The 259,758-nt window shown below is 40.8% G+C and overlaps 5 protein-coding genes across 6 annotated transcripts; 3 read left to right on the top strand and 2 right to left on the bottom strand.

Annotated features, from left to right (window-relative positions):
• The first annotated feature begins 42,244 nt into the window (after window positions 1–42,244).
• Window positions 42,245–104,204, top strand: ctnnbl1 (catenin, beta like 1). Of its 2 annotated transcripts, none has more exons than XM_085781190.1 (16): window positions 42,245–42,398; window positions 43,347–43,586; window positions 45,425–45,531; window positions 45,825–45,964; window positions 46,761–46,858; window positions 49,965–50,058; window positions 53,151–53,242; window positions 60,406–60,478; window positions 61,939–61,997; window positions 62,817–62,965; window positions 67,956–68,137; window positions 79,507–79,604; window positions 81,461–81,541; window positions 94,126–94,263; window positions 95,506–95,578; window positions 103,463–104,204. In XM_085781190.1, the coding sequence occupies exons 1-16, from the start codon at window positions 42,369–42,371 to the stop codon at window positions 103,549–103,551; spliced, it is 1,743 nt and encodes a 580-aa protein (XP_085637316.1). In that variant the 5' UTR covers window positions 42,245–42,368; the 3' UTR covers window positions 103,552–104,204. The 2 variants fall into 2 exon arrangements, with proteins under 2 accessions (XP_085637316.1, XP_085637317.1); XM_085781191.1 differs by having other exon boundaries at window positions 45,825–45,961; window positions 46,758–46,858.
• Window positions 104,205–110,536: 6,332 nt separating this feature from the next.
• On the top strand, window positions 110,537–159,315 carry vstm2la (V-set and transmembrane domain containing 2 like a). Its single transcript, XM_085781192.1, has 4 exons — window positions 110,537–110,898; window positions 154,982–155,151; window positions 155,974–156,018; window positions 158,521–159,315. Exons 1-4 carry the CDS (start codon window positions 110,781–110,783, stop codon window positions 159,001–159,003), a joined length of 816 nt encoding a protein of 271 aa, XP_085637318.1. The 5' UTR covers window positions 110,537–110,780; the 3' UTR covers window positions 159,004–159,315.
• A 6,218-nt stretch (window positions 159,316–165,533) lies between these two features.
• Window positions 165,534–189,868, bottom strand: tti1 (TELO2 interacting protein 1). The gene is made up of 14 exons (XM_085781193.1): window positions 189,689–189,868; window positions 188,589–189,328; window positions 187,867–188,204; window positions 187,477–187,762; window positions 186,461–186,638; window positions 184,477–184,769; window positions 182,269–182,676; window positions 181,566–181,725; window positions 180,399–180,566; window positions 180,105–180,256; window positions 179,620–179,760; window positions 178,382–178,586; window positions 168,381–168,468; window positions 165,534–166,123 (listed from the first exon to the last, which is right to left on the bottom strand). The coding sequence occupies exons 2-14, from the start codon at window positions 189,312–189,314 to the stop codon at window positions 165,913–165,915; spliced, it is 3,354 nt and encodes a 1,117-aa protein (XP_085637319.1). The 5' UTR covers window positions 189,315–189,328; window positions 189,689–189,868; the 3' UTR covers window positions 165,534–165,912.
• Window positions 189,869–190,312: 444 nt separating this feature from the next.
• Window positions 190,313–193,761, top strand: zgpat (zinc finger, CCCH-type with G patch domain). Its single transcript, XM_085781194.1, has 7 exons — window positions 190,313–190,472; window positions 190,836–191,490; window positions 191,826–191,959; window positions 192,171–192,329; window positions 192,480–192,602; window positions 192,712–193,126; window positions 193,520–193,761. The coding sequence occupies exons 2-7, from the start codon at window positions 190,892–190,894 to the stop codon at window positions 193,656–193,658; spliced, it is 1,569 nt and encodes a 522-aa protein (XP_085637320.1). The 5' UTR covers window positions 190,313–190,472; window positions 190,836–190,891; the 3' UTR covers window positions 193,659–193,761.
• A 7,245-nt stretch (window positions 193,762–201,006) lies between these two features.
• chrna4b (cholinergic receptor, nicotinic, alpha 4b) lies at window positions 201,007–209,974 on the bottom strand. Its single transcript, XM_085781195.1, has 6 exons — window positions 209,613–209,974; window positions 206,864–207,015; window positions 205,885–205,929; window positions 205,689–205,798; window positions 202,359–203,787; window positions 201,007–201,194 (listed from the first exon to the last, which is right to left on the bottom strand). Exons 1-6 carry the CDS (start codon window positions 209,662–209,664, stop codon window positions 201,069–201,071), a joined length of 1,914 nt encoding a protein of 637 aa, XP_085637321.1. The 5' UTR covers window positions 209,665–209,974; the 3' UTR covers window positions 201,007–201,068.
• Between the last annotated feature and the right edge of the window lie 49,784 nt (window positions 209,975–259,758).

Consider the following 259,758-nt stretch of genomic DNA (forward strand, 5'->3'; position numbering starts at 1 on the left):
TATGGAGTTCATATTCTATTAGACATGTTTTGGTACCTGTTGTGTGAAAATAGCCACAGGGACATTGACTAGCTTCAATTCTGTGTAATGTCTTTCCATTTTCTTCCTGGATTCAGTTTATTTCTTGGTTACTAACAAAAAGCCTAAAAAAGTGAATAAACTACAACACTTTAATCTTTTTTCAAACTCATCTTGGACTATGGGACAAATGAATCATACATATTCAACAAATTTTGTTATTGGCTCTAGGCTCCGTCTGTTGGAGGTAGTAGCTATAGCTATGCCACTGACAGCTTTGCAATATTGTCTATTATGTACAGCATATGGACATTTATGTTGCAAATATTCATATTCACCATAGCCATTCATATTCAAGAAGAGTTAAGAGTGGCAACAAATTGCTAATTAGCCTCTGTGCTAACATAATTTGCTGTTTGCTTGTAGTGTGTTGTGTGACTGATCAGGACATAATTATGTTCCATCTCAGAAAAAACACAGAGCCATGTAAAAATCAGTGATCTCCTCCTTCTCATTCTCCACACACAATGTAGAGTTAAGTTGGGTAGCAAAGGCAACTTACTACTTTGTTTGCAATAGACTATCAAAATAAATCTGATGGAAAGAGTGAGTTTAAATACATATCCCGTTCACTGCTTGTATTTGGAAATTGTCTAGGATGATCAAAACAAACCTGGACTGTTTTGGTCTGATTATCCTGAAGTGGGACATCATAATGACAACAGATCTGCAATAACACTTTTTTTCATCATGTCAAAAGGACATGTCATGTGGTTGAATTTCATTCAGCTGCTTCAGATCAGGGTCCTGCCACACATGGTGTTGATACTGACTCACTGTCATGACTGACTGGGACTGGTAAACAAAACACCACTATTGTTAATAATGTTATAGTGCACCAGTGTTTTTTTGTTTTGTTTTGTTTTTACCACGAGGAGTCAAAATGTCAGAATCATTCTATCTTTCTTTCTGTGTCCAGACAAATGAAGACATTGCGGTTCACCAACACTGGTGTTTTCACTTGTTTTACCTGATAAGACCTCACTGTGTGGGCGTGTAGCTACTGTGTTTTGATTGACATCTCCCTCACTTTACTGCTGCACCTGTTGACAGGTTCAATCACAGCAGAGGATTAGATCTTAAAAGGCTTTTATTAATCAGAGGCATTTCAGCAAAGACTTTATGGAACTTCGTCAAATTTGGAACAAAAGTTTATCAGGACTCAGGTAGGAACATATTAACATTTGGCAATCAAAGGTAAAAGGTCAAGGTTGCAGTGAACTCACAAAATATGGTTTTCTCTAATGTGATATCTCAAAACCACCATAGGGAAATTGATTTAGATTTGGCGCAAACATTCACTTGGACTCATTAGATAAGATTTTGGTGGTCGAAGGTCAAAGGTCAGGCTCTTGTGAGTGTTGTATATCAGGAACAAGATGTTATAATTAATAAATAATAATACATGTATAAGGATACAATTAAGTGATTACATTTTATATGCAAATTAAGTCAAGGGTAGAGTTCACTGTGATATCACAATGGTCTGCAAAAATAAAAACAAAACACTTCAGTGGTGTAACTCAAGAAGGGGGGGTTGTCACCATATTTCCTGCATATTGGTTGGGTGGTGGTGTTGGTGAGAGCCATGTTAGCGCTGGAAGAAGACTGGATATCTAGTTCCTCGGAGAGAGCAGAACAACTTAATTTACCTCAGTTTTGCAACATTTCTTACAGATAAAGGAAGGTTCCTACAGGATGCCTTCTATTTTACTTCTGTGAGGAAACACTCTGGTACCCTTTATGCTTTCCTTTTTCCTCTAATTTAACTGCTGAGTAAATTTCATTATACTAGGACGCATGAATGCCATGAATGTAAGGCTTAACATGGCACAAATGAAATACTTTTCCCCTGCCTAAAAAAAAAAAAAAACTAGTTAAAGAAAAACAAGTATCCTCAAAGACAGGAACTTCGCACAAGAACAAAAATATGAATAAAGTGTCAGAGAAAACAGCACCGCAGCTATTCTAGCAGAGGAGAGAGTCATGTATGCCGAACAATAATAAGCAGTGGATAATTTCACCATGCAGGGAAATAAGTGTAAAAAGTGTTTTCATCACAGAGCCTTGGACCAACTCCAACCTCATCAGAGGGGCAAATTTATTTCAGAGTCAGAAATGCATTGGCTTTAATTTCACGCTGCACGCATTTCGATACTAGCAAGAGGGCGGAAAACGAGAGGGACAGGGAGCGAGAGACAAAGAGGCAGAGAGAGAAAATATGAAGTTTAATTTTCTGCCAAAACTCACCATACCAAAGAGAATTAAGGTTGATACACTTACAAACAAAGGAGGAAGAGAGGGAAATAAGATAAGGGGACAGGGGGGACGGTTTCTATCGAGGTTATGTAAATTCAAGGGAGGTAATTGGAATTTAGTTTTAGAAATAATTCAATTCATTCACTGTTTGATTGTCTTTAGCTTTGTGCAACTGATCATTAAGAATGCGGCAGCGCTTATGAAATTGCTTCATTTCATTGCTGGGAGCGGAGTCGGAGAAAAGTTACGATCCTGGGGAAATGGCCGTGTTGATGTCGTTGAGAAGGCCGTGTAATGAGACAATGGCAGAAACACTTGAGAATATACTTATAGTTGGAAATTAAATGTTTATCACCATGTTTTTTTCTGTATAAATTCACACATATCTGAGCAGCCCGGTACACTATGTTTGTATGGCTGATGCTGAAATGATGGAGATCCTCAGCTCCAGCCGCCAGACTTCTTCAGTCTCTCTCTGTATACTCTGTAACAGTGTTGTATTTGTTAAAAAAAAAACAAACAGTACAATTGAACTGATTTGACTGTGGTGGCCAAAGGTCAAGGTCACAGTGATCTCACAACACATATCCATAACTGATTAATTGTTTCACTAATTATGATACAATTAATAATATGCAGGAAAAATTCAGTGATAACATTTCATACACATGCTTTAACATGATTTCCTGTGACTTGATGGAGGCGAACGAAGACCCTAGCTGTGTGATTGTGAGGCTCCAGTTGGAAAAGCAGAATGAAACAGAAGCAAGGTCTGTAATTAAAAGTATGATATGTTAACTGTTGAGGAAATTGCAATGCTTCTCAAATTAATACACAAAGCAAATAAAGATGTAATTTTCTGAGCTCTGATATGGCGTATGTCCCACCAGCTCCTGAAGCACCTGACTCCTCACGTTCACATTACAGCAGTGAATGGAAACACATTAATTATCTTTTTTCTCAGACTTTCTGGAAACTCTGCTAAAACTTGCTCTCTCCACTTGAGTGAAAGCCTGACTTGTGTGTGTTTGTGTTGAGCGTTGTTGTCACCGACTGATCTCAGAACTCAGCAGGAACCCCACGCGTCTCTGTTGTAGGAAAACGCGTTGTCATGTACAGTGTGAAGTGACTTGTGTTGATGGAGCTGCCTGTCTGTTGTACTTCAGTGCTGAAAGTTGACCAGTTTTGAATGTGCATTTCTGTTCTGACAGCAGCAGCTTTGTGTTGCTGCATCAGATCGTTCATCATGTGGGCTGATACATAATGTCATCATTTACCAGCTCGCCTCACACACACAGATGTGCAGGGCTTGTCTGAGAAGTATTAGGATGGATGAGGGAGAGGGTGGCTTCGACTTTGTGTGTGTGTTTGTGTGTGTGTGAAAATGTTTCCAGGACTCCACAGTAGAATAAATGGAAAAGGCTGTGGGTTGCACGCGTTATGTTATATGGTTATTTTCAGTGTCAACAGAATAAGCAGCCTCACCATTAACAGCTGATTAAATGAATCAAACAGCTGCCCCTCTACACAATCTCTGCAAAAATAGCCACTAATTCTGCCATTGTCAAGCTGTAATGAAGAGAAAACCACAGCAGAAACAGTCATTTGCCAATTATTTAAACTACTAAATACATCCTCAGTGACATCTATTCTACTTGTTTCTCTCACAAACTTCCTAAAATCTATAGAGAGCAACTGGTATGCCCAAAGTCGTGGTGAGGACGAACGACTGTGGGCTTACCAGTAGCTCTCTATGGAAACAGGAGCCAGGTTGAATGCAGGGTTAGGGGCATTCAACCTGGCTCCTTTAAAAACTAAAATCCCCCCCAAAATAGCAGAAGCCGAGGCCACCGCTCTCAGGATTCTGCTGGTTCCTGCCTGCTTCACTGTACCTGCCAAGAGCTGCTTCTATTTATGGAGCCGAAACTGCTAGTGATCCAACATGCACAACAGTACGACTCAGACCATAGTACAACAGAGCTGTCTGTTATGTCTCTATGTGATGAGACAGAAGTGTGATTAGGGACAAATAGAAAAAAAAAATTGATCAAAAGTTTCTGAGAAAAAGAGTAACAATACAGTAGGCTACATCTGTGAAAAATCTTATGACAAAATGCTAATGTAATCCTCAGTAACCCTGTGTCTTTATAATCTGAGAGGAGACTGAAGCAATAAGCGTTTAAATATGGCGACTCTACAGGAAGCCTGCTCCATTACTGAGTCACTCTGCTGCTCCGTGTGGGAGATACATCGGAAAGCCAGATGTGAGCTGGTCATGGCTCTACACTCACACAAATACACAGTAAGCAGGCTGGTCCATTTATGTCCTACAGAGTTGAGCCACTATGGATGTTTGACCATGTGAAGATTTTCAAAATAAAACTGCCAGCCAGCAGCCTGGCTCAAGAGGTAGTGGTGATGTGGGTTTGTTCACCAGTACAGTCCAGATTTAAATAGTATAGCAAATTATGGTTTTTGGTAAAGACATTTACCAAGAGGTGACACTTACTGTATGTCATTTTCCATTTACCAAACTTTCAGAAAATATGGTCACAATCTGTCCCTCTGACTAGTATTTTTGTGGATCATAATGTCAAAAGGTAATTTTTGCAATTTGTGTTAAATTATATCATGATTAGTGAACAGATGTGTGCAGTGACTTTGACCTTTAACCTTTGGCCACCACAATCAAGTTCATTCTTGAGACCAAGTGGACTTCTGTGCCAAATTTGAAGAAATTCCCTTACCTTGCAACAACACTGTGCGGAGACATAACATAATGCAAAGATGCATTATGTTATTAAGTTCTGCTTTAGATAAAAGCATAATGTAATACTTGGAAATCAATTTTGTTTTGCTGTTTAATGAGATAGAATTAGATTTTTTTTATATTTAAACACCAAATGGATTTGCAAACCAGTCAGAATGCAACTTCCACAAGTGTTGAGCCTCCAGCACAGAAACTCTGAAAACTGACTTTAGTGAAGGACGAGGCAGCAGGTGTCCAGCACTTCAGCTTAAGCTTAAGTGAACTTAATCCGCATATTCATAGATTCTGTATTCTTCAATATGAGGGAAGGATTTAATAAAGTCACTGAAGCTATACTGTGGTTTTACATGCCTCAGAAAAAGTTTAGAGAAACTTGATCAAATGCCTTTTCAAAGCCAAACATACAGCACCAACTTCTGAGCAGAGATTTGATCTGATGGAAAAGCTTTGATGATATTTTAATCATTTATTATTAATAGATATTTTCATAAGCACTTTCCATTGAGCTCACCGTTACCTCATCAGACATGATGTGCTGGTATAAAGGGAATAGGGCTGCCACAAACGATTATTTTGATAGTCGACTAGTCACCGACTATTTTTTTCGATTAGTCGACCAATCGGATCATACGTAAATTGAATGTAAAACATACAGCTTATCGCACCAGCATGCAGCTGCTCTTATATACCATCATTAGCTTTCAGCTTGAAGTGTTTAAGGTATATGCTAACTAAAAATAAAGACAATTAAGATGATAGTTCATTAAACTTTTAATGAAATATGCAGCTTTAACTGTAGCATAAAGTGCAAACAGCTGAGTAAAATAAGGATAAGGCACTGGCCTAAACAACACCAAAATAAATACTTAAAGGTTTTTTGTCTTTCCTTCATTTGTTTCTGGCATTAAACATAGCTACATTTAAATAAAATGAGGTGGACACCTGAAACTAAGGAATTGTTCACAATAATAAAGTTTTGGTAGGCCTATCAATCAAATATAACTTGTGCTCATTGTAAATAATAGGAGTCGTTCTGTTAAAAAAAAAAAAAAAGTTTATAAGACAATCGTCTTGTTTGAAAAAATGTAAATGTTCCCTTTTTACTGTCACAGAAGGAGAAACATAGAAAGACTCAACAGAAAGTTCTGTGTGAAACTGTCAAATGAAAACAAGTGAAACTGAGGTGCAGCTCAAACTCTGCAAGGTGTGGACTGTGATGAGAAGCTACCGGAAAATATTGACGTAGATTTACACCGGTAGAGAAGACTTGCTCGTTAAGATGAGCGCTCATTACGTGACCAGGACGCTCTGACCAGACGCGGTAACGTTCCAATATTCTCCACCACCGACTCTCAAAGTCCGCGATTTTATTTTTAAATGAGGAACGGCTGTTTTTCAGTCCGTGATTTAAAACGGTGGAGCGGCGGTACCGCTCCTTTAGCGCTTCTCATTTAAAACGACGAGAGAGAGAGAGAGAGAGAGAGGAGAGAGAGAGAGGAGCGGCGGCGGCGGCGGCGGGGGGGCGGGGGGTTACACCGGTGCCGCTTGATGAGGGACAAGACAGGTAGAGAGAGAAAAGAGACAGACCACCTGTAAACTCACCTTGAGTGAGTGAGTGCACGTGTGTACTGTATGTGTGGTGGGCGGCTGCAGTGGCGGGTGCGTGTGTGGAAGGTGCCCCAGCAGTTTTGAGAGAAAAACAAAGTTTAAAAAAAAGAAAAGAAACGACGCATCGACTATTAAATTAGTTGTCGACGATTTTAATAGTCGACGTAGTCGTGACTAGTCGACTAATCGTGGCAGCCCTAAAAGGGAAGGATCAAAGCAGTGAAGATGATTCTGCTTCCACATTTTACTGTATAGACTTCATCTGAACCTCCAGCATTGACCACAGTCAGCCCATCATCATCATCATCATCATCGTCATCACAATGTGAATGTACACACACACACTTAAAATTGTGTGATCACACCTCAATGTGCATCTATCTTCACCATATGCTTGTTTTAATATGTAATATGTGCTACAAATTGTGTGATGGTGCGCAGACAGTGATGGATGATTTTATAAACCAAGTCCAGCATGAAGAAACATGTTCTACATGCGCAAGTGAGAAAGCAATTACAGCAGAGATAATTCTCACAGTCACACTCGCCACCCGGCCCAGTTTAAAATGTCTGAGCTGCTCCAGAGGCATGGTAGTTGTGTGTAAATCAACAAATTGATAACCATTAAAGTTATGTTTTCAACTGTGTCTGTTGTTTGTTAGCAAAACATCCTGGAATTATTTGCACCAAACTTGGTGAAGGGAAGACACCGGTCCAATGAAGAACCATTTGTTTGTACAGATTCAGTTAAAGGGGCAGATCCAGGAACTCTTCATCTTTAACTTCAACACTGTAAGATATGCAGTGCTGTGCCATTCCACTTATGTGGAGCATCTGGACCATGAAAATGTCCAATGATTCTTTTGGCTGGAGGAGGTTGCTCCACTGGCTGGTCTCAGTGTTTTATTTTCCAACTAAATCAATTCAGTTTGGTTCAGTTTTATTTACTTAGCACTGAATCGTAGCAGACGTTGATGTGCTTTCCTGTGTTCATATATTACATTATATTCATAATATATATATCAGTTCTTTCTCCATGCACTCACATTCATGATACCCCACCAGATTAGCCTGGTGCCTGTTCTGGGCTGTTGCTAGAGCTGGTTCATAGTTGGCTCAACTTGCAAACCCTCTAAGGACTGGTTCTGGTGCCACAACAGACCTACATCATGACATGACATGATTTGGTCAGTGCTGCAGCCGTATCCCACTGCTGTCCCCTCAAACACCAGTTTGGGTCTTGGAGCTCCATTGGATGACAACAAAACTGTAAGGAGGCTGTTTGTCTCTTCTACAGACCACTGATGCTTCATCTATGTTGTTTTTTTTAAATGGTGATTTTGGTTGGTCTTGTAGAACAGCAACAGTGATGATACATTGAGGAATGTTGGACCTCCTTCACTTTCTGAGTTTGGTGGGAAGAGAAAGAGAAAAAATGTTGTCTCCATCCTCTCCAGCTCCTCCCTGGCTCCCGTCCACCTGACTTCCATCAAGTCATCAACCCTGCAGTATTTCAGCTGTGTGTTCACAGTCCCTCTGTTTCCGATTCTTCTATCTACCTGAGAAACGTCGAGGCCTCTTTGTAATGCCTGTTCACTGCTTCGTAGTTATTTCGAACCTCAGTCTAACTTCTTATTCATTTTGTGGGTTCTTGCCCCATTTCCAGTTCCATTTTGTCCTCCAGTCACTCCCCACCTACCTTTCTGTCTGCCAGACCCTCACAACCTTTGTCCGGTCCAAACCAAGGCGCCGGCAGCTCTTCACAATAAATTCAATCTACTTGCACCACTGAGTTATGGAGCCACTAATGCCCCTGTTACTTCAGTGTACTTTTCAGATCTAGACTGTGAATGGATAATATTATTTACAGAGATAATACAATAATAATAAAGTAAAGATAATCCTTTTTTTTCCCCTGTTGGGCAATTTGATGTAGCTACAGCCAGCAGCAAAGACAGCCATAAAAAACAATAAATGAACACACATTTAAATAGAGCAGGTAATACAATACAATCATGAGCGACGTTCATTTAACCGATGGCACCAGGAACAAATTAATTATATATTTTTAAAAACCTATTAGTCCTGCATTTTGGCAGCATGTACCTACGGCCCAACAGAGGCAGCAGAAGTCTCTGAGTCTGACAATGGTCTGTTATCACTTTTTGCAACACAACTTATCTATACCTGGTAGTCTATTTATGTTCTTGTAGTCAAGTTAGCTACAGCAGCAATCAGGTAAAAGTCAGTACAGATCCGATTAAACAGAGCTAAAGTAATTCTTACGAATGAAAGTGAGAAAAAAAAGCGACTAGAGACACCTACAGGGGGATAATGGAGGAGAGACAAAAAAAAACTACAGGAGGGAGAAGAGAACCAAGTTCAACAAGACTGAAAGTTGACCACAGTGTTACCGCCAGCTCACTGATATTTCATCGCAGTACACGCCATTAAATAAAAAGGGGCTTTCAATGGTGCTGTTGCCACATCCTGTCTGAAAGCCCATTGTTTTACTGTGAAAGAGCCATGGCCAGTGGGGATCTCAGTCACATGACATTCAGCCGAGCAATGGTGGACTTATGATCACTCAACTCTATCACTCAGTCAGTCAGTGACTATAGGGCTGGTTCTAATGCAATATTCAGTCACATCGCAATAGAGCCTCGCTACAAACATTGCCCTTACAAAAATGACAGTCTGGTTTTGTGCGTAGAAGATACTGATTTAAAATTACTGCAGCATGTAAAGTGAGTTTGTTCCTAATGCAAGTTCTGTAGCACTCAGATGTATAGGAGCCATAGTGCCATTAGACTAACCCGAAAACAAAACATCAATCTAGCCTATTTATTGGCACTAAACACCCCCCATCCTGTTGTCTGTTTTGTTAATCTTCCACCCTGCGGCAGGTAATAAGTGGGTGGGCCATCATTTAGGTAAACAGCAGCACCTGAGCCTGTTGTTCCTACAGGAGGACTAACTGCAATTAATCTGGGTTAAAGTCTCCATCTGCAGCATCTGTTTGTTTGCTACTAGTTTTGCTCCACTCAACACCACTGCACCAAACCTGTCATGCATCCACCCACATACACACTGCGCCCCCCCTGTCTATCTTTGATTTGATTTTTCAAATATTTTCACTAATTGTTGTTGTTATTGAATCTCTTTAAGTCTGTCAGATTGTGGGGCGTTCTGGTAGTCAGAGGCACCCCTGAGGAGTTTTTGAAATGTCCATGGAGAAATTAATGGAAATTGTGATTCTGCAACCAGGAAACATACCTCTGTTTCCTCTCCTGCACCTCCCTTTTCACCACTTTTGTTGCTTTTCCTCCCTTTTTCTTTCAGCAGCAACAGTAATGTGATCCTGCTTTCACACACTTCGATGTCGTGCCAAAACACACACACACACATCTCACATGCATTCCATTTTTAACATAACCTCCATTATGTTGTGAGATACTCATGGGGTCAAAAAGGTTTAAACTAAACACACACACACAAGATTCTCAAACAGTGCTGTATGAACCCATGTTGGCCCACATAGGATATGCAGACTCACGCTACTCCAGAGATAAGATGCACATGCATACACTCTGCAGAGGACTAGGTTGCTATAGTAACGTCAGTAGAGAGAAACATGGAGCATCTTGTTTGGTCACTGCCCTTTTGAAGTGATCGTCCCCTGAGGCACTTTTCTGAAAGGATGAGAGTGCACACTAAAGATATGGACTATGAGGCTACTTCTGCATCTGGAGGAAAGGTTCACTGATACTTCTGCTGCGTTTCTCATGGTGAGTGAGCTCACACAAGTGCTGCACTCTGAGAAAAAGTACTCACTTTACATGTAAATTGCCAAACTTTAATATATATTTTTTCTAAAAAGATGCAAATTTGTTAGAGCCACTAGTCTGAAAGTAAATCACTTGAATCCAACAGTCAACAAATCTCCCAATCATAAAGGTTTTCATGAATGTTCATTTTTTAGATATGCTGATAACACTATCCCTTGGCTGCAATGTTTGATGCTGTGAAACTGTGTTACAATATACAGAAGTGTTTCTGTTATTTAAAACTTATTTAACCTTAACATAGAGTGAATTTATTGTTACAACGTTGTATCGGACTGGAATTTAGCTGGGCGTACCAAATCAACAGACCAAACTGAGGATATTCAATGATGGTTAAAGCTATAGTGTGCAACTTCTGTTGACCCCTAGAGGAATTCTACAGTCTGTCTATCTGTCTTATAGCAGACACAGGCAGGCAAAGAATGATCTGTTGCAGCTGACTATGGCTGCAGTGACACAGACGCAAATGGGGGGGGGGGTAATCGCCTGTCGTTGGTGAGTTGCTACAGGCTGCGATCACATACATGAATAACAGCAGTGAATATTCCCACAAATCCGCATCTTGGCTTTGCATGAAGACAGCCGAAGGGTTGGTACTTCACAGGCATTAGCTCTATGTGTGGGGAGCAGTGAGTGGAAACTACCACTGCGTCCCGGCTCCGTAATTGCAGTGTTCACAGCCAGACCACCTTGCCTTAGTTTACCAGCTAGCAGAGTCTGTCAGCTCGATGAAGCATTAGTTCCTCCAGCTGGACCACATAGCTCGTGAGAGCGTAAACACCTCAGTTCCTCGTTCTACGTTGAGAAAGTCTCCACAGTCTGTTGTTGATGAGGGAGTGAATGTTTGCTACCATGTAGGCACTGCAAACTTGTGTGAATAAGCATGTAGCTCGGCATATAAACCTACTGGCTTTCCCCACTTAGGTGACCTGTTGCAGCACCTAACGCCTCAACGGCGGTGTTGAAAAGGCTGTCTATTACCAGGAGCTGAAAAGAGAGTGGCTCATTACTGGCCACTAGAGGGCGCACTATTGCTGTTCTGCCTAGCAACAGGAACCAGTTTGGATTGGTTTGCTTAACCAGTAGCAGAAAAGGGGAGAGGACTAAAAGGTGTTGCTGGCAGTTTTTCAGTCTTTTTTTCCTGTGTTCCAGATCTAGTTTTTTCTGTTTAAGAGGGATGTGTGCGTCCATTTGTCCTGTAAGTAGATTCCAGTTGATATTAATAATTATTATCTTGTGGATTGCAATTGTTTTGAGTTAAGTAATAAGCAGTGTGTTAATGTGGTTACTATTGACTATTAACCTTTTGCTGTATGAAGATGTTGTGTGATTTTCACTCTGTTTGTTCTGTGTACATCCTAGAAACCACACACACAAGTCCCTGTAAGAGCCAACAACTTTATTAGAAATTAAAGAACTCACCAGAGACCCACCAGAGCCCTGACCGGACTCTCCACAGCGATTCGTGCTCTCCAACCACCCTACACCCTAACATCTATTTTTCAGGCGGTGCTCCAGGTGCAAGCAACGGCCTTTCCTGGTCCTTCCTCCTGGTCCATGTTACAAAGTTTTCTTCTTTGTTGTGTTTTGCTGATTTGCCTTGAGCTGTTGGCCACACTCCACACTGCCCCCACCATGGTTTCTGATGGCACTTCAGCGCTTTAGTACAGACACCACTTGCCCTCTGCCAAATAGGCCTATTTGGCAGAGGGCAAGTGGTTAAGTTTGAAAAACACTGCCCTAAAACTAAGGGATGGAAGAAGATGGAAATTTCCTTTCCCTCCCGGCTGGAGGGATTCAAATGAAGACAAATGCAGAGGAGCTTTTGAAACCCTGGAAACATGAATTGTGAATAAGGGTCTGTAGCTCAGTGAAGGAGAAGAAGTTGATGCTGTGACTGTGCATTCAGTGTGTAGCGAGCAGGTCTTTATGAATGCAGGCTGAGTGGGTGGTGATGCACTGTGGTCGATAGGATTCACACTGGGCCCTCAATATCACACCATCACACAGTCTCTTCAGCTCAAAGCTCCATCTTAACAGAGGTAATCATTTATCCTCTGTGGATCCACTGAAACGATGTCTGCCACACGCACACACACACACACACACACACACACACACACATATTAGTCAATTCTTGCTCCCTCTGCTGACACCATCACAGATAGAGTGATGAAATGATTTTCTCCTCCAGTGCTTTTCAATTCACATTAAGGGGAATATTGTGCTCCCCTTTTAAAACGACCGCAGGTAAATCAAACTATATTGGGTCCAGTGAAAGCCAACCCTTGTCTCTTTATCAGTGTGATCTAGAGGGGCCATATATGTGATTGCATGTCTAGCTTGTTTAAAGTGGAGAGTAATTTTTATTATATAGTATAAGTGCAATAGGATTTTTATGTGAAGCCTAAATTATAATCATTTTCCAAGCTGTCCCACTCTGTCTATTGATTCGAGAGCATGAATTGTTTTAGAAAATTCCTCTGAGGGTGTCAAACTACATTTGCCCCATATAAACCACAGACACAGCTGCAATATGACATCTCAGTGGAAACTGCAGAAATTGTGTCTATAGCCATTTATACAGATTTAAAAAAAAAAAATTAAAAAAAAAAATCTTTCTTCAAAGTTTGCTCAGATCTGGAACTGGTACAATTTTGTTAGCATTTGTAAGTTTACATAAATCCCACACCCACACACACACAACACACTGATGCACAAAGTCAAAGAAAGCAAATTTCTGTTAAATCTGACTGCAGAGAAAGTGATGAACAAAAAGCTCTCAGAACCAGAACAAAGCACCGCAAAGCAAATCAACACACTGGAGTAATGACATCGGGGAATTAAATCACTTTGGAGAGCTGCAGTAAGGTATTACCATCCTGCAACTCAAAAAACCAAAAAACCAAAACAGCACCACCAAACTCTGGGATTCAATCAAACACCACTCGGTCCCAACCTTTTTTCTCTCTCTCTTCCCACCTGGCACTGGACTGATCTCCTGGCATCTGCTTTTAGGTCCAATCTCCGTCAGCAGTTTTTGCTTTATTGACTCGTTCTCAACGGGCCTAAAAATCCAAACCTGACCCAACCAAGAAGCCTGATCCCAACTTGCCTGAGATCATCACATACCAAATTGAGCCCAAGCCTGAGCCTGAGCCCAACAGGCTCACACCCAGCACCACAAGGGGGCTATAGTTTTGCATCTTATAGAAAATCAGCAAAAATAACAAAAGTACTGGTCAAGATGAAGTGTCATAGAGAGGAGAGCCGCAGTGTCTCTGGTAAAAACACTGTGACACTATGGTTCTGACATGGAGCGGCTGCGGCACTGAGGGATAGACAGAACACATCACTTTGGTTCAGCCTTGCTTACTTTAAGTGGTTTTATTTTGAGTCCTATTTTCTCTAATGTATCAATTTACAGCAAGAATCGGCAGGCCAGGAAGTGAAGTTTCAGTCAAGTGAGAGCAACACGGGCAGAAAAGCAGAAACATTTAGTGCTTGATAAAATGACCAAATATATTTTAGTAGAGAAAGTCTTGGACAGCACTGAGTGCCCAACCCGAGTTGTTGGGTTCAGGCTCGGGGTGAAATTGAGGACTCAGTTTTAGCCTTGTGATGATCTCAAAAATGTATAATGCACTTTAGTCTTTGTTCTTCTGAAGACATGCCCTGATGAATAACAATGCACAAGGCTTTTATTACCATTGCATTTCTTTTTTACTAGAGGCTTAAAGCAGAAGTAAGTGGTCCGGTCGTTTTCGCTAATGCTGCGTTCCAGGCAGGCTTTTGAAATCGTAAATTACAGCTTCAAGTCACAACTTACGACTTTGTAGCGTTCCAGGAAACCCACTCGTGTTTTTCCGACCTGTTTTACCGGTGAAAGTCACTATAACGGCCACTCGTAACTTCCGACCCGTGAACTCGTACCAGATCGAACTGGTACGACTTCATGGTCGGAAAAATACGAGTTTCCTTGAACGCACCATAACAGTCCTCGTCCCTACGTCGCCACATTCACGGCGTCCCTTGGCTGCACACACAGCCCTGCATGCCGTTCTCTCTCCTCATTGGATAAAAACTGTAGGATACGATAAATGTTTTCTCCTCGGCTCAGAGCAGAGCAGAGTGACTGACAGACCCGTGTTTCAGTCCAAACACTCTATGTAAGTGATTTCTGTCGGAAGATACAACTATTTAAGACTTATATTAACACAAATATATCACTTACTTCTGCTTTAAATACAACCTCCTACAATAAGCTGAAAACTTTCACTAATAAAGTCTTATTTTTATGCTGCCTCCATTCATAATTCTCTATTTGTAACCCGCTGACTTCAGCCAACCAATCAGATCTCACCACAGTCACAACCAGCCAATCAAGTTTCCCTTGTCATACGTTAAAATCTGTTCTCCTGTCTGCAGTCAGCTGTCATGACCGTGCATTTGCTGCGACCTCCACCTCTTCATCCGAGCTCATCATCTCACTCATCACATCCAGATTGCTTCCTGTTTTCTACTGTGCCTACCTTTTGTTCTTGTCAAATTCCTGTAATAACTAATTGGCAATAAAGATTATTCTGATTCTGATTCTGATATCCAAAAAAATGTGGTTGTTGCTTTGCACATTTGACGTGAATTGAATGTTTTACTGTTGTGTGTGTCCCCTGTGAAATACTGAGATAATTATTCGGATTGATCTGTCTGTAATGATATAACACAGACACACAGACACACACAAACACATACACACACGGAGTGACAGGAATGATGGGAATTGTGGGGCCCAGTGTAATTACCCACAGTTCTTTGGGACATGTGTTTGTCTGATAAGCAAAAGGTTCATCTATCTCTTTTAAAAGAATCAAGTTGTAGTGAACCCCTGGCGTTGGAGTGGGGTGGGCGGGAAGTGAGATTTGTATGTGTGTGTCTATGTGTGAGTGTGTGTGTGAGAGAGAGAGAGAGCTTTTTCTCTCCACATGCCAGAGAAAGTGAACTCTCATTTACACTCTGCAGTCTGACAGCCTTTCAGTGTACCATCTAGCTGTTAGGTAAGGCCATGTGAAAGGTCGATAGGAATTAAACACCACAATCCAAAGTTATGGATCCTCTTGCAAAAAGCTTAATCAAATCCTAATATGTAGGTAATTGTATGTAAAATTCCCTCCAGTTTGTTAAACATGAAAACGCTCTGATGGGAACCGAGACTGTAGAGAAATTTACTGGAGGCAAGGTTGAGTTAAAAAGAGGTAAAGTCTTTAGTGACAATCTGAAAGGTCATTGAGTGGCGGGCTGGTCCCATGAAAGGCAAATGAATCAGTTTTTAAGAATCTGTAAAACCAGAGGAACAAGCTAAGTGAAAAACCACAGAAGCAAACATGGGGAACGATGTTAGAAAGCAGCGAATACACAAGGGAACAGGGACAATCTGGCAACAAGGCAGAAGAGGCAGGGAGGTATATACTGTATAAACACAGATAATTATGAGAATAATCAGGGGCAAGAGAGAAATTGGCAACAGGTGCAGCTGATGAGGAGCAAAGAAGTAGAAAAGTATTACAGTAAGTATAAAACAGGATACACATAACAGATTGTAGCGAAAGTCCTAGAAGCAGGGCAAAACTGTGAAACCGCTTTGCTTATGTCACTGTCGTAGTTTGTTTGAATATGCTAACATTAGCACACTAAGGGCCTAATCTACTAAGATCCCAGATAAGGGGTGCTACATTGCGTGATCCTGGTAAAATTTTGTGTGCGTGTGCGCGCGTGCTCTTTAACTGCATGTGTATTGGTGTAGAAAGTGTTTTATTCACCTGGAAAACAAAAACTTCACACAGAGATAATGTTGTGTTCACAGCTTGTTTTGTTGTTCCCGAGTGGTCACTCTGCTCTGCTCTGAGTCGAGGAGAAAACATTTATCGTATCCTACAGTTTTTATCCAATGAGGAGAGAGAACGGCATGCAGGGCTGTGTGTGCAGCCAAGGGACGCCGTGAATGTGGCGACGTAGGGACGAGGACTGTTATGGTGCGTTCAAGGAAACTCGTATTTTTCCGACCGTGAAGTGGTACCAGTTCCACTTCGATCTGGTACGAGTTCACGGGTTGGAAGTTACGAGTGGCCGTTATAGTGACTTTCACCGGTAAAACAGGTCGGAAAAACACGAGTGGGTTGCCTGGAACACTACAAAGTTGTAAGTTGTGACTTGAAGCTGTAATTCACGATTTCAAAAGCCTACCTGGAACGCAGCATTAGCGAAAACGACCGGACCACTTACTTCTGCTTTAAAATAAGTTAATATTTTGAAACTTGATGACTGGAGGTTGATGAGCACTTTGAAATAGACAGAATCAACAGTAATTAGGATATATTCTTCTCCTTTATAAAATCTGTACTGCTGCTGCTTCATGTGCGAACTGAGAGTTGGGTTAAAGCTGCTGCAGCAGCACTTCTGAGTGAAGCTCTGTTTCTGTTTGTTTAGAGTCCAGGCACCCAGACGCTCCTCATCACAGGGCTCGTGTCAGTCTCCAGCACTGTGGTCGCCTGTCTGAGAACCTGCTGTGTGACGAGATCCACGTGCTTTGGAGTCTTAATTTTCATCGGTGTTTATGCAAACATCTTGAGTCTGTGTGAACGCACAGACAACAATGAGCTGTCAGCCATCAGAAGCAGAGCAGCAATCATATTATTGCTGCTGATCTCAGAATAGCATTTATTTAAAAAACTGAATTTGCTTATTTGCTTATTGTGGGGAAATTACTTGTAAAGCATCTTTCCTCTGTTGTAAAATACATATAAGATTATGAATTCAAAGCAGCATGAAAAAGGAGTAATGTAATATGCTGCAGCATTATGAGCACCAGCTCTTATTGCAGTGGTTAAAACAAACAAATACCAATACATCTGTTTTACATCTAGAGCCGAAAGGCTGTGAGGTGCAGTACGAAGCCAGAGGATTAAAAAAACAGCGTACAGAAAAGACAGGCAAGTTAAGAGAAAGAGAGATTGCCACCTTCAATTCTCTGCCCAGGGATAAAGAGATCGCTACCCTCCATTTCACAAGTCTGTCCCTGATGAGCTGGTTTAGTCGGTTCTGCTTAGAGGTGGGCCAACCACAATTACTGGCAATCCACTTAACTCATGACAGCTTCCCTAAACGTGATAAATTACACTGGCGGGGCAGAAATAACATTCTAAACTTTTGTTTGATGAATTTGGTCTCTGTTTTGTTCCAAAACTTTGGAAGGTAATGAGCGAAGTCCCACAACTCCTGAGGTTTTAATTGGTCGGTTCCGTCATGATTGGTTTTTCAAAGCGGTGTGAGAGTGGAGAGTTCTATCTATCTATCTATCTATCTATCTATCTATCTATCTATCTATCTATCTATCTATCTATCTATCTATCTATCTATCTATCTATCTATCTATCTATCTATCTATCTATCTATCTATCTATCTATCTATCTATCTATCTATCTATCTATCTCACAGATATTAGTAAAATGAAAAGCCAATATGGCTGCTTTGCTTTGTGCAGAAATTGACCATATAATTGGGCAGTGCACAGTCAAATGTGACAAAACAAGTGACCAAACAATATCAATTATAACAGATAGCAGAACATTTATTGTAACTGCAATATCATTTCTCATCATGACAATTGTGATAAATATGAGAAGATCAAGACGCTAAATGATCGAATTCAACCCTTGACAAATTGAGTGATGTGAGATTAGCAAAACCATTCCTACTTCCAAATACAATTTGTTTTGTTTTGGCAATGTTTTGTACTAATCTATTCTTCTATCTGGAATAAGGATCATGTTTGTGTTATCGTGCTGAGCCCAAAACACACAGGAACTCTTGTAGACTAAGGATAAAGCATAAAGTGACTGTGACACAGAGCTGGGTTGTTTGTTTGCTAAACTTTCGTCTGCAAACATTGAATGATTTTTTGATGGTTTCATTGTGGCAATGCTGTCTCATACAAATGTGAATGAAAACACACAAAAGTAAATCCGTAGACATTCAAAGTCTTCCTCAGTCAGCCAGCAGAGGTCGATGAAAGGTCACATGCACCTCTGTCGGCTTCAAATGCTTGCTCCACCTTGTCACTGCAAAATACGAACAAACTTATATCATACAAATATATCTTACTGTACATGTTTGTAGTGCATTGTTGTTCTTTAGTTTGTGGCGCAGCACAGAAGTTACAGTCAGAAACAGCAAGGAGCCGAGTCACACTGGGATCTTGGCTGCAAAGGTCTGGCAGAGAGAAAAGCCTTGATGCCTCATTGTTCACGCAGCAGTGGATTTCTGTCTGTCTGAATACCAAATACTTCATTAATACAAGTGTACACTCATTATCAGCATCACATTCATATAGTAAATATACAGTAGCAAGTGATTGTCTCTTTTTGTGTGTCTCTCTTGTTCTCTGGGACAATAGATTCCCCACTTCCCCATTCATCATTTCATACATCCATCCATCTGGCACACATGCTCCCCAACACTGTGGATCAGATTGTCAACACACTGAGGGGGTGATGCATATCACCACAGTATTTTCAGAACTGGGGGATGAATTCAGTTATTCAATATTTTCGGGAAATGTGCAATTGTTTGCTTTCCAAAAGGTCAGACAATAAGATTGATGACAATCTCATGTCCCTGTGAGACCTGAGCTGTGCCAGAGCTGAGTCCAGACATGTTAGATAGGCTATACTTTAAGGTTCCTGCAAGATTTTGGATATATACTATTACCTCCCACAATGCTGCATCCAGATTTATATCTGGAGTCATAGTTTAAAATGTTTGGACAACTGAATCCCTGGATTCTATGCTGTGTGACAAGAAAATGAAGATAAAGAAGATAAAAACAAAAATTTAAATTAAATATAAACACATTCAAATATACAAAAATAATAGTACATGGAATGTATAGGCCTACTGTATATAAAAAGGTTCTGTCCAAACTAACAACTGGGACAAAGCTCATTTGTAGGAGCAGGTTATCAATCAAAACCTAAATAATAACTACAGAACTGTTTTATGGACATCTTTGGCTTTAAAATCAAGAATTACATACTGTGTATTTTGTGGGGTTAGCAGAAAAACATTGTTTGTTGATAATAATAAAATCTTTTCTGGTTATCTCCCTGGGGCTAGCTGATTAGCATGCTAACTTCAGTAAAAGAAAGAAGTAACAGAAATAGACGTAAAACACCTCTAGAGAAAGCTCTTGGTGAATAAATGAAGAAAGTTTGATGCTGAACTTGCAACCTTTAGACTGGTAAGTTACGTAATAGTAAAACTTACAAATAGTTCATTGAAGGCACCATGGTACCAAATCTAACTCCACCACCAAACTCCAGCTGCTGCATCTCATGAAAGACTTCAGGTGTAATTCCCTCACTCCCTTTGAATCGTGAATGACATTGACTTTTTTTTCTACCATAAATACCAACCACACACTGATGGAAACACTGGGGACAATTTTGGGTTGAGTATCTTGCCTGTGTACATGTGGACTGGAGGACAGAGCCACATGAGCTGCTTCAATAACTCTCTCTCTCTCTCTCACACACACACACACACACACACCGTTATTCTTTCTCTTTCTTGCGCCCTCCACTGTGTCTCATGTGCATATCTCCCTCCTCACACACACACACACAGCACCACTGACATTTTAACCCTTTTTTTCTACCCCCCCCCCCCCCCCCCTCTCTTTCTCTTCCTTCCCACCTTCACCCAGCCTCTCTCTACCCTCTTCTCCCCCATCTCATTCTGATGCATGGCTGTATATTTGGCCTTTGTTGAGACAGCCTCGCTCCTGGAGGATTCTCCTGGAATCAATTTACCCTGCCTGTGCCAAGCCACTGATCAACAATTTACAGGCCATCACCTGCTAGGGCTGCTGGGAGCCCGTTTAACTGGTATATTAAGTGTTTGACATGACTGAGCATTTACAGCACATATAGTCCCTGCTTTAAACACAAAGGAGTGCAAGATATCAGAGATGCCTGTGATAGTGGGTTGCACTGTGATTGCACAATGTATCCACACCAGTATTATTTCACCTGTGGTCAGTCAATCATTTTGAGAGTGGACTGGATTTACTGTAATTTGATAAAGTAACAAAAATATTCTGATGTTTTGAGATGTAGATTTTCAGACAAGGTTTTTTGTCGCATGTCTGAAGTAGGCTATGTTTCACGACCTTGAATTGTATTTGGTAAGACAACATCATGAAGAGGCAGAGGCCCAACACATTTCAGTGTGATCTTAGAGATACAGTTGAAGTCTTAGTAATGGATACTTGAATTAGACCGGCATGTTAGACTGACTCAGTCATATACTGTAGAGCCATCATATCTCTCATAAAATAGCAGTATGTAGTTTTACAACACAGCTCTGTAGTGCTGTATCCATGGAGATTAATTAGATTCATTGGGGTTCTATGTCATCTCTCTCTCTCTCTCTGCACCCGCTATGTTTGAAGAAAGAAAAAGAGGAGGGAGAGCAGGAGAAAAAACAGACAGAGAGGAAGTGTGAGACACAGTCAGGCAGTTCAGACGACAGACAGGCAGATAGGAATGTGTTGGTTGCCATGCGACGGCCGCATAAAGTGGTGATGGCCGGGGTAATGTTACCTGGCGTTCTGTTCAGTGATTTAATCAGCTCACCCAGCCAGCCATAAATCATCATCAGGCTGAGTTACAAAGGCTTAAAGGAGAAACACCGGCAAACAGCAAAACTCACATCACTGATGCTGGGAGGAAAAGCTTGTTGCCCCCAGACTTCTGTGTTTAAGTTTAAATCTTTCTTTTTTCTTTTTCAGGAGAGAACAATTACATGGTCCAGTGTGTGGTGACTGTGAGTCCTCAAGATCTGAAAGCACAAGTTCTTGGTCCAGTGTTCAGAGACTGAGGGAAACATATTTAAAGTCAATTAAAATTGAAGGAAGTTGTTGCTGAAAATAGTTTGGGGTATCACTCCAATAGTAACACAGGACGTTGGGTAGCACACAACACTGCTGCTTAGTCCCATCTGTTTAGACCACTCTACAGTATGTTGCTCCATGTTACATTGTGTGTGTGTGTGTCACTGACATAACAGAGTAGTGTATGGAGTGCTGAGAGTACACAACAATAATTTAGCAAGAGTGTTTGAAATAACCTGACGTGCCCGCTAACGTCAACAAACTAGCTCTTTAGCTTCCACTTCCTGTGTGGATTCCAGCATGTGGTTCCTCCCAAATGCAGTGGTTAATAATAAATACCAATCAATAATAATACATAAGAAAAAAATAAAGGTTCCCAAAATGTGGGAATGTGAGCTCCTCCTCAGAGAACCTATGGGCAGACGCACTGTAGAAAGAAATGAACGTAGAATAGTGTGCATCCACTTATGCAGTTTTCTGCTTGCTCTGGATTCTGTCTCCTCTCTCACTGCATGCAGCCTACAGAAAAAATCAATCCATTTTGTCACATGCACAACGCAGCTTAGTTAATCAGATTTCTATTCTTTCCAATTTTTTTTTTTTTGACACTGCATCTCACCTAAAGTTGTCTTGTGGTTGGCCTGTGTTGTTCTACATTCAACGCTGATCCCTACATCACATGACTGCAAATATTGTTTTTCATTTACAGTCAATTCAAACGTTACCATTTCTGACAAGCTACCAAAGAAATAGTGTGATTACTATATTGAAGCCTTCATTTTAACCAGAGCCTGATCTGTAAAACTTGATTTTAAATGCTGTGTCGAAGGCGTCTCTGCACTTCTCGTTAGCAGGTACACTCTAAAGATCACACTTCCCAATCTAGGCAGTCTGTTCAGCCTGGAGGTTCATGCCTGCAACACCCTGCAGAGAGACTTGAAAGCCCTTGACAACGCACTCAACAGGCAAACAGCATGGCAGCCCCCCTACCCCACCTCCTGCCTGTGGCACTCATCCACCAAAGCCCTCATATTTGGCACTTTAGCTCTTGTTGGCCTCTTCAGTCTTCATGGGGAAGAAGCTGCTACTGTGCTTTGATGTTTAAATCACTATACCACAGAAATCTTGTGCCAGCAATAAACGCACAGTCCAATAAAGACAAATCAGTTTGGAAAGAGATAAATTGGTTTTCTCGGGTCAATAATTAATCTGGCCTCTATGTCCTAACTTATCTAGCCTAACTTCTAACTTCCTGTGCTGTTTGACTAAGGTACTAATGTTGGTGGATTCAGCTTTAAGAGCATAGAAATCCTAATGTCTGTCTCTCAAGTGGCGCCCTCCAACTCCCCTTTAAGTGCAGGACAGATGGCTGCTGTGTCAAGTAAGCTGTTTCAGGGTAAGAAAGCAACACGCACAAACACACACGTGCACACAAACACACCTGCACTCAGACTTGAACTGTAGGTCTTATCAGGCTGCCCCAGCTGTGTTGCCAGACGTTGGCCTCCACTCTCCGTCTGTCTCCCGGAGTTAAACTGGGGGTGTTTAAAATTAGATTTAACATCGATCATTTCCCCGGCCTGAATGGGGCCCAATGTCAGAGGCTGGCAGGGGCAATCCCTCACCCACCGTCCGTCTGCCTCGCCTCAACACACCATCACTCAGGCCTGGGAGAGACGGAGGGAGGAATGGGGAGAGAGAAGGAGAACAAGGAAGGGGGGAGATTGAGGTAGGTGAAGGAAGGGAGAGAAGGAATGAAGGAAAGATGGGGAAGAGAGATAGAGAGGGAGGGCAGGAAGAGGTGATGGAGTTTAGGAGATGGGGAGGAGTGATGACGAGACATGGAAGACTAGAGAAGTGCTGGGAGGAGGGATGAGGAAAATTAAGACTTGTTTTTACAAGTAACATCTTCATGTTGTCACTTTATCTACCAGGTGAATCAATCTGTTTCATAAAAAAACACTGTAGCATAAGAGGTGTGCCTGGAAGATATGTGTTTGGAAAGGCATAGAAAATAAGATGGATCTGAATTATTTTCATATCCAAATACTCTCATCATCCGGAACATAAAGGACATCCTAATTTCATGTTTTATGCTTCTTCAATCTAATATTCCTCAGCCTTGTTTCTTCTTAGATAGACACAGATAAATGTGTGGCACTTGTAGGTTGCTTTGCTTTCACTCTACTGCCCAGTTCATCCCAAACCAGCTCAATGGGATTTAAATCTGGAGACTGTGCTGGGCCACTCAAAGTTTTCAAGTTTACCGTCTTGTTCTTCTTTCCAAAGTTCTGACACAGCTTGGACTTGTGTTTTTGGTCATTATCCTATTGTAGGATGAACCTCTAGGCTCATATCAGAGGGTACTGCATGGCGCTGCAGAATGCTGTGGTAGCCGTTTTGGTTCAGTGTTCTTTTGACTCTGTACAAGTCACCAACTCTGCGGATCCAGCTAAAACAGCCCCTGTCCATCGGGACCATCCTTTCGTCTACTTGACAGCATACAAAAATCTTATGTGATGAATCGAAGATTACAAATTTTGATTTATCAGTCCATAACACCTTCTTAGTCTTCAGAAGTCCATTGGCAGTGTTTCTTGAGCCGGGCATTCATTGGACTTGAACTGCTTGAATTCAATAAAAACTGTGGTGTTGAGTTGAGTGGTAGTGTACTTATGTTTGATCTCATCTACTGTAGAAACAATAACTAATGGAAAAATAACAGCAACAACAAAAACGATCTCGGTGCACCCCTTCTTTACATGTACGTGCAGGTTCAGAGTTTAAAACTGTTACTTTATGTGTTATATCATTGACAGTGATTAGACAGCAGTGATGGAGACTGCAGGTTCTCAGCAGTGGTGTCATTTACATGACTTATTTGCATGGTAATTGTGTTTTCATGCTACATTTCCCTTTATGCAGAGTCACAGCTGAGCAAAAGAGGGAAGGCGAGATTTGCATATTAACATGTTACATGATGGTTAATGATGGTGCTTAATAGACAATGTACGCATATATTCTAGCTGCTCCTGGATTATTGCCCCCGTGGTGTAGCTGTGAAGGAGAAAGTAACAGAGTGGAGCAGGAGAAGGAAATGTGGTTAAAGACAGAAGATAATGTTACCTTGAACATTTCAGCTCTTGCAGGTGCTGATACTTTATTTCTCTGTCTGACAATAATGTAATCTGAGACTTGTTCAGCTCCCAAAGCAGCAGCAAGTCCAGAGCACATTCCCTGCGGGGCATGGTGAAGCATAATTTTTTATCTGTTTTATTATGCTGCGCTGCTCCTTGAACCAAACAAAGATGACAAGATGACAAGATGAGAAGTGACACACCTGGAGAAATTAGATAAAACTCTACTTAACCTAAACAAAAGGGATTTTCCTTCACCAGCAGACTGGGAGAGCTTTTCCTGATGAGGTACAGTACATGTCTTAAAAACAAGTTGAAGCACTGCTGTTAAACAGCTTGGTGCATTTCTTCCTGCAATTTTACTACAAATTAAAACCTTATATCTGTTACTGAAATGAAATCACCAACACATTTAGTCTCAAATGCAGAAAATGGTGAAAGTCACAAATTGTGACTGTGGGATCACAAGATACAGTATGAGTTCCACTCAAATTAGCAGGTGTATGCAGGTTCTTTAAACACTAACAAATAAGAGCTGATTGAAGATTGAAGCAGGTGATTGAAGTAGTCATTAGACTTGGTGCTAAATTTAAATCCTTTTAATTTGGTCTTAGTTGTTTTTGACCAATGGGAAAGAGGCTAAATGCTAACTTCACAATAAAACTCAAAGTCAGTGGTGTTTATTTTTCTTGCCTAATCTAAAACTGTATCATGTTGGTTCACTTCCAGATCACAGTGGGAATTTGACTTTGCCTTTGCATTTCTACTACTTACACTGCACATACAAAGAAGAACAAAGGAGGGTTTTTTTTGTTTTGTTTTGTTTTTATGAGTAATTTATTTTTCTGTTTCTCTGAGTATTTTTTACCCCCTGGCTGGTTGGCTTGACCACAGCAGTTAAATGTTACTTGCCTGGTAGAAACTTCTCATTGGATTTTTGAAGTATCTCATTAAGTCAGAAAAAAGAAACAGAAAACGCATTACTCTGAAACACTGAAAATAAAAAAATATTATGAAAAACAGAGCTTTTTTTCTTCTTCAAGTCAATGCAATACATTACTGTAATAAATAGAGTTATAACAAGGACAACAAAAACAGAACAGATAAAGATTAAAAAAAAATGTTAAAAATAAATAAGAGTGGTGGGTGGGTCAAACATAGTGCAGCAGAACAAAGGTAACAAGCAACAAAGAAAAGCAGACTGACAGTGTTCAGGCAGCTGATGCAGCCTGTGTCAGTGCTACAGCTGCAGGCATCGATCCTGGCAGTGATTGTAATTCTGCAAAGTAGTGGCCTACAGTTAATACAGGTGGAACTCTGCAGTGCTGCTTCTCACTCTCCTTATTTAAAGGACCTGATTTATGCCATGGAAAAAAAAAATTAACTGCAGTTTGATTACCCCAATATTTCAGCAAAGCTCCCTGGTGTCAGAAAGGTCTAAGTCAGTTTAGAAAAATCTCAGTATTAGGTATCCACACTGCCTGTGTGTGTGTGTACAGTATGTGTAATACACACAGTATTGGAAAGGTGTGAGACTTGATCTGAGCAATAGAAAAAAATGTAGATGCATGCATCACACTGCTTTATCTATTGATCTATTTCTATTATCGTTAAAAAAAGAATCTGCAATTGAGTTGCTTAATTTGTGTCCCTACAGTTTTTATATGCACACTACCAAGCAGCAGCAGCAGCAGATTTCATTTGTCAGCTGATTAGGTCAAGAGTCTCATATTAACAATGATTTATCTAAAGAGAAAACAGGTACAGAGGTGGTTCTGATACTGGCCTTTGCAGGTGCAGTGGAAATGAGCAGGGCGTCTGGACAGAAGATAAAAAATGTTTTCTCACTGTGTAAATTTTGTTGAACAGCTTTAAAGCAGAAGTAACCGAGGAGAGAGGACCGCCCCTTTATGCCGTTCTCTCTCCTCATTGGATAAAGGTTGTAGGATACAAGGAAAGTTTTCTCCTCGGCTTACAGCAGAGCAGAGTGACTGACAGACCCGTGTTTCGGACCAACACTCTATGTAAGTGATTGCTGTCGGAAGATATAACTATTTAAGACTTATATTAACACAAACATTCCGCTTACTTCTGCTTTAATATAATAAAAAAATTGAGAAGCTTGGCACCAGGGTCCATAATTGCCATTGGGTATCTGCTTCCAGTGTTGCCATCAGCCTCATTTCAAGCAGCAGCAGCAGTTACAGCCCATGAAAGACAATTTATAATTAGTCATCACAAAGCAAAAGTAGAGGGATGAAAAAGTTTCTTTGTCTCCACTTCTTGTTGATGGGGATATTTATTTCAACCTTGTGTGTGAGCCCCTGATTTGTCTATGGAATCAGTTGTTCTGTGTTTATAGCCTTTAAACTGGTGTCATGACTTTGTACATCACTTTGTGTGGGGTCACTCATCTCTGCTGCATCAACCTGTCGGACACTTTGTCAGTCCAGCTGCGTATCCTTTCGTGAAACTCACAATAAACTCTTTCCAAGCATGACGAACTCTGTTAAAGCTGTCCATCCACCACAACCCATTTATGGCCTTGCAGCTATAATGCCCACTCATTGGACTGTTGCTACTACCATCAGCATCCTTGTTATGTTTGTGAGCCATGGCCTTGCCAAATGCAAGGAACATTGAGTTTTATATCCCTGCTGCCAGCAAGGTTTGTAGCATCTTCAGTGCTGCTATCAGAACTCACGTCTTTACTGGGACAATGTTTTTGAGTGAATACAGTCATTGAGTGATTAAGAATTTTCTGATAAATATTTGATCAGGAATGTTTCTTCTTTATATAATTCCTTAAGTGGATTTCTCACTGCAGCTTTAACGGTAGTTCAGTTAGTTTCTACCACTTTGAACTGAGAGTGAATTATCCCAACAGTGGTTTTATGAACTGTGGACCGCTGTTCTTGGGGTTCAGATGGGTTTTCCTCAGGGTTGAGCAATAATGATTATAGAGAATATAATAGAGAGACAAGAGACAGTTTCATCATTACATAGACTGAGTGTTGAGGTATACATGCAGAGACAGAACCAGCTCTTTTTGCTCGTTTGCAACATTTCCCACTCAGAATAGCAGGGAAAAGCTCCTTCAAGAAGCAGAGACCTGGAACAGAAGTGGAGTCGAGTTAGTGAGCAGCCATCCTTTAACTACCACCTGCTAATGAACTGTCTGCTACATATTTATACTGCGTACTGCCTACTAAATGAAGAAAAATTTGTTTACCATTACCAAGTTGCACAGCTAGTATCCCCGAATGCATTTCACACAAACCAGCAGCAAGAGCAACAGGATGGAAAACTAGTGGGGATTTTAAAGTAAACTGTTATACAATACATATAAAATATTTGAAAAAACACTGTTTAGTGATCTTTTTTTTTTTTTAAGTTTTAACTTTTTAATGACCAACACTTTATATTGTCTAGTTATTCTGAAGTCTTACCCTTGTTTTTATTAGGACATGATTTTGTTTTCTGATTGTTTGGTTTTTTCCCTTGCTTTTTGTAATCACAGCAGTATGAAAACTGAGGGTCACCCTCTCAGTGTATTGCTGAGAAATAATTAAAGGCTGTTGATGATGATTAATATTAATTATAATAAATTTAACAGCAGGTGTTAAACAGGATCAGTGGGTGGTAGGTGGTTTGTTTTACAGCACTATAGAGGCCACAGTTTAGTTTTAGTGGGGTATAATTTGTATGTACAGTATGAATGGCTCCTCACAGTAAGTGTGTGTTTGTCTTGCCTCTGCTTTTTCCTCCTTTCCTTGTGTAATGTATGTGTGTGTGTGTGAGAGAGAGATCCAGTTTTCTCCTCCTGCCAATTTGTCTGCACACCTGCTGCTTGTCAACTCATCAGCTCCACCTGAAGCCTGCTGTATTTAAACCCCGGCCTGTGTGTTGGTGTTAGTTAACACTCTGCCAACTCCCCCACAGCTTCAAGTGTTTCCAATTGCACTGTGTTTTGACCCTTGGCTAATCCTCTGTCCACCTGCCCTTCAACTCCATCGCTCCCTGACTTTTTTTTTCTTTTTTTTTTTAACCTGTTATGCTCGGTTCATCGTTTGTCCCCTGACTCTGCTGGAGATTACCTGTTCCACTCCAGCTACCTGTTCCCCTGTCTGCCCTGCTCCACCCTCAAGGATCAACTCCACAAACAGCTTCACAATAAAGCACCTGTGTTAGAACATTTACCACTTCTCTGTGTCTGAGCACTAACTCTGGGTCCAATCTAACATTTAATGAGATAGATCATGAGCACTCTCACTGTTGTTGCATGTGATAAATATAATGATGCAATTATGATTGTGGTTTTATATATAGAGAGAAAATACGGTAAATAATGTCAGCAGGAGTCTGAAGCCAGAAATCCAATGTTCTCTGCTCATATGCCTATATCCTCAACTTTTTTTTTTTTTTTTTATCTCTGCACTTTATTTTGATTTATTTGTGATTATTTTTCTTGGCCAATTCTGTTGTTTGGTGTATTTTTGTTCTCACTCATATCTGTCAGATAAGGAGAGTGAATGCAGGAGAATATTTGTTAACTTTATTTGATGGGCTTTAAAATGCCAAATCAAAGAGCAAAGGCTTCTTTCTAGAGTTTCCACTTTACTCTGACTTTCAAGAGGTGCACTATAGTAGAGGAGGCACACACACATCAATTTTACCGTGGCCTCAATGGCATGAAAGCAACACAACCATAATTTTCGTCTTTGTGGATCTGCCACCATGCCTTGTTCCACCTCAACACTGCATTTCTTTCTTTTTGTTCCTTTAAAAAATGGTTTGCCTTTTACCTAACAGGAGACAGCAGCAGCAGTAAAAGACACAATTCCATTGTCCCCCCACTATACTAAGGTTTCCATTTTTCCTGTTTAAGTATTGGCATCAAGAAACAACTTGCAAACTTGGAGCCCAAAAACTGATTGCAATTCCCCTACTGAACACTAGGGTGTGGCTCCAGCAGTGAGACCCCATAATGCCCAACTTCACAACATAGATTAAAATGTTTATAGCCTGGTACTTTTAAGGGGATATATAAAAAGAATGTTCTCTATGTAAAATTATGTGATGAAAAACATGTGATATGATTGTATATTTAATTTGTTCTGTATTACATCAACATAGGCCTACTGACATATATAATCATATATACAATATCTGGTTCAATTTGTACAAGGTTACCTGCAGATTTAAATGTATGGAAAAGTTACGATTTCTAATATAGTTCTGATATTTCTAATTTGGTTTTCTAATCTAATATTTCCATACATCATTTTGCACAGACAAGTTATGTAAGTAAGTTTTATTAAAAAAACAAAAACAAACCTGTATATTTTAGAGCTGTCAAAGTTAATGCGTTAATTTTTTAAACTGTTAATGCTTTGAAAAAAACGTACTTCCAGTGGCGGCTGACCCATAGCTGCTGTAGCGCTGTTAATGTCACTTCATTAAAGCAGAAGTAAGCGACCCGGTCGTTTTGGCTAACTTCCTGTCAGCCGATGGAGTTAGCAGTCCCCGCCCTCGTCCCTACGTCACCACATTCACGTGCATCCCTTGGCTGCACACACACAGAGGACCGCCCCTTTATGCCGTTCTCTCTCCTCATTTGATAAAGGTTGTAGGATACAAGGAAAGTTTTCTCCTCGGCTTACAGCAGAGCAGAGTGACTGACAGACCCGTGTTTTGGACCAAACACTCTATATAAGTGATTGCTGTCGGAAGATAGAACTATTTAAGACTTATATTAACACAAACATTCCGCTTACTTCTGCTTTAAGTTTGTTTTTTTCATGCACATCCGCGGTGCACAGCTCCGTAAAGAGTTCCGTTCAATTTCAGAAAATTGTGCGATTAATTAGTTAATTTTTTTTAAATCAATTGACAGCCCTAGTATATTTCATGTGTAACTTCAACATCAGCGTGTTAGCGTTATCACTGTGATCATGTTAGCATGCTGGTGTTAACATTTAGCTTGTAGCACTTCTGTGGCTAATTACAGAAGCTTTAAGATAAAAGTTATACATAAAAAAACTTCAAAGATAAGTCAAATGACAAGAATAATAGTGCATCGTGCACAGTACTGGATCCCAGCGTGCTCTCCAGTCTTATCATTAATAAGGAGTGTGAGCTGTCTCTCACCATATCTGTCCTTTACATCCATCCAAACTAAGTTAATTTTCATTTTTTCCTCCCGTCTTCTTCCCTCTCGACCTCTCCGCGATATCCATCAATCCTTAACTGTTCAGAGACACACTCATTTCACGGGTCAATTAATTTTAATCAGAGTGTGTCAATTTAATCTGAGTTCAAACCGCTAGACGGACACTTTGTGAAAATCTCATTAACCTTCCCATTTCCAATCTGCTCACTTCATCAGCGGGGCAGAGCAATGACTCAGTCATTTTAAAAACCCATGCTTTTTCTGTTGGTAAACAAACTCCTGCGTTTTTGGATAATGTCACAGGAATAGGCACCCAGGAGAAGAAACGCACAACATCCTCTTACACAGAAAATGACACTGACAATGATTTAGTGTCTTCAGGTAGGTGGTTTAATAGCAATAACCCAGCAGGAAAATCAATGTGATCTCAAGATAAGGTTGAGGTTAAATGATTGCCATAAGGATAAGGGATGACTGCAACAGAAAGACACACTAAGAAGCACAACAAAGACTACATGCAGTGTAAGGTAATAGAAAAGATGGCGCCGGGACAAGACATTAACGACTTCATCAGCGCAACTCTGACCGAAAGTTCAGCACTACATCTCTTAAATGCTCTTACATTTTTTGACTTCAGTTATCAAGTGTCACTCTGGTGTTGCTTTCAAAGGACACCTCTGAATGTTTGAATGGGCTTGAGACCAATTAAAGTCACAGCTGATTGTAGAGTTACTCACAGAATTATAGGTGGTTGTTTGCAAACACTATGTAGCCTTTCATGTGTCTTTCTCTGAGGAGAGGCTTTCACGAGCAAGGATCACACGAGAGGCTTTCATAGGGCCACCCTGCCATACTTCCCAGATTGGTGGCGGGCTGCAGTGATGGTTGACCTTCTGAAACTTTCTGCTGGAGCTGTGAGTAATAGTTTTGTTAGCAGAGTTAGCATTTTACAGATGACACTTTTGGCACTGCCCCCAAGTAGCAAAGAAAATAGCTGCAGATGCTGCTTTAAAGCTAATCGCTGACAGACTCAAGACTCAAATCAAGTTTTCAGCTATGATGCAATTGATTACATGTCCTCACATATTATGTTTCCTTTTCTTTTTATGCTAATATCTCTGTTGTTTATCGGATATGGTTCACTTTAGTTAATTTGTTCCTAAAGTGGTGTGACTTTGGGGCTAGAACGAACCTTAATCCTGTGGCCACCACTGTTAAACTGGTTTAAAATCTTGGTTTTAGAATTATGATTCATAGGTTTCATCACTTTCAGTTCTGTATTTTTTTTAAACAACGTTTGCCCCAGAAATAACAACAAAAGTTTTGCAAATCTGATTCCCTGCGTCTCCAGACACAACAGCAGAAACACGCTGTCTGTTTATAGTAGACTGGATCCTCTTGTGACAACCACAGCTCAACTTCCTGTAATAGAATGCAAAGAAAAAAAGAAGTTAATGTAAATGAGCTGTTGATTATTCAGTGCACCAGCGGCTCACTAAAATATAAATAAACATAATTTAAAGTGTTGTGCTGACAACTGTACTTTTAAAACCTGAGTATTTTGTTACCTATATTTTAGAGCCATAAATATGAACATATAGCAATTACAGCAGAGCAGATGTGTGCATAATTAGCTTCTCATCACTATCAGATTTACAGATGGATCAGCACAGGCATACAGTTTATACAGTGGATCCAATCCTGTGCTGTTTGTCATTCACATGATCTGCAGCTCTGCTGCTCATCTTCTCAGTTGAGGTTGCACACACTTCATTAAGCCTCACTGTCATGGCGTCTAAGGCTTAGCGCTTTTATATTTCCACAGATTTCAAGGCGCTTGACAGACCAAATCAAGCGCACAACGGCCAAGTATTCATTATTTGGACTTGGGTGTCTTGGAGAGCTGATAAGATGTGAACTCATTTGCATGAGAGGCCAAGACACCCTTCAGAAAGCACAGAGCCATTGCAGGCCAGCCGCTTTAGTCAACACTGGCCTTTCATCTCCATCTTCTTTACTCTCCTATTCTCTTTCTTCACTCAAGCACACACTCACAGCACCGGGCACAGAAGAATAATAGGCACACGCTGCAAAAAATGACAAGGTGGCCAGATATTTTGTTCGATATCACAGTTTATCAACCACATTTTCAGGTGGCTGCACTCAGCTCAGGCTGGTACACACTATGATTCTAGGCCCCGAATGATCTGGGACCATAGCCTCATTCAATGCTTGATGATCATTCATTCAAATGATCCACAACTGTTTCGTGTCAATACAATTAATTTACTCCTTCCCCTATCTCGAATCGTAACATATGTCCCACTTTTATTTCCTCCCTGATGACTATTTTGGGATGTATGAGCACTCTAGAGTTGTATGTGAAATGTGTGTGCAAATTTTTGTTGTTGGCTTGTTGGGTTGTATGTGTATTTTACACTTTTCACCCGAATAAAACTTAAGTTATTTTAGATTGAAGTAGTAGTAGAAATTGTGTTTTTGCAGCTCACAAACATGGTAGCTGTGCCTACCTCAGCCAGGATTTCAACATTATTCTTTTTTTTTTTTTACTGCATAAGAACGCGCACCAAAACAGCCAGATGATGGCACTGATTGTCTTCCATATTTGTTTTTCCTCTAGAGTCATGTTTGATCATGTGTTGCTGTGAGATCTGATTAAAATGGGTTATGATTTAAAAAATCATCTAGTATGTAGCAGGTTTGGAGCTAAAACTCCTGGTGTGTGTGATGTGAATTTTAACACAAAGTATTTTGTGTGGATTTCAAGAAAATAAGCAGTGATGTAGTTTCACAGAAATACCCTCAAGTGAAGGTGATCATTCTTGCTACAAAACACAGGCGGTTGCCAAGCTTGTAAATTTTTTACAGTGTGGGAATATGAGGACAGAATCACATATCACAATACACACACACACACACACACACACACACACACACACACACACACATGCACGTTCTGTTCTCTCTTTAGCCCTCTCTCTCTTTCTCATAAAGCCACTCTCTGGCCTCTTTAGTATTCTGATGTGGTTTGTGATTCTCTGTCAACATTTGACTTCACAGGCGGTGGGGATCAGACTCATACAGAGAGAGGCCAACTGCCTGTGGCTCACCGCTGCAGAGGCGTAGGTAGGGATTACACAGACAGACAGACACACAGACAGACTGTCAGGCTGACGTACAGACAGACATCCTCTCTCTTTACACCTGGAGTTAAAGGGCATTATGACATTATAACATTTGACCTTAAATTATGTCTGTCATCATTTGGACACAGTTTCAGCAGTTTCTCCCACTGCCTTGAGCAACAATGGTCTGTAAAAAAAGAAAAGGAAAAAACAATAAGGTCAAATTGTCAGATTTCCACAAAAGCCACAAATAAGCTTGTTAATTACAACTGAGGCCTTTATCAAAGCCCTGCAGATACAGTACAGCGACTGTGCTGCTGGGTGCAGTAATAGTTTTACTTATAGCCCCTTTAACATTCATCTCACATCCACTTTGCTTCTGGATATGATTCAGCTGGAGTACATTTACGCCTGACATTAAAATGCGACTGCAGTATACACAGTGAAATTGGATTTCTCTTCCCCTCGCCTACATGCAGATTGTGTCCTTAACGTCCTTCAAACCTTACAGTAAACATCTTTTCCTTGCTTGTTGTTCACCCACAGGTATCTATTTTTGACATGTGTTTCACAACACAAGGTCGCCTGTTGGCAGTTTGATTTGTTTTATTTGTCTGTCGTTGCTTTGTGAGGATGTAGAGTTGTTTTACATTACCCACTGTATTTAGGCCGCTTGAGTGTTTCTGTGGAAGAAGGTGACATCCTGCTCACGCTGCTCGGAGGAAATACATTTCCACATGCTGGTGCAGTGATAGTAGTAAAGCTGATAAGTTGTAGAGCATGTGACCAAATGCTGATGCTGCATACTGACTGATGGTTTTGAGTTCCAGTAGAGGCAGAGGTGGACTGATAGGAGTGTGCTGTGCTTCCTCCACATCCACTGCTGGAGTGTCCTGGGGCCACAAACTTCAGTCTGTCTGGTCCAAGTTCTTATCCCTGTTGTGCTTATACCTTCTACTAGGTGGATTAGAAAAACTTAAACATTGTGTTTTTCCTCTGGGTGGCTTCAGCTCATTTCTTAGCATCAACCTCCCAGCTGTTTCATGCAATGCACATGCTGACCTCTCACATCTGCTCCAGAGATTAGGTCTCAATAGGCTATATGCCCAGCTGGCTGAAATCCAGGAAGTAGTGGTACTTCCTGGTTCGTACTGCCTGAATTTCAGCCAGCTCCTTTATTTCCTGTTGTACATGATTGGCCAAACTGATTAATCCCGGTGTGTCTGACCCATAGACTGTAAAAAGAATGGACGTAGCATCCGTGACGTCACCCATTGGTTTTGGGGAGTCGTTTTTGTGACTCAAATATGGCGGCCTGAACAGCGCCATGTTGGATTGGCCGGCCGAGAACCCGCCCACTGGCCTCGAAGCAGCTGTCCACGGAGCTGCTCGGACCTGTCACTCAACGTTTCCGCGCCCTGATTGGCCAGAATTTTAACCTAATAACAGTAAAACTGTAGAGTTAAAAAAAAATTCACCCCCCTCAGAGTGTGTGCGGGGGTAGAAACTATCGATTGAGACGAAAAAACGTTCTGACATCAGGCTTTTAACATGTTTACTGAGGATGTAAAGTCGGCGATTTTAACACGGGGGTCTATGGGGAATGCTGCTTTCTGACACCAGCCCCCAGAGGAATCCGAGGGGATTGCAGTTTTTTGAACGCGGAAGTGAGCTTCACTTCTCAGACCGACAACTGCCCCCTTGGTCTGACCTCAAAACAATAATCAGACACACCTGGCTGGCTGAAATTCAGAAAGTACCAACCAGGAAGTACCACTACTTCCTGGATTTCAGCCAGCTGGGCATATAGCCTATTCTCATTTTCTACAGAGTTCACAATTAAAATGGGATAACACTTTGTTAGAGTTAGGATATGTACAGTAGTGTTTACTTAGGCCAGGGTTAGGTTTTATTTGTTTAGAAAGGCCCAAGAGCCAGGCATCAAACCCAGAACCTTGTTTTTAAGGGACAATTCCAGGCAAATGCAACCTGGGGCTTTAGTTTCCTAATGTTTTAGGTCTAAAAGAATGAATCTGAAGATTTTCTTTTTAATTGCTCAGTAGTTCTGTCTGTCCCCGTATCGCCACAGCAGCGTATAATGGGAGTGGACGTATCTTCGGCTGTTTAGGCTATACATCCCACAAAAACATCAGATGGCTATTCAAACATACACCGAGGGGTTTGTTTACTTCAAGAAAGCGGACATGTCTGTAAATGGAGCTGTAATACAAAGTCTTGCGCGAGAGTCAAGTTGACGCGCTCAGATCTTTCTTGGTTCCTTTCTCCCTGTTGATGCGCATTTGTTTCAGGGATTTCTGTTCAGCCAACTGCTCTTTGGTCTGCTTATGTTCTTTTTCACAGTTTGTTACCCAACAGGAGATTCAGGGTAAAGATTTAATTTTGGAGATCCCTTGACACTATCATCTATCTATTTTTATTTATGTATTGCATCCTGGAGTCTATGGGATGTTGAAATGTCTTTCATGACTTGAAATGGTTCACTAACAACCCCAGTTGTGATCTCTTAAAAAATATGGTTACTAACCAGTTTCTTAATGAGACTGGATCAACTTACCAGTCCACCTTTACAGGCTTTGATTTCCTGATTGGCAGAATTACAAAAATCCACTCTGTTACTCTATGTGATTCACAAATAAACACAATGGCTGCCCCACTACCAACATTCAAAACAGGTTTCAATAGGCTACTGTTATTGATCCCAAACTGACTGACAGACCAAACACAGCAGTTTTTCTTTTTCTTCTTAAGTTTTTTTCCCCCCTCAGTGTTCTCAGTGAATTTATAATCTTTTTCAGGATTAAAAAGCACAGATTCACCAAATAGAATACAAACTGTGTGTGTGTGTGTGTGTGTGTGCGCACAAATGTCATTCAAGACGAGCAAAGCTTTAGGGACTTGATCCTGCATGTGAGCACTAAGATGGCGAAATGGAGGGATTAATCCAAAGGGATTTCTTCAGTCTTGTGAATAATTCATTCAAAAATGTGCAATAATGACACATTTTGATTTTAAAGCATCACTTAAATTTCGTCTTGAATTTACTGTTAAGAGTAGAGTTATACGTAATGCATGGATCTGGAAAAGATGTTTGTGTGCGACAAATAGTGAAAGTAATAATGTGTCTCTTTTTATGCAACTGAGCTCCGACACAGAACCTGGCTGCAAGCGTATTCGTCTGATTGGGAGCAGACTCAGTTGAACAGTCGGCTCTGCACAGTCACATCAGACCCAGCACACTATAAAAGCTCAACAAGTTGTTTTTATGGTGCCATATTTCAAATCATGACAAATTCAGCATTGTAAAATGCATTACAGCCTCTCCACCGTGTTCCCCTGCAACATTTCACTGAGCTACAACTCTAGTGTATTCATGCAGAGTACATATTGATCTCATAACTACCAATGTCACACAGAGATAGAGAAAGAGATAGAAAGAGAGTATCATGCCAACCATTACACCAACACAACTGGATCTCTGTGTTATTCTCATGACATATTTCTGTTTAAGTCAGTGTATTAAGTCATCGTATTTTTTATTGAAAATGACAGTGTGGATGGGGACCAATAACACAAATAATTAAGACTTTACATAAGGTTCCAATGAATGTGTAGTATGATGACTGTTTACATCTTAAAACATTATGGCACTAAAATATTCAGCAATTTATTTATACGTTATCAGTTTCTGAAGTCTTCAAGTACATTGAAATTGTAGAGATTGTTTTGAAACAGTGGCTCCTTGTATTTGGTGTCTCTGTGACTTTAAATTGAGTTTCCTCTTGCTATTCACAGGGGGTGAGCAGATTAATTAATTCAATTAATTTCCATGCCTTCAAGGAGCTGCTAATCCACCTAAAACACTTGCATCGGTATCAGTTTCTTTGGAGAATTTTTGTATCACATCTTGTTCTGAACTCTGTTGCGGGGGCTTTTTCATCCCAGAACAGTGTGTGGGTGTGTGTGCATGTGTGGTGTGAACAGGCTGCTGCGATTAGCTACACCCCTGGTCCACTAGACCACCACCACAGCACACCACCACAGCCATCATATTCATAATGGAGATAAAATTAATTTTCTCTCCCCTCCTCTATCTGTGAATGCCACTCTCTACCTCTATCTCCCACCCCCTCTCCTCTCTCTCCTCCCACACTGTTCCTACATACATTTATCTCTAAGGTCTGGTGTGTGTCCTGTCACTTGCCATCTCCCCTCTCTCTCCGTTTCTTTTGTTTTTCATTGTCTCTCTACCACGGTGCAGCAGACCAGGCAGCAGCCTCCAGCTTCTGTCTGTGTCATGTTTGTGTGCCAGGCAGTGGAGAAGAAAGCTATTACACATGTGCTGGCTTTCTTGAAAACATTTTTATATCAAATGAGCTTTAGCTTTTTACAGCTGCATTTTCTAACACAATGCAAAGATGTAATTTTTGATACAGTGTACACAGTATGCAAATGTGCATGCTCATAAGTGGTTGTTACTATTTAAATTTAACTTAAAACAACCAAGAATAGATACTACATTAAAAAGCATGTGTATCTCTGTGGCAGGAGTAAAACTGTGGAATAGCTTGACAGAGGATCTCAAACAATGCAAAAAACATAACACATTTAGAAATAGACTAAAACATAGTATGATAGAAAGCTATCAGGATTGATTAATTGGGTGTTGATTGCAACTGTTTAAAGCAGAAGTAAGTGATATATTTGTGTTAATATAAGTCTTAAATAGTTATATCTTCCGACAGCAATCACTTGCATAGAGTGTTTGGACTGAAACACGGGTCTGTCAGTCACTCTGCTCTGCTCTGAGCCGAAGAGAAAACATTTATCGTATCCTACAGTTTTTATCCAATGAGGAGAGAGAACGGCATGCAGGGCTGTGTGTGCAGCCAAGGGACGCTGTGAATGTGGCGACGTAGGGACGAGGACTGTTATGGTGCGTTCAAGGAAACTCGTATTTTTCCGACCGTGAAGTGGTACCAGTTCGATCTGGTACGAGTTCACTGGTCAGAAGTTACGAGTGGCCGTTATAGTGACTTTCACCGGCAAAACAGGTCGGAAAAACACGAGTGGGTTGCCTGAAACGCTACAAAGTCGTAAATTGTGACTTGAAGCTGTAATTTACGATTTCAAAAGCCTACCTGGAACGCAGCATTAGCGAAAACGACCGGACCACTTACTTCTGCTTTAAGTATTTTATTTTTTGGCTTCATTTGTTAATTATTGAATACTTTTTTTATGACTCTGAAACCATGAAGAGCTCTAATGGATTTACTGAAATATTGAATTAAAAGGTAGGCATTTATAAGCTAGATAGCTTCAGCCTACACCTTTTCGATCTATTTATGACTAGTTGAACTAATGATGTTATGGAAGGTTGACCGATTGTGACTGATGCTCAGTGTAAAAGATTGAATAAACTACTACTACTACTAAATTGCAGGAAAAGCAGGAATAAGAATGTGAAAAAAATTACATTATGTGTCTGAGTTTTGCCCCAGCAGATGGATTGCCAAATAATTCTTTGGGTCCTTCAGTAAGCCTTAGTAAAACCTCCCTTTTCTGCTTTGGAGGGTCAGTGAAAAACTAGGACCTGTCTAAGCTGCAGCAATGATCATGTTGAAAACATGATGCTGCATAATCTACTGCTTTTACCACTCAAACATGCCATATTTGTGTTTTAAATGTATTCATATCTGATTAGTTGGTCTGGCCATATACAAACTGGACACTATGGCAGTCACACTAAACATGCAAAATGTTTTAATAAGCTCAGTTAGTTTTGTGCTATGTCACTGTAAATCACCAATATTTTTCATGCTCCACTGTTTTGAAATATTCTTTAAACCTTGACGAATCTCCATCAGGGCCTTCAACGGTCTCTCCTGGCTTCTTGCTCCCTGACATATAAATTAACTTCTGTCATGAGAAACAAAACTGTGATGTGTAAACTCACTGATGAATAGTTGAATATAAGAGTGTAAAGGTTAAAGAAAATAATAATTTCCCATGGCCCTGTATTAAGGCTAAAACAACAGAATGAAAAACATAGGCAGTATTTTACAGTAACCATATTATAACTGTATAACAACTTTTCAGTGCAACTCATATCCACCTTGGACTAGTTCATAAAGAGTACCATTTTACATCAGGGATAATTTTTACTGACTCTTCAATGTTAAGAAATGCAGAAACTTTATTGATTAGTGTGTAGGTGGGTGCCTTGAAGGATTGAAGGCTGATGTCATGCAGAATTCAAATCTTATCTAAGAGCAGAGAAAACCATTTGATTACACCACTTGACTTAGGGAAGGGGGGAAATGACAAGGACAATCAGTCCTCATCATCTCTCCCCCTCTCTCTCTTATAAGCATTGCCATTCTGAATTTTGAGCACACTTATGTGAGCCTCCGCAGCATGATACAATCACACTGACCTCGTGTGATTTAATGCAATCAGCCCTCACAGCTTGTGTGAAATTGTATTGTTCTGTTTCAAAGGAAATGGGGTATGATTCTGTGGAAATGATCCGACAGCGTCGCCCCAGAATAATTCTGCAGGGAAATGATGAGGGGATGTCATTAAGCAGACAGTTGTGTATGAAAAGCTTTTCGCTCCTTCAGGGATTGTGGAATGCCTTAATCATTGTGTAGAACCAAAAGGATTTGTAATAATAATGAAGGCTTCACAGCAGCTGCAGCGGAGGAGGAGATTCAGGGCTGTTTGAAGATGCTAATTAACTGTATTTGACATGTTTATATAAAATATACCACAAATTTTAACTGCCCAGCTGTTTGTCACATTGTATCTTGTGGATCTGGTCGAGTTTTTAATTGGCTCCAGTTGAGTATTAGGCCTATAGCATTGTGTTTCTGTGGGTTTGACTTAAAACATCAAAACACTGTTTTCTAATATTTTCAGTATTACAGTTCTGCATTGTGCATAGCTGCTCTTGTAGTTTACACTACATGTGAAATTTGTAAAATTGAGGGTCTGTTTATTCTCAACTCAAATTCAGTTGTGTTATCTCTAATTTGCCCAATCAAGGCTTTGTATTCATCTACAACTGTCATGCTGTCTCCATCCTTGGGATTTCCATATAAATTTCTCTTTTCACCCATCTTCCTCCCTTTTATTCCCTGTCACCCTGTTTCTCTCTCTTTCCTTTGATCAAGTGTGCTCTCTCTCGTGTTTGCTGGGATGTCAAGCTTGGCTGCTTGGCAGTGGCCTTCCTTTTAAATGTTTTTTCTATTGCTCTACTGTCACAGATCACTGGACAGAAACTGGAGTGGCAATGGAGGCTTGTACACCATGCACCAGTCATACATTTTCCCGTGACGCTCATTGAAAAGGTGATTTTCTGCCTGTCTGGAACAATAAGCCTGTTTGGCATATCGAGCTCTGCTGCTATGAATACTAAAAAAAAATTGAGCCCCTAAGACCAGGATTTCATGTGCAAGGTCTGATGAGGAAACAGTCATGTCTAATTTTACTTGTATCACTGAGGTGGTTTATTACAGGATTGGTGGGTGAGCCTGAGGATTTTATTTAAGGAGGAACACATTTTTTGTCAAGAGGTATTGCCAGTAAAGTAGGCCATTAGTAATACAGTAGTATGAATAAAATACCCCAAATACAGTAATAAATACAATAACCAAATTTTACCTAACTTAGGCTAGGCCTACTAAAATTCTCATTTTGCAGAATTACTAAACTTCAGCATGTTGGCATACATTTTATCACTATTTTTCTATTAACATGTAGCCTAGGCTATGTTTAGGTTGTTGCTGGATGTGGTTTAGCTCATTTAAACTATCAATTTATACTGTCAGGTACTTTCTCAATAATTGCCATATCATATTTTACACATGAATCACTCTGTATGTGTAAAATATCAATCTGCAAAGTCTTATTGATTATGAATAACATCTACTGAGGCTGTTTGACAATATAGCTAGTAGGCTAATTGTGTTGTAGAGTTAATACGGAACAGACAAAATAACATGAAAGATGGTGACCCACAAACATGGAATTAGGTAGCCGATCAAACCAGTCTGTCACAAGTCAGTAGCTTGTGTGTGTCATAAAGACTGGGAATACTTAAATGTGTGCAGAGCTCTCTGTGCTACCTCTTTGCTATAAATTATTATTGTATTATTAATCAAATGTATCTATGCATATACATCCATGGCTGTTGTTCATGGATAACCAGGGTAACAACGTTTACGACAGTATGATGCTACCACCACCGACACATTTTACGGCAGGCATGTATGAGACGCTTGTTGTTAGCCGACTAGCTAACCGGTAGCTCGTGTTTCATATACCCTCACTGTAAACCTAAACCCGGACAAAACGACGACACCGTTGAAGCCTCTAAACCGGACAAATGGATGTTGGAGAGCTCCTGAACTATCAGGTAGATATTTGATTCTGTTCGTCAGTGTTTGGTAAACTTAGTTCAGCTAACCTCAACTCGTCTCATTCATTGTATTGAATGCAGTAGCATTGCTAGCGGCTACTTCTGAGCGATAGCAGAGATGCTTTAGCTTAGTCCTGTTATTTATTTTGTCGTGTCTATATACGTTCACTGATTTACCCCGAGTGTATAATGTAACACCTGCACGGGGGGACAGCAACTTAACTCTGACCCTTGTTTACAGTAACGTTAGCATATAGCATGCTAGCTGAACGTGCAGTGAATTAAGAGGCAGTATGCGACATCAACTTTTACACAACAATGCTACTATAACTGTCTAAACTATGTTCATAAGCTTACGTAAACTACAAACACGTGTGCACATTGCATTTGTACACTGACTTCATTCAGGACAGTCCGATTACGTGTCATGTCCTCTACACCAGCGTCCACTAAATCATCCTAATTGATCCAGTTTCTGTTTTCAAGATGCTTTGTATCGAAACAGTGAATACATTTTATCAATCTTTTGTATTCATTTGCAAATTCGGCACATGGACACTCCTCAAAATAACAGTCGATTTCAGTAAAATCCGACATTTTCTTAATTATTTCTAACTGCTTGTGGCAACTTGTATTAAAAGTTGTCATTTCCCCAGAGGAGCTGTTTGTATTGGTACAACTGGTGCTATGAGGGAAATAATCGATGAGAGGTGCAGTGCTTTCCATGTCTTCCATAATCTGTCTAGTACTACATGCAGATACTCTGCCATTTTCACAATGCATTTCACCCTTTATCTCTCTATCAGTCGTCTCTCATGCATAACACTGTAGGCATATATTTTTACCTTTTCACACACTGTTACTCCAGCTCCACCCATGTAATTTCTGGACATACCATATTCCTGTGTAAAAAGCTACATTTCATCACATCCTTTCCTCTTTCAGCCTGATAGGGGAGCAAAGCGTCTCAGGCAGGATGATGGAGGAGCAGCGGGAGGAGAGGAGGACTCCCGAGGGGGGAAACAGCAGAAAGGCCTGGGTGCCAGGGAAATGGCCAGATACCGGGAAGCTGCAGCAGCAGGAGGAAACGAAGGTGGGGCCGAGATGAGGGAGGCTGAGGAGCTGACTGGAGATAAGAAGAAGATCCTGGACAAACTGATGGACCAGGATGAAGAGGAACCTGAGGTGAGGGGAATTATTTAAGAGTTATAATAGGATCGTGACATCATTTCTGTAAAGTGTAATATTAATTCAGTGAGTCTGAAAAGCGAGGAGCTGTGCATTTTTGTACAGGATTTGCTTTCCACTATAACCTCAAATAGTTGTCACTCATATAGATAACAATCATCCAACAATAAGTAACTAAAGTGTTATGGCATTATTAAGTTTTGTTACGTCGGTGCAAATGTTATCACTGTTGTTTCATAGCTGATTTTTGCGATTGCTCACCCAAAGAACAAGAAATTTAGATGTCATTCATGAGCAAATGTCACAATTTCAGAATGCTCTAGATATTTTTTATGTTGAATATTAACAGCACAACACTGCCTTTTGCAAGCATAAACGTGACTTCCATACTCATGATAGTGAGAAAAGATTCATTTTATTGGTAGGGTAGTGAAGTGAGCAGGGACTATACGTTAAAGAAATTGACTTGATGTGTTGCAGCATTGCACTTTCATTTCTTTGATGTTTCTGTTGTGAGCTTCACTTAGAGGTGCAGTGGAAATATCATTTATAGACATGTATAAAGAGAATCTGTGGTCAACTTGGACTGTGTTTTCTTCAACAAAGTTCTCAAAGTTCAGAGAGACAAAATAAATCTGAGCTTCCCTTTTCACTAACACACACATCCAATGAAGCTGATAAACTTTATGCCCACTAACCCCATAGCTCCATCACAGAAAACATGGCTCAATCAGGACTGAACAGTTTCATGTCCAGTAATTATAAACGAGACAAACCTTTCCACTGTTGCTTTAGTCAAAAAGTGACCGAAAGTCTAATGGAATTAGTGGGAAATAAAAATGAAGCACAACATGGCTCTATAATGTTCCTGCTTTGCAGCGGTGATATCAACAGAAGTGTAAATCAGGACCTCAGACTCATGTAAACCCCTTATGTTCAGCAGAAATCCAGCTTAAGCCTCTGCTAGCGTGGTTGAAATCAAAAGCTTACTCACTTTTACATATACAGAGAAGTCTTTACACACATCTCATAGCGTCTGACATTTCTTCACAGTGTGGGCTTTTAGACAAGTAGTCTTGTGTGTCTGTGTGCAGCATTTCTTGAGCACTTTTGCCTGTGTGCCCATTGTGGGAAAGTGTTCCAGACATTTCTGTGTGATTGTTCCTGATTGCCATTACCAGCGATGCCATATTGTGTAGTGCATTAGAAAACTTCATATCTATAACCCAGTTCCTATTATCCCACACAGCAGCCTTTTGAAATATTCGCTGTCAAGAGCTACTCAGAGGAAAGTGCAGCTCTGTTCCATAATGTCAGACAATAGTAATTTCCTAACCTGTCATTATCTTTCCAACACTTAGTGGGCTTTTAAGCCATCAGAAGGTCAAACACATTCCTTTTCCTGTGAAAAGCTCTCTGATTCCCTTTGGTTGTGGAAAAAGCTCCTGGCTGCACCGCTCAGCTCACACAATGAGTTTGACCTATTCAAAATGGGCTCAAAAAGATTTTAAGCTGGCTAAGTGATGTTCACAAAAAAAATCCAGTTTGTATTTGTAAAAAACAAACAAACCAAGAAATATGGATAAAATCTTGTTGTATGCAGCATATTATATGCATTTTTAAGGTAGCTTTTTTTTTAACATTAGATAAAATTGTTTTATGTTAGTGGCTAAATTTTGAAGTGGCTAAATTTTGAAGTATCCTGAAAGATAAATGTATGAACCCACTGTCGAAATGCCCTTTTCTGTTTTTGCAGCCTATATAAATGGTTTATAATATTTTCTTTTTTCTCCCTGTTCCTCACTTTTCTCTCTCTCTCTCTGCTAATCAAACAGGCAGAGCCAGTGGATGAGAGTTCAGTGAAGAAAATGATCCTGACCTTTGAGAAAAGATCATACAAAAATCAGGAACTGAGGATTAAGTTTCCAGACAATCCAGAGAAGTAAGTCCGTTAATAACTGTCCGCATTGCATCACTCTCTTGGTTAAATTTGAGTAAAAACTGAACCATATCCAAAATGATTTGTGACCTTATTAATTAAAAATGTTATTCATTTGTTAAACTAGGACTGTAACAATTTAAGCAAAATTAAATAGATGGAAACATCATTGTGTTGCACCTCTGCTCTTGATACAGTATCTCAATATCCTGCTCTTAGAGGACAATGACGGTACAAAATGTTTAAGTGCCAAGCCAGCCATTGATTTCTTTTTCTTTTCCCGTTTTTTAAACCAGGTTTATGGAGTCAGAGCTGGATCTGAACGACATCATCCAGGAAATGCATGTGATTGCCACGATGCCAGACCTCTACCACCTGCTGGTGGAGCTCAATGCTGTCCACTCACTGCTCGGCCTCCTCAGTCATGAAAACACTGATATCCTTTTGACTCAGACTGTTAATCAATTTTGATGCAATCATCCTGTCAGTGGAATCTAATGTTGGTCTCAACCAGATACGTCATTATATACATATACATAAACATAAACATATACATACATGTTTGTTTTTTATCAACAGCAAATCTCATAAAAAGCAGAAAACTAGCAAAGGGTTGAGCCCTGCAACAAGCACTGGTATTGTGTCTGTAGCCTTTTATTGCTTATTTCTCTGTGCCATAGAGCTCCATTAGAAACACATCAGGGAGCCACACCGTTGCACAAGGGGCACATGTTCCTTTATTACCTTACCTGAACTTGCACAAAGCAGTTTATTATTTTTGGTCAATCTCCTGCAGAGGTACACCCGAAGTGCAGCTGAAAATAGTCTCCACTTATTTTTTGGAAGTCACTGAGCCTTCAAATGAAACTGTACTTTTGCCCTATTTGGAAATGGTTATGTTGTTAGTTGAAATGACTGTGCTGGAGACTGGGAGCTGTAGGCGGTCAGAAAGTATTGAGAGATGCACAAAAAAAAACAGTTTTATTTTTCATGGGATTTGTTGACAATAGGAGAAGAAGAAAAACTTATGCACAACTCAAACGATAGACAGGTGCAATTGAAGAGGACCAAATGTCTGTCTAAACTGAACAAAAAAAAAAACTTATGCAGATGAAGTATTAGAAAATATATTGAATCAAAATAATGACATAAAAATGCTTGAAATGTGACAACACTGAGACCAACTTGATATTTTTGCAACAACTCAGCTTATCTTCCTTAGCCTGAACCACATGTCGCCATAGCAGTGGTGGACCTGCTGCAGGAGCTGACAGATATCGACACACTCCACGAGAGCGAGGAGGGTGCTGAGGTGCTCATAGACGCTCTGGTAAGTTCAGGATTTTGAGTTAGTCTTTGACGATATTGACGAAGCAGCACTTTGTGGAGTCAATAGAAGTCTCTGGTTCTGTGGCATCCAAATCAGGCTGATGATTTCTCTCTCTTAAGGGATCACAACAGAGCCTCAGTTGGCATTGGTTGACTGAAGTACATGTAGACATCTTGAGTTGTCAGTCAGACTATATTCTGTTTCCATGATGCTGCGTCAAACCTGTGTCTGGTTTTAACCCTGTGTATTAACTGATATTGATGCAATGTAATCATTTTTTTGTTGATAGAACAGATAAAATGATTAAGAAAACCTGCCATTATTTCTTTTTACTGGTGTTATAATAAAAACAAATAGTGTATTAACTTTGAAAACATACCGCAATTTAAATGAGGCACAAATGTTCACACCGCTTTATGATTTCTGCCTCTGTTTATTCAATAATTATGACCATTTATTTATTCTTTTTGGCAGTGCTCCAGTGTAAGTTGGTCTTGCAAATAAATGACTTTTTAGATTGAAATTTAGAAACTGTCAAGAACTTCGTCGAGGAGAAAATCACTACATTTTAATGCGTAATGTCATCGCCATAATTATAGCAGCTTCTCTCCCAGTCTTTACTTTGGATTTATCTAAAGCTTTTCTTTGTCACTGCGTGGCTGTGTGTGTTTAACACCGTCTCCCTCTTTGTTTCATCCTCTCTCTTCAGAGTTAGCCGACTCTGTCTTTCTTTCGCTTCCTTTTTTTGTTGTTGTCACTGAGCTTGTCCATGAGCCAGTGATGATTTTTGATGCCCCATTATGTTTGCTGACATTTGGAGCAACGCACACAAAGGTCAAACTGCAATAAAGTGCTGATATACCTATAGTGGAGGAAAGAAGCAGCTTCATGGCAGCTTCTCTGTGACACTTCATCAAACCATCTGTTTGCTTGAAGTTGCCCATTTTAGTGCCAGCCAGGCTACATCTCGGTGGCATTCATCAGGGATATTGGTAGCTCCTGAATATTAAATCCTAAAAGAGAACTATAAGTTATTGTTGATTTTGCATTTTGTTTTCACTGAAAAAATGGATTTTGTGATTTTTGGTAAGTGGTGACACATTTTTTATATATATATATATACGGTATATATATATTGTGTGTGTCTGTGTGTGTGTGTGTATACTGTATAGGGTATATATAAAGCTCTTATAATCCGGATATTGCACTTTGCTATAATGCGATTTTGATTATATTCAAGATTCACCCTTAGTAATAGAAGAAAAATTAGTCGAACATTAAAGTGCAGAAATACGTTTAAAAAAGATAAACTAACAAATTTTGATATTGCAAGGTTTTAAATTATGTGTATAGTGAAGGGTGTGTCCACTTTGAGTGACAGGTGGATGAGCGTATGCCACAAGCTTGCATGACACCTCTTCTTCTCCTCTTCGCCTATTTTCGGATTAGCCGAGAGTTAGGGCCAGTGGACGCCGGATAGATGGCTCTTCAGAAACCTCTGGGTGACGTCACAGAGGCTACGTCCATCTGTGTGTTCAGTCTGAGGTTGTACTGTAACATCTCTCAGGCATGTTTAGGAGCATCGTGATGTGAAGTGTTTCTGTTCATTGGCTGGTTAGCTGTTGACAGGAAAGCTGTGGTGTGTGTGTGTGTGTGTGTGTGTGTGTGTGTGTGAACTGGCTTGTGATGTGACAGTGGATGAGACAATAGCTCAGGTGGATTTGCATCACTCTCGGTATAACGGCATTATATAAACGTAGTTCATTTACCATGCAGTTGAGCATCCATAAACCACAGTCTGTCTTTACAGCAACATCCAAGTGAAACAGTTTCAGGGCAGTGAGGGTTGGTCGAATCCATTTGTCTCTCCTCTTTGCTGTACTGCCTGCAGCTCCTCTGTCCTTGTTGCCAGAAGGCCAGGTGGTATCCTTGATAAGATGAATCAAAATGATTCACAACGGTCTCTGGTGACTCATAAATCTGTGTTGACTGTCCATCTCCTTTCATCAGTAATTGTACTTTTATCTGGCCAGTCAGCACCCAGCGAGCTGTTTGTTTATGAGTCTCCAATCGCGACTTGACTGATAACACTTGGACATGTACAGAGGAGCTCAGACAGGAAGCGTGTTTCTTCTGCCAAGGCCAAGGCTTAAAAGTGAACCCTCACTCTGTCATGTCCACGTTCCTCTGCATCTTTTTCCCTGCTCTTTGCAAAGTGAGTTTGTCAGTTTTCGCTTAAACATCACATCATGTTCATGATGATTCATTTGAAAGATTTCCAGATTTCCTCATTTTAAAAAGCCTCCGCAGCAATTACATCTCATATTGGACAGGCATCATGTTTTTGGGTGATGAGATGTATATTTCATCTTAATATAAGAAGAATATTGAATATTTAAAATGTGACTTCATAGATGGAGGGATAGTTTGGTAGCTACGAAGTTGACTTTATTGAAAAACTCTAACACTAACAAACTCTAACTCTTAAATTCTTATATTACTAGAGTGAGTTACTGGACAGAGAATTGGGCCCTGTCCAACAAATAAAAGATAATGCACTATACAAGGGATGTAAGAAAATATCGATACACTGTAGTATCACAATATTTCGTTTCCCAATACTGTATTGATATTCAAAAGCACTGTATCGATTTTTTGATTAACAATTTATATGCAAACACTCATGCCGGCATTACTTTTGTTTTGCATTTGAAACAGTCATTCAGCCTCTGCTACAACAGAACAATGAAATCTCACGAGAGCACAGGTCTGTTGCTCATCGAATGCTCAAGCGTTGACTAACTTAGCGCAGTCAAATAAAGAAAAAAAAATTGTCTGGCTTATAGTATTGCAATGTATCAATTCAAAATATATCGTATTGTTGTATCATGATGCATATCGTATCGCCAGATCCTTGCCAATACACACCCCTAACAACGTGTAAAGATTAAAGGACATAACAGCGTATACAGTGCATTGTGGTTTGTCAAGGTAGATTAAAGGTGCAAGACGTGGCAGTGCTCAAAACTAAGATTTATAAATAAATGCTGAAGACACATGGTTTCGGGGACCAGGATCGTTAATTCTTTCGTCTCTGTGTCTACAGTTGGAGGGTCAGGTGGTGGCGTTGCTGGTGCAGAATATGGAGCGGCTGGACGAGCAGGTGAAAGAGGAGGCTGACGGCATCTACAACACACTGGGTGAGGACACGTGATGTACAGCAAGGTTTGATAGCGATGCCCCACTTAATGTTCACGCTGAGACAAAATGCCATCGACATTAACAAAGTTGTATTTATTAATAATTTACTCCCCAAGAGACCTCATTTCCATTCACTGTATGTGTAGCTCCATAATTTATTCTTGGACTGAAAGGCAGTAAAGCTATAATAAACTTGACACAGTTTATTTTCAGCTGTTTGTCAAGGATTAATATTTGTTTTATTTGTCCATTTGTGCCTTACACAACCAATCAGAGCCTTTGACCAGACTGAAGGTGGTCAGTATCAGCTGGAATGCATAGAGAAATATTTAAGAGTCGAAAGAGAGAGACAAGAGATTGAAATGGTACAGAAACAGAGCCACAGTAATTTCTCTTGGTGTGTTTCCTCTAATCTGCTTAATGCACAATCTGAAATTTAATATGCTTGCTTGAAGTGGTTTCTCCGACAGTTTGACAAAGCAGTATCTTGCAAAAATTAAATCCATGTTGTGCCGCCCTCAGTATCAGGCCTCAGGGAGCCAGGTTCAACCCAGAGGCAGACTCCTGTACATCTGTCGTCATGATTAACTGGAATGACGTCACAAGAGGAGAAAACCCAGATTTATTCACATCTCACACTAAATACCTTTCAAAAGGACTGTGTAGTTTTGACCAGGGTCTCAGACCACTGTTGAAACTGCCCAATGAAGCAGGTGCCAGGAAGGAACGAAATCTGAAATTGTTTCTCTGACAAAAGCTGCAGCTGTCCTGTTGTTCAGTGTCCTAGATATTCTTCTTAACTTTGTCGCTCACTCTATCATTGCATTTGAATGTAGAACACATTTAGTTTTTTGTGGATGATGTTTGGTCTAGAAAAAAAGCTGTCTCTTAGCTTTTGCTACAACTGCCTGTCATAAACGTCAATCCAAGTCAAGTGTCTCATGCTTTGATCAGTCCACACAGCCAGCTATACGTTTCTCTAATCTGAGAGTTATGTGGCCATGGTGACTGCACCACATCCACCACAGACACAAGATCAAAATATGATCATTGGTGCAAGAAAAACAGCTCTACTTGCCCACTGTACGTTGCTGCGGCAGCTTATTGTTTCTGTTGTAAGAAAAGATAACATTATAATGTCTGTATCTCAGGGAACATTTTGAAAAGCAACTCTGTCAACAATGATATTGTGTTGTTATACCAATAGAAAAACACCATACCAACACATTGTGACCCATCACCATGAGTTGAAAGTTGATAACGAGACTAAACAGAGAGAGACACAGAGTAACACCACCTCCTAATTACTGAAACAGTGAGACAGACATATGAGTTTAACGCCCATACATGTGTCTCGGCAGCAAAAACAAAACCTGAACTGTGAGGGAGTCAAAGTGGCAGCACAGCTTTGTGCATTCATTCATATTCAAAACATGTGGGACAAATATCTGTGAGAAATCTGGGACAAATTTCACTGGAGAGACATCTCTGTGGCTCTACACTGAATAGGATTTAAAAAAAAAAAAAAAAGAGAGAGAGAGAGAAAAGAAATCAGGCTTGGATAAAAATATCATTTGAATATTCAGAGCAAGCATAACTGATCAACCTTGTCTTGTTTGGTTCTGAAACATGACAGGCTCTTCCAGAGGGAGGTGTTGCCTTTAAGGTGTGTATGAGCCCGAGTCAGAGCGTTGGGCAGTGTGGTGACAGGAAGTCCTGGTGGACCCTGGCTTTGACATTACAGAGGGCGAAGACAAACTTTATTTGTATTCTTTAAGCTTTATCAGTATGTCCCTCTGCTGCCAAGTGTCCTAAAGTTTTTCCATGTCAGCAAATAGAGGCTGTCAATGTCACATTTAAATGTTTTGGCAAAGAAGAAACACTTATAATGGGAGTTGTTTTTTTTTTAATCTGAAGGGGTGAAGTCCTCAAAGCGAATCATGCAGGTTACAGAGAGCTGCGTAGATTTGACAGCATTAGACTCAAGGTCACGGGCCAGCAGATAGTTTTTTTAAGCCTCACATGAATCCAACTTTTCTGCCTCTCAGCTCTTTTTGTGTTGAATGAGTCTACTGAGATGATTTTTTCCCCTTTGTTGCCAGATTGAGGCCGAGTGTCAGGAGGGCTGTTTAGGTGTGTGTGTGTGTTTGGCTTTGTGCATGAGTGTGGGTTATATTGAGGGAGAGGTGCTTGTGCATCCTTTATTCAAGCTTGTGTGTGTGTGTGTTATCAAGGGAGCTTTCCAAGCTTGAATACGCCTTTTGTCTGCCTTGGCTGCTCTCTGCTCTGAGCCTGCTGTCCTCCAGGATGCTGTCTGTCTGCTCTGTTTGAATCACTGATAAAGGCCCTTGCTCTCTCTCTCTCTCACTCCCTCCCTCCCTTTCTCCATCCCTCCCTCAGCAGCCGTCCTCTCCATCATTTCCTCTGTTTCTTTTTCTTAACGTTTCTCTATCATCTGCGGCCCCCCTCTACAGATGTTTCCCTTTTGTTTTTTTATCTTATTTTTTCATTCCGTCCCAACTCCCTATACAATTTTTTATCCTCCTGTAATGTTTCTTGAGTTCCCCCACTCCTCAGGACCTTCGCTCCTTCAGCTTTGCATCCCTCGTCCTCCCACCTCTTTTTCCTCCCCTCTGCTTCTCCCTCCCTTCCCTTCTCTGTTAGTTCCCCCATTCCTCTCTCCTTTTATCGCCACTCCACAGTCTCTCCCTCTCTCTCTCTGTCACCTTCTGCTGCAGTCTGCTCTGATAGAGATATCATGTGGCAGAGACAGCTTTCTAATGATAATATTAGAAGACGCCAGGACACAACCAAGATGAGCCCGCTAAAAGATGAATGTCATATTTCACTGTTCTTTTCGATCAAAGTGTGTGCGCAGAGCATCTTTACAGTGTATGTTTACAGGTGACTGACTGAGGAGTTTGATGTTGACCCAGAGTGGTAGTGGATGGAAGCTCTGACATTTATAATGACATTGAGAAAGAGAGTAGATTCTCTACCAAAAATCTGATTCACGGCCGTTGATGTTGCTGAATGAATTTGAGTAAATTCAGACTAAATTCTGACTGTGGGTATTTTGTGTCGTCTTCAGCAATCATTGAAAACATGGCAGAGTTTAGACCAGGCCTGTGTGCCGAGGCCGCCCAGCAAGGACTCATGCAGTGGCTGCTCAAGAGAATTAAGGTAAGAATTTGGTATTTGTATCTATTAAAGCCATTTTAGAACTGCAGTGACTGGTCAGTTAACGGTTTGTTGATTGTACATTTAAAGAAATGTTATCAGCTTTAGTACAAACCCAGATTCCACAAGTTAAGTTAAGTTAAGTTTATTTGTTTAATAAGGGACAATGTGCAATTACATTAATCATTTAAAAGAAAAAATGAAAAGATGGTTGCACCAGATTTAGCTCCCAGCTAATTTCCATCTGTAGTCCCTACACATAACATAAAAGTAATAAAATACGGTTTCCGGTTTAGCGGCGGCTAAGATGGCAGCTTAAGAGAGAGGCTCCCCGACTACTAAGATTTAAGTGCCCATTAACTCGACGAACTCGATTTAAAACTGACGGAAAAGCATGGTTAAGGGCAAGACTCCATTGCGAGACAGGCAAAGGAAAACCAGATTTGGGAAACTTGCACAGAACACCGAAACACACGGAAAACAGAGTCCGGAGTCGTCTCAAGCTAGCTCGGCTAACGATAGCGGAGAGGAAGACGAAGCTAACATGGAGGCTAACATGAAAACCATTCTCGCTGAGATAAAAGATTTCCGACAAGACAATAAGCAACAACTCCAGGAAATCAAAGAGGAGATCGGCAAAACCAAAAAGAGGCTTGACGAAGTAGAAGACCGTGTTTCAAACACGGAGGAGAGAATGCAGTCACTAGAAGAAGTGACGGAGGAGCTAATAAAGCTACAAGCACACCTGGAAGAAAGACAGGACGACCAGGAGGGAAGATCCAGACGAAATAATATCAGAGTCTATTCCGTCCCGGAGGAGTCAGAGAACGAGTCCTCGTCAATGATAGAGTTTGTCGGAAAACTGCTAAAACATGGCTTGTCTCTGACTGAAGACGTGGATCTTCATATTGAACGTGCACACCGGGCACTTGGACCCGTGCCAAGAGAAGGAGCACCTCCGAGATCCATAATTATTAAGTTTCTGAGTTACAAGACAAAAGAGAAAATCCTACGAACAGCGTGGCAGAAAAGGGGCTTTATGTGGAGAAATAAACAAATTAATCTGGACAATGACTATGCACCGAGTGTGTTGAAGAAAAGGCAACAGTACATGGAAGCTAAGAGGGTGCTGAAGGAAAAAGGGATCCGCTTTCAGACGCCCTTCCCGGCCAGACTTCGAGTTTTCTACGCGGAAGGGACGCGCACCTACAACACGGCCGAGGAAGCAACGAAGGAGATGGCGGAGAAGGGGCTGCCGGTCACAGTGCTGAAACCACCCGAGACGCTGCTGGAGCGGATCCGGAGGCTGTCATGGTCGGTGAGCGGCAGACGGGAACGTACACAGACACACACACGCCGAGGACAGACGGTCAAAGACAAGCTCCAGAGATTCAACTGGGACCCGGAGCAGAGAGGTCAAGATACGGCCGAGTAGAAAATGATCACGCAAGTATTGTTTAAAAGGAGTTTGATTAGACTTGGACGTTTTTGATTTAAGCTCGGACATTGTTCGGCTATCTCTGAGAAGCAGAAACTCACTCCTCACTTCTGTGTTGTCTAATGAACGAGTGTAAAAGACTCTGAATGATGATGCTAAGAAAACACCCCCACTGCCAGAAAGAATGTTTAAAAGCAGTAACTTAAAGAGATAGAATTTCTTTTTCTTTTCTTTTTTTCATGTAACCATGTAACACACGTAACCTAATTATTACATCAAAGTGAAATATATAGGTGGGAGAGCGTAAAGGTTATTAATAATATTATTTTTATTTTTTGTTTATTTTTCTGGGGCATATTCTCTGTGCAAAGCTTCCCTTTTTTTTGACTTAATTCAGTTTCCAAAGAGCCTAATCTAGGGTGATTGATATGTCGGGGGCACACCTGTGGATAAGATCTTGGCTGAATCCATTACAAATGAGGGCCCTCTTGCAGAAGAGAGGCTTTCCCTCTCCAGGGCCGCACTTAAACACCTCACACAGGGTTTTTCTTTTAACCCCACCTTTGGAAACCCTAACGAATGTTCTCAGTTTATAAGAGTTCAAAACCTCATTGGTTGTTGTTCTGTTCATGTGTTTGCTGCAGTTCAAAGCAGAAATAGAGATGTCACACAAACTCCATCTAAAAACTGGAAAACAAATCTTAATATTGGTACCGGCAAGTAATATGTTGAAAGTGGTCTCCTTCAATGTAAATGGATTACTTAATCCTATTAAGAGAGGCAAGATACTGTCAAAACTGAGAAGGGAGGGTGCTCAGGTAGCATTCCTTCAGGAAACGCATTTATCTGAAACTGAACATGCAAAACTGAGACGAGGAGGCTTCAAACATGTATTTTATTCATCCTATAAATCAGGACATAGAAGAGGGTCTGCCATTCTTATTTCAAATCAAGTCCAATATGAACACATTTCAGAGAATAAAGACAAGGAAGGCCGATATGTAATGATAACGGGAAGGATCGAAGGGCTGATGGTAACTTTGTTTAGCATATATGCTCCTCCTGGGAGTGATTGGACCTTTTATAAAAAATATTTGACATGATGTCTGCGGAAGCTCAGGGTGTGCTTATATGTGGAGGAGATATGAATATTAGATTATCCAAAATGGAATCTTCCACCTCCAATTTAGGATATAACAAATCCATGATTAATAAAATAAACTCAGTAATGAAAGAAATTGGCATAGTAGACGTTTGGAGAGAGTTTAATCCAACAGCCCGTGACTACACTTACTTCTCTGCACCTCAATCTACTTATTCAAGGATCGACTATTTCTTTGCATTTAAGAGAGAACGATTGAGAATTCAGTCATGTGATATTGGAACAATTGATGTGTCTGATCATGCACCAATATTAATGACAGTTGATATTGGTAATAACCTAAAATCTACACTATGGAAATTGAACTCAAGTATATTGAATAACCCCCAGGTAAAAGAAGAGTTAGAAAAGGCAATAGATACCTATTTTAAAGAAAACAACAATGGAGAAGTGTCTCCTCCTATGGTGTGGGATGCATTTAAGGCAGTCCTGAGGGGGAAAGTAATTTCTATTTCCTCATCACTAAAAAAACGTAGACAGGAGAGGCTTAATTCTCTATACACCAAACTCAAAGAATTACAAAAAGAACATCAAGCTAAACTAGGGACCAAAGAAGTATCAATTAAAATTAAACAACTGCAAAACGAGATAGATGACATAACCACAGAAGAGATTAAAAAGAAACTGGTATTTCTTAAACAGGGGTACTATGAGGCAGGTAGCAAGGCAATGAAATTGTTATCATATAAACTGAGGAAACAACAAGCAGACGCCACTATTAATAAGATAAGATGCCCCCAGACTAAGAAAATACAGCATAGATCAGAACAAATTCAACAAAGTTTTGAAAATTATTATAGGGAGTTATATTCACAACCAAAATTAGATAATGAAGACGAGATGAAGAATTTTCTCGAATCCCTAAATCTTCCCACAATTACACAAGAACAAAATAAGGTCTTGATTGCGGATATCACTGAAATAGAAGTCAAGGCAGCAATATCAAGACTCAAACCACATAAGAGCCCAGGTTCGGACGGCTTCACAGCCGAATGGTATAAGTCTTTCAAGGAACAGTTGATTCCAAAACTGTGCCAGATATGTAACGGAGCACTCAAAAAGGGAGAGATCCCCCCCTCATGGAAACAAGCTATAATCTCGGTAATACCAAAGGAAGGCAAAGATTCATTAGATTGTAAACAATATCGACCCATCTCAGTGTTAAATCTAGATTATAAAATTTATATGTCAATATTAGCTAGAAGAATTGAAAAACTTTTGCCATCTCTCATTCATTTTGACCAGACTGGATTTATCCATGAGAGACAGACCCAAGACAGTTTGAGGAGGACGCTACATATTATGTGGCATATCCAGCAAAACAAGACACAAGCTATGTTAATAGGATTGGATGCAGAGAAGGCGTTTGATTCAGTAAGATGGACTTTTCTGTATAAGGTGTTAGATAAATTTGGTTTTCACTCTACTCTGATAGAAGCCTTCAAAGCTGTATATAATAATCCAACAGCAAGAACAAAAATAAATGGCAGTCTCTCAAATTCTTTTGTTTTGGAGCGTTCCTGTAGACAGGGTTGCCCCTGTTCGCCACTTCTTTTTGCCCTTTTTATAGAACCTCTCAGTCAATATATTAGGCAAAACGAGCAAATTAAAGGTATAAATATAGCAGGACAGGAACATAAAATATCCTTATTTGCGGATGACGTGTTAATATTTTTATCCCAACCATCAACATCCCTAACAACTTTAATGTCATCTCTGGATGTGTTTGGTAAATTATCAGGCTATAAGATAAATATTAAGAAAACTCAAGTTATGACTCTTAATTTTAATCTGCCAGATGATTTGGTAACTAAATACAGCCTGAGTTGTAATAAAAAATCAATGAAGTATCTGGGAATTAATCTTACCCAAGATATTACAAAATTATTTGAAGCCAATTATATTCCTCTTAACCTTAAAATTAAGTCAGATATCTCCAGATGGAATCACTTACCTTTTCTCAGTCTAACTTCAAGGATTGAATCAGTCAAAATGGTGATTTTACCCCGCCTGTTATATCTCTTTCTATCACTACCAATTGAAATAAGTGATCGACAGTTCATTGAATGGCAGAAATTAATTTCTCGATATATCTGGATGGGTAAAAAACCAAGGGTAAAATTTAAAGTAATGCAATTATCAAAAGACAAGGGAGGAATGGCGCTGCCAAATTTAAAAGATTACTACTGTGCGGCTCAGATAAGAAACCTGGGGTATCTCTGTGACTCGCAGTTTAGAGCCAGGTGGAAGGAAATAGAAGAGGGAGGCTCTGTGGATCCACCCTTACAGGCAGCAATGGCAGACAAAAAATGTGTAGACAGTCTTGCAAATAAGGATAACCCCTGGATAAAAGTAACACTACGAACCTGGCACAAGGTTGTTAGGAAATACAATTTAAAGGGTGCAGAAAACATATTACGTTGGTGTGCTTATGACACGGATTTTATTCCAAATAGGACAGACAATAGATTTAAAATGTGGTCAGAAAGGGGCCTTACGGCTTATTGCTGCTTTATACACAATGGGTCTGTGAAAAGTTTTGACGATCTCAAAAGGGAATATGATTTAGAGAGGCAGGATTTTTACAGATACCTCCAAGTAAGGAATCGATTAAATACAATTTTGACAGAGGACCAGAGAAGTGACATCCTGAAGGTTTTTGTTTCAATTTATAAGTCTGGGTGTGGAAAGAAATTAATATCTAGATTATACAAAGGTTTCCAAGACGCCTCAAATTCCAACAGCCTGCATATTAAATGTAGATGGGAAAGGGAGGGAAATTTGGTCATATCTGGGGATGAATGGGAAAACATTTGTACATTACAATGGAAAACCACATCTTCACATAACTGGCGAGAGTTTGGATGGAAAAACATAGTGAGATTTTTTATAACACCTGCTCAGAAGAGACACCAGGGTAGTGGAACAAATTGTTGGAGGAGGTGTGGTTCAGATGTGGCCGACCATTATCATTTATTTTGGGATTGTCCGAAACTTTCATCTTTTTGGCATGACATTCTTGATTGTCTGGAGTATATGTTTCAAATGACTATACAATTTGATGTCAGCTCAATGTACTTTGGTACCACGGCATTACATATCCAATCAATAGCGGACAAATATTTAATGAAGATATTATTGATTGGAGCAAAGAAAGCTATAACAAGGAAATGGCTACAACCCAACGCACCGACACTGGAAGAGTGGCAAGGGACTGTTCACCAAATCTACACCATGGAGAGACTGACATTTGCTCTAAAATTGCATTCAGAGAAATTTAAGAGTTGGTGGTCCAAGTGGATCAGATATATAAGACCACGGAGACCTGAACTGCTTTAAGTAGCCTATCTCTATTACATGGCTTGAAGTACCAGTCTATTAATCTTGATGGAAAATGAGTAAATGTGACTTCTTTTGTTCAAATGTTCTTATTTAAAACATTGTAAAATGAAAGGGGGAATAATAGCTTGGTTAATATGTTAACACTATTGTCCAAATACATGTTTTTGTTTTGCTCTGTATGAGTGTAATGGCGCTGAAATGACTTTGTATGTTTCTCCCTGATAAAAATAAAATTAAAAAAAAAAAAAAAAAAAAAAGTAATAAAATACACAGAATACAAGCTATTATAATTATACAAAGATGAGGCATAAACAGATACAGAATGACAATGGACAACATTTAGACAACAACATGTATGAGGTAGGCAAAGTGCAAAGTGCTTATAGCAGCAAGATGTTGATTGTCATATACTGTATGTGTGGTGGACACATACAGTATCAGTACAGTAACTGTATGTGTAGTGGACAAAGTGCAAAGTGCTCATAGCAGCATGATTATTCACAGTATTGATAGTAATAACTAAAGTAATAATAGGTAAAACATGAAAGTGGCAACAGTGGCAGATGTAATAGTAGAGTTAAGAAATATTTTTTTAGAGCACAATTAGTTTAACCCACCCCCACTTGACCATGATGTTATGTTGCAGAGATATTTCATTTATTTTTTCATTCACATTACGATTACAATATCACAGTGGTAAGCCAACTGCTTAACTGTTAACTTCATAAATCAACAAAGTGACAGAAAAAATAAATTAATTCTACACGATTTTAGAAACAACTCTGAAAACAAAATTATATCACTTAGATCTGTTCAAAACAGGTTACAAGCATAAGACTATCATAACTACAACTACTCATTTATTTCTGTATCACCACATTTTTACTCAGTTGGCTTGTTGTGAATAATGAAATGTTATTGTGAATGTGTTAAGAAATTAAGAGGTTTTTTTTTTTTACCTAAACACTTGTACACAGTGCAGTGAAATGGATTTTCAGTAAATCTTTTCACCAGTAGAGCAGTAGATCCAGAGGTTAAACGATGTGAGGCTTATTGCTTTTGCATGTTTACCACCATGGTATACAATATATTCGGTGCAAGTTCTGCTCATGGTTAAATAAACGCAGATGTTGTCATGAGACACATGGTGTTTAAAGACCCTGGAGAGCAAAGTTTCTCAAGATTAGTGATAATTGGAGTTTGCGCTTTCCCTCTCCCTTGTAGGCAAAGATGCCGTTTGATGCTAACAAGCTGTACTGCAGTGAAATCCTGGCTATTCTGCTGCAAAACAATGACAGTAAGTGTGTCAGTAAATGGTTTGTGGGTTCCTCGAACAGACCGCCATGACTTCAACCAGCTGTCCTTATTTCCTCTCCGTCCTTTCTCTCACCACATTTTCTTTCTTATCTCTCTCTCTTTCCTTTTTTCCACCCATGCTGGCCTTTTCTTCTCCTTCTCCTCCTTTCATGGCTTCATTTCTGTGTCCCTTCATCTTTCTGTGTCTGTGACCTCTGCCCTTTCGCTCCCTTCCTCTGCCCTTTCCTCCCTCTAGTTTCTCTCCCTCCCTGTTTAATATTTTCTCTCGTTGGTCTCCATCACTTTTTGATGTCATGTTACCTTTCATGTTTCCTTGTTTTCTTCCCCCTACTCGTCTTCCAATCCCCCAAACCCACTTATCCACTTCCTCCCTTCTTGTGTAGTTGCTGTCTTCTCCGCCCTTTCCCTCCCTCACCAGAGCCCTGTGAAGCCTCAGGTAGCTGCAGGACTATCAGGTCCTTCGACAGGTTCTCATTAATGGTACAAGCCATATTGATATTCAGTGGGAGTCGTGTCTCATTCTCCTCATCTTCAGCGGCGCTGCCTCCATTCATCCTCTCCCTGCTGCCCTTCACATACAAAATAAAATCTAATAAAAACGTATTTTTCCACAACACAAAGGAAACGTGTTGCCATAAATATTGTTCCATATAATACTGTCACCATCTTGAAGGCAAATCACAAGACTACTGTTAGGAAAGGAGCAATTAGGGAATTATTTTGATGTGCTAATTTGAATGTAACTATCGCTTCCTACTGTCAAGTTTGACTTGAAACACCACTATGAATGGTTTATATGTAAAACACTCGCTGCTCCAAACGAGAGGAGCATCTCATCCCTACTAATTAAGACCCTGTAGATTCACCACACTGTTAAAATCAAAGTCTGCTCTCAGTTAGGAACACTTTGCTCTCTACAGAAAGTAGGAAATGCAAAGCTCAAAATACTGCGGTGAACATGAGCATACTGTGTGTATGTGAGTTAATTATCAGGATTTCTGGCTGTTGAGATGAAGACATTTGACATTTGGAGTCCCTGAGAAGCAGAATTGTGTTGTGCAACACAGAATTGTGTTGAATTGTGTTGTGCAACACAATTCTTAAAAACATTTTAATACACAAGTCTAGATGGAATAAGTTGTGAGGATATACATTTTTCAGTGCCCTCATTTTTCTTCATTTTCTCTCTGGAGGTCCCTCGTGGCCAGAGCATTCGTCAGTGTTTATGCTCATTTTATGCCTCTGTAGCACTTCGCTGTGTTTTCCTCCCTGCCTTTTGTCTTTCTCTTTTTTGTTTTTCTTCATCCATCCACTTAGACCTGTTTTTTCTCCTCCAACTGTTTTCTGTCTCCCTTTTTTGAAACGGTCTCAATTTAATCTCCCTGTTGTCCTGTTCTTCCATTTTTATCTCTATCGCCTTTCTGCGTCTCTCTTCCACAGATACCAGAGAACTATTGGGTGAGATGGATGGCATTGATGTGTTACTACAGCAACTATCTGTAAGATTTTGCTTTTACTCTCTATTTTTAGTTAGCACAACAGCTACACATATTATTATCCATTTGAGCTTCCCAGGGCTAACTCTCCAAACCCGTTTTAACCCTAAGTCAGTATCCAACCCAATTTTAAGCCTTTCAGTTAACCCATTAATTCCCCTCAAGTTCCCATGTTGTTCTGAGCATCTTGTGACGTTTAGTGGACACAGCCAAAATAGGACATTAAAACTTTACTTTGCAACCCACCAAAAGAGCTACTAAGGCTTTCATCGCTTAGAGTTTTGGTGTATACTGCCGGCATTTTCCCTACCCTGTCTCTTTCTGTTCTCTTAATTATTGTACAAACCTGTCTAATTGTGTCACACTAGGCCCATTCCTGCTCATTATTTAAAAATTGGCCCCTTTTGCCCAACTTAAATTATTCCAATTAACAGGTTCAGAGACTGTTGCTGCATTGAAGAGCTGTCTTTTCAAGTGCAGCATGTAGTGAAATGTGCCCTAAAACAGCTAGCATACTATGCAGTACAGTTTCCAAATAAATTGCATTAAATTTAATTACAGAGATATTTGAATAGGCTAAGTCTAAGGTATAATAACATATAAAGAAACATATGTTCTAAATAAAACTTGCAAGCATAAGCAAGATCTGAACAGTGTGCAGTATTAAATTGGAATATCTGTGTACTATCTACTGTAAAGTGCAATGTGCTGGTTTGCTGGTCAGTGTAACAACATGATGGCAGGTGAGATGATGCAGAGGAACATGCTCGCCTAGATGCTCCCCTCTTCACTGCTCTATCTCTTCCCGCTTCCCTCTTCCAGGTGTTTAAACGTCACAACCCGTCCACGGCCGAGGAGCAGGAGATGATGGAGAACCTCTTTGATGCCCTGTGTTCCTGCCTCATGCTGCCCAGTAATCGAGACCGCTTCCTGAGGGGAGAGGGGCTTCAGCTAATGAACCTCATGCTCAGGTGAGGCTGTGCAATATAAAGACATGAAACTGAGGAACTGCTCAAACTGACCATTCATATAATCTGTGATCATCATGGAAGAGCGCTGAAAGTTGTAGTCGGCCATATTGATAGCATGCTCATGCTCCTCAGGTGAACTGACAGCTGTATTTGTTAAAGCACTACCTTTGGTGGGTAAGTTATTGCAGCCCAGTTACGGTATCATTGCTCAGTAGGCATCTGGCTGAGTAAACACTAATAAGCGTCTAAAATGTGAAAAGACGACTGAAGACTTTTTTTGCTAATATTTGGAAGGTTGTAATTTTATTCTTGTCAAAACAAAATACAAGTAATTCTTAGCTCGGAAGACAAATCCTCTTTATCTGAAGGGGAAGTGTGGGAGACGAGAACTTAGTAGTTGTTGTTTTTTTTCACATGTTTTGAAAAATGTGAATGTGAGCTTGAGGGAAACTCTGACTTCAGAGATTTTAGAAGTCAGACGGGAACCTCTGTGTTGCAGGCAGCTTTCAAATTGAAACACAAGTGCAGAACTGCTCTATCTTCACAGTGCACAGGCAGTGATTGCTGCTTGAGCATCATCAATTAAAATCACCACTTGTACTGTACTGTACTGTACTGTTCACTGGGAATTTGTCACAATCTTCAGAAGCACAAATGGATTATGCAAGTGTGTACCTTGTTATATTCACCCCTCATAATGTACTGGAGTGCTAGAGAGCTGGAGAGCTGGACATCATGTAACAAATGGGCAATAAGTACTTTAGTGCTATAAATAAATTCTAAAAGGGAAATATACAGTCTCGAGGCGTGTGCAGAATATCTCTTGATATACAGTCCAGCTCTCTCAGCTCAGTTCAGACTTTTTTTTTTTCCCCGGTGAAAATTTAAACACTTATAACATAACAGGGTGTAGCACTGTTCAGAACAGCACGTCCGTCTGCTCTGCTGCCTGGCGAAGCTGCCGCTCCAATCAATCAACAGTTGGTGGAGCGCAGCAAGGCAGAGATGTGACCTTAAAGACTCATAAAGAAACATTAGACGCATTTATGAAACCTCCACAGCTTCTGCACCTCTGCACTGATAATCACATCACTGGACACGTAGATTTAAGGCTTGGATCAATATCTCATTATTGAAATGCAAAAACCCTTTTGTGTTAAATCATCCACCAGAGAAATGGAGAGAGAATGAGATGGAGTGGGAGGAGGGGAAAGAGCTGACCAGATATGACTTTGGGAAAGTTGTTAAAGTCTGTGCAGAGAAGCTAATCATGAATTTGATTGTCAACACAGCGCGTGATTGGAACTTAGATGAATATTGATAAGAAAAGGTGGATTTAGACACGTGTGTTGAACAGCAAGTCAGTCGTTCGTGTTGCATTTTGAACGTTGACGTCACCAATGCTACAGTTGATCAACATGTCCTATATTTTCAGTCTATTAGCATGCATTAATCATCCATCATTGTATGTTAGTCATATGCATTATTGATAAGATTATTCTTTCATTTCATTCTGCCTTCGTATCAATTACTGAATATGATCCTGTTGCTGTGCAGTGCTTTGTCATCTTTTAGCATTGACCTTTCTTCAGTGTGAGGATCATGTCTAGGGATCAGGAATCTTGTCCATAACACTAATCAGATAATCAGAAATGTATTACTTATTAATTACTTATTTACTCTTTGGAGATAATATGAGCAGCATAGACTGACTAATTCCACCTTATTTTATGGTCTCCAACCCTTACCTGTCCAGCTGCTATGTTACATGTGGACTACTCTATAACAGTTTAACCCATGATTATAATATAAACCCAGTGACTGCAAATTATGGAAAATATTGTAAAGCATCAAGTTTAACTACCAAGACTCATGAAATTAGAAATTACACACCTTAGTTTTTTGCATCAGTCCCTGATAACTTCAGATCACATGTTGGGTTGGTTTGATTGATTCGAACCTTTCCAGGTTAGATTTGGTCACCAGAGCAGGTTTGTGGCCAACACAGCAGTTGAACACTTCAGAATTCAAAAGGAAAGAGCACAACAAATGAAATGAAATAGAAAATTTACAAAAATATAGAATACAAAATTGAATGTTGAATATTTTTATATCAATAAACAAATAAAACCTGTAACGTAAACCTCTACAAAAGGCAGAGGTAATGTGACAGCAGCAGCACAATGTCGCAAACTTGTCAAAAATAATATTCAAAACATCAAACGTGTGAGTCATTGAACAGTTTCATTATAATTTTGAGGAGAGATTGGCTCTTGCTTTCTAACCAAGACACAATGCAGGTGAAAATAACAAACACAGAGCAACAGAATACAAAAGAGAAAAAAAAAACATCTTCTTTCACAGAGACATATTTATTGGTTTTCCATCAAAAACCCCATTTCAATTCGTGCCAGGCCTCCTCGTCTGTATGTAGCTCTGTGCCACATACAGATTTCACATCTGCTTTGTTGATTCAATGCACAGTTAAATGATCGTCAGACGCTGAAATGTGCAACGTTACAGACACATGTCTACGAATCTTAGACACTGGACCTGCTCAGATCTGGTCTTTAGCTGTGTCTTTGGTGATCGATCACAAGTGGTCTCTTCACGTCTGGCTTTAAAACATGTTCTTGATTGACTGCTTGTGATTGGATCTCACCTCCCTGCTTCACTGGCCAGAATAACACAACCAGATGTGCCAGGCTCGGGTAGAAAACACATACAAATAACCACGGGACCACAGACCAGGGGCTTCCTTTTTCTTTAGGCGCATTCTCTGGTCAAGAATTAATGCTCATGAGTCCGGCCGTGTCGGGTCCTGGCTTCAACACCAGTGGGTCGGACCGGGTCACTTTTTAAATTTTCAGGCCCGTTGAGAACTCTAGTACAAATTAAGCAGCTTAGAAACTTCTCAAACAAGGTGGGCTTTAGGAGGTTTTGTACATTCACAAAAACTAGCAGAAAATAGAAAAAGGACCCAGCTTCTAATTGAGACCAGCTTTTATTTTCTCAAACCTGCAGCCAGACCTGGCCAGTATAGGGTGCCGGTGTCTATTTAAGACTTGGCTTTTATTTGAGAATACACGGTATTTAAGGTATTTTGGGCATTTCTAAATGTACATCTTTACCTTTAAGGACATGTTGCCCTTTTGCTCTTGGGGGTGGCCACTGATAGGACCCGCTTTTGAGTGACTCAGCCTCCTCTGGAATCTGAGTCTCATCAAAAACCAGCTGCTGTCATTGTAGCATCCACTAACATTGAAAATAGAGAAATAGAGTCCGCACACTAGATTCAGCTCCCGAATGTTTTAATGTGTCACCACATGTTACGTTTCCTGGGCCCGAAACGTAGCGACACACTAGTGACACTCACATTAAAACATTCGGGAGCTGAATCTAATGTTTCTCTATTTTTGATTCATTCTTCTTTGTGGTCCAGCACCTAGTTTTAATTTTTGAAGATAAGCATGTTTTGCGATTCTCTCCACTAACATCGACCTGCAATCCATTTTGGGGTGACAAAAGCGTGGTGAACAACACCAGGATGTTGAGTTAGGTCAGCTGTCTACCAATTGAACTGCCTAGTTTCCCTTCAGAAAGTACACCATGTACAGCCCACCCCCCCTCCCACTCCGGCCTCTCTTGCCGTCCATCATATATAATGTGTCTGTCTGGAGGACCAGACTCAACTGCCTGAAATATGTGTCCCTCCTCAGAGATAAACACTGTCATCTGTCATTGGTGGGAGCGGAGGAAGTGACACTGTGACAGACGGCTACATTTCTTAAGAGGAGGTGTGAAGTTCGCGGGGGTGGGGGGGGTGGAGGAGGCTGTGCTGTGGAAATAAAAAGCTGAACAGTTGGTCTCGTCATGGAGGTGCTTTGGTGAGAAACAGATGACGCTATTAATTTGCAAAGTCAATTATCGGACCAATTTCTTTGCTTGTTGAATCTTATTCATATTTTTTAGTCTTGATTTTAATATCATGTGGCTCATGATGAATATATTGTTCATTTCAGTTAATTTTAAGCTGTGCTCTCAACAGTGAACATTTGGGGACTTTTCTATGCCTCCGGCAGCTTTAGAAAAATTTGCGATGTATTTTAAATATTGATTGGATTCATTCAGGGTTGTCTGATGATCTGACAGCATCAACTCAGACTGATATTAGGTAATGCAAATTTTATGAGTGCAGATGTGTGTCATCTGCAGTGTTTGTTACATTGTCCTACAGCTACTTGTTGTGCTTCATATGTGACAATATTTCAGAAAATGTTACATTTTCACACAAACCAACAAGCAAAAATAACAACTGCAGCGGTGTCAGAGGCTTTAGGGATCCTGAAACAACAGGGAAACACAATAATGATAATGTACTGAGAAAAAGAAAGAGTGACAGGTTTCACTTAAAGCCAGGTGCTAAAAAGAAATCTTGGTTCAGCAAAGCAGTTCATGACGGGGGATGTGACGGCCATGCAAACACTAGATGAGTGAATATTAGACGACCTACACAAACAGGCAGAGGTGGAAGTGAGAGACATTTTTCTGACAACTGTTAGTAGAGTGCTGGCTATAGTGTTCATAGCTGCATAACTGTTGAATACCATCTTTGTTTCACCCATTATTTTGAGGACAAAGTTAAAATTGTAAGCGGCGGTGCGTGGCGCAGTGGTTAAAGCGGCCACCCCATGTAGAGGCTACAATCCTCAACGCAGGCGTCCCCGGTTCGAGTCCCGTGTCGGGCAGACCTTTCCTATCATTCCCCCTCTCTCTGCCTTCCCCTTTCCTGTCTATATCACTGTCTATCAAATAAAGGCAAAAAAGCCAAAAATATACTTTTAAAAAAGTTAAAATTGTAAAACTTATTCCTATTACAATGTGTAAAAATATAGACATGAAAATAACACAGTGTGAAAGGTCAAAATTGTTGCCTCCACTTCTTCATTTGACATGTGCTTCTTTATATCTGTTCCTCTCTTTTCTGCAGAGAAAAGAAAATGTCTCGAACCAGTGCAATGAAGGTCTTGGACCATGGGATGATTGGACCAGAGGGGGCAGATAACTGCCATAAATTTGTGGACATCTTGGGCTTGCGAACCATCTTCCCACTTTTCATGAAAACCCCCAAGAAGATGAGGAAAACTGGTGCTTCTGAGAAGGAGCATGAAGGTCAGTCACTAATACATTTCTTGCATGCAAGTGTGCTGGTTTGACTTGTTACAGTAGCTAGAGTCTCTGGGGTTGAGCAGTAAAGGCTGTGGTTAGATTTGTTCTTTTTTTTTGATCATGAAATGCTGCAGGAAATGGATTAAAGGAACAAACCAATGGAAACCAAACCACTGTGGTCACAGGACAACAGTTGTTGTGTGTGATAATGACAAATTTGAGATCATTGTAATTATTGATCTGTTTATATCTGTCGATAATGTCTAGCAACAAGAGGGACATTTATTTTCATGTTTTTAACTTCTTTTGCAAATTTGGCAAAACTGATTAGATATTGGTGGCTAAAGTTCAAGGTTACTGCGACCCTTACAAAACAGGATTTTGCCTTCATGAATGCAGTGGACTCAAGGATAAACTCGTTAGATTCATGGGTTCAACAGTCAAGAGTGTAGTGATCGCATAATCATAGTTTTTGGCCTTGTGGAAGTAATGCCTTGAAGGAATTTTCAATACATTTCATTCACTCAGAATCCAGAACAAACTGATTAGGCTTTGGTCGTCAAAAGTCCAGGTCACAGTGACCCCATATGATTCTGCATAAACAGATGATGTACTAGTCTGAGTTGTGGTGACAGACGAATGAGAAAGTCTTATTCTTATTCTTCTTATTCTATGAAATATAATCCAACAGGCCACGTTCAGGACCGAAAAATGGTTCAGATGAAGTAAATAGAGTATTTCAAATACGCAGCGTTTGAGTTCACTGTAAATCTATAAACACCCTGTTGTGAGCATTGGCCTTCTAACACACCAACACAGCCGCTTGCACATGAAGCTGAACAATATGCACAGAGTAAAGCACTGACAAGTATCAGTGGAGGGTGACAAGAACCACAATAATTAAATTGATCAGTCTGTTAACTCGTTATCTTGTGTCCATTTAAAGCTTCAGGGAGTTCAGTTGCCTTTTCATTTGCTATTGTCTTACTACAATGCACATTTTAATTTGTGTTATCTTAGGTTGCTTATATTGATCTCCCATATCATATCCAGTTGCCTGCATTTTCTGCTTGGATCCTACACACACTTTCTTTTCTGAGAGTCATAATCGTTGAGATTTTCATGCATTTAAAGATTTAATGTGGAGTTAATAATAAGACTTTGATCCAGCCAGAGGTGTTGATGGTGAACATGATCGATGGTGCTTAAGATACTTTTTGTAGCCACATTTGTTATGAGTGTTTGGTATTCGTCAGGTGAGAAAATGTCTACGTCACTAACTGCACTAATTGCAGTTATACTGATCATGGCAGAGACGTTAATTCTTCTCCTGCTTCTAGTTTTTCACAGCATGCACTAGTGCAGTCACACCCGTTTCCTGCAGACACTCTCAATCCTAATCTACTCATGTATCACGGTTTGCTGCCTCTTCGTCCTGTCAGTTTACTCTATCAATCTAGTCTTGATTGATTTTCCTGCCTGTGCTCTCAAACCTCTCTTGTTTCTGAGTGAGAGATAGGAAAGGCAAACAAGAGAGAGAGAGAGAGTGAGAGAGAGAGAGAGAGAGAGATAGGAAGATAGGGTGAGAGAGGACAAATCAGGGAAGAGACTGAGGGAAAAAGAGGTAGAAACCCTGTCCATCTCTGCTCTTTGTTTGATTACCTATGTCCAAAATGTGAAGCCCCTCCTCTCTCTTTGTCCATATTAATTAAGTTTGATACATCTGGTGAGGCCTCCCAACCCTGCAGAGGAGAATAAATTGTCTTCCTTGCTTCCTGTGTCACCGTCAGACTGGATGAATTAACCTTTGCACTTATTGAGCAGCAGGAGGAAGAGGAGGAAAGATAACCCATTGTAAAAGTTTAACCTTTCCCCCCCCCGTGTATGTTGGAGCCCTCGGCATGGCAGACACATACGTAAAAGTCACGCTAAAAAAAACAAAAAAACATGTGGAAATCCACCCTGAAGGTACCGTCTCCCTGTGAAGTGTGATCTAGATTTCTGTTTGTTCCTCAGCCTAAGCTGTATCCAGAAACCCAGGGTCTGATGATGTAGACTGTCATCATAAATGATAATGTTGATAACAGCTGGTAATTCAGGTCTCTAAAAACAAAAACAGAATGCATGCACACGTCTAATAAACCCAAATAAGAATATTCCTGCACTAACAGTGTTTATACTGTTTTCTTGTTATCTGGATTGGCTGTCTGTTTGACTGACTGAGTGATGAAGCCACTGAAGGGGCTTTCCATTTGAACTGCTTATAGGAAGAGTGACTGAGTTTGTATGAACATGTAATGCAGTGACACAGCAAGTGACAACTGAAAATGAGACTATGCACTAAAAATATTCAGCTATGACTAATTCTCCATACGTAACAGAGGGTATCAGAAATAAAAATCTGCCTCTAATAAAAGTCTGTTACGTTCTGGAGTTGAAGTGAGGTAAGTAAAGGATAATATACTGCTGATCCCACATGGAGGCTGTGAGCTGTGTGAGAGACAAAAAAGATAAATATTCTGTCATTTCTAACTTCCCCTAGAGTAAACAAAAATAAAAGCACAGCCTTTGTCTTTAATTTATATGTTTGTTGATTCTGTCAGATGACATTGAGGTTATAAAATCAGGATTTGACCATAGGTTGTGCAAACATAACCTGTGTTTGTTTTTTATGATTCTTTATATTAAGCACATTGAATAACTTGTATGATAATGTGCTATACAAATAAAATTGCCTTGCCTTGCCTACATTCAACCATATAAGTTAAAGGTTTTACCAACATACCATGCACACACATCTGTTCAGTCTGTGTCGGTCCAGCATTGCTCCACTGATTTGCAGCTATAGGCGTAATGGGATGCCTGTCATAATATAAGGTGTATTGAGTGAACCCTCCTTCTCACTAAGACTACTAATTGAAAATGTAGTGAATCAAGTGGTTCTCCAGAATAACACAATAACACAGTAGATTAATTAACTATCAGCTGCTTCAAACAAAGTAATTAGAAGGTAGGGGCCTCTCTGTCCTCCTATCCTTCGTGCTCTCTCTCTCTCTCACACACATTCATTCTCTAGCTCGCTTTATCATAAACCTTGGTGCAAAGATTGATCCCCGTAAAATCCTTTCTGCAATTGAAACAGTCCAAATGACCAGGGATTGCCAGGCCGTATTAGCATACAGAACCACATAATTAATAGAGACATTGTGAGTGGGTAGAAAAAAAATCTGAAAAAAAAAAAAAATCCAAGCAACAAATTACAATTCTCTTCTCATGAATATTCTTGTCACGACGCTGCCATTCACCTTGTTTTTAGGGTCTCAGTTTATTGGTGTATGTACTCTGTCATTACCAGTGAAATGAGATTGTATGATGGAAATTGGTGGCAGCCGGTTGTTATATTTAGATGGCTAATGATGCGAGTGAGTGTGAGAGGGAACAGAAGTAAACAGCTCATTTACATGGCAAGGCACAATAGTCATAGCTCCGTCTCCAGCTCACAAAAGTGTTTTCTTTGTGTGCTTGTGTGCACACGGGTGTTTGGTAGAGAGAAAGAGAGAGCACGGGGGGGAGACTGAGGGAGGGTACAGAAGTCTTTGTACACAAATTTTATTTTATTCACATTCCCCAATATCACAGATCACCTTCACATCAGCATGACAATGTTACAGTTTAATGACAAACACCACTTGGGATAACACAGAGCTACTTCTGGGTGCCACCAACTTGACCCACTTAACCCTTATCTAAACCATGAAGTGGTGGGAAGACAGCAGGCAAAACCAAGCACATCATTCACACACCTAGGAGAGGGACAGCTTGGACTTCTGAGACATCACAACTGTGAAATGTAATAAAGACAAAAGAGGAAGGATTTTATCTGCACTGGTGCATGGAGGAGTTGTGGGTACTTTTATTGGTTGGCAATTTATTCAAAATTGATGGTGCAAGTCACATGACCTGGCCTTGGCAATCACCCGACCTTAACCCAAGTACTGTAAGCCAATAGAGATGGTTAATGCTGAGTCAGACTGCAGAGTAAAAGAAAAGCAGCTAACAAGTGCTCAGTGTTGGAAAACCACTCCCAGTGACGACCTCCTGAAACTGGTTGAGAGAATGTGCAGAGCTGTCATCAAGGCAAAAAGTGGCTTCTGTGAAGAATCTGAAATCTAAAACATTTAGCATTTTTCATAGATTTGATCTCTTCTGCATCATTCTACAATCTAGAAAACAAGAAAAAATAAAGAATACACATTGAAGTACAGGGTATGCCCAAACCTTTGATGGGTAGTGTATCCGGAACATCTGGAATGGCCGCAGAGAGCCAGGAGAATGAACTATAATGTACATACTAGGTTTGAATTCAGTGAGGGAAGAATGGTACTTGAAATAATCAAGGAATAAGCCACTTGTTTGGAACCTTGTTTCACCAGAGAGCTCAAAGAGCATGGGGTATGAGGTTTAAAGAGATCAGGTATAATGAAGGCTGCCCATTTCTGATTTCTAAGTCTTACTGGACATGGCAAGAAAGTTAATGAATGGCTTCAGACTTCGGACTTTTTTACTGGTTGTGCTGGTGTTACCAAGTTGGTCAGTTGGTTTCTCTGTCTTGCCACAAAGCAAAATTATTTTTCTGAGTCTTATTATGCCATTCACACTGTTGGAGGTTGTGCATGCTACTCATGTTATTTGGTTTATGAGCAGTTTAAAAAAAAGAGATCTAAAATGGATGCTTTTATAAAAGTATTTTGCCAGCAAAGTTATGGCAGTTTCATGACAAAGATAAAACATGGACTTTTATCAGCCCATTACTTTATCACCAGTATTTCTCCTCTGATATTAACAAATGGAGATTTAGAAAGCATGACAACGCAGCCAAATATATGAGACTAGATAAGTGCCTGTAATAGAGGAACTTGGTTATCTGGGTTTAATGATGAAACTTTCATCACATATTTCAGTCAAAAGGAGAGAATCAAATACAAGTCTCATTTAATCATCTTGCGTGCCGGCAGCAGCGCCTTTGGCACAGATTGAGATTAGTGACATTTTACATGACACAAGTTTGATTATAATCTGTTTTGTCAGAGTCGTGCTGTGTAATCCTATTATTAGTGTATTTCTGAGGGAGAGATTTGCTGTTAGATCCTTGTGTAAAGACGCATCTAATTACCATCTTCTCGACGTTTGGTCTTTCCTCTGGTGGGATCATTGATCATGTTCCATCTCCCAAAAGTCATACTTTGATCAAATATGCTGCGGTATATTTAGATGTATATAAAAGATTTCGAAATGCTTAATATTCTGTCGAGGAAAGGACATACTCTGCATTGAGATATAATGCACCACACTCAGTATCAGGAGAAAAGTTAAAGATGAAACAGTTATGACCTTTTGAGTTTTTACTTTTCTTACAGTGTGTTATGAGGCTTTTATTTAAATAGTCACAAGGTACAAACTTTTTTGGCAAAACCGAGTTTTTTCATTTCTATGAAATGGCTTGTTGGGCTTCCTGACCTTACTTCTTAGACTTATTGACATCAAAAGCTCCTGCTACCCACCAGGAAGTTTGTTGCCCAGGTAAATTCTACTTTCAACTCTGCATTTGTCACGAGTTCGTAGTATTTTTTCTAACTAATCACCTACAGACTAGACAGTCTGCTTCCTGTTTACACTGGCTCACTGTGCACGTTGAGTGTATGTGTTTGCTGAAGTGAGTATGCATTTTAGGCCTGTTAGTATGGACACTCAGCCAAAGCTCTTGTCTGGACACAGAAAACATTGTTGTGTGGATGTAGCCTCAGATGCTGTTTGTTCACAGGGGTTATTTCTGTAGTTCAAGCTTTATGTAGCCAAACCAGGGGGTTTGGCTCACAGCCTGTCCATCTGCACTGCTATTGTGGATCTATGATATTTAACTGCATTGCTGGCAACCTGATCATAAATGCTTAAACGTTTGCCAGTTGATTGTGAAGTCTGGCTTTCTTTATGTTCCTCAGTTGTTTGTATTCCTATAATCCATAAGATAAAAGAAGAACAAGAATATTGCCGTACAAAGTCTTTGCAGACTGTCCAGTCACTTGATTTCAACATCGTTCTTCACATTCCTGCCTCCTCCCTCCTTCCTGTTGCCTGACAGAGGGTATGCTTGTTTTCCTGCTTCAGTCCAGCTTGTGAAGTTGGATCGGGTCATCTTCTAGATCGGACTCTAGCTCAGACCGATGGGGCAGATCTTAGGCTGTAACAGTCACAATTGTTCATTTACAGCAGGACACGGGTGGAAGTTAGTTCCAATTGTTGTTGCCAACAAGCTGACCAATCGGAACACACTGGGCTCTATTGGACAGATTATGTATAGTTGAAGCAAAGTTAAGTCAAGTAAATGTGTTTTAGTTGACGTAACGCTAAGAATGAAGCAAAGAACTTCTGTTTAATAACTTGAACCTTTTCACATCAGCCACCTGCAAGGTTTGGCAGTTTCTTAAAGTGGGACATATCTCAAAGTGAAACAAATTTGCAATATGCTATATGTTTCAAGAGACATATTAATAAAAACTGTAACTTCTTTTCTTGTATGAAGACCTAAAGGAATGTGTGGAAATTGGTCCCTCTGTGGTGATAGAGTCTCAGAAGGGATAAAATCTGTGACACTAGCCAATATAGACTTTTAGTGCATTTTGTACAGAATATGTGTTGCTTTATGTAGTGAACTGAACTTTACACTTAAAATCAAAATATTATGGTCAATGTTCTGCCCAACAGGAAGAACAGCATATTACTTTATATAGCGTGTGAATATGGAGAAATTATTTTTCTCCATAGGAACTTTAACAAAAACTTCTAAACTCGAACTCAATAACTTTTCTGGTTATTCACAGAGCTATTTTTGCTTAGATCAAGATCAAGCAAATTAGACAGATGAAAAAAGTGACAGTAGAATTAAAAATACAAAAGCACATAAGTCTTGACTCTTGTTCATAGTTAGTCTGCAGGAAACATCAATAATTGTCCATTCTTTATCAATATATTATAATAATATATAATATTCATCACATGAGAGGTTGTTGTGCACATTCTGTACAATTAAGTTTTTGTGTATATGAATTCAAGAAGAACGGTGCCTTTCCTTATTGTATCTGGCTGATGAATATAAAAAAGTACCCCCCAAAAATGGTTTTGTAATTGATACTTTTTCAGTGAAGTTCCATTGGGCATAACTGATAAGTAAACTTGTGTGTCATCTGCACAGCAGAGTTTTTTCCTATGCTATGGATCTATGCATGCTGGGCTCTGTGCCGTTTAAAGAGGAACTATGTGGAGGTTTGCACAACTGCTGGCACAGTAAACTGGGAGGTTGTGGATGTTTAAATCAATGACTAGTATGTTGGCTCCAATGGAAGCCTGTGTTAATGTGATATTCATGTCAGTGGCACAAGCGACAGGAGGTTTTTGTCATCATGTTATACAGTTGAGGACGAAATGATTTGCCCCCTATGAAAATTTCACTTTTTTGCAAATATTTATGTAAGTGCTGTTGAACAGAGCAAATCATTTTTTAACACAGTGTTCTCAAACATCATAGTTGTATTTTGGATACTTGCATTCATTTAAAGCAGAAGTAAGTGATATATTTGTGTTAATATAAGTCTTAAATAGTTATATCTTCCGACAGCAATCACTTACATGGAGTGTTTGGACCGAAACACGGGTCTGTCAGTCACTCTGCTCTGCTCTGAGCCCAGGAGAAAACTTTTCTCGTATCCTACAGTTTTTATCCAATGAGGAGAGAGAACGGCATGAAGGGCTGTGTGTGCAGCCAAGGGACGCCGTGAATGTGGTGACGTAGGGACAGGGACTGTTATGGTGCGTTCAAGGCAACTCGTAACTCGTGTTTTTCCGACCTGTGAAGTCGTACCAGTTCGATCTGGTACGAGTTCACGGGTCGGAAGTTTCGAGTGGCCGTTATAGTGACTTTCACAGGTAAAACAGGTCGGAAAAACACGAGTGGGTTGCCTGAAACGCTACAAAGTCGTAAGTTGTGACTTGAAGCTGTAATTTACGGTTTCAAAAGCCTGCCTGGAACGCAGCATTAGCCAAAACGACCGGATCGCTTACTTCTGCTTTAATTTGCTCACAGAAACAGAATTATTTCACAAAAACCAAAAACTACCAGGGTCAAAATTATTAGCCCCCCTGATGCTTATAGTCAGTTGTGTATCCTTTTTTGCTGGATAACAGTGTAGAGTTGTATGTTTTAGTTTTCAACAAGTCTCTGACGTGTCTCCTGTCCAATCCCAGTCCAATCGTCTTTGGGAAATCTCTCAAGCTCCTCCAGATTTGATGGTCTTCTGACGTGGACCTTGGTCTTCAGTCCACCGACAGATTTTCTATAGGATTCAAGTCAGGGCTATGTGTAGGCTAGTCAATAACATTCACTTTGGTCCTCTGGAGGTAGTTCTTCACTAGGAGTGAATGTTATTGACTGTCCTGAACAAAGCCACTTGAATCCCATTGAAAATATGTTTGGTGGACTCTGAAGACCAAGGTCCATGTCAGAAGGCCATCAAATCTGGAGGAGCTTGAGAGATTTCCCAAAGACGAATGGACTGGGATTCGACAGGAGATGTGTCAGAGACTTGTTGAAAACTAAAACATACAACTTTACGCTGTTATCCAGCAAAAAGGATACACAACTGATTATTTGGGGGTTAATAATTTTAACCCCGGTAGTTTTTGGTTTTTGTGAAATAATTACGTTTCTGTGTGCAAAATAAATGAATGCAAGTATCCAAAATACAACTATGATGTTTGAGAACACTGTGTTAAAAATTATTTGCTCTGTTTAACAGCACTTGGGCAAATATTTACAAAAAAGTGAAATTTTCGTAGATGGGCTAATAATTTCGTCCTCAATTCAATGCTCAATGATGGTGGTATCTTACCACAGACTACGGGGTTTGATTTACATTCGTAAGAGCACTTGTCTTTCTTGTGCACATCTTTATTCTTTATTATGCATTTGATTATCGCTGTTTTTAGTGACCCTTTCCCTGTTTTTTATTTGTTCCTTGTTTTTACTCTTGAGATTCAAGTGCAAAGGTGCACATGTAAATGAATTATTGATTTGTTACCTGTACTAAGGACAAATGAGGAAACAGTTTTTACTCAGCCTTGCCCTCTATCTTGTAGTTGCAATGTAATCCCGCTTCCACCCCTTCACAAACCTCCACGCAGCGGCCTGTGTTTGGTTTTTAAACTCTTTGGAGAGAAAGTTCCACAGCCAGCGATCAATAGCCTCCTCAGCAGGGCGTGGAGGTGGCGACATCAATTACCACTCGGATCAGGTTGATAAAGTAGTGTCCTTTCGGAAATAGCAGTTAGCCACATTGTCATTGTGTAAAGGAAATTTTGTTGTCTACATGAAAATAAAGGAACCTTGGACAAAACCTGAGCACACAGCATCAAACGCATGTAACGTCTGTCATACCAAAGTAAAGTCCATCTAGAGTGTTGTTCCATCTGCTGTCATAGGAAGTTTACCGTGACACACTATGTTTTTTTTTTGAACGCATCACAAACCATTATATGACTGAGTGATTTTAGCCCTAATTTGTGAAAATGTCTTTAGCTTTGTGACTATCTGGTCATAAACCAAAGTAAATAATGAAAACTGAGATATAACAAAGGTTATTATGTTTCAAATTTAGCAAGCCATGAGTGTCTGTGCCAAGTTTTGTGTAGATCCGTCCAGGTTTTATTCAAGACTTAGCATCCAAAGTGCCTTTAAGTTGTGCCAAATAACAGGAAAACAATCTACAAAATAGTATCCTTAATTTGAAAATTCCCTTTTGATGTGTAAATTAAGTAATAGCCTTTGTGTTATTTGGTCATTATTTAAGGTGTCTTTGGACTTAGACTTAGATACTTTATTGTCATTGTCATAATAACACAGTTTGCTAATAATAATAAGTAACCTTCTCAAAATGTATATTGTAATCATCAATATTTAATGTTATAGAAAAATTGAAACCACATTTCCAAGGACTTGAATTACATCTCTAATAATAATTGAAGGATTAAGTCTAATAGAAGGGTAAAATGAATGTTTCAAATAGGCATCTCTCTCTCTCTTTATCCAGGGCTTCATGCTCACTGAAAGAACAGTAATTATCAGAAATCACCAACGCTGGTGGGACACATTTCCTGTTGGACCCTCTTTTTAACAGAACCTACCCCCATTCAGTTTTGTCTGGTATTTCAGTGCATTTTCCTGTCCTTTTATGTGCCAGCAACCGTATTGGTATTATAGATGGATAATCTGTATATTCTGAGAGGTCTGACATAAGAGCAGGCTTTTAGTTTTGTCAGCGTCTTGTGGGCAAGGATGCTGTGGGTCGTAAGGGAGCGCACAAAGGGAGCTGACAGCAAACACGACCCCTTTTAAAAAGCAGAAATGGGATTGATTCCTGTACTCTTGTTGCTTAGCAACTGCAAAGCCTCGTTGAGAGAGAATATTGACCTCTTGTTGATAAAGTCCAATTACATTTTTTTCTCCACTCTGTATATCCACAGATTCTACAGTGTCATATTCCACTCCCCCCCAGTGTGTTTACAGTGTATTCTTCATTCAATATCATAGAGAGATATTATACTGTGTCTACTTGTCACCTACGGCTACAGCCTGTGAGTAAGAAAGTCTTCGAATAGGATATCACATCTGTCAAAGCATGAATTAGTCGACAAGGGCACTCAATGGGACTAACTCATTTTTGTAGCTAATTTAGTCAATTAACATGTTTTTAGACCTTCCCCTCATTAAATGGCCCTAGAGCTGCCACGGACAAATTTCTATCACCTCGAGAAATGTTATTCAGCCACAGCCAAAACCATTACACATGTTCCAGCACGCCTGAAAATGAAAATTGATTCCTTAATTTCATTAACATTTTCTCCTCCTCTTGTTCTGTGCACTCTCCGTAAGAGTATCCATGCTTAGCTGACTGCGTGCTATAATTGCAAATTATCAAGTGCTAATCGATTTGTTCTTTCACAAGGCTCTGGATGTGAGTGTGAATGAGCTCTGCGGTAATCAGTTTAAGACTATTTTCACCAAGGAACTCTAACAGCACATAGGTTAAAGCACATCACACCTGTTGGATTGTAGTTTACTGTAAAACACAATAAAATCTCCATTGAAGTGCTACCATGTAAGAGGCTCGTATACTGTCTTTGTCAGTATAGGATTTATTCTGTAAAGGTATTATACGTATAAACATCCCATGTGATAAAGTTAGACCATGAGGGAATCAAGTTGCTGTCTTGTTGATCTAAATGGGTGTTTTAGCTTCACTTATCACCTTTTCTCTCCCTAGAACACGTTTCCTCCATCATCGCCTCCATGCTGAGAAATCTCAAGTCCCAACAGAGAAGCAGACTTCTCAACAAGTTCACAGAAAATGACTGCGAGAAGGTCAGCTTCCTACATCCTCTTTTCCTCCTCTTTCTTCGTACTCCTCTTCTCTTCTTTGTTGCTACTCCTCTTGATTACCATCGGGCTTCTTCATCAGTAGACAATGATATTACAATATTATCTCTTACTGAAAAAACCCTTTTAATCTGTAAATCAAGGAAGAGGTTTCATGTTATTTGGTAAAATTTAAGCTCTCTTGTTGCTTAAAAAGCCCATAAAAGCCTAACAAAACCTTAACAAAAAATGTGCAAAAATCCAATAAGATAACACACATGTTATGTGTGATACAGATGTTGTGGCATTTGTTCATGCGACATAGATTTTAATTATGAATAGCCAGCAAATAATTATGTAGCAATTTAACATTCAACTAGTGTCAAAAATATATGAACTGCTCTCTGCACTTATTCCCTTGTGAGTTTTCCATGCAGCAAACACTATGTAGTGGGTGAGTGAACAAGTGGACAATAAAAACACAGCCATGTTGTTTAGCTGACATTCAGATTGTTACTTATTAAACCATGAAAATGTGACATTAATGATAATAATGCCATAGAATCAAATTCAGCAGTTGAAGCAACATTTTCTGACCCCCTACACCCAATTTTCTATCCAATGAGTGTTTTTTAAGCCAGTTTGTATACTATTTGCTCGTTCCAACTTCTAAAATATGAAGTTTGTTTCCTGTGTTTTATAACGTATGAGAGTAAATGTGCTGCTTTTTAACACTTATAGATAAACATAACTTTAAAGATGTTGCTTTGGGCTCTGGAAAGATATAATGGGCATATACCACTAGTTTTTTTTCATCAACTCTTAGCAGTGGATGCATTAATGGAGTCAAGTAAATGGCAGATGAATCGATAATATAAACTAAGTGAATGTTGTTGTTTTATCTTTCACAAATTAAGAAACCTCATTAACTATTTAAGATGGAATTAAGGCCTTGTGCAGCTTTCACATCTCAGTGTCTAATTCCATGTAGCTGAAACATGGGTAGAGATTGTTAATTGCTTTAAATTCTAATAATTTCATTTGATCGGGGCGTAATCCTTTGCATGATATTGTCTTCGTAATTGAACTGGACTGATATAAGAGATAGAACAAGAATGTTGCAGGAAAACGATGCTGTGACGTTACGTGTTAATTAGCTGTTGTGACGGTGCTCATTCTCCTTGTGCACGATTCCATCAAGGCCAAGTGCCTTGTGCACGCAGGCACATCAGAAGACACTGAGCCGACTCCATCTGACTATTTTTGTCAATCTTATTTTTACCCAAAGCTAGAGGCAGGAGTTTACAAGGTAGATTAAATTATCTCAGGTTCACATGCGGGTCACTCAATCAAGCGTCAGTGATTTCACTGCTCTGTACCTGTGTATACAGATTCCCACATGTTACCGACCTTGAGAGAGTGATTAAAACATCATGCTCCATTTTTTTCCCCAAATAACTCCCACTTCTCCTCTCACATACACACAAATGTCTCATATTCATTTGGTTGCTCAAGGCCATTTTAATAGGACACTTGACTTTTGATGTAGAAACTGCCTGTCATTGGCTTCATCCTGTCTCCTCTAGTTTTATCTCCATCATCCAGATCCTTTGTGGATTTGATAGTGTTTCATGATTGTTTATTTCTATAAATAAGCATATTGAAAAAAATTATTTATTAATGCATGATTAATAAAAACATAATTTGAACAAGGGTGAAATATTGATCCTCAAACATAATGACAAATAGGGAATACACAACCCATACTGCATTATTAAATCTGTGTTATCAGATTAGGTGCCGTGTGTCTGTTGCATCTCTCATTTGTCTCTTCGTCTGCCACCATTTCGCTCTGTCTTCAGGTTGATCGTCTGATGGAGCTGCATTTTAAGTACCTGGAGGCTGTTCAACAGGCTGACAAGAGGATCGAAGGAGAGAAACATGTAAGCAATCTTTCCCCTCCCTCCCTCCCTCTGTCCCCTGCGTCCTCCTCCCTGAGCTGTGCTTATATGCACGGGCTTCATATTAACCAGCTTGATGGATGGATGGACGTTTTTCACTTTGATTTATTGACCACAAATGACACGCCATCAAGGAATTATATCCAGCCAGAACATCATTAGAGAGGTAGTGATGCTCTGTAGTATATTCTTGGTATATTAGTATAAATGTATGAGTATCTGATCTGACCCTGACCTCCACAGGCCAGACCATAAAATCAGTTCTGCTTTATTAATAACAACATGCTGTGTTAAACTAATGATAGCAATTCATCATCAGTATCGATTTAGTTCCTTCCAAAAAGTCATTCAACACGAAATTTAAATTGTACTTGTGTGAATTCATCCATAAATTGGTGCCATACAACGTTGCAACAGCTTTTAATCTTAATAAACCTTTCGTTTTAATGTACTGTTTGGACGTGGTTACAGTTCAGTTGTAGTTGTTGTTGCTGTGTGGGAACATGCTCCATTTAACAATGGAGCAAAAAGTCTCCAGTGAGCACCAATACAAAAATAGGAACAATAAATATTAGAATGAAAAACAATGCTAATTTTACATTCTGCTGAGATTAGTACATAATGAATAAATTACTGTGCATGAGTCAGAGTGGCTGCTACAGAGACCATAGACAATATTTACTCAGGATTTATTTATGGCTTTTTCTTAGGAGCCAAAAAAAAACTTAATTATTGTGTTGTTTTTAAAGAAACTCTGCCACATGACTTATGTTACTAAAATGGCCAAAAAGGGTGTTGTGTTGTCAAAATGTATAGCAATGTCCCAATGCAGCGGATTTATCTCTGCTGCAGAGATTATGTCTCCAATCAAACATCCAGCAAAAGTTAAATCTAAAGCACTGTTTCTGTTGGACAAATGCAGCGAGTGACTTGAGACAATAGCTGGATGGACAGAGGACCAACTCAGCACAGCAGCACCAGAGCAACAATGGAGCAACTTCTTATTTTTCATACAATTCAATGTCACTATTTCCCACAGGTCACCACTACCGTTGCTGTGATATAAATCGAGTGGCCAGTAATGGTTTCTAAATACAGAAGTTCATACTTTCTATTTACAGGAATGATAGCGTCATAATCTTCCACTGATTTTTCATAACTTCATCACTAATCTTCCTGGTGAGCTGGCAACATCTGGCTTTTTAACAGGTGTTTCCTCACACACCATCGTCCTCCTGAGCACTTACTGTAATTTTCTCCTAAAGCGATATTCCAACTCCATTGGCAGAAAACCATTTTATTTTTGTGAACAGTTAGGTCCCAGCACAACACACACATCAGATCGTACTCTAAAACGTATGAATTTTTTATATATCAGTCTGACGCATCTGTTGCAGTAACACAAATACGTAGTCCTCATTTTCATTTGCAACAGGCTCAGTAAATAAATAATAATAATAAAAAGAGTTATCATCAGTCATGTTACAAAATTCACATTTGATTTGCTGGATGATGTCACATCTGGAGCTGCAACGATTTAATTGATCCGGTGATGAACAGAACATTTACTCTGATGATTGGTTCTTGTCTTGAACATTTGATTCTTTTCTTTTATGTACATAATGGTAAAGTGAACATTTTTAGGCTTTGGTAAAATAGTACTGATATCTTTTATTTAATTGAGAAAATAATGAGCGGAGCTTTTTTTTTCCTTTTCTTTTCTTATTTGACATCATTATGCTGATCTGATATCACTCTGAACACAGCTACAAACCAAGGTTAGTTTGATTTCCAGTGCAGCTCTCATTATTATTGTGCTGGTTAGCACTCAACAAAACACGGTCCGGAGAAAAGGTCCGTCCCCTTTAGTCACATTTAGAGTAGTAGTGGGTCTTGTGAACAGCTGTTCAATGAGACAAATTAAGCAGCTGAGCAAAGAGGTGACAATATAATCAGTTTGTTGTGGCCACTGCTCTGATGACAAAGAGAAACTAGCTCTAGAAATAAGTTAATATTTTTGGAAAATGAGTTCTTGGGGCTTGACTTGGGTCAATTTTTTTTCTATAAACCTTAAATTGACCTGCAGATGAACGGATACAACAGAAACAATAACCTTCCAGTACTATTGTCTGCAAATGGGAAAAACACAGACTCCAATTCCACTGCACATTTGTGGATTTCATTATCACTTGCTAGATAAAAGAAATTCAAATTGCATTACAGATGCTCAGATATCAACAAGGATCCCTGTTATAAAGGGTTGGGGGAGGGGGTGTCGTCCCCTTTTTGGGAGATAAGATGTGCAGTTCCACACAGTGTCACATCCAAAGCCCAAAAGAAAAAGACAAAAACCTCACCGTCCAGCTGATAACAATATGACAGTTTACAGAGGAATGGAAAAGTTGATAGCAGTGTGTGAGGGCCATATTGAGCTGTGTGTGTGTGTGTGTGCCAGAGTGTTGAGCTGTGGGCTAGACAGACCGATGGAAGGACCCAGATAGACGATACGTGGCCAGGCAGGGGGATAATGGCTTCAACAGAGAGAGAAAGAGCATCTAAGAAAAAAAAAAAGGCAGAGAGAGATACCGTAAATATCAGGACAGGAACTGCAGTCATGAGAGGAGGAGTGGATTTTTAAAAAGGGAAAAGCAAGAAAAAGGAAGAGAGAGGGATTTCAAGTGAAAGAGGGAATTATGGGGTGGAGGGAGGTATGGATGGAGACGGATAAGTGTGAGATTTCTATCTGGAGATGACAGAAGATTAATTTCTCCGACAGACTTCATGGTGGGATCTTCAAGAAAAGGCCAGACTGTTTGACTTTTTTTTCTCCCTCCCCTCCCCCTCTTTTTTCTCCCACCGTCTCCCTCCTTCCGCTGCTCTCTCGCCTCTTCCTCCAGGATGAGGCAGAGTATGACTTTGTGATAACCTGGCGATAAGAAACCTCATCTGCGTGTGCCACTATCTTTTGAAGCCACACAGTTTAGCTTTCCCCAGGTCACAGCTGCTCTGTGAGCCGCCACACACATGTGAACTGATAAAAAAAACCTGTTTGTGGCAAAGCAACACTGTTCTATTCATTATAGACTAAAAAAAACACTTAATAATTTGACCACCCACTGTTCCTAGCTCTGGACTTGAAAAGAACTTCCAGACCTCTGGCATTATGAAAAGTGTTATAGATAAAAAATAATCCTGCAACACTCTACAGAACCTTCTGACGTATGAATAATGTAATACATACTTTAATTCCTAGCATCGAAATTTGCTGCACTGATTTATCGAGTATAATGTTTTAATTTCACTTAAAAGTAACTATGTTGTGCTGCCGTGACTGAGGAGTTAGAGCAGATTGTCCACTAATCGGATTTCGTAGTGTCCTTGGGCAAGATACTGAAGTCCATCTGCCCTCTGTGTATTATTGGTGTGTGGTAAAGAAAAAATAAAGTCTTTATGTAATAATGTGGAAATATGAGTGTGAATGGGTGAATGTGCCCTCTACAGTGAAGCACTTTGAGTGGTTCATGCAAGCGCCGTCGTTTTACCTTTCCATACAGATTATGTAGCCTACACTTGACGCAAGATGTCACCAGGATTTCAATACTTTTATTTTGCCACATAGCAAAATAATCATTAAAGCAGAAATAAGCGGAATGTTTGTGTTAATATAAGTCTTAAATAGTTCTATCTTCCGACAGCAATCACTTATATAGAGTGTTTGGTCTGAAACACGGGTCTGTCAGTCACTCTGCTCTGCTGTAAGCCGAGGAGAAAACTTTCCTTGTATCCTACAACCTTTATCCAATGAGGAGAGAGAACGGCATAAAGGGGCGGTCCTCTGTGTGTGTGCAGCCAAGGGATGCGCGTGAATGTGGTGACGTAGGGACGAGGGCGGGGACTGCTAACTCCATCTGCTGACAGGAAGTTAGACAAAATGACCGGATTGCTTACTTCTGCTTTAACTGAGAAAGAGAATAAGTTAGATTCCTTTAAAGACCAAGTGATTAATTTTATTTTCTGTGCAACACTAGCTGCAATACTAATAAAAGTAAACACATAGTTTTCTACAACGCATCATGTCGGCTGTTTGGCTCATCATTTGGTCGATTCTGGAAACGGCAAACGTTCAAGATCAACTGAACTAAATTTGGCTTTGCATTTGAAACTGCATGATGGCAGGTGAGTATTATTAAAATTTGAATGGCACTACTACTTAGTGCGGCTTATCAGTCTTGCAGCAATGCTCACCACTACTTTTCATAGCTTTCTAAAAGAGAAAATAAGATAAGCTGAGAACAGAAATAATGCTTTATGCCCTCAAACATCCAGGAAAAACAAACCTTGTTTACACACTTATTTTTGTAAAAACAGAAACATGAAACAAATTTAATAACCAATGATTTACTGCTGAACTTAAATTTGATATGAATATTAGGCAGTGTTTACTGTGCGGTAGTCTACCAGCAGCTTAAACACTAAAAGATCAGAGTCTGAACAACACAAGTTGTGCACTGTACGCTGTGCAGAATGTAGCATTCATCCTGGTCCCTGGTCAGGTCAGGAATAATTTGTGTAGCTGAGAGATGGTTGCATGTACAGTATCTAGTAAAGTGAAAGTATTAAATCTGATCTGGATTAAAGGGAATTGAAATGACAGGTGTGTATGGCGGTGATGGTAACCTTCAGCGTCCGAATGTGTTAGCATCCTGACTAATGTTGACGCTGAGTTCAGCTTTCTACCGTCTGCTTACATGAGTGATTTTAAAGACAAATACTCTAATCTGAGCAGTGGTTTCTCATCCAGGCTGTGAAATAAGTGTACTGTGTGTGTCCTGTTCAGCTCAGCAGATAAAGCAGAATCTGTGGCTTTCTTCCTGCTACAACCCTAAAACTGAAACAACCGGATGGTATTTTGGGACTGTGCAAATCAAAGCTTCCACCAAATGTCACATGTTACGTTAAATAACGCGATAACAACGCCAACCCAGTTCTGTCCAGCGCCTCAGCTGAGGCGGCGGCGGCCGTCAGCAGCAGCAGCAGCAGCAGCAGCAGCGGTGGCGTTTTATCTCTCTCTCTCTCCCTCTCTCGTGCCTTTTGGTTTCCCCCAGTTAAGCCTGTTTTTAAGGGGCGGTAAGCAAAATGTTTTTCCTCTGCAACATATTATCCACAGATTTCTCTGTAGGATAGTGGGGAAAAAAAGCTGCTGCTGCTTTTTCTCTGCGTCTCGAGCCCAGTCCCTTTAATAAGCTGCTTATTTTCCTCCCACCTAGGTGTTTCTCTTCTCTCCACTCTTTCTATCCTTCTCACTCCCTTTCTCCTCCTTAAAGCGCCTCCTTAAAGCTGCTTTTTCCAGCCACCTATATTCCTCATTTATGACTTCCCTCCCTCGCCTCCTCTCTTTCTCTCATCTCTCTTTTCCCAACTTCCTCCTCCTCTTAATTTTCATATCCTTTCTGTCCTCTTTGTTGCATCTTCCCTATTTCCTTTTGTCGCCTTTGATCCATTCACTTGCTCCATTTCGTCTTTCTGCATCTTGTCATGCACCTTTCATCCTTCATCATCTGCTCCCTCCTCCTTCCTCCCTCCCTCCCTCCCTCCCTGTCCTTCCTTCGTCTTTCTCCTGTTTCTTCTCTCCTTCTTCCCGTCTAATGTTGCTGCTTTCACCTCACTAGACCTCGTCTCAGCTCTCAGCTTGTTGGTAACAGCTCTTGGAGATTGATGAAGCTCAGCAAAACATGGCTGAGGCCAACCTCAATACTGCAAAATGCACAGCAGAGTGCACTTCACTAGCACCTTAAAAACCCAGGTGCTCACTCTGTGTGTGTGTGTGTGTGTGTGTGTGTGTGTGTGTGTGTGTGTGTGTGTGTGTGCGCAGCAGAAATTGCCTGGTTTAGCATTGCTGACAGCATACCTTTTCAAATAAAGTCTACATAAAGTTTGGATTGGTTTTACACCTTGATGCGACATTATCCAGTTTTCCTAGGTCTTCCAAGAATGGATAAAATGTCTCTCTTTATTCTCTCTATTCTCTCTCTCTCTTTGTTATTTATCTTCCTCTCATCGTTGCTCTTTCTTGTCTGAGTTTCTCTCATCCATCATTTCTCCCGTCCAAACTCACCTTCACTCATTAGTTGAGGATGACTGTGTGTGTGATACACAGTGGTGCTAAGTGGTGCCGCTGTGAAATGTTGATCTAAAAACTCCAGCCAGGTTTATCAGTTTATGTCAATTAAAGAGCTTTTTCCTGGAGGCCGGGTTATTTATTCTTGAATCGCACTGAGATGCCTGAAAATTACTCAGTCCTCCTGTTTTTTTTTTCTAAACTTGAACTTAATCTAACTTATTTCCTACAAATTACATTCACATGCATCTAATTTGTAGTGGCTAAGAAGTTTAAGAAGAAACCAAAATGTTATTTGTAACAGACAATTACATTATGAGGCATTAGTTGCGTTGCAGGGCAGGAAGCAGCATCGGGATGTTGTGGATTTAGGCTGTTTATTTTATTTGTTTGTTTACTTGTTGGGTAACAATTTATAACAACCTCACACTATTAATCAGTAGTTAAGCATTGTGAAATATTAACTTCATCTCTTATAAATCATTCTGCCCACATTGATACTTATTAGTATGTGATTTATAAACAATTATACATGCTTAAGCTCATCTATAATGTGTTTAATGTTTGTATTGTTGAACCTAATGACTGATGGATTCAGCATTTATTACTGAAGTATTATAGCAGTTACAAACCAGTTATTTAGAGAGTTGTCTGTGGTTCAGTACTAGTTAATTTGTTATGAATTGCAGTGTTTATAATAAGTGTTGGTTTGATTTAATCAATAGAATTGATTTATCACCTAGCTCAAGTACCAAGTACCTCCTTCCTCCTCTGCGCCCCACTTTGTGAAGCAAACGCTAATTGTTGATGCACCCTAAGGACAGGACTGTTGTTGTTCTTTTTTTTGGAGATTATCATAACTTGAAATCAGCACGTTGTCTCCCAGTCTCACTAAGTTCTTTTTTTCCTCAAACTTTACCTCATTATCAACCTCTGTGTCTCTGTTTTTAATGAGGATATCTAACCTCTCTCTTCTTGGTGTTTGCTTAAGCTTCATAAAGAGCATTACATCCTACACACACACACACGCACACACATAGAGTCACAGTGGGTTTCTGCAAAGTGCTGACAAAGAAATAACTTTAATTCTGCATCTAAGCATCCCAGCGGAAAAGAAAGCACATGAATAACAACCATCCACAAACACACACAGAGGAAAGACATAACGCATTTTCAAAACCGGATGCTTCATTAAGGAACACATACCAAGATAAAGGTTCTTGTTCAAAGGCGCACACTTTTTGAACACATGTCACACACACGTATGGTTTCCAGAACACATCATCAGCACTCGCAATACACACATGGCCTTACATAAATCATACACACCCCATCACACAAACACTTTTGCACAATGCAGCTGAGTTACAGTAGAGGGACCGAGAGTGAAAATCACTGCTTATTACTTTGTCTGTACTGTAGCCAGGCTGCCGGGCTCCCCTGAGGTTGCAGTAATTGACTTGTCCAATCCCTCCTTTAAACACGTTATTCTTTCTCTGCTTCTTCTACCCGCTGTTTGCCAGAGGGACTGAGCTGCCACACAAAAAGATATTGGCCGCAATGTCAAAACTCACAAATGGACAAAACTCTGCGGCTGTAATGAATACTGTCACGCAGCCCACATCCCATCGGGTTTTAATATCCCAAATATCTATTTCCACTCGTCACGATAATGAATATTTAATGCACTTATCATTGTTCAGAACCCTCCACTCTCTTTACACATTGAAAGGTCTGGCTTTTGATTTGTCATGCATGTTAAACATGTTTTTAACAATGAAGCTTCCTGGATGGTGCAGAACGTGATAAGACCTTATTCGAAAATGTTTGTCTTCTTTTTTCCCTTGATAAGTAGTGGAGGATGTAGTGCACATGTCAGGGGTTATAGAAGTAAATGTCTGGCGTTGACTAAGATTTACAATTGCAGCGACTAGGTATTCCCGATGTGTTACAGCTCGATAGGTCATCTTAATCCTCTCTGTGAGCCTCTGCAACCTATGGAGACCTATAACAGCCTTATCTCTCCAGGTTTGTGGATGCATTTACTGTACGTGTACAGCTGCAGAAGCATAAGCCCGGCTTCCACAGGTGATTTCTGTATGTAGAGCGATCTGATGCACTCAAGTGACAGAAAACACATTGTTTCCTAGAAAGTAAGGAGGATGGATTAAAAATGAATGTTTACAACATAAATTGTTAAGTTATGCAAGAGACAGTTTGGCATGAATGATCTTTCTTGACCTTGGAGACAGTTAAATGAAAGGGAACTGAACTGACCACTTAGTTGCTCTTTCCACGGCATCCCATTTTGTTTTGTTGTCATGACGGTTCAGTTTTGTCGTCATGCGACCATGAACTAGAGACGTTATTTTGGGAGTCCTGTTGGCCACAGGATTTCTATGGGATTCAATTTCACTATGAATCACGTGAGTAAAAAGTCAGTGGAAGCGTATGTAAAATAGCACTTTCTCTATTATGAATCAATGTAATCTTGTTAATTTTAAACATAGTGCCAGTCTTTCTGTTGTCCTGTCTGCTCTAATCGATGAAGAATGTGTATTGTGGATTGAGGACAGGCTTGTGATGATGGATGATGGTCTCGGATCATCAAATCACCTATAGCCCACGCCTTTGCAAATGTCAAGAGATATTTGGCTTCTTCTCACATTTTTGTCGTGGGAAAGGAACAGGACTCGAATGTTTGAGTGGGAATGGGATGGGACAGGAGTGTAAAAATCCACCCCCGTGTCACCGTCTACCACGAACAACAGCTGGGAGTAGGTCACAGTCATTGACCATGAATCAATGAAGAGTTGAAAAAGAGGCCAGAGACCATCGTTGAGCTAAGACATAGCTCAGAGAGGTCACAGTGGCTGATAGAAGTGTCATCAAATTGGCAGTAATTTGGTCATAGACCAAGGAATTGGATTAATAGAAGTTCTGACCTGATGATGGGACGAATGGAAAGTTGAGAGGTCACAGATGTCTTTACAGTTCATCCAGAGGAAAACATGAACGCACCACGTTAAGTGGGGATCCAGCAGTGTCCGCCAATCATTTGTGTGCAAGACATTTACGGAACCTCAGTAAATTGTAGGATTCATTTGAATGTGTTTTGGACACCACTGTGTATGATGGATGTTGACATTACTGCGTCGCCTTGACGTCTGAATGAATGTATTCACCTCTGATTGCGAACACACCTTGCTGTGGAGCATACTGTACTTCCTCTTATCTCTCTGCTACACACATCATAGACCAAGGCGCTGTCGCATTGTTTTCTGTGCTTGTGATAAAGTCCCACGTCCTCTGCAGCTGATAGGCTGACGGCTGTAATGGAAACCTGTGGATACGCAGTAATTGAGTTGTCCGAGAGCCTCCCAGAAAAAGCCTGCAGCTCTTTCTTTGCAGCGCCGACCAATGAGCAGTAATGAGGATGACAGGAAATAGCCAGTCGGCTTCTGGTGTGTGAAACAACGACAGGAGAAATGCAAACACAGCAAACACGGTGTGTGTGTGTGTGTGTGTGTGTGTTTTCACTCTCCCTCAGGGGTCACGTCATCATGTATGTATTGTATCCTGTCACATCCTGTGTTTTGTATCTTTGCTGAAGTTGGATTGTGAGATTTGTGTATCTTTGCCTCCAGCTACTGTATTGGCTCTGAATAATGAGCCGAGTTGTCCTGGAAACAGAGATAATCTTTTCTCCTACAGGAAGTAGGGGGAACACAGTTTACATTCAAATAGGTTTGTTTCAAGTCGGCTTTTTTTTTTTTTACATATTTAATGGCTGCTGGTTGACAACAAGGCCAACCGTTGGGACTATTTTACAATGCGATACGACTCAGCTTTGTAATAAAACAGAATTCTGGGCCAGTGTTTTACCCAGAGGACACAGAAGAGACAAATGCCCTACATTCAGCTGCTACTAAAGGTTCTTGTTTTAATTATCTGCATTGTTTTGCATCTTTAATAACCTACAGTTGACATTGTACAGTAGGCCTTTGTTCTGAAGTTGTATCCGCTTGTCTTTTCTTCTCTTGGGAAGAAGTCATTAATATGAGATGAAATCCTCCTGTCAGAATCCAATGTCACAGAAATGGATTTGTTGTTTTCCTTCTTTATCCCAACTCTGCAACCTGCAGCTCAAATGCTTTATCCCAGAATAGTCTCGTAGTGTTAGTAGTCCTCAGGAGCTGCCCTTTGATTGAGGCATGTTAATGAGCTGAACTTAACGGCTATAATTGGGTTTTACAGTGTAATTGATCTTTAAGGACAAGGCCTTTTGAAAGTTTTAATTTTCCCTGAGATTAAATCATTGGGATGTAAATGTCATGTGTAGTACCCTTTAGTTTCACGCTGAAAGCTATTTGTTTTCATTAGGATTGGTTTGAAAAGTTGCCCTTTTTCTTGATTTACTGTCACATACTGGAGCACGTTTGCTTTTTTCCCTTCTAGTACTGGGCCGTGCTGTTCTAGACTGAAACACATGCAGGATTCAGATATAGCTGATACAGGCATTTTTAGGTGGATTCTCAGCCTGTGGGTTAGATTTTCCCCCAAAAGACCAGGAGAACTTTATTGGGAACTATTAATACTTTGGTTAATGTGGATAATTGTGTATAAAATCTGACAGCGGCAAATGCATAATCCTTTCAATTGATTATACACTCAACAGCTACTTTATTAGGTACAACATGCTCATACTGGGTTGGACACTTTTGCCTTCAGAACCGCCATAAATCTTCACGGCTTAGATTCAACCAGGGGCTGGAAATATCCCTCAGATTTCAGTCCATATTAACATAAGAGCATCACACAGTTTCTGGAGATTTGTCGGCTGCACGTCCACCTCAACCCAAAGCTGCTCTGTTGGACTGAGATCTGGTGACTGAGCCCACTGAACTTTGTCATGTTAAAGAAACCAGTTTGAGATTATCCAAGCTTTGTGACACCATGTTCTATGATAGTAGTGTGCTAATAAAGGGATAGACATGATCAGCAACAATACTCAGGTAGGCTGTGGTGTTTACATGATCCTCAGTTGGTTACTAAGTTACAAAAAAAACAAAGTGTGTCAAGAAAATATCCCCCACGGGCAGGATCAGTGTTGATACAAGGTAGAATGGATCCATCCTTTCATGTTGTTTACGCCTAATTCTGATCCGACCATCTGAATGTCACAGCAGATGTTGAGACTTATCGGACCAGGCAACGTGTTCCCTTCTTATATTGTCCAGTTTTGGTGCCCGTGTGAATTGCAACCCCAGTTTCCTGTTGTTAGCTGACAGTGTCGCCAGTTGTGGTCCGCTGCTGCTGTAGCCCTCCTGCTTCAAGGTTCAACGTGTCGTGCATTCAGAGATGCTCGGCAGTCCTTGGTGGAAAACAAGTGGGGTTTTTTTTTTTGAGTTACCGTTGCCTTTCCATCAGCTCGGACCACTTTAGCAATTCTCCTCTGACCTCTGGCATCAACAGGGCATTTTCACCAAGTTAACTGTCACTTACTGGACCTATTCTCTGAATACTGCCACATTTAAAGTCAATTAATCAACTTCTCTTTTCAATTCTGATGCTCGTTGTGAACTTCAGCAGATTGTCTTGACCATGTCTCCAGGCTTGAATTCATTGAGTTGCTGTCATTTGTTGTCATTAGCGTGTTAGATATTTGTGTTTATGAGCAGTTGTACAGGTGTACGAAATAAAGTGGCTGGTGACTGCAAGAGAAGTTACCAGGGAAAGAAAATCACATTTTCCATCAAAAGCCACTCATGCTGGAACGTTAACAATACAATTTTACTGCTGTTCAGCAGATGGCTGCACAACCATGTGTCTGTGTCTTTAAATAAATAAATGAACATGTGGTCTGCAAACAGTAGAATATGGTTCAGATCCATATTAAAATGTAAACCTGCCTCGTCAGCTCTGCTTGTACAGCCTGAACAGAACTTATGTGTATGTTTTCGTATTGTCAATGCACCGAGGTAAAACTGTGCAACAGCCGAACACTTTACAAGCTGTCTGTTTCTGTCCCAGTCCAGTGGCTCACACTCCAGGCTCCCCTCTCCCCCCACAGGTCTGTTTCTTAATCTCTAATGATGATTAATGTGGTCTGTGTGCGTATTGGCAGCACTGTGTTATTGGCATACTGACAGGGTTGTTAAGATGGATAACTATGCAAGTGTGTGTATGTGAGTGTGCCGCCCCCACCCCTCCCTTCTTTTTTGCAGCTTGGCTGTGGAATCAATTGATTTGTGTGTCTGGTCAATGGAGAAAATGGATTTGTGGAAAATGCTGAAAAACAACACCTAAATTAAACCCAGTCTTTGATTTTGTTTGTTGAATCTGAGCAAGAGAAACTCTCTAAAAAACATTTACTTGTGCTTTCTTCACCTCGTCATGCATAGCTCCATGTTCTCTTTTTATTAATGGGCTGTGTGTGTGTGTGCAGGAGATGGTTCGTCGTGGGGAAATCCTGGACGACACCATGGAGGATGAGTTCTACCTTCGCCGCCTGGACGCCGGACTGTTTGTCCTTCAGTTGATCTGCTACATTATGGTGGAGATCAGCAACTCTGGGATCTCACAGGTACACAAACACATGCGTGCACGCACACTGACTTTGGTTTTGCCAAATGAGTCCCCTCTCAGATTAATTATTGTTAGGACATCTGATCAGATGAGCTATAAAACCAGACAGGAGTCAGATGGTTTTTATGGACACGGCAGCCAAGTGGCTCATTAGCTTCACCACTAATCTGGAATTCACTGGACTCTTGCGGTGCCACATATACGGACACTAAACTGTGTGCACCTGTCGTCAAAGAGCTGCAGTCTAGTCCTGGTCACCTCGTGCTTTTAAGGGAACCGTAACAAATTAGTTGCCCATTTAATTTCCAGCTCAGATATTTGTCTGATGTTGATGCCAGTCAGAATTTTTCAACTGTTGAGTAAGGAAAGATCAACTATACTGTATTTCTGAATTATTTTCCATGTCCAAAACACATTTTGGACATGTTTGTGAAAACAGCCTTTAAGCTTGAGGCCTCTGAGTGGGTGTTTGTCGTGGCAGCAGCTGACTGACATCTCACAGCTGGTGTTGCCTAGAGACATGTTTTCATTTTCTGTGGCGCGCTGCTGTTGGGAACACATAATAACCTACGGACATCGATACAAGACCCTTTTTTTAAATACTTCTAACAAGCTCTCATGGTGTTAGCCGTCCACTGTTAGCGGATTCAGACAGCTGTCAGGACGACCCACTCTGCTGTTTAGCTTGTATTTCCTTCTGGAAGCAGAGGCTTGTAAGCTAAGCTAATTAGCTTTAAGTGGAAGAAAGTGGAAGCTAGGTGCTACATGTCTGGATCTAGTTGAAGTGATGTTAATTGGCAAGGTTAAAACTAACCAAATAATTTAACAAATAATTACACACTTTAAAAGGATAGGTATGCTGGGGCGGTGTTTAGCTCAGTTGGTAGAGCACCCGCCCCATGTGTTGAGGCTATAGTCCTCACTGCAGGCGACCCCGGTTCGAATCCTGCGCCGAGCGGCCCTATCCTGCGTGTCCCCCCTCTCTGCCTCCCATTTCCCGTCTCTCTCTGAACTATATATATAAAAAAGGATAGGTATGCTGATTTATAATGTCCTGAGAGTTCATAAATGCTGCTAATTCAGAAAATGTTGTTATAAACACATACCGTGCAAAATAATATAAAATCACAACACTTGCAAATAAACTAACAGATAAACTTACAATGAAAAAATGAACTCAAATTTCAGTTTGTCCTCAGATCTGTTGTGTGTTGCTGATGCTCTGTTTCTCTGCATTCAGCTGCAGCAGAGAGTCCATCAAATCCTCAACCTCAGAGGAGGCTCCGTCAAAGTGGTGCGCCACATCATGAGAGGTGAGTCACTTTATTTTCTTTTCATTTCTCAAATAAAACACAGCCCTCAAGAAGGGATGCACTGACCCACATTTTTTCACTTCCGATCACATTATTAACTCATCTCAACATCACAGACTCGCTGCTCCTGTGTTTTTTCTTGTTACAAAAACTCTCTCACTCACTGGCTAATGAATTCCACTCAGTTCTACTTTGCTGTGATTTCTCCGCAGTGATCTGCTGTTACTGAAAGTCGCTGCTCACAGGTGTTGCGCAGCATTGTTAATGTGAAACATGTGGAGGAACTGTCAGAAAATTATTCACTTTCAAGTTCTCGCTAAAATAAGACAAAATATACTGGCATAAAGATGAAGTCTAGAAAATGAATGTTTTTTTTTCCTTTGAAGGAATGTCATAAGCTGAGTTTAAGGTTAAACAAAGCATTCACCCTTCATCCATTTACCAACAAAAATATATTAAACAGCTTTTTAGGATAAAACAGTGAATTAGCACCTAGTGACAAATGTCACTGACTGAGTGATCATATTTCCACCAACGGTCAGCCGAATATCAGATAGAGATGGATGTCCTCTTTCAAAATTAGATTGGCAGAAACACTTTTTATGGGGGTGTGGGGTGTTTACAGCCTGCAGCTTTGCCAACTTGGTGTATTGCACATTGGTTTCTAGATACAGAGCAAACACATGTTGTTTGCCTGCCAGAGTTGGTGAAGCCGGATTATGATAAAATGCTATGATTTATCTTATCCTCTAGCACAAAGGAACAAACGTGGGCCAACTTTGAAAGTTGGCTGACAGGACGTAGCGCAATGTTTTTCAGGACTGATTTTTTTTTTTTTTTTTTTTTTTTTTAATTACTCCTTTGCCAGTGACAGCCAGCTTTGCAGCCACGCTGTTTTCAGGTTGTCTGTCTGCACATGCACTAGAGTCTGGGTGAACGTCCTTGGGACACTAGGACTGTTGGTATGTGGTTGTAAAAGTTCAAGGTCACAGTGATCTCACAAACTTGTGAATGCTATGTCACTGTGACACCATGAGGACATTTCTTCAAATCCAATACCAGCATTCACTGACTGGACTTGATCAAAGGTCATAGTTACCTTACAAAAACACTTTTTAGGCACTACTAAAGACTTAGCACAGCAATGATAACAATGAATTTCACATGAATGGCTTATATTTCATATGGGGCTGCACATTTAATCGCAATGTAATTGAAATCGCAAGGCAACCAAGTGCAATATGCAAAGCGGAGGAGCTGTATTTATTTATTTATTTATTTTTGATCTCCCTAAAATGTGTCACATTGTTTTTGTGCATTGTACAGCTTCAAGTTTTGTGTTACTATAAAACACCTTGGCCAACAAATCATATTCAAGATGTGAAGGGACATGCCTGTTTGGGACCATGACAATTCACACTGATATCCTAATCACTACCTACCTATATAATCTCAATATGATGTTTTTATATATTGTGCAGCCCTAATATTTCATATGAGTCTGGATAAACAAGGATGTAAGCTGAAACGGACAGAGGCAGAAACTGTGAGGTGGTAATTCAAGTTTTATATATTGTGTTTTGCACTTCTTCACTGTTCAATACATCCCTCCTTTGTAATGGGAACACTGTCCCCTACTTAGTTATGGAGCTCCACTGAGGCAAAGCAGCAGAGGAGGATTTAGGTGATGATGATCCTCCTGAAAATCATTACATATAAAATTCAGTTGGAAAGTAAGTGTAAAGACACTGCAGCGGTAAACAAACACGGTCAAATCCAGCGTCTGTAATACAGGTGTTTATGTGCTTCTTATTCACATTACCTGTGTGCAGATGGTAAAACAATACACAGAAATACATCCTGGCACGCAAATGCAGACTATAATTTGATCGCATTGTCACTGTGAGAAGAGCAGAGACCGTCATTCATCTTTTTTTCCCCCCTCGTTCCCAAAGATTTCCTGTCCTGCGGTATTTGTTTTCTGTTTGGTTTTCAAAGACCTAGCAGGTGTGTTATTTTCTTCCCGGTGTGACATCCATCCTTCCTGTATCATTGTCGGATAAGGCTCGAGGATGAGGCTCCATTCACACACCCCCCTGGCTCTCGGTGGCATGTAGCACTGTAGATAGAGCCATCCGTCACGCATGGCAGTGCCAGCAAGCATGGCAATTCTCCAGTCCTCGCTGTGTGTTTTTGTGTGTGTGGTGTGCATGGTGTGTGTGTGTGGGAATGTTTTCCTAAATGTGTCAATGTCTTGCTTTTGTTTTCATCTGCGTATTTGCATACATGTTGCTTGTCAGTGTAGTTTCTATAGTATGTTTTTTCTTTGTTACAGTTTGGATGTAGCTATTTGCCTTTAGCATGTCTGCATGTTTATATGCAAGTTGTTTTTGTATATTAACATCCCTTTGAGAGAGCATGCAGATACATGTTTAGTGTGTTTCCTTTGTGATACAGTTTGCAGACTTTACTCACGTCTGCCTGTGCATGTTTTTACATATTAATGCGCATGTTGTGTGAACTCGTCCTTGTATGATCTTGACAACACGTATTCGTCATGCATGGTTTGTGTGTATGTGTCGAAGGCCATGTGTCTGCACCTGTAGCGGTATGGAGCTTGAAGCGCTGTGTGTGTGTGTGTGTGTGTCCTCCTGGCCTCACCCTTTTCATTAGGCCACGCTGTGGAGCCCTCTTCCATTTCAAGTGCCTCAACCGGTCAATGTGAAACTGCTGAAAAAGGTTAAATACATGCAGAGTGTGTTGCCGGCTCTGATGTCTTGACCTTAATGGCTTTAGTTCTCTGAATGAGAAGCAGCCGCTCTGCAGGAAGGAAGGCTCAGCACGGTGGAAGGAAGAACATTGATTTCATTAATGCTGTGAAAACCTTTGCTGAGGTTTTCCACTTAAGAAACTTGAGGTAGGTTATGTCACAGGTAGTTAGACGTTCACCATCTATCTCAGTGCTGATACTATATATATATATATATATATATATATATATATATATATATATATATATATATATATATATAATATATATATATATATATATATATATATATATATATATATATATATATATATATATATATATATATATATAGGTTTGGCAGTTTGTGTTTAATGCTGTTTGAAGCCCATTAATAATGCTAATGGAGGAGAACAGGAGAAAAGGACATCCAGGTGATGTAAAATACACTTTCTGGTGGACTGGTTAGCTCTTTGCCTCAGGGCAGGGCCAAGGTCTAACAGAATTAGTTCCTACAACATGTTGTGTGACCTTGTCTGACGGCCAAATGGTTTTTACCTCTCTGAATGGCTGCAATGAAGGGGGGGGGGCATAACATTTCGTAACATTTTCTGAAGGTTGTAATTTACATTGTGTTGTTCCAATGAAAAGTGACAGAAATAGTTGTCAGGAGTACCGTAAAAAAGAAGAAAGACCTATTGTTAACATCAATGTTGGTGATGTGATCACAAGTGGTCAGCTTTAATGCAACGTCCATACTACATCTCTTTTTCTACATTATCACCTCCTGTCCTGATGATTTTTGAAGATTCGGGGGTTGCATTTTGTCTGGACGGGCAAAAACTTCTTCTTCTGAGATGAAGCCCATTGTCGCTCTGTGACTGGGTCTTATCTGCCTCGACCACCAGTGGTGAAATAACACAGATAATGATTTACAAGTCTGACTGACCTTGTCATCATTGCTAGCAGTTCTAAGGAGTTAAAGGGATAGTTTATAATTTTGGCAAATTGGCCCATTGCCATAATCCCTATAGTCATAGCAGTAGGTTCGTTACCTTTAATTGTCGGTGCAAGCTATTTTTAGAACGGCCGAGCGGAGCCGCGAGCTGCTCAGAGCTTTGCTGCAGAGGCTAATGGTATTTCTTGGTTTCCCTCCTCAAACTCATCAAGTACACAATCCAACAACTCCAAAACGCTCTCGTGGACAAGTTGTGACCTGCACATTCAACACTATGAGATAATAACGGAACGTTACAAGACAGAGTTGTTTTCGAGGCAAATGCAGAGACTGCTTGCCGAAAAACTGCCCCTGACAGGAACATGCATCAGCTGTTTTGCATGAATTTACCTCGAAAACAACTCTGTCTCGTAATGTTCTGTTATTATCTCATAGCGTGGTGAATGTGCAGGTCACAACTTGTCCATGAAAGCGTTTTGGAGTTGTTGGATTGTGTATTTGATGAGTTTGATGAGGGTAACCAAGAAATCCCAATAGCCTCCGTAGCGTAGCTCTGAGCAGCTCGCGGCTCGGCCGTTCTACAAATAGCTTACACCGACAAAAGGTAATGAACCTACTGCTATGACTATAGGGATTATGGCAATGGGCCAATTTTCCAAAATGATAAACTATCCCTTTAAATGTTGCCCTTCTAATGCTGCAACTCCTTGTTCCTTGTTTGTAGTATTGTTTACAACAAATAAACTGCAAGGACGATAATCTACTTCCTTTTTCCGTTGCTTTGTGCATGTTTTTTTTTTGGGCTGCGGCAGTAGAGGCTGAGATTATTTCTAATATATAGTTAAAATGGGCAGTGTGGATGGAAATCATATTTGTTACATGAAAACCTTAGTCCCTGCTTTATATGCAGATAAAAAGGTGTGCACTGTTGCTTTGCAGTCAGGCCGACAGGAGAGTCTGTTTTCTGTGTGTGAAATAGGGAGGAGATTGAAAAATCAGTGAACAGGGAAAAGAGGAGTTCAAACCTTCTCCCTTCTCACCTCCAATCAGCTGAGCAATCGTACAAAGAGGTTGTGGGTTTGGAAATTGAGGGGAAACAGCAGGATGCAGAGGCCCCAATCGAACATCATAAAAGGTGTGTGAGAGGCAAGAGGGGCAAAGGGGTCTGTGAGTGTGTTTGGACATCCAACAACCAACAGTCACAGTGCTGTTGATCATAACTCACCATCAAGAATGATATCTCTGAGACAGAAACCAGCCTCTGTGCTTTGTGAGAAAACACATTCATATGACAATGCAGATATAGTAATAAGGCTGTATGACTCTTTTATTTACTGGCTACATAGGAAATGCTTGTTAATGCTGCCATTTTCCTTTAAAAGCCTCGGAAACAGCCGTTGAAAAAAAAAAACAGCTCAGCAGATGGCTGGCTAAATGTGGCCATACAAATTAGCTGGTGAGCTTTCTCAAGGTGTCCTTTTTATGTTTTGATGGTGCGATGTTAGAGACGTCTTTGCAGTATAAAGATGTAATTTATTTAAGCAACGACGAAGCAAAATACAACTAAAGAAAACATCAAAAAGACTTTGATTTCTTCCCTTTCTTTGTGTCATGGGCACGTTGATGTGACAACTTCTGTGGTTAGACGATCATGTGCCCCGTGTGCGTCTGGATCAGACCAGTTCCAGACTGGGGGTGTATAGGTGTTTCAGATGAGCTGCTGCGTCCCAGCTGCAGCTGTAATCACACCGAGTGTGTCCCTACCCGCGGCCGCCGCTGCAGAGGCTGCTCCTGGAAATGATTCTCCTTGTGCTCATGGCAGATCACTCCCAGTCACTGACCTGAGTAATGGCGATGCTCAGTACTGTATTGTCCTCTGCCGTGTTGCCGTGGTGACAGAAGGAGAGAGAGTACCAGCATGCCAAAGAAAAGGTTCTGCAGAGAGTTGAAGAGTCACCGAATCTCTGACCTTTCTGTCTGCGTGGCTGACTGCACCGCCATTTATAGACACACACTCTTACACACACACAGGGACAATGACAGGCGAACAATGAAAAGAGGCTGTAGGTTTTCATGTTTTTGTTGAGTCGCTCGCTTCGTGTCCCCGAACCTGCTTTTCTCAGTCAACCTTAAAATTCTACCATTTTGTAGTTCAGTAACATCCCACACCTCCTGGGATCACACTCGGGTCCCTGGTGCCACTGTGAATGCTGCATTATATCTGTACCATGGTCCAAACCGACCCCCCCCCCCCCACACACACACACACGGAAGGATACAAACACTACACATACAGTACATTTCTATAAGTTTACCCACAATACTCAATGATGCAGTGACCTCTCTTCTACTCACTGCCCATCTTCTGTACCCAAATGAAAACCTGTATCTTAAGAAACTGTTAATGTATTATAGTGTCTTCCTTCCATCCATCCATCCACCCATCCATCCATCCACCCATCCATCCATCCATTATCCATGAGGATTATCCTTTAGGGGTCATGGGGGAGCCAAATCCTAGCTGACATTGGGTGATCCCTGTGATGGACTTACAACCATTTTTTCGAGTCACCAATTACTTTCTATTCCTCCACCATTCAACTCTAACCTTTTCGTATCAAGGATTTACATTGAAAGGGTACAGTCAGAAACAAAAAAAACCTAGATGTCATGCTATAGCCAATTGCAGCAATACATGTTTTAAATGTTGAGGAGCCATGGCTCAGGTAGAAGAGCTAATTAGGGGATCAGTGGTTCGATCCCTGGCTCCATAGGTGGAATTTTGGGTGTTCCTTTCCTTGCCCTGGATGTCTCATCGTTGTGTGAATGGTCAGAAACATTACACTGTAGTGAGAAGCGCTGTATGAATATGTGTGTGAATGGGTGATGGTAGTGTAAAGCACTTTGAATAGTTGTGGAGAAAAGCACTATATAAATGCAAGTCCATTTAACTGTGTGTTAAGTACCTTCAAATAATAATTCAATTTCATCTAAAATAAACCGTCTACACCCTGTAGTTTTGACATCGTTTCCAGCTCTTGCCATTATAACTGTTGGTTTCTGGTGAAGAAAGGGAGACAGTTGGAGGGTGAGAAGCAGCCCCCCCTCCTCCACAGGTCAGCTGAGCTTATTTAGTGGAGAAAATGAAAGCAAACTGCAAAATAGTGAGACTGTAAAACTAAATCTCCACTGTGTTTTTGACAGCCGTGTTTCGTCCTAAACCCTGCGGGCTCTTGTCAGGAAAGCCCCCCCACCCCCCACCCCCCCTCCTTCATTCTCTCCTCTCTGCTGTGTCTCGCAGAGAAGGCAAGCCTTTTTCATCTCTCTGTCCCGACATCCCCGGGTTTAATGTGTGATCCCTGCCTCGGAGGCTGACTGAGAGACGAACAAATGCTCCTCCGGGTCTGCAGCAGCTGCAACTTCCTCTTTCTGCACATTAGACTCACAAATCGACTTGTCGGACGGTCTCGGATGCCTTGTGTGGGAGAGGCAGACGCACAAAATGAAGGAAGCGCTGTGAAAACACTGCACAACACACCTGCACTGATTGGTGGGCACAGTCGCTGTCTGGGGACGTCTCATCATATGACAGCACTTTTTCACAGGAGAGATCTCGTAATAGCACTTCTGTTATAGAGTGATGGGCAGACTAGAGACTGTCTAGATTACAGTGAAAATCTATTCAGTGGTGGTAATTCTTTAATGCACTGTCACACAGCTTTGTCCTCTATTTAACAGGCAATGAAAGACAATCAGATATAAAAGAGAGTGGGAGGAGTGGGAGCTGCTGCCATCTCAGTGTTTGCTTCCACATTTCTTTTTCTTGGAGAAATCTATACTGTGTTTACACATTTTAATGTGTGTGTTTGTGTCTTTATATTTAACTGCTGTTCAACTACTAACATCTGCAGGAGTCATGTGAGAACACAAGGACTCTCACCTTTCACTTCTTAGTTTCGGTGATAAAGTAACTGAAGCTCATTGAGGCGTCGCTCCGACTAAGACTTTCAGGCAGATTCCTAAACCGTGTATTATTTCCCCCTGCTCACATTTATCTTCTGTTCAGCGTGGGGGAACTGCTTGCTCCGAGGATGTTCTCTGTAACCTCAGAAGTTAAACAGCCACGCCCGCGCTGTCGAGTCAACTAATCCGCAGACTTGTCTTCCGTCTTTTGCAGAGTACGCGGAGAGCATCGGAGACGGGAAGAGTGACGAGTACAAAGAGGCTGAGCGGAAGAGGATCATGGACCTCGTGGACAGCTTCTAACTAACCTCACTCTCTCTCTCTTTCTCTTTCTCTCTCACTCTCAAACACAAACAGGATGTTCTTCCATGTGAGAACATTGAAATCCCTCGGTTCTGATCCGGGACTGACCGTGACCTTGAGCCAGTGGTCTGTTTTTCTGTGACATACTGTGACTAAAGTTGGTGAGGACGTTTACATGCAAAGCTACAAGCAATCCTTCATTTACTGTTTTTGTTCTATGCTTTAAAGACATGTAAGAATGCGTTATATTTTGATCTTAAATATCTTATTTTAAAAAAATAAAAATAACAATAATTTTTATAAAAACCCACCAATAATGAGTTAGATGTGGTAGTTGATTTAATTCAGTTTGATTTCATCCAGTAAACACAACTTGTGTGCATTAGACTAATTGGTATAAGTCCAGTGCAGGCTGTGCTTGTAAACGTGCTCACTGCAGAAACAGTACGAGGTTTTGAGAGCAGAATATTGTGTATTGACAGGCACAGTGCGCAGGAGATGTGCTCAGAGCTTAAGCACTGTTTCACTCTTTGTACTGTGTGACTCTGTGGGATAAAAATGGACAGACTTTCCTCTCATCACAATACCTGGTTTCTTTGTTTTGGATTTTGCCTGTAAAATATTTTCTAATAAAACATTTGGTAATAAAATCTGGATTGTGTTTGTACTGTTTGATTAATGTCACGGTTTAGTGCGCGAGACTGACACAGCTTATTGATAACCGTCTGTGCACATGAATCTCATTATGCCCACACTTGGTTACCGTTGCACGCAGGCACAGATGGAGACGACGAGCGCGTACATATCTGCAGCTTCCTGCACAGAGAGAGAATCCTCGCGCTGAGACGGAGCTGCTTCTTATTTATTTGTCTGAACCCACCCACTGCTGGATCTCAGCAGCCTCCAGAGCTCTCTCCTCATCAGTGTGGAGGTGTATTGTGGTGGAGCTGTACACACAAACAAACCTCCTGTTTTTATTCTGCCCGTCTTGTGCACAATACATTGCTGTATCTTTGTCATCTTTATCCTTCGGAGCATGGGGGGGAAAAAACTGCCAATTACTTGTGCATTTTAAGCAAGAGAGGAGATGGATCAGTGCAGAGGGGAAGTAGAGGAGGATGTTTTGCAGAGACCTGTAGTAAAGAGCTGACCCACTTATTCTCAGTTTATCCTCTATTTTTAGTCTGATATGAATCTTCATGTCCTTTTCAGAGCACACGGTTGCTCAGACAAATTATGCACTGTGAAAAATTCTAGTTTACTAAATATATGTAATTTCATTAGAACCAGCTTCCCTGTAAAGACAAAAATCATCATGCCATCCTTGATTAACAGACACTGGTGCAGCAATCCTGTGCTTGACTTTCTAACCCAGAGGTGAAAGGGAAATTGATGCTAATGACAGTGAATTGAATATTTGACTCAGTAATGATAATGTAGAAGCAAGAAAATACAGAGGTGCATGGTGTTTCCTAAGTCTGACTCACTTTCTGTTTATGTTATGTTGTAAAAACTGAAAAGGAGGCAAGATGTCACTGGTCAACAGCTTGAAATTCAGACCTTACTTAAAGATTTCCACAAGGTCATTGATCATGAATTGTCGAAGAATTTTTAACTTAAAGTTTGAACATCAGTTAAGACACTTAATCTGCCAGTTTCTACTTTGTGGTATACTGTGCCTGTTCTCCAAGGTTAAGAACTGTCACTCTTAATGCAAAAACATTTTTGTATTCAAGTTTGGTTCATGGATGTTCCAAGTTGGATTCTCCAAACTGCACAAATCTGGCTCAAACAAACTGGAAGATTTGTTCATCTCAGCTTGACGAATGCCACCTGTTCAGGAGCAGGTGCTCGTTTGTGGGATTTGAGCACCGGCATAATCAATATGAGGCTATCTGATCTGTTTCATTTATGGACATCCACAAAAATGTTGTCAAGGAGACAAAAGAAGAACCTCACACAGCTTGAAACCATGCTGCATGCCGCAGTTATGGTTATGATTTGTTGTCTTGTCACACTTGCTCATACTGAAACAATCTTGTATAGCAGGTAATAATTTGGCACTACAAAAGCAGTGTTTTCTTCAACTGAAAGTTTAGGTAAACAGGGGTTTTCCCATATGAAACTGGGGCAGCAGCCGCAGCATCTCTTCCTCTCAGCATCCCATCTATATCTCTGTATTATTAGTCACTCGTTTTGTACCACACCTTCCCTGGATCCCTGACCATGATCTTGGCAGGAAGCAGCAGTGTTGGGAGGGAACAAGGGAAGTGGGGGGGCCGCTCACTGACAGGCGTCACATCTGCTGCCTTTCCTAAGTGTCTTTAGAAACTCTAATATCGCTCAGTAACAAGATGGGAAGAACGGCAGGGCGTCGTTTGCATATTGTATTGGCAGAGGAGGACCGGCCCCATGCATCTCTTATCAGTGATTATGACTGCAGCGTGTTTAACAGCGGTTGTACAGCAATTTCACAGCCGAGGGGAAGGAGAATAATTGTATTTTCCGAATGAATGAGTGCAAACACTGTGCACCGCTGTGCTTTTGGGCTTCTCTCCTTTAGTATGGGACAGAGAGGAGAAGGTATTCTGTTATTGAGTAAGTACATGGAAGTATGCAAAACAGGGGCACTGCAACTGGAAGCCTCAGTGTGCAGGCTTCTGGAGACTCAACACCGGTCTCTGAATGTCAGTATGGAAATAAGTGATGCTTGTTTTTAATCATGATTACAGGGTGGCTCTATGGATGGCGCCGTTCGGTCAAACCGGGGTTAGTTCGTCCGATTGACATAACCCAACAACTAATAGATCGTTATCAAACTAATAACAAACTAATAACATTCCCATCAGCCGGCAAAGCATTTTGTATTTTAGTGCTGATTAGAAAACAATGACTATGGCAAACTGATGACTGTATAGGTTCTCAGTCATCCAGGTCTTGGTACCGTTACATGATCGAGGCAAAGAAAACTGGTCTTCCTTTAGGTACTGGGTTAAGGTGTGACCCACATGTAGGACCACCTCCAAAGTTTTTGTACTGCACTGCAGTATTTCCCTTTTGTCCAAGACACATTTTCCCCACAGGAGACAAATAAAGAAACCTTGAACCACCCCACGAGAGGTAACTGTCCAACAATTAGGCACAAACGGCATCACCTCAACAGACTACAACAACATAAAACAAGAACACTATGTCCCAAGATTATCTTAGTGTTTTATTCATTCCAGGTAAAATGGAACAATATAATGTTTTTCTGTTCACAAGTTCACTGGGTGTGTTAGTGGTACTGTCGCTACTGAAGCTGGGAAGCTAGCTTTTTTAATGTCAGTTGGCTTGATCTTTTCCAGGTTGCCAGATGATAGCCAGTGAGGAGTTAACAGTCTACTCAGAAGTATTTCTGCAGTCTGATTCGTTGAGCAGTCAAGTCCCCCATGCAAACAGAGGTGTGTGCAACGATATGGTGCAACAGGATCCCTGTTGTGATGAGGCCCTTAGACCCTTGGAATAATTTGGGAAAATCGAGAAAAGGAAGAAGTCTACCTAAGAACTCCTCGGGAATCTCAAGTCAGCGAAGCATCCACAATCAGGACAGGCATGAGAATCATGTAAAGGCAGACAGCTGGTACCCACCTGTGTCCACTGCCAGGTGAAATGACTGTATGTGACAGGTGCCTGAGCTGAAGTCGACAAGCTGACTCGGAGCAGACATATTCAGCCATGAACATGCTCATACAGACAGCAGACACTCACTCACTGAAGCGATGCTAATGGGGGTAGAGGCAGCTCTGGACTGGCTTCTTCACACTCTACATTTATTAATGTCTGTCTAAATTTAAGGCAGTAGGGGCCAGTGGGTGAATGACAAAACTAACCTAAGGGATTTGAAACTTAATTCTGAGATGTCCTTAATTACAAGCGGATGGGAAATGGGATGGGGGACACTTTTCTAGTACCCATGGAACTTAAATTAAACATGCTTGGTTGGTCAGTCGCTGCAGTGTTGACAACTTAAATGTATTAAAAAATGTCCTGAATTCCACAAAGTGGTAGATAAATGAGCCCACACACATAAAACTTACAGTACCATTCAAATTTGCTCAAAACAAAATGGTTAATTGCTGCTATTCAGCTGTCAGTCAGAGCCTGGGCTCAGCTGCTGCCTAAAGTTTGGCCACTCTCACTCTGTTATTGGACACTGCAGAAAACATTCATTTCCCCCTGATTGTTTTATTGGGGCATGGTAAAATATTACCAAGGCATATGCCCCAGTAAATGGTGCCTACAGACGCCCAAGAGGTAAACTGAACACCAGCTGGTGATCACCATAAAGGCGAGTCAGCCAGCAACTGAAAATGCAATAGCAAGTATACTGTCTCTTTTGTTCTCCCTCTTCACATTATTTTCCTCATTGCTGTTGATTTTTATGGAAAATGTTGAAGAAAAGTTTTACGTGTCTTCGTACCATTCTATTTGTCTGAAAAAGTAAATGAATATCTATTGCATTGACTTGGAAAAAAAACATTACTGGAGTCTGGTATTACAGTCTGTCACACTACATTTAAGGGTGGAGACCACGTGTTCTTTTGTTCCACAAACAAAATTACCCAATTCAAACACCTGGTAATGTCTAGACTGTATTCAATGATCTAGAAATAGCAGTAATGGAAGAGGAATGGAAAAATGAACAAGAACCGTGTTAATGGACAGGAAGCCCTCGGGAAACATTTGAATTGAAAATGTCCACCTGTCTCAAATATCTAAAGTACTACAGGTTTTGCAGGGCTAATGGAACAAAATACTGTGAACAAATTAGTTAGACTTAAATTTTCTGATAGAAGGTGCAATGCTATGTTTGGAAGAAAATGTAATACTGCATACTGACCTGTACCTGGAGGGGTGGAGGGGCCTCATGGTTTGCTCTCAAGGGACAGTTTTCAGTTGAAGACAAAATGAGCAATGATTTATTTAATCATAAGAAATGTGAGGATGGCAGTCAGCTCACAATATGCTCAGTGAACGCAGGCTTTTACACTAAAAAGAAATTCATATTTTACAATTCTGCCTTCATTTAAAATGTAACCGTGTGCAACTACTGCCCAGATACAAATTAATAAATAACATAAACCATACATCTTTCTTTTTCTCTGTAACAAACATAAAACCGATGCATTAATATAAATTATTTTGGTAAAAAGGCTGTCTCTGCTTTGTGACATATAATATATTGCTTTGCCTGTTAAGATGGACAAAATGTCTCCCCAGCTATTCTGTCCTTTGGGAGTTGCATATAGTTACATAAAATCTAATAGCCTGTAAAAGCCCTCAGTGTGGCTTGTCATTGAAAATATTATCTTCCACTGTTCAATATGTGACCAACACTGAGGCTGCTGCATTTCAGCACCACGGACAGCAACTCAGCACACAGCCACAGCACAGTGTGTTTCCCTGATCAGTCTTGAAGGCTGACACAGTTTACCCAACACTGAGCAGTAAAATTCACTCACTCTCTAGTCATCATCATTTTGTGTCATTACTGACAGCCGTACCCACTGTTGATATGTTCAGATTTAAGAAATGTAGAGCATGGTTATTATAGGATTGTTTGCATAAAAGTGTAGAGTCATCCAGCTGTAATTCCTGCATTTATGAAATGTAGAGTGTTTCTTTGTACATACAATGTCCACTACTTTCTTTTATTGCTCCATTATAAATACTTGAGAGCGCTGTGGGATTTTCTTTACCACTCACACACTTAAAAACACTCTCCATTCAGGAAATACATCTCATATTATTAGATGAGACCAGTATAAAAAAATTCCAGGATGTCCTGCCAATTAGATTACTGTAAAGGTACTGAAAATTACTGCATATTTAAACTGTTTTTTCCTCTTCCCACACACACACACACACACACACACACACACACACACACACACACACACACACACACACACACACACACCACTTTCATTCTTTCCCACCTCCTGTTACTCTCTGCAGGTCCTCCCACCTCCAGAGCTGTGGAGTCTGGATCTGCAAAGGATAATGACCTACTGCCCCATTGATCCTGTTAGACACCTGCTGTTGAACTTGCTTTAATTAATATTAATAATTTTACTGTAATTTTCTATCATTATCGCTTATATTAGCAGGTGCATTACAGTTAGGCTACCACTAATAACTAACTAGCCTATTATATTGCTATCATGGTGGTCTTTCCATCTCTCATTTTTTCCTTCTACTTGCGGCCCCCTGCCTTCTCTCTCTCACTTTCTGTTTTTCTCCCAACCCAAAGGGTCGCGACAGATGGCCACCCACCCTGAGTATGGTTATGCTTTGCCTCTTAAAAGGAGGTTTTATTCCGTGCTACTGTCATCAAGTGCTTGCTCTTGGTGGGAATTGCTGGGTCTCTGACCTCCACTCCACTTTTTCAAACATAATTTTCAGAGAAAATGTGGTGTTAGTCTTACATGTGGCCCAATACAGTGTCCCTTGCAAAAAGGCTTTTAGGTGTTAGACTACAGACCGTCCAGCCTAAAAATTGTGCACACAGACTAAATCGGTGATGTTCCTTAATCACATTATGGCCGAGCATGGCCCAGTTTCAAACGAGAGCCCTGACAGCAAAAACATTGTGACCATTACCTAAATGTTACATTTGCTAACTTTAGTTTTATTTCACGATTAATATTTAACAGATGAGGTTGAGATGTAAAAAGGAAGTGAGAAGGACAAACCTTTTATATAGCTATTGTATTTGCCATGAATATAACAGTTAATTACGCTCCTAAGCCTTTCACTGGTCACTCGTTGTTCCGTAAAAGCGCATTTTGTGGTCGAAATATTAACCAACGGTGAAGTTTCGGGGCAGGTTAGTATCACTCCGCCTGTAACTGATATTCCTCGTTGAAAGTCGCGGCACTTCCCGTATGAGGGATGTGTTCATCCGCCGCATGTAAAGCCGAGAGAAGGGAAGTGGGTGCTCAGTCAGTGTGAGCTGGCACTGAGGGAAGCTGCGGCGACTTCTCCGTTTCCTTATTTCACACACTGCCTTCCGCGCCACAGCAAGTCACCTGGATTAAAAAAAAAACGCAACAAAAAAGCAACAACAACAAAAGAAAAATAAAGAAGATATCTATATAAATTTAAAACAAAAATAACGACGTGCCCCTCCACCCGATGTGAAAAAGAAAGAGGGGGGAAAGGAGAGCAGATAAAACAGAAGAGAAATGGGAGCGTTTAGGGTGCTGCTGGGGAGTTTGCATTACATGGGACTCTACATTCAACTTAGTGTCTGCACGAGGCAAGCTGGACACGGCGAGGTAGAGAACCACATCTCTGGGAACGGTAGGTTTCACACACTCCTGCACTTCACCTCCCTTCACAGAGGAGAGGACGACATAGGTGATGTGATGCTGTATCTGCTCACATGCATTAAACAAAGAGCAGCACGCGCGCCGAGGGGCTGATGCTGATGATATGGCAACTCATTTGATGAATTGTGTGTTTGTTCTGTGATTGCATTGTGGGTAGATAAAATGTATAAGATCTGTGCTGCCGTGGAAGAGTTTGAATATGTGCAGTGGCTAAATCAACCTGTCATTGAGTCGGTGCGTGTGTTTTATTTATCTTCTTAGACCCACAAGGTGTCTATAACCTTATTTAGTTGTGTAGCCTATATTTGGACCAGCTGTTGTTATTCAGTCCAGGTGACTGAATTCACATTTACTCCATTGCCCTCCTTTAATGAGTGTCAGGGGGACAGTGGTCTCTGAAATGACCGGTAACAGTGATGTACAGTGAGTCAGTGCTCATGAGTGACACAGGATTGTGTTTTTTCTGAGCTGCAGCTCTTCAGCTCCTCACCCTGCTCTCCCCCTGATCAGCGGGTTGATTAATCCAGCAGGAGATGTGATGTGATGTCAGCTCACAGAGATGGAAGTTAATACTGTCCTTTTTTAATATCCCCCATGAACGATCAATCCTCCCTTTTTCCACACTTAGGATCTTCCTCATCCTCTCTCACCAGGAGCTTCCCTAAATGGCCTCCAGTGTTTACACATGGTTACGTCATGCAGTCTTATTACACAGAGAGGGTGTCCTGGCTCAACGCTTTGTCCTGGCAACTTTGGCTTGGGCTGCAAGTCTCCACAGGTGTTTTCACGCTGGCAGTGTGGCAGATGTGCCAACTGCTCTAAGTTTGTGTGGGTTGAGACTTGAGACAGAGGGGAGAGTGGAGCGGATGATGGCCAGCAGGTCTGAATGTCTCAGTTGCCCTTGAGACAGTGACTCTTACAGATCTGTTACCGGCTTCTTCTGACTCCTGTAAATGTGCTCCATCATCATCAGGCGCAGCAGCAACGGCTCAACACCAATGACTCAGTATTCATCCCACACACTTGAGCTGAAACAGGCAAAATTATATTAAATATCAAAGTGTGATTACAACACAGATAAGATTCCCCCTCTCCCTTTCATTGAGACACTGATACGCACAAATAAAATTATCTTGTCAGGTATAATCATGTCTGCACTCTGCACCCACAAAAAGTGATTAATTGAAACATGATAAGGGTGAGTTGTGGACTAACAGACAATGGGCAGGTGCGTCCGCTACAGAAAGACTAAATAAAGTTTGGATTTTTATTTCTAGCTAATATTAATTGTTTTTCTGCACTGAGAGAAACAATACCATTTGATTGGAAGCGAAGAAAACAAAGCAAGACTCTCTCTGGACATTTTTTTTTTTTTTAAACTAACCCTAACCCTAAAAAAAATCCATCTACCAGCTCAGTCATTAACATATTATATCTCACTAGTTTAATCCTTGTTCTTTGACATATTGGGTTGTGTCTAAAGCTACACTGGCTTCATGTTTATTGTGCAGACATAAGACCAGTATTAATGTATCTAAGAAGAAAGCAGCAGAGCCGACTGTCAATTTGTTATTCTTTAACTCAAGCACCACTTACTAGCTTTTCATCTGCTGATGGAGGTTGCTCAGTTGTCATGAATATTAATACCTCAGGTGACATTAGAAACAGGTGGTTGGATGTGGTTGGGTGGTGGTGTTCAGATATGAGTTAGACATGGAACTCCCAGACCTGTTTTGGTCTGGTATTGTCCATTTCCCTCGTTCATTTAGTCTCTTTCTCATGTGTGATTTTATATTCTACTCCAATCTTCTTCTCGGTGGGGGGTCTGGGTATCTTGAGGTTGTGCCTGCAGAGACCATAAGGTGTTAAAAGTTTGCTAGCAGGTCCAGTTTCCTTTATCAGACTTAAAAATCCAGACAAGGTATCCTTATAGTCCAACAGTCTCACTTGGATGTGCCATGGTCTGTTCCCCCTTTCAGCAGAGTCCATCCTTCAGGCCTATTATATGCACCATCCATAGATGTTTTGTCTCTTTGTACTGAGGATTTATCTGTACTTAAGTTCAAACTATTGATTATTTTGTTGCTATGCGGAGCAGCATGGCTAACATTTCATGGCAGGTTAGTGCAGCCGTGACACAAAGGATCTGAATGTGTTTTTGCACTGAATAATGTGCTTGTGGGAGCAGATGTCTTAGAACAGTGGGGATGTGGGATTTTTATGGAAATGAGTGTGTGCAAATACACTTGTTTTTGTTTTGTCCTGAGGGTAGCATGATAAAAAAAAAGAAAGAGGAGAGCAACTACAGATATAAAACTCTTACAGATGTGAGAGCGTTGGCAAATTCATGCTGTAATTTCTAACTGAAATACCAAGCAGCCTTGAAATGTAATAATTAGTAAAACATCAGGAACACGGGGCATAAAGCTCCGGTATGAAGTTAAGTCTAATAGGATTGTCAGATGGATCGCTGGTGTAATGACTTTCAGGGTGGGAGTGACGAGGATTTAGGGATAAAGACAAGGATAAGCCCACCTGAAGTCACTTTAATACCGGCATATTTGCAGAATAAGTTTTACCACTTGTTTTTTTAGACTGTCCATAGCTGTTTGGTGAATTCACAGAATGAGTCACATCAAATAAATGGATTGAGGACGAGGTCAAGTTAGGGAAGTCAAGAGGCATTCATCTGCTTTTCTGAGAATATGTGTGGGATACTATACCCCCCACCCCAACTCATTCTCCTTTTCCTCTTACTGGCTCCATGAGGTAAAGAGCATAAGGAAAGAAAAAACTGTACGTTTGGAAATCTTTTGCTCAATTTTCGTACTGCTCTGGGCTACATCTGCCCAGACGTTGTTTTAGTCATTGATACTTTTCAATTACCTCCTAATTAGGGCATGGTTATCCAGCGAGGCGATTGTTTCAGCCAGTCGATTGCCTTAATTAATCACGGGAGGGTAAACGAGCGGTTGGGCCATTGAGGTGCTGAAACTTTGCAAAAGAAAATGAACCGTAACAATGCAACAGGAGCAGTGCTAACAGACATTCTCCACTGTTTCTTTTGCATCAGTCAGAGACATTACAGTTGTTGTCTCCACTGCCTGCAAGCCTGCGCTGAGGGCTTAGCTCTTCACCCTGCTTTGACCTCCATCACCAAAGGAACCAGCCCCATTCTGATTCCTATTATGAGATCGTATTTGAACCATTTTTTCTCCAGTTGAAGAGGTGAATCATTTACCATTCAGTGAAGACAGAATCCTTTATGGCTGCTTCACCACCTTTAAAAGGCTTCAGGCCGGGTTGCTCCATACACCATGACAACAGTTGAGGAGAATACACAGGGACGGATGAGGATAAACCCATGACACAGATGAACGCAATACCACTCCTTCTTTAGCACCTCTCCTATTGGGTTCCTTGTATCATGAATTGGTAGCGGTGGGAATAATAATACAATATAATCACAATACTACAATATATTGTGATTTCAAATATTTTCTGATACCCTGACTGTTGCAGTAACAGAATTGCAATAATATCACAAGTAGTGCTGGGAAAGTTATTGGAAATGAGTAATTAGTTACAGTTATAATACTTGCTTTTTTCAAGACAAATTAATCACTTTTTAAATTACTGCTTCATAGAAGTAATTAGTCACTTGGAAAGGAATTTTTTACTTCTTTGTTTTTTCTTAAATCCTCTTATTAATGTTCCCACAGGGACAGGGTGTTATTGTTGTGTTCCTGTGAGACAGTGTGGGACAACTGTCAACATTCATCTGTCATCGTTGTGCCCATTATCAGTGCGATAAAACACAATTGATTTTGAAACTTTTGATAGATGCCTTTATTAGAACCTTCAAAACAAGGCTTTAGTGCTCTGTAGCAGCACGTTGTTTGGTTCTATACTTCAGAAGATTAGAAATGTCATTTTTCGTGTGGGCTGGTAGTGTTGTGTGACCACCCCCACCAAATCAGGTGATCATTGATCATAAATATAATATAATCCTTTGAAGTTTTTTTTTTTTAGCTATTTCATTATAATTGCATTATTTAATTTCCAAAAGTACACTCCTTGATCATACAAAAAGTAATGTGGTACTCCCAACATTGGTTGTGATAAATTGTGATTTATTCTGCAACTTCCCATTAAAGCAGATATCAGTGGCACGGCCGTTTCGGCTAATGCTGTGTTCAAGGCAGGCTTTTGAAACCGTAAGTTACAGCTTCAAGTCACAACTACGACTTGGTAGCGTTCCAGGTAACCCGTAGCTCGTGTTTTTACCGTCCTGTTGTCTGTGAAAGTTCCCTATAACGGCCACTCGTAACTTCCGACCCGTGAACTCGTACCAGATCGAACTGGTATGACTTCACAGGAAGGAAAAACACAAAGTACGAGTTTCCTTGAACGCACCATGAGTTAGCAGCCCCCGCCCTTGTCAGGCATCAATTGGTCCTCGTGCTACGTCACCACATTCACGCGCATCCCTTGGCTGCACACACAGCCCTTCATGCCGTTCTCTCCCCTCATTGGATAACACTTGTATCCCACAAGGAAAATTTTCTCCTCGGGTTACAGCAGAGCAGAGTGACGGAGAGACTCGTGTTTAGGCTGAAATACTTCATGTAAGTGATTGCTGACGGAAAATAGGACTATTTAGGACTTATATTAACAAAAACATTCCACTGATATCTGCTTTAAGTCCTAATAGAAACTATTCTTAACGTCTCTTTCATCTATAGATAAAGTTATCTACTCTGTTTATGTCACTTAAATAATTTTTATTCTTGCAAAATGTGACAGACAGACTGACCAACATAGTCATAAAAAGTACTTGCGGGTTCTCTAGTAGCAAAAACTTCAAGTTGTACACTTAAGTTATATAATAAAAGATAGATGCTTGGTGTTTGTGAATAAAAAAATATTGTGAAACTAGGCCGTATCAATTTTTCCTGCAGCCCTTGAAATTTGTGGGGAAATAGGACTTCCACTCAAAGCTAACTGGATCATTGAGGCAGTGACATCACGCTACTGTTAGACTATTAAAAATTTAACAGTGTCCAATGCAGTATCACTGGCAAGGATTCAGCAGCAGCTTGTGGGGTTTACTCGTGTGTTGTGCAGAATCAGACACCAAATGTCCCCGTCTGCTTCTCGCCTCCCACTCGCTCACACATCACCGCAGATGGAGGTGTGCTGACATGACGTGTGGGTTTCCATACACCGTCATACATTAGACAAACAACAAATCAGGTGCATTGAGTTTTCTGTATTTATTTCCACCGAAGACACTGTTAACTGGATCAGCTGATACGGGCACCCGTCCAAGTAGCCCTGAATAAACACTGCATGCGATTGGCGTTTTCTAAAATAATTACATGAGCAGCTGCTTCATCACATCACAGAGATTTTGTAATAATGTTCACCCAAATTAAATTAGAATTATACAGAAAACAAAACAACACTTCATTTTTTTTCCACCTCTGTTAGTTCAGCATCGGAAAAAAAGACACACTGACTCATTCACAAACATTATGCTGCTGAGTCAATTTTTATTTTTTTGAAGCAGCTTCCCTAGGAGCATACGTTTATTGTTCTTTTAATGGCCCTATTTCAGGTACTGTTGTTCAATTGCTAGTTGGTTTTAAGACAGCTGCTTTCTCTCTCCCCCAGTATCGGCAAACACATTTGTATCGCCTCACAACAGACATTTTTTATTGCTGCTTTAGAATTAATTCAGTGACAGAAGGTATTGACTTTTTTCACCTTTATGGCATCACCCCTTGGTCTCGTACAATTTATGTTCATACCTGTTAATTAATATAAACTTTCTTCATTTGTCTTTGTTATGTCATTTATTTTTGGGTCGCCTCGTGAAAAGACATTGGACTCACTGTCTTCCACCTTTTTTGTGCGTCCACGTTTCTCAGCGTTTCCAGTTGAATATCTGAACTTCTCAGAAAAGCGAGTCAGGGTTCATCATATGGTAACCAAGAAAATGAAGAAGTATGTTTTTCCCAGAGCTTTATGATACAAACAACCACAACAAAGACAAAAAAAAAGTAAAAGTGCGAGAGGAGATTGGCTGGATCATGGATGGAAGTGATTATGCCATTGCAATGAAACCCACAAGCACTCATTTCATATTTCAGTTTAGCATGTTGTGCCTGTTGGAGGTTGTGGCCGTAGACTAGAGAAACAGTCGACCAATCAGAGATTTGTGAGCAGCATTGGCCTTAGTTTAGCAAAAAGTTTGAATCCTGGCAACCTTGCAGTTAAAACAAGTCACATGTGAAGCCACAACTTTCTTTTCTTACACTTTGGTTTTTGTACTGATTTATCAAACTAAATACAACATAGGCTATTGTTGGGCAAGATTTAGAATTTCTCTTTTTACCTTTGTGAAGAGAGAAGCTAGCTGTTTGCCATTCCCAGTCTTTATTCTAAGATAAGCTAAGCTAAAATAAGCTAATCAGAATAGTATACGTAGCTTTCAGCAAGAGACTAAATAAGCAAATTTAACAGTTCATTACTAATGTCAAGCAACAGTTGGCTGATACCTGATAGCTGTAGTCATGTTCAGGATGAGTTGTCTATCCATACTAAATTAAACAACATTTATTAAAGAAAATCAGTGTGCTACCATGAGCGCTTTGAAATAGAAACTAGCTGCTCTATAACAATTAGCTGAATAGCTGATTAGTTGGTCACAGGGGTATTAATCAACAGCAGCACTGATCATTTATTAATTGCTAATTTATCAAGACAAGTTGCAGGTTATTTGCTGGTTCCTGGTTCTCATGTGAGCTAAATATCTCTAGTTCTTTGACAGTCAGTGCACATTTTCATATTAGTTTACCCATTAAATAAATCATTATCAAATTTCATGATTATAAAATCATAACAATAAGCGATAATGATAACAGAAATAACCTAGTTGCAGTCTCCTCTGTAGCCTACTCTAAGCTCATTCAGTACCTTTATTATTTTGTATTTTGTGCAGTGTAACCCAGTTTGCCTCAATATCTTTTCCAATTTGCTTTGATGCTCTTTCCAATATGTGACTTAGCCTAAATTTGTTCCTGGCCTAGAATACTCTTTTACTATTTCTTTATCTGACTGTCAGTGGCTGTGTTGCTCAGAAAGAGACAGAAAAATGGAAAAGAGGGAAAGTGTCAGAACAAACAGGAGGGTTGGGTGAGGTAACAGAGGAGAGAGGGACGGGCTGACAGTTTTAAAGCTTGTTGGCACTCAGCAGTAGGTAGAGTCAGTGTGTTTAGGTCCTGACCTATACTCGTCACAGAGAAGACAAGTGCTGCAGGGCAGCCAAGGATGAATTACACAAAGGAAATGATGTGTTTAATACACAGCATGGTCATCTCAGGACTCAATAATCAATCTTTCACATCACCTGGCTTTGTCTCCATACTCTGTCATCAGCAGAGATGTGATCCATGACCTTTTCATATTGATGTGTGTTGATTTTTCTGCTTCCCATCATTTAGTGAAACACTAGCAGTGATTTGAGTTTTGTGTATTGTACTGTATTCATCATGATAGCTGCTGAATTTTTGAACATTGAAAATGTAATATATTAAAAAAAAAAGTACAGACTGATTTGTGTGTTTTAACCTACTCTGACTAGATAAAGTCAGGTGGAGTTGGGGCGGGGCATTGATGCTTGTGTTTGTGTCCCAATTCAAGGGTTGCATCCTTCGGAGGATGTGGTCTCCAAAGATGAGGTCCTTCGTATAAAAAGGCTAAACTGAAATTACATGCTCTGGTTAAGATTATGACTTTGCATCACCAGTGGATCTTGTTGCCTTTCAGTTTTACGGTCCTTGGCTTAGCAGTTGTACGGTTGACCTGACTGCTTTTTCCTTCCAGAACTTGATAGCAACTTGTCAACAGGCGACTGCGCCTCTAAGCCAGCCGCAAAGCAGGGCTACCATGGTTACAGCGGGGGGTCACCTAAACATTCTAACAATCAAGATGCGCAAAGAATACGATTATGTATGAGAATACGGGAGGCCACGAAGGATAGGTGTGGTGTGTTCTGCAAGAACAGGCAGGAGAAGGCCGCATTTGGTGGAGCCCTCAAATTGGGACAGGCCTTGTTGTGAAGCTGTGACGTAATCGGCCTTTAACAGGTCCTCCGAAGGATGCAGCCCCCGCATTGAGTCACAGGTGGTCAAATACTATGACTCAGTCACAGCAGTGATGCAAAGAGTCCCACTGCTGAAATGGTTTCTAATCAAAAGATTGACTCAAAAATGAAGTGTATTGTTGTGTAAATGAGGTCTATTAACAATAAAATACCAAAAGAAAGTGTAAAAATGGACTGAAAAGGTCTCATGGATTATTGTGTGATATACCTCATATTTTCTAAACAGTCAAGAGAAAAATAAAGATTGGACAAATGTAAATTAATATCAAGTATGAATTACAACCATTACACTCAGCTTAAACCCAATTCTCAGATTTGAAAGTGTATCCTCAGGCTCTCTGTCGGTGTTGTTTGCTTCCATTAGAAGCACACATTGAATCTTGGGACAGGTTTGAGTGTTGGAGCCTTCCTTGTCCAGGTAATGAAGGACAGATTTCTGAAATGCAGCCTCTGACGGATGCGGCCCCTGAGTTGGGACCCAAGCTTCTGTACACTAATTAGGCTGATTTCCACATGCAGAGTGAGGGACGTGTCAATCAAACAGTTTGATTTGGTCAGTGTGGAGTCCAATCCAGCACAGTTATTTAAATCACTCACCTGTGTGGATAGATTCTGAATTTGCCTTGAAACAAAGCTGCTTTTGTTCCTCATGGCAACAGCCGGATGAATCTGCTAAGGGCCCTCAGGGCAACAGTTGGTGGGTTGAGGGGCCCCCTATTTAGTACTTGTTTGTTGAGATTTGGTTGAATTTAATCAGAAATATGCACCATGTAATTTGTGGCACAGGGGCTCCTGGTTTGGGTGTGTTCTTTGAATATTGTGAAGCAGTTGTGTTCAGGCTAAAAGCTGGTGTGAACCAGGTGTTGCCCTAAGGCCCTAAGGTTCTCTCTGCTTCAGTGGTGCACATCTACAAGCATTTCATCTAACTATCACAAAACATCTGAGACCGAGTTTTACAGCTGGTGGCACTAATGCTCCAGTTGGGACCCATTAAACCACTCTAGAGTAAGAGGAGGCAACAAGATGATGCAATGAAAAGAACATTGAACATGAAGCACTCATTTGCTTCATGTGTTCACGTGAGGAACATGTCTGTGTTTCATAATCACACCACATCCAGGTTGGGTTTAATTCATGTGGCCTGCTTTATTATTTATTTCATGCTTCATTATATACAGTATGACTTAAAAACCGTAAAAACCTTTTTCTTTGGACAACATTTTTCAAGGTTTTTTCCTTCACAAATTGAAAATACACAGAGAAACAAGTTGAGTTGAATTGGCTCCTTATATTGGGTTTTTATGAAGGTATAATCATTTGCAGCTCAGATAAGGCCACAAATCCGAGATTTGTGTGTGTGTGTCACTGACAACTGCTCTGTATCTGTGGTGGTGACGCAGCACGTCATCTGAGTGGACGACACTGATCGGTTGTATCTGACTCAAGCAGCCAATTTATCAGTCTGACCCGTACACACACATGGCAGCAGTTCAGGTGTTGTAGTCATTGCTTAACAACGTGGACTCGAGGTCCTCCATCATTCTTGTCTCCCTCTTCCTCCCCTTCCCTCGCCGGTTTCTCCTCGCTGCCGTGCTGTGTGTAATAAACTCTGAATCCTCTCCTTCCCCCTCGATGAGAACGCTCTCTACAAAAATCGGCACAAACAAGCTGCGGGGTCAGTCGGCAGTCAAGGACTCTCCCTCTGTCTCTCTCCATAAGTGCGTTCTGCCAAGCTCGTCCTTCGCTCTCTTTGCAAAGCATTTCACCAGTGTGTGTGTGTGTGTGTGTGTGTGTGTGTGTGTGTGTGGCGTGACTCACTTCGGAGGAGAAATGATTGCGAACAGCTTTGAGTGTGGCGATCCAAAGCTGCACTTTCTTTGGGGTGTCCTTCTATGACTGAAACTCATCTTGGAGACTCATCATCCAACCTACGGGCCTGTGTGTGTGTGTGTGTGTGTGTGTGTGTGTGTGTGCGTGCATGCACGTGCACATGTGTGTGTGTGCGTGTGTGAGGCTCTGCGGACGTTGTGTGAGAGATGATAAAGGCAGCTTTGAGACAGATGATCCAAACCCTTGCTCTGTGTATTCTCTGTGCGTGTTTGTGTCTTTGCATGGGTTGTACACCACGAGCCGTGTGTGTGTGTGTGTGTGTGTGTGTGTGCCTGCATGTGTATGTGCGCGTAAAGATGGAGGGGGATAGAGTATTCCCTCTATTGCACTCAGCATGATGATGTTGGGGGAAGTGCTTGGCTGTGAAGACTTGTCTGAGAGAGTGTTGCTTATCTTCCATTAGACACATTACTGCCAACGTTGCCACCAAAGTGTAGACACACACACACCAACACACACTGACTCTCTGATTTAGAGAGACACACACACACTTCTCCTGGGGAGGCACTTGGCAGGATTCATCTGTTGGCAGTCACACTGAGGGAGGAAAGAGGAGGAGGAGGAGGAGGAGGAGGAAGAAGACAGGCAAAGAGGGGAACGTGATGTATCCGTAGTCCAGGATCAGTCATTTGCAGCCTGAAAGAGCTCCTCAGCCTCCAGCCGGCTGCCACATAATTTAGTGAAGTGTCATTGTTCCCTGGAGAGCCTCTCTGATTTGCGTTAGACTTTATTTTTTTCCAAGTGTGCAACTGTATCTTTAAACCACACATTGGTTTGACATTGATTGGTTTTTGTATCCGCTCACAGTGTCATTTCACTTCTCAGATTATCTTGACTCTTTTATATAAACAGTCATCCACCTTCATTCAACTTAGAAATCAGCAAATCGTTATTTTCCATCTGTTTCAAACACAAGTCCTGAGCTGTATGGCAGTGTGACGACACACCACGCCTCCTCTCTACAGGGATCGTGAGAAATATAAATTGTTCATGAAACAAAAAGAAAATGAAAAGCCAGTGTTGCATATTTGTTCCATTTTAAAAGAATCAAGCGCACAGTGCAAAAAGCTGCCTTAGTGCCTCTGAATCACATTTAACGCTGCAATGCAATTACAGGGCTGCCTCATCAGTCTATGGTGCTGAATTTATAATTCACGTACCGCTGACAACTCCTGAAAATAATCAGCAGGTCTGGTGTGCACAAAGTAATATACACGGGTAGCGCATGAGGAGAACATGCAAACCCTACACAGAAAGGCTGAGAATCAAACCCAGAACCTTGCTGCTTGTTGGTAACCACTGCCACACCATGCTGCCAGCAACCAAACACATGATAAGATCTTACAGTACTATGTTTTGTTAGAAAAGACAAATATCAATATTAAATACTGTGATATCACTCGGCATTTTTTTCACATTGTATTGTTTGTTTGTAAAAAACAAAAACAAAAAAACAACAACAGCAGACAGCTGAGTCTGAGACGGCTAGCTCTTCTATCTAAAACTTTGAAACACAATTCAATAATATTGTACATTGTGATATTTGGGCTGAAGTGAATGACCGTTTTTCACATTACTGCAGTAAGAATGTCTGAAACCCATGATTGAAATAGTTAAATCCTGTCTTTTTGTTACTTGTGAATGGAACTATAATGAAAAAAAAGTGCAGGGTCCTACTGACCCCACTATGATGTAGATGATCGATGTATTCTTGATGATGGATAGTAGCTAATGTTATGAAATATAACAATGCAAATGGTAAGCCTGCCGCTGTTGCAAACTGACCTGAACAGGTGAAACAGACAGTAACTGACTGTTCCAATTAACTAACAAATAAGATGCTTCATTATGTTGAAGCTTCATTTTCAGCCGATCCAGTATTTCCATAAAGCAACAATGACATCTCCTAGAAATATTGAAGAGACCGCTGTCATGGTAACAGATATAGTTTGTACTACACTGTACTGTACAGTGGTTTTGACAGGGTTTTTCTATTATTATTTTTTACAACGCCACTCTGATAAAATTAAATTTTACAGTCGGCTGCAGCTGCCTTTGCACATGTAAGTGTCTGTTTCCAAGTTACTGCTCATGTGTTACCTTTCTTTTTTTTCGTACTCCCACCCTCTCACCAAACCTACTGATTCCTCACCATGGCAACTGTCTCACGTGAACCTCCTCTATACGCCGTGACGCTTTGGTCTTATGTCGGTTCCTTGGAATAAACTCATCACTTTATCAGTAGGAGGTATCCCATGACTTCAAGCATGAGAGGCCGGCTTTGAAGATCCCTTTAATGTGCTTCTTTCCTCCTTCCTTTCATACTGTATCGATATCGAAACAAACATTTACATTTGGAGATTTTTCTGAAGCTTTTTTTCAAGGACCTCAGAGAGAGGTTACATTATTTATGAAGCTCCCAGTCAGCCATGGCTTCGTTTGTAAAGAGCCTGAACCTCTTAACTTTGCCAGGCTCAGTCGTGAGCCCACATTTAACAGAGCAGCCATGAAAACACTACTCTGTTTAAATATTTCTTTCGGCATGAGGCTAGGCTACATTATAAATCTCTTAAAATCAGGATACACTGTACACAGACTGACACTTTGTATGTGAACCACTGAAATTAAGGAAATGATACTCACTTCATGAGGGCCGCAAGTTATTCTGATTTAAAGTGTACAAACATGATGCAAGAAAAGGCAGTAAGTGGAGTAGGTGTGTGTTTATGATTTGCTGCTCTGAGCTGAAAAAGGTTTTTTACTTTACATTCATGCAGTGGTGTAAATCTACATGGAGCCTGCACCGAATGAGAGAGTTGAGATTCTGATTTACCAATCCAGTCCATGTTTTTATGTGTTCAGGTAAAGCCTTCAATGATGTTAAGCAATAAACCTAAATAACTCAACTTTATTTCGTCTTCCTTATTCAAAAAAAGAAAAATCTGGGAAATTACATTCTTATTGTATTTTTCAAAATCAGTAGGTGCAGACATACAATGAATGCAGGCTCAACTAAAATCAAATAGCAATACAGGAAGACAGTTATCTAAGAACATAATATAAAATATTAAAATACTAAAACATGTTTTATAATAAAAAAAAAAGTCTTGTCATTTTAACATTTTTATAGAAAACATGGTGATATTGAGTTAAGTACTTGACGCACAACAGTGATCATGATACTATAGATCTGACATTTCCGTGCCACCTCCAACAGCCACCGTTTTAAATTAAACGCTGCCACATTACCATAAAGGGCACAGCCGCACAGGGTAAATAAACAGAGACTCAATGCACGCCTTGTTCCACCTTTGAAACAGCACTGCTGTAAATGTTATCACCCACCTATCATCTCTTATACACAGATAAATTAAAGTCAGTTTAAAGAATCTCAAAGCTTCAAGAAAACTCTCCTCATGTAAAGAAACATGGGTTTCCCTCCATGTTGCACACATGAACATCCAGTATAAAAGATACAACTATAGCAAATAGGACGCAAAGACTCAAGTAAATGTCACAAGCTCAGTCAAACAATATTTATTTGATTTATAGGTGCAAGGGAGAATGTAAAATAAGGTTCAAAATCACTGGAAAGCAAAAAAAAAAGAAAAAACCTCAGACATTTTGCTTTTCGCCTCTCAGGTTACAAACAAAGCAGCAGCGTCGGGGCTCTTTCCATTAACGTCCTGTCAAGTCTGAATTACACCACAATGAACATTTACATAATGAATACCTTTAAAAAAAACTCTTTAACTCTTTAAAAAATCACTTTAACAGAAAAATGAAGGCAGCATTGTTTCTTGCTGTAATCTGTGTCTGAAAAGCGTCTTTAGACTCGGAGCTTCAATAATGTGGGCAATTTTCAGCTCGGAGCTGCAGTGTAGACAAAGAAAACGAGGCTGCACATGCAGATAAATGTCCATTACACCTAATTTCATCCACCTTTTCTTATACTCTGAACTTATGTGCAATGATGTTTGCTCTGCTAGACATGTTTTTACCATATAAACACAGAGATTTTTAGCTCTTTGAATATCCATCCATGTGGAGTTCAAGTTTGCTTTTCAAGGGAACTCTGTGTTCCAGTGAGGAGAAAAACATGAAGCAGCAAGAAATGCCATTTTAGTAGCCCTCCCTTGTGAAGCACACACACACACATGCACACACATAGACACAGCATGCTCAATTATGCGTGCTGCCCCTGGCCATTTTCAGACAGGGTTATCCATTACGACGTCTCTGCAGTGACCAGGCCAAATTACGCCGCTGTGGAGAGCCTCTTTCCTGCGCAGTGGGAGTGTGTGCACACGGACGAGGCCATGGTGTGTGTGTGTGTGTGTACTTGTGTGCAATTGTAGCCCTTGAATGACTCTACATCCAGTGGTTGGTTCTGCAGTTACCCAGAACCGAGCCAAATTAACTGGCATACACGCGTGGAGTTGTTCAAAGTGTTGTTTGGAGTTCACACAAACACACACACACACACACACACACTCAGACTGACAGACGCTCTTTGCTTGAATCCAATCATGCGCTTTCCCCCCTTTTAGCCGGCTGCCAGTGATTCACATATTCTGTCTTTCATGTCCAGCTAATAGGCTCTTGGCCATCTTTGAGGCCCTGCATGGTATTTACAAAGGGTTGCTGCGTTGGACAGCCTCATACCTGAGGGCAGTGTACAATGAAACATGTAAGCACACCCACGCTAATACCCTTACACTCAGCTTGTTGTGGTAGAGCTGCATAAGAGTAAATAGTCTTTTCTCAGTTTGTAGCGGTTGGCTGCTCTGCAGGTGGCAGCTCTTGTCCAGATAAACGCTGAGTCCTGCTGGCGACACTTAGCCGAGGAGTGTCCTTCAGAATTTATTTAAAATATTGATGATTGTTTGGGCAGCAACTGATATATTTATATGAAAAATAAAAAAGCTTTTTGTAGTTGTGACCTTTTCGTCCAAAATGAAAAACATATTAAATTCATAATGATATAAAGTAAAGCAACAAGTTCTCAGTGTAGAGGTTATTACTGGGCTATACTTCTATTTGATAACCATCACAAAATGTCTTGAGGCTGCACATTAAAATAATCCACAGTCCACAAAAACTGAAGAACTGTTTAATAAAAATTGTCAAGTTATACTAAAAATGCCAAAGATTGAATAAAAGTAACGATTTTTGTAATAACGATACATGGTAGAGCACAGACCACATGGATCTAGTGGGTTCAAGTCCGACCCACGGACCTTTGCTGCATATTACCCCACCCTTTCCTGCACAAAAATGAATCAAAAGTTAAAAGTTTGATAATTAGGTTATACAATTTTGTTTTTCTAGTGTCAACGCGTTGCATACAACAAAAGTTATTGGTGCTACACTGTTGTGTAAATCAAGCTTGAAAGACTGTTCTAACACAACAACAGATGTATAGTTTAAATAATGAATAGTTGTCTTACACAATGATAAGTGTGTTTGTCTTTATTTATTTAGTGTGCCTTTTGCTTTTGGGAAAAATCTCTGAACCTGGTTGCGTGTGTCTTGGCTAACCTGTGATGGCTGGTGTGTGTGGAGTCTTTAATGATTTTAGTTGGTCTCCTGACGTGGTGTGAGGTAGCAATGTCATCCAGAGAGGGCAGCGGACATCTGGTGATTAGCAGTTTTCTTGGACAGAGCTAAACTAGCTGTTTCTTTCCCTCTTCATGCTATGATAACTGTCTCCTGACAAGAGAGCAAATAAACACATTTTCCTACATGTTCCCTATGATTCGATATCTGCGTACATTAAAATGATTAGAAAATAAGGTAGAATTTTTCCACAGCAGGTCTCTGTGGGACGGTGACAGCTGGCTCCATGGAGATTGGGCAGAAAAGCACCTTAATGCTAAAAAAAGGGGAGTCCCAGGCATTTCACATCTGAGACGCACTGAGGCCTCATCCACGGCAGAGCTGTGCTCAAGCGTCCCCTGGGTGGATTTCTGTCTGCATCCGGCTGTGCAGCTCACAGAGGAACTGTGAGGATGCAGCTCAATATTTGAGCTACACAGCCCTAAACATGGCATGGTATCAGCGATGAGAGCACGGTGCATATCCAGCTGAATTGCTACTAGAGGGATAGTTTAGCCATGAAGCCACTCAGTGCCGAAGCTATAAGAGATTAGTGAGTAGAATATGTTGCATATCAAATCACCTTTTGACTGGAGGAAGCTTTACCCAGCAGACTAATTTCTTCTCTCTGGGTTCTTGGCGTTTGCTAGTCTATGCTGCAGTTTCACTCCAGTGGCCATTTTACCTTCTTCCTTCTTGCCAGTATGTTTTTTTTTACTAAAGTGTCTTCAGGATATCAAAATGGTGTTGGTGCATGCAAACACGCACAAGACTCTGGATTTAGTGAAAAAATTGAGTCATCCTGTTCATCATAGGCCGCAAAATGAAATCCGTCCCCTGCTGGTTCTGCACTGACAACTTCCCCGAGCAGCAGCTTCTGTAGTCACTGCACATCACCACACTATACACACTGTATTGACTTTTAATGGCCCATAACATACTAATTGCATCATCCTTCATCCCACATCATTGTTTGACTTGGGCGACTATTGTAAACCTTTTTTTATTTGTGCGGGAATATTTTGTGAACCGTGCACACACATCCATTACATCTGCCATTAGGGGAAAAGTGATTTAATAAGCTGACAGCGTCCAAATGAAATGTCCCTCAGACTCCCTGAAGTAACACAGACGTGTGTCCTCAGCTGACTCGTAACAGTGACTCACCCAGGTGAGCGTGCAGGAAGGTTTATTGCCATAATCCCTATAGTCATAGCAGTAGGTTCGTTACCTAGCCGCGAGCTGCTCAGAGCTACTGTACGCTACAGAGGCTCGTGGGATTTCTTGGTTTCCCTCATCAAACTCATCAAAAACACAATTGAAAAACTCAAGTTGTGACCTGCACATTCACCACGCTATGAGATAATAATGAAACGTTACGAGAGAGTGCAGAGACTGCTTGCCAAAAAACTGCCCCTGACAGGAATGCGCATTAGCGGTTTTGCACGAATTTACCTCAAAAACAACGTCTCGTAACATTCTGTTATTATCTCATAGCGTGTTGAATGTGCAGGTCACAACTTGTCCACGAGAGCGTTGTGGAGTTGTTGGATTGTGTATTTGATGAGTTTGATTAGGGAAACCAAGAAATCCCATGAGCCTCCGTAGCGTTGCTCTGAGCAGCTCGCGGCTCTGCTCCGCCGTTCTAAAAATAGCTCGCACCGACAATTAAAGGTAACAAACCTAGGGATTATGGCAATGAGTCGATTTGAAAAGTATGGATTGAACAGAAGATGACAGCACAGAACCTGATAAAGTCTTTACGATTTCTGACACTGGTGCAACCAAGTTTTGATAGAAAGAAAGATATTAAACTACATAAACCAATGCCAATGCAGCTGTGGTCTGGACTGGTCTTGAGAAAAAATCCCTGAGTCCAGCTCAACTGAGACCGAGACAAGAACAAGATGTAGTCGATTCCGAGACGAGAGCAAGACCTTGAAAATGTGGTCTCGGTTTCGAGTACCACAACACTAGTCAGACTTAAGATATACTGTAGTAGTCTAAATACATTTATTCATCAAAACAGTTTAGTTCTTGAGTACTATAAGCCTGATTCTGATACAATGAATTCTGGAAAAATTGAGATGTTTTTCAAATTTAAAACAATGGGTGAAGGAGGAACAGCATGTGGCCACTCAGCTCTGTTTACCCTCTGCACAAATGTTTTGTGTTTTGGAAGAATTCAACAGTTACAAGGACGTTTTACTTTGGAGATTCAATAATGAGTGAAACAATGAGAATCAAAATCAATTTAATTTAGAAAAAGTGGGCACTGCAACAAATAAATATGTGTTTTTGACATTACAGAATGATTGAACCCTTTTCAGGCTCCAAAATGAACTGTAATGAGTCAGATTATCAGAAAAACAGATTTGCTGAAACCCAACCAAAAGACCTGATCACCTCTGATGGTACAGACCAGGGGTGGAAAGTAACGAGTTACATTTACTCAAGTTACTGTTTTCTCTCTGTTAAAGTGCAGGCACTGTATGGTCTTAATAGGAGAAAGTTTCCTGAGCTGCTGATACTTGATGATCTCTCTGCAGGTGTTCCGCCAAAGAATTGACTGACTCAAGATGCTCACATGTAGATGTCAAAATGCTTCAATTCTGATTACATGCACACGTCTCATTAGATTTAGATTAGATGTGAGAATGCAATTCTTTCAACTAGATTAAATGTGATTGTGCTTGTAACAGTGAGCCCCCTGATAAGCTCTGATGTCTTGCTGTTTGTCCTGAGCTGTGCGATATGTCAAGCTCATTAGCTCAGCCAAATTGTAGTTTCAGAAAGACAAACAGAGCCTCGCTGCAAATGAAATCTCCTCCAAATGAAGCTTAGCGTCGCTGCTGCAAATAGATTACAGCCGCGGAGTTGTATTCCCAACGTCGGCTCTGATTAGCGCCGCGAAGACGCCGCTTGTTTCTGTTTCAGGAGAGAGAGTGGTTCTGGTGTGATAGCTCGGTGTCTCTGAGGAGGCCTGACGTGTCGTGTCCCTATTAAATGTGACACTTTTCATGCCTGTTATTCTTTTTTAATCTGCTGTGTCAAAGTCATGCTCTCTGCCTGTAGTTTTTGTCCTTTTTTTGTCTTTTTTTTGACCGTGCCTCACTTTTCTCTCATCCTCTGCATGCTCGCTTTCCTTCGTCTCCTTCTTCTTTTCTTTCAACACTTGTTCATGCAGTAGAAGTGTCACAGATGTGGCAACAGCCGTGAAGATGAAAAGATCGAGTGCTGATGCAAGCAAAGAGTTTTTTCACCTCTGATTAATCAAATCTGATTTGCTTTTATAAAAAAAAAAGAAATTGGGGCAAAGTTTTGAAAAGTTGGCCTTTATGTGCCGCTTTCTCCCACTCAACTCCTCCTGCTGAGTCCTGAGTTGGTACTTTGATTTTTAAAATGACTTGTGCTGAACTGAGACTGCACTATTATTTGAATATGTTTCTCAACTCTCCTCAGTTGTACAAACAGTGTATCACAAGCAAAATGCATTATTTGATATTTATTCCTGACTCGCAGTCCAAACAGTCGAGGCGATGAATCCGAGGTCAGCTTTGCTTTCAGGATGTTGAATAAAGTACGGCCCCTTGCTCCAGACTCCTAACAAGCCCCAGTGTTGCATTCAAAGTCGCTGTCCTCTGTCCACCCACTGCTGGATATCACTGTGATTTTCTCATTAGATGACACAAAGACTAACAGCTTTTTCTTTTTATATTCCTTTGTGACTGAAAGTGCTTTCAAGTGAAGAGGAGCACCAGAAATTCACTCCCAAATGAAGCGAAAGTGTGAATGTTATCAAATTTTTAGTATAATAAGGCCACGTTTACAGAGACAGAAGGCAAGGGTGGAAAAAATAAAAATCTCGCCCCCTCATTTATTTTGAATGGGACTGTGTTGTCGGCACAGCGGGTGTCCTTCTGACTTGGATTAGTTTATCTGGCCAATGAAAAACAGCCGGCTCATGTTCCTGACAGAGAGTATTTACACTGTTTTACTTGGCAGTGTTGGTGACGGTGACAAAATCATTGCTGTTACATCTCCCCACAGATCCTGTCCTATATTTTATCCTCACTCATAATATTTACAAATGGCTGTGCAGCGCTCAGGCACCTGATAAGACGTCACACTCATTAATCTGTGCCGCAGACAGATCTGTCAGCGGCTGCATGTTCGAAATCGGGCCTGTGTTGACAAAACCCCACTCACAGGTGAGGTAAATAAATAATGTGATCCAGTAAGATTTGAGTAATGGATCCATTAGATCTGTGAGGATGAAGATTTGGCTGCACTTCAGGAATTTATAACTCTATGGGATAAAAACGGGCTGAGCTGAACAAGCTCATCCAGCTTCAGGAGAGGTACTGTATTGGAGGGTGATCCACAATTGATTCCTAACTTTTCTGATCACTTTCTCCACAGGGAGTTTCTTCTTGATGCTTCCTCAGACCACTTAAAGAACTTAACTCTTACCCATAGCTTAACGAAGGATATTTAAATGTAAAAAAGTCACATGCACTTCATCTTACAGAGAACAAGAGAGTATAATTGATGTAATCCTGAACGTAAAAGTTAAAGTCAGGGCTGGACGATTCCTCTGGCAAATATTGTGATTGCAATATGAGTGGAGTGGTTATTTTTCATTTTCAATGAAAAAAAAAAGATGATTTGTTTTTTTGTTGGACCTGGATAGAACAAATGTTCTTTTGTATTGGTAGAATTTGATTTGGTGACCAGGGGCTTCTCTGTAACACCACAGTGCAGTCTGATGAACTGTTCACAGCAGCAACCATTTGGTCTTTTGTTGTTCTTTCAGGTACACTGTCAGGTGGCACTCTGTTTTGTGGAAAAACTTGAGCTCATCCTCTTTGCTGTGTTGATTCTTGACCTGACCCCAGTGACCTGACACACCGAAACACCTCAAAGCCCTAACATAATGTTCTGTTTCATTGGCCTTTGACCTGACTTATAGTTTGAATCAGTCGCCAGAAATGAAATCAGCTCACAGTCACAAGCTAAACCCTCTCTGCTAACAGTTACTGCTCAGATAATGAAAAAAATCTTCTGAATGGCAGGTTCAGCTACAAAGTCCTGGGAGATGAGTCTGTCAACTAAACCAAGGTTATTAGCATCAACTGTCGATGTGAAATGAGTTTCCACCAAAGTGTGTGTAGGCCTTCTTGAAAAATATTCCTATTTGAACATTCTGAATAAATAATGTGCAGTTAATTTGCGATTAGTCATGATTAACTATGGACACTGGATAATATAAATATGTTAATTTAAGACCTTGTTTGAAAACCAAAAATGTAGTAGGTTGGACAAAGCCTTTATGTCTGTTCACCTGAGTCCTGCATGTGACAACTTAGGACACTGTTTCCTGTTTACTCCTCTGAAAGCTAATCTTTTTGCCTGCGGAAGTGAAACGCAGGTGTGGAGCTCTCCCCTCATGGCTATAATTCCCTTTTTCTTTTTCAAATGCCATTTCTTAAGCGTCGGGGCCTCGCTCCAGAATACAAATGCCATTTCCTGTTTATTGGTTTCTATAATGTGAACGAGCAGAGCAAAGACGAGGCCAAAGGGAGGCTGGCATTTAGCAAAGGGCTGATTTGAGGCGAGTCAATAATGAGCATGGCAGAGAAATGAATGAGAACAAAATAGGCTTTAACTTCCGTTCAGTCAGCAAGTTGAAGATCCACCAAGTCTCTCAGAGCCCTCAGTATCAGTTTGCGGAATCCAAGCGTGTTTCACGTTTTATTTATTTGAAAAAAAAAGAAGAAGAATTCAAATTGTTGTGCAAGTAAATTAATCTCAGCTCTATCAGAATTATCAGACAAGCCTGAACTGCATTATCTCAAAGCATTTATCTTTCAGTTGACAGCTTCAGACCACAGCCCTGTTGTATATTACTCCACCACCACAGTGGAACAGGAAAACCTTGTTTACTCTTCATTTTTCTTTCTTCTTCTTTCTCTTTTTTATTATACAATGGACTCATTTTATTTGCCACAGGTCAGTGATTTCAGTGATCTCCTTGAACACAGTTGTCTTTTCAGCTCAGGCTTTGGTGTTTGACTAAAGTCTCTGAACACAAACACAGTTCTACATCCTAATTAAAACTGTTTGTTCATTATCCAAATCCCCAGCCATTTGTTTCTCCTTGATGTGGATTCAAGTCATTCGACAGTTATCCAAATCCCTGGTTATTTAGATAACTGACGTGCTAATCAACATTTAAAAGTGTTAGACTTGTGCTGTTTTTCCTGAGTCGTCGGGCAAATTGCTTATATATTTATATTTATTTATTTAAGACTAATGTGATTAAGGTGAATAATAACATGGCCTCTTTATTCTGGTTATAAGTGTTATAAATTGAAGTGAAGCAGGTAATTTCAGCAAGACAGTTTATTGGTCAGAACTTTAGACTACTTGTTTTGCAATTTTGACCATGCAAAAATCTTGTGTAGTTTTTTTCTATGTGATTATCTAACTGTGTTTTATTTTGTAAAATAGCATAAGAATAATAAAATACACACACTGATCCAAGCATCTCCTGATGTTTTCCACACGAGAAGTCGCAATTGATCTTGTTAATGTGAGAAATTTTTTCTACTTAAAGCCCCTACAAGGAACTTTCATTTTGTGTTGATTTTGCTGACGCCTTTGGACAAAAGCAGTAGTGTTTTGCCAGAATGAAGACTGCATCTCCCATGAGCAATAGCGCATATGGTCATAAAGACGCTTATCTGGCTTGCGTGTCAGGGCTCCACTAACTTTTTTGTCAGCAGTTTTAGGCAAATTACTTTGGAAAAGTATTTAAAATACTTTAGAACAGTCTCTAGCAGGACAGCGGAGTAGGCTGACTTTATAGCCCAGGACAGGTGTTCAAGAGCCGTGTCGTCTCTCACCGCCGGCCATGCAGTGTGAGCTCTGATCGGCTCGTCTCGGTCGGTGGAGCACCAGGACCACGGAGGCTCAGGGCAGTGAGACTTCTCACTCAGTGTCTTACAGCTGTGGCACGACATGGTAGTCTGCAGGAGTCTCCTCCTGCAAGAAGTTGCGCACCGTCTGTGTAGTGACAGTGATATGCGCATTTTCAGTGGAAAAAACTTTGTCCTGACTGTGCCCCGGGGGTTATTAATTATCATCCAATCTACATATTTTTACGTCCCCGGGAGGACAGGGCGGTCTTGAGCCCTGCCACGCGTGCCGTCCCTGGTCTGAGTGCCGGAAATTGTTTCGTCCATGGACCGACCCGACCACTGCCTCCCGGTTTCACTATTTAGAAATAGCTTATCTTCACAACGATGGGCTCATTTGCTGTTGTAGGTCGCAGAGACATCAGTGGAAATGAGAGACTTTTGCATATCCAGTTAAAAGTTCCTTGTAGGGGCTTTAACGCCGTCCCAGCGTTATCACTGCACATGGGTCATTAAGAAATTAATTAATTTCAATTAAATTAGCCACAGCTTGTCCAGCTGATATGTTTGTTGATATCATGTCAGGCATCGTTTTATTCTGAAAATGACGCCAGGAGCGACCTGTACGACTCAGAAGCACATATATAAAGACAGGTGAATTGCAGGCTCTCAGGTGAGAGAAGTTTCAACACTCGTGGGCTGGATTGGAAGGTCCGGCGGATATTTTCACGGACCCCTTGCAGTTACACCATGGACCACTAGGGGTCCGCGGACCCCTGGTTGAGAACCACTGTTATACACGTTATGACGTGTATATTTGTGTAGTCTTATCCGTCATAAACAAGAGCTTATGGGTTATGGGGTGTGTTTGTGTCACAGTGTCGCCGAGGTGAGAGCTGGGACACCGGGTGGCACTGATCTTGCAAGGTTGGTTTTCAGCCAGGAGACGCTATGTGGAAGGCAGAGAGCCTCCATTCTTCCTGTAACAAGTAACAAGTCATTTAATTATCAATCACAATTACTTTGACGCTGTTTAATTAAGGTAAAAATGTAGCATAGTTAAGGTAAAAATCTTGCATAGTTCCTCTTTAAAAGACAAGATTTTAAAATGGCCCTTAGCTGAAAATTGGTTCATCACATTAAATTTAGAATAGGTTTGGCCATTTTTTGCCTGATTTGATAGGACAGTAGAGATGAAGTGGAGAGAGACTGGGAGACATGCTCTCTAACCACTCAACCACTGAGCACGCCGCACATCGCAGTTTTAAATGTGCATTTAAATAACATCAAGTCGGCCTTGTAGAGACAGACAACACGTCAACCATTTTGGTCATCTGACAGAACACGTTCCCACCACAGATAAAAACAAACCTACGTCCCAACATTTCTGCCAGAGGTGCACACTATATACTGTATATATATTTTTTTTTTGCTTGCTTCCTCGCAGACAGATTCTCACACTTTCTCACAGTCTGTTGTGTTACCTCTGCTGCCTCCATCTTGTCTAGTTCCCTGGATGCTCCCGTGTCTCTGTGTTTGATTACATTCATTCTGTGATGGAGCTAAGTGGCAGTCTGTCCTGTAATCTCTGCCATTCATCAATGTCAGCCTTAATAGAGGCAGAGAGGAAAATGAGCAGAAAGGAGTCCTTTTGGTAAACCTCCTGTGACTGCCTATACATCTGGTGTGTGTGTGTGTGTGTGTGTGTGTGTGTCAGTGTGTGTAAGTCTCACCTTCTTTGAACATATGTCTCCCCTCCAGAGTCAATTTTTGTGCTCTATGTGTAAGAATATGTACATCAATTTAGAGGCGGTTGTAAGGAAAGTGTGAGTGGAGTGTTCCTCGGCGTGCGAAGGTGTGTGTGCGTGCATCCCACAAGCCAGTTCACTCGTTTATCTGTGCTGTCAGCTCGCCTCACGAGAGCCTCGCTCACACAATGGTAACCTGCAGGGAGAAGGAGGAGGAGGAGTGAGAAAGAGAGAGAAGAGGAAAAGAGGAGGAGAAGCAGGAGGAGGTGGGGAAGAAGGACGTGTGAATTGGGTGGAAGGGAATTTTGCCACTCCCTGCCAGACAAGGAGGCTCGGTTCCAGCTGTCCTGTCTACCATCAAGTCCCCCACTAACACAACTAACACCTCCTCCTCCTCCTCCTCTTCCCATGCTGCATCCAGTTTTGGAGACAAAGGTTTTCTCAGCTCTGCCTTGTAACAGTAACCAGATAATGACTGCATAACCACATGTCTGTGACATAACATCCAATTCATCATGTCTTTCAACACAGATGTCTCCCAAACCTCAACACTCCACATTAGAAGTGGCTGATTTAACATTTTATAAACTATCCGTGTCGGCAGAAGTTTCAGCTCTTATAGTGGCCGAGGGCTGATCACCCTCCACCAGTCGCACAGTCAGGCTACAGGCTTTTCCTGCTCTGAACTATTGTTATTATATCGGCCTTTTTAAATCCACTATTGGTTGACCTCTACACCACAGGCTGCCCGGCCTTTTCATTGCCTCTGTAATCAGAGTAGGATTCATCTTTCTTACCCCAAGTCTTTTTAGGCTTCCGGGATTAAGGCATGGTTACATGTAGGCTACAGTAGCCTATTACTTTTCTTGATGTCTCTCAATCTCAAAAATGCAGTCCTAAATCTTAGTCAATGAACAGGATATGTCCTGAAAATACTCTAATGGTACAGTAGCTAATAAAAATCTTACATCAGATTACAGAGGTGTCCCTTCTCCCCATATTGAGCAGAGCGGGTTGATGAACAAATAAAGCTGTTTCATGTTAAGAAAAACAAAGATTCAACATTCTTAACTTTCAAACAAATGTGTCTTAAATCACTAGTTTTACGTCAGCTCTTTATGACTAGATGCACATTTGTGAGATTTGGGATGAATACTATGTGGACAGCTCAAATGAAAGGCTGAAGTACGCTCACTGCTGGGGAACTGGTGTCCCAGTTCAGATCCTGAAGGACTGTATCCAGTTGGTTTCAACGGTGACACGGTGCTGTGTAGCCCAGTTATTTCACAAACCGCCTCAGCTGCATTTTGTGTTTAGTGCTGATTAGCAAATGCTAACACTACATGGTAAACATGATGTCTGCCCTAAACAAAAAAAGAATCAGCATGTCCCTTCTGTCATTGTGAGCATGTTAGCATGCTGACGTTAGCATCTTTCAAGGCCTCACTACGCAGCTGCTACATGGGTGTTAGTTTCTCTTTAAATGCCAAGAAAATTATTTGTCAGACTTTTTATGAGTTCAGATTTCCCTAATCATTTCTAGTAGCTACATTCTTTTAAAGGGCTCTTTGTAAATGGCTAAATGATGTGGAACAAATGCGGATTTCTAGACAAATTACCTTGGTAAGAAGAGTTTTATTTAAATCCAGGTAGCTGTGGTTTGTTTTCAAGGTGACTCAGATTCCTCTTTATTTATTTTCGGCTCAGTACTGTAGGCATCCAGCAGAGATGGTTATAATCGTGTTTTTAACAAGTGTAACAAATACACAATGGGATTTGCAATGCGAATCTACATGTTCTACAACCTCCCATAAGGAGGAGGCATCATTTGTGTGCGTGCAGAGGTTCGGTACCTGTTTGACTTAAAGTATTCAAAGATGCTGACACTCTCCTTCACACAAAGATGTGCAAAGTGTACTGGGAGCAAATGTCACTTTAATGACATGATGTTGTGCTTGTTTTAACTTTTTTTTCTTTCTTTTTTTTGGAAAGGTAGACTATTTTTGTGAGACTTAAAACAAACCCCGCTGATTCAGCCTTTCTCCACCTCACAAACTCGCCCCCCTTCCCTTCTGTTCAGAGTCGGGCCCAGCAGGGAAAGCTTACCTCAAGCAGTAAAGCTCGGGTGCTGGGTTTTAGCCTGTGCAGCTGTCGACTCCTATCTATCCGCTTGTGTTGGTGCTGGAGAGGATACTCCAGGGTGCATTAGAGAGGGTAGGGAGATTAGATACTGAGTGCTGATATCTCCTGTTCCTCTCCTGCTATGTCTCCCCTCTGCTGCCGCTGCCTGGCCCAGGAGAATAGGCTGGTGGAGGCAGCTTTTAAAGATGCAGAGGGAAAAAAAGATGCTCCCTGTTGTGACTTCTGCAGGTCTGTTTCTTTTATTTGGCCTCTTCTTCCCCGTGACTTCACCGTCTCCTCTTCTGCTTTCTTCTCTAGAAGTAGTCCTCCTCCCATGGCTGCACTGCTGCACAACATAAGGATACTGCAATAACACCAAAAGAGAACAATAGACAAGGTTGGGCTTTATCCTAGAACTAAAAAAGAAAAAGACAGATTAGCTATAGGCTTGTCCTGGATACTGGGTATTTTGTTTTTGCTGTTGTTGTATTGTTGAAGACACTACTGTACCTCCACACTCTCCGCAGTGGGTTTCTGCTAAGACCTGCTGCTATAGATTAACCCTGCAGATGGATTTATCTCAGGGTGAGCCGCACAGCTTCAGATTCATTGACTGCTTGTTTTGCAATGTGTTTTAATTGTTGTGTGGTGGCACACTGTAATGGTGGAGAAAAATTTAGTCATTATAGAAATGCAACCATGTGAGGAGAAATACTGCTGAAGCACTGTAGCAATGGAAAGACTGAATTAAAACAACTCCACATGAGCGTGTAGTGCACATAGCACATAGTGAATGGATGCATTTACCAAACTAACGTATCTCATACATGAAATTTTAAACACACATGCAGTATATATAGGCTGTTTATAGAATCTCTACTACTGTATACACTGGAAGTACATTTATGTTTATGTATTACAATATACCATGGGGTAACTACTAAGTACATAAAGCAATGTCATGTTACTTTGATTAGATTAGGGTGATGTCATATAAGGCTGCACACTTTGCAAAACAAAATTGCATTATAATTATTTTGGAAAATATTGCATTTTAATTTTCACTGGAAATTTCAATCAAAATCACGCGATAAGTCACTGAAAAAGCTTACACTCCTATCAACAATGCTAACTTCAATCAGGATAGACCATTTACGACAAGAGAGCCAGGTTTGAGGATGAAGATGAAATTACATTTATTGTGCACAAAATAGACTTTGGCGCTTAGACCACGGGTGTAGACCAGCTGAGTAAACTGATCTGGGGATGAGAAGCTTGCATCTGAAGTAGTTATATCCCCCCCGGGCCTAGACACTGGTGGTGGTAGGGAAGCTTGAAGTCGCCTGATGAGGGAACTTCTCGGTTGAAGATCCAGGTTAAGACAGTCTGTATCTTGATGGAGGTGGTGCCGGGGTGGAGGTGGGCTGAGAGTTTTGCAGGAATGACGGCTGGATGACAGGAGAGAGAGAACTTTTAAATTTGATGCTAATGACTGATTGGTGGAAGGGAAAGAGGATGGCAGACTGTGATTGGCTGAATTATGAGAATGAGGGTGGAGCGAGAGGATAGCAGGAAAACAGGGAAAGGGCTTTGAGGCGTGCTTAAAGAGATGGTCTTCCTGTCTGAACTTTCGCTTAGCTTCATTTAACAAGGACCCAAACGTAAACATATAGTGGTTGCCAGAGGGCCTGACTCAATAAAGAGACGAACTCAAAGATGCCTGACTAAATTATGATCAGATATTGAAATCAACATTATATAAAATAAATTAACATATTATTAATAGGCATTTATCACAACCTAGGAGAGAATTCATAACACACACATATGACCATATATGTAAAGAAAAAAAAGCAGCCCCTGTGACTTTGATATTGCTTGTTACAATAAATAATAATCAAAATTGTATTCAGTAAAAGGAAAATAGTAGGGTAGACTTTGAAATTAGTAGATTAAAAAAATGCAGGAACTATAAGTTTTAATGTTCATTTCCTGACAACGGTGGTGTCTTTTTTAGAGACTCTGTATGAAAGTCACAAACCCTCGTGAACACCAGGGTACCACTCATAATCACCATGGCATTTTCACATGGCTATTTAAACCTTTGTATCATCCATCACTGTTTTATGGCTAGTTAGCTCAGCTCATGCTGCACTGACCACACACACCCTGCAGGTGTGTGCTCGTCTTTACCAAGACCTTTAAAAAATCAGGAAAAGTTGCCCTCAATTACGCCTGAAAGCCAAAATAACTGACACACTATCTTTTCAAGGAAGTACTTTTGGTGTTTGTCAGAGTGGCACTGGGACAATGAGAGATTTGTGGTGATAGGCGTTACACCCTATGTTGCACAGAGGCAGGTTAATTCCTCAAAAATGAAAATGGATTTTCTGTAATTACACAGGAAGTTCCCTTGATCCTCCAAAATTTGTTTCTGAAATGCTCAGATTATCTCCACCACTTGGAAAACCACGATAAGTACATGACAAATCGAGGGATGGGTTGGATTAACTGCCTTTCCTCGTGTGCTGAAAAGGCCATGAAGTTGGCTTTGATGGGGAAAAGCTGGCGTCTTCTCAGAAAAGGTTGTACTTAGAAACAGCATCTCTCAATTCTCCTTCCCCCCGAACTATTTTACATGTATTATGTTGTGGAAACACATTATTTCATTCTGTTGTTTGGACTGCTGATGAAAGTGTTGTAGACTCATGAACAGGCAACAGGCGCTGTGTTTTCCAGCTGTGTCTTTCTAGAGTGAATCCATTCGCGCCTCCTCATTAGAGAATCCTCAAAAAACCAAAACATGTTCCAGAGAGACAAAAACAATCTTGTGGATTCTGCTTGCTCAGGCTGGTTTGTCTTTCGGGTTCGCTCGGGCTTGAGGCTTCCGGCAGGTTCTCTGTGTAACTGATGGCAGCTGTTTACTGCAGAACTGTGTGTGTAGAGGCTCATTATTAGAGCGTGAAGCTTGTTATGGGGCCGTGTGAGAGACTTGTTAGTCGCTAATTATTTCTGAGGAGCTGCCTGGCAAGCCTGGATGGAAATGAGTAGAGAGAGCAGACGCAGAGAGACGTACAGTAACAGTAAAGTGCAGTGCAGATGTACGTGAGTCAGATGTGCCAGAAACTCTCACTGTGTCTTCACCTGCTGCAACTTTCAGGTTATGAATTGAACTTAAGCTTGTGTCTCTATGAGTATTGCCTGATATCTTGTTTTCTAACCAAGCAACATTTCCTGTCGATGAATGGAAATATATGTTTTTTTTCTTTCATCGCTTGAACAAAGTGTATTTGTTCTAACTTTCTCATATTTTGACTTTTTGTTTGCACTGACTGTATATTGATTTAAAAATGATTTTCATTAAAACAGAGAATACAGTAAATAAACACAAAAGGAGAAATGATGGAGCAGTACATTTAAATGACTGGACAGCTATTGTTCATATTTCCATTGACATAATCTGATCTGTTTGACTGTTTGACCAAAATTACTACCCATTAGTTGAATTTACATCTTTTCACTAAACCTCTGTCATGGAATATCACAGATTTTTATCAGGATATTGTTTTAAAACTTTTTCACTCATGTAACCCATTTACCCATTGTAGTGGTGGGGTCACATTTGACCCAGGAAACCAGAGATGCTGTAAAGTTAAGACAGTTGTTACAATTGCAACAATGTAGTAAGGAACCTTACATGCTACAGTCTACCATGAAAACATTTTATCTCACTATTCTGGGTCCAGGGCACTGAATATGTGACTCTGCCTGAGACAGGCGTTAACATTGATGACCTTCTTAATAGATGGAAAGCTGAATATTCAATTAGGAAAGGCCTACCTTTGGCACACTGATTGTTATGTGTGATTACTAGCTTAAAATGACTTATTAGAGCTGTTTAAAATGTTGAATATAACACAACAGACTTCACACTAAAGCTGCATGACTCATTGAAATGTAAGTGCAATGTCTTTTTTGCAGTCTGTTGGAGTGTTTTTGCTGTAAAAACATTATCAGTGCATCTTTTGTTGTTGAGGCATTCAAAGCCATAAAACTGTCTGAGAGGAGAAACACCAATAACAATCACAGCTGTAGTTGCTGTTGATGATCTGTATGTATCACACACAGTTGGAGCTGAGGGAGAGGAAGTGGGGAGCTGTGTCCCAGGAGTGTCTCCATTTCCAGACTCTTGACGTTAACCTACACATTTCATTCAGGCCAGATTTTTAATGTGTATATTAAAGCAGAAGTAAGTGATATATTTGTGTTAATATAAGTCTTAAATAGTTATATCTTCCGACAGCAATCACTTACATAGAGTGTTTGGACTGAAACACGGGTCTGTCAGTCACTCTGCTCTGCTCTGAGCTGAGGAGAAAACATTTATCGTATCCTACAGTTTTTTATCCAATGAGGAGAGAGAACGGCATGCAGGGCTGTGTGTGCAGCCAAGGGACGCCGTGAATGTGGCGACGTAGGGACGAGGACTGTTATGGTGCGTTCAAGGAAACTCGTATTTTTCCGACCGTGAAGTGGTACCAGTTCGATCTGGTACGAGTTCACCGGTCGGAAGTTACGAGTGGCCGTTATAGTGACTTTCACCGGTAAAACAGGTCGGAAAAACACGAGTGGGTTGCCTGGAACGCTACAAAGTCGTAAGTTGTGACTTGAAGCTGTAATTTACGATTTCAAAAGCCTGCCTGGAACGCAGCATTAGCGAAAACGACCGGACCACTTACTTCTGCTTTAACCGTTTAAAGGTCCCATATTTTACATAACAATAATGCGTATTGTGATTATAAAGCAGGTTCTATATGAGAAAGTATCAAAGCCTAAGTCCACAGATAAATGCATGCAGCCTGTATTAAGAAACAGAGCCTTAAAACCAGGCGTGAGGACGCCTGTAACGTTGTGATGTCACAACAAAGCAGTTGTCCCACTTTCACTTTCAGAGACAGGACATGGTTTGCACAGCAGCAGGTCTGAGTCTGTTTATTCCAGATTATGACCAAATCTTTTGCCACAGTCACTGAAGTACATTTTTCACAAGCGACAAATCTCTCCAAACATTTTGACGGTTAAATTGCATTTATTTTCATTATTTGAGTCCTGTCTTTGTCTTAGAAAAACACTCTCTTGAGATCTCACACCAAAGATTTCTCCTCTGTCTGTTGGTGCTGGTTTTGCAGGAGGGCCCATACGTGCATCCTTGAATAAATAGATAATAACACTTGTTGATAACCATTTTGGAGTGAACCTAATCAACCTATAGAGTATCAGACAGATATGATCTTGTTCTAAGTGGAACTGTTAGCAAACACATAAAAATGAGCCATAAAATCAGGTGTAAATTCAAACTTTATCTACTGTTAACATTGAATTATTGTGTTGACGTTTTGACGTTTTGACATTTGAGATCAGAAGAGAGTTGCAGAGCTCCTCTCAGTTTCAAAAACTGAGACACTCACAAGGATGAAAAGTAAAAAGCCTTTAATTCAGGATGGCTATTGAATGATTAAAAGCATGCCTGAGCCTATGTGTTTCGGCCATATGTTCACTCCTTTATATAAGATCACGTGGTCAAACTGGGCGGGCTACAGACATACAGGCTAGAACTGCAAGGCAATTACACCTCACAATTTCAACCGAGAATGAAAAATGAAAACAATACAAAATCCCAAGTAATACCTGATATACACAATAAAACCACTCTTTGCACATTAGATCATCAGTCCTCACTCAGAAGCAGAAGACAGATATCCTAGGCCAAGGGACCAGGATCCCACCTGAGTCAAAGAATCTGGGAGAAATCAAGTTTGCCATTTAGGCCAGGGTAGAGATTCTCTCTGTAGGAGCCTTTTTTGCCTGTCTCCTCTCCTTAATGACCCTGCTATGTGGTCTATGCCTGAGATCTTTTAAGTATTGCAACTGTTATTGGCAGCCTCTTTATAATGTAGAGCCATGGGATATTGGGGGTTGCCTGTCCTAATAGCATGTTCATGTTCAGCCAATCTGCTCTCTGTTTGCATTTTCTCCCAATATGCTGTATGTAAACTGGATCCCTACACTTAAGAGCAACAGAGATGGAAGTGACTTTCCACACCCATGCATCACTCCAGTCATGTGTTTTCTGACATGTAAAATGTAGGACTTTTGCTGTATGTGTGACAAATTCAACTAATACAGACAAAAACATCCAACAAATAAAGAGATAAATAGAACAAATCTGTGTTTTGCTATCAAACACATTCAATTATTAGTGATTTAACGCCTCCTAACATTGATAATTTATAACAAACTTGTAGATGTTCTGCTTCTCACTGCTATCACAATGAACAAAAGAGATATTTTACAGCACCTCACACGCTCCATGTGTTTGTTTTTTTATGCATGGCACAGAAACAGCCGCAGCTCATGCCCTGAATTTCTTATTGTTCCAGCCGGCAGCTCTGAGCCAGACAACTGATGTGGTCCCCCTGAACAAAATAAGGCCCCTTGCTGGATGAGAAGCCAGATTTATGTGCCTGTGTTATTCCTGGTCATAATGGAGAGGAAAGCCTGGCGTTTGAGAGCTCATACATATAAATATTTCTCAGAGGAAGGTTGCCTCTAGATCCACTACAGGTGGTGAAGGTTTAACTGTGTTGTTCTAAAAAAAAAAAAAGGGAAAAGGAAACAGATTCACTCACAAATGCTCCAATGAGCCGAGTGTTTACTGTTAATAATGACTATGTTGGATATTCAGTACATTGTGATTCATATTTTTGGCAGACTCTTGAATGAGCATGTGCACCTCTTCATGTGTCTGATGTCTCACTCAGCGAAACAAAAGGTGCTTAAAAAACACTGGACTCAAACTGCTTTGTACTACAAAGGCATCGTTGTTATGCTGAACTCTGTGTATCCGCTGGGTTTCTGTGAGAAAGTAATCGCTGACTGATGATGTGGTGATAATTCGTTGTGCAGAGGTGGAACCTTTATTACATTACAAAATTGCAGAAAAAAAGCAACAACTCGCCCTTGGTGTTCTGGTTGAACCCTTTGGCTCAAGAGCCCATGTTCTCCTTTTAACCTTTTCCATTTGATTAAGAGGGAGAACAGACCTGACCTGACCCGCGCTGTGGGGAGGCAGGCGGCAGCTGGGATTTGGGCCAAAACAGCGGGAAACTGAGCTCAAGTGGAGGAGCTGGCAAAACCAAGGGTGGTGAAGGTCCGCAAAAAAGAGACACACATGCATAAATATGTAGTGCATACTACACTCTAGGGCTGTACAGTTAATTGCAGTATAACCAAAATTGCAAGTGGCCGAGTGCAATATGTCACAACATTGTTGTGCATTGTCGGCACTATAAATTTTGTTTTGCTACAGAGACAAATCATATCCTAAAGACATAAAGGGACATGTTTGTTTGGTACAAGACTCAACAAACATTTGCATGTACACATGTGAGTGTGGAGGCAGATGCAGAGAAGCGTTAACCTGCAGACAGCATGACCATGTGCAGGCGCAGGAAAAACATACATGATGCTAAAAGGAGATACATGCCATATTGTGTGGTAATTAGAGTACAAATACATTATTATAGTACACACACAAATACATACAGTAATTACCTTAAAGCTCCATTAATCATTTTATCTGATGTCTTAATTTAAATGTAATCACAGTCATGTCAAACAAATATAAAATGAAAAAAGTAATAGGAGATAGGATACTATACAATTAAATAATGTAAGAGTAAATCAATTCAAACATGTACAAACAGAAGTTGAAAGATAAGAGATTATGGTTTGAAAATGTCCCAATCAATTCAAATGCTTTATAGTGAGTTCCAGATTAACAAAGCAGTTCTTCCAAGCTCAGTATGAACTTGAGGGACAAGGAGTGTAAGGCAGTCTGGTGTCATGTGGTCCAGTGGACTTAACAATGGTGAAATTTATATAGGCATCTTACCAATGCATGTGAAAATTAGGCCTCTCAGAGGGAGAGGACCACTGGATGCACAGGATGCTATGATGAGGCTTTAAAATGTCACCAGTAATGAACCTAAACGCAGAGTGATAGACTTTAGAGGTGTAGCCTGAACAAAGTGTTGCCATAATCCAGGACTGATTTAACTAAAGTTCCCTCAACAACTGTACTAACCACATTCAATCCAGATGGGGAACAGACTTGAAATGTGATGAGAGCAGTCTTTTAGTTAAGGTTTTCTTTGACCTTAACTCACAATTATCTCTCAGGTAAATACGTCTGATTTTAAAAGCTGCATTTGTACTACAATTTACCGTAAACCAACACAGCAAAATTATAATTTGTCTCAAAAGTCTCAAAAATTACAACATATGCCAAATGCAAATCCTGTATTACAGAAAACTCCAGAGCACACAGAATTTCCATCTGCTAATCTTAGGTAGGACTGTGCACATGCTCCGCTGGGTATATTCCCTCTCGTTTACTTCGAACATGGATTTCGCAAAGTATATTTTAAATCTAAACAGGAAACCATCTTGTAAGTACAGTATGTGACTGACAATTTGATCAACCTCTTTGGGAAAGGGCACAACTATTATTTATCTCATGTGTTTGTACATTCCTAGAGATCAATCCAGGTCTTCAATTCTCTTCAAATGTAATGTAAATTTTCCTTCTACCTATTCAGCAGACTTACAATAAATTAAGCATTTCAGTAAAGCAGCCACTGCACATATGTTTTTTATATAAATAAAAATAAGCTACTGAGGAAATATTAACTAAATTAGCACTGTGATGAAAATACAGTTGTATTCAACTGAATTATAACTGAACAATGCGGCAGTGTAAGCCCTTCTTTTCCCTCAGAGTGTCCCCGGGGATGCACATACAGTACAGCAGCATAATTAACATTATAATAGCTGTTGAGTCACACTATGCTGTAGCCACTTCCTCGGCTGTTATGAAGCCATTTCAAGAACCTGAAAAGCTCTTGAGAGTACTGTAGGCAGCCTGCATGCACCACCAGCCATCTCACACACTGAGCAGCATTGACATTCAGAGGCTGCTGCCGCTGGCTGCCCGATCATGATGGATTCAGATTGAGAGCAGAAAAGGCACGGAGAGGCTCAGTGTTGCTAGAGCCCTTATGTATAAAAAAACCCTGACTGTTGCAGCAGTGAGTGAGAGGAGAATGCTGAGTGAGTCTGGGTGATACGAGCCCATGGGCAGGACGCAGAGAGGGAAAATGCATGACGGGTCTCTCAATATCCTTGTTAGGCAACTGTAAAATACCTTATGCGAGCTGCCGACGAGACATATTTAAGTTTGATTGAGGGACGGAGGAGAGAGAGGGGGAGAGGTGAAGAGCTAAAAAGTTTTATGTGTCACAACAGTAATTCTTCCAGGTCCTCCATCTTTCATCCTCAGTATGTTAGATCCACTTTGCAACAAATGCAGTGAGCAGGAGTGAGTAAATGTTGATTTCCAACTCATCCCAGGCTGCCAACCCCGTCACAGATAATTAAAGGAGACATATTCTGCCCCCTTTCCACAAATTAAAATAGTTCCCAGGTGTCTTAAAGACATATCTGTCACATGCTTTGGTCAAAATACCCCAAGGATCAAACATCACGTGTTTCTTTTCATACTCTCAAAGCAGCCCTGTTCAGAACGGCTGGTTTCAGTGCCTGTCCCTTTAAATGCAAATGAACCACTGCTTTCCCCGCCCCACCCCTCCTACCGGTCCCAGGTAGGTGGTAGGTGGTATTATGCAAATTCGAATCCTAGTTACATCACTGGAAGATAACTGAGGGAACAGCTCGTAAAACCACATGGATTTTAACCTAGGGAGCCTACACATTACAGATTTTTTAAAGAGCCTCCACAAAGTGCTATTTCCATAATACATGTCCCCTTTAGAAGACATGTCAGTTATGTCATGGCCTTCAATCATCAGGTCAACAAATGACAAATGATGAACACTAGTGTTTATTATGTTGATTGTACATTGATTGTATCAGCTTTTTTATGAACTGTAAATGAACTGTAAATTGTGTGTGAATGTGTGTGTGAATGGGTGAATGCGATGTACTGTAAAGCGCTTTGGGTATCGTTACAGGTATAGTGAAGCGCTATATAAATACAGACCATTTACCAATTTGTAAATTTCTAATTATTAAAGTGTAGCAGTTGTGTGGTAGCAGGGTTTTGTGTCACACCTTAATGTAAACCAGCAAGACAGCTAAATGGTATTCAGCTGAACACTAAAACAAGCTGGCATGCCTCCATGAAAAAATATGTTAGCAATTATGTACTTACACATCCAGCAGACACAGAGCAACTTTATCACCTATTTTGACTTGTGTTTCTGTCCAGGTGATGAATCTCAGTCCAATCTCCAGCCTCCTTTAATCTCTGATTTGCTTTCTAATAACCCATCGGATAAACATCTGGCTCTTTAGTTTCTAGATGTTTGTAGTTGCTGACTCTTCCTCCTGTTTGGTGCTGGTAAGAGAGTGTAAAAGTGATGTTTAGACTTCCCTGAAATCTGCTAAGATTTCTGCTGAAAAAAAAAAAATATATATATATAGTATATATATATTGTTTCCCATAAAGTTGTAAGTTCTTCTCATTAAAGCAGAAGTAAGCGATCCGGTCGTTTTGGCTAACTTCTTGTCAGCCGATGGAGTTAGCAGTCCCCGCCCTCGTCCCTACGTCACCACATTCACGCGCATCCCTTGGCTGCACACACAGAGAGGACCGCCCCTTCATGCCGTTCTCTCTCCTCATTGGATAAAGGTTGTAGGATACAAGGAAAGTTTTCTCCTCGGCTTACAGCAGAGCAGAGTGACTGACAGACCCGTGTTTCAGACCAAACACTCTATATAAGTGATTGCTGTCGGAAGATATAACTATTTAAGACTTATATTAACACAAACATTCCGCTTACTTCTGCTTTAAATGATTGCAACAATGTGATTTATTCTTTATTGATCAATCTCTTCCAAACGTATCACTGTGAAAATTAAACCACAATTAACCTTTATAATAGGAATCAAAAGAGCAATGTGTCTGAAAACAAAATTACTCCAACTTTATGGGCAACAGTGTATAATATATAAAAAGATATAAGTAAGTCTATAAAGTCTGTACTTAGATCAGTTTCAGATGAGACTAAATGTCCGGTCTGTAGCGCATGGATTTGACAAGTGTTCCCCTCCCACTCATTAATCCAGTCTTGTGTGCCATTATGCCCTGTATGTGACTTCTGAACAACTCCTACAGCTCTACTCTATTTTATATTTTTTTAATGCTCTTTAAGTATAACATACAACAGTCTCCTTCCTTGCTCTCTGAAATGTTGGCATCTCAAGAAATGGAGCTATTAAGTGGAGTAAGATGGAAGTTTAGAGAGGCTGGAGTGAGACAACGCCACAATGAAACACCTCCTGCTCCTCTTTTATCACAGCTGTAATTGCCTCATTCCATTTCTCAAAGAAATAAACGATAACACGCGTCCCTGCAGCTTCTCCGCCCACAGCTATCTACTACCTCACACATTGTCCTCCACCGTCCTCCTCTCCCTCTCCCTCTCTGTCACATGCACAGTCTCATATTAATTCTTCCCGTTTATTCTTGCTATATTTTACTCTCTCACAAACACGCTGGGCCTCATGCTCATATAAACACAGACCTGCTCATTAATTCAATCTCTGGCAATAATTTATTTCCTGCTGCACAAACACACACACACACACACTCAGGCTGTTTTTTCTTCTCTTACTCCCATAAACACTCTTTTTCTCTCATGTTCATTTCTCCGTCCACCTCTCCTTCTTCGCCGTGGTGAATGGGCTGGTGTGGAGTCTGACTTGGCTGCTGTACTGAAGCTCTCTGAGCACTTATTTGCGGCTATTGCCTGAGAGCCTACCAGTGTTTGTTTTGGAGATAATGATAATGCTTGAGGGTGAGCAGACCCAACTCATCGCAGGCATGGTTATAGCCTCATCAAGCGACAGTGTGCAGATTAGAGATGGCTGTTGCTGAGAGATACAACATTAGATAACCACTTGTTTGAAGAATCATTGTTGCACAAGAAGATGATGAAGAAGAAGAGGGATTTGCAGCGGAGTAAATGATGCTGTATCAATTAATAGAGAATCCAGTAGGTGTGGAAGTCAGGGTTCAGATTACAGGGGAGATATGACTTGGACACCCCTAACAGAGGTAAAGACAAACAAACAAAAGAACAACAACAAAGGACTGTCCAAAGGGGTTGAAACATTCATAAACGCATATTTTCTATGTTTATACCTTGTAGGCCTATACCTTGACACATTTTGATTCTCCCATGTGTGTCAGGTAGATGCTTATGTATAGTAGCAGTATACCTAGCCAGCATTTTTACTCTCTTACTTTCAGAGTTTGTGGATTAGAGTACATAGTGTCTAATTTGAGCTTTAAGTTACATTTTAGTAAACTAATGTTTTCTGAAATGAGTTTAAAGTTACAGGCTGTGTCTGAAATCACTCACTGCTCACTATATAGTGAACTATAGTGACTACACTACACATTTTGTAGTGCTGTCCGAAAGTATAGTGAGAATCACAGTAAATGGCCTATACCTATAGTGGAGTCATAGCATCTCACAAGTATAGTAGTGTACAATCAATGGTCATGCATTAACCAAGCAATATATACCATAATGCATTGCAGCCACGCATCGTGGTCATGATCGCTGTCAGCATTGATCTGGAACGTTTTAATTATGCAATTGTAGTAACGTAATTAACTGCATGGTGGAGTAGTAGAGTGTGTTTTTCATTTTAACTCACTAGTTCTCGATATATAATTCCCAATTAGTGAATCAGTGAGTGATTTAGGACACAGTCACAGTTTTGCAAAATAACAAGATTTTAGATTTAATTTGCTATTTTCTTACTTTAGCTTCAGCAAACTAATAGTAGCTGTAGTTTCTAACTTTAGTCCTGTAACCTACAGTTAAATGTTACCTCAACGCCACAGTTTAGCTTACTAATGTTGGCTACTAGTTCATAGTACGTCCATTTTTTAGAAATTGTCATTATCCATGGGCACTCAGTCATGAGATGTGAGACAATAAGGAGGAATAAGTGCAGCGGACACCAGTGGCGAATAATAGGCTACACATTGAAACAGCAGCTCCAGTTGTTTAACATGAAGAACTCCACACAGACAGCTGCAGCTGGACACTGGTCTGGGCACCCCACCATGTTTCTTCATGCCAAGGTTCTATTTCCAGCCACGCCACCCCTACCTTTATCCCTTTTGGCCACTGTTTGGCTCCCGTAGCAGCTTGTTCAGCAGTATTCTTCTCCTGTCATTGATACAAGCACCAGTGTCCATTGTAGTTGGGGTTTGTTTTGACATTGAGTTTATTATTACTTAATTTTTATTTGAGTTTTTCCTGTGGGGTAACTGAATAATATTTTTAAAAAAAAACATGTTAACTGAAAGTTCAAACTATTGTACTTAAAGTTTGAGGTATCTGCACTTTGTTTAGTGTTTATGTTTTATGCTACCTCATCCTTCTACTCCATCCACATTTCTGCGGGAATTATTGCACTTTTTACTCCAGTACTATTAATTGACAGCTTGAGTTAATCAAGCAGCATACTGTAAGTACTGTAACACTCCCCTTAATGGCATAGTATAATTTGCACACTAGTGAAGCGACTGTAATAAAAGAAGATTTAAGACAGACTGAGAAATGGGTCCCATGAGATCAGATTGCAGCAGTCTGCTGCTTGGATTCTGTAAATTGTTTGATTAAAGCAGTCACACCTGCATTGAAATGATCTGCCAGTTATTATCACATCTTCCTGCAGTTTTCAAGTATGCAAAACGTTCGGGCAGAAGAAAAGTGTGCATGGATTTTGCGTTGTGAGCTTTGCACTAAGTGGGAAAAGACAGATTATCATTGCTGAGAGCAACTTCAGAGGCTCTATCTCTTACGCAGCAGTTTTTATGTCCCAGCTTTGAATATTATCTATAAGACAGGGTCTGTGGGCATTGTAGCTGGCTCTGGCTGTGTATTGTCAAATCGATACCTGGTGCGTTTCAGGTTTCACAAATGAAAAATACAAGCAGATTTCCAGATCAATGTACAAGAGGGATGTATGACTCGAGGCTTACACTGCTCTTGTAATACAAGACAGATCCATAGCCCAGCGTCACAGTTTGAACAGCCAAGGTTAATCTATGAGCCCATATGAAAATTGGCACTTAGTTGGCACAGGTCTGACTCGTTCTTATTGAGTGAATAAGCTAGACAAATCTATGAGCAGGAGCACAAAAGTTCAGAATTCTTAAAGCTAACTCCATAATTAAAAACACCTCTGAAGTGTCACTCAAAGTGTCTGGACGAAGCTCAGAGCGACAGAGCAACATTACAAATTAGAGTTTAGTTAATGAACCAGGAGAACATGGTAGAGCAAAACTCTTCATCTGTAACACAGGATTTCCCAAAAAGGAAAGCAAAACATGACCAAGTTGTAATATGGAAAATTTCCTCATGAGAAGTGGAAAATATTGTGACATTCACACTCGAAACTTATTTTCATGAGGGGCTCATGGAGCCAGTAACTGCCTTTGGTCATACTGTGTGAAATCTGGCATGTTATGGTTTTCCCTCTACATTTTATTAATAAATATAAAAAGTGGCTTTTACAAAGGTATTATTTGTGCACCAGCCTTACTGTAGCTGTCATGACAAACGTGAGGGATCACGATAAATAATAGGAGTCATTTCAACAAAAAGAAGGAATCCATTGGATGTGGTCATCTTCAAAATTTAGTGTGTAATTTGTTGAGTGTGAAGAGACGGATAAGCACAAAATTTCAAATGTGCTGGCAAGTCCAGAGAGTCCAACCAATCTGTATGGTGATCAAACAGGACTCTCACTTGTCACTGGCTAGTAATTTAGCCTGTGAGAGCAAGATTATTACTTGTTTTATTTTTTCATCAGTTGATACCAGAACATTTTCTCAAAACCACAGACTGACTGTAAATTTATTTAACATTTGTTTAGTTACATTTATTGCATAAAACTAAAACACGTGAAAAAATTAAATAACAAATTGTCTTTAAAGCTTAAATTTAACAGTAATAAAACACACATTTGTTCAACTCAGTGCTTTCTATAGGTTTACTTCAACAGTAGTCAGTTGTTGTGGTGTGACCTGTGACCATTGTTAGCTGGTGCTTATTGCTCAGTTATTCTTGTTTTTTTCCTGCCAAAAAGTTACACTTCTTTATGAAAATACAAAAAAGAAGCACTTTTGTCTAAAAAACATAACTCAAAGTTTCATTTATTAACTTTCTGCTCAGCTTTCAACCGCATCTCATTGTGTCACAAAAAAAAAAGAAAAACCTTGAGCTCCGAGTAAACACTGTTCTCTGAGGAAAACTTTGATGTGTAGGTGAAAGCTTCACATCTCCAGAGAGTAAAAGTCAGAATGTGAATCTTGAGATAGAGTTTTTATTTAAACCATTACTTGGTCAAAAACAAACTTTTATATTCACAAAATAAGGAAACTAACTCATGAGAGTCTGTGGAAGTAAAGGGAAATTCACAGTGCCATTATGCTTTAATGTCTGTTTGTTAAGCTAAAATTACAAGTGTCAGTCATATGCCTAAAATGTTTTCTTCTAGTATGAAAGGCTGACCTGCTGAGCTCCAGTCAGGAAAAACAGCCTTTTTTCAGGGTTGTTTAAGTTTGTGATGCTTGAGTCTGTGACGTTTGATGTGGATGATGAAAAAACTGGCTGAAAAGCTGCCCATTAAGTGCCAGGAATATAAAAAAAAGAAAAGAAAAAGAGAGTAAAAGTTTCTTTCTTTTTTTAAGTAGGAGGATTTGTTCCCACAGGCCTCACTGATCAGAGCTTGTCATTTACTAGTTGCCAAATTTAGGGATTCCAAAAAAACTTGCTATGCTCATACTGTAATACGATTTGGAGAACAGTAGACCTCTCCAGTCTCCACAAAAAGATTACTGACATTTACCAACCAGCTTGAGCCTTTCCAAGCCTGACAACTGCTCTGCTGTCAGGCCAGTAGCTGGCACAAGTGTCACTCCAGATGTGTCCCAGTTCAGACACTGGATCCTGTGAAGACATGAAATCCAGGAGTTCAAGCTGCGCTTCCTCCTTTAATGAGACATGTAAACCCACAAAGGCAGAAAGCAGTGGTGTGTTTGGATGCTCCCTGTCAACATGTTAAGTAACTTTATCTTGTTGGAGTATAAATACTGTTGTTTTATAATGCTGGAGTACTACATAGTTCCTACAAAACAACTCAACAGAAACAAATATAGAGTGTAAGTAGTATGTATGTTAAGGGTTTCAGTTACACCTTTCATCATCATTTTTTAATTTTTATTTATTTATAGGGGACAGTGTAGAGTAGTCAACCATTCAAGTGATGTAAAGATGTGTGTAGGAGACTTTGCAATTATTAAGTCACACTTGGCTGCTTACTGCACAAATTTGAAAGATAAATAACTTCTAGTACTGAAAAGGAAGAAAGGTCAAACAATTTTATTCTCCTTTGGTTTAAAACACACACATTCACAATGAAATATAGGCTTCATAGGAAACACAGCGCTATCCTTCCAAAAAATTATTGTATCAAAACATGAACTCTTTAGAGAGATTATTTTTGTGTTATGTTAATTGCATTATCACACATATTAAGGGAGGAGACATTTTAACACATCATATTTTTTGTCTTTGCAAGTCTCACTTTTTTTTTTTCACGTTTACAATCAAGAAATATGATATAAGAGAAAGGGCATCCCATCATCCCATGTGGGATGTCCAGTATGGTGTGCTACAGAGCATGGACAAGAAGATAAATGAATGAATAAGAAAAAATCAGGTGGCTTGATGTAGTTGATTAAAATTATGAAATAAAATAAATTTTAAAAAACTAAAAAAGTTACACTTCAGAAACTTTCTCTCTAACTCTAGAAACCCTTGTGTCTTTTTACACTTGACTCGGATCAAACACGTTTTATCTTCTCCTCTCACTCCCTTTTTTTTACCATCACACACTCCACCTCATCACTTTGACTCTCACCATCACAGGCAGCTATAATGTGACTTCACATGTTGGAAATGCAGCTGAGAAAGAGCTCACCCTCTTCTTTTTTTCCCAGTGATTAATGTGCAGAGTGTCAGGGCTGCTGTAATATTGTTCCTGTGAATATTCAGTCGTTACACAGCATCACTCAGATTAATCAGTCATTGCTGAAGGAAATTACGGCTTTTGCATGGAACTTGTTAAACTGCTTTATGATACATTACTGGGCATTTGTCATTGAATGTTTTCTTCTGCAGTCTGAGCCTTACAACAGCAAAGATGGGTCTAAATGGGAAATCTACTGAAGCTGCACCACAGCCTTGATCTATGATGCTTATCCATCTTATCTCCCTCCTGACGGAAAATAAAATTATTGTAGAAACATTACATTTGAGCTTTCAAACGTCTTGTGTGGCCACTTCATGTATTTAGACCTTGTTTTCTAACTGCACTGAAAGTCATCAACTAATGAGCTTTTAAATATTAATAATGTCTCATGTTGTGTCTGTCCAGCCATGTTCACAGAGGTGCCTCATGACATGACGGCCCACAGAGGTCAGGATGTGGAGATGGCATGCTCCTTCAGAGGGGCAGGTACGCCCTCGTATTCACTGGAGATCCAGTGGTGGTACATCAGGAACCATCTGGACTGGACAGACAGACAGCCCTGGACGACCAATGAGGTGAGGTCATCACAAGAACCCTGGCAGCCTGATGATGATGGGAAATAATTAACTCATTAAAAAAACAAAACAAAAAAAGCTCTCTGTGACAGAGTATATCTGGTCTTAATTTTAACTTTAATGACAGGACTTTTATTTTTATTTTCATAAAGGATAATTGCTCTACTGTTCTGCCATCTGTTTAAACACACCTGAGGGGCAAGTGATTTCTTTTCTGGGTGAAAAAAAAAGATCCCCCCAAAATATTTTTCACATTTCTTCCACAAGTTATTATGATGATGGTGATTATTTTTTATTAGAAGTAGTAATGGCAGCATTATTGCTGTTGTTGTTTGTGGACAGATGAACTTAATCCCCTAAGGGACAACTGAAATATTTAACTATTTATCGATACAGATTAAAAATACTGTTTAAACCCCCTCCCTCCTTGGGAGGGTATTTACCCTGGTTTACTGTAAATCTGATTTAAAAACACTCATTTTCAGTTTTTTCCTACCAGGTGATTTTTTAATATTCCATGCACCATGAGGTGCATGCTAGCAAGTTGTGTAGTATCACTGCTTTACCTCTACACTTTAAATGTGGAAAAAGTCTGTAAAAACACACACACACAAAAAAAACTGATTGATTTTCTGGTTTAGTATAATTTCAAAATGTGTGTATATACTATATATACATTTTTTTTTTCTTTTCTTTTTTTTCTTTTTCCCTTTTTATTAAAAACGGGTGACTGAAATCAAAGCAGAATGTGAATGCATAGTTAAATGAAACTGACTTAAGATTTAATCCTTTCCCATGTGTTTTTTTTTCTTTTTTTGCAAGGTTGCTCCAGAGGAGGAGATACCAAAGGACGCTACAAAGATAAGTGTGAGTGAAAAATCTACCTGTTTCCACTGTTTGAGAAAAGCCTTTTGTTTGCCTTGGAGTGATGTGATGAAATGAGACACAAAACCCTTGATTACATTTAAATGTCTTGAATGTAAATGTAAATGTTCTGGATCGTCTGCAGATGTTGTACACTGCTGTATTACACACAAGGATTTGATTCTCACTCAGCGAAGCTCTCAGCACAGCGAAAGATGAGAGACACAACGTCAGTACGTTCACTTGATCCATGATGGTTTTGTAGGAATCACAGTGTCAGCCAAAGAGCAGACAGCGCCGCCACTCGTGGGTGGTTAAGTGTCCCGCTCAAGGGGGCATGGCCCGCTGTGCATCATATTCAGATTCTCATTTACGCCCCTGCATCACCTTTATGACTGCAATACCAGGTCCAAACAATAAACAGTAAGGGAGGAGGAGCAGGCAGCAGGGAAGTCAGCAGAACTTTTTATATCTCCTCTGGTATCCATCGAGGCTTTTAGTAACTCACTCAGGCAAATGGTTTCCCACAGCAAGCAGGGAGGAAGCTCAGCCATATAGTCACTCAAAATGTTGACTTTTTCCTTCTAATTAGCTGAAAAACTGAGCTTGGTGAGGGAACCGCTGCACATTATCTCCAAGCCGACCTATTCCTCCTGCTAAATCTCTCTTTACTCACTTTGCAATTACAGAAAAGAGCAACAACTCCTGCTGGCTAATCACACGGTCCTTACCCTCAACAGGATTTTGCGTAAAATCAGCAAATAGAAAGTAAAAAATATTTCATGTGTAAAGATAAACATGAGGATATATTGATATTGTTTTTTGTGCGTGAAAAGATAAACATAAAAACATAAAAACACAAACAAAAAACAAAAAACAAAAAACATGAAGCCTCTCTCCTCTCTCCCACCAGGCTAGCTTCTGCTGATTTGCTGTAATGAAAGCACCAGCTGTGGTTTGGGTGACTGAGTGTGTGTGTTAGTGTAAGTGTGTTTGTGTGTGTGGGTGGAGCTGAACACTGCAGGCTCTACAGCTGGAAAATCCTTATTAGTTTTCTGTATATAATGGATGTTGGCCCACATCCATATAGTAAAACAAAAACATGGCAACATACTGTATGCCGATAAACCGACAAACCGTGAAAAGTGTTACAGAAAGTGTTAAACCTTACATGCAGTTGCAAACACACGTGTAGTGACTATCTCCAACACACACATACGTACGCACACTATCCAACATCGACTCGCGTCACAGGGAAGAAGGGGGGTGATAAATGAAGTTGTATTTATATCTTTGTGCGTCACATCTCATGATGTCCCCAGACTCTCATCATCTCAACAGAGTTGGTCTCTGAACTTGCAAAGCTTTCAGCTTCCAGATGTAGTGTCTTCATACTTTCAAGGCCACAAATAGAATTTGTTAGACGGCACCTTTGTCAGAGTTTGAGTGAGTGATTGGCTCTGAGGAGCGCCGCTGTGGATGAGTGTATCCAGGTTACACGGATGGTTTCAGCATCAAACCAATGCTGTAGCTTTCATTGTCTCACATCATACGCAGCAAATGTACACTTAATTATTTTCTCTTTCAAACACAGCAAAGTCTAATTCATATTTGATAACCATAAATGTTTTACATGTATCAAACTTTAAGTAATAATCACTAATCTCTAAAACTGACAGAGATATCTTGTGTTCAACTTGTGCACACAAGGACTACCATAAAAGTTAGAAAAAATAGTTTGACATATAGTATTCCCTTTCTTACACAACTCTAATGTGTATGGCTATGTATTGATGTTGTTTTGTCTGCTTGATTCCTTGTTTGTTTGTTTGAACAAAAATGTCAACATATGCAGGGACTGTGGATGGAAGCTCCTTTTGCTAAATCTTACACGTAAATGTGTATGAAATACTGTATGTGTGAAATTTAGCCAAAAAGCTGTTTGAAATGTTGATATTGATGTTTTCTTTTCCAATAAATGGATAAAGTGAAGCAAATATGTATCTTGAACCAGGAGATATCTAGGCTATCTATATCTACTTTGGGAGTAGATTAGTTTATATATTATAATCTAATTTTAAGAGACCAAGAGTAAACTACTTGCAGTTTTTTTTTTTTAACTTACTGTACAAAACAATGACAATAGGGGTTAGGGTTAGGGTTACGGTTAGGGTCCTTTTAGCTTCCTAATTCCTGCATTACTGCTTGTCTGAGCTAACATAGTGAAAGCATGCTGCAAGTAATATAATATGACTTTTTAATCTCATATTTTCCCACCTCTTGTCACTTTTTTTGGTACTAATTCATAACCTGCTTGCAAACTATATGGAAGTGTTAGCATGCACTGTTTTTTGTTGTGGTGTTGAAAATCGAGAATATGTTTTGATTACCAAATATCTGTTGTTACGTCCCTGATACACTTTTGGTGTTGTCTGATATGACCATTAGCTTAGACTACCTTGTTACCCATTAGTTTTTTTCTCTGTTTATTCCTATCTTTTCCAGGTGGTGAAGGTTGTAGGAAGCAACATCTCCCATAAACTCCGCCTATCCCGGGTCAAGCCGTCTGACGAGGGTACCTATGAATGCCGCGTGATTGACTTTAGTGATGATGCAGGTGCGCGCCACCACCGGGTCAGGGCCTACCTGCAGGTGGTGCCGGAGGGTGAGATCGTCGACGGCAACCGCAACGACAACTTCGAAGCCGTGGACGATACCAAGAGAGGGGTTGGATTCGTCGACGGCGATGACATGGAGGCTCATGGTGGTGCCAGAGAGCACGCTCACGGTCACCACCAGAATCACGGGCACCACCAGGAGCACAGCAAGCAGCGGCCTTCGACACCGGCCCACCACGGCCACAGCCACAGCAGCAGTAGCAGCGGTCAGCAAGGCAGTCACAAGGCAGGCAGAGAGCTGAGGAAGAGGGACGCGGACAGTAACCACAGCCACAATGACTGCACCAACGAGCCGAGCTGTGCGCCGTAGATGTTGGCTCATTTCACCTGAGTGATAGATTACGTAACATATAATGTGTGTCGCAGCATAAAAAAGCTATTCTTCCCACACAGCGCAGGCCTGTGCACAAATCCAGAATCCCACGAAACCTACAGTGAGGCTTGTTCAGAGCACAGTGCTGTAAACTGTGCAGGGAAAGTAGCTTTTTCTTGCTGTGCATGGGTCTGGGTTGGACTGCTCACTGTCTGAAAAGCCTTGCTTCACGACATTTAGTAAAGAGGGGGAGGGGCTGACATGTAGATCTAGGCAGCTCCACCGTTTCTGGTCTCAGCACTGACGAAAGACTCTTGGCCTACAATTAACCCATGCTCTGTTCCACTCTTGTACTTTAGATACTGTAAATGACACAACCCTGCTTTCACGCTCATACTTCCTCCACTGCCTTACTCGTCATTTGATACACCCTCAGAAAGAAAAAAAATCCTATTATAGCCTACCTGAAATAAAATGTTGAGTGTGCTAAATTAAACTCGGTTAATTCTCCACTTGGAAACCTTGTCCTTTTCACTTTTAGAGCACAAGCTCCATTGGATCTTTTCAAATAAAGGACATGAATATGGTGCAAAACTTGTTCACACCCAAGATTCTGCAAGTTTATTCAGTGTTTATTTATAGGAAGAAAGAAACATGCTTTCTTCAGCAGGAATTCATCAAAGTCCCAGAGCAGCAGCAGCAGCTCATCAAGGACAGATACATCCTCATTTCATTAAAGCTGAATGCAGCTGAATACAGTGGCAGTGTGGAAAGCGTGGGATTTTCCATCCTTGGTGTTTGCAATTCAAACAAAGCACATCACAGCCTGCATCGTCCCCACAGCGCTTTTGAACAACAGCACAATAGAAATTGTGATTCACTTAGTTTTTTGTTCACCCTCTTGTGCCACAGGTTCGATCCGTTCATGGATGCTCACACTGAAGCAAATCAATCAAATTGCTCTATGTAGATGCTACCTGTTTGGAACACCATGAAAAGATCATATCTGTGCTCTATAAATCTGATTTGCCGTGCCAAAAGTGAAAATACATTTTTAGGGAAGAGCAGTGCTGCATTTTTCTCTGAGCTTGGTTCCCTTATTCCTTATTCTCTGGCCGAGTGCTCATCAATCATTTAAAAGCCTCAATCCTCTCCACTACAAGCCTCTAATCCACTCTGTATATATGACTGTATAATATGAAATAAAGTGAGTGCATGTTCAGTAATTTTCTTAAAAACTTTTTCAACCAACCATACACAAAGACAGTGTGTTAGCTAAAGATATTTTTTTTCATTTATTAGTTTATTTTACAAGAAAATGTCCATTTGTTCTGAATCTCTTTTTCCCTTCCTATAAAGTCTTGTCAAATTGTTTGTTTTTTCTTTTTCAAAGCAGTTTTTTCCCCGTTGCTTTAACTGCTCCAAAAGTGCTGTACAGACAGATGAATGACACATTCTCTTCATAGCTGCTCAGAAACGGGGTTTCCCCAATGTATCTTAGTACTTAAAGCAGTGTTTCTTAAACTACTGTACTGGATGTGCAGGGCTGTAAACATGAGTGTTACCATATTTTCACAAGCCTGAACACTGGGATTCAATTTGAAAAAGGTTCAAGAGGCCATTATACTTCTTGTCATTTTTGTAACTTAATGATAATCTCTTTGCTTAGATGCTTGTGTGAAGCGCAGAGGTTCAAACTTTGGGGCGGAAATTTCACTCTGAAGGGTTCAAATGGGACAAAGTTATGTCCTGGATAAAGGCCTGAGGGTGAGGGTGAAGTAAGAAGAAAACGGAAGCCCTTGGCTGCCATGCAATCACACATTTTCATTTCCCCCAGTTCTTGAGATAACATAATATTTTCCTCAAGATGAGACTTGAGAAAACAAAACTTTATTATCCCAGGATAATGATATAATTACTGCAGAGCTCAACAAAACAAAGCAACAGTGTATACTGTGAACAGCCTACAGTATATATACTGTAGGCTGTTCACTGAGGGAAACATAATTTATTGGAGCAGGAGGAGCAGGAAAGTGATAAGTCACAATTTAATCGAATAGCAATGCAGCATTATCCAACGCAGGAGCTATTTTGTTTTTGTTTTGTAAAATGTGTCACAACATTGCCAACAAAATAGACCTTCAAAATGTTAAGGGGCCTGTTTGTTTGGTACAAAAGCTAAATTTTTATGTGAAAATGAAATGCCCAAATTCCCATTTAAATACCATATTACTATATCTTCACATAGAATTGCAATATGATGTTTTTTTGTGTATCATGCAGCTCTAATTACAACGCAAATAATCATGAGCCTTGTTAACTACATCGCTAACCAGCTTCAAGGCCCTGGGTCAGAAAAATGATCCTGTTATCTTGGGAAAACTGAGGAAATAATATGTAAGAATGTGTGGCAGCTTCGTGCTTCTGTAGAATGGGCTGCCCACACTGCCCTCAAAATGCGTCTCCAGGATTGTGTATGGGGGGGCTTTACTTCTCTGCTATAGTATCTATCAGAGGGATGACAGTGCTCGTGTGGCCGTGGGCAGATCAGTGATCAGTAGGATTGTCTTTTTTTTTCTTTCGACCTGTAAATTTTGATTTGATGTTTTGTAAAGAAGAGCTCACTGTAAAAAAAAATAATAAAAAAAAAGATCAAAAAACAAAAGAGGGAAAATGTACATTTCTTCTAGAATGTTTGGTCTCACACTAAGTGTATGCCTTTATCAAATGAAATAAATTGTATATGAAACAACATTTGCTCACTGATTCTGATGTGAAAGAAACAACAAACTAGATTTCATAATATATTAATTAATATGGTAATGATATTAGGCAGGTAAGGGAATGAAGGAAGAGACAGCAGACCCCTGTCGCACCCCACCCTCCTCCTCTTCCTCCCGCCACCCATTGCTGCTGATGACTAATGGTGCTATTGTCAGCACTGGCAGCAGGATAAATAGCAACAGCACAGGACGAGATAAAGAGGCGCAGTGCCGCGCTCACTACAGTTAAGCCAGGCCGGCTAAATACAAAACACGTGGCGATCTTGTTTCCCCGCACTAGTGGGCTCATACATTCATTATGTAGTGATGAGGTGTGGAGGCTGTGGGCTGTCAGGTGATGCGATAATAGGATGGAGGGTTGGTGGGGTGGGGGCTTTTTGTTTCCTTCATTTACACATCTCTTGACCCCCGCAGGGCTCTGAGTGTAAACAGGTACAATGATAGATCGACCAGCATCCCTGTTGTGAGTCCTTCGATTTCTCTGTATTTACACTATCTCGTCCATCTTCTGCTGGCAGCACACGAGACGTAGCTGACAGGTTAAGACCAAAGGTCAGAGAGGGAATCCCCTAGCAGCACAGACATGCTCCATCCTTTCTTTGCATAGCTACAACCACCAGGAAAGCCTGACAAGATGAGTTTAAGACTTGTTTGAGGAGCTTCTTGATGATGCAGAGTGGATGTTTTATGTCACTCAAAAAAACTGCAACCGGATTAATTGTGCACAGTGCCCAGGACTGGATGTATGGTGAGGAGGGAGGAGCCAATTCTGACAAGAGAAAATTAAAAGGCTTAAGAGAATGAAGTCATTGCAACAAGATTTGTTTAAAAGGAGAATCCCGGTTTTCTAAGTAACGCTCTATAGGTCCCTGAGTGCGACCATAGGGAAAAATCTGAGAAAGATATGTTCAGACCGGACCTACCTCTGCTAGCTGCGCTACACTTCAGTTAAACGTAATAGGGGCAGTTCTTCTAACCACGACTTTGGCCTCTATAATGCTCGGAATATCACTACAAATGCTTTGTAGAAGCACAAAGATGTATTTAGGAGGGAAAAATGATTTTGGATGGGAAAAATATTGATACTTTTTTCCCATTCAAAATGTTTTTCCTCCTAAATCCATGTTTTCCTTTAATTTTTGTCTTGATAAAAACACATGTTAACACTGCCCTCTCATTAACGGAGTTATGCGCACTCACACCAGGCGTTTCGTACCGTGCCCAAGCATGTTTGCCCCCTAAAGTCCCGATTATATGGATTGGCTAGTGTGAGTGCAAGTGTGCCGTGCTTGAGTACGGTACACTTCCCTGGCGCGGTACGGTTGGAAGAGGTGTGCGTGGGCACAGTACACTTGGTCATGGAAGTGCGCAACACGCTTCGGGTTCGTTCTCCACCACATTTCTGCAGTCGTCAGTTTTGTGTGGTGGTAAGGACCAGGTGGATGGAGAAGTAGGTCCGGTCTCATATTTTTCTCAGATTTTCTCCTATGGAGCTGTAGAGCGTTACTTAGAAAATGACCGGAATTCTTCTTTAACAGTTAGATTGACACACAATTAAATCAAATACCTCCAGTATTCAGTGGCAGCATAATTGCTTGGTAGTCATGAGCTGGTCCAGAATCTCAGAGTCAGCGAGATGGTGAGGCAAGAGTCCTCTCATCCTCTGCTTTCAACACTGACTGGGACTGGCAGGATGTAGAACATGTGGTCAGCAGTGATAGGCTACTGTAGGTCCACTGTTGATTGACAGATAAGATGGCGTGGTAACATGTGGTCAACAGCAGCAGCATGATGGTCGTTACACTGATCCTCACAGTGTGTAGACCACAGATCTGCAAACTTGTGTGTCCCTGCACCTGCCAGGGCATCTGCAGTTGTTGGTCTCCACTGAAATAAGCTGTGCACAGCTGGATGTGCAGGTGCTGATGAGGAATGAGGGGATCCTGTCAGGAGGACAAAACGACTGGCCCAATTTTAACCAACCTGTGTTGGACTCCCCTCAGCCCCCCAGATGATATATCCGAGTTTGGAGAAAATTGAATTTTGGTCCAAATTTCGGTGCAAAATTTCGACACCCCTGGGGGTTAGACATTTTGAAAATCACCTGTGTGGTTTTTGGCCATTTTCTCCAAAACCACTGGCCTGATTTCAACCCAACCTCCTGCATTGGACTCCCCTCAGCCCCCCGGATGATATATTCAAATTTGGAGAAATTTGAAGAAATTCTTATTTTGGTCAAAAAAAAAAAAAGATTTCATCACCCCTGGGGGTTAAAAATTTGAAAACCTCTGGGGTGGTGATTAGCTCAGTTGGTAGAGCACCCGCCCCATGTGTTGAGGCTACAGTCCTCACTGCAGGCGGCCCCAGTTCGAATCCCGCGTCGAGCGGCTCTATCCTGCGTGTCATTCCCCCCCTCTCCGCCTCCCATTTCCTGTCACTCCCTGAACTGACTCCTATCCATTAAAAAGGCATAAAAAAGCCCCAAAAATATACTTAAGAAAAAAAAAAAATTGAAAATCTCCTGTGTGGTTTTCTGTCATTTTGTCCAAAACCACTGGGCCGATTTCAACCAAACCTTCTGCATTGGACTCCCCTCGGCCCCCCGGATTATATATATACTGTATATATATATAAATCCTCAAATACATTTGTGAATCTTCTTTTGTGCACTTTATTCATTATGAGACTGTTCTAGCTCCATACATTTACACCACTCAGCCATAACAAAGAAACAGTGACTGTTTGTTTCTTTTTTGACTGAAGTGAAACCACAGAAAATAACTGAAACTAAATTAATTAATGTCCGCTGTCATCAGACAATACAACACCTCAGCCAAAGGAAGTGGCTCGTGAATCAAATGCCTGAATTAATATTGTTTATATTATCATTATTTATAATTTATTTCTAAACTAATATTTTAAATAGTAATGAACTGCTAGTCAATTAATTAGATGAAATGAAATAGACCATGAATTTCCCCTTGCTAATAATTCAGAATGAATTCTTAGAACGGACCCATCAGCCACAACGATAAAACCAGGCACTTGTTTTTGTGTCATGGCTGATTGGTTTATGTTGACATTCACTGTGGATGTAGGATTGGCTGAAAATAAACTGCACCGCCTGTCTGACCTGTAATGAACGTGTCAAGAAACATGTCAGCCACTGTACCCATGTGGCTCCGTGAGGTTTTAATAGTTTCTGTTGCCAAGAGGAAAAAAGATCCATCAGGCTTCATAAGTAGATTCAGTCTTCTGTTGACTTTATTTTTTTTTTCCACCTGTGATTTCCTGGTTCTCTTCACTGTGGCTATAAAAAAAAAAAAAAAGGAATATTACTTGGATGTTTAAGCCTGCACCGATGAAATGTTCACCTACTATTCACACTGCAGATTAGGATTTAAAGGTGGCTTCTTATTGACAAGAGTTTTATCAATTCGGGATCATTCAGTTAAAACTTCTGGTTGGGCATTGACTGTTGACCCAGCACTTGAGTTTCAAGCGTTGGGTCAATACAAAAAATACTTTTAGTTATGTTACTTATTAAAGCAAGCTAGCTAACAGCAAGTTCCACCTCAAGAGAAGCCAAATGTGTTGCCCTTACACAAGTATCAGTGCAAGAGCCTGTAGTGGAAAGGTGACAAAACTGTGATTTGAAACAGAAACCAAGTGATCAATGATATCGAAGAAAGATTATATTTTCAGAACGACTCTGAAATATGAGGCAGAATAATTCAAACCAGCAAAGTTTTTCAAAATAAAGCATTTCTTCAGAAAATTAAGAAATAACACGAGAGGGACTGGCAAAGGTAATATTTGCATTTACAGCACATGAAATAAGAAACATCAACACTGTCACTACAGACGTGGTCGGGGGTGATGAGGGTGTCGACTCCTGCAGCTGGAGGCTGAGCAGCAACAGAGATGCTGCATTGACGTTTCCTCTTTGTACCTGGCTGCTTATCAAAGCTGCGTGCACCTTGAAGGTTATCACCGCACCCATCTGATGCCTGTTTTTTCGGCACAATTGTCAGATTTCCGTTCAGTTAATTGACTTGTTGGAGAAGTGGTTCAATAGACCGTCCATCTGACAGGATAGTCGATCACATCATTCAGCAGCTCATTAGCTGACTGGCTGCTCGGCTGTGGCGGGAAACTCCTCCCTCAGCAGTTTCAGGACGTTGTCCGAGTACTCATCTCTGGGTCGGCCCATCCCGCTCAGCTGCACAGGCAGGAGGTCAGGGTGGGGCGGGACGTAGGAGCACGGGCAGTGCAGCTCGTTCAGAATGAACCAGAATGCGTCCGGATCCACCTGGATTAAGTGTCGGAAAACGCTGTGGGGAGGAGTGAAGGATGCACAGGAAGAGGATTAGCTCTGGGCTGAGTTTTTCTAAAATGCATAATATGTGGTGTTGGGAGGGGAAGGGGGGGGCAGGACCTTCCTGTAATCCAAAGTGACAGACAGAGCTGAACACAGCAGGTTTAACTAGAAGCTCAGTAACTCAATGCTGTTTCACTGCTGCTTGTTTACTTACCGCGATATCTAGAGGTATGTTGTGCTTAAAGCTCCAGTTGGTAAGTTGACGAAAGTGAAAGTAAACTCCGCGACTTGGTCGGAAATTTCAAGACAATACTCCGTCAGGTCCCTTTATGAACCTCTGCCAAGCGCCCCACACACACACAGACACACACAAAGTAGCCATAAACGCACCCACAGAGAAAAAAAAAAAAAAAAAAAAAGATGTACCGTATCCATAGCACGACGTGTAGGAGCGGCGATTGGCTGCTCCTCCTGCTCCCTCTACCTGACTGGTTGAGAATCGTCGGGCGCGGTGGATTTTGGCAAATACGATTACAGGCTGTAGGTGGAGCCAGAGGAGTTGGATTTTGTCCTAAATTACTCATTTAATGTCTGACCATCAGAATATAGTGACAGTTCCAGCAAATATGACTGAATAATTGTTACCAACTGAAGCTTTAATGGATTGTATTTGAAGTTTCTGGTCAAAACAAAACACTCTTTTTACACAACAACTCCACGCTAGGAATCATTCACATGATTCTGACTTAGAGGAACGATAATAATTCACTAATTGAAAAACAATTAAAGGGACAACAAGGAGTTTTGGAAAAGCGAAGCGTTTTCACACTACATTTATGAGCCTCTGCGCGCACCGTGAAATTCTTTGACTGGCACAAGACGGACTCATGTTTTCATTCATCAATAATTAAAGTCACAGGTTTGAAGACGATCACATACCGTCGTAGTTTCGACCATAAACAGTGATTCGGCTGCGTTATTCTCATGACTCGCCACGAAGGAAACGCTGGTCGGCTCGACCAGCATTTCCGCCACCACTAATAATAACAAAATAACGATAGAGACAGAACGATATATTTATCGAAAATGGGCCCATTAACAAGTGTGGGTAGCGGAGATTCATCCACATTAACGTGAGACTTTTTTATAACCTAATAGAAACTCCTCGTTGTCCCTTTAACTAACTGATATTAAGCATTTGTAAACTTTAACAAAAGGGTCAATGTCAAAATGCGCAAGATTGGAAGAAGACATAATAGGAATATGCTTAAATGCTTTACACAACTCACTCTGCACACAACTCATAAACGATCCCACGGGGGATTAATAAAGTATTTCTGTTTCTGAAATAATCAGGAGGAGGACAAAAACCAGAAAACATATTGTGCAGATGAGTAACTTTATCATCCAGATTCAATGAGATAAATGCAATATGTGATCACAGCATTTTTGTTATTGGTCACTCTCTAAAATTAGCCTTTGATCATGTGCTGCCAAGTCATTTATTGCAAAAAGCCCAAATGTTCTTGTTTTCTCTGACCCTGTAAACCAAAGCTTGGATTCTGTATTTACTGTATTTATGAGTCTGTTTTAACTCGCCACTTTTTAATAAGTTAGCTTTTTTAGTTTTAATTCAAGTTTTTAACTGCAATTCAGAGTTGTTTAGTGACACAAATATGTTGTTAATGAGTGCAAAAAACATGCAAGCACATTTATTAGGGTCCCAGAAAATATGGATTAATGGAATGATCTATATCATAGAAAGAACAATAATTAACTTAACCTTAGTTCAATATGTTTTGACATGGTTTTATAGCTTAATATAAAATATAGATTTTTTTTATTTTTCATTTTTGTATTATAATTAAAAAGCCCAAAACAATGAGTTAGGTTTATTCCCTCGTCCCCATGCCAACTATTATGCAACCTCAGGTCCAGTGTGAGTCTGAGGGGTCTCAGGCTTAGGCAGAGACTCTGATGTATATAAACACATCGAAGTCTGCAGGAATCTGTCCATCTTCAAATCCCAAATCAAAACTTACCTTCTCATAACTGCCATTAATATGTAATAACGTTGTGTGTTGTGCATTTTTAGTACATTCCTGTGATCATTTTAACTCATGCAAGTGTCAGTGTTTGCTACATTGAGTGAAGTGTTGAAAAAACTGGATTAATCTTAATCTACAACATCTATAGAGAATATATAAAGTTCAGTATCTCCATCTAAAAAGTGCTGGACCCAAAGCATAAGGGTGTGAGTGAGGAGTTACCTAAGAGAGGCCTCCTGCAGCGGGATGGGCTGTCTGCAGCTCAGGTAGGGCAGGCAGGCTTCACACACAGCATCCAGATCTGCTTCACCTGAGGAAACCAAACACATCTGTACCGTAAAACACAAACTATGCAATATTTCCCCCAACAGAACCAGAGATAGTCTTACATAATGTAAATAAATACTTGAGGAAATTCAGTCGCGTTGTTATAAACAAGATGCATCCTGTGCGTGCGCCCACATAAGGATGATCAATGTGTTTGTTCCATGCAATAAAAAATACAAGAAGATCATAAATCACAAAGGAAATCAACCCAGAAAAATATCAATACAAAGGCCACTTTATTTATGGTTACCACCTTGATTATATGTACAAAACAACATAAATTGACACACCTCAAACCCAACCCAGGATATAATCAGTTCCCCCAGTATGTGGCACAGCTTGTTAGGATGGTGGGTAAGAGTCAAAGAGGTTAGAAGATGAAAGAGGAAAAATAGATCATGCCTGGACTTTACTTTCTCTAACCCCCTAACGAGCTGAGAGAAAGTGCTGAGACCGCGGAGGGAAAATTCCACAGCGGGCTGTTTCCACGTCTCTGGATTTCACACCTGAGAACCTGCCTCACTCCTCTTTTCTCCCCCCCTTTCCACTGACTGTAACTTTCATAACCTTGCCAGCTCCTGCTCCCTCTATCCATTTGAATCCTTTCCACTCTGTCATCTCCTTTCCTATCTCTCCCTCTCTCTCTCCATCCTTCCCAGCAGACATTTAGTGATTCCCTGAGCTGCAAACTGGGCTGCCTTTCAAGCCTCATTTCAAAACATCTCTCTCTCCCTCTCTGCTCACTCTATTTGCCAATTCAACCCACACTCGGCTTGAACCGGGCCTGCTCGCTGTGTGTCAAGAATAAAAGCAGCAGTGCATATTTCAGAGTTAAATGGGATTATTTAGCAACTGCTTTTATCCCTTTTCTTCCTCCCCTTTCTGCTGCTGCACTCGTAGTGTAGTCTTTTGTTGAATCAAGGTGGATGGAGGGGAGCAGTGGAAGTGAGAAATAAAATGAATAAAAGAGGAAAGGTGGCCAGGTGCTGTTAGAGAGTGCTATAAAAAAAAAAGAACCACAACAACAGGGTGGAATTAAAGCTGAAGCTGGAACTCGAGCTGAAACGTATTATTTGCTTCAGCCAATCTGTGTTTCTGTCTTTCTCTCTCTGTGTGACTGAGGCCTGGTAATTGGCTTGCTGCAGGCGTCCCAGAGGTAAGCTGTAGCCAAATCGGTATTCACATGAGTAAGGCTGCAGCCGCTGACTGTTTCTCTGCTGCTCTTTCACATTCTCTCCATCGCAGAACACCTAATCTCCCCTTTTCTGATAAAAGCAAAAAATCAAGGACAAGAATCTTAAACAGTCTGGATTAGACTATTTCCTTCGATGTGACAGGAGTGAGATTACTGTCTTTGCTACATTACATTCATATGAAGGTTGTAACCAAAACACTGCGTGTGTGGGTGTGATGTTATCTTTGCAGTCCACAGTGGTCACACAGTGGGTGGAGGATCCTTCAAGCTACTACACCACACAACTCTTTTATGTCGAATAAACCAGGTCAAGAATCTGTGAATGAACTCCCTTCTATGTATGGATGCTAATGGAAAAACACAAACGAACAAAAAGTAGTCATTTATCAAACCTGACAAATTTTCACTGTTAAGCACGACTTGTCTCCTCCTGTCAAGATAAATGCAGACTCACAAATGTTCAATGTCCTTTTACTTTTAGTGTCACCTGGTACACTGAAGACCAAAGACGTGCACACATTTACCATACAGGAATTCAGTTCAAACAGTAAGTCTTCTATATATCTGGTATCTATCACTTAGTTTCTGCATAAACACCACCCTAGTTTTGTTTACGGTATACATACATTTTATAAACTGTTGTTATCAGTAGAAGTTTTGGCTCTCATACTGGGCGATGGCTCTGCACCCTCCACCAGCACCAGATCTGAGGTAACGTATATTTAAACAGGGGTTGACATTGCTAATCTTTGTACAAAATAAATTGCCTCATATATCACAGACGCTGAGCTGCCTGCATTGTCATTTTAAACAGGAGACAGCTGTGGACAAAAGGCGTTATGATGATTAAAATGTATTGCATCACTCATGTCCTGACTGACTGTGCTGACTCTGACAGAGCTGTGTGGACCCTTGACTTGTAATCTGCTTTTTTTTCCAGGGGAATATCGACAGATTCGTTGATTGGCTTTCTCCTGCTCCAAACTATGGTTATTATACCTGCCTTTAAATCATCCAGGTCAACCTCTATATTGTACCATTGTTTATCGTACCAGTTCAGTTTCTTTGCCGTCCTTGTCTCTAACTGTAGCTATGTCTGTTGCATTAAAATGAGACCAGAATCCGACCCATACTTGGGACCTAAAGACAGAGCTCAGTCTAAACTGCTAGATTTTATTTTATACAAGGCATTGACATAAAAAAAGTACTTTGTAGGTTACGTAGTTTGTAGGTTATAGTCTATCAGATAAAGGACTGACATTCTATTCAATATTTATCACAAGTCAGCCTCATAGTGGCACTACTAGGAAAAACCAGGAGACTTCATCCACGTTGGAAACTTCTTAACAAAATTTCATGGCAGTCCATACAGACATGGTTGGGTCTGTCAAATAGCTGTTCCTCCAACACCTTCACTGACACTGACACTACACAGACTGCAGCCAACAACCAGAACACAACAGTAGCATCTCAGCAGATAAAGAAAACACCATGAACACCCAGTACACACTGGAGTTACATCTGCAATCAACCAAAGCAGCTTCTGTTGTTTTGGTTTTTTTAGATGATTTATTCTTTCGTTTTGCTGTCATAGTAGCAGTATCACCATCGTCCCAGACCTCAGCAATTACACGATGAGTCCAACGCTCTCAAGAATGACAGAAATTACGGTCAAAAGAATAAAAACAGCAGCCAAGTTGTAATAAACTGCAATTATCCTTTAACAATGCATTGACATATTTTTGTCTCCACTCAAATTATGGTTTCTGCTTTAATTACGAGTCGACTAAAAGAGCTGTAATTAAAATGCCTATCAACCAAAAACACAGTAAAATAGTCAATGAAACCACAACCTCGTAGGACAGACACAGCTTCACATTCTCATTAGTGTTAATGAGAATATATACTCAGCCCTGTGTTTATCCTACTATGACAGGTTTTAATGTTTACGATAACCTCTCTTTTTGAGTATAAATAGTCTCCTATAGTGGCTTCAGTGTCTGAAAGGCCATATCAACTTGAGGAAAGCTAAACAGTTCTACATTAAGAAGATAATTCAAGGGACGCTGAGTGGCTCAGGAAGTTAAGTGGGCGCCCCATGTGTAGAGGCCACAGTCCTCGCTGCAGGTGGCCCCGGTTCGAATCCCCTTTCCTCAGGGCCGGTCCCTGGCATAAACACTCTATGCGGTTGTTTAGGGCCACAGTCGTTAGGTGGGGGGCCACATGATCAGAAAGGTACCGGGGTTCCTCAAGTCATTTAAACATCTTGAGGTCTTCACGTGCACGCTATGAGCTTTATGTGTAATTTGAAATCAATATTCAGCTTCTTTTATCTCACATTTGAGACATTTGGTGAAAATAGAACGGCAGAATGACAACATTTGTGCTCAAAAAGTAATCTTACAAAATTTCATTTTAGACTTGTATCCTTCACGTATCTATTACTGTATTCATATCCTATTTCAAGCACCAAAACAGTTCATTCTCATGACTGAAGGTGTGTTTTCACAAGGGATTTGAAATTTTTCAAAAAGCAGACCTCAAATTTCCAGCATTTGGCCTAAATGATTTCTTTCTACAGTGTTCTAGGACAAATTGGCCTCAGTGTGCTTACAGCGTAGGTTCTAATATTTAGACATAAAACATTTGAGTATTGTTACATCTGCAAGTAACCTATCTTAAAAAGATAAATTTAAGAAAATATGTTAAATTCGAGAAAATGGCCTCAAACCTCAGAGGGCATAAACACGTCTGTATTCAGTTTTAACCAGTGATTTGGTGTTTGCGCTTAGAGTGCAGGGCCACAAACAAAAATCTTGTTTAGGGCCACCAAAATCCTAGGGCCGGCCCTGCCTTTCCTACATGTCGTTCCCCCTCTCTCTGCCTCCCCATTTCCTGTCTCTCTTAACTGTACTATCTAATAAAGACATGAAAAGCCAAAAAATATACTTAAAAAAAAAGAAGATAATTCATATTTGTCAGTGTTGAGCAGATGAATGCTGGTTCTTCCCCTTAAATATGTGGAGTGGTGCAGAAAAGGTATTCACTAATTTACTAATTCCACTAATGTTACAGGTACTGTAAAAGGATAAAGATAAATGGGACCTAGTTTTAGTCACACTTGTTTCAATTAGATAAAGGGTAAAAAAAGAAATAAGGCAGTAAAGAGAAAAGTACTTGAGGTGCAAAGCAGGAGGTTACAGGAGCTGTGTGAAAGTTTTCTCTGTTGTTCAATGTGGTTTTCTTGCGGGTAGCAGGTGGTGGTGACTGTCAATTGACAAAAGCTTCAACCATTGTTGTGTTTACAAGACAGGAGGAGCAGCGCTACGTCTACAGGGCAGAGTGGAGGCTACAGTGAGTCGCTATTGGACAGTGACGAGATGGACAGGGACTAGCTGGGTAGCATGCTAACTTCAGCAAAAGAAAAGACGTGATAGAGTTAATGCTGATGCTGTCTTGGTAAAATAACAAAGTTTAATGATGTTAATCCTCACACTGGCTATGTTGGAATAACAAAACTTACAAATAGCTCCTCATAAATATACCTGAGAGCAATACTCGTGCGGTGACATTTTCAGCTTGAACTGTATAATAAATGTTTTAATTCATGTTGATGCTGCAAAGATCCTTACAACAACGTACAACAACACCACTTCACCTGGAGTCGAGATACTGAGCGGACCAAAGCAGTTTAATTTAAGTATTTTGTGGAAATAATGTGAGGCCAGACAAATATAAAAGGAACTTCCCAAAAGATCTAATTAGAGTAACTTTCCTGACTTCTGGCAAACCGCTCAGGACAGAGACACAAACTTGAAATGCTCACAGGTTTATCCATGGAAATTTCAGAGTTCAGATTTCAAGTTCTTTACCACATTGATTTAAAACTCATGTAAATCCACAACAGGCACACCTACATCATCAAACAAAATGCTGCACTGCACATAATATAATTATGGTATTTTGTGCTAATGTGACTTACAGTAACCACACAGCTAATTAACCCATTCAACAGTCACAGGCTTCCAGGTAAGACAAGGAAAAACAGATGTTGAAACTCGCACCTCTGGCATTATTATCATAGATTTCTCTATATGTGAAATACTGTGTGTAAATAACATCGAAACCTGTAGCTATGAATTTTTGCCTCCCAGAAATGTGAATAAAATATTTTTTCAGTCCTGACTTCATTCTGGTTTTGTTTGAAATACTGTGTCAATATGAACAAGCACCCAGTATGGAATATAAAACCACAACATGAACCTTGAATGTATCATTACATCCCTAATGGTGTAACTGTGGCTCTAGAGCTAGGTTTTACTTTTTTGTATTTTTTGTGAAAAAAAAACTGACAAAGACGAGTTGAGCATATGATGGCAGAAAGTAAAGAGAGGCAGGGATTTATCAACACCTACAAGCAGAGCTGCTAAGCTGATGGGATGTTATTGTGCGGGAATCTGCAGGGATCAACCTGATAGGTTAGCAAATAAGCCTGCAGTTCTGACAGTATGTACTTCTGATGGAAAGGAAAATACTACAGAGTCAAACGCGTGGGGATGCGAGAAGAGTGCCAATTTGTACAGATCATGATAGACTTTTTAACATTAAAACACATTATTCAGACGTAATGTTTCCCCATTGTTGAAATACTTTTACACGGTGTAAAAAAGACATAAATGAGGAATTACACACATGAATGGGCTAGTAATTGCCTAGTAAATAATGGCTGCAAGAAACTATGTCCGTCAGTAGAGAAATCTTACAAACAGCATGAAGCTTTTCTCAATGTGAATTTTTTGGCCCTGAAAACCAAAACAATCAGCTAAATGTGGCCAACGTGCTCCATGGTACTCATTAGAACTGCTGCGTTTGATGATGAGGACTCAAGACGTGTTGCCATGACCAGGGAAATCACAGCTCACTTGGAAACATTTACTTCTTCAGGAAACCGAGTAGAGGTCATTCTGAACTTTACTACAATATGTATTTTAAAAAACATACTCTCTCTATAGGACCAGTCCCAGCCTGGTCAGATGCGAACATGAACTGATGAAGCCTCTTGGATGAGAGGTGAAACGTCAAACAACCAAGTCCAGTTGCGGTCCATTTAGATTTCCTTGAGATATGAGAATATTCACAGGCATACTCTCTTTATAGAAGATTTAATCTGACCTGTTGTGCGATCTGTCTGTTACTTCAGCACCATGGACAGCGTCAGAACTATAAACGTACACTTAAAACGTCTCCTTTCAATCTGGCTGTTATGTACTGTTCTATCATTTTATGATTTGAGTATTTCTACACATTTCTGTTCTAATTTATCACTTCTATCCATCCTTTCTTTTTATTGTTGCTACTCACATTCTCATCATCATTATTTTAATGTCCTCATTTCTCTATAGCAGTTTCTGTCAACTACTTATATTCATTCAATCACTTACTGCAACTACATTATATCTTGCATAAATAGGTGTTGTATAAATATAAATTGACTGATTGAGTTATAGGTTGTGGCTGAAGAGGGAGGATGGATTTGAACAACAGTGTGAGCTACATGTTTATGTATAAAATGGAAAAATTTGTCAAATGAAATGCCATCTTTAACAAATATAATTGTTATCCATAGGATAATTGAATATAAATGAAATAATAGCATCAAATGTGACAAAAATGTCCTAAATCTTTAACATATGGATATGGCAAACTAATAGGCTGCAGTAGCAGTCATTTGATCCCTTGCTAATATAAAGCATATTGATCAGGGCAGCTTTGAGAACATCACATTGCTTTCTTTGTTGAATATGTTGGAGTTAAGAGGCTTAAATTCAAATACATGTACGAAGCCTGGCAATGTTGCTATGGTTACACAATTTTGAGGTCAGTCTGTGAATTTAGAGCAGTGTTTTAACTTAAACTGATGCTCCTCCTGACGTGTTTTGAAATTTTCAAAGCTATACCGAAGTCTGAAGAGCAATGTGCCGGTTGAGGCGACATCATCTAATCAGACGGCAAATGTCAGATAATATGTGCACACATGGGTGCAGGTGACATCTCTGATGGCTTTTCTCATCTTTTCTTTGCACTTCACTCACAGTGAAAGCACTGGCACTTACGTACTGCAGGAGCACAGAGGTGAATGGTTAAAGTGCAAACAGCTTATTGCCTTGCCCGGGGTGAGCATTTATTCCGCACGCCATCCTTTGCCTCCAATACCAGTGGCACTGCCTTTCTATCAAGGCTGCTGGGTCGTCTCCCTGTCACACTAGCCTGGTGAACCCAAACCTCTGCCAAGTGTAAACGACGGACACTGACCTTACTGAACAGCAAGGACAATGCATTCTCTGTTTTGCTGTACAAGGTGAAGGCAAATCATGCATTTTCTATTTCAAATTTTTCTATGTGAAAATATTACATATTAAAGATTAAAGAACTGATGCTAAACACACAAAGACTGGATGTTTGTCTATGTGAATATTGGTGGGTCTGAGTAAGGTTTTTTTATTCATCTTCACCAAATTGCTCCGTTTAATGTTATACCTCCACACATACATCCTGCTGCAGGAAGGAGACTGATTACAGCCGTTTACTGTTACAAGGTCCCATTGTGATGACAACAATTCAGATATGCTTCACATAATGGAAGCTGTTATTTGCACAGTAAATGTTTTTTTGTTTTTGTTCTTTCATTTAAAAAAAATTGTGCATTCTTCTGTGCTGTCCCCATCTCTGCTGTTGGCCCGGGGAGCGCTGCAGACAGCCATGTCATCTCTGTCACACATGGTGCCACCAGCTGCTAACTTTTCTTCTGTCTGTGATGAGCTTTGGTGGGAGGTGTGAGGTTCACGCCATCACCGTGGTGGGGACCGGCCTGGAGATGCTACACCTTTAAAACAAACCCCAGGCTTTTGTGGATGGGAAATTAACACCTGTTCCACCCTCTTAAAATCTGACATCATCGTCATTTTTGAACCATTTTTATTTTACAAAAGAAGGATTATTAGAGCTGTGATAATTTATCCCTACAACCCGACCAACCAGCTCCTGTGCACATATATCCTGTCCTTGGGAGCTAAAAGTGATTGCAATTATCACTTGATGAAAACACCATTTTCAGTGTAATCTTTATCACTGATTACACTTCCTGCTCTCAGTGATGAGCATGTCATTCAGGAAAAGCACTAATCAACTCAAACTTTTACAAATAAGTAAACCCACCAAAATAAGAGTCTTAACATGGCCCCACATGAAGATTCTCTCACTTCCACTGTGTGTGCTGTGAGCGTCCAATTGAGTATTTAGCAGCTTTGGAAAATTAGTGCAATCTGAACCCAGTATGGCCGAGACAGGGATGTCACTACTTAATGAACATAATGATTGATGGAAAATTAGACAAGCAACTCATAATTACATCACTTCTAACACACACACACACAAACACAGGCACTGAGCCCCCAGGCTCTTCTGGATGAACACATTTAGCGATGATAACAAAAGCTATGTCGAGCACAAAATACACAACTTTACAAAACATTGTGTTTCTTTTCTAATCAATTAGAAGTCTCTTTTTCCTGAAGCATCTTGACTTTGACTGATTGCAGCACAGATTTAACAGCATTTCTTGCTTAATTGTTCTTGAGGGAGAACATTTGCTTGCAGCAGCCATTTGATTCAGTAGCATCCTGGTGTCTCAGTTGGCTATGTATGTTGAATTCAAACAATGCGTCAGCCTGAAGGTCTTTTAAGTCACAAGAGAGTGTTGTGCAATTTTATATATGAGGGAAAATGCTGTGCATATTTGTGACACAAAGAAATGAACAAGGCGTGCTGGAATGTCACCTGCAATATTATAAATAAAATGATGATTTAAAAACACAATAAAGAGGGCGCTGACTTGGATTAAAATAAAAACTGCTGCTTTGTCACAAACACATTAGACAGAAACAAAACAGATGCACTGCATTTTCTAATTTCCACAATCAAATCTTCAAGATGCAGCTCTGTTCTCTTCAGGTCTTCATTATTAGAGAGAGAGAGAACTGAGATGCACTAACTCATGCTAAAGTACTGTAATGTCTCTTGGCTTTCACTGTTATACAAAACTGCCATCTGGTGGTGAGAGACAGTCAGTGTCCTCTGACAGCAATCTGACATCGATCTAAACGGCTATAATTCTGTCCAATGAAAGGTTCCCAAATAGATATACGCTGACAAAAAACAACAAAAAACAAAGAAAAAGTGCATGTTTGCCAAAAGTAGTTGACATGCAGTTTGTTAATGTATTTCTACTCATGCACAAGTAAATGATGCATTAAAGCTACATATACAGCTCAACAATAGTATCAATAAAGCTGCTGTAGAAGCGTAGATGGGCTTATTTTTTCATTTTATATGTCAGGCTAATCATTTCCACAAAACCTTAAAGCTGATCATTTTTCCTTAAATGCAGAGGAGTTAACGACACAAATGTTTTATTAACTTGTTATGAATCTTATCTTACAGCTCTTATGGTGGATGTTTGTTTTAAATGATGCTGCCTATAGAGTGAGGTTTTTATTAACCTTAATGTATGTGTCGGCCTACATCTGAGTTGTTTTGTGTTATATGCATATTTTTCAGCCCACTTTTAGACTGGATATTTAACATAGTTATTAATACTGTGTGTTATGTGTACTGTATGTGTGTGTGCTTCTGTTTCTCTTACCCAGGTCCAGCCTCTGGCACAGGGAGCCCAGCCCCTGCAGTACAGCCAGCTGAAGTTTGTAGGCCAGGGTGTGTGTGTAGACGGGTCCGGCTTTGGCGCTGATCGGAGCCTGTCGTACCAGCGAGGCGCTCAGCTTGGGAAGAACCTCTTTGGAAACCCTGCTCCTCAGGAAGTCACCACACGTCTCCCCCAGTGTACACAGCACCTGTCAGACAGACTCAGCATTTAAAGTAGATACACAGCTGGGAAATGACACAAACACAGTCCAACTCAACACAGATGTTGACAAGTAGAATAATTTACAGTGATTTGCTGAATCAACTGACATCTTCGATTTTATAAATCCAAAAAGTGAGATCACTTTTTAATTTTACGTAATTTAAACTGTTTGAAAAGATGAATCTGAAAGACAATTCATTAAGAAAGAATTCTTTATCTTTTGGTGGATTTAAAATCAGTTTTACATTTTTTCCTAAAAATTAAATACAAATGATGAAACAGCCAGTCAACAGTAAACATCAGAGCCACGACCAACTACAACCTTTGATTGATTCAGAGTCAGAATCAGCTACGTTTCATTAGGTCTGTGAAATTATGTGGCTTCTCCCCTGAATAAAAGCACTGAGATATAGACACAAACAGAACAGAAAATATGAATAAAAACTGAATCTGAGTGACCTGCAAAATTATGAAATAGAATAAAAAGAAAAAAATTAAATTAAATTATCTTGTGCATTATGTAGTTTTTCATTGTGCTCCTAAGGATGAGATGGAGCCTTTGAATACAACCTGCTGTTAACCTGATGTAACAAAATGAGACTTTTAATTCACTGTTAAGTTGCTGCACATGATACAACATACATGATACATTTTTTACACCAAATCATCATTAAGTTTGTGGTGGAAATTTGCTGAAGTAACCAGAGTCATAAAGTGGGGTATAAGAAGGGACTGCAATCTCTGTTCTGGGGGCACTACTCTGAACTGCTATGTGCTGTGTAGTTCTGTGTTCTGTTCCCTTCTCTATCGAGAATAAAGTATAAACATGCTACCTCTCCAGTCTTGTTCTTTGACTCTCCACAGGCAGAACCACATTTTCCACCACAAGTTCACTGTCAAATGATCCACTAACACATTGAAGAAGCACATTTCCTCTCAAAGAATCACCGAGAGGTATTTTCTTAACACATTTACAACGTGTAATGAAATGAGAGAGCAGACTCGTTGGAGTTGTTTACCCTGAAGGCCCTGAGGACGGCTAGAGGGTCGTCAGCTGTCAGTCTCTGTAGGAGGGGGGGCCAGCAGCGATGGGCCATGGGTAGCAGCTCGTTTTCCTTCTCACTCAAGACACACACACAGAGCTCCAGCACATCCAACACCTCAAGAAAGAGAAAGGGTGAACAGAGAGCGTATCAATGACACACATAGCTGTACAGGTGATTAAGACTTTCTCTGCAGCTTCAGAGGCATAGATCTAACCAAGTCTTGCTCCACTAAATTCCTTTTTGTAATCCCATTCCAAAAAAACTTCAAAACTGAATCTTTTTGTCTAATTCACATTAGGCCAGTCTGTCAGGTTGAGGATTTCTCAGAAAGACAGACAAAGCTAATTTCCCTCTTCAGTATCTTGTTAATGAAAAGTGGCCTCACTCGAGTTATTGTCATTAAAACCATAGTCTCTCCACTGGTCTCTCTACTGTACATCGCAGTACAGACACGGTACCTTGAGCCGGAGCCTGAGGCTGGGATCTGACAGCAGATGAATGCAGCGCTCCATAACATCTTTAGTGATGCTGATGTGGGAGGGAAGCTCTGCTTTCATATCAGGACCATCAATATCTTCTGCATCCTCACACTCTGTGGGAGGAGGGACATCTGGGAAGAGAGTGAATGTGCACGGGTCAGTCAACCAGCAAAAACTCAGTTACTGTATATTCTGTCACTATAACTCCCTAATGACAAGACAAATCTAATGTAGTGCTATGAAATGTCATTATCCTAACAGACTTCACATTACCGAGGTCCTCCGTGAGGTCCTCCTCTATCCCGATGCCTTCTGCCAGCTCCTTCTGTTTACGGAAATCCAGCACAAACTGGCGGATGTCAAACACTTCCTGGTCAGTGGAGGTCTGCTTGGGTTTGGCAGATTCACTGGTACGATTACAACTGGAGGGAAACCACCGCACTGAAGGAGGACAAAAAGACAGGACAATGGGCAATGGCACATACAGACAGGTTGGGCATCAGTTACAATAAATCAGCAAACTTTTAAGTCATCCTTAAAATTTCCTCGCATCTTTCTCCTCTTACATTTTCCAGCCAAAGCAACCCAAACATCGTCATTTGTTTTGAACTCCTTTTGGCAGTCTCTTAACCATTAAGACCTAAAGCAATTCAACATTTGCTAAAAAAAAAAAACGTTATTTCTCAGCCTCTGAAGCTGATAGAAACATAAAAAACTCTCTGAGAGCATAAACCTTTGACTTTTATTATAAATCAGTAGCTGTACCATGGAAATTGCATATGTAATCAAGACTCAAGTGCCGGCCCTCATTCACAGTGATGTTGAGCAAAAGAAAATGCTAAAACGGGTCAGAAAATATATAAAATGATCAGCTTCAATAGGTACAATCAGAGCTACAGTGTCTATAGAAAATGACCATACCTCTTTGAAATAGCAAGATTATTTGTCATATGGGCTGAAATCAAAACCGATAAAAAGAGGACCAACATCCCCACAACATCCCATCACCATGCTTCACAGTAGGTATACTGTAGTGTGTTATGGATGGTGTGATGTGTTTGGTTTTTGCCAAACATGGAGCTTGGAGTTGGAGTCCAGGTCATCCAGGTGTTTTTTTGAATAGCTTAATAAAGACTGAGTGTGGCACTTTTTTCAGAAAAGGTTTTCCAAAAGGTTAAGGTTTTAGCAGGGTATAATTAATTTCTATAGGCACTGTAGATCAGTCTCAGTTCAGTTCTACTGAATTTTTCTTAATGGTGATGAATATTAAAGTTTAAGGTCTCAAATATAAATTTATATGATTAAATTACTACATTATTGTTAAATAGGGTTTGGTAATGTATGGTAGAGAATGACAGTTACTGTGTGGGTACAATAAAGTCACATGTTGACCCCCGACCGTATGTGTTAAATAAACTGACATCACTTCTGTGAACTCACTCAGAGCTTTCATCAGCGCATGCAGCACGGAGCAGAAGAGGGCGGCTGTGTGGTCGTAGCTCAGATCCAGAGCCATCAGCACATCCTGAACGATGTCGCTGACCAGAGACAGCAGACTGCAGTCGGAGTGAGTCAACATCACTGTCAACACGCGTGGAGCCTGGCCAAAGAGACAAGAGTGTGGTGAAATACACGGCATTTGACTTTGGACTTACGAGTTCTTTTAACTTGTGAAATAATGATCCTGATTCAATGGTTGGTGATTCACTGTGTTTGTTATTAATATAGTATTTTATTAATTTGTTGTGCTGAAGTAATTCATTCTGATAAATCAGACAGTTTACTAATTAAATCAATTAATTTAGCAAAAATAAATATCCCAAATATTCAGTGACAAACATGAACTAGCTGCTCTTTTCCATTTTGTTAACTGATAAATCTTCTGTTTTGAAACTTTGATCTGACAAGATAAGCAACCTGAGCAGTAAAATAATGAGCAGCTAAACAAAAAACAAACATCAACACTTAAATTGATAATGACTATAACTGTTACCCCCACCCCCCATTCATTTGCGCAGTCACACCTGCTCATGAACTCTAATGAAAAAGGTGATGAGATCTCAGTGCTTTAAATAGTCACATTCTTCTTCGTGTTTATACCACTTCTTAAAAACGATGCTCTTATTCTCTGCCGCACCTTTACCTGTGGGTGCTGGCTGAGCCTCTGCAGGTTGAGGGAGATGTCATTGAGCAGATAATCTGAGTTCTCATTGATCAGCTCTTTGAGGGAGACGTAGCCGCAGGATTTACTGATGTCCCACATGGCACCCAGCGCAGCCTGGCTGACCAGCAGCGTCTCCTCCCCGGCTTTCTCCAGCACGGGGTACAGTGATGTCATCAGCAGGGGACGAAAGTTCCACCCAAGGGCCTGAGAGAAGCAGGCGATGCCTTCGAGCTGGATACACAGCTGCCAGATGTTGCTGTTGAGCTGGTGGATTGTGGAGGTGGACGACGAGGGTGACGGGAAGCCAAAGGAGGAAGGAATCACTTGGAGAGAGTTTGTGTTTGTGTTGGTGTTGGATATGGAGAGGAGACTTTGTGGGCTGAGCAGCTACAGAGAGACAGAAGACAGATGTCAGTGTCATGCATTATAAAGATTGTCCTCTACTGATTGCAAGGTGTTGCATCAACTAGAGAAGAAAATAATTATTCCTCCAAACTTAAAGTCTTATTAAGTCAGAAAACTACAGAAAAATATTTTTTATCAAAGGGTTCCTGTTCCAGTAGGATGGGTTCACTCAGTTCTGCTGATCATTGCAGTAAAATGGCAAAAACTCAAGCAGGGAAGAAGGAGACAACCAGCAAACATGGAAGTGGACTATATGAAAAAATGTCAGTGCTCATAATCTAATTTATCACTAGCAATCAATACATTTATATACATTTATAAACCATCATCAGCATAAGAGACTGTAAAGGGGGTGTTATTACACATCTTTTCCTCTATGCAGGAAATAGGAACCTATGTATATATGTCATTAATGTAATGTGTTTTTTTCATTTTTTACTTGGTGCTCCTTGTTCAATTTAACTGCTTGTTGCCTTACACCCCCTGCTATGAAGATTTAGTTTCTGAGTGGTTCATTCACAGATGCACCTCATTGTGTTTAAATCTCACCTGCGCATACATGTATGTTGTTTCATCTACTGTTTCATAGGTTGCTGATGGTTTAGCCTGAAACACATTTGTTGATTGCACCGTATTGAATAATAAGACTATTAAACTATGATGTCGGTTTCAAATTATGCCATACATGAGCTCTACACTTTTCTTTTGGATCTGGGGGGCACAAACAATTTGCACTGAGAAACAGCATATATAAACAAAATGTAAAAACTTCTACAAAAAAAAGATGTTTAAATCAACACTGGGTGATGATTTTTTTTTTTTTTACAAAACATAAACAGAATAATCCTATAAGATTAATGCTGATGCCCAAAACTTATTGCCAATAATAGGTTTGACCTGTCTGTCTATAGCGACTGTAGTTCACATTGGTTCAGTCCTAAACCATGTTCAGATTTATCCAATTTATGAATATAAAAGATCAGACTCCATGGAGGAAGCAATGACAGTCGCTGCTGTGGCCAAACCCTCTGTGTTTCTGTGCTTAGAGTCCATATCATTAGCTACTGTGTCTCAGGAGACGCATTTTAGCTGACAAAGAGGAAGCTCCCGTTTATCTTCAAGCTAACACAGCACTGCTGTTGTATTTGGTTGGAGGCCCTAAAATGTTTCCCGTCAGCTCAGTAATCGTGCCTTGAAAATTCAGAGCGGTTAGTTGAAAGCCTGGAGCAGCTCTTCCAGCTCTTCAGTCTGGGGCCATATTGTGAACACCATGTTTCTCCATAAGGCCTGGAGCACCTTGTTCAGGAGTGAACTGATCTGACCGTGACTGAATTCAAATGCAGAGAGAGCTGTGCAACACGGGCTGCAAATGAGGGAGTCTGATATCACATTGGATAGAAACTGGTCACAGAATACAAAATGAGATGTGAAATATTAGATTAAATAGCAAAGCATCACTTTTTCATTTAGAGTATCCTCACAGGAAGAGAGGGATCATCTGAGTGATGATCAATCACATTACAAATTCATCAGCAGTTTTATCTGATGATGGTGATAATGATGCACAATTCATTACCCATGAGCCACATTTAATTTAAACCAGGAGTAGTTTAACATTTTGGGAAATGAACTTGTTTACTTTCTTTTGAAGAGTTGGAAACGGAGATTGATAACACTCTCATGTCTCTACTCAATATGAAGCTCGAGCTACAAACTAAAGACATCCACCTGGGTACAGTGGAGAAGCAACACAGAGTCTCCACTAGCAACAGATATCCTCACCCTTTGATCCTGTCGGTCTCTGTCCGTCTCCTCGCTGACAGTCATCAGGTGCCAGTTGCTCAGACTGGTGTACTCGTCCAGGACCGACACCACAGCTGATTTAAGGTCGTCCGCGGTGGCACAGCGTCCGCGACCTTCACCCTCCAAATCCTGACTGCCTGTTGCCACGCCAATGCCTGCGGCTCCCCTGACAATCTCATTCAGAACCATGGCGGCCTGCTTCCTGTACGCTGAAGACTGGCGGTACAGGTCTAGAAAGTGATCAGTCAGCAGGTAAATGTTGCCATAGTGACCTAAAGATCAAGAGAGGAAAAGTTACTGGTATTTATATTGCAAAGCTTTCATTGGACCAACTTAACTACTCTTATCGTCTTTATATTCCCTTAAAAGTTGTAGATTTGACAATTATTAAATGCTGAGCAAAGCTGTAGATGACTTTGTCTCTCTGTACTGAGCAGTGATCATACCAAAGACGGTTTATAAACCAAGACCTTCCATGACGAGTTAGCTTCCTGTATGCATGTCCAGTACCGGTTCACCCAATACGCACACTACGCACGTTGCGTAGGGCCCCGCAAAATAGCAGAGGCCCCGTTAAAAAAAAAAAAAAAAACTGACGACGTGACGTGTAGCCTACCGGATTCCCAGTACAGCCTAACAAGACAGCGCTTGGCACGCCACGATGAAGCGGAGTTATCCCTCGGGGAATTAGGGGGAAGAAACAGCTGACAATGACCTGCAGGAACAGCAGTCAGGTAACTCTCCTCTCCGGGTGGGAGGGAGGGAGGGAGGGAGGGACTAGTCCGTGTTTGACCTGCATTAACAGGGCGGTGGGCCCTGGGTGAACCCCGGTCTCTGTGTGCGTCTTGCTGGCTCCTATAATTTTAGTTGTAGTGTAGTTACGTTACGTCTACACTTATACAAAATGGAAAGCAATGGATAAATATTGACTAAGATTGAATTTTGTTTGCTTGGATAGCCTACATGCAAATATAGATGCAGAATCAAACAAAACTTGTGAAATATTATGACAATGGTGCTAAAAATAATAATAATTATATAATAAATAATAATTACATAATTACCTACATTTGAAGTGAAAGTAAAACAAGTGCAGCCAATTTGATGGAGCTGAATTAATAGTCGCTTTATCTAGAGATTTATTTAATGGTGAGTTTTTTCAAACATTAACATGTTTACATGCATTGTTACATTTAGTTTGATTTGATTTGTTCTGAATTTATTCTTAGTTAGACCAACACTGCAATACGTTTAAAGGGGGGATGCGTGGAAACACTGGGTGTCAGGTGCGACTGTTGAAAATTTTTGGGGTTCAGTTAGGAGGGCCCCTTAGCAGAATTTTGCCTAGGGCCCCATGGAGGTCTGAACCGGCTCTGTGCATGTCACGTGGGCTTCTGCACGGCCACGCCCCTTTAGGGAGACCAGAGACAGCCTGGAGTGTATTGACTCCAATGGGAAAATTGAACGTGAACACAGATTATGGTCGAGTCTTTCTCCCCACAGTCACTTAAGTAAATTTTGGACTCATTTTTCACAAGCCACATCTCTTGTGAACAGTTTGACACCAAAATGGCAATTTTCAGACGGACACATCAGGAGAAAATCCACTTTGTTCCAGACCTGTCTCTGTCTCTACGTCATACTCTCGCGAGATTTGGCACAGATCTCCTAGGCAACGTCAAACAAACGGCCGCGAACTCCCGTGAAAATGATTTAAATTATTTTTGTCATGCTAAATATTACTGTTAGTAGTGTAAATATTTAATGTTATCATAAGAAAATATAAATATCTCACTTTCATCTACCTACAAATTGTATAAATCCACACACACGTTCACAGACGAGGTGGGGTGACGGTTGGCCACGCCCATTTAGAGAGACAGGAAGTGTATACCATTTCATATCATTGGAGCAGCCGCTCATGGAGTAGTATCTTTCCATTTATTAATATCTTTGATCATACCTAACGTCCGACAGATCTCCATGAGCACAGACAAGATCTTCTCATCAGTGAAGTAAAGAAAATGCTTCCTCTGTCTGTGAGCGGTGCAGGAATCAGGAGAGGTTGAACTAGTCTCTAAGTCAGAGTTTTGCCTTCTTTCTTCTACAATGCAAACATCCATCACGTCCAGCTCCAGCACCTGCAAAACAAATGTGACAAAGTCATACCTCATAAAGGGTCTCATATGAAACTGGCAACTATCTGAATGCGTCTATTTAAATTATGTGTATAATGTGTTTCTCTATGACCCTGATGAAGGCCACAAGCCGAAACACGTTGGTCAAATAAAGTTGTTTTTTCACAAGTGCTGCTGGAGCTCCTTTGAACATTTTCCACTGTGTTTCCTCTCCATGCACCTTGTGGGTTGGTGAAGTTGCACCGGAAACCACTCTCTACTTCATCTGAATGCTAAAATGCTGTATGCTCTAAAAACAGAATTCTATAATTACCATATGAATGACATGACAGACATTTTATAGCTGTATTTGGGCAGTAATGGTACCACACTGCCGGGCTGGGTGTTTAATTCAAATTTCACTTTGTTATGAATGCCCCTTATTCTCTGTAATCTGTATAAACTTTGGACAGGACACACAGATGCACAGTCCCTATTACTAAATTGTACTGATACCAGAGAAAAAAATATGATAATCTCACTGTTCAGTTGCTACAGTCAGAGCATTTGTTACAATATAATAAATAATTTTAAAAAAGAATTGATAAATACAAAACTACAGTGGCTGAGAGCACAACACACTGTAAGTTAAGAAAATGCATACAAATGGATAAAACACCATTAAAAAAATATGTCAATTCATTTGACATATATTGACTAAACTAAACCACTAAATCGTTGTTATAATTATTGTAAAAAACAACAACAGACTTTTCCCAAGGTTTTATAGCCATAAAGTGATGATGCATAATTCCCACCCAAAATATCAAGTACACTCTGATAGCATAGTAGAAAACATTACCTGCATCAGGGCTTTGGAAATCCTCTCCAGATGTGCAGCCGAGTTCAGCACCACAGAGACGAGAGGCCCCAGGATTTTTAAATAACCCAGAAACACGTTGAGGACAAACAGTTTCTTCTGGTCGTCAGAGGTCCTCATCAGTCTGGGAAGAGACGTAGCCAAAGAGTGGAGGTTCTCTGAGAGAACGTCAGTGAAGGTCTGTGCGCTGCTGTGCTGACTGGTACCATCGCCGTGGCTGCCACATCTCTGATTCCTCTGTGATACGTCTCTGAGAACAGACTGACACCTGGAGCAGAGGAAAGAGGACGGGTGTTTAAATGAACATCTTATGCTATTTTTGTTTTGTCGTCTATTCTTTTTCCTCACAAAAAATATCAACTGAAATCAAACCTCTCTCTGACTCTGGGCTCCTCGTCATTGACCGCCCCGACCAGTGCTTCCAGTAATGGCCCCACACACTCCCTCAGTGACTGACTACACCTGGCCAGCAGGTGGTCAGCCAGCTCCACCAGCTGCAGCCGAACCCTCCAGTGCTGGTGAGCTGAGGTGCAGGAGATGATCTTCTTCAGCAGCTCGGACAGTCTCCCCGCGGTGCTCTTCACCCAGTCTGGTGTCCGTTGGATGACCAGCTGAGCGATCCTACCCAGGTCTGGTGAGGGGGTCTGGGGAGGCTCACTGGCCTGAAGCTGGGCATCTTCCATGACAAGCCCCACAGTCCTCAACCAAACCTGAAAGAAATTAGGGGAAAGAAAAGAGACGATTATGGAGCAATTTACTGCATTTGTATAAAGATCTGATCACCTTTGCCATTGGTCTTTTATGATGAAAAAAGCCTTAGGAAAATATTTTTTAAGAATTCCAAAAAAAAAAAGTTATCTACTTTCTGTATAGTACAGATTGTTCAGCAAAAATGTAACATAATAACATATAATATTAACCAAAGTAATACAAGTAACAGTAAAAATAATTGCTTAGCTAGGGCTTCAATAGTACAGTACATAATAATGACTATGACAGTCAACTATCCATATATACCTCTGTAAGTGAAAGTCAAACGGAGTCAAAACAGATTAATCCAGAGTCGAGGCTGAGAAAGATGTCCAATACCGTACCTTAATAGCCCTGACTGTAACTGCATGGCCTTGTCTCATGTCTCCTGTAATGATTCTGGCGACAGCCGTAGTGATCCCTGGTAAGAATGAAGCCATGGTGCTGCCTATTAAACGTTGCTCCTCTGGCGATGGGACTACATGGTCCTGAGTGCAGTCACACTGCAGAGTCAAAGCCAGGAGGCACTTCAGTGCTGCAGCCTGTACATCACGAGATTTCTCCTTCTCTCCTAGAGCAAGCAGCAGTGATATGGCAGCTCCCAGTCCAGGCAGCATGACGGGTTCAAAGAGTCTGAAGACTATATCACCATAAGCAGCATGTAGCAGAGCATTCAGGCACCTCAGCACAGCTGATTTCAGCTCCTCTGAAGTATCTGCAGGTTTCCCAGGATCAGTTGGAGTGCAGAGGCAGAGGCACAGCTCTGAGAGGAGGCCATGTAGGGTGTCCCAGCTCCGGACACAAGTGTTCTCCAGGACATGGCTCATGGCCTCGGCCACAGCCTGCACCAGTTTCTCCTTCTTCTGCCCCGGGACTTTGAGGACAAAGCGAAGGGGGAAGAGGACATACTCCTGGAGCTGCTGCAAAGTGGCATCATTGACTTCCTTTAACTGGCCGTTCAGTGTCTCCACGTTGGTCACGGAGGGCTCTCGGGTCAGCAGGACACAGGCTGGACGGAGGTAAGCAAAAGCGATCTTTGGATCACTAATCTGAGCCATGATTGGAGGCATTGCACCAGGGGCCACTTTAGTGAGGGAGCATGGAAAGAGAAATGAGAATTAGACAAAGCAATTACATATCAAATGTGCACAGAATCTGAAATGAATGTGTGCTTGGTGCTAACTTTTTCAATTGTTTACACTGAGAATCTTTTGTCTGGTATCCAGCCAACCCTTCAATTGTCTCTCAACTATTCCATCTCCCTTCAAAATGTAGAAAATGCACAGGAGATCTTTCTAACTCTGCACTGACATCTAGATTTAGACCAAAGCTGTTTTAAAGTCTTCTTCTTATTATCAGTCGTTTCCCGAAGTGACAAAAAACATTCAACAGAAACAACAAGGAACAGGCACATAAGCAAAACGCGTGAGTGAGAGGAGAATACCTGCAACATCAATGTAGTCTGTAGTTAGCTGACAGCCTCCATCTGCTGCACTGAGGAACGAGCGTCAAGAAAAAGGCAGCCAAATGTACATTAGCGCTACTAAGGCGAAGACTGCGCGGAACAATACATTGAAATAATAATGATTTCTAATATATACAGAGACATTTGAAATCCGTAAGTTGAACTTTCGCTAACGCAAACGTCATGACTCTGCGCCGACCGCGCACATCTTTGACGTACGGTATGTAAAGGAAGATCTCTGGGTTTTGAGATTTACCTTCAAAATAAAAGAACAGACATGGGGAAAGCCGAGAAAATGTATGCCAAAATATGTATCGTGAAATAAAGTGTTCGTTTGATTTTTGACGCTTAAGTGAAATATAATCTAACTGGATTTTACATTAAAGTTAGTGGTTGAATTTGTGTGTGAATTTCAGCACTATCTCAATCGTTAAAGTTGTTTTGTTGTATAAAACTGTGATTTCGACCCCCCCCCCACAAAAAAGGTACCATATGAGTTTTCACGATGTTACGAAAAGCAAAAACTACTTCTAACCGATAGCAAGCTATCAGTCTGAAGATCTGTTTTATTTTGAAAGAAGAGGCAGTTCACAACATAAGTCCACTTCCGCTAGCTTGATACAACACTGGTTGTGTTATTCTACTATGTGTGTCCATATGTAGCTGTTTTAGTTAGTTATTCTCTTCACGGCGCAAATGTTTCTTACTCAGTCACCACAGTCACCGATGCAGTGGATATCAGACAGCTGATCTAATTAAAAAGGTAACGCTAGCCTTGTCATAATAACTTGTAAAAGTAAGCTTAAAGACGGCTAACATCTAGCTAACACTAGCTGTGATGTGCAGCTAGCCGGGTCACTGATTCATGGCTAGGTTAAAGTTGATGGTTCACGTACACAGGCTTTAAGAAAGAAGCTCGTCCATAACATACCAGTACTTGGAAATGTAGAGCATTTTCCAAACTCAGTCTAAATAGTATTTACTTGCTGCTAATGGAGGGCCATTAAAGTATCTAATTCAGAAAAGGACCATTTGATTATCATGTGATGAAGCCGTATCAACCCATCCTGCTTTGGTCTGCTTCATTAAATCCGTTAAATTAAAACGTTACCTTCCTCATCCTCAGATATCTTAGTAGCTTGATGCTGTCCACCCCTCACCTGGCTGGTCCCAAGCGTCAGTATGGATGAAGAAACCCTTGAGACGGCCATTGCTACCTATGGTGCCCAGCTGCAGCAGGTGGAGGCAGCTCTGTCAGCTGGCGTGGACCCTTCCCAGCAGTCAGACCTGCTCCAATTAAAAGAGGACCTATGTCAACTGATAGAGCTGACAGAGTCCAGCCTGGTGTCTGTCAGGAAGAGTCAGCTGCTGGCCAGCCTCGAGGACAGCAATGGCCTGCAGACGAACACCTCAGAGGCAGCAACTGACACAACCCGTGAAAACGGCAAATTGGACAATGAGTTTGCTGCTTTTTATTCTGAGGTGGGGGAGTCCTCAGGTAGTAGCTCTGATAATAGAGGCAAAGAGTGGGACGGTGGGGTAAAAGATGATGAAGAGGAGGAGGAGGATGAAGAGGATGCACTGAGTGGTACCAAAGTAAGAGCGCCCTACAGGACGACATGGGGAACACTGGAGTACCACAACGCTATGGTGGTGGGAGCAGAACCGCCAGATGGAGAGGAGGCACAAGTCAGAGTGCTCTATGTCTACCCCACACAGAAGTCTTTGAAACCTTGTCCGTACTATCTGGAGGACAAATGTCGCTTCCTGGACAATTGCAGGTAAAGTACAGCTGTTTTTTTGTTTGTTTGTGTTTTACATTTACATTGTTGTTGTATGAAAGTTACTTGTTCATGATCTGCTTTATTTGTAATAGCATATTTTATCCACCAAGTGTCACCCATTGTCTACTACATGATTAGATGTTCCCTGGCCATAGCTAAGACAACAATGTCAGCTTCTATGTTAATCAAAATCTCTAGGTTTATTCATACTGGGGAATAATTGACCATCATTTCCATTTTGTCAATTCAGCAAATTTTATTCCTTGATTATTTATGGTATAATTCACTTCACTTATCTGAGTATTTTATAAGATATTTTCCCTTTATTTTAGGTTTTCTCACGGTGAAGTGGTCTATGTGTCGGAGCTCAGAGAATTTGTCGAGTGTGACCTCAGTAATCTTGAAGAAGGCTCATCCTGCTTGGCTCGGCACGAGGACGGCATCTGGTACCCAGCAAAAATCAAAGGTACGTGTCCTGTGCTATTTTACCCTGATTCTTACAGGGTTTAGTATTAACTTAAGTTGTGCCACCTTGTCAACATGAAGCAGGAGATTTCATTCCTGAAAAATCAAGAAAGTCATCTCATTCCACTTTAGGGGTGTGACAAACCAACCAAGACAGTGACAGATGAAATTATTCCAGTTTTACTGATTTGATTGGTTTTCCCTCTCTGTAGAAATAGACAGCGGTTTCTACACAGTGAAGTTTGATTCACTGTTAATGAAAGACGCCGTGGTAGAAGCTGATGGTGTTATTCCGCCTTTGAGAGAAGATGACCAGGACTCCTCCGACTCTGACGACACTGTAGATGAAGATGATGTGGCCTATGCAAAAGGTTTGTCTGAATATGTATCATCAGATCAACAACTGACTCGGCTTATTTAACATTTTGCAAAAATCCAAGGTCAGTCATTTGTATTTTTTTGGGGCCATTTGTCTCTTATTAATTAACTGAACACTTTTATTTTCACTTGTTACCCAACAGTTATGGACTCTGCTGTGGAGTCCACAGTTGTGTTAGATACTGCTCAGTTTGGTGGCTGGGAGGCACATACTAGAGGCATCGGATCAAAGCTGATGCTTAAAATGGGCTATGAATATGGGAAAGGTAAGTGCATTAACCAAATTTAGTTACAACTAGAACACGTGGCAATAGAAGTTACAACTTCTATTGCCACATGTTCCTTTTCCTCACCCGGTCTCTTTTGTCCTGTCAGGCTTAGGAAAGACACAGGAGGGTCGAGTGGAACCAGTCATGGCAGTGGTCCTACCCAAAGGTAAATCCCTGGACCAGTGTGCAGAGCTGACCCCGAGACGCGCCCAGAGCAGGGTCGCAAAGGATGGCGCACCAACAGGTCGCCCGAAGAAACGCAGGAAGCGCCGGCGCGCTCCCAAGGGGGGGCGCCACACCGTCTTTGACTTTCTCAACCACAAGCTGGGAGGCAGGAGCGCCGGTCCAGCTGAAGGGGGTGCCGCTGCGCCATCGGCAGCGACTGGAGTGGAGGCTTACAGGGGAGATGGGAGCACAAAGAGGAATCTGAATGTGAAGCTGTTCAAGGCTGCTGAGCGGGTGTCCCAGACAGAGAGGGAGATCCAGAAACTGACTGAGTCACTCAGCAGGCAAACAGGCAGGTTGGTACTGAGTTCAGCATATGTTTAGTCTACCCTTCTGTTTGTCTGATAAGATTCCCTAAATGAACAAAGGTAAACCATTAATTGCAGTGGGACCTCAGCTCCTTGTCTCTCCACAGATGCTCAGCAGCTGTTATACACAACAATATGTTGTTGTAGAATATGAGCACTAGTTGCTCTGATGTTCCTGTCAAGCAAAATGGTTATAGATTTGATCTCAGAAATAAGCAGGGTAGTGGGAGTTGTGTGAAAATGCTAATGATGTGTGAAAAGTGGAAGTTAGACTACTTGTCTTCACGGCCAACTTTCTCTGAAAGATGCAGCTGGAAAAAAACAACTTGTCTCCTTATCTTTCTCCACTTCCTAATCTATTTGTTTTTTGTGTGTGCAAAGGGGCACATCCACAGTGAAGCAGCTGGAGGAGAGGCTGTCAGCGGCCCGCCGGCTGCTGGCCCAGCAGAAAGCCCAGGAACTGTCCATCCAGAGAGAGCACAGGAAGGCTGACACACACAAGAAGATGACTGAGTTCTAAGCTCGGGGCTCTCAGACACTTGGAGGATGAAGGGAGGCGCTGCTCGCCTGAAATGAACTTTTGTCCCTCGCCTGTTGTCAGTTACTTGCTCTACTGTATTTTACTGTATTTTTTTAAGCATTATTTCTCACCACATTTATGGATTTGAGCTGACAGCGGAGCCGACTTTGTGCAGAGTGGATCATTTCTGTTTCTCATGTATTTTTCATGGACTGGGGAAGTGTTTCTGTTTTGGTTTTAAATTGTACAGTTCACAGCTATGCTAAAAACGGATTTTTATTTGTAATGAACACTTTGTCATAGTGGATAATCATCACTAAAAACCATGTGTTTGGAGAAGCCACTGTGCATTTTCATCTTTTTTTAACCACACACCTTCACACAACTAAATCCCACTGTGAAAACATGTTTCACCACCACAGAATTGTTGATGCTCCACTTTTCTGTGAGAGGTTTCAATCATTCTGGCCACAGGCTGCTCTGATGGTGAACGCAATACCCCTTGACTTGGATGCAGAATGGTTTCTACTGTAAGATACAACCTCGGGGGTTGGTAGACCTTTACAGAGTTTTGAAGTAAAGCCCACATCTCTTACCGGCTCATACACAGTGTCTTTGAAGCTACGACCATAACCTCTCTATTAAATAATGAATCTGGAGAGCAGCTTGTCTGCACAGAGCTCGGACACTGTGGGCGGTGACTGCATCCACCTTTGCTGCCTATCAGACTCTCAAGTAAAAGGTTGAAGTCGTGATGTTGGGTAGCTGTAGATGAGGTCTGCATCCTTTTCACGCCTGCTGTCATCAGTTTTTTTTAATCTAAAATTGACATGACATGAAAACGTAGTTAAAGATTTAAAATAAGAAAATGAGAAATTGTATTTCTTGCCTGCAATCAACCTTTTTTAATGACTCAAAGTATCAGGCTAGCAGGAAATAATAAATACACAAGTTTCAGTGTGAGCTGGAGTCCATGAAAGACAGCTAGAAAACCAGAGACCAACAGCATGTGGCAGTGCTTGTGTTATCCCCGAGGGGAAGGTGATAGTAAATACCTCATGTTAAAGCAATAAGACCAGCAGAGAGATACAGTGCACTTTGTGAGCCATCCATGAAGCCTGGATGGACTGTGGTGGAGCGGAGGGTGGCTGCACATACAGAACTCATGAGCCCTCCATTTGGTGCCCTGAGGGATCGCCCGCTCTGATCTGTTGAGTGGCAGCACTTTCAGATTGCTTGTGACTGGAGGGATCAGACTGAATTTGCTGATCGTTGGGGAAAAATTGTGAAATGCGCCATGTGTGTTGATTTAATAGGCTCCCTCGGGGGGTCTGTGCTTCACGCTTTACCCCATTTATAAGCCTCAGGTCTAGAGGGTGTTGCTTCCCAGCCGCTAGCAGACACATTTTTGTAGGTGTGTGTGTGTGTTCAGGTCCAGGTGTGGAAAACTCCTGTGGACATCTGTCTCCTGGATGGATTCAGACTGGCTTGATGGGGGAGTCTTAGCTGTTAACTGGCACTTCATCAGAGCCAGGATTATGTGATTAGGGATGTGTGATTGGAGAATTGATTGGGAGGACACAGTGACAGATGTCTCAGGAATTCATGCTGTTGAACTAGGGGCTGCCAGACCTGAGAGGTCGGCCTCTGTGTGTGTGGAGCAGGGTGAGACAGCTGTTTACCTGTCTCCCTCTCTCTGGCACAAATTTGCATCTGATTTCCACACAGTATCGTGCAGGCATATAGTATGTTTGTACTATTCATCAGTTTTTATGTCATAAGTTGTCTCTTAAAGTTTCAGCCGTTGACTTATGTCATGTTTCACATTGTTAATAAATTCTGATAAAACAAAATCAAACATCACTGCACAGCTTTCTCGGTTAATTTAGTTGTCATGGCAATGAATCAAGCGATGCTGTGGCTGCGGCTAGTGGTGTTTTTTTCCACAGGACATGTTAGCTCACACAAGCTAAGAGTGATACACCACTCTTGATATTTGATGTGTGAAGGTGACCAATCAGCATACTGACACACTGCTGTTACCCATTTTGGATTAATGTGTTACCATGCTAACATTTGCCTATCTCTGCTTAACACAAAGGTGGATTTTGACTAGAAGGGGATTTTTTTTTTTCTTATCACAAATGTTGTGATAATTCATCTTGAAGAGAATAATAATATCTGTGCAAAATCCAATGGAGTTATTGAGATGTCCACTTCAAACCAGAAAAGTAACCTCATGGTAACGTAACCTCAACGTTATAAATTTGAAATAAGTGAGTAACCATATTGATACAAATATAAAACATTTTTTCCCTATGAATATATCTGAAAAAGTGACGTTGGCTTGACAGATGAAGGAAAAATACCGACCATCCTGAAGAAAGTGGCTCCTGAATAGGGCAACTTGATGAACAAAGTATGATGCAAACTATAAGATGGCAAAGACAAATGAAGCAGATTTTACAAAAAAAAACCAAAAGAACGCCATAAACATATATGGTGTCAAAGAATGTAATATGAAGATGGCCATTTTAACCCTTGCTGTGTTTTATTATCTTCAAATAACGAATTTTCTTTATTAAAACAAGATCTGATTGTCAAGGTTGTCTTTTATATGAGTCCATATGGTATGACATATAATAATTTACCCCCCATACAGTCAACATATAGGGAGAAATTATGTAGAGATGATTTTTTTCTTTTGTTCCAGGCTGTAAACATGTTTATTTCTGCTGCTTTCTGCTTAGAGAAACTGCAGTGTTTGGTACTTGCTGGCTCATTTTTCAAGTTAAATAAGATATCTCACAAAGTGAAAACTTTAACTTCTAGGTGCCACTAGACGAAAAATCTGGGGATCATGAACGTCTGAATAATTCAGAACAATATATCCTGTCGTTCAGATATTTCAGTCTGGACCAAAATAGTGGATTAATCAATGGAAATCTCTGTCCACAGAGTGAGAAAATGCCACCAGCAGGGCATAAAAATCCCATCAGATGGATCCTGGTGGAAACACGAGAACATTTTGATATTTTTGGAGTCCGAGCCACATCCATATGTGGAGGGACTTTTATCGAAACCCACTGAGATTGTCCAGGTCATTATAATTCGCCTGGAGTGTTCCTCTTTTCCCCCCTCAGTGGTGTTTGCCAGCGAACAGAGATTGGGAAAGCGCTAGTGGAGGACTGCCAAGGGCTACAGGCACCTGCACCTGCCCTGGCTGATCTTAAAGCCCCAGAGCTGAGCTCCGAGCCTCGCCCCTGACCTCAGCAGACCCTCCAGTTTGAATTTCTATCCCTGTCATCTGTCAGTATATTTGCAGCTCTGTTTGGCTGTATTTTAACTTTCTCCCTTTACTCTGTCAGATTTAAAGTATATTTACAGTCATTTTGTTATGGGGGGGGGGACTGGTTTATTAACGCATCGGTTTGCCAGTCATCTCTTGACTGCACTTTCATAATAAGAGCACAATGTTCTTTGCCAGGTTGGCTTTCAATCTTGGATGCAGATACTGTTCTCTTATAAAATTGTTGGCTTGACACACAAGACTTTCAGATTAGGAGTTTTACTTTAAATGAGAGTGACTTTGTGGAGATGTCTCCAGTGTGCTAGATGGACAACTACAGCAATAACAAGATTTAAGAGTTTGGAGGGTGTGGCACTAATATACCAGCAAAAATAGATTGTCTTATCTGTTGGCTTGTGGAGTTATGGGAGTATGTTGGAACAATTAACATTTTGATTACATTTTAATAATAAAAATACATGTTACTGTAATACAAGTTGGAAAGGAAGGTTTGACAGGTGTAGCAAGAGGAACTAAAGTAGGATACATGTGGCTGGTTGCTTTGGTAACAAGAACCTGTTTCAGCATCTCTATAAATAAACATACAGTATGTGCTATACATGTGTGTTTGTAAATATGTATCCACATTGATATATAGGTCTACTTTCTAATAGCCTATGTGTCATACATATTCTCATCCTACATACTTTTATAATATAAAATATTTATTGAAAATGCATATAGATTTGTATTTGAAAGTAGGAATTATGTGAACAAGCCCAGAATGAACTATGGCTTGCATATACAGTACATATTTAACCGTGCAGATTGATAGTCATCTAATCCAGATAGGTAATCAGAGACAAGCTAGCATTAGCATAAGGTTCATACGCTGCATCTTATCACTGGATTTAGCCAGTGTTATTAAATTACAACACCTCTCACTGTCTGAACTAATTAACAAAGCCCCAGCGCATATGTCTGCACATTGCATCACCTAATTGAAATTAGCAATGAAGGTCATTTTTTTATTAAGGTAAATGTAATAGTCATAATAATTTGATATTCAGATGTAATTAATGACTTTGTATACTTGCGTGACATTTTCATTGCTCTATATTATCTGCTGTCTTTTGTGCAAGTGTTTAGTAGTGGAATTATGCATATGAAATCCCAGCTGAAAAAGCCACGTCTTATCATTTAATGGAAATTAGTTTGTAGTTTCCATCCTAGTTTAATTTCTGAATTCAATAGACAATATACCACCCTATTAAGTTTCCAGAGAAAACTTGGGGGAGACATGAATTCAATATCCGTTCATATATGAATGTGTAGATGCAGACAAAAGACTAAATTCATCTAGCCTTTTTTTAATATATAAATCTGTGTTTCATTTGGAGTTGCATGGAAGGCCAGAGAGCTGCTTTAGGGTTCAGATTATCATCCAACATTTTTCCTGCAGATTATGAACTAAACTCTGTGAACAAACACTGCACTGCAGGTATTTTACCGTGTTTACAGTGCAGTGTTTCCAAATTATGCTAAATTGCCATTTTCTCCTGTTGGTGATTTTACACAATGATCAATGGTTTTGTGCTGAGTGAGGGGAAATACAATAGTTTGTTGCCTGAGGTCATCACTTTGGGCATTCAGGTGTAACGTTAGATGCTTTTAAATCTAAATAAATTGGAGGTTTTCCTGGGCTGGAGCATCAGGATGCAGATGTATGGGAATAGGATTAAAGTGGGAAAGAGTTGGTGACCGACTGGTGAGCAGTAAAATAATATGATCTACATAGATAATTTCAGAAAAGCAAAGCAAATCAATACGGTATCAGTACTAAACCTCAGGTGTTGCAAAGCACTGGTGCTGCATCAATGTTAGTCAACTCCTTTCTGCACATTTACCATCACAGAATGTGATGATTTGAATGCGAAAAAAGAAAAGCACAATTTTGAGCATCAAAGCTTGAACTGCATTGACTCATCCAAGAAAAATAAAACACTACAATTCATACGCGTACTCACAAATACTTATACATCTCCTTTTCCACTGGAAGTTATTGATGGGACTCGATGAGAGAAACTGAAAGTATTCATGTCTCATCATTGTTTCATTCTCTATTCATTCACTGATGCATTTATCACTGTACTTGTTATTTATTTGACAAATTTGTCCATATTTTACAGCTTAAACAGCTTAATTGAAATCAATGTTTAAACATTTCAGGTGTATGTAATGTAAATTTCAAAAGGGAAAATGTAAAAATGCTCTGTCCTTTCATATCTTATTAAACAGTTTTTGTTCTTGTATCTTTATTTTAATTTACATTATACATAAAATCAAATAAAAAAAAGGACAAAACATGTAACAGCTCAAGTGCATGGGACTTTCACATACCATGTCAGAAGAAAAGGAACAAAAATAGATACGTATTTAAGACATAGACACAGAAGTGTTTAACACAAAAAAAAAATCTCACATGGTGTAAACAAAAAAGAAAAACACAAAAAAAACTGCAATAACAAATTTAATGTACTATTTAAGCATCTAAAATAAAAAATACAAAATTGTGTAAGTTTTTCTTTTCTTTTTTTTGATAAATACCTTATGTACATATCAGACAAAAAAAGATTTACATGTTTCTCATAGACTGGTCCAAAAACTGTGTAAAATGTAATGGGATTCACAATTGAATACATCAGAATAAACTGAAATTAAAACTCTGACAGGAAATAGGAACTTAAAACAATGGTATTTTAAAATCAGCTGGTTTGCAGATTGCAAAGTGAAACAAATACTTAAAATGAGCCTTTTGATCTATTTGTGGACTTTGTGTCAGTGTAGACAAGGTGTATGTACTGTATGTGTTTGTAAGGGTCTTTTTATTTTTTAGAAACAGAGCAACAATTGTTTGAATGTTACCTGATTTTTTATTGGGAACTCAGTGTTATCATACTCATGTTTAAAAGGAATAATGTTATGTTATGTTCTTAATTTTAGTTTAACTCAGTCTCTTTCATTTTATGTTTTGTTTTTATTTGATTCTTTGTTACACATCACAATTCCTCCTGAGATCAGATATTGAAAAGACCAAAGCAACAGCTGCAAATTTCTACGCAAAGTGATGCTATTAAAGGAGCAGTGTGTAGAATTTAGTGACATCTAGTGGTGATGCTGAAATCTGCAGCAGCCTGTTGTTTATTGATGATCACCTTTAACCTTGAGGAGCAATGCTTATGTAATATGAACTATAATGACCTAAAGAAATTCTATTCACGGCAGATAATGTGTTATTTAGAGGCTGCATTGCGTGCCCCGTGTATTCACATTATACGGATATACGCGGCTCTCGGCTGCATCTAATTTCGTCGGAACGACTTGTAATGACACCAAAGTTTTCTGGGTGAGTAAATGATCGTAGTTTATGCTAGAAATAAGGTCCAGATTGTAAAAAACTGCAATTCCCCTTTAAATCTCTCTGTTAAAACACCAAGGTTCTGTGGGAGTGACAAAAAGAGAAGGGCTAAAGTTTATTTAACTGCCAGGATTAGATAACCACAGAGCTGTGTGTGTCCTTGCGTTAATGGAGACCACTGAAAAGTGTTGACAGCAGAACACAGACACACACAGACACACACAGACACACACAGACACACACACACACACACACACACACACACACACACACACACACAAAGACACACGCACTGAATTGCTCTTCTTTGTCACCTGTGCTGTCGTCAAGATGCACGAACACTGACACTGTTATTGGAATGTAATGTAAAGTCTTGTCAATATCTCACAATGCCTTGGTCGTCCTGTGGTCCAAATCTTGCTCCATGTCAAAACAGAATGATGCGGATGGATATTTCCACTATTGGCATTTCACCTCATAAAAGATTTATATACCCAATGGAACCAACTACAGATATTTCATCTAATTTCTCCACGAGTGACCTTCTTATAACCCGGAGCAAGGACAAGCAGTGTGACCTGTAGCTCCTTTAAAAAAGTGAAAATTATAAAAAATAAAATAAAATAAAATAAAAAAAATGAATCTATGTAAGATAGCATGTCCTCCTGTCAGGGTTATTGACTTTTTCCTTGAGGGCGAGAGTCTAGATCATTCCAGCCAGCCAAGGCGGGAGAAAGAGTCCCACAGATCCCAGTATACACACCAGTACGAACATCCAGAGGAATATCCTGTCGATGACCATGGCCACATACTTCCAGTCCTCCTTCACCTAGCAGAGAGGAGAAACAGCAGAGAGGGACATTTCAAATTTCACACCTAACCACCTTTCATTTTACCAGCTGTCACTTTTTACCCCTGATTGATTTCTCTCGACTGGCTGATTTTTTCATTAAGAGGCAGCTCTATCTCCTAAATGTCAGTCAATCCGTGCTTGTTTCTCTTACAAAAAATTCAAGGTGAAATAACTGAGGCCCAATTGTTTCAGGTCTTTTCCAGCTGGAGGTTATCATTGCATTGTAGTCCTGACACTGCTCGATAATAAATACAATAACTCGTTGAGTTTTTCTGAAACTCAGGGTGAGCTGCTCTGCTGTGGCCATATTGTCAGCGACTCGCTCCACACCCACCTCCCAGCTAATCTGCATTTTAACATGGGCAGTTTTGGAGCCAGTGGGCATTTGCAGAACTGCTACTTCTATGTAGTCTCTCACACACACCAATTATGTCATATAAAAAAGGTTTCAATGTTAAAGCAGAAGTAAGCGGAATGTTTGTGTTAATATAAGTCTTAAATAGTTATCCTCTGACAGCAATCACTTACATAGAGTGTTTGGTCCGAAACACGGGTCTGTCAGTCACTCTGCTCTGCTGTAAGCTGAGGAGAAAACTTCTGGTATACTTCCTTGTATCCTACAAGCTTTATCCAATGAGGAGAGAGAACGGCATGAAGGGCTGTGTGTGCAGCCAAGGGATGCGCGTGAATGTGGTGACGTAGGGACGAGGACCGATAGATCCATGACGAGGGCGGGGGCTGCTAACTCCATCGGCTGACAAGAAGTTAGCCAAAACGACCGGATCGCTTACTTCTACTTTAACTTCTTGTCATAATCTTTACATCAAAATGCTCCAACCAACCTGGCCAATTGGGCAAACTTTAACATTTCACTTCTTTTGTTTGCCTTACAGGGATAACACCTACTCTATTTAACAGCAGACACATGTGACTACTTTGTATCACATTTTGAATGCAGCGGTTGAAAAGAGCTGCAAGATATAGACAGATGTCTGTGGTCTCCCTTGATGAATGGAATCTGAAAAAGCACATTGATTAACATGGAGCTCTGAAGATCTTTGAGGATGTTTTGAGCACTAAATTAACAATTAGAAATGTTTATTAAATTTCCAAGTAATTGACAAAATTCTGTTGACTCACTGAAAAGTCTTCATCCTCTGCCCTGAGATGATCAGCGATGTACTGAACTCCCTCGATAGCGCCTCGCATAGCTGGAGAAATTGTTGTAACTGCCGTGTCCTGTTGGGTACTCGCATCTTTTGTCGACTCTGTGTTGAGGGTTTTTGCAAGGTGATCTCCAGGGGCTTGTTTCTTCACCCGCCCTGTAATCCCAATAATCCCAGGGCCTTCATCGTGCAGGCAGCAGTACTGGAAGCTGCGGGAGCGACAGCGATGCTCAGCTCTCTGAGGAAACTCCTTCTGCTGGTCACACATTTGCTCCACACTGAGGGAGCGGCCATTTGGGGACAATTCTTCCCTTGACAGGCTGCGAAGTGGACCTAGTGGCAAAGACGGGGGCAAGGACAACTGGGAAGAAGACGAGGCTGCAGAGTTGTGTCCTCTTAGGGTTTGTTTCTCTGTGAGAACTGAATACTGACCAGCTGTGGACCGGCAGAAGATGTTGCCCTTCAGTGGGTGATCTCCACTGGTGTCGTCCTGAAGAGGGGAAGATGGAGGAGAAGGTGAGCAAACAAGGATGCCCGGACTGTCAGACGGAGTCTTTGGGAGTGTGTTCTCAATCTGTCTCATTTGTCTCAGTCCTGTCTCCAACCCCATCCAGAAGGACTGTGAGTTGCCTGTTGTGGATATTGTAGTAGGACGGTGCATCATCTCAATAAGCTTCTTGCAGTGCTGCTTTGCTGTGCCTGGCGGACGCTTCATGAACAGGACTCGAGGAACCCAGTCCAGGAATACTCTCCGCACCCAGTGAGGCATGCCGTGGGTTTGTGGCGAGCGGTGGTGCACGTTTAACACGAAGACAGTAATTATGATTGAAAGAGTGACAAAGACCATAGTGAACAGCAGGTATTCGCCGATCAGTGGAATCACCAGCGATGTGGACGGAATGATCTCTGTGATGAGCAGGAGGAACACCGTCAGAGACAGTAACACAGAGATACACAAGGTGATCTTCTCTCCACATTGTGATGGCAAATAAAACACCAGTACAGTCAAACAGGAGATCAGCAGACAAGGGATAATGAGGTTAATAGTGTAGAACAGCGGAAGCCTTCGGATGATGAAGTAGTAGGTGATGTCTGCGTAGATCTCTGTGCAGCACTCGTACTTCTTGGTATTGTACTTGCCCACAGCATTCATGATAACCCACTCGCCACTCTCCCAGTAGTCCATCTGGTCCACGTTACTGTCCATGTTGATCAGATCGATCTTGGCACGGTCGTAAGTCCATGAGCCAAACTTCATCTTGCAGCTTTGCTGGTCAAAAGGGAAAAAAGTAACATCTATGCTGCACGATGACTTATAAATCGCTGGTGGCATCCACTTTATCCGACCGTCATAGAACAGGTGTGCCTTCGTGAAATGAGTCACTGCAAAGTCACCATCGGCACTGGAGATGAGAGACAGGACATAAAAGGGGGAGAAAGGTGGAAACACATTTTTCAAATGTAATCTATATCTTAAATTTCATCAGAAAAGTGTAAGACTGTAATTCTGGATTGAATGATTGATTGATCAATCAATGTCCACTTCTTAGCTTTTCCTTGGAGCATCCATCAATCATATAGTCATTCTCAGAAGATGGAGTTTGGGGAACCATCACAGAGATAGCGCAAGTGACTGGTGCTTGATTCAAGATTTTCTTTCACTGCTGTTTCTAAGTTGAAGAGGAATAAGTCAATAAGTTGAACATTTTTGTACCTTTGACTAAACAGTTACATTATTTTATCCATTGAATGAAGCGTTAAACTATTTGTAAATTTTCTTTGCCACTATATTTGGTTGAACAATTATCCTTAGAACTAAAGACTTTGAGGAACTACAGCTAAAACCTAAAGCTATAAGATATTTTTATACGAATGATTAATTGACCCAAGTGAAAAGGATTTCTTTTCTATATACTGTAGCATAATAATGCAAATAAAATTCAATTATTCACTTTATTTGTTAATGTGTAATGTAATGGCAACACTAACATTAATAAATAAATACATTTCTGTATCACCAAGCAAATAAAAGATTGAATGCATTTTCTCAGTAAATAATGATTAAGCCAAATAAATAGTTTTTTGTGAAAAAGAAGAAACACAGGAGGACGGTGCTCCAAACATCACTGACAGCTCCTTTTCTCTTTCGTCCTCTCTGTCTCTACTTAACCCGATTAATCTCTGTTGTGCATGTTAAACCTCTTAGCCCTGTCATCACACACCTGAGCACCACTCATTACTTCCTTCCTCAGCCTCATCATCTGACCCCGTCGTCTGCCCACCTTGCTACAATTAGTCTCAGTGCATAAAGAGAATATCAGTCAGTCATGTGATTGCCTGTGTCTGCCAGTCTGATACAGCATGAAGACGACATACAACGACGTCACTTAAAATGAGGTTAACCCCGATCTGAGAATAGTCATAGATACAGACCTAAATTTGAACATCTGCATCAAAACAAAATCAGAATTAGCAACTTGAGAATCTTAAAGGCCAAAAAAGACTGAGTTGACACTTCACCTCTCAAACCCTCCAAACAATTGAATTTTACAGCCTGTTATTCTTTTCCTAAATCGGAAAGTGGGTTAGGATCAGAACATCTCTCTGATCTTTGTTTCTCTTTTTACATGCACGTTATTCATTTCATTTCATGTCATGTTGTTGTTTTGGTCTCAGTGTCTCATGTCCACACCTTTGAAATATCTATGAAATGTGCCTGACAAATGAAATTACAGTACCATGGCACACTTTGACATCTCAGCTCCCACAAATAAAATGACTGAGAAAGCAGGACCATGTCTTTATAATGATCTGAGTTTGACAGTTGTATTGAGCTAATTCTGTTTGGCCTGTTTCTGACACAGTTTCTCATATTAGCCAATTTCCCTTGTTTAGAGTGAAATAAACACACGTCCACCTGAGTCACTCACACTGGATGCATTTTCATGTGAGATCCTTTGAAACACATCCAGTCACATTTCAGCCTCCAATTCCCTGCCTTAATGTATTGCTCCTCTGTACGAGGTACCAAGCTTTGTTTGTAACTGGATCCATTAAGCCTGACCTTGTTCACATTTACTTCAGCTGAATTGCATTACGACATTGGCATAGGGAGAGATTTGGCACTACAGCAGAATCTTCGTGTTTTCCCTCCAGTCATACCATCTGTTGGAATTAAATCATCAAATTCTGAACATTAGTTGCCGTATGCTTATTTTTTTTGCCCTGAAAACGGCCACATCTGAATCTCAGCAATTACCCTGTGTGACACGAAAACATACAGGCAAATTATATAGATCCTCACTTGTTGTAAAGGACGATGTCAGGCCTCCAGATGATCTCTGAGGGGATTCGGATGGAAGTGACATTTTCGTATTCCTCTGGGTTCCAGCGGAGTTTGTAATCGTTCCATTCCTGTAGAACATGAATCATATTTATGTACTGTACCTTTATTTTGGACTGTGCCTTTAGCATGCATTCTGTCATTCAACATTGCATACTTGCTTGAGCCAGACATTTGTAGTCATCATCTGGTTCTTCTCATCCTTATGTCATGCAAACAGAAGAGTGACATTTATCATCATTTCTCTGAACATCTCATTTTCTAGTGGTCTCTTTTTTCAAAGTTGGCACATACAGTTAGGATATAGCACAAATTCATATCCTAAATATTTTTTTACGGCAGATTAGTTGTGCCAAGTGCAAACGCAAGGAAAATTCTTTAGGCTGTATACCTCACTGCCTTACTCTATCTGTATCTATTGCGTTGTTGGCAAGCTGCTCTCTCCAACTTTTCCTCTAGCAACATCTAAGGCACAGCAGTCGGTGAAAACACTCTGAAGGAGAGGACAACTTCACCCAGAGCTGACGCTCCCTACCAGGCATGTGAGGCAAGCACAGTTACCTAATTGCATGTCAAAAACCTGGAGAATCATCCCTACAGCAATGCCAGCTGCACATATTCAGTCTTAAAGCTGCAATAGGCGACGTTGCTTGGCTCAGAATGGCAGTTGGAGGCGTTTCAACTTTAGTCCACAGACACCCTGCAATTTAATTTGTGGAAAAATTCCCCCAGTTTAAAACTCCAGACGCATTTAAAAACTTCAATCAGACGGTCTGTCGAGACCAGCTGTGTCTGGTTTGCTTTTTAGGAGACACTTTTGAATATTTACTGCTGCTGTTAGGATACTTGACACCTGAATTTAATTTAGGAAAATAATTCAATCTCTCCTGTTGTGGTTTCATTTCCGCTGATAAGAGATCTGTATATCTAAATTCATCTCTCTTGTCTGGTGATGGCTTTGAGCTGGTTGCTATTGTGATCGTATGGATATAATACGTGTAACAGACAGGACCGAATTGAAAATGCATAATTTACACATTGTAGCAACACAATAACAATAATAAATTCACCTTTAAGGAAGATATATGTGTTTCTGTTATTGGTAAAACTTAACAAGGCCATCAGCTTTTACTCACCACATCAATAAGCTGAGCAATTGACAGTCCAAAGTGGACCAGCACTGTGTCTGAGGTGTTTTGCACAGGCCGGGAAAGCTTATTGTAATGTGCAAACAGATCCTGGAGCAGCCTCTCTTCAGCATGGGCACGAGGTCCGACCTGGAAACAAACTAAGATGGAAAAAGGGAATTAGATTTGTAATTACTTTTGTAGCCCTTGTGCATGTGCATTTTTAAATATTTATACAAGTGCCATTTCAGCAAACTTTGCACTGTATGCATCCTTATAACCTGTCTTTCTTTTGCACATATACATATGAAAAAGCAAATATCATTTCATATTCATAATATTGAATATATCTGCAACCATCTGCAATGCACTTATCTAAACCGGATTTAGCTGATGCAACCACGTCACCACAAAGAGTCCACCGTTGTAGATACAGAGTGTAATCCAAAGGAAGGGTGACCTCTATTATACAGGTGGCGTATGGTTACATGAGACTGTATCTGAGAGATGAGACGAATGAGGAGGGAGGAGGTAGAGAGGGAGGGAGGAGGGGGGCGAGAGAAGTAGGAAAAAAAAGAGGAAGGATGAATCTGAATCTGAGGACATCCGTCGTGTCTCGGAACAGACGTGCTGATGGAGCGATCCGTTCAGATGTCTCATCCCTCCTTCAACAATCCCCTCTCCACACACACACACACACACACACACACACACCCTTTTGAGAATCAGCTCACATAGCACTGAGGATGACCTAACGAGGTCTGGGAACAATTAATGAGACGGGGATCGTCCCGAGGCCGGTACAGTACAATGTCCTTTGTATTCCAGTCCTTTTTCCATATTCATTTAGGCTTCTCTCTATTCTGGACACTGTGCCTCTGTGCAGGTAATTCAGTGCCACAGCAATACATCAAAGACTGTGATTTATTTAACCGACCTAACTGATATTTCATTATGCCTGGCACTCCTGCATACTTCAGTGTCTCTTTTCGCATGTGAAGCATGATATTGTTTATTATATTAATAAGCATTATAATAACTTATTGTGCAATATAAATTATACAGGAGCTGGGAGGCATTTGTTTATTACCTCATTATAACTTGGGGGAAGTGGTTGCACACAAGGGAAAAGTTTGTTATATTCACGCTGCACCTTACGTCTCACCCACTATGAGCTGGGATTGGCTCCCAACCCTCAAAGTGTGAGTGCTATAGCTAATGGATGGATGTTTCAAGAGCACCAATATCCATCTATCCATCTATGCACTGCACGTGAATTCTTAAAATAGGCACGCAGGTGTTGTTGTCATGCTGGCGGCCTTCCTCTCAGGTCCTCTTACCCACTCAATCACAGTTGATGGGCTGTCCTTCAGTTGCCTCAAAACTGGCTTCCATGATCTTTAAAGGTTTGGGATCAATACCTTATTAAATGGATAGTGTTTCTTTTCTTTTTTTCCCCCTCCCTCTTCCTGTTTCTATCCGAGTCTATTTGACGAGTCCAGACTCCAGACAACCTTGAAATGTCTCCGAGTTTTCAGATAGAGAGAAATTGACACAGCTGCCTTTTGTTTGATCACATCAGCTCAGAGTGACGTCTGTCGAGTATAGGGATATTGAATAAAGAGGGATGCTCCGGTTGATGTTGGAGCAGCCACGGAAGCTAATGGGTTTAGATGGGGGAGTTTGCAGGATATCCTGACTTTGTCAATGTGAGGGTCAGAGCATTGATAAAAAAGTATGGTAAGGAAAGAAGGCAACTGTTGGACGAGTTGATGGCTTCTGTTTGGTGTGCTTTACAGGACGCTATGAATAGCACCAGAGCAGACTGTGGTGTTGCTGCTCACTTAGGATGGAGAACATTCACTTCTCAGATGGAAACTTTCCAATTTCCTACTTGGCTGTCACAATAATTCTCAATTTCTATAAAGTTCCCTTCCTTTAAACCACACCACTTCCTCCTGGATGATCTCACTATTCATTTACCCAAACATTGAAAGTCAAATATGATGAATTTGTAAATCTCAGAGAATAGTATAAGAATCTTGCGCAGAAAAAATCTGGCAAATATCAGATACACAACAGTTTCACCATGGTTAGTTATCTCACAGCTACTGGACCCAATTCTGTCCTCTTTTGATCAATGTACTCTCGTGAGCCAATAATGTGCGAGCAGGAAATGTCACCTTTTTAAAAAAAAAATTCAAGTAGAAACTGCTCCTGGACTAAACAAAGCTTGTAACCAGGTCTCTAAGCAACCAAGGTGGTTATTCAATGACACTACACAAGTTTGCCTGTGTGTGTCTTGCTGAAGGTTGTGTTTTTGTTTTGCTCACCTTGTCATATTTGCTTTGAAAAAAAATCCTTACTTTTCTCATAAATAATGTGACTAGAGCTTCATTGTGGACTGCAAACACATGAGTAGGTAGGGGCTGAAAAGAAAGAAAAATGTATTTTCCATATTTCTCAGAAGGAGAAGAAAACTTGCTGACTTATTATTCATCATTAACATTATGTATTTATGGAATAATAACATGCAGTAACTCTCTATGTTTGACAAAAGAGTAAACTCTTACTCCCTGATGCACATCAGTACCCTACAGTACATTTTTGCCTCACAATGAATATACAATTTTAGATGTAAAGGGAAAAATACTTTCCCCTCTCCCTTTTCTGATGACATCATTTTCACACAGTCCCTTGGACTTAAAAAGGATGGAGTGACTGCAAAGACAAGAACAGAAGAAGTGAAGTGATTTACCTTGTGGAGGAAGAGTGAAGAGAAGTAAACTCAAACATCTGTACACATCCATTGCGCCTCCAGTAGAATCCAACTGCACCAGTGAGCTCCCTCCAACTTCTGCTGGACCTCAGACTTGACCGGGCATCCCCAGAGCGCCCAGTTCTGCCCTGTAACAGCGACTTCTTGAGAGGTTCAGCTCAGGTAAAAACAGCCAGATGGAGAGGTTGTGTCAGTCCCCGTCAGCCCCGGGCCACATGGTCCCCTCTGTCCCATTTGTCCATCTCTTCACTTGCAGTTCTGTCCTGTGGTCTGGTTTTTTTCCCCCTCATCCAACACTTGAAAGTCCCTCCTCACTCCACTGGAGTCCTTCATCCAAGTGTGCCTTATCCCTCTCTTCTCCACCCTCCCTGTCTACATTACTCCCTCCCTCGCCTCTCATCTCTCCGCCTCCTCACTTCATCTCCCTCTCTCTCTCTCTCTCTCATACACGCACATGAACACCTCATTCCTCTCTTTCCCTCCCACTTATTTTCTTGTCTCCCTGTTCCAGTTTTCTGTCTCTTTCTCACTTTTTAACATAAAAAAGTGTGAACTTTTCTGTCAGTCTGTGTGTCTGTGTGCATATGTGTGTGAGAGAGAGAGTGAGAGGGAAAGAGAAAAAGTATCGGTGGAGATTTTTTCCCCAGTATATACAGTATACATGAGCAGAGCTGCGGTTTTCGCGCTTGTGTGATTTACAGACCGCTTATTTGTATGGAAACTGTGTCACATATGTGCATATGTGTGTGTGCATGCATGCGTGTGTGTGTAGATGCCTGTCAAAGTCCAGTGTAAGTGCCGGTGAGTCAGTGGACCTCTGGATACTCTTCAATCTCCTGCCTGCCCCCGTTTTCCCATGAGCACTTCCTCTCCAATATCCAGTCCCTTTATCTTACCCCCCTCTTCCCACTTCTTTATTTAAACACCTCTGACCCTCATCTGCTGTCATTTTCTTTTCCTTCCATGCACTTTCTTCAACACAGACAGAGTTTTCTCTTTCTTCACACTCTGTGCAGCTTCTGTACGTCAGCAGAGTTCAATGCCGAGGCTGGCCATCTATGGAGACAGCTGCATCTGCTTACTGTTGTTGAATGTCTTTCTTTAATTTTCCTCAGCATTGACCTCATGTCATGTTTTGATGACACAAACTAAGAGAGAATAAGTCGAGACTCATAAGAGCCTTGACATAAAAGTCATGTTTACTTGTGATCAGCTAACGCAGATGCTGGTGTTTGACTTTCTGACTGTTACATGATAGTGTGAAAAAAACAGGTCCGGGCGGAGATATATTTTGCTGCTGCAGATGTCTTTGTCAGATATGATTCTTTTCAATACACTATGAGCCCACAGAGAAAAGCCTCCGCAGTGCACACATTGATTTTTTCTAATCAAAGACACGGCTCTCTTGATCCGGCGATGACTAACGCCGACTTGACAGATGAAGAGATTCCTTTCACCAGTGTGTCACCATGAGTGCAGAAGTACGTCCTTACACCATCAGAGAATTGATAGATTATTATTTAGATTGGACCGCTGACATGGGTCCAGCAGGAATTAGTAAGTGGGACAGTGCAGTAGTTGAGGGGGGCGCACTGGAAGAGGAAATCTCACAATGAGGAAAAGTGCAGGGTCCACAAATAGGTCTATTGCAGCCTGGTGGATGACATATACATTAGTTTATCTCACACCCACACACAGACATACAGTATATAAGCTCCCTCTGTGGCCACCTTAGCTGATGAGATGGACCATCTGTGCACTCTTTCCAAGAGTAAAAGTGGTGTTTGCCTCTCATGGCCACCTCCTTAATAATTAAATGTGCCCTTACATTGGAAAAGGCATCGACACCCCGAGACGTTGACCTCTGCTTCAGATGGTCGCAGCCCAAACACACAGGCTGACTCTCTGTGGTCATGTTTTTAAAGCAGTTGGGAGTCGTTGTACCTGCTGCCTCCAATGCTGTGCACAAACAAAGGATAATCAAACTGAGCTCCTGCACAATTAATATCTGGCACCAAGATGAAGTACAAGCTGTGCAGTGTCCTGGCATTTCACAACCCAGATTTAAAACTAGCTTGTTTGTATAGGAGTCGCTTTCGCTATGTCTACACCACAACATTTTCACCTGGAGTCCAATATGTTAACTTTGCTGGACCCGTTTTAGATTGAAATCTATGGGTTTGTGCTCAGTGTGGACTGGCATAAACTGACACCTTTGGAAACAACATAAACACCCACTCTCTAACTGTGTGTAATTAGTTTCAACTACAATTGTCACTGACCTTATTGTTATTTGCTAAGTTCTGTATTTTAACTCTTTAGCTCTTTGTACTTCCTGCATACATCATCTCACACATGCTCAAGCATGTATACAGTCCAATTGAATTTGGCAGTGCATATGCCTGCAGATTCATGATCCTTTGAGGATGAATCCTAAAAATTCTGGTGATCCTCTTTTCCTCTAACACATCTGACCAGTCAAAACTTTCACTCATCCAATGAAACATATTTCAACAACACAAGTACAAACTCATTAAAGGGGAACTGTGCAATATTTTTTATCTTAATTAAGCTACATTTTTACCTTGATTAAACAGCTTCGGAGTAATTGTGATGGCTAAATAAATGACTTGTAACCTGTTACGACTCGAGAGAGAATGGAGGCTCTCTGCCTTCCACCTAGCGTCTCTTGGCCGAAAACCAACAGTGCCTCCGACCAGGTGTCTCAGATCTTGTCTCTGCAGCACCACAACACAAACACACCCCATAACCCCGTAATTATGACAGATAAGACTACACAAATACACAACACATTGTAACATCATGATAAATAACATTATCCACTGGATTGCTTTCTCGCAGGCTTCGTTGAAAACTAATGCTCATGGTTAGTAAAACAGCGGAAAAGCGACCAGACTTGCATAATAGTTCTCCTTTAAATGTATCCTCTTTGTAACTTTGGTCTTTCCCCTTTCTTAGAAATCCTGACCATGTTGGTAAAAACTGTCCATTACTGTAGCTCTATCAACTCTCAGCCCATTCATCTGAGTGAAGATGAGATCAGTCAGTACGTTTACATGACACTTGAAAAAACCGAATTATTGCCTTAATCCGACTATAACTGGACAACTGAAGTGCATGTAAACACCTTAGTCCGACTGAAATTGGAGTTGAGAACTCCGATTACGACACCCAGATTATGCGATTGGAATTCGATTTTCTCCGTCATGTATACACCTTAGTCGGAGTATAACTGGACAATGCATGTGCGCATGCTCCACAACCGCAGAGACGGCACCAAGTGGAGCAGAGAAGCCGTCCAAACCCGGCAAAGTAAAGAAAAAAACCCAACATCAGCGCCGAGTCAATGCATTTCACACAGCGCGACAAGCAAGAGTGTTTTATTAAAAAGAGAGAGAGAGAGAGAGAGAGAGAGAGAGAGAGAGAGAGAGAGAGAGAAAGGAAGCCCGTATCCTATTCTCAGCGCGAATCCGGCCCAGACTGGCGCGTCTGGTCGGGAACTGCAGTTGAGAATTTATTATTAAGCTTATAAGTTGTTTATATTCAGTTTTTTACGAGGTGACAGAAAAGTCAACAGGACAGGGGGGCGTATTAACCCGCTGAAGCAACGGGTGACGCCGCATGAGGGGGCGGACCCCGTCAGTTATTCGTTTTTTTCAGTTGCATGTATATTGAGACAAGGACAGAAGTCCCACTTGACGCCAAAATCGAATTTTGAGCATAGCTCGATTAAGCTCTGCATGTAAACGTACTGAGTGTGGTTAGTGGTGCCCATAAAGTTGCTTCTATTTCCTTCATGTATTTGCTTCAAATGTCTTTGAACTCTGCAGTCAAAAAAACATTTCCGTAGTAACACAATTTTCCATTTTGTTGTCTTTTTTTTTTTTTTTTTTTAAAGTATATTTTTTGGCTTTTCATGCCTTTATTCGATAGGACAGTTGAGAGTGTGACAGGAAATGGGAGGCAGAGATGGGGGGGATGACACGCAGGACAGGGCCGTCCGACGCGGGACCCGAACCGGGGCCGCCCGCAGCGAGGACTATAGCCTCAACACATGGGGCGGGTGCCCCACCAACCGAGCCAAACTCCACCTTTGTTGTCTTGATATACATTTTCCTTTGTGTGTTTGTGCATTCAGACTCTATTCAACAATCTCAGAAAAAAAAAAGAAGACATCAAACTCTTCCTCAATTCAGAAAATGACTCAGAACTCCTCTTAAGCTTTAGCCTTGACACAATCTGAAATAACACGTCAAACCCTTCATTACAAACTGTGATACTGGTACATTCTCTCACAGATGTGTTGTTCTCACATGGAGAATGTGTAGAAGACAGAAGGAGAGGAGCAACCACACGATATTATGTACCCTATACTATGCTGTGGACTGTAGTGTCAGTCTGTGGTTGCCTATTTGCCCTTTGTTGGGTAAGAGCTGACGAAATGAATCATTAAGCCAAGTTTGCATAGGTGTGGATGAGTTGTGACTTGATCTTAAAGCTGAGTCAAGTTTCTTTATGACCTTGAAAAAAATTAAAATAAAAAATCTGTATTACAAGCTAAATTTTGACCATTGTCCAGCAAGAAACTGATTTAACGAGATTTCAAAGACCGATGTGAGTTCCCTCCCTGAAAGATATTTTGATCATGAAACAGATTGGCATACAAACAGTAATATAATGTTGAACACAGCTCTCTTTATTGAGACCATAGCTTTTTGAGCCTCAAACACAGTTGGTGCATCAAAGATTGATAGATGGCTGGCAGGCTGTTGGTAGGCTTGTTCTTGTCTTATAAAATCAATAAACAATCTGAAATGAAATCTGTGATTGATACACGTACATGTCCAGAAAAAGGCTAACTTCACTGTTTCACAAAAAAACATGGATGTGTGTTAACTCAAAGTTTAGAATCTGGTTTCTGGTTTCACAGAGTCAGCTGATAATGTTATGTCACAGTAACAGTGCCTCAAGATTAATCCTAATTGTTGCAGTGGTTACTAAAGAAATTTACAAAAAAATGAAAGAAAATCATATTAATGCCTGAAATACTCAATTTTATGTTAATGTTGCTCCTCCGGCCATATCGTAAAAATATGTAATCTACAACTTTCAACATTAACATTACATCTGAACCATTTGGCAGCAGTTCCCACATGTCGATTCAAGTTAATCTTAAAACAGAGAAGAGGATTTTTATTCCTTTTCACTTGAAGTTCATGAAACCTCATGAGAGAATGTGTGATAAAATAAAAAGGTTTTACTGCTACTTTGCTGCTAATCCTGCACAGTCAGTCTGAAGTATTTCTCCCTCTTTACATTTGCATTAAAGTCTTTCTATGATAACCCCAATAATAATAATGATAACCTAAAAAAAAAATCCAATATTCCTTATCACAATGCTTCTTGTAGTCAACCTTAGTCTCAACATTTGGATGTAGAGAGTCTTCAACCTTTGACATTTTGTGAATGAACCAGGATTTCATTTGGTGGAGTTTCTTGTTGTTCATGACTGATTTTGCCGGAGGAGTAGCCTATTGCTTTACCTGCTTGACCAATTATTTTCCAATTATTTTCCTTTTGGAGGAAAAGTTGTTTAGACAGCCAAAAACACACACTGCACAAACAATATGCTACCCATGGCTACTGATAGTGATACGTGGTAACACAGCCCTGTTAGCGGGGATGCATACATGTATCTGACAACAACACCAACAGTGGGAGTGTGTGCTATAGATTTAACTTTAATCAGATAACTGTCAGAAGTCATGAGGGAATTGAATCATACGTGTGAATAATAGCATTATTGATGGGCTCCCAAAACCCAGTGAAGCATCTGTAGTATTGATCAGATCGCAGCATGTTCCCACTGAGGCCGGCCTCTGTGAACAGAGCTCACTGGAACTGGGATCACCGGGTTGGCTCACTCTCCACAGTGTGTGTTTCGCCTTAGTGATTCACACGGCTTCCTTTGTTACTCTCACTCTAACATGCATCCACCTTCACAGACACAAGCCCACACAGAAGCAGGGATTCATCCCATGCATGCATAAACACCTAGCCCACTAGGGTTGCCAGTATCACCTGTCAATCACAACAACTGCCTCTTTAAAGAAAAGACAAAAAAAACAACACTCTGCACCCTTCCCGGGATATCTGTGTAAAATTAACAGGCTTCACAGCTGCTTCTCTGCAAACGATTGTAGGTATGTGAACCAAAGTTAGACTTAAATAATAATAATGTTAGTGCCTTTGCCTTCACATTGTCTTCTTTTTTTCTGGATCAAACTGCCACCCCGAGGAAGTACAGGGAGGTTGATGTTGTCCTGAACACTGTGGGAAAAGGCAAATATTGACATAAACAGATGCCAACCATGAGCCCACCTGCAACAGCCCAGGGGTGAGCCGAGATGGCCACTGATCAGGTGTCAACAAAGATAGGGCACCTGCAGCATCTGTGGGGGGGTGGACACCATCTGTTAGTCATAAACACAAAAACCTAACAAAACATCACCACTCTGTTGGAAAAATGAAACCTGGATTCATTTGTTTTCTCATGCACACAATGTCTCCATAACACCTTAAGGGAACTTCTCAATTAAAGAATTAACTAGATCTTGTTGGTTAAAGGTCAAAGTCATGATTACCACAGAAAACACACTCATTGGCCTGACCCAAACTCTAACCCTGGAACCTGGATAAAATCCTGGAAAACCTTCAAGATTCAATGACAAACTAATTAGATTTTGGTGGTTAAAGGTCAGTGGCTAAGGACACAGTGACCACTAGAGCTCCAACAGTGGGTCAGTTTCCCAGGCAAAAATGGAAACTGCACATGGGGGGAAATTTTAAATGTATGCACTGTCAAGATGGAGACGGCAGAGCAGTTTACTCTAAGCCTGGGGTTTTCAAAGTGTGAGAGAGTGAGCCCAAATAAACAGCTGTGCGCCCCCCCCCAAAAAAAAAATAAAAAAAAAAATTAATAAACATAGCCTACTATGACCAAAACAATATTTGATTCATTACATAAATTGGTCTTTCCTGTAGGATTTGTTTGATTTACAAGCTTTCTCAGCATAAATTAATTATCATGACAACATAAAACACTGACAAATAAGCCTAAACATTGATATAGAACTCTGTAATACACTCATCACACAAGCAGCTATGCTCTCCCTGTGTGATAATCTGGGAAGCAGACTGGTTGAAGTTTATATTAATGAAATGCACCGATGACGCTGTGACAGGTCTCCACTGTACGTCTTGACCACATGTCAGCTATTCAGCTGTAGTAGAGGAAAACTCCGCTGTTTTCAGCTCCGCCGCGACGTGCACCTTTTTTTCCCCCGTTTTTTTAGGAGCTCTGGTATATTGCGGCTTTATGGGGGAGGACACACGGTAGGCTACTGCTGATCCAATGTATTTATCTGAGCTTGGTCACTGTGAGAGGCACCGGGTCGTTTTGAGCTGCGTTCATATGAAGTTATACCTGACGCTGTGCAGCACCTGACGCTCTTCTTTTTCTAACCAGAATAGTTCCACACCCGACGTAGCGCTACGTTCAGCCGAGCCTGAGGCCAGCTGAGCTCCGCTCTCCCTGACACATAAGTCGAGCATAATCGCAGCCTGTGTGCTCGCAGTATAATTGCAAATTATAGGCTACTGCAAGATAAGATTTTGGTGGTAAAAGGTCAAGGTCAGTGTCACCTCACACTATTTAACCATAACTTAAAATTCCACACCACAATTATGTCACATAAATTAGTATTTTATCTGACTCTGTATGAACATGGATGTGAGACTAATCTGAGTGGTGGACAGACGACCACAAGGAGGTGATTCTAGTGTTTTACATCTAACAGACAGTGTTGACAATTCAATTCTGTCATTTCACACTGGCTCATGCCAGATGATGGTATCACTGCTGTCTGAGATCAATATTATTTTGATTACAGTAAGAATCAATAGGCATAAAGACCATCAAACCAAATGATGTCCAGGAACAGAGGCGGTGGCACCTTCATGTGACTGCTGCTCCTTAATTGATTGATCATCGCTGTATGATATGACAGAGCCATTAGAACTACATGCAAAAGTGTTCATTGATGTCACAGGTTAGTAAAAGTAAGGACAGCTACATTTAATGTTTACATTTCAATGTCAATGTTGGGGTACAGAACATTGGAGAATATGATAGATAGATAGATAGATAGATAGATAGATAGATAGATAGATAGATAGATAGATAGATAGATAGATATATAGATAGATAGATAGATAGATAGATAGATAGATAGATAGATAGATAGATAGTAGAGATGCACGGTTTGCGGGCAATCCGCGGAGTCCATGGATAAACCGTGGGTCGGGCGGATGACATGACGAAAAAATATATTTTAATTAGATTCGGGCGGGTGGCGGTTGAACCAATTAGAAAAAATATATACATGCCTTGCATCGTCCATATTAGATACACAACAACGGGCGGATGGCGGGCGGGTGTGGTTTTGAAAAAACGTTGGTTTGGGTGGATGGCGGGTGGATGACGACTTTTGTGATGCGGTTGCGGATGAAATAATTGCCTATCCGCGCATCTCTAATAGATAGATAGATAGATATACTTTATTGATCCCAAGCTGGGAAATTGCAGATTTATTAGAATTACTGAGAGAAGAAGACATTTTGTTTAGAAGACAATAAATTGATGTTCTCATATGAAATAGAAATACATGTCTTAATCACATACAGTAAAAGCAGTTGTTTCTCATTTGTTGCTGAATCATGATGGACAAATAGAACATCATATAGAACATGGAGGGAGATTATTTCATTTCACTAAAGGTCACAATTACACTTTTTGTGCCACTGACACTTTTTACACTCAACCCAATAGACCCCCATCCCTACCTTCCCACACTTTTGGATATCGTTTTTTTTTTTTTTTTTTTTTTTTGCAAATCCTCCCTGTCTGTCTTCATTTAAAGAAGTTTTTAGAGAAAATTGGCTTGATCCTTATGGTCAACGACTCATGCAGGGTTAAAATTGGGCTTAGTCAGTAAAGTGTCTTCTTGGCATTAAAAGTGCTTTATAAATTAAATGGGTTTGACTGGTCATTAACGTATTAGTGGATATATTTGTGCAGCACTGGCCCAAGACTGGAGTTTCTGTTTGAGGAGTAGCCTACTGTTACCAGTTCTCAGGAGAAAGTCAACCAAACAGCAATGAAAAGCCAGAACATCCAACTATCTGTAAAGCTTGGTTGTGTTGGTTGAGACAAGCACATTAAAATATTAAGGAAAACAACACAAAGGCAACATTGCTGATGGATTTTAAAATCGATCTTGTAGTTGAAGCTTTAATTACAAACTCTCAACACTTCTGCTCTTATTTTGAAACATTTCATATTGTTTTCATGTTGTTTTTTGTTTACATATGAGATAAACTGATACACTACATGGATTTAGTTCTTCCAACATCAAAAACAAATCAACATATGGCCTTGGTAAAACCTTGCAGTCATAACTTTTGCAAGGAAGTAAACAACCAATCACAAGTGTCTATACTCTATTAACTCAATTTCTATGGTAATGGGGCATGCACAGTATGACATTCATGCTGGTGAATAGTTAAACTGCAATTAAAATGTTAAATGCAACAAAAGGTAAGCTAATAAATCAATCAATCACTGCAGCCTCAGACAACAGTGGCCTTCATAGAACAACAGGGGAAGTCACCATGGTAACCATAATTATTGACAAAGCTATATTGCCTTAACACATTGTCATTGCAACTGAGCTTTCAGTGGTTACGTTGAGATCACACAGTGTGTATATTGGACTTGATTAACTGAATGGCCACCAGAGGTTTAAGCTAATACAGTCAAATCAGTGGGTACACAAGGTGCGGCCAAATTCAATTACAGATTAATTACTATACACAAAAGATTTGAGCCCCACAGTCCTCTGCTGCCACTGCTGACATAGCATTTTTCCATGAAGGGGCATGTACTGTAGGTGCCATTAATTTCTGCTGAACTGCACACAGAGGGACGCTATGTGTCAAAGAAAAAGCTCCAATTTCAGTTTCAAGACTAATTCAGTGGCATTGTTGGCTGTTCTCATCTATGGAGTTTAATTATAATATTAATCTCCTTGCCCCCTGCCCCCCTCCCACTTCCTCCTGCTTGCTCTCTCTTTTAGGTATCAGTATGGTCCTAGAGGGAGGATAATCTGCACAGAATAATTACAATTGGGAAATAAGCAGCAGCTGTAAGTTTGCCACTATTGCTGTACAGTAACCCTATATATAATGTGTGCAGATGTAATGAAATTCACTAAATGTTTCTTACATTGTGGGACATAAAAGTCATTCTGACCTTGACCTCTGACCACGAAAACCCGATCAGTTCATCACTGAGTCAAAGAGTGAATGTTTGTACCCAACTGGAAGAAGTTCTAGGTGGTACTTAAATAACAGGTCCACCTTTAACAGTTGGCTTAACCCAAACCCTAACACTATCCATACCCCTCCATTCGATCAGCACAGTGTCTGTGTTCCTGATTTTCCAGAGTTATTGTTAAAAAGAAAAGCTGAAACTGATTAAAATGCTCAAAGTGAATCATTGTGAATCATTTGTAAAGTGGTGGAAGGACCTTGTCCAATCTCTGCTGGAGTCAGTTACATTCAACACTACAGTTTATATTCTTTTACACCTTCTGGTCTTCATGGTGCCTGCTGCACCTGCTTTGGTTTACAAACCACAGAAATACTCAAATAAACAAGCAAAATAAAAAGCACAACAACAATAATGGTGCAGAGCATATTACACGGGTCCATCGCTTCCAAACATGTACAGTATCAGTGGAAAAATGTTTTTTTTTAATTTGTAGTGTTCTCCATAAAAGTGAAAAACAAGACCCTCGTGTCATTTACCAGTGCAAGTTTCATTCAAAAACTCCGACAAAGAGAGCGCACTAACATACAAATCTCCCCCCAGCACCACTTTGATTCAAAGAGGAATCCAATTGCAGTGATTACAAAAGCAGAGGCAGCAAAGAGGAACACCACTATGTGGGTTACACTTACATGTTTCAATGTGTAGAGATATTCTGCATGTTTTTCTCTTTCTTTATTGCCTTACAATTTAATAAAGCCAAACATTAGCCAACAATGTGGCCATAAATCAACTTGGAATGATCTTCACCCAGTAAATAACCAATGATAAATATTTGCTCCATGCATCATCTCAGTGATACGGCTGCAGACTGTGATATATCTGGACTGGAGGGTGTCTTCAGAGGGTAGTGTTGTATGTGGGGGAGTGTGGTATGAAGTCCCTGGCGTGTCAGCAACATATCAGTAGAAATAGCTGAGGAAGTCCCTCAGGGAAACAGTGTATGGGCACCAATTCCACCTATTCACTTTTTTTCTGGAGGGAAAACTCAATTTTACTGAACCTGAGACACTGCCCTTTGGATACATATTTCAGCATGCATGTTTGGTGTGAAAAAAGGGGCAAAACCTCCCCACATGGCACTTACAACCAACACTGTTTCAAATTGTGCAGTAGGCTGCACAATTCTATCCCTTTATTATGAGCTCTGTGTATTGTGATTTCCTAATTAGGATCGTCTCCATTGGCTGAGGACTGCAATAATTAAAGCAACAATATCCTCTGCAAATTACATAAATGTACACACAAATGACAAAACAATAAAACTGTCAGCATTAACTACCGCTATGAGAAGGGAAAGAAACATATGGTGTTCCCATGGAAACTACCCAATGAGTGAAAATTTCCAAGATTTATGGGAAAGTAAGGATCATGCATCATCTGCCAGTGTTACAAATGTTACCCAGGGGCTACACTACTAACTTCTGGCTCTAAAGATCTGAGAATTTAAATTTCCATCTGAAACATTGAGACATTGAGAAAAGCAAATTTGATGCTGAGAGTGGGCTGCTCGGCAATTGCCATCTTGGCAAGGCCTGACTCCACCTCATTCTTGGCTTATCCAAAGATGGGCATAGAGGAGGAGCATGTGTGGAGCTGAGCTGAATTGTGCACGCAAATTTTTGGAAAGTATATGCTCATTCATCTATTGATCAAAGAGGTCACACCCTCAGTTATGCAAAACTTGGGTCTTAATAAAATGTTAACAGTAATCGTGACAGAGGAAATTAGCTGTCAAAACCAGGACAATGAGTTCTTTTGATTTCTCTGAGAAGGGCACATTGGTTTGGGTGATCAGGGTAACCAGAGGCAGTGTAAGACATGTCAAGTCCTTTACAATCCTATTAAATGACCTCAATAATAACACAACATATTTATGCACATGTATTGATAGTTCAAGGGACAACGAGGAGTTTTGGAAAGCAAAGTGTTTTCACACCACATTTCCCATGAGCCTCCGCACGCACGGTGAAATTCTTGGACCGGTGCAAGACGGACAAAAGCGAAAACATTTGCCAAGAATGTTTTCATTCATCAAGAATGAAAGTCGGAGGTTCGAAGACGATCAGATAACGTTGTAGTTCCGACCATAAACTGTGATTCGGCGGCGTTAATCCCATTCCGCGAAACCGAAACTAGGAAATGCTAGGCGAGCCGACCCCCCCCCTCCCTTACATGGACAAACCCTGTACAGAGGCGCCGGGGAGTGGCATTGCTGCCATCTTCAGGAAAAACACCAAAACGTCCAGCATCCCCATTCCACTGCTGCAATGTGTCAATTTCACTCAACACATAACCTTCCCAACACACAGCCGTGGTCACATTCTGGACTTGGTTTGCTCCAGTAATCTCAACATTCAACAGCTAAGCAGTCACAGTCTGCACATCTCCAACTACAGTACCTAGCAATCACAATGAACACTGTAATCCCTACCCCCACCCCAATTCAGAGCACCGCTGTCAAAAGCTGTCTCATTCACCCACTATGGCCCCTGGTACACCCCTGCACTCTGCATAATGAAATCCCGGAAACCCATCATTAAAAAATGTGGTCTCAACACTGACAATCCAAGTAACTTCTGCCCCATCTCCAATCTACCCTTCCTATCAAAAATCCTAGAACGTGCTGTAGCCTTTCAACTCCCACCTCAACTCCAATAGTCTCTTTTAATGCTTCCAAACTGGTTTCCGATCAAAACACAGCACCGAGACAGCCCTCCTCAAAATTACTAACGACTTCTTTCTCTCCTCAGACTCCTGACACCTCAACATCCTCATGCTCTTCAACCTCACAGCAGCCTTTGATACCATCAACCACTCCATCCTGCTGAAATCAGCTCACATTACTGGCACAGCACTCACCTGGATCCACTCCTACCTCACCAACCGACACCAGTTCATCATTGTTAACAACTGCACCTCCACCACTGCTCCTCTGTCACAAGGCATCCCCCAGGGATCAGTGCTTGGTCCCCTCCTCTTCATTCTATACATGCTCCCCCTTGGCAAAATCATCCATCATTACGGACTCCCGTTCCACTGCTACTCCAACGACATCCAACTGTACATCTCCACCAAAGCCATGACCAACACCACCCACTACACACTCAGCAACTGTCTTACTGAAATTAAAAAATGGATGCAAAGAAACTATCTTCAACTGAACAGTGACAAATCAGACATTATCATCATTGGTCCCACATCCCACACCAGAACGACCCAAAACTTTAGCTTCACCTTCAACAACTGCACTCTGTCCCCCTCCCCTCACATCCGGAACCTTGGAGTCATTTTTGACAGCCAACTTAAGTTTGACCACAACATTAACCATATCACCAGGACCGCCTTCTGTCACTTTAAAAACATGCCCGTGTCCGCCCCTCACTCACCTTCTCTGCCGCTGAAACCCTGATCTATGCTTTTATAACACTGAGACTAGATTACTCCAACAGCATCCTATATGGCTCATCATCCAAAGTCCTCAATAAACTCCAGTACATTCACCTACTCCACTGCCCACCTGCTCACCCAAATGTCCCCTTGTCCTCCAAAAACTTCACTGGCTCCCCATCTCACACCACATACAATTCAAATTTCTCATGCTCACCTACAAATCACTTAACAACCTGGCCCCCGCCTACCTCACAGACCTGCTCACCACTGCTTCCCCCCCACCCACCCCTCCGTGCCCTCCAATCTTCAGAAGGAAATCTCCTCGCCCTACCCCTTCGGACCAAGCACCAAACTTGGAGGGACAGAGCTTTCTCCGTTGCCGCCCCCACCCTCTGGAATTCACTACCCAAACCCATCAGACTGTATAGACCCCCACACCTTCGAATCACTCCTAAAAACCCACCTTTTAAAACTGGCTTTTAATCTGTAAATTAAATATGTCTAATTTTCTGTTCTTCTATCCTATCTCATTTCATCTTCATTCTCTTTTTGATCTTCTACATTGTTTTTGTATTTTAATTGCATTGTTATTCTACATTGTTTCTGTATTTTAATTGTTGTTGTTATTTTTATGTAAGCGTCTTTGAGCACTTGTCAAAGCACATTATAAATAAAATTGATTATATTATCATTATTATTATAAACAGATCATATTGTTGTGACTTACTGTAAGGTTACACATATCTAAAGTTTTGTTTTCATACTGGGATATCCTCACTTTTAGCTTCACTATATGAAATTTCCATTACTTCCTCCATGTGCACTGAACACTGCTGCCAGGCATCAATTGGTATCGCACGATCGCTGCATATGAATGTAATTCATAGGAGATGGGGTGGAATTAACAAGACGTCTTTTAAATGTCAAGTGGATTAGGGGAAATCTCCAATGCATATTAGGAGTCATTTGTCTTGGCCACAGTGAGCAGCCCACATGGAGATGCCTGGCACCTGAACAGTCTTCGTTGTCTCTGGGATGTTGCAATAGGCTCCCTCATCCATCACAAGTCAACAGGACAGCGCACAATGTGCCGGGATGACTTCTACGTCTATTAGCCCTTGATCCCTCCTTGCCCATCCCACTGTGTTTCCCAGCAAGCCATGTGTGATTTATCTTTTTTTTTTTAACAAATGGTGATCCATCAATGACATTATTAGTACAGGTAATGTATGTAATGTTGACACCCTTATTGCTCTTACTTCTCTCCTGCTTCAGCCGTGCACTATGGCAGCAATTGTGCTGCCCTCTTCTGTGTTGAGATATTATCAAATTATTCTCAGGCTATTGTAGAGGACTGTACTTGTCCTCTACTGTAGCCCCTTATGGTTCAGTACAGTATGCAGTCATCATGCACACGAGTATCCTAGTCCTATAGCCACAGCAGTCTGGGTGTGATTCCCAACCCTTTCCTACATGTCATGTCCCTTCACTCTCTTCCTTACTTTCCTGTCACTCTCTCACTTTCACTGTAACAAAGGCATAACAGAAAAGATAAATGAAAAGTAAAGAAATGCCCCGTTTTCCTTCTGGTAAATTTAAAGGGACAACGAGGAGTTTTGGAAAGCGAAGTGTTTTCACACTACATTTCCCATGAGCCTCCGCGCGCACTGTGAAATTCTTGGGCCGGCGCAAGATGGACGAAAGCAAAAACATTTGCACAAGAATGTTTTCATTCATCAAGAATGAAAGTCAGAGGTTCGAAGACGATCAGATACCGTCGTTGTTCCGACCATAAATGGCGATTCGGCAGCATTATTCCCATGACCCGACGGGCATCGTCCACAAAACCGAAAGTGGGAAATGCTGGGCAAGCCGACCACTAACAATAATAACAAAATAACGATAAAGACAAAGCGATACCGAAAATGGAACCATTAACAAGTGTGGGTAACGTAGATTCATCCACATTACTGTAATATGAGACTTTTTTATAACCAAATAGCACAAACTCCTCGTTGTCCCTTTAAAAAGAACAATTTGTTCACGTCATATTAAAGTTATGCTAGTGATGTTTTATTTATATAAAATAAAATAAAAAATGTCATTTGTCATTCAAAATATTTTAGGATATAACTGACCCACCAAATTCAAGTCATTAAGAGGCTAGCGCTGGGTTATCTTCTGTCCACTGCAATACTGGTTAGCTAGAAGAGGTTTATAGATGGACAACATTACATTAAAATCAGTTAGCAAATCCGCAGACAACATAAGTACATTTGAAAAAAAATGAGGGAAAAACTGTTCTAATGTCAAACCTCAAAAACTTTTGTAGTTATGCTACCAATCAAAAAAAGTATAGACATGGCCATCGATCATTGTCACTGTTGTACCTGTATTTCATACATTTACAGACCCAGGATTGGATATGGTTTTATTTGAAACTAAGACATTCTAACATAGATCTGCATATTTATAGAAAAAAACTCCAAAACAAAACATAATAATTCATGTCCTTGGAAAAAAATAATTTTCCAGGACAAAAAAAGAACAATCCCAAGAAAACACTGACGGGTGGCAACCCCAGTCGATGGAGAGGAGGAGACACAGTGCTACTGACTGAGATCACTGTGTGTGTGTGTGTGTGTGTGTGTGTGTGTGTGTGTGTGTGTGTGTGTGTGTGTCTGTGTGTGTGTGGCAGGGATGATTACATTTGCCATAAAACATCTAGTGCTTGAATAAGCTCATAATTTATATTCATATTTTGGGAGTGAAAAAAATACGCAGTGCTGAAGAAGAAAGATCCGCCCCTGTCAGAAGTATTGGTATTGTTGGGAGTTGTGGGGGTGGTTCTAAACACTGCGGCTGTTTCTCCTTGTGAAGTTCCTCTTTTTACTGTTGTTTAAGTTTTTGTCATGCTCTTATAACTTTAATAAACTTTAAAAAATCCTTAAAATCTAATCTTTTTTTTTTTTTTTTTTTTTAAGTATATTTTTTTGGCGATTTTGCCTTTATTTTGATAGTGAGATAGACAGGAAAGGGGGAGGCAGAGAGAGGGGGAATGACATGCAGGAAAGGTCTGCCCGACGCAAGATTCAAACCGGGGACGCCTGCGTATAGCCTCTACGTGGGGCGGCCGCCTTAAAGCAGAAGTAAGTGATATATTTGTGTTAATATAAGTCTTAAATAGTTATATCTTCCGACAGCAATCACTTACATAGAGTGTTTGGTCTGAAACACGGGTCTCTCAGTCCCTCTGCTCTGCTCTGAGCCGAAGAGAAAACATTTATCGTATCCTACAGTTTTTAACCAAAGAGGAGAGAGAACGGCATGCAGGGCTGTGTGTGCAGCCAAGGAACGCCGTGAATGTGGCGACGTACAGTAGGGACGAGGACTGTTATGGTGCGTTCAAGGAAACTCGTATTTTTCCGACCGTGAAGTCGTACCAGTTCGATCTGGTATGAGTTCACCGGTCGGAAGTTACGAGTGGCCGTTATAGTGACTTTCACAGGTAAAACAGGTCGGAAAAACACGAGTGGGTTGCCTGGAACGCTACAAAGTCGTAAGTTGTGACTTGAAGCTGTAATTTACGATTTCAAAAGCCTGCCTGGAACGCAGCATTAGCGAAAACGACCGGACCACTTACTTCTGCTTTAACCACTGCGCCACGCACCGCCCCTTAAAATCTAATCTTATGCATCTGTATGTGCAAGCAAAGTTGGGTGGCAGTAAGTTAGTACAATAATAATAATAATACACTGTTTTCTCATCACAATCTCACATCCTGCTCCACTGACACGTGAAAAAATAATCCTATCCAGCACTGCTATTATTACCAGGCATGTAGCTAAAGTAGGTGCCCACCAGCTGGAGCAACAATAAACATAACGGAGCCCATCTCATTTTCTTGTCGTAATAATGGAGGAGGAAGAGGCCAGTCTGACTGCAGGCGCCAAGGCTCCTCAGATTGATTAGCAAGTCATTTGTGCTGCAAAGCTTTCTGGGGTGTCAACAGCCAGAGGGGACTTGTTGTCTGAAGTCTCCATATCCACTTTATTCAAAAGTAAGAGACAATGGTGGAAGTTCAGCAGAACACATAGGAACCACGTCATCATTCAAAGTGTCCTTGTCTTCTAAAAAAGCAGCTGAAAACACAATTACTGAGATAAATATCCTACCTCCTTCTTTTTGCATTAGAAGTCTTTAAGCTTTTGAACCCAATCAAAGAGAGAAAAAAAAAGAATAGTTTTCCTCTGAATACAAGTCTTCAACACTGAGGCCTTGACTGATTATTGACTGTACAGCACTTCAACTCCCATATATACCCAAACCTTCGGCAACAAAAACTGAAGAGACATTGACTCAAAATCTGCACGTTATGTGTGCTGGCTGCAAAATTCTGCTTCCTGTTCTCTGGCTCTGCGTTTTTCCTCCCACTCTTGTCCTAACTTTTACCTACAGTACACTCTCGCTTTATTTCACCGTCTGTCCCTCTTTGGGTCACTATCCATCTCAATCTGTCTCCTCAAATCCACCTGCTGTCATCTCTTCACTATAAGGAGGGTCAGGGGAGTTTGTGCATAAACGTGTGTGCGTGTGTGACCTACTTTAAACAGTGTGTGGATGCCTACAATTGCTGACATGGCCAACTGTGAACATTTTCTCATTAGTGAGTGTTAGAGGTTCAACGGTGGTCAAACTTAGATATCTAAAAATGACAGTTCACCTGTGACAGAGTTATTGCTGTGAAAGTTGTTGAAAACTGAAGAGAACTACTGGTGATTTAAAAGAAAAAACATGGCTCAGACTAATTTTTTTTTTTTTTCTTTTTTTTTTTTTTTTTTTTTTACAAATTACAGACATGGTGCATTCGCACAGGATCAAGATCACAGTCATCCTCTGCAATTATTACAAATTACCAGAGGTCCCCAGGTAATACTAATCCCGTGTGAACAGGGCTTATATTAAGGCTGTCTTCTTAGGGCATGGTTTATGTGCAATAATGCATTGAAAACCTTCTTCATAATGAGTGGCACAGCAAATGTTAGTGTGTGTCATATGAATGCAAGCAAACTTTGTCTTTTGTCCACAGGTGCAATTAGTGTCTGATCACTTTTCTGTTTTGGATTCTTTGTTTGGACTTTTGGTAATTTCCTGTTTTATTTCAGAGTATATCTTTGTTTTAAAGTAGATATCTTTGTTTTAATTTTGGTTCTTGTCTTTCTCCTTTTTCCACCTCTGTGATTTGATCCCTAATGTGTTTTTAATTACCTTTGCCTCTTTTATGTGAATTAGTGGTGATTAGAACCAGCTATTAGAAATATTGTGCAGCTTATACCTGTAGAGGTGTTATGTTGCTTTCACATGCAAACTATCAAGTCATGGTGTGTGCGTTGTTATCAGTTGGTATTAGCCAACAATGCTTATAACAACAACAACGACAACAACAACAACAACAACAAGTGCTACCAAAAGGATGACTTTTCCAACTTGTTACCAACTCATAACAGGAACACAGTCAAACTGGATGGACATCAGTCCCTGCGCTGCATGCTCCCTGGTGTATTTAGTCTACATTTTAGTGGCCACAATATCTCAGTCCTCAGAAACCTGTTCCAATTTGGCACAAACATTCACTAGGAGTGATAAAGGGCAAAGGGCAAAGGTCATGGTCATATTGCCCCCAAAAATCCCTTGGGAGAATCACTTTAATCATTCTTTGGGACTCAAGTATATAAACTGATTACATTTTGGTGGTCAAAGGTAGGTTGACATTATAAAATTTGATTTTGAACTTTTGAACACAATACCTTGAGAACTCTTAAAAGGTATCCCTTCACATTTGGCACAATCTTGGACTCAAGGATGAACTTGTTAGATTAGATTTTGGTGCTCAAGGTTTGTGGTGACCTAAGGAAACACCTTTTAGCCATTACTCAAGATTTAGATAACAGCATCAATTGAAGATAATAAGATAATTATCTCATGATCTCAACATATCAAATCTCCGCAATCTCATAACATGACACAAAATTCCAGACTCGCACTGTATGGATGGTGTTGCACTCAGTTGCTCAGTGCGATTAGCTGTGTGAAAAATGGATAAAGAAGCCTGAGAGAAAGTTCAAACTGCATCCTAAAAAATTCTGCCTTCTTTCTCACCTCTGCATGCCTGCCCAGTTGTTGTATAGAGTTGAAATACGTGTCAAACTGTCTTTTCAGAAAACTTAGAAAAGTGGTGAGACATCATCCCGAATTTCAACAAATGAAAAAATGCAGGATGTCAGATGATCCATCAATCACCTCATTTAAAGTACGCGGAGGCCTTTAGTTGTTGTTTACTCTAATGGCTTTGTCTCTCTGTCAGTCCACAAACATCACTGCCTCAGCAAACAACAATCTGTATCTATATATCTATTACAGTTTTTAATAAAGCTACTCTCACTGCTTGCGGGTTGAATTGTCAGTGTAACTGGCTCCACTGCAGCACTCGGTGACAGAGCTTACCCCAACAACTCTGATGCCTCAAGTATTCATTTCAACAGGCTCCGCCATGGAAGTTGGAGATACTGACCGGTAGTGCAGGAATGGTGTGTTTGTTTGTTTTATTAATGGTAATATTTTATTTATAAGAATGAATATCTCTGGAAAAACGTGGGGCTGGTCCATTCTGTAAGAAGAACAATTGGCCAAAAGAAAAAAAGACTGTAGTGTCCTGACTCTGAGAAAGACCTCAGCGCTGTAAATCCCCTGTGTGGTATGAAGCCAAGTTAAGTGGATGCTGCTAGCATTTTACATGACTATGATTATTTAGTTATTATTTGTTTAGTTTCAGAATTCTGAATCAAAAAGCCAACACACCACTGGACCCTAATGGAATAAAAACAACCTTCACATTTTACCTAATTAGCAGTTCAAGTTACTTCAAAAATTTTAATGAAATGGCTCGTGGAAATCTCACATGCTGTGCTCCATCAAAAGTAAAGTGCACTACCCCGATGGTTCAAATCAACTCAAATATAGACTTTTAATCTTGAATATATATGATCACAGATGGGCTGCAGATTTTTGAACAACTGAGAAAGGACATGTTAAATACCATCTTCACAGATGGTGATGTTTTCTCAAAGATCTTTGGCCTATATGGGTGAAAATGGAGAAGGAGATATAGGTTTTTCTGTGACTGACAACAGTTACTGCACTGCAGAGGAGTATTTTATTAATATAATTTTGTAAATAGCAGATAGAATGAGCATTAATATTGTTTTCTGCATAGAATAAATTGTTACAATAACAAATACCTGAACCTGAACCAAAACTGCTATGGCACCGCAGCTTTTTAATGCTAAATCTTTCATTTGGCTTTTGTTATGAGTCTTTCGTTAATGCCTAATGACTTCTCAGTTTAAAGAGCATTCCATTTTGATAGCTTTAATTAAATGGGGAATACTTAAGTGCAGCCTGAGTGACTAATGCTGTTCCCCTCATGTTAAGGTCACCATCTGAGATCCAGTGGGGGGGTGGGCTCTTGTCAATGCATCAAAATATCCTCAATAGATAAGTGCTTGAATTTGCTCCCCTGGGACACAGAAACATCATGTAGTGACAAACGACCACGAGACCAGTGCAACAGCTCCAACCTATCCCGACTTCTTTGTCCGAGCAGCAATGAGTGCTCAGTGCAAACCGTGAAGGCAATTAGCTTTAGCCAATCGGCCCATTTTTAGTCAGCAAATGCTTTACAATGCAGTTAATTTAGAGTGCTGTTTAACCAAAGCTCTCTGTCTTTATATACACACCTTAATTCATTTGATGAGACTTGGTCACTCATGCCTTCAGGCCCTTATCCAGTGGCTCTTTTAATTTAATGGAAGTTATTTCAACAGTGTCCAAATTGAAGGGCTGACTATTTTATGCTTCTCTTATTCCCACAGGGGATCAGCTAACCAGTTTTTCATTCTGGTTCAAAGGTTTGGAACAAAGGTTTAATCTTTGCTGCTCTATGTAAGAACCACAATACTGAAAGTTATGAATCGCTTGGAAGACAGTAAGATATTAAATGCATATAATCTAAATTTCTGCTCCAGGCATAGACTATGGGAGTAAACTTTTTTTTTTTTTAAAAAGGAAAAAACTTTTTAAAAGCCAGAAGTAAAACTGTGATAAGGGACACTGCAAAGGTTGTCCTTTTAGATTTATGTTATGTTGCAACCAACACTACACAAAATGGGTGGGTGTGTTCACAGATGGGATGCCAGGGTTCATGTCCTTGCAGCTGCTGTACTAACGCCAAGTGTCTTCCTAATAAATGTAAGTAGAGACAGATTTATGCTTCTTCATCAAAGTGTTACCTACCAAGATGCCTCAGTTGCACGATTGAATTTATAGTTCAACATATAACGTCACTTGTTGACTGTCATTTGACACCACTGAGTCAGGAGTGTGTGTCGTACATTATCCCACCATGCATTCCTTTTATGCCAGAAGTAATCATCTATCCTTTCCCTCAGAGTGTCACCAACAGTGACAGCAAGGTACTATAGGGCAGAGCACAGGGAAGGGCACAAACATGAAGTAAAAAAAGAACACTCACAATCTCAACATTCATACCTATTACGTATTTTGCACAGCCTCTGCATGTATGATCCGTAGCAACAGGTCCAGCGGTTCCTAGAGCTGCCATTTTCCATGATTCCCTAATGGAGAAACATGGCTACTAGGTTGTTTTATGTATTGTAGTTTTTAATGGAGTAAAATAAGAGAGTTGAATCAAATAACATAAAATACATTATGAAAAATGTTTAGCACATACAAACTAATGAAGAAGGAACAGATGATGAACTGGTGATGACTTCAGTCAGTCTTCGTCAATCTTAAACAAGCCCATCCCTATGGAGTTCAATAAACAATAAGAAATGCATTTGTTGTCTCTTTCCTTCTATTTTTGTTTTCTGAACACATCAGTCATTTTTGTAGGGCAAAAGATCTGATTCCTTCAATTTGGACACCAGCTGTGACAATAATTGCAAGGTGAGCACAGCCCTGTCAGTGGAGATGGATAAGATGGATGATCTATTAAAGATGGATGAGTGATAATTGTGTGGCAGAGCTTGACAAGACTTCCTAGGGTTCCCCATTGTGTTGTCTCTCACCACCCACTGTGGTCTGAGGCGTGCTTCGCAGCACCACCACTGGCTGCCTGGCAGAATATGGTAAAGCTCCTAAAGTTGTGTACTGTTTGTTTTAGGTTTCCTTGAAATGATTTATTGAGCTGTCTTGCTATAATGCAAGTAGCTTTAAAGCTGACATTTTAAATTTTAATTGTATCTTCTTTATCACATAACATTTTCACCTTAAGTTAGAATGTGCAACTTTTCCAAATTAAAATTTCTAAAAATTAATGGACTTATATACAGTATTTCTGGACTCGTGTCTTCACAAAATCCCAATGATAGTGATCTGTGTCATTCCCATGTCAGTAACAAAATCTAGTTATTAAGTGTTTCTACCAATACTAATCTAGCGATTCATTCGTTTTGGAGAGGATGAAAACTCTGATAATGATAATTTGGCTGCTTGTAAAAACCTTGTGAACGTCTGGTTTGTAAATTGAAACAGTGAAGTTTAGCAACAGTCTCAGCTCACAACCCTGTACAGTACGGCATTGGTTAATCAAAAGTTTGACTTTAAAAAGATATCCATCCTCAGTGTATGAGACTGCTTCTTAATGCAACTCATTAGATTACCAGATAAGATAAGATGTGCCCATATTTTTAATGCTTAGTGATCTTTACAGTTGTGAGACAAAAGCTTGGAACGGCTCTATTGAAGACGGTCCAAACTTATATTAATTGTTATAATTGTGATAGCTATTCATAAATGATTCCTAAGAAGTCACCAACCAACAGCCACAACTGAAACCATCATGAAAAGTCTGCACTAAACACAGGAGAAATAACAGGACACTGTGCTGTTGGGATTCAGTGTCTACATTATTGGAGCCACAATGACTCTGTGAGAGGAGGGTGCAGGTAAAGTAATCACTGTTTGAATCACCAGTAACACTATTATTATCATCATTATCCAAGGTCTGTCAAATCCCACAGAGGTTGTGGACTATGAATAAAGGTTGGGAACACTTTATTTGCCCACGAGCAAGAGCAAGCCCTGGGTCCCCTACTGATGTCATCAGAGTTGACTGACAGTGGTGGTGGCCTGTGTAGCAAACCGAATGATGAAGAGATGGAAAGACAAAGGTGTTGGAGCAGGAAAGTTCTTATTAAAGACACAACCATGCTACCTTATGGGAAGTGCACTATCCATGGTCTGAAGAAGAGCAGTACGCTCGAAACGTTACTGTCTTTTTGTTGTTGGATGTGCTAAATAAAAATAAATAAATAGATAAAAATAAAAGCACGTAAGGGAGCTGAAGTGTGCGGTCTCCTCTTTTCTGTCTACATTTATGTTTGAGGCCAGCACCTTTTTAAACTGGATATGCGTGACCTTTCTACTTTTTTGCTATCCATGGTTTATCCACACATTTCTGAAAAGTGGTTTTGAAGTAAAAAAAAAAAAAAAGTGAGCTGCTCAACCGTCATGATTGTTGCTCCACCTACCTCCCTGTTTATCACCTGTCATTCAAGCTACGGACACTAACTCTTTTTTTTTTTTTTGGAACGTCGCTAGCTCTCAATCTGAGTATTTTAACATGGGAGTCAAAGGGGATTAACTCACTTTTGTAGTGACCCTCCAATGGCCATCCAAAGACCTGCAGTTTCTAGCATTTCCCGCCCAAGGTTGCCAGAAATCAGGATTTGTCATCCTCTGCTGCATTTTAACTTCTCCGTTTTTGCTACCACTGCAAATGAACTCAGCAGGTAGTTTATCTCAGAGCTTCTACTGTACATCTCACCTCAGACCTCAAAACACTGTGAGATGGGGTTTATAATCTTTGGCTCCTGAATCTTGCCAGCTCATAATTACCTCAGTGAAACTACATGATCTCAACCTAAACGAATCACGCCTATCTCCAGGATCCCCTCTTAATCATAGAATCAGGCCAGGTCAATACACACACTTTAATTCCCTTTCTGCCAAGTTGATAATTAGAGTAGGCATACTGCCAATGTAATAATCAAGGCATCAAATTATCAAATTTTCCTCTCCAAAGTGAGAGGAGGAACAAGATTATACATTTGCCTCCAAGTCATTCACCCCACAACCATCAGACCGCCATATTTATGTTGCTCCGTTTTTCATTCCTTGTATGTTTCCCCTTCTTGACATTCTTTTGCCCGTTTCCACAAAGATAGAGCTTTAATACTCCTGAGGATAGACGAGCGCATCCTGCCATCAGCTTCCATACGTTTGACAACCACTTCACACTCTGCTCTCTGAATTCCTGAACTAGTCATTTTAACTGTTGAATCTGAGGCTTCTGATCGTCAGTGACAACGGCAGAGCATTATTTATGTATTTAAGCTGTCAGATAAACCCTGACAGCTGTAGTTGCTACAATCAGATTTTACCACCCATTCATACATAAAAAACATAGGTGCACCAGGTTCTATCTGAGTCTAAGCTGATCAGTGAGGCTTCCCTCATGGCTGACTGAGATCGGCCATGCTACTCCCACTGAATACTAATGAACGAATGTAATCACACTGACAGCTACATCTACAGCCGCTCCAGAATGCTGCTCTGCCAACTTTGTGCTCACCTCCATGTGGGGGGGACAAACAAAACATTTCCTTTTTCCATGCAGATACTTCATAATGTAGTTTTCAGGAACACCTGAAAAAAATAATGAGTTTTAGTGTACTGGTTGTCTGTGGCCCTCCAAATAATAGGGGAGATTTGTCTCTGGTGTTACTGCAGCACTGAAAGCTAGACAATGTTGGAAGAATATTCATAATAAACCCACATCAGGATTGTTACATCTAGTCTGGTGGCGTGTAATAGTCTATAGGAAAACCCATTTGCCTCAATTGCAAGAACTTTCTCCAGGAACTAGGACCCTTTAGAGGAACTATTTGCAACTCAACTACTGGAACCAGGGTCTATTTTGCTCCAGATTAATTAATCTATCTCCAGAAAGGTTCCTGGTGCTTTCTGGTTGAAATGTCCTTATCCCATCACTGAGTCACTTGATATTGTCTGTTAGTGGAGTTTACGACCATCAAAAAAGAGGATCAACAAGGAGTCTTTTGGGAAATGTAAAATGAAATGTTATGTTGACATGACTGGGTAGAAACAAAAATAAGAACTGATTAGGTTCAGAGGTGGTTCTTGAGCGCTACCACAGTGTCTGGTATCTGTTCAATGATCAGCCTGTTGAAGTTGTAGAGGTGTTCAAATATTTAGGAACATTTTTTGATTGCACTTTTAGTTTTACAGCCAAAATGGAACAGGATTTGCAGTTTTAACCAGGTAATTTGATCCATGTATAAGCAACAGCATTTTAGAGCCTGTTTACAGAAATCTTGTGGAAAGTGTTTACATTTTAACATGCACATGATATGAGCACCAGGGGTCTTACAACAAAAACAGTGGACTGCAACTTTGATCAGTGTAGCAATTAGGAAAGAGCAGGAACTGCCAAGGTGTGTGTCCAAACTGCAGGTGAAACAGAAATCTCATCAAACTATATCTGATCATGTTCACCCACTATTTACTTAAAAAAAAAAAGAGAACATGTCTTTTACTGTGCTGTGTATTTTGTGCCAATTTTATTATTGTAGCCTATTTATTTTTTCCAAGTTACACAGATGCGTTGTTCCTAGCTATTGAAGCCACAGGCAAATTTTGACATCTGTTACAATAGACAGAAGATTCTTCTACTTCTTCTCTTTGTTTTTGAGTATGAGTTGAGTGAAGAGCCTCCATGTGAACTGAGAGAGAAGCTCTCCTTTTTGCTGATACAGAGATTGAGAAGTTTCTGTCCATGATTAGATCTGTGGGGAGCGACCTGCTACTAAATCTGGAGATGGTCAGTTATTATGCATTTTTATGCATTTTCATGCATTTTGCATTTACTTCTGTCAGCTTTGTTGGGTTTGTGCTGTTTGTTTTTGTCTCTGTGTGCCATAGCTCAAAAGATTTATATTTAACTCAAACAGATGATTCAGAGTCAAGAGGAGCTGAGCTGAGGAGGTGCTGTGGAAACACTAACCGAACAGAGGGAGCAGATCAATCAGTTTTGCACAAACATCCAGACAAGATGATTTTCTCATTGAGATGAGAGCACAGCTGGAGGCCCTACAAACATGTGGAAGAGTTTATTGATGCCTCAGGTCAAATCAAGTCAAATCAAATTTAAAATATCCAATCACAATACTTAAATTCTCAATATTCACCCAACACGTCATGAAGTATGATTTACTGTAATAAAGAGACTACTGACTTCTACAGCGTTACGTAGGTTCTGTAAAGTCATACAGGTATAGTGTGTGTGTGTGTGTGTGTGTGTGTGTGTGTGTGTGTGTGTGTGTGTGTGTGTGTGTGTGTGTGTGTGTGTGTGTGTGTGTGCAGCCTGCATCACTTGAGGCTGTTTGAAACTGGCAAGAGAAGCACTGGCGAAAAATATTTCACGATATGGTATCTGTGTCTGGTTTGGCAATCTGTGGATCATGATAAAATCTATTTACCTGTCTAGGTCAAACAGTCATGGAGGTCATTCTCCTCCTCAGTCCATTTCCACACAGGCCAAGAGGACAGACATTTTATCCCCAGTGTGCTGAGCATGCTCAACGCAGGCTTTGGTTCCAGCTCTCCAGCTGCAGCATGACGATGTAAACTCAGCCTTAACTTGAACAATGTTAATTTATGCTCCTCTAATAAACACTGAATTAGCAAAAAAAAACTTTTTTTCAATTTAATTGTGCTTTAGCAGCATTGTTTCTTTGTCTACATGGAGTTCAATTATGTTCTGCTCATTTTGCTGAGGAGGATTTATTGAGCTATACACACACCAGCCTAAATGAACTCAGCAACTCTTTCTATTGTTTAGTTGATTTCTGTTATATCTCCGTTTGTTTAAAAGTTTTTTTAAGACAAGTGAGTGCAACTCTAATACTGATAGCAGTGGTATGAATTTACTTTCTTGCAGCTGAAAATAACTGCAATATACAGTAGGTAGAAAAGCTGAGGCCCATCAAATGAGACACACACAGAGCATTCAGTAGGAGTGATGTTATCCAATTCAATATCCTTGACCAATCTCCAATTTATGTGGAGCGCTCCTGAAACCGCATAGTAATCATGACTGGCATGAATCTTCATCACTCTTAAAGTATGAAATGAAGATCTATCAGCTTCAATTTGTGGTTTTCAATCTTAACTTAATGACGGCTTTAAGCAGCTGCTAAGCCAACCATGAGCAAACAAAGCTGTACAGCCTGATTTCTTTTCATAACACACAAACAGACTCAAGAATCTCTCTTTAAGAACATTCATGAATTCCTACTTCCTGTTCTCCCCTTTGTATCATTGGAACAGGAATAGGAGTATGCTAATATCTAGGATTTTTCTCTCTGTGTGTGAATGACACAAAGTTCTCTATTGACATTTTTATATGGGTCAGATGACTGTGTGACAAACCCACAGAGTATTGTCGACTCAGACTCTGCAGTTCCCCTTAGTGTTATGAAACTTAATAGTATCTCTTGGATTTGGTTTTACAGCTCAAATGTATCCTGAAAGTGCATGCAGAAAATGGTAAAGCAAGTAAAGGAAAAGGCAGACACACACTTAAGGTATAGTCCAAAGACACAAACAAGGGAAAGGCAGGTCTCCGACAGGCCAAAGGTCTTTAAACATGGTTGCAGTTAACAGGCAGGAGTGGGACGTGGCTGCTATTCATACTCTGGAGCTACCTACGGTAATGAAGTCCAGGTGTGCAGGGTGAAGCAGGCTCAGGTGGCAATTGCAGACAAAAATATCCTGGAAAGTTTCATAATAAATAGCTACAGGATGCTTGAAGAAGAGAAGGCTGAGGATTGGAGACCAGTATTGGAGAGAATTTATAACATCACATAATTTTTAAAATCTGTTTCTGTTTTTGCTGGATCCCGTTTTTCTTGAAACAATTTTCTTTATTTTACTGAAAAATAGTAATAACAGGAATGCACTCCACTACTAAACCACTATGTTGATATTTTGCTCACCTGTATTTCAGTTTGCGGTGTGTTTGTGTTACGCTCTGTTCTCCCAGTTTGGGGGAACCAAAGCATCTGAAAACAACAGCAGCAGCAGCAACAACAACAGTGACTGACTCACACATTCAGCTGCTCTGTAGACAAATCCTACAGTTTTCTCTCCATTCTTTGGTTTTGAATTATTTATCTGTGAACCATCCTGACTTATGATGTTCATGTATTAACAATGAAGCCAACAACATTTGTGTTTTTCAATGACGCAAACTGAAAATAATGACTTTGACCACTCCGTCCACACCTTGATTTGAACCAATGAATTAAGTTGCCTTGTCTAGACAAGAGCCAGCTAAACACAACCCAGGAACAACCTTTAGCTAAATAGCAACAGTAAGCTAACTAGCGAAAGCAACATCCGCCAAATATGCACAACAGGTTGGAAGCCTTGTATAACAAGTAAGTCATGATAACAGCATGTAACCAGTGTAGCCATCAGGTTCAGGGTTAACCGCAGGCCCGGGAGTTCCTCCAAATTTTACTTGTCTTTTAGGGGATTGTTTCTTAGTAGCTGTTTAAGCAAAAAACCTGTTGTTTTTTTCTACCTAGTGTGTGTGTGTCTCTAATTAAAGGATCATAGGGCAGGATTTGTGAGAAAATACCGGAAAATACCCATGCGTTTTACGTTTTTTAAATAATAATGGGTGAGGAAGCGTTCAAAACCAAAAAGAACGAGCCCACCCGCGTATCTCTCGATTGCCCTGAACGGGGTCTGTGCTGCAAAATGCGCTGCAATTCAGGGGGTGAATTTCGCGCGCTGGCCGGCGGACCTGACGTCAGCGCGTCCACGACTGCCTTCGAATGGATACATGGAACGGATACATGAAGAGGGCAACCGCGGCAGAGCCATTGATATAGTAACAGAGTGGCGACACTCCCTGTTATATCAATCGCTCTGAACCACGGTGGATCCAAATTAGGCCTACTGTTACTGCCAGCAAACGACCCAGCACAACTGAAAGCCCTGTAAACCCCCCCCCCCCCCCCCCACCGCCACTCTCTCTCCCCCTCCCTTCACACACGCACACAGCAGCAGCAGGTCACTAACTTACACACCCTCTCCCTCTTCACTACTGTCTTATTATTAGCCGTTAGCCGCAGCTAGCGGTTAAAAGCCGACGTTATAACTTTAACAACGTTATCAGGCAGGTGGACAAATGTCCTCTTTTGCCCGGACACGTCCACTTTTCACGTCCTGGCCGGCGTGTCCGCGACGCGTCCGTTTTTTTTTTTTTTTATGAAATCATGAATATGTCCGGTGTTGATTGGTTTTCATAGGACCGCGGACCCTGACAGATGCGGCCCGACACCCGGACCCGGCGCGTTAATTCTCGGTACCGGCCTGTAGGAGTAGGAGCCCATACAGATCCATGCAGAGGAGCTCAGAGGAACAGACAGCAGCCTCCTGCTGCAGCACAGTGAAGGTGTGTGTGTGTGTGTGTGTGTGTGTGTGTGTGTGTCTGTCTGTCTGTCTGTCTGTCTGTCTGTCTGTCTGTCTGTCTGTCTGTGAGAGCGAGAACCTACAGTAAAATACCCCCCCTCCCTCCCCAGATAGGAAAGACTGTAAAGAGTAAAGTAAACAGTGAAGAGTCTGTGCGCGCTCCCGTGCCGGTGGCTTCCCTGGTTGCTGTAGTTACGCGCAGCGGCCGTCGCGTCACTGGCCGTTCTCATTAATCCTGCCCTATGATCCTTTAAATGCACAATTATTATAGGCGATATCTATTAGGCTACATTTTAGACAAAATGAAAAATTGAATTGTTAGCTAATACTTAAAGCCAAGTTTCCAGTATCTCTCTGGAGATGATTTATAGATTTATCTCAAAACTGTCATCTGGGTGTGTCTGTAACTTAAGACAAAAAAATTCAAAATAAGAGCTTTAACCTGCAATTTCAAAATAAGAGTACTGATGTGTTGATGTTTGCAACTTTAATACTTCATCTTACACTAGCATTTAAAAAAAAAAAAAAAAGGCTTGAAGGGATTATACAGTTTGATATGTTGATACAGTGTTGTGCTTTTTGTATTTTTGTTTTCAGGAGAAATCAAACATGTCACTTGTCAAACAGGATTGTTTTTTGTTTGTTTTCAAATATAAAGTCACATGATGCAGCCATCACTGGGTTCCAATGATGTCATCACATTCTGATGTCATACAGAATGTTCCCATCATCCTGTGTGATGTCATACAGTTCCTTTGATCTCTGCTGAGGTAGGCTAGCTCTTGACCTCAGAGACACATTTCTCATTTGATACTCACAGTGAAACAGCAGAAAGTCTGACCTCTCTGTTAAGTTACGAATGATTAATCACAATCAGTTAATTACGAGATATTATAAGTTATTAATAATAACGAGTAATACATTAGAGTAATTAATTTATATCCCACATCTTGTATTCCATCTCCAACCGTGCTATACAGTCTTTGTTAAGCAAAGTTGGCAGAAAAGTGACAAAATGTCATCCGCACAAGCAAATGGGCACCAGCAAATGGGGAATGCCCCTCAAATTCTGCAATTCCTCAAAAAACCCCTTCTCGACACAAATATTGTGAAAGAGCTGGCTGAACAAAATGCTGCTCTGAAGCAACAGCTGCTCAGCAAAGAGAACAGCTGGGAGCAGGAAAAGACTAGGATGCAGGCTTGGTATCAACAAATGATCGGTGCAAAAATGCACGAACTCAAATGCTGCACGGAAGATCTCATTGCCTGCCGAAAGAGCATCAGTTGGTTCCACAACCAGTTGAAAGAAAAAGATGAAAAGATTCAATCGCTGGAGGACTCCTTTGCCGAGTCACTTGGTATGTTCAATGAAACATGGAAGGACCAAATGAGAGCAAAGGAAGAAAAAGCTTCAGCTGAACTCCAAGCTCTGCAGGAGAGCTGCGACAAGAAGATTGAACAAATCATGAAAGAGAAAGACGCGGAGATCTCCTATGTTAGAGGTGAAAACACAGCACTGGAGAGAACGCACCTGGACAGCATTGAGGACCTCCAGGTAACAAGGGACAAGCTCCAGAAATGCTACTCTGACTGCGAGGCCAAAACCAATGCTCTGCAGCAGGTGACTAGCAAGGAAAAGAACATGGCAGTTGAGCTCCGAGCTCTGCAGGAGAGCTTCGACAAGAAAATTGAGCTCATCATGAAAGAGAAGGACAAAGAGATCTCCAGTGTTAGAAGTGAAAACATGGCACTGGTGACAATGAACGAGGAGTGCAGGCTGGAACTCCTGGACATGAGGACCAAGTTGCAGAAATGCGAGTCTGACTGCGAGAACAAAACCAACGCCCTGCAGCAGGTGACTAGCAAGGAAAAGAACATAGCAGTTCAGCTCCAAACTCTGCAGGAGAACTGCAAGATAATTGAACTCATCATAAAACAGAAAGACAAAAACATCTCCAGTTTTATACATGAAAACATTGAACTGGTGAGAATAAAGCAACAGTGCATGCAGGAACTCGAGGTCCTAATGACCATGTTTAAGAAATCTGAAGCCAGAGTCAACGACCTGCAGCAAAGACTTTCTCAGGAGACGATAGAGAAAGAGGAGCTGCACAGAAAGACAATGGACATTGAGGAGAGTTGGCTAAAAAAGGAGAGATCCTGGTTGCTATGGACCAGACAAATGGAGGAGGACATGCAGCGCCTGGCTACTGACAAAACAGAGTTGCAGGAACTGGCCTGCAAAACTGATAAGGAGAAAGCAAAAATTAAGAAAGATGAGGAAAAGAGGCTCAAAGAGGAGTTGAAGGAGCAGAAGAAGCAGGAGAAGAAAGAAAGAGAAGAGAGAGAGAAGAATGAGAAGACGGAGAGGAGAAAAAGAGAAGAGCAAGACAGGAAAGAAAGAAAGGAGAGAAAGAAAATTGAGGAGAGGGAAAAGAAAGAAAGAAAAGAACAAGAGAAAAGAGAAAGAGAGGAGAGAAAACAGAACGAGAAGAGGGAGAGGAGAGAAAGAGAAGAGAGACAGAAGAGAGCAAGAGAAAGGACAGTGGAGGAATAGAAACCCCTCCCCTCAACTGCCCCCTCCTACTTTCTAACTGCTACCCTCCTCCCTTTACCCTTCATCCTCTGCCACCTGAACAACTCCTCTCATGCTAGAAATGAATGGATTCAGTGTCAAGATTGGGTTTTCTCCAGGAAGTCTGGTTTCTCCCACCTATTTTGTTAAAAAAAAAAAAAAATCTGTTCTGTTCATTTTGTTCTTGATAATGATGATGATGATATCAATCTACAGCAACAACTGAATGAATGATGACACAAATCCACAAACATTTGAAAAATGCAGAGAAGATATCCCACCGACTATCTCTCTATGAAATCTCCCTTTCTCTTTCTCTCTATCAAAATAATCTCTATCTCTCTATGAAATCTCTCTCTCTCCCCTTAACCCCCCTCCCACTTTCTAACCCCTACCATCCACCCTTTACCCTCCATCCCCTGCAACCTGTACAACTCCTCCTATAGCATGATGCTTTCGTACTAAATGAATGGATTCAGTGTCAAGATTGGGTTTTCTCCAGGGAGTCTGGTTTCTCCCACCTATTTCGTTAAAAAAAAAAATCTGTTCTGTTCATTTTGTTGTTCTTGATAACATACATAAATTAATCAATCTATGTATGTTAAATCAGCAACAACTGAATGATGGCACAAATCCACAAGTACTTGAGAAAAGCAGTGAAGATCTAGAACACTAGCTATCTCTCTCTCAAAATGGCTGACTTCCTGTTGGGTTGAGGTCATGATGTCAACATAGTATGTGAACCAAGAATTTCAATACGGTCCTCTGTCTGACTTCATTATCACTTGGGTCCTAAATATTTTTCCCCCTCCCCTTTCCCCTTAGAATTATTACTATTACTTTATTTCTCTCTTTATCCCTCTCTCTATTTCTTTCTTTCTCTCTCTCATATATATATTAAATATTAAATGACATGATTGCTCAATGCATGTAATTGTATTTTTCTGTATTTCTTTGTTATTTAGTTTAGTTTAATACGTTTATTTATATCAAGAGAAAATGTACAAAAATAACATTAGTCTCTTTCCTGTCACTTTCCATCCGTAGTCCCTGGGCAGGTGAATAAGAACAATAAAAAGATAAAAACTGTCAACTTACGTGACAAAACAAACATCCATACACATGTGCATATATACACCTGCTCATTCATCACAAACATTCAGGTACAAAACATATTTCATAACAGAAGGGAACAGGAACATAGAGCTATTATAATAATTCATACTTTGACAAAGTTGAAAATAATTTAGGTTTAAGATTAATGCTGACATGACTGGTTTCTTAGTATCCATTTTTTGACTTCCCAGGAAAAAACGTTGAAGTCTGTACAAAGTTTCAGATTAGTTGGGAGATTGACCAAAGACAGAGCTACACTTAGGGATGTTATCATCTCCACTTTAGACAGATCTTGAGGCTCTGATGGTGTGTTCAGAACGGAGTATAACAAAGAGTAGCAACATTATGGATTGTTTTGTAAATGGACATCAAAAGTTCTCAAAAGTAGCATTAGAATCAGGTTTGACCAAAATATTGTCCTAGCCAAAATCTCTATAGGTGGGCATACTCCTGGAGACAAGGGAAGGAAACTGTTTTCCTTCCAGGCCTCTAGGAACTTGGGAAAGGCATGTTCCAATTTTTCACAAATTTTTTCATCCTGATATGTCTGTTAAACAAGTATGTGTGTGTGTGTGTGTGTGTGTGTGTGTGTGTGTGTGTGTGTGTGTGTGTGTGTGTCACTAAGTGTGGATGAAACACCAACATTACAAGTATTTTCTGAGACAATGCTGCCTTTATTCCCTTTGTTTATGGATGGCGTCTCTTCCGCATTCTTTATAGGTGACTTCCGGAGTCACATCCACAATTATATCACAGCTAATTAGAATTATACCATGGTCTGGGTGAATCCTCGATTCTGATTGGCTGCTGGGTGTCCATTAAAAAGTGATAATGGACACCCATAAAGATGTTCCGGTAAAATAGCCTGATTACGTTCCAAATATTACTGCGCTGGCTCAAACGCTTGTTGGTAACCACGGCAACGGACACTCGGACGAAAACAACTTTTTTTCAGCGCATCATGGCATGGAGTCTGTAAACACACCAGCGTTAAGAAGCGCACTGGACCTCTGAAAAACTTTGTGTCACGCAACATTTAAGCCGTCACCTCACCTCCCTTCACTGATCAACTACCAGGCTGTAGCAGAGTCACTGGCTGCACGCCGCTGCGGTGACAGTGTCCCTCTTTTTTTTCTTTGATCGCCGACGAGAGTTATTAAATAGTCCGCTCAGCCGCTTATGTTAAAGACGAGTCGACGTATGATTTTAACGGTAAAAACAACATTAAATCATGAGTGAATGATTTAATATGTATTTTTCTCGTAAGTGACCATGGTATAAGCGGGATAATGCCCTTCGAGGTGTCCGATTATCAGAGATTAATGGACTTCGCGGAAGCAACCGTCCTCCGCTTCGCGTCGGACGGTTCACGCCTCCGCGTCGTCCATTAATTTCTGATAATGGACACCTCGTCGGGCATTATCCCGTACTTAAATGCAACTGGGAGCTGTACTGTTTTATTGAGAGCTCATAGTGAGGACTTGGTCTGAGTGTATTGTAGTGACAGATAACAGAAGACAAGCCACATGTTTAATGTTATTTTCTAAAAAAATATATATATCCTATTGCTTCAAAATTAGCTCATAATGGTCTATGTAAATAATGAAAAATTCAAGGTCTTTGTTGTTTAACCCTACTTATCTATTTAGTTAGTTGTTAGTTAGAGTTGGTTGTGCTGTGGACAGCTCGGGTGACAGCTGTGGCTGTGCTGATTAGCCTTTTGTAAAACTTTTAAAGATTACATTTTTTTAGGAAAACACCAAAGTAAAAATAAAAATTAAAAAAGACTTGTTATGGTCATTAAAGCACCACAATGCCCTGAATTGATTATTTTTGGTCATTGCAGCACTATGTTGTTGGAATTATTTACAAAATCACTGCAGGTCTATGGTAACACTGCTCCGTTTGGTCCAGCGCTTTGATCTAGACTGAAATATTTATTGTATGGATTGCCACAACGCTGCTAGCATAGCTGCAGGTAATCTTGTTAAATTTCTGAAGATGAGATCAAACCATGGTTAAATCTGTCAGTGATAGACTGCAGAATTTCAGTCTCAGAAAAAGTGGCTTTGGAACAACATTCGTGAGTGTTTGAAATAAAATCTCTCTTATGAATTATCTTCTGGTCTGAAAAATACTACTGTCTGCTGGTGATTCTAAACTCACTAATTCAAAAATAATTTAAGGCAGGCTACATAGCTTATTCACATCCAAGCATAAACACCTTGCTGTCAAATAACTAGCGTATTAAACTAATTAGTCAAGTCAGGTTATGCATCAGTGAAATTGTTATATCCATCCTCCAGTGTGATAAATGGATGACTAGACTTGCTTCTGGCAAAGCCTTGAGGGATTTAAGATCAATGCAATTCAGTAATTGTCTGATGATTAATGATGAGCTGTGTGTACTCAGTCAGGTTTTGTCCAAGGTGCTTTTCTCACAAGAGGAAACATTATTTGCACTTATACAATTTTCCTAAGATTTTTGACCCTGAACTAGAATAACATCATCTTGAAAAAGAATTGGTGTCAATAACCAGTTAATATACTGAAGATCTTCACATGGTAACAAGTTTTGATTCCTGATGTGACAAGGGTTCAGGCATGCCTCACATACTTTCATTTTTCACATTTATAACCCCCTCTTTCATTAATGTTTTTTTCTCAGGTGTATGCATCCATGCACTTCACCCATTTATTTCTGTATACAAGAGCCACACTGTTCCATTGCCTCGTGAGCATGGATATAGTCATGAACCAGTTAACCAATACAGATCGTCCTTGTCATCAGAAAAAGCCATTGTCTGAATTGCAGCCAATGTGTAATGAATGTAAATTGAGATGTATGTTCAGCAGTATTATTTACACAACCGCTAATCCCCACCCCCATCGTTATTATGGACCCATGTGTGTCTCTATGTGTGTTACAGAGAGAGAGAGAGAGGGAGAGAAGGTCACCTGTGTCTGCCCTTGGTGGACATTGTTGGCATTTTGCTGATGTTAACTAACACTGTACATAAATAAAATGTTTACATGGAGACCACCAGTCCAGACCTGTGCACAAACACAGCTGGTGCCAAGGACATATAGGAGTCATTTCTTCCTCTCAGCTGCAAATGTATAAAGTCGTCTTCAGCAAATTAAAGCTTCACATTTTATCTTTTTTTCATGTTATGAAACTGCTGAATGAAGAGGAAGAATTTGTCCATATGAAAAGGTGAAAAGGCCAGGGAGTGGCAAAAGTGTCACAGAGGCTGCTGGAAGGGCTTTATTGCACTCAGTGGTGAAACATGTGAGCACACATACCATTACCAAAATGCATACAGTCCATCTGTTTTTGTGCTCTCTTTCGACAGTTGTCTCATAAGAGCCACATCACTAATGGAATCATTGATTGTTGGCTCTTATCGTTCATCACCAAAGGGTCAATGTCCCACCACTATCTATGGCACTGTTTAAACACAAATCTCTCATCTCTGAATAAATGCCTCGTGCAGATGGGCCTCAACAAATTGAAAGGCATTATGGCTGTGCTCAACCCAAGTGTTCTGGTATTAATTAATAATGTTACAGCAAAACACAACCCTCATCAAAACTCTCAGTCTGTCCTTGATATTTACATCCAGGTAGTGAAATAAATGATACAGTACGATGTCGTGTGGTTTCAGTTTTGAATGTTCGTCCCTGCTGGTTTGTCCTCTGCTCTGTGCGGTGGGTGGTCAAGCCATCTGCAATTCCCCTGGTGCTGCTGAGAGTAAATAAGCCTTACGTGCTGTGTTACCATCATCTGACTTTTATTAATGAGCTAATCAATTCCTATTTGTATCACCCTTTCAACTAAAATCCTGGCTTCACAACACTTAACAAATTGGCTGACCTAGGGTTTAGCATTCAGCATGTGCTCTTTCTTTTACAATCACCAATGGCTGTTAAAGGGATAGTTCACCCTAGAATGATATTTCGCTCATTATCTACTCACCCTCATGTTGACTAAGGGCTGGAAGAAGTTTCAGAGTCCTCCGTCCCTTCTCTGAGTTACAGGGGGTCTCGGCATAGCAGTGCATGTCCATATAACGGTTGTAAAGGGACACCAGAGCTCTTCGTAAAAAAACACACACAAAAAAACATCCAAATACCTCCATGATGCTCGTATGTAATGTCCGTCTTGTGCTGAAGCCCCAAATTGCGTAATTGTCCCGAAAAACATTAAATAAGTCTATATTTTAAGCTTGTTTGTAGCGGAAGCTTCTCGAAGCTCCTCTTCCTGGTCCGTCCAAATCTCGCGTGATTTGCGCCGGCGTCAGTGCGGTTACTGCGAATCACGCGAGATTTGGACGGACCAGGAAGAGGAGCTTCGAGAAGCTTCCGCTACAAACAAGCTTAAAATATAGACTTATTTAATGTTTTTCGGGACAATTACGCAATTTGGGGCTTCAGCACAAGACGGACATTACATACGAGCATCATGGAGGTATTTGGATGTTTTTTTGTGTGTGTTTTTTTACGAAGAGCTCTGGTGTCCCTTTACAACCGTTATATGGACATGCACTGCTATGCCGAGACCCCCTGTAACTCAGAGAAGCCACGGAGGACTCTGAAACTTCTTCCAGCCCTTAGTCCACATGAGGGGGAGTAGATAATGAGCGAAATATCATTCTAGGGTGAACTATCCCTTTAAATAGGTTGTTAAATAAAGTCTGTCAGGCCATGAGTAAATCTAATTTTTGCTTACGTATAGAGAGTGGCTTTATTAACACTGGGTCTCATTCATGAAATGTTAGTAAATCTGTGTGTAGATTTGCACATAAGAGTCCACGCCTACTCTGTATTCATGAACGGTGCAGGCATCTCAGATTTGATCGTAACACGTGTGTAAGATCATGAATGCCCCCACCCATTGTAAATTAACAGCACGCCCCGGTGATCAACAAAGGGCATAGATCTCCGCCCATGAATAGCCATATAAGGAGACCCTGACCACCATATAAGGAGGTAGGACGTGCATCCTGTTCACCTGCGGCCATGATGCAAACAAGGAAAAAAGAAAAAAGAAAAAGTCCAGAAATAATCATTGGTTTAAAGAACAATTTAAAAAAATAAAGCCAGAATAGTTCGATATGAAACATGGGAAATAAATAAATAAATAAATACACATAACTACAGAACTACAGCAGCCACGGGAGGGGGGGGCTCCTCGCAGCCTCCGCGGTATAGGAGCATGGTTGTATCAACATACAAAGTTGTATAGGCAGGTTAGATGCACTCGCAGCTCCATCCAAACCCAGCCAACTGCGCTATTGTGCAGGATGAAGTGTACGTCCACCGAGCGTGTAGCAACGTGTAGCAACACACACTTGCATCGCATATCATTTCCGGTTTTAGCTATATCAGATTGTAATCATCATTAGATGGAGTCTTGACGTGTTCGTTAGTCTCTCTCTCGAAATATTTCTAATCGTTTTTCATGTTTAAATGTCATGTTTAAAAGGCATTGGCGTGAGCAATACAAATTAAAATTGTAATTTCCAACAGTGACAAGCAATATGTGCATTCCTTTACACAAGTGTAGCCGATGTCAATCTGGCCCTCTGCGTTTTGTTTTCTCGGTACGGACTGCCCCAGGTGGGGTTCGAACCCTGGTCTCCTGATGCAAACCGTTTTGCCAAGAGCTCAATGAGCGTCCTTTATGGGTGAGTGAGTGCACCTCCGTTACACTCACCCCCGCTGAACTCACTCCACCGAAGGCATCCGGGTCACTGCACCATTGTAGCGGCGTTGTACTCTATCATTGCGTTGTGTAGTATAACAGACGAAGAAGACCTTCAGGTTGGCAGTCTTGCCGTTTATTTCGGACATTGGCTGGCCTGGCAGAGGGATTAATACAGTCAGTCCCGGTTTCCTCTCTCTCTCTCACACACACATGCACACGCACGCACACACACACATACACACACACATACACACACACACACACACACATACATGCCAGGAAGACAGCGAGGTCCGACTGCTCAACTTTCAAAATGAACATATAGTCCTTGGGCCAGACCAGATACCGGTATCACTTGAGTGGGCAAAACCTTACCTATACTAAATTGTTTTTAGGGTCAATATAAGTAAATTAAAACATGATAGCCTTTTCATATGAGCAGCTTTTTATATTTTTTGTTATTTTCCCCTATAGGCAGATTGTCATTAAAGTGGCTTGTCAAGTGGCTCAGATCGGATCTGTAACATGAACGTGTAAACAGGACAAATACGCATGGAATCAGATATTGTCTGATTAGATTCCGGCCCCCATTATATGTGGAAATAAATCAGATACAAATTGGATATCTGCCAATACGTCTGCAGTCTAAACAGACAGATCGGACCTTTCCTGGCAATGCGTGTCATACGTCATCAATGATAATATTACAGTAATACACGTGCCCACATGTTTTGCTGAACCTCTGTAGCCTGTTATTGACACGTGGGGCTGACCGGGACTACCTTGGCCAGTTGTCACAGGAATTATAGTGTTTCATTTTCATGGTGTCAGAGCATCTGTTTTTGTCAAGTCTATGCAGATCGATACGAGGGCAAGCTAGGGAGTGTGAAAAAAGACAAACACCAGATTTCATTTGAAAAAGGTCCAAAGTTGTCCTCTAACAAGGACAAAACCTATGATACCTATGCCATTTTAGATGATGGATCAGATATAATGAAAGAAAGATGATTTCCAGGGAAGGCACTTTTTTTGTTTCTGAACAGCAACAGTCTATTACTTTTTTTGGGGGGACTTTTTTGGCTTTTTTGCCTGTATTTGATAGCACTGTGAGACAGACAGGAAAGGGGGAGGCAGAGAGAGGGGGGAATAACATGCAGGAAAGGTCTGCCCGACGCGGGATTCGAACCGGGGACGCCTGCGTTGAGGACTGTAGCCACTACATGGGGCGGCTGCTTTAACCACTGTGCCACGCACCGCCCCGACAGTCTATCTATACTTTAAAGTCCCCCTCCCGCGACCCTTTTTGGTCATTTTAAAACCAGCTCATTAGCAATGCACCTCTGGAGAGTGGGCGGAGACTGCGCTGCTCTGCACCCGCCCAGCCACCTCCTCGCACCCCACCCCCCGCTCGCTGACAGCTGGACATTGTACAATTACAGATTCAGCGCGTTTAGCGTAAAACTCCACACTGGGATTCAATCCCAGACTGGAACAAAGTCCTTGCTCACGGTACAAGCTGCTCTACCAGGTGAGCTATACCTATTATACCTTGACAGCTACACCGAGCTGCCAAGCCTTTAACCTCTGAGCCAGATGCAGAGCGGGGTGGGAGCTTGTAGCACTAGTGCCCTCCCCTGGAGCTGTGACACGTCAGCTCCAGTCTCCCTGAAACTGCCAGTTTGCGTCTGCCATTGGTTCACAGCAGTTTGAAGGCAGAACAACACAGAAATGCAATTTTGCACTTCCTTTTCTGCTGATATGTCCTCTAACACAAGAAAAATGCCACAAGAACATGTGAAAAGCACGAAAAACACGATTTTCATGGGAGGGGGTCTTTAAGAGGTGATACAGTAAATACTATAAAGCTGCCAGTCAGCAAGGTCTCAAAACTTAAACGGACAATGTGTAACTTTTACTGTTATCTATTCAGGAAAATCGATTATTTCATTCAAAAGTATGTTTTTCATTAACCAGTAATCCCCCCCATCAACAAACTGAAGTGTTCCTTTCAGCTCTGAATTAGCCGTTCATATCATTCATATCTACATGGAGCGGGTAAGCTCGGTGCTGGCTGCCATGTGGTGTCGCCATGTTTTTACGTTCAGTGGCAGTGTGACGGTAGGAAACCACGGAAACTCACCGGAGACACCGGAGCTGTCGGCTCAGGTCGAGGTGGCGTCTGTGAAGAGTCACCGTGGTAACGCAGTGAGGAGGAATGGAGCGTTACACTGATGCTGCATTCACCTGCAGTCGGGCAGACGGCCGTCGGTAACAAACCAGATGTCATTTTAGTCACAGAAGTCCAGAGAAAGCCGGTAAAACGTGGGTCAGGTAAACAATACCACATCGCCATGACAACATATTGTGTATTGTTTTGCCTCGTGCTGACGGACCACTTAGGCTTGTTTATGCCGTTAAGTGCAGCAGCTGTCGTCCGTCTTTCACGTGAAAGCAGCATGAAAAATACGATTGAGTTGCTTGCGATATACAACCGCAACGCTAGATGGGAGTAATTCCTACACAATGTCCCTTTAATCTAGGGGTGTATTGGGAAAAAAAAAATCAAGTCTATGCAGATCGATACGAGGGCAAGCGAGGGAGTCTGTCTATCTATCTATCTATCTATCTATCTATCTATCTATCTATCTATCTATCTATCTATCTATCTATCTATCTATCAATCTATCTATCTATCTATCTAATTTGCCTCTACACCAATTGAATAAGGTATTGGGAAGAAATATAATCTGTCAAAAAGTATCCTTAATTAGAAAATACATTGCAATGATTTAGAACTGACAATCGGCTAATTGAATCTTATTTACTCATAAATTACTTGAAACAAAGGGTTTATTACAAGTCTCTGTGGCTGGCCATTAGTTCACACCCAAAGGAGAGGATATGATGAAAGAAAGATGATTTCCAGGGAAGGCACTTTTTTCATTTTTGAACAGCAACAGTCTATTCCTCGTATCTCTATGAGGTGATAAATACTATAAAGCTGCCAGTCAGCAAGGTCTATCACAGCCTTTCTCAAAGTGGGTGCCGCGGCACCCTGGGGTGCCGTCTGACTGAGTCAAGGGTGCCGTGAAAAAAATACCTCTTCTGACATTTCATAGAATACATTCTCTTTACATATGTGTGGTGGTCTGGGAAAACCCTTCACATGGTGGGATTTTGATATTTTCATTTTTTGATATTTCCATAAACTAGACTTTTTCAGCCATTCATAACTGTTTGAATACCTGAGATAGCCCTTTCAGATCAAAAGTTATTGGCATTTTAATCTATTATGACCAAAAAACTGAAAAGTGAGAAAAATGGCTTTAACTAGAACGTTGCTGTTTTTAACCCTCTAAAGACAAAACATTAAACAACTTCTGAACTGTTTATGATAGAGATGAGCTGTAAACTGTATCTGAATCGTGTGATTTTCTGCTTTCCGAGGGTCCTTGAATGGTGCCTCTGTGACAAGAAGGGACCATATAGGGTGCGTGTAATCACGTGGTACGGGAACAGACGCTAACCATGACGCTAACCTAGCATAGCATCGATGCTAATCCGAACGTAGCATCAATACTAAACAGAACGTAGCATCGGCGCTAAACCGAACTTGTCATCGGCACTTGCACAAGTTTTACAAAACATCAACAACCGTTTATGATAAAGACGAGCTGTAAAAAAGCATCTGAATCGCGGAATTCTCTGCTTTCCGAGGGTCCTTGAATGTTACCTCTACAATAACAACGGACCTGTCTCCTCTAGCGCTGCTGCTGCAGCTCAGCTGCGCTGTGTGGTCTCAGGTGAAAATGAAATGCTTTACTCGCCACAAAAACATAAAAATAAGTACTTTCCAGTTTGTTTTCTTAAAATATTTATTCACCACGATGTAGTAGGGAGTTCAAAGTACCAGAATCACACAAAATATCAAAATCGTGGAAATAGTACTTTTCCACCTATTTTGGCTATTTGCCACAATCGAATGTCCGCGACATCCGACGGGTTTTCCCAGGCCGCCACACATATATGCAAAGGGGCCGTGTCCACTGGACGCCCTTTTAGCGCTCTGGGCGTCTACTTTCCATTCAGATCCTATGGAGCTCGGAAAAAAGCTCTCGGCGCTCTCTGTTTTTTGTCGCGGCGCTCAGAGCGCTCAGAGATTAAGGGGCTGTGTCCACCAGACGCGTTTTCAGCTCTGACAGCGCTCTCAGCGCTGCTTTCCCAGCGCTTAGCGCTCTCTCTCTCCCTCGTTAGAATGCCGCTGTTGCTAGGTTACAAAACGAGTCCTCTGACACTTCCGTGTTCCGGCCTTGTTTAAAGGATCATAGGGCAGGATTAATGAGAACGGCCAGTGACGCGACGGCCGCTGCGCGTAACTACAGCAACCAGCGAAGCCACCGGCACGGGAGCGCGCACAGACTCTTCGCTGTTTACTTTACTCTTTACAGTCTTTCCTATCTGGGGAGGGAGGGGGGGGGGGTATTTTACTGTAGGTTCTCTCTCTCTCTCTCTCACACACACACACACACACACACACACAGACAGACAGACAGACAGACACACACACACACACACACACCTGCCTCTTCACTGTGCTGCAGCAGGAGGCTGCTGTCTGTTCCTCTGAGCTCCTCTGCATGGATCTGTATGGGCTCCTACTCCTACAGGCCGGTACTGAGAATTAACGCGCCGGGTCCGGGTGTCGGACCACATCTGTCAGGGTCCGTGGTCCCATGAAAACCAATCAACACCGGACATATTCATGATTTCATTAAAAAAAAAAAAAAAACGGACGCGTCGCGGTCACGCCGGCCAGGACGTGAAAAGTGGACGTGTCCGGGCAAAAGAGGACATTTGTCCACCTGCCTGATAACGTTGTTAAAGTTATAACGTCGGCTTTTAACCACTAGCTGCGGCTAACGGCTAATAATAAGACAGTAGTGAAGAGGGAGAGGGTGTGTAAGTTAGTGACCTGCCTGCTGCTGTGTGCGTGAAGGGAGGGGGAGAGAGAGTGGCGGTGGGGGGGGGGGGGGGGGGGGGGGTTTACAGGGCTTTCAGTTGTGCTGGGTCGTTTGCTGGCAGTAACAGTAGGCCTAATTTGGATCCACCCTGGTTCAGAGCGATTGATATAACAGGGAGTGTCGCCACTCTGTTACTGTATCAATCGCTCTGCCGCGGTTGCCCTCTTCATGTCTCCATTCCATTGATCCATTCGAAGGCAGTCGTGGACGCGCTGACGTCAGGTCCGCCGGCCAGCGCGCGAAATTCACCCCCTGAATTGCAGCGCATTTTGCAGCACAGACCCCGTTCAGGGCAATCGAGAGATACGCGGATGGGCTCGTTCTTTTTGGTTTTGAACGCTTCCTCACCCATTATTATTTAAAAAACGTAAAACGCATGGGTATTTTCCGGTATTTTCTCACAAATCCTGCCCTATGATCCTTTAATGTAAACACTACAACGAGTGTCAGAAATACACAATAGCATTAGCAGCAGCTTTTGACATGGACCCTGAGGTCGGCCTACCTTCAATACAAGTGTGGGTCATGATATAAACCGAGCCACGTCTCCGGTTGTGTTGCTGTCGGTAACGTATGTCCCGCCCCTTCTTGATTCTGATTGGTCAGTGCGGTGAAAAGTGACATTGACGAGCGCGGCGCTGTTCTAAAAGTTGAACAGATTTCAACTCGAAGCGCTCTGAGCGTCGCGACAAAAAGAAGCAAGCGCCCAGGGCGTTTTACCGCCGAGGGCGCTGAGCGCTGTGAGCGCCCAACTCAATAGGGTTTGAATGTAAAATAGACGCCCAGAGCGCTGAAAACGCGTCTGGTGGACACAGCCCCTAAATATGCAACTTTTGGAACAGCGCCTATCAAGCGGCTCGGACGTGAGGCGGCTCGTTTCGGCAGCGTTCAGAGAGAGAGAGACAGACAGAGAGAGAGAGAGAGAGAGGGAGAGAGAGCGCTCCGTGGACACAGCCGTTGGTCACGGGCGCTCAGAGCAGTAGGGGCCGTGTCCACCGGACACCGGACGCTATGAAAAAAATGCGTAGTACCAGGCTCACGTCTCACATTGATGGTGAGTCACAGCCCCTCCTCTCTCCAGTGGATCTGTGTCCGCTCTGTTCCGACTCCGGTGCGTTTGATGTATAAAAACACTCTGCAGTGACACGGTGGAAATTCTCTGATTGTTGTAACGGAGTCAGAACGGAGCGGAGACGCCGGTGGATGTTCATTTGAATGCGTGCCTGCGCTGCGCGCATGTAGATCTTCTCTCTTCCTCTCACATTGCGGATTATTGTGTGCCTGTGCGTGTGTGTGCATATAGGCTACAGAGGCACCTATGCATAACTACTGTAATAGGCTACTGTCCCGTCTAAATAAACAGGGCATTTACATTTAGGCTATGCAGTGTCATTTTGAATTATATTTTACACAGGGGTGCCGTGAGATTTTATGCACTTTTGAAAGGTGCCCTGACTGAAAAAAGTTTGAGAAACACTGGTCTATCATATCAAGGGGTGTATAGGAATAAAAAAAATCACAACTAGAATTTGCCCTCCCAGGTGATATGTGAAATTTTGGGTCTTGGCCCAAGGACTAATAAAATAACATACAAAGCGTACCTGGCAGAGGGATTAATAATACAGTCAGTCCCGGTTTCCTCTCTCTCTCACACACACATGCCTGAAAAATGTAAAATGAAAAGAAAGTGCAGGTTAGCTAACAACGTGTAGCACTAACGTTAACGTTAGCCATTTTGTAAACAAAAATAGGAGAAAAACACTGTCAACTTTTTTATAAAAAAGGACGTGCTCGACCGTTCAGGATCTTTATGCTTAAAAAATACAACTTAAACCACCCCTTAGTATTGAAATTAAAATGATTAATATGAAACAATGGCGGAGCTCATAGCTCATGCACCTACCAGGGAGACAGCGAGGTCCGACTGCTGGTGCACGTCGACCCCAGAGCGATTGATCGCGCCCTCGCTCCACAGGGGTGCTGCATTTAATTACCATAGGACAAACAAGTTTCCGTGTTGTGAGATGAGTTTTATGGCAAGTGGAATCACACTTTGTGCACCTCCGCTGGCTGGGGCTGTTTGTAATCTGCTGGGTTAGGCACCTTGAAGGAGTTAGGCCTAGCCTACTGCAAACAGTAGGCTAACATTGGAGATACAGTAGGCTAAACAGAGAAATGATCTTCCTATTTTGTTGTGGAGGAATGTTCCCATGGCTGCAAAGAGTCTGAACTCACCTCCTATTTGATTGACCAACATCACCAACAGACTTTTGACTCAATGGAAACTTTGTCAAGTCCGGCTTCATAAAAGGTTTATAAATTGTAGCTAAACAATAGTTTACTATTGTTGGCTTTTTTTTTTTAAAGTGATTGCCAGTTTGCAATAGATTCTTCTTGCTGTTCTCTGTCCTGGGTGGTTGACGAATAACACAATTCTGACTGTCCGGGTGTCTGATAAAAATTTATATTTTTAAGAAAGAATATAAATGTTGTTCCTGTAATGGGAAATTTTGGTGTAACCCATTGTATGCTTTACAAGGGTTGTATAACCATGTTAATTAAGTGAACTTCCTTTCACCTTGTGGAAAGTGGTAGGTACTCTGCTCAGCTAATCCTTTTCTGATACCTGTATGACATACACCAGACACAAATCACTGCATCCACACAGAGCAGGTTAAAGGTCAGACCGGTGCTCTGTGTTAATTTACAAGGGGAGTTGTGTCCTGGCGGTGAAGCCAGGCACAGCTACCAGTGCCATATATTTTGTCTGCTGTTCAAATGTGTTTTGGGAACTATAAAGATAGCGCCCTGAGAACATCTGCAGGCCACTCACCCACTGACTGTACTCCTGTTCGGTTGTGTTTGTGTGACTCCATTCATGAATGCCTTTTATTAAAACTCAAGAAAGACAGCTGACGTGTTCAGTCATCCTTTTTTAAATACTTTATTGAAGGAACAACATTTTTTGCCACCACATTCCTCTGACAAGATTAAAGTACAATAATACCAAAGTTGTTGGTGGTGTATTAAAATTTCTACTCAGAATTTTGATCCAAACATCAAAAATGTCATATGGTGTGACTGTCCGGCATGTGTGACCTTAATAATAAGGGCATATTTCCAAATAAATTATAAATATTTGATAGTTGTACAATGCAATGCATATAAAATAATGAGATGTTTTTAAAGCCCACAGAAAGATTTGATGTCTGTGCATATGTCCAAACAAGTTCTGACCAAATACATTCTGTCCGCAAAATGGGCATCATATGGTGTGACACTATTTTGTATATTTTGAATGGGCAATAATTTGGACATCTTAATGATAAAGAGGACCACACTCAACCGATTTTGTCAATGTATCTGACATCATCAATAGTGGTCAATGTTTTTTGTGTGTTTCCTCTCACCTCTGTAGTTACAGTAGTAGCTAGTTTCCCACCAATATCCTCAAGAGGTAAACACTTACACTTGTTGGTTTTCACACTTTTTAATAAGTCATCAAGTCTGTTGCATGTTTCTTAATAGGGATTGTTAAACAGTTTCTCTGCAGGTTTTTCCTTTTTTTAGATGGTCATACTCATAAATTGCAGAGCTAAAGAGAGGCGTTCTTCTAGAGGATTTAATTTACTTGGCAAGAAAAAGTGAGTAGCCCTCTGGAGCTCAATTTATTTTGAAATACATCATAAAATATGGTCAAATCTTTAACTAAATTCATGGTATTACCTTTTGACTACAGGCATCAACAAAAGCTGTAGCCAGGAGTTTCCAAACCTGAGGTCCGGGCTTGAGGTGTGTACGGTGGCCCTGATAACACCACGCGCTATAACTATAGAGAACACATGCAAATAGGCACATTTTTGCAGCGCATGAGTTGTAACATTGATATGGATGTTTTCTGAACTTGTAGCGCATGTGTCTGTTTACATGACGTTTCCTTAAACCGCAGTGTGGTGAGCTCTCAAGGTGAGATGTGGTTTGAAACTACCTTGACTAGTAAAAAACATCTATCAATCTATCCATCCATCCATCCATCCATCCATCCATCCATCCATCCATCCATCCATCCATCCATCCAACCAACCAACCAACCAACAAGCAGCCAAGCACCCACTCTAATGCAGTTCTTCATCGCCATCTAGTGAACCATGGCCACTATTACACCTTGGTCCATACACTATCTCTGGGACATACTGTATCTCTCTGTCTTACTGTAACCAGAAAACTGCACAAAGCACAAAACTGAAAAAAGACCAGAGAGAAGCTTTTTAGTGATGTACAAAGTTTTATTATTGAAGAAGAAGGAGAAGAAGGTGCAGTTACATGATGGTGCTGAACTAAAAGCTACTGCTTGACCATACAGGCCCTATGAGCTGTGGAGGTGAGGGAGGGGAGGGGTATGCCAGCAGGTTTCTTTCTTCTTTTTTGAAAAATATGGATTTTGTGTGAACAATTTCTCCTACAGTAAATTATATTCCCTCTGTTATCATGTCCATATTTTAGTGTTAATGATAATAATGATTTGCTGTGACAGGGGTTAGTTTTAACAAGAACTGTTCATGCTTATGAATCCCATGCTTTTAGCATTAACAGTGGATAAATTTGTGACCTGGAACATGTGCCCTCAGGCCATAGACTCCACTATATAACACCTGAAATAGTACTTGCGCTTTATAAATGTTATGAAGTTACTCATTTGTTTACCTATAAAATAATGGATTTTGGCGTGAAAAATAAGGCTATGTTGATGTTTTAAAGGATGGTTCTTGATTGCCTTGCTTGCTTCTTATTGCATCTCCTCATTTAGTGCAGAATTGACAGAGCTGCAGAGAAATGACTGACATTCCAGGTGCAATACCATCACGTCTGAATAGCAAGTGTCCCACGATAGAGATTAACTCAGTCCAGCCTCAGCACTGCACATTGTGTGATAATAACACAAAATAAATGAGCTAATGTCCATATTGTTGCCATACATATAGTATGTGGTAATAAACATCTGCCTTTTGTATTGGATGTGTACATACTTTAAGGACATTCAGTACTTGCTCCAGAAAAGAAGAGCCATTGTAATCAGCAAGCTCAGGCTGCATTTACATGATTGGAATTCAAGCAAAAGCTCCTTAAAAATTAACACATTGTAGCTTGAAACCAGTCATGCATGCACATTTTCATGTTTTATTCACTGCTGT

This window comes from Trachurus japonicus, chromosome 7 (genome assembly GCF_045865225.1).
Source record: "Trachurus japonicus isolate A0001 chromosome 7, Traja_1.0".
Classification (NCBI taxonomy): domain Eukaryota; kingdom Metazoa; phylum Chordata; class Actinopteri; order Carangiformes; family Carangidae; genus Trachurus; species Trachurus japonicus.

Coding starts and splice junctions, on each gene's coding strand:
- ctnnbl1 (XM_085781190.1), top strand. CDS start 42,369: ATGGATGTTGGAGAGCTCCTGAACTATCAG. Junction 62,966..67,955: donor CTAATGAACCTCATGCTCAG/GTGAGGCTGTGC, acceptor TCTTTTCTGCAG/AGAAAAGAAAATGTCTCGAA. Junction 79,605..81,460: donor CAGAAAATGACTGCGAGAAG/GTCAGCTTCCTA, acceptor CTCTGTCTTCAG/GTTGATCGTCTGATGGAGCT.
- chrna4b (XM_085781195.1), bottom strand. CDS start 209,664: ATGGATGTGTACAGATGTTTGAGTTTACTTCTCTTCACTCTTCCTCCA. Junction 205,930..206,863: donor TTGCTCAGCTTATTGATGTG/GTGAGTAAAAGC, acceptor GCATGACATAAG/GATGAGAAGAACCAGATGAT. Junction 203,788..205,688: donor GACATCGTCCTTTACAACAA/GTGAGGATCTAT, acceptor TCTCATCTCCAG/TGCCGATGGTGACTTTGCAG.
- tti1 (XM_085781193.1), bottom strand. CDS start 189,314: ATGCCTCCAATCATGGCTCAGATTAGTGATCCAAAGATCGCTTTTGCT. Junction 179,761..180,104: donor GCCTCAGGCTCCGGCTCAAG/GTACCGTGTCTG, acceptor CTCTTTCTTGAG/GTGTTGGATGTGCTGGAGCT. Junction 168,469..178,381: donor GTGCCAGAGGCTGGACCTGG/GTAAGAGAAACA, acceptor TGGTTTCCTCAG/GTGAAGCAGATCTGGATGCT.
- zgpat (XM_085781194.1), top strand. CDS start 190,892: ATGGATGAAGAAACCCTTGAGACGGCCATTGCTACCTATGGTGCCCAG. Junction 191,960..192,170: donor GTACCCAGCAAAAATCAAAG/GTACGTGTCCTG, acceptor CCCTCTCTGTAG/AAATAGACAGCGGTTTCTAC. Junction 192,603..192,711: donor GGGCTATGAATATGGGAAAG/GTAAGTGCATTA, acceptor TTGTCCTGTCAG/GCTTAGGAAAGACACAGGAG.
- vstm2la (XM_085781192.1), top strand. CDS start 110,781: ATGGGAGCGTTTAGGGTGCTGCTGGGGAGTTTGCATTACATGGGACTC. Junction 110,899..154,981: donor GAACCACATCTCTGGGAACG/GTAGGTTTCACA, acceptor GTGTCTGTCCAG/CCATGTTCACAGAGGTGCCT. Junction 155,152..155,973: donor AGCCCTGGACGACCAATGAG/GTGAGGTCATCA, acceptor TTTTTTTGCAAG/GTTGCTCCAGAGGAGGAGAT.